Here is a 243,793-nt window from a genome sequence, read left to right on the forward strand (position 1 = left end):
AGATGGCCATTTCTGTGCTATCCCATGGTGAGGCAGGGGTCAGGCCTACAGATGTGTATCCATGGTGTACCCAGAGTGCCCCATTTGCATGGGCTGCCTTCTGACACCAGGATGCCGTTCCTGCTCAGGTTCTCTTTAAATGGGTGCCACAAGTGCCTGTATTGGATCCCTGTAACAATAGCCAGGAAGAGTCCAATTTGTGATTTTAAATAAAAGATCCTGAAGCCCCCATTCCATGAGGTATTTGCTTCTGTGAATGGAAGGGCTACAGTGACGCTGTCATTGTCAGGTGAAACAACATTTCTTTCTCATGTTTGATCTATGGCACTTATAACTTTGAAACAGTGAACTGTAACTCCAATTCCCTGAGTGTTCTTAAAGACATTATTACTACACCTCAGGGTGATTAAAAACACGAAAAACAAAGCAAAAAATCAATTTTAAAATCTGCACCTGGAATATGCATAACAAAAGATGGAATCAAAGGTCCAATGTTGAGGTTTGGGTTTCCATGGCAACAGTTCTTGCCTGTCTTGCTGAGTGACAAGTGTTTCTTGCTAGTTGCTGGAACAGTGTTAATGACTGGAATCAGCCATAGAATCGCAACAGTCTGCTTTGATGAGTGTTTTATTGACCCTCATATCAAGAAGAGGAACAGCTTAAAGGGTAGTCTTCTCCTGTGGGGAAAGGGGGGTTTTGGGAGAGCTCAAAAGATGAATTAGTCAGGGGCCACCTCTGGTGGGGGTGCACCAGAAGGGAAGCTGGTTTAGGTTGGAGTGGGTGGTGCACGGAAAACTTCACCCCACAGGGATTCCCCTGCAATGCTCTCTGCAAGACTCCAGCAGGGTGACATTGCCAAACTTCCTCTCAGCCCTGAAAACTTGAGCAGGAGCTCTCCGCTCCAGGTATTCTGTCCCCTCCAGGATGGTAATGGCTTCCTGGGCTGTTTTCCCAGGTGCCAGTCCCATGAGGGGGAAAGATCACCTCTCTAAGGGAAGTGGTGCTCGTAGGCGCTCCCACAGATACCCCCAAACAGTGCACACTCCATAACAATATGTGTCCACCCACCAATGGTGTGCTACTGCCGCAGGTCATGTAGACCCTATTCTCGGAGGGCAGACAATCTGGCCTGGACTACAGTCACCACCCATTCACAGAGGGCGGTGCCATCATCGACTCCTTCTAGTGGAGCCCGGAAGGTGTTGCAAGTCATCTGTTATTTTGACACGCTGCCCAGGGCACTCACTTCCCGATGAGAGGCAGACATTGGGGGCCCCTTCGTCCCACAGCCGTGGCAGCGGCATAACTAGGTATTTGCTGGACCCCTTTCCAGGTTAGTGTGGTGAATGTCTGCCAAGCTGCCTGTCTCCCCTCTGGCGAGCCTTGCTGTACTAACATTGGGTGTGCATTATCTCTACTGTTAAGGACACTCCCCTTGGGTATAACTGTGTATGCACCTATTGTCTTTCATTATTGTACCATGAGTTTCTGCTAATAAAAGCCATGATTATTGTTTGACCACATCATCTTTGTCTACTTCATCAACTGGGACTTGTGTTCAACTGCTTGGTGGAGTAATCCCAGGGTTCTGTAATTTCACAGTGACCTCATTCATGCCTGTGAGAGATGAGTACAACAGATATAAAAATATGAAAATGAAGAAACTAAAATTGATACATGGGTAAATGAATAAAGCCAGTATGAACAGGATAAGACATGGATATTAGAATGCAGGAAGCCGGTCCACCCTGGGATTTTAAAATCTGACCCTGGGGACCCTTTCCTATTTGTGGGTCACCTCCTACTGCCCCTGTTGGTGAGCAGGTTGACAATTACACATGCACCCGACACATTTGTTAATAAAATCTTCCACATTGTTAGTATGATCCTTCACTCGCATATTGTTGAGACTCCACGTGTGTCAAGACAAAACTTTATGAACCCGACTCGCATCGCCAATTCTATTGGGAAGAGTATCAAGTTCAATGGGTTCACAGAGAGATGACTGGACAAAAATGTTACAATCACATGTAACTTTAATTAACACATGGAAGACAAACAGGGGAGAACTTTAAATGGTACTCGATTATTATTTCTCTCAACCTTCGAGCCAATAATGACCCTAGGTGATTTAAATTAGCCAACAGCAAGGTGTGCAACTTTGGCCAGAGTCCAACCTTGATTGATAGGTGCCTTCTGAATAAGTTTCAGACAGGAAGGGCACGTGACCACCTGCAATACACACATTTCAGACAGGCAGGGAGGTAATGTTTCCTCCACACACAACAGAAGGGAAGTACAGGAACTGGATCCCCTGGTGAGTGGGAAGGGGATTTTGCAGGAACTGGATTCCCTGGTGAATGGGAAGGGAAGTACAGGAACTGGATCCCCTGGTGAGTGGGAAGGAGAGTATGATAATTGGATTCCCTGAAGGGAAGTAAAGGAACTGGACCCCTGGTGAGTTGATAAGGAAGTGTCTGCACCAAGGCCTCAGTGACTAGGAAGGTCCAAGATGACTGATCTGATTCATTTGATTTCCAAATAATCAGCTTGTGGATTACTAATCCTTAACTATACCTGACTGCATTAAATCAATATTTGAATAAAACAGACATTTGAGAATCGTGCAGGAAAATGGCAGTGAATATGTTTCAGCCTTGATGTGAATGAGTCCAGAGCAAGTGTGACAGGTGAATGCCCTCATGCTGCTCCAGCTTCTAATTGAAGAACATATAAATGTTTTGTTTCTGTTAACTGGTGGTTATCAGCCTTTCTTCAATGAATTAAGATTTCTATTTGCTGTTAGAAAACTGGTAATTTCCCTTATCTTGAATTTCTTTCTTGCAGGTACAAATATTGAAAAAAAAATTGCAATACTGACCATAAGATGATCAGGTTGCTGTATAAACTATTCTGGTTCATTATTGTCTTTCAAAGCAGGATATCTGCCGTCCTCAACTGGTCAAGTTTAAAAGTCCCAATTTATAGTATTTGTGCCTCAAATGGCCAAAAAGTTACTCACTTCAAGGAGAATTCCTGTGCATATAAACTGTTGGATATGCTGCACATATCCACATCTGTGAATGAATTAAAAAAAAAATGAAATTGTTTTACAAGAGAGTTTAGCTCCTGAGAGTAACAGTTTTCTTACCGCTGTCAAGTATTTCCCAAACTGGAATTCTATGGACTCCCAGGGTGACTGATGTTATCTTTTATTCTTTTGAAATAATTAATTTGTGCATCAAACATTGCTGTTTTATTACAATAAATTCATTTAAAAAAAATAGTAAGTACCAGACTGAATGCTGCTCGATCTTAAATTATAACTTGCTTCTTAAGTTAGAAGTGAGGGCATTTTGTGCTGTGCTTGAGTCAACAAATCAGTTGCATATACAGTGTAGGTCCATGAAAGGGAAATGATCATTTGATCCAGATTTGGGATTTCCGATAAACTTTTCCAGCAAAATCCATCTCATTCAGGAGCATACAAAGTTTCAAAAATAAAATGTTTTTCAATTTTAATTGAATTTAAAATTTTAATTAAATACTTTTAAATGTTTAATTTAGAAATACAATACGGTTAAAGGCCCTTCTGGCCCACAAGCCCATGCCTCCCAAATACACCCTTGTGACCAATTAGCATACAAACCCCTTACATCTATGGAATGTGGGAAGAAACCAGAGCACCTGAAGAAAGCCCAGTTGGACACAGGGAGAACATACAAACTCCTTGTAGCCAGTGCTGGATTCAAACTCAAGTCGCTGGCATTGTAATAGCTTGTTCTAACCACTACACTAACTGTGACTCTTTTTAACATAATTCTTTTTTTTTCTTCTTCTTCTTTCTTTGGCTTGGCTTCGCGGACGAAGATTTATGGAGGGGGTAAAAAGTCCACGTCAGCTGCAGGCTCGTTTGTGGCTGACCAGTCCGATGCGGGACAGGCAGACACGATTGCAGCGGTTGCAAGGGAAAATTGGTTGGTTGGGGTTGGGTGTTGGGTTTTTCCTCCTTTGCCTTTTGTCAGAGAGGTGGGCTCTGCGGTCTTCTTCAAAGGAGGCTGCTGCCCGCCAAACTGTGAGGCGCCAAGATGCACGGTTTGAGGCGTTATCAGCCCACTGGCGGTGGTCAATGTGGCAGGCACCAAGAGATTTCTTTAGGCAGTCCTTGTACCTTTTCTTTGGTGCACCTCTGTCACGGTGGCCAGTGGAGAGCTCGCCATATAATACGATCTTGGGAAGGCGATGGTCCTCCATTCTGGAGATGTGACCCATCCAGCGCAGCTGGATCTTCAGCAGCGTGGACTCGATGCTGTCGACCTCTGCCATCTCGAGTACCTCGACGTTAGGGGTGTGAGCGCTCCAATGGATGTTGAGGATGGAGCGGAGACAACGCTGGTGGAAGCGTTCTAGGAGCCGTAGGTGGTGCCGGTAGAGGACCCATGATTCGGAGCCGAACAGGAGTGTGGGTATGACAACGGCTCTGTATACGCTTATCTTTGTGAGGTTTTTCAGTTGGTTGTTTTTCCAGACTCTTTTGTGTAGTCTTCCAAAGGCGCTATTTGCCTTGGCGAGTCTGTTGTCTATCTCATTGTCGATCCTTGCATCTGATGAAATGGTGCAGCCGAGATAGGTAAACTGGTTGACCGTTTTGAGTTTTGTGTGCCCGATGGAGATGTGGGGGGGCTGGTAGTCATGGTGGGGAGCTGGCTGATGGAGGACCTCAGTTTTCTTCAGGCTGACTTCCAGGCCAAACATTTTGGCAGTTTCCGCAAAGCAGGACGTCAAGCGCTGAAGAGCTGGCTCTGAATGGGCAACTAAAGCGGCATCATCTGCAAAGAGTAGTTTAACATAATAAACTAAAGACAATCACAGTTTCCTGAAAGGATACATGTTAATATCATTTGAAGATTGGCAAATACTTGACAGAGGTAAGGAGGACATCAAGATTTACTTGTCGCCTTACTAAAAAAAATTTCTCAATTTTTATACTGCAGGCAACTTCACAATCCTGTATTTCCGAGAACATAATCGTGTAGTTACTGTCACAGTTTTTGTTGCGTGGACTGTGTCTCACCAGGGAAGGAAAGAGTAGTTTGCTAACTGATCTCCCAATGCCAGTAGAATAACCCGATAGCATAGGGAAGGGGGTAAAGCATAGATGACAGCAGGGTTCTCTTCCCCTCTTCCCACTTCCCACTCCTATCTGAAGGTACACAAGTTCAAGTTTAGTATCACCTGATTGTACAAATACAACCCAATAAAACAGCGTTCTCCAGTCCTTGGTGCAAAACATGCAGACGTAACACACATACAACAAATGATACATTTGCAGTATATGTATATTAAAAAAATCAATAAATATTATTTAATTAATAGTAGAGTCTCGGAGGGTTTGTATGAACATTTAGTCATTCAGCATTCTCACTGCCTGTGGGAAGAAGCTGTTCCTCAGCTTGGTGGTGCTGGCTCTGATCCTCCTGTATCTCTTTCCCAATGGGGGTAGCTGTGTGTGGATTGACAGGGGTCCTCAATAATTTTGTGCACCCCCTTCAGACAAAAGTATGGGTAGATCACATCGATGGGGGGGGGGGAAGGGAGACCCCAGTGATCCTCTCTGCTTCACCTCCAATCCGATGCACTACAAGTAACTGAACAGCACTGTGATAAAGCCAGCCAGGATGCTCTTGATAGAGATAACACGTTCCTGAGAATTCTGAAGCAGAAATGAGCAGTTTATGGCGTGGATAAGTTTGACCATATATATAGTCTTAATTCAGCAAGGCCAGAAACCATGAAATGTTATTCAGTGGCAGCTACAAGTCAGTCTGAGATCAGTTAGCAACTATCTTTTCTTCCCTGGTGAGACACAGTGCATGCAACAAAACTGCAAAAATAACTACATGATTATGTTCTTGGAAATACAAGATAGTGAACCTAGACGTTGCCTGCAGTATAAAAATTGAGATAATTTTTTAATGAAGCTACAAGCAAATCTTTACAATTAACAATTTGTAGGCAGGAATTCTAAATGTTTGACTTCCCATTAGCCCGTGCCACCCAATTGACTTACAACCCCTGATACGTTTCGAACGGTGGGAGGAAACTCCATGTAGACACTGAGACAACGTACAAACTCCTTACTGACAGCATGGGATTCAAACCTCGGTCCTAATAGCTGGTGCTTTCCAGCGTGGTGCTAACCACTACGCTAAAGGTGTGTTGATAGAACCCTCATTGTAAGGAGAACGGGACAAGCACACATGTTTATAATGATGTGCATCGAACCGTCTGGATATCATGCTGTAGTGAAGTAACTGATGCTGTTTCATCCTAGAGTGATCGACAATGGGATGGTACTTTCTCCATTCTCTGCTAAATGGGGTCAACAGGTATTCCACATCACTGGGGAAAGTGTGGCTGTCTGTCGTTTTTATTTTCCGCATCCTGATCTTGGTGGTAGCGACTGAGGCCGTGTGGGGAGATGAACAGAGTGACTTCATCTGCAACACACAGCAGCCTGGTTGTAGGAACGTGTGCTACGACCGTTTCTTCTCCATCTCCCAGATCAGGCTGTGGGTTTTCCAACTGCTCTTTGTGTCCATGCCATCATTTCTCGTTGGTATCCACGTGTCTCAAAGGTAAAAAAGCAAGAAGAACATCAAAATCTTTAATCGGAACGCAGGCCGGCAAGACATAAAAGTTGATGGTTCTCTTCTTCACACTTAACTGGTCAGCCTTGTCTTCAAGATGCTATTTGAAGCCAGCTTTATGTATTTATTCTACTGGATCTGTGAAGGATACCAGGTGGCCCGGCTGGTGAAATGCAATGAATATCCCTGCTCTAACACCGTTGATTGCTTTATATCCAAACCAACTGAAAAAACTATTTTTACTGCATTCATGTTGTCGATTTCAACCTTGTGCATCTTGCTGAATGTGGCAGAGTTCTGTTTTCTAATTATAAGATACTGCATAATGTACTGGAAACAAAGTTTGCTTTCTGCAAAAATGTAAATGAAAACAACAAAAAATCAACAATAGCAATTATTTCCTCTGATAACACAACAAACTTGGATATCAATCAAGTGGGCCACTCAAAAGAATCCTCTGTTAAAATAAAGACCTGATTTATGAATTATGATCGTATAATACAGACTTAGTTCAAAATCAATCAAACCATGTATGACTACAACAAAATGTTCTTGCGGTGGGGGTGCAGAGAAGGGTGTAAAACTTTTTTTCATGTATTCTACTTATTTCTGGTTTAGATGATTATATGTTACACCCATATCTGAGGCATTCCTTGCTGCTTACCAGTATGTAATTTCTACCTTTCTATTCCACATTAAGGTTTAGGCATGGACACCTTGTCATCACAGTGAACTTGTCATCACAAAACATAGAACAGAGAATTGTACAGCACCAAAACAGGCCTTTCTTCCATAATGTCTGTGTTGAACAAGATGCCCAAATGTAATTTAGACATTTGTAGATCATCCATATTCTTCCGTTTATATGTATATATCTAAAAGCCTCTTAAATGTTACTGTCACATCTGCTTCCACCATTACCTTTCCAGCCCATTAGAAGCAACTACCACTTTCTGTGTAAAAACACTTTTTTGCCCCCCCCCCCCCCCCCACCCCGGTCCACAGCCTCCACATCCTTCCTGTAATGGGGTGACTAGAATTACACATAGTTCTCCTAGTGCAGGTGAACCAACGTTTTATAAAGCTGCACTATGACTTCCCTACTCTAATAATCATTGCCATAGCCACTGAAGGCAAGTGTGCCATATACTTTCTTTACCTCCACACTGACTCATACATTCACTTTCAGGGAGGGATGAACAGACCCCAAATCTTTCTGCACATCAACATTGTTAAGGTCCTGCCATTAACTTAGAATGCTTATCCCCTTACATTTAACCTCCCAAAGTGCAATACCGCACGCTTGCTCAGATAAAACTCCATCTGCCATTTCTCCACCCATACCTGTAACTGATCTCCTGTATATACAGCCATGCATTGACTTGCTCCAGGTTACATTCTGGAAGTGGGGAAGCAAATCAATTTGGGCGCAAGTCAATCATAATAGGTGAAATATACTGTACAATATAAGATACCATGACACACATACATATTTACCTAAACCTCTATATTGTGCATTCACATGTCTAAATATCATAGTTTAAAAGCCTGGTTAATTTTTGTTCTATTCTTCAAGATTGTGAAGCCATCAAGAATGAGTGAGACCATCTCAAGTCATATGCTATTAACATTTACAGTTTTGCCACTTTCAAATTTCTTTATCACTTTTAACTTCATGTCCAAAATGATGGCATGTGGCGGTATGCCATTAGACAAGCGAACCGTCCCCGCTTGTCATGCACATGGTGGGGGCAGCCGGCCAAAATAGCGCCGTCGGGGGGTTTCCTCCCGACCTCGGCACCAGGCTCAGAAGCCTGCGCTTGGCGACCCACGTGACGCCCCGGTGACGTCGGGGCCCCCCCAGCGCGGTTCTCAGCCAGGTCCGGGCTGGGAGTATAAGACCAGCCAGGCAGCCTGCAATAAATCAATTTTGCTCACTGAACTCAACCCATCTGGTTGTGTGATCCTTCAGTTAGTAGTGTAGCTGCCGCTACAGGCATACCTTTTCTTCGTTGATTCTGCCAGAGGCTTGGTTTGAGGATGTTTAGGGGCCATGATGCTCTGTATATTTTTAGTTAAGCCCTTCTGGTGATCTTGGATGTATCTGCTATCTGACATTACTCGATCGGGCTGAAGACAAGGTATGGCTGTACTCATGTAATCATTAATACAGTGTAAAAGTCGACCTCCCCCACCCCTTTTTGGCCCAAAAACTAGGTGTTTTCTGTATGACCCATGTTAAAGGCAAACCCCCCTAATTTTGGTTCTGGCCGCCTGTCCATTCAACCTCCTGACACCTCTGTCTCAGATTCTCTCCTAGGCCTTGGTCGCCCATCCATCCGAGCTAGCTTCCGATCCCCAAAGCACGGACTTACCACCTGGTCCCGGACATCCAAGTTCTTGATGCCTTGAATGACACAGGTACTTAATGAGGTCAAAAGTTTGACCTGTGTAAAAGTCAAATCCCCCAATTTTGAACTGAAAAAGTGGTCCAAAAAAAATTATACAATATGGTATATCCTTCTATATCTTTTGATAACCCTCTACATTGTCCACAACTCTATTAATATTTCTGTCAAGTGCAGACTTGCTAACATACCCATCTACATTTTCATCCGTCATCTATATAAATCACAAACTACAGGCATTTCAGCACCAATCCCTGCAGAATGGCACTAATCACAGACTTCCAGTTAAGAGTAACATCCTTCCACCACTCCCATCTGTCTTCGAAGGGTTAGCCAATTCTGTATACAAACTATTAATTTACCAACCATGAGGGATGTTGTCAAACACCTTGTTAATGTCCCTGTAGACAACATCCAGTGCTGCGAGTGCTGCTGTGTGAATTATTCTGACACTAAGTCCACAGACTGTTGTCTATCTCATTGAGATAGACAACAGACTCGCCAAGGCAAATAGCGCCTTTGGAAGACTACACAAAAGAGTCTGGAAAAACAACCAACTGAAAAACCTCACAAAGATAAGCGTACAGAGCCGTTGTCATACCCACACTCCTGTTCGGCTCCGAATCATGGGTCCTCTACCGGCACCACCTACGGCTCCTAGAACGCTTCCACCAGCGTTGTCTCCGCTCCATCCTCAACATCCATTGGAGCGCTTACACCCCTAATGTCGAAGTACTCGAGATGGCAGAGGTCGACAGCATCGAGTCCACGCTGCTGAAGATCCAGCTGCGCTGGATGGGTCACGTCTCCAGAATGGAGGACCATCGCCTTCCCAAGATCGTGTTATATGGCGAGCTCTCCACTGGCCACCGTGACAGAGGTGCACCAAAGAAAAGGTACAAGGACTGCCTAAAGAAATCTCTTGGTGCCTGCCACATTGACCACCACCAGTGGGCTGATAACGCCTCAAACCGTGCATCTTGGCGCCTCACAGTTTGGCGGGCAGCAACCTCCTTTGAAGGAGCCCACCTCACTGACAAAAGGCAAAGGAGGAAAAACCCAACACCCAACCCCAACCAACCAATTTTCCCCTGCAACCGCTGCAATCGTGTCTGCCTGTCCCGCATCGGACTTGTCAGCCACAAACGAGCCTGCAGCTGACGTGGACTTTTTACCCCCTCCATAAATCTTCGTCCGCGAAGCCAAGCCAAAGAAGTCCACAGACTGTACAACAAGCTTCCATTAGCTTAAACTTTGTAAATCAGTCTGAGTATCTATGCGGGCTCCATGTCTGAATGTCCCCTGAAAGGGCCAGCTCGAGTCTTTATGCGGGCCAGTGATTGACAGCCAGCAGGTGGTGCCAGCCTCCCAGGTTGTCTACCTGCAGGTACTGAGGTTGCCCCCTGCAGTAGGCTGGTAGGAGTGCACCCAATGTAGGGGTTGTATCACCACAAGGGCTCTCCCTTTATCATCCACTTTCACCATTCACTCTATAAACTTACTAAAGTTTGTAAGACATGGAGGAGTCACGTGATGGAGTAGTGGCCGGTCAGGAAAACGAGCCCTCTCCAGGAAAATAGGAAAAAAAATTAGGAAAAAGCAAAGCATAACAAAAATAGAGTACAAGAAATAGAAGATAAAGATACAGAGAAGAGAAAGAAGATGGCTTCCAAGAAGGAGAAAGTAAGAACAACTAGAAAAAAAGTTAAAAAGTCGTCGGAGAAGAAAGAAGAAGGCCTTACCTGCAGGAAGGAACAGGACGCTGTGGTGACGAGGAGCGTCCAAACCTCGAGGTCAGTACCTGCCCTACATAGACGCGACCCACCAGCTGGTGCACTATAAAAATGGCTCTCAGAGCCAAACAAAAGTGCGTGTGCAGTGTGCAATCAGAGGAGAAAGAGGACACCGACGGGAGGGGGGCTCAGCAGAGGGGCAGGCTGTCACAGACCGACCGAGCAGCTGAGGGACACCCGACACCAGGCCTCTTAGCTGGAGGATAAGGAAGACAGCAGAGAGGGTGAGATGAAACAGACGTGGAAGACAGAGGGAAGATCGACAAGAAGGCCAATGTCAGGTAACACAACAGACGAGCAGCCCAGGAGGGAAGGAACAACAACAAGAGGCCCGGCAAGAAGAGGCCCAACAAAGAGATACAAGCAGTTCATCAGGAAAAACAAAAGAGACACAGACACAAAGAAGAGAAGAAACCACAAACACAGATACAGACACAGAAGAAGAGGAAGAAGAAGACAATGATCTTCACAGAGAAATAGAAAGTAAAACTGATGGACAAAGAGAAATAAAAGATAAAACTGATGAACAGAATATAGATAAAGTCTTTTTTGAAGAACAAATGAGGTCACTAAAAGAATGGTTTTCATTAGGATTTAATGCAATTAAAAGGAAAATGAAAAGAACAGAAGATAAAATGCAAAGGTTAGAACTGGTAATGACAGAAATAGGGAAAAGAGGAGAGAATGTGGAAGAGCAGGAAACGGCTGTGGAAATTGAAGTGAATGACTTAAGAGAAAAATTGGAATAAAGTGACAAAAAAAATTAAAGAGACCAAGAGTTGTTATCTCAGAAAATTGATATGTTGGAAAATTATAGTAGACGAAACAACATAAAAATAGTGGGCCTGAAGGAGGGTGACGAAGGCACAGACATGAAGGAATTTATAAAAGGATGGATCCTGAAGGTCCTGGGAACGACAGAAATGCGGGAAGAAAAGGAAATAGAAAGGGCACACAGAGCATTAGCTCCGAAACCACAGACACATCAAAAACCAAGATCCATCTTAGTAAAATTTTTGAGATACACGACAAGAGAAAGTATACTGGAACGGGCAAGGAATAAAATTAGAGAAGATAATAAACCATTGGAATACAAGGGTCAAAAATATTTTTTTACCCAGACATAAGTTTTGAACTCTTAAAGAGGAAGAAGGAATTTAATACAGCGAAATCAACTTTATGGAAAAAAGGTTACAAATTCATATTAAGACATCCAGTCATGCTTAAAATATTTATACCCGGGGAGCAAAACAGACTGTTTTCAGATCCAGAGAAAGCGCAAGAATTTGCAGAACGTTTTCAGGACAGGAGAAGAGATGAAGAGATGTAACAAGAATGAAGAGCGGAGATAAAGTATATATAAAGATGCAAAAACAATGTATATATGTGAAGAACTAAAGAGGGAAAAGAGAAGGGAAGGAAGGGAGTAAGGGGGGGGAAGAAGAGAGAGCTTTGTTATATGTATTAAAAAAAAGTGTTTTCTGGAGAGGGCTGGGTGGAGGGGGAATAATCGTCACTACTGCAAAATCAGTTGACGCTGCGAACAAGATCGCAATCCAAATGAAAGGGGAGCAGTGGCTGTGGTGGTATGTAATTACACCTCTAGGTCACCAGGGGTCATCCCGGTGACCTTGTATATAAAGCAGTCCAGAGCTACTGTCTAGCCTTCCAGGTTCATCTTGCAGAGAGGCAAGACCTCTTAGTGTACATATTAGTTTATTAAAGCTGTCTTATACTGGCACTGCTGGTGTGGTTATTGTCAGTACAGTGGTTGCCCAGCAAGGGCTATGGGGCAACTCAGAGTGGGGGGGGGAACTTTTAGGGTTAAGGTATTAGTGGATTTGGGAACCGTGGGGGTACTTTATGTCTTAAATGTGTTGTCGTATATTAAGTGTAATAAGAGAAAGCTAAGAGATGAAAATGGAGAAAAGGGGGATAGAGGTGGCAGAGAGGTGGAAAAGAGATGTATGCAAGATATAAAATGTCCATGTTGAATTATATGACTATAAACATTAATGGAATACATAACCAAATTAAAAGGAAGAGACTACTAAATTTATTGAAGAAGGAAAAAATAGATAGGGCATTTGTGCAGGAAATGCATCTAACTGAAGCGGAACATAACAAACTAAATAGAGACTGGGTAGGATACGTAATGGCAGCATCCTATAATTCAAAATCTAGAGGTGTAGCCATACTAGTTAACAAAAATGTACCAATCAAAATAGAGGAGGAAATAATAGATCCGGCAGGGAGGTATGCAATAATAAAGTGTCAGATATATTCAGAATTTTGGAATTTGCTCAATATATATGCACCTAACGAGAAGGATCAAAAGTTTATGCAGGATATTTTTTTGAAGATTGCAGACACACAAGGAAATATATTGATAGGAGGAGATTTTAACCTTAATTTGGACCCAATGTTAGATAAAACTGGACAAAAGACAAGTAAAAAGAATAAAGTAGCCAAACTTATGGTTAAATCAATGCAAGAAATGAAACTTGTGGATATATGGAGGAGGCAACACCCAAGAGAGAAGGAATTTTCATATTATTCGAGTAGGCACAAAACTTACTCAAGGATTGATATGTTTTTGTTGTCAGCCCATATTCAAGGGAGAGTTGGAAAAACTGAGTATAAAGCTAGACTACTATCAGACCATTCACCCCTATTATTAGCAATAGAACTGGAGGACATCCCACCAAGAACATATAGTTGGAGATTAAACTCCATGCTACTCAAAAGACAGGAATTTAGGAAGTTTATTGAACACCAAATTAAAACATATTTTGAAATAAACACAGGATCAGTGAAAGATAAATTTATATTATGGGATACAATGAAAGCCTTAATTAAAGGGCAGATAATAAGTTATGTGACTAAGATGAAAAAGGACTACAATCAGGAAGCAGAGCAGTTGGAAAGGGAGATAGTAAATACAGAAAAGGAACTAGTAAAAAGGGATGATATAACGTAAAGGAGAGAATTGACGGACAAAAAAAATTAAATACACAACATTGCAAACGTACAAGGTGGAGAACAACATAATGAAAACAAAGCAAAGTATTACGAACTGGGAGAAAAAAACACATAAAATATTAGCCTGGCAACTTAAAACAGAACAAGTTAAAAGAATGATACTGGCATCAAGGAAAAAGGACAAACAAATTACATATAATCTAACAGAGATTAATGAAAATTTTAAGGAATTTATGAACAATTGTATCAAACTGAGAACGAGGGGAAAGATGATAAAATAGAGGAATTTTTAGCTGGAATTGAACTGCCGAAATTGCAAGAAGAGGAACAAAACAAACTAATAAAACCATTTGAAATAGAGGAATTACAGGATATATTAAAAAAGCTGCCGAACAATAAAACACCAGGAGAGGATGGATTTCCAATAGAATTTTATAAAAACATATAAAGAGTTATTAATTCCTCCTCTCCTGGAAGTAATGAAGCAGATAGAAGAAACACAAAACTTGCCAGATTCATGTAAGACAGCAATAATTACAGTAATACCAAAGACGGGGAAGGATCCATTAACACCAGCATCATATTAACCAATATCTCTACTTAACTCAGACTATAAGATAATAGCAAAATTATTAGCAAACAGATTGGCCCATTGTGTACCTAAAATAGTAAAACAAGATCAAACTACATTTATTAAGAAAAGACGAACAGCGGACAATGTCTGCAACTTATTAATCTAAACCATCCCCCGCCTCCCACAACCGTCCTTCACACCCCCTCCATCTGTCCCCCCCCACCGTCTGCCAACACCCCCGCCCCTCCCTAGCCATCTGTCACCACCCCCAGTGGTCCTTCACCCCACATGCCCCTGGCCGTCCGTCTGTCAGCCCCCCAAGACTATTTTGCACCCTAGACTGGGATGAGCACATTGGGGGGGAGGGGGTGGTGTGCCATACAGGAGGCTCTTGACCAGCGCGTTGGTCAAGTGGAGGTTGGGGTGACGAAGAGGCTCGGAGCTTGTCCAAAATGACAGCCAGTGTCAGCTGCTCAGAGCCAGAAGCCAAGTAGGGCTGAAGGCTGGACATGAGTTGCAGAGATGCAGGAGGAGCAGGCTGTCGGGGGGGTGGAGCCAAGTGTCAGTGGCTTTCAGGCATTCCACCAGCTTGATGATCCAGCTCTCAGGCATACCCTGGCCGTGCAAAACCATCCATCCCTAACCCCCCCCAAACCATCTAACTCCTGACACGGCAGCAAGGGTGTAGTACTGTTGAGCCCGGAGTTTAAGGAGCGTCACACCAGATCATGTCAATAGCTCAATGCGGGAGCAATAGCTGCCTTCGTTACCCATAATCCCCCATGCAGCTGGAACCACTCTGGCATCACCAGAGCAATTCCAGTTACGTGGGGGATTATGGGTAAAGAAGGTGGCCATTGCTTCCACATTGAGCCAGCTGCTGCCTGCTTCTCTCCCATTGGGTGCTGGGAGCGGAGAGTCACCTTTCCACCGAAGGGAAGTGAAGGCACCCATAGGTGTTGGGACAGGAATAACGGGGATTGGGGTGGGTGGGGGGTTGGGGGAAATGGAGAATTCGTTACGGGAAATTAACATTACTTATGTCTAATGCCATCAACCGAAAAAAGTGCCAATTTTTGGAATCCCGGCTAAAAGGTTAGGCACTTGTACAAGGTATGAAAGTTTGAGAACAAGCTCTCCAACAAAGCATAATAAATAGGTTTTACTGTTTGGAATGCATCTGGGTCTCATGATAAAAGGTTTGCCACAGTTTGAATCTTCAGAACTGTGGGTGCTCAGTATTGTTGACTATATTCAAGATTGAATTTGCTAGAGATTTGGACTCAAGGGTAATCAAAAGATTGTGGAGAATTGGTTGGCATTTGAGCATTAGGAATGATGATATTGAATGTTGGAGCATGTTCAAAAGGCTCTTACTGTAGGCTCCTGCTCCCACTCTATACATATCCTAACAGAAGGCCCTTGACCTGAATGATCACTTGTCTGTCTTGCTGTTTGTTTCCATCTGAACTTATTTCAGATTCCTAAAGTTTTCTGGTTTTCATATTTCTATCTCTAATAGTTTCTGAACATTGGGTCAGTATCATGTACACCAGATTTCATAAACTTTTAGGCACTAGATTTATGTAGGCATTCTGCACTGAAATAAAAAGCAGTCCAACTGAAGGGATTTTGGTTTCTCTAGACTATGTAATTACTATGTAAGTCTAATTCTCAGACTTATTTAAATAATTGATGCTGTTTATTTCCAGGATAATCCAAAATGGATTGGGATACACTTCAAACTTTACTGGATGAAATGAACAAGTATTCAACTCCGTTGGGGAAAGTGTGGCTCTCTGTCATTTTAATTTTCCGCATCCTGATCTTGGTGGTAGCAGCTGTGGCCATATGGGGAGATGAGCAGAGTGACTTTGTCTGCAACACACAGCAGCCTGGTTGCAGGAACATGTGCTACGACCGTTTCTTCCCCATCTCCTACATCAGGCTGTGGGTTTTCCAACTGCTCTTTGTGTCCATGCCATCATTTCTCATTGGTATGCACGTGTCTCAAAGGAAAAAAAGCAAGAAGAACATCAAAATCTTTAATCGGAATGCAGGTAGGTTCTCTTCTTCGCACTTACCTGGTCAGCCTTGTCTTCAAGATGCTATTTGAAGCCAGCTTTATGTATTTATTCTACTGGATCTGTGAAGGATACCAGGTGGCCCGGCTGGTGAAGTGCAGTGAATATCCCTGCCCTAACACTGTTGATTGCTTTATATCCAAACCAACTGAAAAACTATTTTTACTGTGTTCATGTTGTTGATTTCAGCCTTGTGCATCTTGATGAATGTGGCAGGGTTCTGCTTTCTGATTATAAAATATTGCATTATTCAGTGTCAAACAACTTGCTAACTTGCAATACAAAACAATGTTAAGGGCCTACAATTCTTTCTTAGACAACTACCATATATACTCATGTAAAAGTTGAGATTTTAAGAACATTTTTTAATGTTAAATTTATGGGTTTGACTATGGATACTACTTTTGACCGTAAGTACCTGTACCATTCGAATTATTGGGAGTTCTGATGGGTAGGCAGCTGGGGCCTGGGCATGAGGTCATCTTGGAGGCATTGGGAGTACCGATGGGCAGGCAGCTGGGGCCTAGGTGAGAGTCTGGGGTTGAGGCATTGGGAGCTCCAATGGATGGGTGGCTGGGGCCAAAAATAGGGGTGGTCAACCTTTACTCAATAATGCTGACCCACTGAGATAGAACTACATTTCTAAAAATAAAATTCAACACTACCTTCAGTAAAATAATTATATGAAATAATACATTTATTCCTCACATCTTGCCTCACTGAATAAGAGTCCAAAGACTGGATTAGCAGGTGCAAATTGTGTAGGCTCATGGCTTCTCCCTGGGAACTAAAATGTTGCCCACACTGCCTCGTCTTTCTTTCATTGGGACCAATATCCCACACCGGCGTCTGACAAAACCCTATTCAGAGAATCATACCTTTCAATCAGAATGTCAGACCCCTTCATCATTATCTCTGCATTGGTCCTGAGTCATATTCAAGACAGAGCCAATGGAAATGGCAACACCTAATAGATGTCGGGTCCCAAATATCCTCATCATTGATTCCAGATCCATGATGGTCAAACACAAGCTGATTATCATCTTCCAAAGTTGATGACTTAGTTCATGTTGGAAGAAGAGAGAAGCAGGAATACTAAAGGTGTTTTGGGTGGGGAGCCTCCGTACTTATTACTAAGAGTGGCTTGTTTGATCATCACTGACTGAATTGGCCAGGTTCTGAAGAGAGGTTGCCTGTCCCATGGGTAGTGAGGGGACTACTGTGGGGTAAATCTATTTGATTTCTCCTCTTCCCAATAACTGTTATCAAATGAAGTGATCAATGAGGAGTAGAAGCAGGATTATGCTCCACTGCAATCTATAACCTCGTAACATTACCATCAAATGTTTTCACCTCCCTGGTGAGTGAGGAGTGGAGAAGGGTGTGCCGAGAACATTGTCAGTCTGGCAAAGTTGTGCAACAGGACCACAGCATGATAAACACCAAGCATTCAACAGTTAACCAAACCCACCTGTGGGTTCAGTTAATGTTCTGAAGCCTTGTCACATCTGTTGATGAATGTCACAGGAATAGAAAGCTCCAAGACCATCTCCAGTCTCATCATGCTGGGGTGACAGAGCATGTGAGTGTCAAAGGCAAAACATGTGCAACCTTGTACAATAGTATTTTGGATGATCTGATATGTGTTTACTTCATCCCGAGGTCCTACTATTACAGAAAGCTAGTCTGCAGCCAATTCATTTGAGAGCATTGGATACAAACATTACTGCCGAAGATCTGGTGTGTGACAACAAACAATGAAACAGACAGCCCAGTGCACAGTATCATTGTGCCAGCGACATTAGAGGGAGCAACAATAAACAAAAAAATTATTTAAAATTAGCAGCGCTGCCGGAGCTGGTGGAACAGCAATGCTGTTGCTGACCGGGAGAGCAGGGAGCAGAGACACAGCTCTGCTCCAAAGGATTCAACCGCCCGGTCCTAATGCTGGCAGCTCCGTACAGGAGTTAAACAGCCTGTCAGAGGAGCCAACAACGCTTTTAAACTAAAATCCTGCAACCGCAGATGTGATGGTGGTGCCTGTATTCGGCAGCGAGTTGTAGGTTTGGGAGGCACCCCTTGTTGAGAAGGAGAAACAGAGGAGATGACCATGGCAGTGGACCAATGAGGGGCTTAGCTGTTGAGGGACCTATGCAGGCTGCAGGGGACTTGCAGACTGGGGACCTGCATGGGGCGCAGGTTGCTGGAGACTGGCACATACAAATCAGGTATCAGAGCCAGGATTCGAGAGAGTGCTGAAGGCAAGGGCACCTGAAGGACCTCGGGCGCTGAAGGATTCCTGATCATGTCGGAGGTTTGGAGCTTGGGCTGCTGATGGATCGAACAGGAGTCTGTGTGGCTGTAGAGGCTGCGGGAGCTCTGGAGGCAAATCAACATACACAGTGTTTCTGAAGGGACTCGTATTCTCCTTTTACTATAAGGGGTGCTGGGTGACACTACTGGTGACTCTTTGTCAGCCTTGCAGCAGACAGAAGGCAATTTTGTGCAATATTACATGTTCTGTACCATTACATGAGGATAAAGGAATCTTGAACTTAAAGGGTGATCACTGGGCAACAAAGCACTGGCTCCTGAATGACCATCAGTTTTCACATTTATTTGTTTGGATCACTAGCAATCTTAGCATTTATTGTCATCTCTGACTGAGGAGAGAGTTAAGACTCATATTTAGCCAGAGAAGGTAAGAAGAAAGGAATTTCTTCCCTAAAAGGCTTCAACAAAGCAGAGGGATTAGCAACAAACCTGTAACCTCATGCACTTTAGTTCCAGATGGATGTATTTTCTTGAATTTATATTCCCCAGTGCCATGGTTCAATGATCTGGAACTTTGGTGCTAGTCCATTAACTCAATCACCATCCTTTCATACACATAAAACCGATCACTGGTATTGAGTGCTACACATCCTCAAAAGGGCAGTCAACACCATAAAAGACTCCCTATCAGTACATGACAAACAGCTCAGGCCTGAAACATTGATTACCCTTTATTTCCTATGGATGCTGCAGTACCTGTTGAGTCTCTCCACTACGTTTGTGTTTTAGAAAATTCAGTGATCATGCCATTGTGTTGTAGGCCATCCTGGTGGAACATAGTCTGCTATTTTTCAAGTTGGCATTTAACTTTACCCTGACAATGGATGAAACCAAGGGAACTCAAATCTGTATAGCAATGGGGAAAGGAATTAAAATATCTGGCAACAAGGAGTTCCAGCTGATGCATGAAGACTTGCTCAATGAACCATTGCCCAAACTCCAGTGACGCTCCCTTGATTAAGTATATCCTTTCTTGGGAAGGGAGATTAGATCAGTGGATAGCATTCTCGATGCAAAGGCCAAGGCCTTATCAATTTGCAATAAAGTGTCCTTTCTCTGGTATTCAAATCCTCAGGCAAAACACCAGCATGTCCTTTGCCCTACTACATCTACACGTAACTCTTAAATTATTCAAATTCAAGGAAACCAAAGTTTCTTTGAACAACAACTGCTTTTAGTCTTTTACTCTGTTAACACTATTCTTTTTCTATTTTTCCACCAAAGTAGAGTACCTCCCATATAGTACAGGACAGAAAGTGTGGGAGGTGGAGAGACAGGTAGGGGGAGCAAGCATTAGGAAGGGGGCAGGGAAAAAAGAGAGAGAGAGAGAGAAGGTATGGAGTAGGTAAAGAAGAGATGGAAAACAGAGGAATTAGATGAGGCTGAGGACAGACACATCGGTGTAGGAATGATTGGAGAAATTAAAAAGGGTTTGCTGCAGGAAGCTCAAGTTTAGACCCACAGAGTGTAGGTTTTGGGTGAAGTGGTCACCCAATGTGGATTTGGCTTCACTGATTTGGCTTCACTGATTTGGAGGAGGATATGCCAGGCATATCCAGTGCAGGATGATGTACATGTAAAGCTCTGCCTTAAAAGGTTCATGTGGCGAGCTCTCTAATATTTCTTCTCCTCCCCCATCCCCCTTTCCCCCCCCCCCCGCCACACACACACAAAATGGTTTCCCACTCCACTTTCTCACACCTTCTCATCACCTCTCACACCTTCTGACCTATCATCCATCAGCTTGGGTCCCCTCTCCCAAGTTCTTTCCCCATAATATATATATGATTTTACATATTTTATCTTAGACCCAGAGTGTTGCCTGACTATTTATACCATGGATGCTCTCTCACCTGCTGAGTTCCTCCACCAATTCTTTGAGTGCTCAAGTTTTCCATAGTGCCAGTTACCATTTTCATTCATGATGGAACTCAGCACTGTCTGAAGCTGGGTTAATTGATCTTTGGTTTACAGGACAAGTGAACAGAACTCTGCTTCTTCCCTCCATAAAAACTTCCATCTCCTCTAGAAGGTCAAGCTTGGAGTGTGATAGAATACTCTCCAGCTGCCTGGATGAGAGTTGCTCCAATAAGAATTCCAATGTCACCCAGGACTTAATGATCAATGAAGACCATGAAAACTAATGAAGACCAATAAAGATTACCTGAATGAAGATCAATAACCAATGTATTTGATTGAGACTGGTTCTACTGTGTAGCTACTGTCTGCCCTTGTATCCAGGAATGGTTACTGTATTTAGATCATTACTGATGTTTTGGGGTACTAAAAAATAAGGCACACATGAACAGCAGAAAGGGAATTCCTTTTATTTTAATACACCTCAAGGGAATGCTTCTGTCGGTATTAAATTCGTCGACTTTTCCTGATCATGGTGGTGGTTCCTGCAGTAAGTGTCTGTAAATAATGGAGGAGCTTGAATGAGTAGAAGCAATGGTAACATGTCATCAATCACAATTCAACATAGGTCAGGAGTGAAGGTGACAGGAGATATGCTAGATCATGTAGTCAAGTAGTAATGTGATATAATGAGATTGATAGGTTTTTTTAATCATCCAGGGCATCAAAAGTTTTGGGGAGAAAGCCGGGCAGTGGGGGCTGAGTGGGGAAATGATTAAGTAACAGGGCCGTCTCGATGGCTTAAATGGCCTATTTCTGCTCCTATGTCACCTGGCCTTATCTCATACTGAGCTGTGCTCATTTGTCAATAGTTGTGAGATGATACACGTATATTAGCATCATGAAGCAAAGGACCTGTTACTAGGTTTTACTGTTTGGTGTTCTATGCTGATTACTAAGAGGACCTTGGCATGGACAGGATGGACTAATGATCTTGTTCTGTACCACAAAAACTTCTGGTTCATGAATCTTGAACTTACTTCAATCATTTCAGATCCTTGCACCTCCTGTATGTGGAGAAAGTTCTGTAATTTGCATATGAGCTTCCCGTCTTCCATTTGAACTGTGCACTGTGCAAAACAAAATCATTGTAAAAGTGTGAAATACACCTGGCGGTTCTGCCTTCCAATCAGATGTCTTAAATTTAAATTTGTCTTGTTTGCATTGGCATCAGGTTGATGTGAATCGATGTTGATGGGTGATCATAAAATTAGAAACAATGTGACAAATAGAAGGAGGAGCCTGGTTGTTCGATTAATTCCATTGTCCGCATGGCCTCTCATTCTCGACCCTTCAGAGTGAGGAAACCAAGCCTCAGCATCAAATCCTCTCAGAATGTGTTTCAGTGAGGGAAACAGAAAAGATCCTGAAGGATTTTTAAAAAGTTGATATGGAGCGATTCCCTCTGTAGGGAATCTCCATCTATGGGTGCCTGTGCAAAAACAAGAGGCTGAGTGTTTAGGACAGAGGTGAGGTAAAGTTTTTCTCTTTGAGGGTGCTGAATCTTTGGACTTTCTTCCTCGAGGGGTGATGGGAACAGAAGCTTGAATATTTTCAAGTTTCCATTTACCATCATGTACTCGAAAATCATAAGGTACGTGGAGAAATTTAAATTTAAATTAAATTAAATTTAGACCTACAGGTCGTTTTGGTCCATGAGTCCATGCCACCCAATTTACACCCAGTTAACCTACACCCTGGTATGTTTCAGACGGTGGGAGGAAACTGGAGCCCCTGGGGCAAACCCACGCAGACACGGGGAGAACATTCAAAGGCCTTACAGACAGCATGTGATTCGAACCCAGGTCCCAGTCACTGGCACTATAAAGGCATTGCACTAACCACTACACCAATCACGCTACCCTACTACGCCAACCATGTAATTGGATTTTGTAAAATAATTTCTAGTATCTGGCATCACTTGCAGGCAGGTGAAATGAGTGTTGGTGGGACATTTTGGTCAGCATGGGAAAGTTGGACTGAAGGGACTCATTCTTGTGTTTTAAAACCTGCTTTCCTCTGACCTTTTCCAGTTCCGAGAAAAGGTCACTGACCTTTGTCACTTTACTCATGGTTACTCCTGTCGGGGCAGTGAGCTGGTCACAACTGTTCTCTTACTGGGCCAGAAGCGGCAACCACATGAAATGGGTCTGGAGGCAGATTGGATAAAGGTGACACATTTCTGAAGAAGTACATCATCGGTAAATGTAAGGTCATCCATTTTGGAAATAAAGATAGTTGTTTGACTATTATTTAAACATTGATAAATTGCAGCATGCTGTTGTGCAGAGTGACCTGGGAGTGCTGGTGCATGAATCAGAGAAGGTTAGTTTGAAGTAGCAACAGGTAATCAAGAAAGCAAAGAGAACAATGGCCTTCATTAGCAAAGGGATTTCATTTAAGTGCTTGGAGGTTCTGCTGCAACTGTACAAGGTACTGGTGAGGCCATATCTGGTCTCCTTACTTGAGAAATGATCTACTGGCTCTGGAAGTGGGGTAGAGGAAGTTCACAGGGATGAGGGGCTTAGCCCATGAGAAGACGTTGAGGGGGATGATGCTCATTAAAGTTTTGAAGAATGGGGGGGGTGGAATCTATAAAAACATATACAATTATGAAAGGAATTGATGAAATAGAGGAAGGTGAGACCAGAACTATTGGGACATATCCTTAAGATGGAGGGGAGTAGATTTATGATAGAGATAAGGAGGAACTCATTCTCACAGAGGGTAGTGAATTGATGGAATTATCTGCCCAAAGAAACAGTAGAGACTGCCTCATTAAACATATTTAAGAGAGAGGTAAGTGGATTACTTTCACCAGAGGAGAATTAAGTGCCATTGTCACCACCGAGTCTTATGGCAGGCTTTGAATGGGAATTAGTGGTTACAGTCAGGTCATCCATGACTCATGACATGGTGGAGCAGGGGCTCAGGGTTGGGGAGACTTCCTCCTGGTCCTGGATGTATGTTGGCATGGAGCGAGATCTCTCATTCTTCTTCATGCTTTGGCATAACTTCCAGAGATCAACTGGAACTGAGTGGAAAAGCACTGGTGAGACTAACAGTAGGTCAAATAAATAATGCTCGCAAAAAAAGAACAAAAAACAGAATACTGAAGAAACAGGAAGTTTGGAATCGAAAACAGAAGATGTTTGAAATGATCTTCAAGCTGAGCAGCATCCATGGCGAGAAAGGTCAATGACCTTTCCTCAGATCTGGGAAAGGTCAAAGGGAAGCAGGTTTTACAATAGAATGAGGGGGTTGAAGAAGGAATGTGGAGGGTGGTGGAGAGAGAATTGAATAATTCCAAGGGCACGATGTAGTGCAAACAGAGGCAGTCGGAGATTTCAACAAGAAAAGAGGTTGGGAAAGCATTGGGGAATTGACTCAACAAGAACTACCAAAGAGTCAATAGGCTGGAGGTATTCCTTCTCTGCCATGATCCTTTGAGACCTTATAAAGGAGAAAAAGGTGTGGAAAAGCAGGAAAAACAGCATTGTTGGCCTAAGAATTGATTCTTAGGGAGGGGAAAGAGGAAGGAAGGGAGGGAGGAGAGGGAGGGGAGAGAGGGGAGGGAAGGGAGGAGAGGGAAGGAGGAGAGGGGAGGGAAGGGAGGAGAGGGAGGGGAGAGAGGAAAGAGAAAGGAGGGAGGAGTGTAGGAGGGAGGAGAGAGGGGAAGGGAGGGAGAAAAGGGGAGGGAGGGAAAGGAGGAGGGAGGGGATGGAGTGGAGGGGAGAGAGGAGAGGGAGGGGAGGGAGGAGAGGGAAAGGGAGGGGAGGGCATTAAACACATCTACAAAAGCTAGTGTCATAAGAAGCTGCAGCATGTTTACTTGAGGAGTTATTCCTTGAGATTACATTTTGACTTCAAGGCGAAAGGAATAGTGTGGACAGAGGTTGAAATGCAACAAAGCACCATGTGAAATTACCTTCAGTTTTTTGCCATCCATAGTGGTGATATCAGCTTCTTTCCCAATAGTGAACTGATTGGTGACCGACTGGCGGGGATTTTTGGTTGTAATGACAAAGTTATCTCCAGTTTGCTTGATTTCAATGATCGGCTTGATGTCTTTCCCAATCTTTATGATATCTTCTGGAAGAGCTACACAATCATACAATTCAAACTGTTGTAACTGCAGAGGAATATCATTTTGTCAAATGTATGACTGATATGGATTACAGATTGGAGGAGAATGGTGCTGAGGGGAGAGACTTTAAATCATTTGAGATCCGTCTCCATAGAAGGTCCCAACCCAAAATGTGGACTGACCATTTTTCTCCATGGATATCACCTAATCTGCTGAGACCCTCAAGTTTCTCATTGTTTGTTTAGGGTTAGGTAATATTCTTTTATCAGGCAGTGTCTGATCTTTTTCCTAGCATCCCATTTTCTGTTGGGCATCCATGGAAGGAGTGAAACACTAAAGTCTGCAGTCGCTGTGAATGTAGTAAAAACACACCAAAAAGCTGGAAGAACTCAGCTGGTCTTGCAGCATCCATAGGAGATAAAGATGTATTGCCAACATTTCAGGCCTGAGCCCTTCTCAGCTGAGTTCCTCCAGCATTTTGGTGTGTTTTTACTATCCATGGAAGGAGCAATAGCTCATACCTTGTGTGTGCAATCGAGAAGAATTAAAATGATATGAAGTAGTGACAATGTTATGTCAAATATATCCACCATCCAGCATCACTGCAGTCCACACCATCTAGACCATTCAGCAAGTCTCCTTCAACATCACATTCCGAACTCATGACCACTTCCACAAAGGAACAAGGTCAACAGTTGCAGGTTTCCCTCCTCAACTTATCCTGTCCTGAGTTTCAAATATTTTACCAGTTCTGGCACCAGTCTTCACTCCATTAAGGACATACACAAAAGATGTCTTTTGAAAGAAAGTAGCTCTGTCCTTAAGGAACCTGTTAGGTAAAAACATCATGAGCTGGGAATGTAGAGGCAGTCTCCCAGTGCTGGGCCGTAACAAGATGCAGTTGTGACCTTGTACTCTCAAGATAAGAGTGGGGATGACAAATTGATGTGCAGGAGGCTAGCAGAGAGGGACAGCAACAGTTTATTCATTGGACAATGTCATGGTATGATAATTTACTAAGTACGTATCCTAAGGTATATAAAAAACACCATTTGCTGATAACGGCAGAATGCGCCTTCTCCAACTAACACTGTTAGTTGCAAGTGTTACAATCCGGCAATAAAGAACAAAGAACCTTGATTTCAACTCAGTCTGGTGTTTGACTCACTCATTCATGAACAAAGCAGACCTAACAAACCCCACCGCCCAGACCATGCCCTCTTCTCACTACTACCATCAGGAAGGAGGTACAGTTGCCTGAAGTCAAGCACCTAACATTACAAAGACAGTTTCTTCCCTTTTGCCAATAGATTTGTGAACAGACAATGACCCACAGGCACTACCTTACTTTATCCTATTTTTTGCACCTGTGTCGCTGCTGCAAAACAATGGATTTTGTGACATGTTCATGACAATAAATTCTGATTCTGAATCCTGGAAGTTCCTCCTGAATGCCACTGTGGGAACACCTCCACCAGAAGAACCACAGTGCCACAGTGGTTCAACTTGGTGGCTAACCACCACCTCTCAGTGCAAAGCCACACACCCACTTGACAATGAGAAGGAAGTACACGGAGAAGGGACAATTTAAACCACCCACATTAGTCGCAGTACACCCAACACAGGCTCAACACCCAGTGCAATACCTGAATGTGCTGGAAAAAACTCAGCAGGTTACATGGCATTCATAGAAAGCAAAAGGCAGTCAGCGTTTCAGGCCTGAGCACTTCTTCAGGAGTGCCAAAAATCAGACAGAAATAAAAAGGTGGAGAGAGGGAAAAGGGAAGCACTTTTGAACAGTCAAGTCACGTGTGTTTTGCAGAGGGGACCACTAATCCCCAAACCCTTCCCACTATCGATGAGACAAAGGTCAGGGTAGCGATTTTCCACTGCAGTGTGGCTTCAACTTTAAGTAGCTCAATACAGCAAAATGTCCACTTGGCATCCACCAGCAAAACCATTCATACCTCTGTTACCAGTGCACCACGTCTTCACTGTGTTCCCTCAGAAAATGCACCACCAGTTATTCCCAAACCCATGACTCCTCCTGCCAAGTAGAACAGGAGAGATGATGAATGTTAACTCCATCCTGTCCTGGAAATATATTGTTATTCCTTTAAGGATGCTGAGTCTAAGTCCTCCCCAGCACCACTCTGGAAGGACCTCCCGGACAAGGGAAATAGAGATGAACAATCAAGCTGAGCAGCATGAGTGGGAGAATGATGGATGTTTCGGTCAGAGGCAAGCATCAAGTGTTGTGAAACCATGATCTTGACCATCCTACATACTGCAAGTAAACAAAAGGAACCAGCCAGTGACTAGGACAGCATGGTCAGGTAGCAGTTAGCACTGCTCTGTTATAGTGCCAGCGTCTTGGGTTTGAATCGGCACTATCTGTAAGGAGTTTGTACGCTCTCCCCAGGGGCTTCAGCTTCCTCCCACCCTTCAAAATGTACTGGGGTTCTAGGTCAATTGGGTGTAATTGGGCAGAATGGGCTTGTGGGCTGAAAGGGCCTGTTTACCATTCCGTACATATGTATAAAAGTCTAATTCCTCCCAGAGAGGGAGCTTTGCCCCAGTTAGTGGTGACTCACTTACAGAGAGCTCGCATGAAGTTCTCGATATTCTCCTGTGCATAGACCTCCCATGTCCCAGAGAAGGCCATCCTTCCAGTTCTAACTCACTTGCTGCAGGCTGGTCAGGAAACACTTCACAAAGTGGAGCAGGGTGTTCAGTGATCAAGATTTATACCTGGCAGTGAGGATGCATCCATTCAGATTTGGTAATAATTTGACTATTGATTAGGTCTGAAGGTTCATGTCTAATCATTAACTGAAATGTAATCAGGTAGGTCCTCCAAAGAGCAGTTCTGGATGTTTAGATGTAAGTAATCTCATCAATTTAGTGTTCAAAGCCCAGTAAATCATTCACTCTTCCTTGTCAGTGTCTGAATCCTAGTTATGGTCATATACTTAAATAATTTATGCTTTATTATTTAAACTAAAATATAACATTCACAAACTCCTTCACTAGCCTTTATCTATATTTATAACACGGTTTGTCTTGTCTTTGTCAGACTATGTGCTCTGTGGTGAGATTACACTACACGAGGTAAATACATTGAAGGCCCCACATGTTGTGTAAAAATGACAGTGATTGCTTTGATATTTGATGGTGAAATTTGGGTCATTAGGATGACCTTCGGGATTTGGAGGTTGCCACTCAGTGCGAACACAAGGAGATGCTTCCTCAGCCAGAGGGAGAGGAATCTGAGAAATTCCTGACCACATATTCACAAAGAGGGGTGGATGTAGGTCTCTCCGCTGAAGGGTTTAAGGGCAAGGGGAGAAGGTAGGACATGAATCAGAGAGGATGTTCAGAGATGACCGTGTTCCATGCTGGAGGGATTGACTGCTGCAGCTGGAGTGTAAGAGCCTCCATCTGCAGTGAGCCAGCCTCAGTCCTGACCAGCAAGGAAGTTTGCATGTTCTCCCTGTGGCTGTGTGGACTCCCTGATTTTTCTGTTTACTTCCACATTCCAAAAACGTGGCTTAATTGTCCACTGTGAATTTTTCCCAATGTGTAGGCGAGGGGGGGTGGGGGAGGGGTTGAATCTAAGTGAGGTTGATAGAAAGATGGGAAGGTTCCAGAAAAATAGATTATGTGTGTGTGGTTGGGAAGGATTCGATTGTTGTGGAATGGGTCAGAACAACATTGTGGACTGAAGAGCCTGCTCATTGCTGTAATGTTCTATGTTCTAAGGCATTAATTCCCAACCAGTGGGCCACAGTTTCCATATGGACCTCAGAGACTTCCCAACCCCCTGAGGTCAGGTTGGGTTGAGGTCATGTCTTAGTCCTCACGGGAGACCTTGGATGGAGTGGCGAGCAATCTACCACTGAGGTCAGTGAGGGCATCTGGCCATCTCTCAGTATAAGTGGCTTGGCGCTCAGCACTCAGTCACAGTTCCTATCAGACCTCCACACAAGACAGGTTCAGAAGTGTGTTTTCTGTTTTCTTACTGCTTGTTGATCTTCACCTCAGTGCAGACTCAAGAGGCTCCTGTTTATAAGATAAGACACATGATATACTTCTCCTCTAAAATTGGATATAAATTATTTTTTGCAAATATTCTCATAGAAGATTTACCCTGGACTGAATTGCTTGATGTAGGATAAGTTACAAGTTTACCTGAGCAAATGAATAACCTTTAACATTCAAGGAAACATCTTGATACTACAGAAATAAACATATCAGGTGTGCATTATCTACAGTAGAACCAAGGATGTGCAAACAGGAGAAGAAACTTCAGGAACAGGGGTCTCATTAAAGTGGCTTGAGCTTTGATTTTGATTGAGAATTTTATGTTCAGTGTAGGCTTGCAGTGTTTTTTGTTGTTTAAAAATGTTAAATAAAATTTAACCGTGAGGTGGCACAGTTAGTGTAGTGGTTAGCGCAACACCATTACGGAGCCAGTGATTTGGACCTGTGTTCGAATCCCGCACTGTCTGTAAGGAGTGGTGCATTCTCCCTGTGTCTGTGTTGGTTTTCCCTAGGAGCTTTGGTTTTTTCAAACCCTTCAAAATGTACCGGGGGTTATAGGTCAATTGGGTGCAACTGGATGCATGGGCTTGTGGTCTGAAAGGGCTTATTACCATGCTATATGTATAAATTAAAATTAAAAAAAAACTTTATATTAGATAAAGATGTGTTTCTTAAGGAGCTGCTGTTGACTTGAAAATATTGCTCACTCATTCCCACTAATGGGCCATGGCACGTTAGGCTGGAAGCCAGGTGAGTCTAAGACCGTAAAAGATTGAGTACTACTGGTCTAATCAAATGGGATTTGTGTAGGTTTAGAGTAAGTCCATGCCTGATGGTTGTTGAGGACTTGACAGAAAGCCTGATTTTCTGTCAACTATTAAGTTGGCTGTTATAAACACTCCCTTGAGAAGTTCAGGCTACTTTCTTTTGTAAATAAAACTGCTGGAGGAACTCAATGGGCCAGGCAACATCCACCGAGGGATATCCATGGAGGCTGTCCTACTCTTTGACCATGTTCTCACCCAGACTTGCTACACCATCCACATGCCCATCACCACTTCTCTCTGTGGATACTGCCTGACCTGCTGAGCTCCTCCAGCAGTTTGGTTTTTTGTTCTAGATTTCAGCATCTGCAGCCTGTGCTTTTGTATTTTTTGCACCATTTGCTGAACATATTACTTATACTTGCAACATTTTTTCTTGTGAAATAGTCACTTTTTTAATGGACAGGAAAGAAGTGTGCTGGGTTTCCTTGTTTAATGTGCGTGTGGAAGGCAGAGGTGATTCACCTGGTGCTGAAGCCAGGCAGATTGCCTCTGTCTCAGTTTATTCAATCCAACCTGAATTCTCGGTCAGGACCTTCACAAATCAAAATCCGGTCGGTCAATCACTGAATGGTGAAAGGAGCGAGGTTATTTATTAGCTCGGGGAAGAGCAAACTAGTGAAATGAATATCATATTGAGTCAGAGCCATGCAAAAAACCTTCATAAAATCTTTGCCTTTATTTAGTATGTAATATTTTCTCTGATTTTTACTGGTCATTAATATCTCAATCTTTGTGGATGGAGAGCAGGGATTAACAGAGCTACAATCAATGGCCTTTTTCATCTGCCTATTAGCCAGCTCCAGACATTGTCTTCACTGTGGAAACCTCTCAAAGAGAGAGGTGGTCAATGCAGTGTGAAAGGAAAACACATCCTTTTATCCCGTACAAATCTATTATTGGCTTTCCATTCTATACTTCGGTCCCTTTTGTCTTTGTGTGTCATTAGGGGCTCCAGCAGAATCTTAAAACCTAACCACATCCAGAGGTAATGATGTTAAACATTCTCCAGATAAGAAATATTCGATTGTGCATATAAGAAAATGTATTGTGTTGTTGTCCAAATATCAAAATATTACTGACATATTGAAGTTATCATCACTGTTGAAACCTTTTCAATGTATGTTCCTGCTGTTCACGTGATTGGCCTGTTTGTTAATTTATCGGATAAATTGTCTTCTTTCAGTGTCATGTTGAATATATTCAGCTGCACAGCTCAGCGTGCGAGTGCGAGGTTCTGGTGAAATATTCCCCGAAACATCTGGATAGTTAATACATGTCATGGCCACTGAGAGAAAGGTCTGGTGACACGATGTTCAGTTTGAAGTTTATTGGCTTGGATTTTGATCGGGCTTAACCGGTTATGCAGTGCTGATCTATTCATCTGTGTCCATGTCTATCTACGCCAATCCAATATGCCAGTGTGCAATGAACTGGGATTCACTGGGAGAGTGCTGTATTGAGGACTGGCTCTGCCTCCCAGCTCCACCCTCGTTTCCCACCTAAACCCAGAACTCTTCTGAAGCCTACTTGTGAACCCTAACCGTTGTTGAAAGCTAATAAAAGCGTTTGTTCTCCCTCCAGTCATGTGAGAGCTTTTATCTACACTACACAGTGCTAGATCCATATCCCACTATTCTTTCTCCATCCAACCATTGAAAGTAGTATTTGTATTTGCCTTCTCTGCCAGTTTGTTCCAGATATTAACCACCCTCTGTGTGAAAAACCTACCCCTTAGATATCTTTTAAATCTCTCCCTTCCCTTAAACCTGTGCCTCTAGTTTTACATTCCCCATCCTATGAAAGAGATTCTGACCTTCTGTCTTATTTATGGCCCTTTTAATCTTATGTATAACCCACTATAAAGTCACCCCTCAGTCTGTTAGGATAGCCCAGCCTATCCTGTCACAACCACAATCCTCCTTTCCAGGCAACATCCTGGTGAATCTCCAGTGCTCGATTGTTATCACATACTTCTGTAGCATCCTGTATACAATACTCTAGGTGCAACCTCTTGGGAGATATGGCAGAGCCTCCCCTCTCCTCTTTGCAAAGGGGGTGTGTTACAGAGTTCTGTGTTGTGTATTGGCCTATGTGTTGTGTGGTTTTATGTTAAAAAGTGACAGTTTGCCTGAGAGAGCCAAGGTGAAGGTGGACTGCTGTGAGAGTGGGAGACGGACTGAGCATATGCAGAAAATGATCTAAAAATTTCTGGACTTGGATGATAAACCACCACTGGGGGTTGCTGTGGAGTGGAAGGAGGCCCAGAGGATGACTCATGGTCTGGAGGACAGTTTAGAATGATGGGATTTCAAAAAGGATAAATATTCCGAAGGCAGCCAGAAGGATCCGGACCAAGCCAGTCGTTCCTCTCTCTGCAAGCAACACAAGAAGACAACTTCAAATTTTGTGCTCTCTCTCTCTCTCTCTCTCTCTCTCTCTTTTCTTTCTGGTTGCTGGTTTGATCTTGTAACAGGTGGCACAGATGACAAAGCAGTTAGCTCAGTGCCTTTACAGCACCAGGGAATGGGACCAGGTTTCGAATCCCACGCTGTCTGTAAGGAGTTTGTATGTTCTCTTCTTGTCTTTGTGGGTTTTTCCCAGGGGCTCAGGTTTCCTCCCATATTCCAAAATGTACTGGGGGTGTAGGTCAATGGGTACGGACTCGTGGGCCAAAATGGCCTGTTACCATGCTGCATGTATAAATTTTAAAAAATTAAATTTAAAATTTAAATTTAAAATGTAAATATAATTTAAAATGAAAGAACTTTCTACTCTATTACAGGACAGTGCCTTTCATTGAGAAGAGTTAACATCGCAGGATCATGTTGGGCAGCAACACCATCAAAATCCAGGGATAGTCAATAAACCATTGCAGCATTCCCAACCGTATAGCTTTGATGGGTCCCAAATAAGCACCAGTTGTATAATTGTATCTAAATAAAGACAAAAGAAATTGGTGCTGACAGGACCTGTCCAATATTCAAGGAACATTGGCAACTGCCTTGGTTGTTTTCTCTGGACTATAGGAGATTGAGGGGAGGCTTGCTAGAGGTTTAGAAAATCAAGAGAGGCATTGTTTGAGTGGACGCTCAGAATCTTTCTCCCATGGTGACAAAGCCACACACTAGAAGACATTCATTTAAAGCGGAAGGGTGGGGGTGGAGGTGGGAGGATTAAAGGAGTTTTTTTTTTTTACAGAGAGAGTGGTGGGTACTTGGAATAGACTGCAGGCTAGTGGTGAAAACAGATACAATATCAATGATTAAGAGGCTTCTGGATAGACACAAGAAAATGCAGGGATCAGATGCAAGCAGCAGAAGGTCAGTGTAATGTGGACATCATGTTCACCACAGACGTTCCTGTGCTGGGCTGTTCCACGTCCTGTCTCTGCATGTGGCCCAGGTTTTAGCAGGACGCTCACCCACTGATGTCTTACATTCCCACTTCCATCTGCTTTATCTGGGCCATCAATCTGGCATAACCATTGTTGCAAGTCCCTGCTCTGTCTCAGATCTACCTAGTAGCTAAGCAACCTTTAGTTCAAGCAACTGAGAGCTGCATATGTTTTATGTTCACCAGTTGGCTGAATGTTCAATAAAATTTGATGCCATATTATACTGTGGTCCACACACCACTGAGGATTGGGACAGTTACAAAACCTCATGGAGTAAAAGGTATTTCATCTCATATCAAGGCTGCATTCAAATTCCAGAGTAGAATATCCTGAACGAATCTACATGCTGATAACTGGACAGCCAATAATAAATGTAGCATATATCACAACTGTTCATTATAAAGACAAATTTATTGGGCAAAAGCCGCCAATGAAGGAGTTAATGTAAGCTTAGGGAATGAGTCTTGGCTGGCGTTCAAATCTCAGCACATTAACCCCAGCAGAGTTGGGTTATTCTCCCACACAGTTTGAACAGAGCAGGACCTGTGGCCCACCCTCAGCATTTGAGGCCAGAACCAGAGCTCCTCTGTGTCATCACCTCTTCCTGGCTTGGAAGGGTGATCCAGGGACTCCTGAGAAGGCTGGTGTCCTGCCGTCCATTTTTGAGAAGAGATTCGTGTAGTGAAAGGAGATAATTTAATGAACCATTCATGAGAACAGGAATAGACACAGTCATGCCTCACAACCTCACTGAGGTACCTTCTCAAAGACCCCCTCTTCACAAAGGCATCCAGTTGCTGGTGAGAGTTGGTGACATTATTTTCTCCAGTAACAACTTGAACCTCATCATTCCTGGTGAGAGTGTTCCGCCAATTATTTTGCCCTAACTCCCAGATGTTTTGTGGAACATTGACTCCTGTCATCGCAACACATGTATTTCCACGATATCTTCAAATTCGTTTCTATCACGCTCAAAGCTCAAGTTGTCATTTCTACATTGACTTTCCAACTGAAATATCAACAACACCACAAAATAAAACACCATCACCTGGAATTCAAACCATTTCATAAAACCAAACTTGCGCTGGTGACTCCTTTTTATTCCCCCCTTCTTCTGCTGTGTCTGTCTTCGTAATAAGCGTTGACTGTTACTCCTCTCTTGTCTCCTCACCACATTTATACACACCTACTGTGATAACAGCGGTCTCAGAGCCATATTTATTCCTAACTAACAGTGAGTATCTTCCAGAGTCCTGGGAAGTGACCTGCTGGATGGTGAAAGTGACAGAAGTCTTTTCCACAGTGATCTGACAGTGTTCACCAGCCATGACCTCTTTGTCATTTTTCAGCCAAAATACCTCTGGTGTGGGATCTCCAGAAATGGTGCAAGACAGGTACAGGGTCTGTGGAATGTGACAAAATATTAATCTTACTTTTGGGTCATCTGGAGTACAATGTTGCTATTAACAAACCAGTCAGTTGTGTCCTGTTGTAATAATGCCAGCAACCTTCACTTTATTTTAATTACTAGCTTAGTGAAACATTTGTCATACTCATTCGCCACAATATGTTCAAAGTACAATGGAAATTAAAACCTATGGTATCAATGGAAGTGTTTTGGAATATCATTAAATTGTCTTTGCTTTGGGTTGAGACCCTGCACCAGGAATCATGTGGACCAGGGATCAGGTGCTCAGTAGAACTGAGCAGATCTCAGAACTGCCCATTGCTATTAAATACATAACCCATGGATCTCCTTCACTTACATAATCAGTTCAGGAGCAAGGGATTTAGAACAAGATTGAGTTACATTAGAATTTGTATTCAAACTCTTACTGAATAGTGTACTAAAATTATATTTTAATTTCTGATGACCAGATTGGTGTTCACAGTCACGAAGAAGCTTTGTTACACAAAATTAAAGCTACTGTATATTACAGACAAAGGAAAGAAAATATTACTTTGCACCATGTGTCATAGATAGAAATACTTTTTCTTTTTGGAGGCTTTGCTAAAGGAAATATAATGGATGTTTATCCTATGGTAGCTTTGAATGAAGCATTTGCGATAATGTTAACGCTCTTGTGTGAATACTTCCATTGCATTTGCATTCCTTACCTTGCTCTCCATGACATTTACGACATCAGGTAGACCCTTGACCACTTTAGCTCTGTCTGAAGGAAAAGGAACAAAATATAATTTTGGAAGTCTGATAGATAGTTGAAGTAGTATTCCAGTGAAATCTAATTCTGGGAAATTCCAACTTATTCTTTGCCAATGTGATTGTGTAACAGGGGGGTGGAGATATCTGCCCATCTTTAAACCTTGTGCAGGAAGACAACACAAAGATTCCTGTGCCACCCGTGAGGATGTTGTGAAAAGCAGAACAGGTGGATTGGGTTCCCCTCCAAATGTCCCAACCTGGACTGTGTGTGCCCTGTGGTGTGACGATGTCTTAACCCCAGAGTCCAGACCTTGACCAGAAATTCATCCTTGCAATAGTAGTAACATAGTGTTCTCCTCAACCTGACGGAATAGCAAGTTATAGATACTCCAGGAACACATGATGTTTACAATTGGTTGAACTAACTTACTTTTCTCTTCAAATGCTGCTTGTCTGAAAGGTAAATGCAACAAATATCAGGAAATTCACAGTGATTCTTGACTCTACATTTTAGTCATGCAATACACTTAACTTTCTCAGAAGAATATAGCATTAGTAGTAGGTTAGTGGATGAGACTCCTTCCTCTGACCAGATAGTGGATTCAAGTAATACTCCTGAGACTCTTGCCCAACAAGCACAGCTGATGACCCAGTGCAGTGTTGAGAGACCAGTGACCTGTTTCACGTCGCTCGCTGAACTGCCTCCAATCTGCTTCCTCAGCTGGATTTTCCCATATGATAGAGTCGAATTCAGTTTTTTATTTAAAGTTTTGGAGAAATTTAATTTTGGGCCTTTTTTATTGGTTGGATTAAGGCTTTATATAGAAGTCCTACTGCTAGAGTTGTGACAAATGGACAGGCATCTTCATCTTTTATGTTATCCAGATCAATAGACAAGGCTGTCCTTTGTCACCAGCTCTATTTGCATTGGTTATTGATCATTTTGCTCAGATGATTAGACAAGATAGCAATATTAAAGGTATTAAGGTGAAAGCTGATGAATATAAAATAAATTTGTTTGCAGATGACATTTTGATATATTTAGCACAACCTTTGAAATCTTTGGGGAGTCTGGATGATAGATTGGAGCAGTATGGTGAAATATTGGGTTATAATATTAACTGGAAAAAGAGTGAGATTATTCCTTTAGCTGAAATGGATTATTCTCTCTGTAGGCATATTGTCAAATTTAATTGATCAGATCAGATTAAGTATTTAGGTTTTAGGATAGGTAGTAATTATAATCATTTTTATGAACTGAATAATCTACCTTTGTGATAGTACAGATTCTATCACCAATGTGTATATGTACAGATTGTAGTGTAGGATGACTGTGGTTGGCTGAGAGTGTAGCCACACCTACTGGCAGGTCTTAGAGGATTGCTCCTAGCCAGACCAGGTCATTGTGGACTGGTCGACCTACTTGTGATATGCTCCAATCTTTTAGTTAATAAAAGCCTTGGTTTGGATCAACAAGTCTTTGGTTCTTTCGACGCGCTCTACAACCTTTATTCTCTAAAATTAAGAACGATTTGAATCGGTGGAAAGATATACCTATAACATTAATAGGACATGCTAATTATATTAAAATGAATATCTTTCCTCAAATTCAATATCTTTTTCGATCTATTGCTTGCAAGGTTCCTCAAAATTTTTTAAAGCTTTGAATGCTTTGGTGAAGAGGTTTTGTGGAAAGGTAAAATGGGAAGGGTGTCATTACAGAAATCAACTTGGAAGTTTGCATTAGGAGGTTTGCAACTTCCTACTTTTCAGAATTATGATGAATCAGCACATTTGAAATTTATTAACAAGGTGTTTGAAATGGATAAACCTTTGATATAGGCTAATATTGAATTATGTCAGACTGGCGAGAAGAGGATGGATTGGTTTATTTATAGATGGAATTCTCCATTATTAAATAATTATAATTTGCCAGTGTTGAAACAAATAGTGGAATTATGGAATTTAAAAAATGAAATTTTGGCTTTGTTTCAAAATAAGCTTTTTCCTTTTACACTTAATAATTAACTTCTGAAGTTGTGGGAACAGAAAGGAATTAAACTGGTAGAAGATTGTCATGAAGCAGGATATTTTATTTTGTTTCAAAGAATGAAGGAGAAACATGAAATATCTTTGAATACTCTTTTTTCTTATGATCAAATTAAAGCCCTATTGCTGGATAATTTTGGGCATACATTATGGCTACCCAGGTGGTCTAAATTTGAAATTTTGCTTACTGATGGTGGTAAGAAAGGATATCTGAGATGTATGCTTTATTGCAGAATAAAATGCTTAAGCCTGATGTTTATAAATCTAAATTAAAATGGGAAAAAGATTTGTCCATATCTATTTCTCAGAATGATTGGATGAATCTATGTGAGGACAATATAACTAAAATTGTAAATGTAAGGTAGGTTTGGTTCATTATAATTTTCTTCATCAATTACATTTAACTCCAGAAAAATTAAGGACATATAAATTTATTTCTTCTGATTTATGTTTTAGATGTCATAAGGAAGTTGGTTCTTTTTTACATTCTACTTGGTTATGTGAAACCTTTTTGGTATAGATTTAAGGAACATTTAGAAGCTATTTTTAATTGAAAATTTCACTTGACCCTTTGATATTTTTATTGGGTTATATTAAGAAATTGAGCTTGGAGTTAAAATTAAATAAATGTCAAATTGCTTTTTTGAGATTGGCTTTAGCTGTGGCTCAAAAATGTTTGGCAATTACTTGGAAGAATGAGAATAATTTGAGTATTCAGCGATGGCATTTGGAAATGAGATCTTGTATTCTGTTGGAAAACATGTCCCTCATTTAAGAGAAAGTTGGATGTGTACGTGGAGGAGAGGGGGGTTGGAGAGTTATTGGTGGAGAGCGGGAAGTTTGAGCTAGTGGAGTTGTTCTTGTGAACTGGTGCGGACTCGAAAGGCCAACATGGCCTGTTTCCGCTCCTTAAATGGTTATATGGTTATAACATAATTTACGTAATAATTATTCTTGTTTTTATTAAAACTTGGAGCTCGTATCTGGTATATATAGGGTTGAAATACTAATTTTCTTCCCACACATTGATGGTGTTGCTCCGAACCATGGCAAACAACTGATTGAGAGTTTTATGTTATGTGATTTCCTCTTCCTTTTGGGGTAGTTTAGAGGGGGGTGGGGAAGGGTGTGTGGGTTAGGGTAGGGGGTGGGGGTTGCAGGGGGTATATTTACAAACATATCATGTATGCATTATGTTTTTCTTTACTTGTATTTTTTATTGTATGACTTATCATGATCAATAAATAACATTTTCCAAAAAAAATGAGGGGCTGAGATGGGGTAGATAACCAGGCCATTTATCAGGAAGTCTAGAAGGTGGATGTTTAAAGTAAAAGGAGAGACATTTAAAGTAGTCGTGTCACTAGGGTTGATGTCACCAGGAATGGTAACTCATGATGTCACCAACCAGCCCCCCATCACCCCCCCCATGGACTTCCTCCCATATCAGACCATACAGAATACTTAGTAATGTTTTATGAACTAATGTTATTCGTTAATTGCAGTTCCCATATATCACTGAATGTAATGGCAATGTAAGATAAACAAAAAGCAAAATTAAAGTTACACCTTTAAGTTACAATATCATACTACTTCATTCTCAAAAAAGTTATTGATGTAGGTTCACAAATACTAATTACCACAATATTGTAGCTAAAACACCAGAAAATTTGACAAAAGCAACTATAAAAAGACCAGCAACAACAAAAACAACAGCGCGTGCTTGTAGCGCGTGCAGACGAAACCACGGGATTCAAAGCATCATTGTAATTGGGTCATAATGACAGCTCTGACCGAAGCACATTAGAAGGTTCAAAAAGTAAATTAAAAGAGAGTTTTAGCCTTGTTGATACATGTAAGCTCGGCTTATGAAAAATGCTTTTGTTGTTATAACTAACTACAGGATTATTTTTTAATTAAAAAAAAAAAAATTTCTGCTAAAACACTACCCAAAAATTTTATAGACTGTCATTTTGGTGTCACCCCCCCCCCCCCCCCACCCCTGATATTGTCACCCAATGCAGTCTGCATCCCTCTAGCAACACCAATGATTTAAAGGAGATTTGAAGGGTGGTGGTTATCTGGAATGAACTACTGGAGGAAGTTGGGGGGTGGGGGGGTTCCATATATAAATTGCAATGTTTAAGATGTGTTTGGACAAGGAGTGGAAGGACACGGTTGTAGTGTGGAAAATAGGATCAGCATGGGGGGAAAAAGGGGCCATCAGTTTCTGTGAAGTTATTCTACGATGATTTTTACAACAAGCTATATTCCATTAGATATCTTTTACAGTTTTTATTGCTAAAAAACACAATAAACTTCAATTGGGTGCATCTGCTGCTTATATTGGGTGAGATCTTGTAATGTAATGGAAGATTCTAACTGTGTGTTTTACTTTTGCACCCTTTGCTTCTGCAAGGCTGAGAACCTGCTTGTTTTTTAGAATCAGCAGACATAAGCTAAATTCCACCGAGGGGTCAGAGATGCAGTTATCTGACGAAAGGACATCTGTGCACCAAGAACATTTAATCTTCCTGCTTGTTTTGGTCACAGAATGTCAGAGGCCTAGCCTTGATGCAAAATAAACCATTGTATTCAAAGTGATAAGCTGAAAATTATGTTATTCGATAGAAGCCTAGCATGCTAGCTTGCTCGCTTTTCTTGCTGTGCTGGGAATAGATGCTCGGGTGAGCAGTTTTTGGGTAATATAAGCCATGGTCCCACTGCTGAAGTTTGAGACTCTCCGAGAAGTGGCAACATCTCTCAGCAAGAAGAAGAACTTCGAGAGTCCAGCCAACATCCCGGTCGGGAGAGGTGGAGAAGCTGCTACCGGCGCCCTGACAACCTACTACAAGTGTGCAGTCGTTGCCTCACTTCAGCAGTTGGGACCAGTCCAGGTGTTGATAAGTATAGTTGGGAAGGGCTTGCATATTGTAGTTTGAAATCAGCTTTTGAATTTGTAATAAACATTTGTATAAACTGAACTGCTCTCGGTGTGTGTGTCTATTTTCTTTCGGTAGCTCAAACACTGTGACCAATCTAAAATGAACAAAATGAGAGGTACAACTTTACCCAAGACAGACCTGGAATTGTAAAGTTAAGGTGGTCAATGAGAAGATATTCACCTGCCTCAGTTCTAATGTATATACTCAACCAGTGATCAGAAACTTACTTCAGCCTTTGGTGTTCAGATATGGCTTCATCAAAAACTGAAAAATAAAATATAGCTAATATTAATACTTACATATTGACTAATAATATGAGTATCAGAACAGGGAGAATTCATTCAATTCCTCAAGCTTTTTATAGCCTTGATCAATTGCTAACATAAGATTTAACTCCATTATCTGCTTATTCTCATGTCCTTCAACAACTTGGAGAACCTGAAGAAATAGAATAACTAGTCCAAATATCAAAATACAATGACACAATTACCTTGCTGTGATACATTGAGCTCTCGGAGATGTTTCTGTTTGCCGTCAAACAACTCCAGGGTGTACTTGCCCTTGTCTCCTCCCGTTGGATTGAAGATCTGCAGCCAAACCTGGTGATTATCTGAGCCGATCCTCCTTCTGTCTTGAGACTCCAAGCTTTTATTGCTAACAAAATGACTGCATTTTAGTTTCTGCTCCAGAATTTATAAACTTAGACACACAGCACAGTAACAAGCCCTTTCAGCCCACAACCCCGTGTCACCCAATTATACCCAATTGATCTACAGCCCCAGCACATTATGAAGGGTGGAAGGAAACTGGAGCACCTGGGGAAAACCCACGCAGACGCAGGGAGAATGTACAAACTCCTTAAAGGTAGCATTAGATTCAAACCCTGGTCGCTGGTGTTGTAACATCATTGTTCAAACCATTATTATCATTGATAGATTAGAAATGTTCCAGAGGTGAGCAGTGCCATATTTTAGCATGAGATAGTATCCAGATACAGTTAACAAGAGAACTGTTGTCCTTGAATAGGTTTGCTCTCAATGGATGCACATGGACAGGGTGGGATGAACGGCTTGCTGCTATGCTCTGTGAATCAATGGTTGTATGTACAGTGTTCAAAGAAATCTGGTGTATTAGAAGTATCATCAAGAATGAAGGAGAAGAAGACTAAATGAACTCACCCAGTATGTAAAAGTAGAAGACACAAATTTCTTGTTTGACATTGTTTAATGGGTTTAATGTATCGTATATGTTGAACGTTGAGTGAGTGGGGAGGGGGGGGTGAAGGAGGGAGGGAAGGGAGGGGGGAATAAAGGGGAGAAAATGACACTGTGTATATTCAAGAGGGAAATGTTTGTGTGTATTTTGGTCAGTATGGTTCATAGTGTGAAAAATTTTTAAAAATTTAAAAAAAGAATGATAGGCAATGTAAGCTAGCCTTTATTACGACAGGAAATGACTGCCTGAGTGGAGAAACCATGGTCCAATTGGACAATCCCTGACATTTGACTTGGGCTTCTTTACTCACTTCAGGCTACTGGGTCACATATTGATACAATGTCTCTCACCGCGCATGCACCACTCTCAAGTGTGATGTGGTTCTTACAGTGTTAGTGTACATGCTCTAGCATAAAATAGTCCCAGGTTTCCTCAGTATATAACATTTATATACTGTAATTTCTTTGGGACTTGACAGGGTAGATGTGAAATGTTATGTTGCACTTGTCTGGGTAAATTGTGTCAAAATCAGTGGTCATTCATTCAAGACAGAGGTGAGAAGAAATTTCTTCACACAAAAGGCAATGAATCATTGGAATTCTACCTGAAAGGAGAGTGGAGGTTCAGCCACTGTGCACAGGCAGGACAGAAGTCAATAGATCATATCAAGAATAAGGGAATCAAAGAGCATGGGGTTCATGCTGGAGAGTGGAGTTCAGGTAAAAGACAATCCGTGATCTTATAGAATCATGGAGCAGGCACAAGGGGCTGAATGGCAATCTTCTGCTTCCACTTCTCGTATTCTATCGTTGCCTTGCCAGCAGCATGGTAAATCTCCTTGCATGGACGCTAGTGCTACAACTTCGCTGCAGACTGGGGCCAGAATTCCGAACTCTACCTGTGTCCAAACTAGTTTAGTAGAGTTCTCGCGCAACTTTCGATCTCTTGCTCTCTGTGTTCTCCTATCCAGCCACCTTTTCTCTTTGACCTGTTGCCTTCAAGAAACTCTGCAGTGATTGATTAGTTCCCAGCAAACACACACTCACCAAAAGGATACTGTGATGCGCAATGCTCCACTAAAAGTTTCATTTTCTGGTCTTTGCTAATGAGAGAATCTTCAATCACCTAAATTTGAGGTCAGCATTCCTGTTCTTTAATTTTTCATAGATCATAGAACACTACAGCACAGTACAGGCCCTTCAGCCCTTGATGTTGTGCTGATCTATATATTCCAATCAAAAGAAAGAAAAAGTACTAAACTCTCCCTACCCTGTTACCCTGTTTTTCTTCCATCCATGTGCCTGTCTCTCTTAAATTCCCCTCATGTTTCACCCTCCACCACCATCCATGGCAATGCATTCCAGGCACCCACATCTCTCAGTGTAAAAGAAAATTACCCCTGATGCCTCCCCTAAACTTCCCTCCCTTTACTTTGTATAGATGTCCCCTGGTGTTTGCTACTCCTGCCCTAGAAAAAAGGTGCTTACTGTCCACCTTATCCATGCCTTTCAAAATCTTGTAGACCACTATTACATCTCCTCCCATCCTTCTTCACTCCAAAGAGAAAAGCCCTAGCTCTGCTAATTTTGCTTCATAAGACTTATTTTACAATCCAGGTAACATCCTCTGTGCCCTCTCCATAGCTTCCACATCCTTCCTGTAATGATGTGACCAGAACTGAACACAATACTCCAAATATGGTCTCACCAGAGATTTGTAGAGTTGCAACATGACCTCTCAACTCTTGAACTCAATCTCCGACTAATGAAGCCCAGCGTCCAACAGGCCTTCTTAACTCTCCTACCAACCTGTGTGGCGACCTTGAAGACTACATGGATTTGGACCCCAAGGTCCCTCTTTCAATATTATTTATGGAGTTTATTCATAGGTTGCCACTTACTTTAAGTACCAGGCTTTTTTCATGTTGTCCATGTTGTATTTCAGTACAGAATAAAGCTTTATTCCCTCTGCCGTAGGCTGAATTTTTAATTCAGAAGCTGAAGTACCTGGAAGAGAAAGTACTTTCAGATTCCTCATCAAGTTGAAGCTAAGTGAGGGAAACTCAGAAAACCAGCCTCTCTTCTGCCACAGGGGCTTCACAGGGAATTAGGGAACTCATGCCTTTGTTCATTCAATGCCCTGGGATAACCTTTCATCACCCTGAATCAGTACCTCTGTTTCTTGCTCCACAGACGATACCCAATATGTCAAGTGTCTGATGCTTTGATATCAGGTGTCCATGCTGCAGTTTTTTTTGTTTTTCAGTACATAGAGCAGGGAGCTCTATTCAGAGACATCCGATCCAGGGGCACTACCCACTAGTCGCAACCTCAAGAATGGTTCAAGTGAACAGCACAAAATATTTAGATCACGTGTCAGCAGAGACATCCCGAGATGACAAACGGTGCTAATAAAATTCAAGTCTTTCTTTCACTTCAAAACACTCACCACCAATTCTGCAGATTTCCTGGAGAATGTTGTCAAACACTGCAATAGAGAGACAGTGAAAGCAACTGCTGGTTCATTAGCATCTAAAAAGCTCCATCAAATTTATTGCATTTCAGTTTTAATAGTTGTAATATGCCAATAGTAACATTTACAAATGTGGCTAACCCCCATTATTTCCAAAAATAAATAAGATAATCCCTCCATTTTGGCTGCAGGCCCATCTCCCTCCGCAAGGTTCCCCAGGTTACTGCAGCTAATCAGCCGCTTGCCTGCTCCCCAGCACAGCCCAAGTTCCTTTGTTTGACTTCCAAACTCAGCCCTGGAAAGGTCACAAGGGCTTTCAAGCGAAGCAACACTTCGCTTGTGCACCTGCAGGATTGATTTACTTGTTCTGCATCTGGTGCCCCCTTTGTGGCCTTCTCTGTATCGGAGAGACTAAACGCAGACTGGGAGATCACTTCACTGAACACCTTTGTTCTGCTCGCATCAGTGACAGTGACCTCCCAGTGGCCAACCCTTTCAATTCTGTGTCACACTCCCATACTCATGTCTGCCCATGACCTTGTGTACTATCCCACCAAGACCACCTGTAAATTGGAGGAACACACCTGATTTTCTTTCTGGGCTCTCTCCAGGCAGATGGCATTAACATCGACTTCTCCAGTTTCTGCTAACCTGTTCTTCATTCTCTCTCGCTTCCCTTCCACCTATCTTTTTTCTTCAGCTCTCCATCCCCTTCCCTCTCCATTCACAGAGCCACCCCTCCCCTTGCTTGCTGTTGTGCCCTCCCTCCTTTCTCTACCTATTATCTTCTGCCTTTATGACTGTGCTCCTCCCTCCACCCTTTACCCTTACCTTTTTGTTCAGAAGCCCACAGACATTTTTCCATACTTTGATGAAGGGCTCGTCTGAAACATTGGTTATGTATCTAACTTTGCTTTATAAAGTACACTGACCTGCTGAGCTTCTCCACCATTGTGTTTTTACTACAAGGTCACTCTTGAACCATCCTGACCCACCGCCTCTCTCTGTGCCCGAGGGGCTCCCTCCGAACAAGGAGAGTACAAAACAACATAGGGTTTCTCCCTAGCCCATACCTTCAGGGCATCAAGGCTCCAGCATCCCTTCCCTCTCATGAGATGACTGGGTGCCCAATGATGGGTGTCATGTCTGGAACCCACTCCAGAACTATGATTTAATGAGCATCAGACAACCCTGTTCAGGAAATTCACAACGTGCCTCAGATCTTCATCCATTTAATTTGACACCAATTTCACATTTTGGTAACGATTCTATGTAAACATTTCCCTTCTCCACCCTATTTTGAGGAATACTTGGACTGGGAAGTGACAGAAGATTGCAACATCCTCCTCACATGCTCTGTGAAGGATCATGCTCTGTGAAGGATCATTGTTTAAAGCTCATGGCATCAGCACTTGGTTTGTCCACCGTAAACCAATAGTCATTTGGCCTCCGCTGTGTATTCCTGAGTTCCATCTAATCACTTCTACAGTGCCTGTGGGAATTCCAAAGAACCAATACCACCTTCCACTGTGTTCTGCATCAGTGCAGTACTTATTTTTATTCACAGCACTGAAGAAGCCAATTCCAGCCATTTGGGGAGCACAGTTAGCCTAGCGATTAGCGCAATGCTATGACAGCACCAACGATCGGGACTTGGGTTCGAATCCCATGCTGTTTGTAAGGAGTTTGTCTGTTCTCCCCATGTCTGCATGGGATTTTCCCAGGGGCTCAGGTTTCCCCCTATCATTCGAAACATGCCAGAGGTGTAGGTTAATTGGATATAAAATTGGGCAGCACAGACCCACGGGCCAAAATGGCTGTCACTATGCTGTATGTCCAAATTTAAAAAAATTAAACCCCTGCTGCCCAACTAACCTACAAATTAACCCAAATTAACCTACAACCCCATACACTTTGAAGAGTGGGAGGAAACCCATGTAGACACATGGAGAACATATAAACTCCTTACAGACAACACAGGATTCTAATCCAGGTCACTGGTGCTGTAGCAGCATTGTGGTAACCATGTAGTCATGGTTAAAACATCTTTCTTCTTTTTTCTTTGGCTTGGCTTCGCGGACGAAGATTTATGGAGGGGGTAAAAAGTCCACGTCAGCTGCAGGCTCGTTTGTGGCTGACCAGTCCGATGCGGGACAGGCAGACACGATTGCAGCGGTTGCAAGGGAAAATTGGTTGGTTGGGGTTGGGTGTTGGGTTTTTCCTCCTTTGCCTTTTGTCAGTGAGGTGGGCTCTGCGGTCTTCTTCAAAGGAGGCTGCTGCCCGCCAAACTGTGAGGCGCCAAGATGCACGGTTTGAGGCGTTATCAGCCCACTGGCGGTGGTCAATGTGGCAGGCACCAAGAGATTTCTTTAGGCAGTCCTTGTACCTTTTCTTTGGTGCACCTCTGTCACGGTGGCCAGTGGAGAGCTCGCCATATAATACGATCTTGGGAAGGCGATGGTCCTCCATTCTGGAGACGTGACCCATCCAGCGCAGCTGGATCTTCAGCAGCGTGGACTCGATGCTGTCGACCTCTGCCATCTCGAGTACCTCGACGTTAGGGGTGTGAGCGCTCCAATGGATGTTGAGGATGGAGCGGAGACAACGCTGGTGGAAGCGTTCTAGGAGCCGTAGGTGGTGCCGGTAGAGGACCCATGATTCGGAGCCGAACAGGAGTGTGGGTATGACAACGGCTCTGTATACGCTTATCTTTGTGAGGTTTTTCAGTTGGTTGTTTTTCCAGACTCTTTTGTGTAGTCTTCCAAAGGCGCTATTTGCCTTGGCGAGTCTGTTGTCTATCTCATTGTCGATCCTTGCATCTGATGAAATGGTGCAGCCGAGATAGGTAAACTGGTTGACCGTTTTGAGTTTTGTGTGCCCGATGGAGATGTGGGGGGGCTGGTAGTCATGGTGGGGAGCTGGCTGATGGAGGACCTCAGTTTTCTTCAGGCTGACTTCCAGGCCAAACATTTTGGCAGTTTCCGCAAAGCAGGACGTCAAGCGCTGAAGAGCTGGCTCTGAATGGGCAACTAAAGCGGCATCATCTGCAAAGAGTAGTTCACGGACAAGTTTCTCTTGTGTCTTGGTGTGAGCTTGCAGGCGCCTCAGATTGAAGAGACTGCCATCCGTGCGGTACCGGATGTAAACAGCGTCTTCATTGTTGGGGTCTTTCATGGCTTGGTTCAGCATCATGCTGAAGAAGATTGAAAAGAGGGTTGGTGCGAGAACACAGCCTTGCTTCACGCCATTGTTAATGGAGAAGGGTTCAGAGAGCTCATTGCTGTATCTGACCCGACCTTGTTGGTTTTCGTGCAGTTGGATAATCATGTTGAGGAACTTTGGGGGACATCCGATGCGCTCTAGTATTTGCCAAAGCCCTTTCCTGCTCACGGTGTCGAAGGCTTTGGTGAGGTCAACAAAGGTGATGTAGAGTCCTTTGTTTTGTTCTCTACACTTTTCTTGGAGCTGTCTGAGGGCAAAGACCATGTCAGTGGTTCCTCTGTTAGCGCGAAAGCCGCACTGTGATTCTGGGAGAATATTCTCAGCGACACTAGGTATTATTCTATTTAGTAGAATCCTAGCGAAGATTTTGCCTGCAATGGAGAGCAACGTGATTCCCCTGTAGTTTGAGCAGTCTGATTTCTCGCCTTTGTTTTTGTACAGGGTGATGATGGTGGCATCACGAAGATCCTGAGGCAGTTTACCTTGGTCCCAACAAAGCTTGAAAAACTCATGCAGTTTGGCATGCAGAGTTTTGCCGCCAGCCTTCCAGACTTCTGGGGGGATTCCATCCATACCTGCTGCTTTGCCACTTTTCAGTTGTTCGATTGCCTTATATGTCTCATCCAGGGTGGGAACCTCATCCAGCTCTAGCCTTAGGGGCTGTTGAGGGAGCTGGAGCAGGGCGGAATCTTGGACTGAGCGGTTGGTACTGAAAAGAGATTGGAAGTGTTCTGACCATCGGTTGAGGATGGAGATCTTGTCGCTGAGGAGGACTTTGCCGTCTGAGCTGCGCAGCGGGCTTTGGACTTGGGGTGAGGGGCCGTACACAGCCTTTAGAGCCTCGTAGAAACCCCTGAAGTCGCCAATGTCCACGCTGAGCTGTGTTCGTTTGGCGAGGCTAGTCCACCACTCATTTTGGATCTCCCGGAGTTTGCGCTGAAGATGGCTGCATGCGCGACGGAAGGCTTGTTTCTTCTCTGGACAGGACGGCTTTGTAAGGTGAGCCTGGTGGGCAGCTCGCTTCTTTGCCAGCAGCTCCTGGATTTCCTGGCTGTTTTCGTCAAACCAGTCCTTGTTTTTCCTGGAGGAGAAGCCCAGTACCTCTTCAGTGGATTGCAGTATGGTAGTCTTCAACTGATCCCAGAGGGTTTCAGGGGACGGGTCCGTGAGGCGGGTTGCAACGTCGAGCTTTGCTTTGAGGTTTGCCTGGAAGTTTCCTCTCGCTTCGTCTGACTGCAGTTTTCCAACATTGAACCTCTTTCTGGGGGCTTTATTGTTCCTGGGCTTTGGCTTGAAGTGAAGGTTGAGCTTGCAGCGAACCAGCCGGTGGTCAGTGTGGCATTCCGCGCTAGGCATGACCCTGGTGTGGAGCACATCTTGTTTGTCACTTTCTCGCACCAGGATGTAGTCCAGGAGGTGCCAGTGTTTGGATCGGGGATGCATCCAGGTGGTCTTAAGGCTGTCCCTCTGCTGAAAAAGGGTGTTTGTAATGACAAGCCGCTGTTCTGCGCAGAGCTCCAACAGGAGGCGCCCATTGTCGTTGCACTTGCCGACGCCATGCTTGCCCAGGATTCCTGGCCAGGTTTCTGAGTCTTTGCCGACACGAGCGTTGAAGTCGCCCAGGATGACAACCTTGTCGGCTGTAGGGGTACGTTGGATGAGGTTGCGCAGGTCGGTGTAGAACTTGTTCTTTTCTGCTGGTTCCGCCTGGAGGGTTGGAGCATAGACACTGATGAGGGTGATGTGACGCTTGTTTTGAAGTGGGAGTCGCATGGACATGATTCGGTCCGAGAGGCCTGTCGGAAGGTTTTCGAGTTTGGAGGCAATGAAGCTCTTGACCATGAAGCCTACACCAGATAGGCGTCGTTCATCCGAAGGCTTGCCAGACCAGTAGAGTGTGTAGCCCGCGCCGCGTTCTTGGAAGCTGCCTACATCTGCCAGGCGGACTTCACTGAGAGCGGCTATGTCGATGTCAAAGACATCAAAGCACATGGAAATGGGTCATTGTGCCCAACTCATTCCATTGTCCAGAGAACTACATACAACATATCTTCCCTCTGCTCTACCAGTGATGGAGAAGAACCTGGCCACATTTGCCCAAGCAATGGCGGAATGTAAAAACAGCAAGCCTGGACTTGCCCCAGCTTGAGCCATAGTGCCGGCATTGCAATTGTGTTCATTATGAAGATGGTGAACTGGAATTCCATTTTCCACAAACCAACACAAGGAATGAGATGATCTCACATTCAACAGAATCAAGGGGGAAATGTTTGAAGAACCAACAGAATGCTTTCATAATTTATTCATCTAATTTTTCATTTTTTTTATTTTGTAGTTTACTTTTCAGTTTATTTTTCATTGTAAGTTGAACAAAATTTCCTCGGAAATAATTTCCCAATGATCAGAATTTCATTTTTAATTTAATAAATTGCTTTTTAAAAATTAAAGATGATATCCTGGTCATTGGGAGATTATTAAATTGCTTTTTAAAAGTCTGGTTAAAGTGATCATATAGATCTTGTATGGAATCTGTTTGCTGCCACAAAGTTTTCACTCAAAACTGACCCAATTTTGTTGCTAATTATCAGTGTAAACATTTATTTGATCATTTCATGTTGGTTTATGTCACCAACTTTTGTGAACTTTATGTTTGCTTGTAAGTTTATTCGTGTCACCAACTTTAGTGAACTTTATGTTTGCTTGTAAGTTTATTCGTGTCACCAACTTTAGTGAACTTTATGTTTGCTTGTAAGTTTATTCATGTCACCAACTTTAGTGAACTTTATGTTTTCTTGTAAGTTTATTCGTGTCACCAACTTTAGTGAACTTTATGTTTGCTTGTAAGTTTATTCGTGTTCTAATTTAATAAGGTAGTCTTGTTTTTAAATCCTCCCGATCTCTGTAATCGCCTGCAGCATTTCTCCAAACTTCAGCTGTCCAGGAAACATGGTCTGAAACTCACTCCCCAAACACCTCCTGCAGTTACCTCACTTTCCTCAGCAATGCCCCTGGAAACCTCTTTGACTGTGATTTCAGTCATCTACCTTACTGTTCATGTGGCTTGGTTTTTGTTCAAACACCTTCTATAAAGCACCTGGGATGTTTTGCTTTATAAAGTCAAGATGTGAATGTTTGGAAGTCTATTATTAACACACAGAGCAACATCAAATTATACTTTAAATGGATAACTGTAAACCAATAGCTGGTTAATATTAATTTACTGCAATTTAAGGCCATTTCCCTCTCCACAGATGCTGCCTGAACTGTTGAGTAGTTCTAGCATTCTCCTTTTTTCAGATTTCCTTTTTTGGTTGCTTTCGGAATAATTCGCTGCAATCTGTTCACTCGTTAGTGAGATGAAGGCTTCCCTTTGCTGCACTTTCTCAGCATTAAATGAACCATAGCCTAGAGTATTCCATCCTCTTTTAACGGAAGTTCACGTCTCCAAAAACATCAGGGGATTTAATTTAAAATATACCTTGATTGATCATCTTCAGAACACTGCAGTCCTCTCCTCTTTCGTCAGCTACGATTACTTTGTAAAGTCCTTTATCTTTTTCGGTGGTCTAGAAAAGAAATTAATTTGTAAACCCAAACCGAAAATGGAATGAAGACACGACTGGTCATTTTCTCTTTGTAATCTCTGAATTAAGGGTCAGAGTGCACAGAAGCACACCTTTCAGCCCATCTTGCATGTGCTGACTGACACCTCAAGGTTAAGTTCCCTGTCATTTACTGTACACATCTGGGCCAATTTACAGGGACCCTCCAACTTCATGCTCAGGGAAACCCACAGAGTCACCGAGAACATGCAAACTCCACATACACTGTCCTTTGAGGCATGTAAAAGCATGAGAAAATAATGCCAAGTCTACACACCCACTAGTGCAGCCATTATCAACGAGGTCCCTCCAGTCACCCCCACACCCCCAGGGGGCCACAGCATATTGAAGTAAAAGCATGGTTCTCTTTTCACCAAACATAACATTAATATGTTTCCTGTTTTTTATGTAGTCGGTAAGAGAGAAGTAACCAAAATTTGACTGTTTCACAGGGAAAGGGGCTCATAAAGTTTAAACAGAGACCTCAGTGGGAGGGGGGGGGTGGGGGGGGTGGGGGGTGGGGGGTGGGGGGTGGGGGGGGTGGGGGGGGTGGGGGGGGCATAGACGGAAAAAAGTTGAGAATGGCTGTCCTACTGTACAGAGTCCATCATAAATAGCTGAAGCCAGTGTGCTGAACACAGTCAAGAACAAGGACTGGCCAAAGATGTTTCATCACCTGTGCAATGCAATGTGAACTGATGCCTGTCCGTGCGTCATAGGTGGCAGATGGGATTTGCTTTCCATCTTTGCTCCAGTTAACGCAGGTCTGGGTCTTTGTGTTTGTCACCTTTTTCATGAACAAATCAAACAAAAATTAAATCCAGACATTACACCAGCACTTCCATTCAATTATTATATTCAAGCTTTAAGCAATGATCCTTCACAGAGCACATAAATACCTTGCAGCTGAGGAGGATGTTGCAATCTTCTGTCACCTCCCAATCCAAGTATTTCTCAAAATAAGGCCCTGAAATTTGGATGTATATGTTTTGAAGTTTAAATCCAATTAAAATCAGAATGACTGAAACAATGAAATGTTGAAATTCTGCTGCAGCTGAAGGATGAGGGGGGTGAGGGTGGTGGAGGGAGGGGTGGGGTGCCAGGGTGGTGGGGGGTGAAAGGGTGGTGGAGGAAGGGGATGCGGGGATGGGGGGTGGACGTGGTGGAGGGAAGGAATGGGAGTAAGCGTGCTGAGGGGGTGGGGATGGTGGAGAGGGTGAGGGTGGTGAAGGGGAGATGGGGTGGTGGAGAGGATAGGTCCTGGGGTGGGGATGGGGGTGGGGATGGAGGAAGAGGGAGGGGCAGGGAGGGGACGGTGGAGGGAAGGGGAAGTCTGAAGTTAGTGGGTGGTTGTGGAGAAGGGAGATGGGGTGGAGGAGGGAGGGGAAGGGGGTTGTACAGTGAGGGGGAGGGGGAGGATGAGGAAGGGGTTGGGGTGGTGGAAGGAGGGGAAGGTCCGAAGATAGGGGGTGGGAGTGGAGAAAGGAGATGGATGGGGCTCCAGGGGTAAATGATAAACAGGACATTTTGGAGACTCAGCGGGTCGAACTGTATCTATAGAAAGAGAAACAGATTAATGATTCAGGTCGAAGCCCCTTGGTTGAACTGGGAGGGCAACAAAGAAACAGGGAGGGTGAGACAGGGGGCTGTCTCTGATGGGGGTATCCTACCCCTCCTCAATCATCCTTTCTCTTCCTGCAGATGTTGTCTGAGCTGCTGAGTGTTTCCAGCACTTTTTCAATTTTATCAACAGGAGGAAATCAACCGTCACCTCCTTTATGTGACTCCAGACCCACAGCGAAAGTGCTTAACTCTGGTCTGGCTTCAACTGCCCCACCTCCCCGCATAGTTTAAATCATGCCCCAAATTCTCTGGGGGGTCTGTGGGGGTGAGGTGGAATAAATAAATGCTAATAACAAGTGTCCAAATCACATTCAACTTGTTTTGGGAAGTAAATATCTGGAGTCTGTAACTGATGATGAGAAAGTCTAGTCATACATGTACAATGTAGACGTGCATCCTTTCTTGCTGCAGAACTCATGAGGTTTTGAGGACAGAGAGTAATTTTGTAAGCTGGTTTGTCACTTCTTGTGGTTCATTGCTAAGCTGAACTATGATGGACTGTGACTGGGAGTCAACAACATCCTTCCTTCATTCACACCCCTTGGTCAGAAACTATACAACATTTCTCTGAAGAACACTCACTGCCACATTATTCTCTCCATTTCACCCCCCCCACCCCCACACCCCACCCCCCACACCCCCAACCCTCCCACCATTGCAGCTAACACTTTGGTTGGAGAACATGGAGCAAATTGTAACAGAAAGCTAGAACTCAGTGCCCACGTATCCGCCAACCTTGAGGAGAGTCTTCACCCAGAATGTAACAACGCACAGATAACATTGGCCACAGCTTGGACTTTGTTACCTTGTTTTCGCTTCCACTCGTATCTTTGGAAATCACACTGGGATAAAATACTTTGGAACTCTGAAAGGAAATTGAACAAAGTGGGAAATTTTAATGAATCTTTTTTTGCTGTATTTCAGCTGGTTGAATAGCTGATAGAGTTTCCCCAAAACCTGCACCCCTGGCTGCCAGGAGGAGGAATGAGGCAGAGAAACACTACAACTGCAGTTGCTGGAACCTGGAGTGGGTCAGGCAGTGTATGTGGAGAGAAATGCTCAGTCAACATTACAGGTTAGGACCCTCCATCGAGACTAAAGTCAGAGAGAGCAAGTTTATTAAAGGAGGAACAAAAGGAAAAGAGAAGCAGGAGAGGGTCTGAGGTGATGGGGCATTGGACGGAAGGTGGGAGAGGTGTGGAGATACCTAGGGGTGGGGAGGGGTTGGTCAGGTGGGATTGGTGGAGCGATGGTGTGGCGGGGGGTGGGGGGGGGGTGGGGAGTGGAGTTTGAGAGAAAAGTGAGTACAGGAGGAGGTAAAGAAGAGATGGAGGCATCAAAGTGGAGGTTACCCAAAACTTGAATTGATGTCCATAGTGGAGCAGAAAATGAGATTGTAAACCCAGCAGGCACCAATGGTGGTGTGTGTGTGTGGGGGGTGGGGGGTGGAGGGGGGTGTGGTCAAGGCTGAACTAAGCATGTGAGGCCTGAACAGAGGCAAGGTTACTTTTTGAACCCTCAAACTTCCACAGGGTGTTGCCTAAAATTTGACGACTGTGAAGGGACCCAACGGAGAGATGGAAACTTTCAGTAAACCCGTCTTAACTCACTGTCGTCAATTAGGATAAGTGTGAACTGCCCTTGGGCTTTTCCGTCCTTCAGCTGGGCTGTGTAGGAGCCTTGATCTTCTTCCGTAAAGTTTTGAATGATCATTTCCACAAGCCCACTGGCTTTATCAAAATTGATTTTGTGAGTCTGTGTGGAAAAAGAACTAACTTCTTGTCATTTTCAGCCACATTTCTATATTTATTTCCATTAGATAATCTTTTCTTCTCAAATTGATGATACTCTTTTTGCTTAGAATTTCTATGTAGAACACGTAAACATTTCCTTGATTGGATTATCTGGTGAATACATATCCCACCATCAACATCTCTACGATGAACTTGTCCACATTAAAGTGAACGTTCTGACAGACACCTTCAATGACAGCGGGTTGCTGAGGACCTCCCTAAGTCAACATGACTACCAATATAGGGGAAAAACTTTCTTTCCAGACTGGGTTGGAGCTCTGTCCCCAGGGTCACACATATAGCATGATGACCATCTCCTAGCCATCCGTATTAATGCGATGGCCAATAAAGTGCACCAGCACCTCTACTTCCTCAGAAGCCTGAGGAAGCGTGAAATCCCTTAACAACTTCTACAGGTACACCATTGAAACCATCCCGTCAGGGTGCATCACCACATGGGATGGTAACTGCTCTGCCCAAGACCATGAGAAACTGCAGAAGTTTGTAATCGTGGCTCAGACTATCACACTCCATCTCCCTTCCATCAGATCCATCTAGGACTCCCACTGCCATTGTATTCAAAGGCTCTTCCCACCCTGATTATACTCTCTTCAGCTCCCTCTCGTCAGGAAGAAGAGTCACGAATGTGAGGTCACGCATCATCATGTTAAAGGACAGTTTCTGTCCCACCGTTATCAGACTCCTGAATGAACCTGACACCAGTAAAAAAAAAGTACCATCTGATCTCTCTCTGAAACACCACATTTCTATACTGTGTTGTACTGTGCATGACAGATTTAGCTGGACTGCTCAGAAACAAAGTTTATCTCTGCATCTTGGTACACATGACAATAAACTTGAACTTGAATGGTTGGTACTTGAGATGTCCTTGTGGATGTTCGCAGGTTTCAGTGGGAGGTTGGATCAGAGCTGGAGGAGGGGGATACTTGGTGTGGATTCATGGAAGACAAGGGGGCATCTGGTGATTCCTTGTTGGTACAGAGAGCATGGTCACAGCGAGAGTTCAGTTTGAATGGAGTCAGGCAATGTTATTTTTATCAGTGAAGTTCATTCAATAATCTGATAATAACAGGAAGGAAACTATTCTTAAGCCTGGTGGTGCATGAGCTCACACGCTAGAATCTTCTTCTTGATGGGAGAGGAGAAGAGAGGGTGGCTTGGTGCCTTTCTGAGACATCGGAAAGTGTAGATGGAGTTGATGGAGGGGAAGGAGGTTTGTTGGTGTAAATCAGATCAGTGGTGGGATGGTGTTAAATTAATGGACTTCCATTCTGAGACCTTGACCACTAATCTGGGGACATGAGGTCAAAACCAATCAAGGCAGCCAAGAAATTCAAATTCAGCAAAGTAATTAATCTGGAAAGCAAAGCTGCCAACAATAATGGTGATTTGTTTTCTGATATGATATTGATGTGATTCTAGATACAACAATGTGCCTGTATGATACACTGCTGCAGTACATCACTTGGCCAACAGGTGGCCTAGAGACATGGCACCCAGCTTAATGACATCCGACCATCAGGTGGGCCCAGAGGGCCCATGGTATAAAGCTGAGGTCCCGACCATGTGCTCTCTCTTTCTCCCCGGGATCACACTGTGAGCACAGCTAGCAGCCAACTAGATATTTATGTGAGTGGAATAAAGCTGTGTTGCCCCCAAACAGTACTGTGCTTGTGTTTTCCTTTGGTGCAGCCTGCCACAGCCTGATCCTTACCCATTCTATATAATGACCTGAGGGGAATAAAGGGTAAGATTTAAATGCAAGCCTTGTTACTGACCCCCTTAGGCTCTGAATTCATTAAGCGTTAGATGATAAAGGTTACCGGAGTGCTTGAAACTTCCTTCTCATTGAAGATGAATCGTAACTGTGCAGCTGGAGACAAGCTCTCAACCTGTAGCCAGAGTCGAACAGTTCCCTTCTCCAGAGGTTCAACAGCCCAATCAGACTTTGCAGTAATCGCTGGAAATAACACAGAGCATTTGTAACTATTACAACACTGCAAGACCCTCTGAATCGTCATTCAGCACAAGATCAGGTACATGACCACAACAATATTTACCATCAGCTGTAACTCACAATGAATTGATGAAGGGCACAATTTGCAAAAAAGTTGGATTTGTATTTAGCAAACAATGGAATATAATTCCAGCTTGCTGAGAACCTTGTGTCCTCCACCCATTGATTTGGGGTTGAGAATGTCCTGGAAGTGTACCTCCCTTCACTTCACCATTACTGGTCTCGTTGAGTTAGGGTTTGGGTACTGGGGGCCTGAATGACCTGGTAGTGTGGAGGTGTAAGTGCACATCATGGCAGGCAGCCAGTGGCTGAGCCTCCTGGGCTTTTTGAGGTGGCACAGTTAGCATAGCGGTCAGTGCAATGCTGTTACTGCACCTGTGACCCGGGTTCGAATCCCGCGCTGTCCGTAAGGAGTTTTTATGTTCTCCCTGTGAATGCATGGGTTTTCCCAGGGGGCTCCGGTTTCCTCCCATCCTTCAAAATGTACCGGAGGGGGGATGGGGGGATGGGGTTGTAGGTTAATTGGGCAGCACGGGCTCGATGGCCGATATGGCTTGTAACCATGCTGTATGTCTAAATTTTAAAAATTAAAATGTAAAAGTTTTTTAAAAATTAAATTTCCTATGCTCCATGTGTTTAAGCTTAAAGGTGTTCTGATTGTCAGCAGAACAACCTATCAGGAATGATGGCTCCTCCTCCTCCTCTCTCCTCAGCTTTGAGATGGGATGAAAGTCATGATCCCAACCAACAAGGCCCAGAGCAGGGACAATTTCAGTGAGTATTGAAGACAAACAATGTCCAGATGCTTCATCAATCTTTGCTGCAATGTTGTACCTTACCCTCTACACACGTGCGCGAGAGGAGATAGTTTACAGAACTAATGGGAATCTGTTCACCTCTGGTGACTACACTCCAGGACCAACATCCCACAGCTGGTACACAGATAACACTTGTATATACTGTATGTATGCTGGCACACCAAGCTCCAAACCTGTACAGCCACGTTAACAAAGCATGTGGGAAGATGGGCAAATCAGCCAACATATTCAAAGATGCATCCTCAGCCAACCTTCACTACTGTTCACACCCAACCTCTAACAATAGAAGGCTAAGGGGTCAGGCTAGAGATTATACCTCCTCCCTGTAACAACTCGGTTTCATTTAGCCATTCCACTACCCCCCCACCCCCCCGACCCTCATCCCAAGAACAAATGGGTTGGTAGGTTAATTTGTTACTGTAGGTTGTTGCTAGTATGTATCTGAGGGAAAAATCTGGGGAGGTTGAAGAGAATGATAGGAATATAAAAAATGGGATTGATGAAGCATTGGTATGAAATGGGTGGTGGGTGGACAGCAGGTTTGTCAAACCAAAGGATCTGTCTCCGTGGTGTCTCACATGATGACAGGTTCTATGATGCCTGTCCTCCTGAATGGTTGAGTCTTGGACTACCAATGGCAAGCATCTCAACACTCGAGAAAGATGCCATTAACCTGCTTCCACAAAATCCTCTCATTACACTCCGACCATTCCACTGAGGAGGCCACATCATCATCTGACCAAGACCATATCCTGATGCAGACAGAGCATTCTCAACTTCTATGGAAGGAACAGATAGAAAAAAATCAATGATGTGCTTGAAAATTCCTTGAAACCTTTGCACCAATCCCATGGAGTTCCTAGTTCTTGGAAGGGTCTTGACAACCTTAATCCATGCATTGGGTGCACAAAGAGGTCTTGTGTAAGTGGCAGAAGGAGTACACCAACCCACAAACTACCCATTGCCAGCTTAGCCATCTGTGGAAGAGTCTGTGGTTGCCACACTGGCCTCATCAGCCACCCTGGAACCCACTAAATCAGAGAGGAACCAAGTCATTCTCAATCTGAGAAAGTGCCTTGGAGGGAAAAGACGACTGCATGGCATTTCAGTGTCGATCAGAATAGGAGCAGTGAAGACTCACATGGGTTTCTTTTCTGGTGGCTTAGTTCCTTCAGCCTTTGCAGCTCTGAAAGAGAAGTTAAGACTTTAGGTTCCATTTGAAGAGGTTAAATTTGGTTCTTAGAGAACTAGAGAAACAATTTACCTTCATTTGTTAAAGTATAACTGGAGGAAACCCCGTCTGTACCCGTTACTATCACAGAGTAAGTGCCCAGGTCCTCTTCTGAAGGGTCAACCAGGATGAGTTTAGATCTAGAAAAAGGGAGAGAGAGTGAGTGTGTGTGTGTGTGTGTGTGTGTGTGTGTGTGTGTGTGTGTGTGTGTGTGTGTGTGTGTGTGTGTGTGTGTGTGTGTGTGAGAGAGAGAGAGAGAGAAACAGAGCGAGTGAAAGAGAGAGTGAAACACAAATTCAGCTGGTCTCACAGCATCCATAGGAGGTAAAGATTTATTGTCGATGTTTCAGGTCTGAGAGAGAGACAGACAGGGAGAGTGAGAGAGATCGATGGACAGAGATAGTGAGTGAGAGAGAGAGAAAGAGAAAGAGAAAGAAAGAAAATAAACAAACAAATAAATAAATACTAAAGATAGATAAATTTCAAGCAGCTCCTGAAAATTGCAGATCTGCAGGAGGTGCAGAATAGGTTTTTATAGTTACTTGTGACCTGTGTGCAATTAGACTGAGCAAAGCAAGGATTTGGTTTTGAGGGCAGTAGTTAAGCATTTTTGGGAGATTGGGCAAAATATTTTCACTGGTCAGTTCATCACAGTGATAAGAAGCAAAATGAAGATTTTTTTGTGTATCGACCATTTTCAGCTAAACTAAAATAGCTTTTAAAAGAACATGAAAAGCAATAATCAAAGCAAATCTATCTTTTCATCTTAGAAGTCAATATGAAAATAACCCAGGAAACTGTTAAGGACATTCCCTACTTTTAAAATGGAAATTTAAACCAGCTTTTTCTGGGCTTTTCTTTCACTGTGGATGTCTCATGATAGTGGATTAACATTGGACAACTACCCATAAAGTTAGGGATAGGTTCTCTTGGGGTTAAGGAATTCTGATTTGCAATTCTGATAACAGTGGAAAATAATCTTACAAATTGCTCTCCACTCAGCATCCAGGAACTTCATTCCTTTCCTTAAATTTTAAAAATTTTTTGAGTTAAAAATATCTGGATCCAGCAAGGATTACACAACACTATAAGATATAGGAGCAGAGATAGGCCATTCAGCCCATTAAGTCTGCCCCACCATTTAATCATGAGCTGATCCATTTCCCCACTCACCCCACTGCCCAGCCTTCTCCCCATAACCTTTGATGCCCTGGCTAATCGAGAACCTATCAATCTCTGCCCTAAATATACTCAATGACCTGGCTTCCACAACCACCAGAGGCAAAAAATTCCACAGATTCAGCAACCTCTGGCTGAATAAATTCCTCCATATCTCTGTTCTAAGTGGATGCCCTTCGGACATGAAGTTGTGCCCTCTTGTCCTAGACTCTCCCACCAAAGGAAATAACCTTTCTACATCTACTCTGTCCGTGCCTTTCAATATTAGAAATGTTTCAATGAGATCCCCCCTCATTCTCCTAAATTCCAACAAGTATAGGCCAAGAGCTGTTAAACGCTCCTCACATGGTAACCCTTTCTGTCCTGGAATCATCCTTGTGAAATTGATGCTCGCAGAATATAAAACCAGACAGGTTGTAAACACAGGTCTGCTCATGTCTATCACAGAACTCAAAACAGAATACAGCACAGGAACAGACCATTCATCCACCATCCCTGGGCTAACCATAATGCCAATTGCTTATCTTTCTCAGATTATTCCTGGTTTCAGCCCGAATAAGTTCAAGTCAAATTTTGATCATTGCTGGAAGGCTGGAAGATAGCAAGCATTTCAATGCCAAGGACTCAGTCCATAAATGAGTGAAAGTATCACTGTGTTATTTATTTAATTGCTGATGTCAAAAGCTATTGAATATTCTAGCGACTTACGTGTCTTTTATCGTTTCGACGCGCACTCTCTCAGGAGTTGCAATTTCCTCAAAATCTTTCGACCAAATAAACTTTGATGAACCCGCAATCTCAGAACACTGCAAAACCAGGAAGATATTCCCATCATCATCCACACCAGTCTCCACCTCTGTGGTTCCTGTGGAAAATAATAGATGTGCCTCAGGCTGAACTTATAATGGTTCTTGATTTGGCATAGGGTCACGGGTCCATTGGAATTTAGAAATTACTGTTAACATAGTGGAGAGACCGATAGCCAGAGAGAAATCAACAAACCTGGCCTGGTTTTTGCACAAACAGGGTCGGACGGCAATGATGGTACACCAGCTCCCATTGAGTTTAAGGCATACACACGGAAAATGTAGGTTTTGCCTTCTTCCAAGCGAGTCACCTTATGAGGTGAAACAAAAACAGTTCATTTTGACCACTTATCACGTGGAATGAAGCATGAAAGTCTACAGACACTATGATTGTAGTAAACACACACAGAAATGCTGTAGGAACTCAGCCGGTCTCTCAGCGTCTATAGGAGGTAATACTATATTACTGTCATTTTGGGTCTGAGCCCGAAACATCGGTTATATATCTTTACCACCTATGGACGCTGCAAGATCTGCTGAGTTTCTGCAGCATTTCTGCGCTTTTCACATGTGTGTTACAAACTAATAAAATCTTATTAGTACTAACAAATGAATAGCAATGGAAAATTCACCAGACAATGGTAAATTCAAAATAATAGCTTTTACTAAACTATTAACAACATAACATTTCCTACTTATCTCTAAATTTAACTCTAACTTAATTCCACTATGTGCAACCTGTGTGTCAAAATCCAAACCATTATAGCTTGACTGAAAAGTCTATTTTAAACTTCAGCATCAAATATCTCTGTGCTGCTTGAAGATTTTTTTAAATGGCAGTTCAGAAGTAATTATTAAACACTCATGGTCCTGGATCAATTAAGGCCCACTTCAGATTCATTAGGGTCTTGTCCTTCCAAACTCGGAGACTCCGAAATGAACTCTCTCTCTGAATCTGTAACATGACCTGTGTGTGACCCTGAATCCAGCCAACAAACTAACTTCAGTAAGAAATATATATTTTATAATTAAAGATTTTAACTTTAAAGAGTAATATTAGCACAAATCCATTACATGTGGAAAACGGTTTCTTCTTCTGCCTCATCAGCCATCACCCCACAAGTGTAAGGTTCCTCCGAAACTGCCAATTCTCTTGGTAATATTCTCCAAGGAATGAGAGTGAATCGTTTACTCTTTATCAATGATTTGGAACCTGATGCTTCCATCCAAGCTGGCATGTATTTGTCTGCATTTTCCATGCAGAGAACAAAAGGCCAATTTGATACAGTTTGGGCTTGCTAAAGGCATTGGAGAACGTGCCACATAACAAGCATGAATGAAGCTTGAGAAAAGTCTGTTGCAGCACAGATAAAAACAGGCTCAGTTACAGAGATCAAAAATGGGGAAAGTTTCAGAAACAATAAACAACAAGGTTATTTTTTTGACTCCTCAATTGGTCAAAACCAGGCACTTTGCTCTCTCTAAATATATATAAACCACAATTATATAAAGTAAAACTCAAAAGTCTGCAGACTCCGTAAATGAAGTAAAAACACAATGCTGGAGAAAATCAGCAGGTCAAACAGTGTATTTTATACAGCAAAAGATAAAGATGCATAACCAATGTTTCGGGCTTGATTCCTTCATCAAGGTATTGAGCCCTTCATCAAATACCCAAACAAAATGGAGGGGGGGTTGGAGGGGGAGAGCACAGTTCCAAAGGAAGGAGGTAATAGGTAGATGAGGGAAGGGGAGCACACCAGCAAATGGGGGGAGGGGAGATGGCTCTATGAATGGAAAGGGTATTGGGTGGAGAACTGGGGGAAAGAAGAAAGAGGGATTGGGAAGAGAGGGAGAACAGGGAGTGGGCAAGCAGAAACTGAAGAAGTTGATGTGAACACCATCCAGTTGGAGAGTGGCCAGACTGAATATTAGGTATTGCTCAGCCAATTTAAGGGTGGCCTTGGTTTGGCAGTGCATGAGACCATGGACAGACATGTGAATATGGGAGTGGGCAGGGAATTGGAAAGTTGGCCACTGGAAGAGATGTGGACTGAGTGAAGGTGCTCAGTGAAGCAATCTCCCAGTCTGTCACAATTACATAGCCGTACCTTCCACTAAATGCAGAATATTTACCAGTTGAAACATGGAGAAGTACAACACAGGGACAGGCCCTTCAGCCCACCATACCTGTTCCACCAATACCCTGCAGCGTGGAAGAATGAGGGGAGATTTGATCGAGCCATACAAAATTATGGGGGGTATAGATAGAATAAATGCAACTAGGCTTTTTCCACTGAGGGTAGGTGAGATACAAACCAGAGGACATGGGTTATGTGTTTAAAGGGGAAATGTTTAGGGGAACATTAGGAGGAACTTCTTCACACAAAGAGTGTGGAATGAACTGCCAGCTAAAGTGGTGAATGTGGGCTCAATTTTAACATTCAAGAAGAATTTGGACAGGTATATGCATGGGAGGAGTATGGAGGACAATGGACTGAGTGCAGGTCAGTGGGATTAGGCAGAAAATAGTTCAGCACAGACTAGAAGGGCTGTAGGGCCTGTTTTCAGTGCTGTAATGTTCTATGGTTCTATCCACCACTGATTTGGTGCTCAACAGGAGACCTCAGTATGTTGTTGTGAATCAGGGTTGTTCTTGAAGTCAGGAAGTAACAGAGGTGTGAGGTTATTTTTACAGAAGGGAACAAAATGTAAAATTAGAAGGCAGAACTGGATCTGTCAGCCAGAGAGGGAAGTTACTGTTTAACTATCAGTGGAATACAGAGAGCAAGCACCTGGTAGCAGGGATGGACTGGGTTCCATCAACTGTTGTGAGCACTGTCCTCATTGGGAAGATGCATACTCCTCCCTCATGAGTAACCTTATCTCCATCTCCTCTCCATTGAGGTGGGACCTTTGGTTGTGAACCTGCACCCTAATAATTCAATGAACTAAACTAGAGAATCACAAAATCATCAACTGCTTCACGCTTGGCTCAGATTTCATTGCTTGATGACTGAACTTGAAGCATATTTACAAACCCTCATATGTGTGCTGAGTGTTGGCTTTTCATCAAGGACTGCCCACTCTCCTCCCTCTGCTTCACACATCTCGAGGAGGTAGCCTGTAACACAATCCTTCCCCATGTAGAGTGGAGCCTGCCAGTGAAGTAGCAGAGAGGAGGTGCGAACTTCAGTGGCCATCACATCGAATGGTGGACCTGCCAGATGTAACAGAGAATTACGGTCAACCTTGCGAGCTCAGTCACATCTGAAGCAAGACAGCAGGAAAGGAATGGACCAGTTACAATGTATGCCATCAGAAGGCCCACTTACTCAAGGTTCAAAGTTATTTTGTTTAAATCACATAATAATACAATAAAAATGTAACATACATGATATACTTTAACTTCTACCTGCCATAAGGAGGAAAAGATGTCACCATTAGTATTGTCCAGCACCCCTTACAGTATTAGAGAAAGAGAAGCAAAAGAGAATCCCATTAGAGTCATATCAATGCAATCAGAATCAGAATACGCTGCTTGCCAGCAGTTATATATCATTATGAGTTTGAGGAGATTTGGCATGTCACCAAATTTCTACTGGTGTACAGTGGAGAGCATTTTGACTGGTTGCATCACTGTCTGGTATGGAAATACTAATGCACCAGGAAAAGGCTACAAGGGTTGTGAATTCGGCCAGTCCACTCGACATCATGTTCACTCCCTCAAGGACATCTACAAGAGGTGGTGTCGCAAGAAAGCAGCCTCTATCCTCAAGGTCCCCCACCACCTCTTCATTCTACTACCATTGGGAAGGAGGTACAGGAGCCTGAGATGAGCACTCAGTGGCACAAGGACAGCTTCTTCCCCATCAGATTCCTGAATGGACAATCAACCTCTGGACACTACCTCGCCTTTTTCACTTATTATTGATTTTTAAATATTGTATTTATGGAATCGTAATTTAAAGCAATTTCACACCTGTAACACACAATACTGCTGCCGCAAAACAGCAAAATTTGTGACACATGTTCATGTCAACCAACCTAATTCCTGCTTTGTCTCCAATTTGTCACCAGTTCCAAAGCTACAGCAGTATTAACATGCCAAGCATCCTGAGCCACTTCACAAAGATGTTAATGAATACTATCAACAGCAAAGCCCCAAAGAATTTAAGTAATGTCTTAAATTAAGAGGGAGTAATTGAGAGGAAGAGAGACTTAAGGAGTAACTTTCAGATCTTGGTGTTTGGTCTCCAAAGGCATGGCTGCACTGATTCAACTTGGGGATGAGCAAGAGTCCAGAATAAGCACAGTTACCTGTCACAACTCAAGAACAAGCACCACTGCTTATTTGGTTCCTCTGAGATGAGATCGATAATCGTGTCATAAACAGCAGAGCAGTCAAAGTAGATCAGAGTGAGAAAGAAAAAACTTGAGAGTACAAACACGATCACAAATAGAACAAGTTTCTTTTCCTTTTTGAACCTGCACAAACTTCTTTCAACAAAGTGGGTAAAATACTGCAAGGATTTGGCAATTAAAAACCTGATTAGCTGGAACACCCATGACCTGTTGAGAAAGAACCAAAGACTTGTTGATCCAAACCAAGGCTTTTATTAGCAAAAGACAGGAGCTCTTCACAGGTGGCCGACCAGACCAGAATGATCCGACCTGGCTAGAGACACAACCCTTTAAGGCCCAGACAGTAGGCGTGGCTTGGCTCTCAGCCAATCGCTGTAAGCACAGTCTAGACACTGTAACCATATACACTATATACATTGGTGATAGATCTGTACTATCACAAGGGGAAAGGGTAATCCAAGCCAATGAGGTTGAGTCTACCAAAGAGGGCCAGGAAACTCACCAGGCTGTGGCATGGTCCACTGCTCACATTTAAGCTGATCACTGACCATTGATGATGGTCCAACACCAGCCCAATTCATTGCAAAGGCACGGAACTCATAGAAACACCCCTCAGTTAGGTTTTCCATCTGCAGACAAATAAAACGTCTAATGTGAGATTTTCCCACCATTCTGATGCTGACATGCGCATGACCCAAAATCCTTTGGAATGTGGACAGAAAATAACCAAAATATTGCACCATGGCAATGCAATGATGCGATAATTGAATCAGTTGCCTGGATTAAAAATCCTGAGGCTGAGCTAAGTCCCAACAATTCTGTGAAATTTAAATTCTATTAATCAAAAAAAAAAACAGGAACCAATATGACCTCAAAGCCACTAGATTGTTATTTGGGAGATGGTGATGTTCAGGGACCTGGATATTCTTACACACACATCACTGGAAGCTAACGGTCAAACAGCAACCAGGAGGAGAATTTGAATACAGGAGAGAAATTGTTCGACTGTAATTATTTAGGGCATTGACAAGTCTGTACCTGGAGTATGTGGATGGTTTTGGTCTCCCTATCTCTGAAGGGATATACTTGTCACAAATGAAATGCAGCAAATGATTCACCAGACTGGTCTCCGGGAATCTATCCATCTGAGTAGACAAAGATTCCAGAGTTTATTCAAATGGGAAGAGATTTCATCAAAACTTACAAAATTCTGATAGACTTGATAGGTTGGAGGAAGGGGGGATGTTTAGTGAGTCCAGGAATCAAAATTAGGGGATACAGTCTCAAAGTTAGGGGAAGGTTATTGAGGACTGAGGTGAGGAGAAATTTCTTCAGTCAGAATTTGGGAATTCTCTACCCCAGATGAAAAGTGATACAAAAGGTAGGGTGCTTGTCTGACAATGCCAGGGATCTAGGTTCAACTACAGGTGCTGCCTGTGTGGAGTCCGCCCATTCTCTCTGTGACTGTGGGTTTCCCCCAAGTACTCAAGTTTCCTCTCCCGTTCCACAATCCCTGGGCCATTGTGATGAATGGTTGCTGTAATCTGTGGTAGAATTTGGGAGGAGATCATAAGATGGTGCGGAGAAGAGGAAAGGGGATTAACTGGATTGCTGATTTGGCTGAAGGACCTGTTTCTGTGCTGCTTCATTCCGTGACCCTAATGGAGGTCGAGGCTCAGTCACCGAATTCATTCTAAACAGAGATAAATGTCCAGATATCAAGGGAATCGAGAGGCATGAGGATAGTTCTGGAAATGAGCCTGTGATAGAGATGAACGAGATGTGGTGGAGGAGCCTCCGTGAGTCAGCTGGCGTATTCCTGCTCTGAACTCCTCTGTAGAGTGTGGAAATCCCACGTCCTGAATTAATTCTTGAGTGTTTTTTCTTTGCTTCATCCAAATATTTTTCATGACCCTTTTATAGAGATCAAATGATTCACCCAGTTCCCCTCCTATGCCCAGGTCTGGAATAGCAAGCAGACCCTAATGAGGCAGCTTCTGATGACATAACTACCGTGGAAAGTCCTTTTGGCATATTGCAACACATCCCACAGGAGGGAGCAATAGAGCCTGAGAAAGGATTTTCCTTCCCATTGAATTGGAAACTGGAAGTGGATTCTTTACAGGAACAGCACACAAAAGTGCTGGAGGAACTCAGATGGTCGGGCAGCGCCAATGAGAGAGAAACAGACAGTCGAGGTTTCATCCGAATATTTATTGCTTTCCATGCTCCTGACCTGCTGCATTCCTCCTGTCCCTGTTTCCCCGTCTCTCCAGACTCCCTGTTCAGCCCTGTGGGTCTTTACAGGTACTTTTATGTCAATGAGTGACTAACGTTGAGGACTATCTCACTTGTCTTCATTATATTTACCTGTTTTTACTCAAGTTTCCATCTGATAACAGCCTCCAGAAATACAAAGTTGGCCTGTTAATCACATTACCAGAATGCATGGGGTTCTCAGTGACAGGAAATGAAGTTAAACCCTTAGTCCTACCTTGTACACCCTCGTCTTTATGGGCTTAATGTTCACTTCATGCCATTCAGCAACGGCTGCATTACACCAGTCCAGGAAATAGCCCAGAACATCAGCTTCAATAGGGAATTTGGGTTCCTTCCAAGCAATGACCATTTCATTCCTTCCACAGCTCAGCTGTGTCAGGCCATAAGGAGCGGACGGACGATCTGGAAAGGAAAATGCATCAGATTAAAATATTTTAAAAGTCAAAATCCATCCAGCAATTATAACGATAAGCCTCCCTGCATGGCCAAATTCCCTCTATCGTTTTGGAAAATTAAATTTACCAATCCTTCCGAGATTAACTCCGTTTCCCTGATACTCACCAAAGAAGAGGTAGAGAGAAAGAGAGAGGAGGTATTGTGCCTGTGGAGGAGAAGGAATCAGAGGGGCATCATTCAGTCCATCCCCAGTGACAAGGCTGTTGGAGAGCACCACCAAACATCAAGGATCCACACCATCCAGCACATGCTCTGTACTCACTGCTACCATCAAGAAAGAGGTATAGTTGCCACGTGACTCGGAGCACCAGGTTAAGGAACAGCTGCTACCCCTCTACCTTCAGACTCCTCAACAACAAACTCAATCAGAGACTCATTTAAGGACATCTACTTTTGAACTTTATTGTTTTTTTTTCTCTGTATCTCACAGTCAGTTGTTTGTATTTCTTTATTTGTTTACATGTGTACGATGTGTACAGTTTTTTGCACTACCAGTAAGTGGTAATTCTGCTATGACCAAAGGAAAAAGAATCTCAGGGTTGTATGTGATGTCATGTATGTACTCTGGAAATAAATCTGAAATCTGAAATGTGGAAGGCTGCAGCCCAATGGCATGGACATTGAATTCTCCAACTTCAGCTACCCCCAGCTCTGATCCACTCACATACCTCTTAGTTCCAATTCCACCCCAAACTACTTCACCTGCCAGTCCTCACACCCTCCTCTCTCATTCTGAGTTTCCCATTCTGCTCCCCCCACCATCCCTCCATTATCAAGATCCACTCATTACCTTCCAGCCTCATCAGGTTCCATCATCTGCATCTTGTGTTGTCACCACTCCTCACCTCCCAGCCTCAGTCACTATCCCCACCCTTCCTTCACAAGCCTTGGCCCCATGTGACCATGACCACCCCCCTCCCTCACACCCCCTCTCTTGGATGCCATTTGGCCAACTCTCAGCCCACTCCTCCCCCTAACCTCCTCATGTTGTCTATATCCCTTCTACATTCTCAGTCCTGATGCAGGGGCTAGACTGGAAAAACTGCCAATCCCTTTGCCCCACAGATGCTGCCTGACCTGCCAATTGCTTCCAGCAACTTGTTTATTTCTCCAGATTCCAGCATCTCCAGTCTAGAGATTCTGTCATTAATTCTAGTATCCACTAGTTTCTCCTGCTGATCAACTCAGTGATGTTGGTCCACGCCAAGGCTCACCAGCAGCTACACTTCATGAGGAGTTTGATGAGATTCGGTATGTCACAAGATTCTTGGAAACTTCTACAGGTGTACTGTGGAGAGGATTCTGACTGGTTGCATCACTGTCTGGGTATGGAGGTGCCAATGCACAGGACATGAAAAAACTAGAGAGAGTTGGATATCAGTCTTCACTCCATCGAGGACATCGACAAGAGTCAGAGTCTCAAGAAGGCAGCCTTTATCTTCAAGGACCCTCACCACCCAGGCCATGCCCTCTTCACACTGGAAGGAGGTACAGGAGCCTGAAGACGAACACCCAGCGGCACAAAAACACCTTCTTCTTCTTTGCCATCAGAATTCTGAATAGACAATGAACCTCAGGCACTGCTTCATTTTCTCTTCTTTTGCACTAATTTATTTTTTTAGCAATATTTGCCACGGTGATACTGCTGCAAAACAACATATTTCATGCCAATAAATTCTGATTCTGATTCTGCCAGTCTTGACAATGTCAACACTTCTCCAGTGACGTAGAACCACAGAACCATAAAAGTATTACAGCACAGAAGCAGGCCCTTTGACTCTTCTAGTCTGTGCTGAACTATTTTTCTGCCTAGTCCTACCTACCTGCACCCAGCACACAGCCCGGCATACCTCTCCCATCCATGTACCTGTCAAAATTCTTCTTAAATTTTAAAATTGAGTCTCATTCACCACTTCAGCTGGCAGCTCGATCCACACTCCCACCACTCTGTGTGAAGAAGTTCCCCCTAAACATTTCCCCTTTCACTCTTAATCTATGCCCTCTGGTTTGTATCTCACTTACTCTTAGGGGTAAAAGCCCATTTTTAATTTACTCTGTCAGTACCTCGCCTCATAATTTTAAATAGCTCTATCAAATCTCCCCACATTCTTCTACACTCCAGGGAAAAAAGTCCTAACCCGTTTAAACTTTCCCTGTTCCTAAAGCCAGGGCAACATCCTAGCAAATCTTCTCTGCACTATTTCATTCTTATTGGTATCTTTCCTGTAGTTAAGTGACCAAAATTGCACACAATACTCCAAATTTGGCCTCACCAATGGCATATATATTTATCATAAAATCCCAACTCCTATTCTCAATACTTTGATTTATGGATGCCAAAATGCCAAAAGTTCGCTTTACAACCCTATCCACCTGTGACTCTACTTTCCCTCTGTCCTACCACACTCCTCAGTGCCCTAACATTTGACACGTGAATCTACACTAAGACAGAATGTCATTCTTAGAGGTAATGGAAAGGTCCAAAGGACAAACATCATTGATTCAGGAAAGGAGGGATGTTAAGTGGTTAACTGGATAAATCCCATTTAAAGAGACCGGAGCTTTCTGAATACACATGGGTGACGTGATGCAGGGTTACAGCCTGAAATGTCAACTGTTCTTTTTTTTCCCTTGATGCTACTCAACCTGCTGATTTCCTCCAGCAGATTGTTCGTTGATCTAAAACTTTCTGTGTTTGAAATCACAAATTTTTAAACCAGTAGATGGTTTCTGATTTGTCGTTCTACCTGTGATACATTCCTTTTGGAGGAATCATTATCCTCCATTTTCTCTCCGTAACGTGGAACATGTAGCATGCTGTTTATGTTTGTGAATGAACTGATGACTTGCTAACAAAATTCCAAGGCTTCTTCAGAACAGATGCCCTTTAGTGTATTTTTCTGAAACAATGTATCTAAGTACAATAAAAGTTATGGGTAGAATTCCAGTGATAATTCAAAGAATCTCGGTTTTTCCTGTTTGTAATCATTTTTCAACATTGGTAATCAATACTGAGCAAAAGATTTTACTGTATACTCACAGATGGAACTGTTGACGATGATTGGTGTTGACTCAGCAGAATAGTCACTGAGTCCTGCTGGACTAACAGCTTTCACACGGAATACGTATTCTTTCCCAGGGGTGAGACCATGAGCTGTGAAGCTAGCAAATGGAAACAGACACATTTATGATAATTCTTCCTCATTTCACGTGGTTTCAGACAGACAGGACCATCCCAAATAGAACAATATTTACCTTTTAAAGTTCATGCCATTAATTTCAAATCTCTGCAAGTTCTTCCTATTATTCTCAAAAGGATCCCACCAGCCCCAAATCCCTCATTTCCAATTCCAGTCTCTTGTTCAACCCTGATTTCATTGGAGCCCCCACCCCCCAAGGTCAGAATTCACTCCTGATCTCCACCTTCTCAACTCTCCACAAAACCTCACTAAGGGTCCCGAACTGAAATTAGACTGTCCACTTCTCTCTATGGATGCTGCCTGGCCTGCTGAGTTTCTCCAGCTTCTCTTCTGGCATGGGGACAACAATATCCCCAGAATGTAAAGCCCTGCAAAAAGTAGTGGATGCAGCCCAGGTCATCACAAGCAAAACCCTCCCTACTACAGGGAACACTGCCGTTGGAGAGCAGCAGCAAACATCAAAGATCCACACCTCCTAGCACACACTCTGTTCTCACTGCTACCATCAGGAAAGAGGTCTAGGTGCCACAAGACTCACACTGCCAGGTTCAGGAACAGCTGCTCCTCCTCCACCATCAGACTGCTCAAGAACAAACTCAATCAGGGACTCATTGAAGGATTCTTATGTTTGCACTTTTTTTTTCTCTCCGTATTGCACAGACAGTTTGTTTATTTGTTTACTTGTGTACATTATGTACAGTAATTTCACATTACCAATTAGTGGTAATTTTGTCTCGCCTGCAGGAAGAAGAATCTCAGGGTTGAATGTAATGTCATGTTCGTACTCTGACAATAAATCCAAAAAATCTGAACCTGAATCTTCCTACCAAATTTTTGCTCAATGCTTTGCTTGAATGAACAGTGTGAAGTATTTTGGGATAGGTGGGCATTTTGATGATCTCATGGAGCTACACCTTCACACTATGCTCTCACACTATGCTCAAGTTAGACCAGGGGCAACATGGTTGGATCACAACACACAAGCCACTTGAAAGAGATCAAACCCTAAGTATTTTGGTGAACAATGGTTGCGCTGTCACCACTTGATGCGACAGTCATGATTTTTCTCTACTCTTCAGTTAAGGAGAATAAGGCAACAATCGGTGCAGAAATGTGGGTGCCTGGAGTAGGCTGCCAGGACAACAGTGCGACGCAGATATAATAGTAGCATTTAAGAGGCTTCTAGACAGACACAAAGATATGCAAGGAATGGAGGGGTATCGATCATGTGAAAGTAGCAGAGGTTTAGCTTGATTGGACTTTTACTCTTTTTTTGCTCAGTTATTTATTTTTTGAATAGCGTATTTACAGAAATATAATTTTTAGCAATTTTGGCACCTGTAATGCAAAATCCTGCTCCTGCAAAACAACAGATTTTGTGTCATGTTCCTGACAATAAACCTGATTCTGATCCTGAGATCACATTCAGCGCAGACATCGTTGGGCCAAAGGGCCTCTTTCTGTGCTCAACTGTTGTATGTTCCAAAAAAAATATCAGATGTAAATTGTACAATTTTCAGCTAAAAACTCAAGAAAATCAGAGCAGGATGAGGCCATTCGGCCCCAAGCCTATCCCCACCATTCAACAGGTCATGCCCCAAACCCCAACTCCTCTTCTGCACCAGAACACAGTCCCAGTTCCCCAAACTTAAATGGATCCACATCCTCTCTGACCACTTCAAGGTGCAATGTAATGACCTCATCATAATCACTTGTAACATTCTGGCCTTCGCTGGCTATGGGCTCGAGTTCACCAAGATGAAATTCCCACACACTGGAGTTTTAAAGGACTGCCCCCTAATCTCGTTCCTTTGTCTCTCCCACCTATGGAAACATCTCAACATCAACCCTGTATCCTTAAGACTTTGCAGGTCTCCTTTGGATCATCTCTCAAGATTCTAGGCTCAGAGAAGTACAGTTCTAACCATTTTTAGCTATTCGTGATAGGATACTCCCCCTCACCCATCCACTCCTACACTTTCATAGAATACATTAGTCTAGCTGTAATAAAACTCTCCTAACCTCTTCGAATTCACAGGTTTATTATTACAGATTTCCCAGTTGTTTGTGCCAACTTGACAAACATAAACATAGAAACCGATGAGTTCATTTTGATCTTCGGGTCCTTTCCAGAGGACGGTGACAGACGTCTTTGTGTCTCGGACAGGTACAATGTCGTGCGGTGGAGCCAGAGGAGCTGAATGGCAAAACAAAGAAGGTCAATAAATGCCTAGAGAAGGGGTCCCAGAGGTTGCCCACTGGTGATGCGGGGAAAGGGATTCTGGTCACCTTCCTGCCAATATGGGGGTCTCAGTAGGTTCATGACTGTTTGGCTCGAGACCCATTACTGTAATGCAGAGGCCAACGTCCTACAAGACAGGAATGGGACAGAGGGTTTTAAGGAGACTTAGGCTGCCTCATGTGACTTTACAGGATTTATAGCCATACAGAGCAAGATCCCAGCACTCTTTCAGACTCAATTGTTATTTAGGATGCAGACGCTCCCAGCTCGGGAATGGTCACAATCCAAATGTCAAGAAGGGAGAGGGTGCAAGCCGCCACAGGCAAGAGGTAAATGGACAACTTTGACAAAACAATCCAATCATTCATTCCAATTAGGTCCACAAAGTTAGTCTCAATGAAGGATGACTTCAAGGTGATGAGCAGAAATGGCAAGCTGGTTGCTAGGGGTGACCATCTCCATGGCTGTGTATCCCCATGACCAGCTTCCTTCAGCTCTCTGCATATCACCATTGAAAGTAATAAGGGGGCAGCATGGTTAGCGCAAGGCTGTTACAGTGCAAGCGACCCTTATTTGAATCACGCACTGTCTGTAAGGGGTTTGTACATTCTCCCCATGTCTGCATGGGTTTCCTCCAGGAGCTCCAGTTTCCTTCCACCACTCAAAACATATGCCATTTGTACATTAATTGAGGCACTTCAGCAGCTTGGGCTTGTGGGCCAGAAGGACCTGTTACCATGCTGTATGTCTAAAAATTTTTTTTAATTAAATACACTGTGTGATTCTGTCCTCAATGACTGGCAACTTGTGTTGAGTTTAACTTAAATTCACTGCAATATTGAGGCTCTGCATAAATAGCTCAAGGGAAGGTTAAGGTGGTGGGGCAATAACAATACTTCCTTCATGTAGAATTTATTCATCAGAAAGGTGGCACGGTTAGCGTAGCGGTTAGTACAACTATCTCAGTGCCAGCATCCCATGTTCGAATCTGGCACTGTGTCTGTATGGTCTCCTGGTGTCTGCATGTGTTTTTCCCAGGGACTCCAGTTTCATCCCACCCTTTGGGAGGGGCAGGCTTGGGGTCGGAGGGCCTCTTCGCGTGCTGGGTCTCTGGATATGATCAACGATGAGATCCTCAATGTCCAGCACTAAACCTGAACTTAGTCCATCAGGCGTTTCTCTACACCGCTCCCTCCAGCAGGTTCAGGGCCGAAAGCCAATTCTTGACTGAACAATCGGGGGTCTCAGATCTTACCTGGTGTCTGTCCAAATGACAGGGCTTCAGATGGTTGGGATGGCTCACTGATCCCATACTTATTGACAGCACAAACTCTGAAGCAGTACATCTTCCTTCTATCCAAGTCAAGGGCAGCAAATCTCGGACAGTTGACAGGAATGTCTAGGTTTTCCCGTTGCCAAATGTCACTTCCAACCACACTCTAATGGGGAAGGGAATGGAAATGCTAAGCCTGATTTGTAGTCACTTATCCACAGACAAATGTACTTGTACACATCAAATTCATTCAGTTGGAATTGTAAAGAAATTGGAATTATTTATTGTCACATGTACTGAGATGCAGTGAAAAGCTTTGTTCTGCATGGTGCCCAGGCAAGTCAGGAATAAAGAGAGAGAGTGAGAGAGAAAGAGGGAGAGGGATGAAACTTTCAATATTATGCATTTCAATGGAGTACATTGGAAGTAAATAGAACTTCTGTTTGAAATTGTCCTGAAAACCTCATTTTGATTTGCTTTAAGAATATTTTTCAAGGCAGATTCTATTCGATCAGATGAGCTCAATGTTTTAAATTGTACAGAAAGTCAGTAACTATGTCTTTTTAGGTCAGTCTGAGCACTCTCTCTTCTGCCCAAACAGTGGAGAATATAATGATGAATGTTTATTGGTCACTGTGTATGCTGTGATAAAGATAGCATAATTCAGGTCAGAGAGGCACTTTTTCCCTGAGCTTTTATCGTTACCTTTTCCACATAGTAGATCAGAGGTTCTCTGCCTCGAGGGACCGGTTCATTCCATTGAAGGACTGCATAGGTTTGTCCGATTTCAGACACTCTGAGGTTAGTTGGAGGCAGTGGGATGTGGACATCTCCTTAAAAAACACAAGGGATCATTGCTTAGTGAAATAAACTACACTCTTCCAGGGTTGACACGGGGAATGAAAGGATGAGGAGTTTGGAGCCAGGGTCACTACATCAAAATGAATAGTCTGCTATTCAGGAACTTCATCAGGTGGAGAGTGACAAATCTATGGAATTCTTTACGTAAAAAAAACAGTTGCTGTGGATAATTAACAGAGTCCCTGAGGATCAAGTTCAGGGAAAGTTATATCATACTCTGGATCTCATCAGTGTTCAGAATATGGAGGTGTTTGATGTCTTTAAACACGTTATAGTGGGTAAATCACTAGTGGACGAGATCTCTCCTGGGAGATGGGAAGAAAGGGAGGAGGTTGCTGAGGAGTGAAACACAAAAGTCTGCAGCTACTGTGATTGTAGTAAAAACACTCAAAAATGCTGAAGGAACTCAGCCAGTCTCGCATAAGAGACAAAGAAACATCGCTGATGTTTCGGGCCTGGGCCCTTCTTCAAGGAATAAGCAGAATGAGCCAGAAGCAGGAAATCTCAGAAAGTCTCAGAATTCAGACATTGCTGGTTGGGGGAGTCAATGACAGATGTTTTTGTATCTCCCTCAGTGGACTGTGCCAGGCAATGATTAACGTTGTCCCTTTAATTGAGGAAGGGAAGCTGTTGGAGAAAATTCAAAGCAATCGGATTTATGTAAATTGGGAAAGCAGAGGTAGATCAGAAAGAGTCAGCAAGGCTTGGTGTGAGGAAATTCTGTCTCAATGATTTGACAAGCATTTTAAGGAGGTGACTAAAGTGGGTGCTGAAGAGAACATGGCAGATGTTGTAGCACTTGGCAAGGCCCTGAAGGACTGGCTGATCCAAAATGTTAACGCACAAGGGAAGCCGGTGAATTAGATCCATTGTTGGCTTGCTGGGAGGAGGCAGAGTGATTGCAGAAGGTTGCAGTTTACTGTGGGGGGGGGGGGGGTCAGTTCTGGGACACTGATACATATCAACCACCTCGTTCTTCCTACCTACAACCAATGAGGAATGTAAGAAAGGATGATGCCTCATGAAGACAGCCAAGATCGAGGACCCAGCAGGTCACGCAGCATCTACAGGAAATAAAGTGTAACCAACGTTTCAGGCATGAGCCCTTTGTCAAGGTGTGAGCAATAAACAGGTAGGTACCTGAATAAAAAGGTTGGGGGAGAAGAGGAGAGGAGGGAGGAAGGGGCAGCAGAGGAGCACAGGCTAAGAGGTCATAGGTAGATACAGGGAGGTTAGGAGAAAAAAGCTGAGGTGATTGGGGAAAGGATAGCTTTCTGAATGAAGAGGAGAGGGAAGGGGATGTCTCGGGGGAAGAAAGGAAACAGAGGATTAGGGAAAAAGAGAGACTTGAGAGAGGGGTTTAATGGAAACTGGAAAAGTCTGTGTACCTCTGTGACTCTCAGATCTTGTTTAGCTCAGTGATGTATTGCAGGAATGCTACCTTTCTCTAAAGTAAGTACTAAATCATCCTGTAATAGTGATAAATATCTGGAGGGAAGACTTCTCAGGACTGTGGGCAAAGAGTGAAGAATGGAATGAGAAAGGTCACTGTCGGAGTTCAGGTGGACGGACCAGACAGTGCAGGTTAGGACAGATCTTAGCAGCATTCACTCCAGCCACTCCTTCATTTTTACCTTCGAGCTCATCCTTTGTGATCACTATCTCACCTCTGTTGGTCGGAATACCTGCGGTATGAAATGGGAAACGATTCAAAACAAAAAAAAACAAGAATTCCTCATTATGTGACTGCAGTAAATAGAAGGACTGTAGTTACCCAAGTGTCAGTCTCAACAGCCCTGGTAGTATAGGGATATTCCACCATCAGGTACAGCATTTATGTTCTGCACCCAATTCTCCACCAATGTCAGCCATGTCAAATGTTCCCCATCACACTTCCAGCAAGGACAAGGTGAATGGAATCACCCCACCAAGTCACACATCATTCTTATCTCATTTACTCCCACTGGCCCTAAACCACAGAGCTTTTGCCCCAACAGCTCTGTCACAGACACTGCAGCGATCCAGGAGGTGGCCTGCCCCAAGTATAGACCAGTATAGGCTGGTCTTGACAACATCATCCACATCCCACTAAATATCCAAAGGATGTTCATATTTGCCCATGAAGAATCGCTCAACTCACAAAGTAAGGCTGATGAAATCAAACAGCTTCCTCCATGGAAGGTACATACGCATGATCCTGTTTGCAGCTGAGGCATCGACTGTGGTCACTGGATCAGACACACGTGAAGGCCTGCTGATCCCCGCACTGTTGACAGCCTGGACACGGAACTGATACGTTCTGTTTTCAGAGAGACCCACAGCTGGAAATTTGCACCTTTTCTCGGGGATGTGATTACACGGACACCATTCTTCACTCCCAACCTCCTTCCTAAATTCATGGAAAAATAACCGTTAAAACAAGCCACAGGTTAATCTCCAGGACCGAGACATTCATTTGCATGACTCCCAAAAATAAGGTTTTGCACAAATGAAACTCACATTGACATGGCCAGTGGTGGGGTGGGGGGGGGGGTGGTGTGTGTTGGGGTTGAGCTGCACTGGTTAATGCCAGCCATTAATCAGCATGGAGCATGATGTCAAATATCAGTGAAGCCCTGGGTTTATTTTCCAAATGTTCAGTTCACCCAGATCACCCCCAATGGTGATGGAAAACCCAAAGCTGATTTTGGATATTTTTTAACTAAATTAGTCTCATTCATGACTGATACTTATCTACCACATGAGAACTGTTTCTAATAACAATGAAGGGGCAACCTGAGTGCTATTTATAGTGCCTGCAGCCACATGTCATCTGACCCATACCAGATGGATTTGCAGTTAGGACCACAAATTGGAGCAGCAGGGCTATTACTGCATTATACCGTGGGTTTGAATCTGCAACTGTCTGTAAGGAGTTTCTATATTAGGGACTCTGGTTTTCATCCTGTGCTCCAAAGATGCAATTCGTAACTATGTGGGAGAACAGAGGGATGCATAGATCTCTCGAGGTTGCTGTGCAGGTTGATAGGGTAGTTAGGAAGGCTTATGGTGTAGTCGGGGGATTGAGTTCAAGAGCCGTGAGTTAATGTTGCAGCTCTATAAAACTCTGGTTAGACCACACTTGGAATATTGTGCTCTGTTCTGGTTGCCTAATTACAGGAAGGATGCGGAAGCTATGGAGAGGGTTCAGAGGAGATTTACCAGGATGTTGCCTAGATTTGAAAATATGTCTTGTATATCTAGGTTAGCAGAGCTAGGGCTTTTCTCTTTAGAGCCAGTACCCTGGCTTCAGATACTGCAAAAAGTATTCAACAGATCAAAGTGGTGAGCACGTGTGTCCCCACCTGTATCCCCTCTGCATGTCCCACTGTGCACCCCTATCTATATCCCCTCTGTGTGTCCTCCACCTGTATTTCCTCTGCGTGTCCCCACTGTGTGTTCCCCCTGTACATAGAACAGCACAGTGCAGGCTCTTCAGCCCACAATGTTTTGATGACCTATACAAACCTATTTAACAAATCTAAACCTTCCCTACCTCACATCCATAACCCTCTATTTTTCCTGCATCCATGTGCTGGCTGAGTTTTTTAAATGTCCTATTGTACCAACATCCAACTCTACCCCCAGCAATGCATTCCAGCAACCCACTACTCTCTGTGTAACAAACTTACCCCTAAACCTCTCTACCCTGACCTTATTCAGATGTCCTCTGGTGTTTGCCACTCCCACCTTGGGGAAAAGGTGCTTGTTGTCCACCTTATCTAGGCCTCTCATAATCTTGTAGACTTCTATTAAATCTCCTCTCGTCCTTCTTCACTCTAAAGAGAAAAGCCCTAGCTCTGCTAACCTAGATAAACTAGACATATATTTTCAAATCTAGGCAACATCCTGGTAAATCTCCTCTGAACCCTCTCCATAGCTTCCGCATCCTTCCTGTAATTAGGCAACCAGAACAGAGCACAATATTCCAAGTGTGGTCTAACCCGAGTTTTATAGAGCTGCAACATTAACTCACGGCTCTTGAACTCAATCCCCCGACTACACCATAAGCCTTCCTAATTACCCTATCAACCTGCACAGCAACCTCGAGAGATCTATGCATCCCTCTGTTCTCCCACATAGTTACGAATTGCATCTTTGGAACACAGGATGAAAACCAGAGCCCCTAATATAGAAACTCCGTACAGACAGTTGCAGATTCAAACCCACGGTATAATGCAGTAATAGCCCTGCCGCTCCAATTTGTGGTCCTAACTGCAAGTCCACCTCCAGAACCTGGGTGTCTGTCAGTGCCAGTCTCCAGTCAGGGTGGTATCTAACTGCTGGAGCCCGAAGCACTGGCACTCTGAGCAACCATTACCTCTGTCTTCGGCCAGGAGAATGGTTAAGGGCAGTACAGGGCTAGAACTCAGCGTTATTCATGGAGCTCATTCACACACTTGCCTCCCTCCAGAATTTACACAATTTGACAAAGATCAAGAAGAAGCACGTTGTCCGGGAACAAATGGACAGGACACCAATTCTCACCACCCACCTGTCGATGAGATAGCCAATCACTGGGCTCCCTCCATCTGCACTTGGAGGCTTCCAGGTAACAAGCACATAATCCTTGTTAACGTCCTGACATTCCACGTCCAGAGGTGATCCAGCTGCTCCTGGTTCTGCAGCTGGAGCATCTGGGGGAGTAGCATTGCACAAGGGTTAACAACTTCAAGTTCCTGGGTATCAACATCTTTGAAGATCTTTCTGGACCCTCCATGCCAATGTAATGATGAGGAAGGCTCACCAGCGGCTATACTTCATGAGAAGTTTTAAGAGATTTGGTATGTCACCAAAGACTCTTGCAAATTTCTAAAGATACACTGCAGAGAGCATTCTGACTGGTTGCATCACCATCTGGTAATGAGGTGCCAATGAACAGGACACAAAAAGACTACAGAGAATTGTGAACTCAGCCAGTGCCATCATGTGCACCAGTCTTCCCTCCATCGAGGACATCTTCAAGAGGCGACGTCTTGAGAAAGCAACCTCTATCATCAAGGCCCCCCACCACCCAGACCACTGCTACCATTGGGAAGGAGGTGCAGGAGACTGAAGACAAACATCCAGTGGCACAAAAACAGCTTCTTCCCCTCCACCATCAGATTTCTGAATGAACAATGAACCACAGACACTACCTCACTTTCTCTTCTTTTTGCACTGATTTTTTTATTGATTTATTTTAATCATGTCATTTATAGCAATATTTGAACGTAATGATTCCGCAAAATTCGAATTTTGCGACATGTTCATGACCATAAATTCTGATTCTGTCAGCAAATTAATTGGCAATAAACACGATTAAAAAAAAAGGATTTTTCTGATCACTGAAATCATTGCCTTTAATCTTGGGCATCTCTTCTGATAGCGCGGATTATGGTAATGCCTGGATTTATGCACAAGTAGTTTTCATTAGACCCCAAATGTGCACAGAGAAGAGAAAAGACATATAATCCTGCGGCTAAGAAGTTTACATCGTTTCTCCACCACCTCCTCCCCCCAATCGATGTTGACTCTGCAAAACTGAAGATTTTGCCTTCATTAAAGGGTGTCCGATTGGAACAGAGATGCGGAGGAATTTCTTCAGTCAGGGGATGGTAAATCTGTGGAATTTGTTGCCATAGGTGGTTGTAGAGGCCAGGTCATTGGGTGTATTCAAGGCAGAGATTGATAGGTTCTTGATTAGCCAGGGCATCAAAGGCTATGGAGAGAAGGCCGGGTAGTGGGGCAGAGTGGGAAAGTGGATCAGCTCTTGATTAAATGGTAGGGCAGACTCGATGGGCTGAATAGATTATTTCTGCTCCTATGTCTTATGGTCTTATTAACTGAAATGACATCCCTTGAGAACAATCAATCTGATGTCATGATCAGAATTACATGCAGTTGTGTTCTAATGGTAGGTCAGTGACACAGCAAGCAACTAACTGCTGGACTAATACAGACATTCCCTCCCCCCACAGTTACTGCTTGACCCTCTGAGCTCCTCCAGCAGCCTGCATACACAGAAATGCTGGAGAAATTCTTCAGGTTATGTAGCATCCATAGAAAGTAGAAGGCAACTGACTCAGTTTGTTTCTTGCTCCAGATTCAAGCATCTGCTGCTCTCGTCTCCCCACATTAACTTTGTTTCCCTTTCCACAGATGGTGCCTGAACTTCTGAGGATTTCCTGCACCTTCTGCTTTTCGTTCAGATTTCCAATATCTGGAGTGTTTTATCCTTGTATTAACCTTTTCTGTTTTTGCTGGATATATTTTTGCACACATTTAGGGCTGGTTCAAGTGCTAGTACTCTATCTCAATTGTTTGGGGGGTGGGGGGGAAGGATAGAGAAATCTCAGCACTATCAGATTCACCCATCAATAGCAGTTGCACGAAGTTAAGTCGGGAGAGCAATGCAATGGCACCCTTCATGGTGAGTTTCTAACCTCATTTCCACTCATTCCACAGGCTTCAGAGATCAAAGTCATCACCCTCTCGTCATTGCCTCCAACGTCCTGTTTATTCCTTGCTGAAAAATGCCAAGTGCGTCAATCAAGATTCAAGATCCAAGATTCAATTTATTGTCACGTAATAAAAAGTGTCATATTACACGAAATTGCCTTTTGTCCGCTGTAAGACAGACAGATTCGCCATCAGCTGAAATTGCCTGAAGCACCGCTTACAGCACACATGTCAAACTCTGGCCCGTGGGCCAAATTTGGCCTGCGATATAATTATATTTGGCCCACAAGATCATTTCAAAAATGTATTAGAGGTGGCCCACCCTGCAGCGAGAGCCGATGCTGTTTTTTGGTAATGTCACCCCCACCATCCTCCCCCTTCATTGCACATCCTTCCCCATTGTAACACGAGAAATTGTAACACGAGAAGTCTGTCGATGTCATCAGCCGGCAAGCCAGTTGGAAGGCTCCCTGCACAACCAGTCACTTCTCCCACCTGTCGAGCGGTGCGGCGGATGGGTGAGCACCTGTGATTTCCTGTCGGCGCGACGGACATGGCAGGCTGCGCACGGCCCCCGGGCAGCGCGAGCCCCGCGCGACTGGCACTGGACGGCCCTTCCACAGCATGAGCGCACTTCTCCCGGTGGCCACGGCCTTCAGCGCTTGCACCCGCGCGGACCCCAGGGACGGCTGGTTTGGCCCTGCATGTGAAGAGAGAGATGGTGGCTGTCCGCAAAGGCTGATTGGCAGCGCGCTGGGCCTGAGTGGGTGGGTAAGCAGGGGTGGGCAGAGGGTGTAGGTGAGGAGTAATAGGCAGGGGAAGTTATGGTGGTGCGAGGGGCAGTTAGAGGGAGGGATGAGTAGGAGGGGTGGATAGGGAAGAGGTAAAAGGGGAGGGGCAGGGCGAGTAGTGGAGGGGTGATTAGAGGGTGAGAGATGGGAAGAGGGAGGAACAGGATGAGGGGAGAGGCAGTAGAGGGGCGTGTATAGGTTGGGGTGGGTAGAGGCAGAGCGAGTGGAGTGAGGGGTGAGTAGAGGTTGGGTAAAGGACTGGTCAGGTAGAGGGATGGTGGGTCGAGGGTGAATAGAGGCCTAGAGCCTGAGGAGTGAGCAGGAAATGCTGAGTCCTGATGCAGGCCAAAATGGACACAGCCTGTGAATGCTGACTACATCTCCACAGGGACCAAATAGGTTTCCCTCAGGTCAAGCAAAGGGTGAACTTGAGCTACCTACTCCTGACCTGTAACATTATCCACCTAAAGTTATATCCTAAAGTTTAACATTACATATGTTGAAAGAAGAGAAAACATGCAGATGTTGTTGAAAATTTTCAATAAATATTTAGTTCGGCCCTTGACTTAGTCCAAGTTTTTAATTTTAGCCCTCCGTGAATTTGAGTTTGACACCCCTGGCTTACTGTCAAAGAGAAGCAAAAGAGAGTCCCTTCCAGAGTCACTGAATGTCCATGGATTCACCTCCAGTGTTCCGCAGCTCCTACAGTCACACAGAGTCCAGTCCAAACTATTAGCAGCCCAAGCTCCAGATACAATCCTCCGACTTGATTAACGACCCTTCAGCATCCTCTCGCATCCCGGTTCTGATATCTGCTACCCCTTCAGCCAGACTCCAGCCATCCACCGCCTGGTGTGAATCCCTTGACTGCAGTCTCCATCAGCCTACAGCTTTTGCAGGCTCCTTGCCTTGAGTTGCCATCAGCCCACCGCCTGTGTGTTCCTCAGCCGCAGAACCCATCACTGGGTTGCCGCTGAGGTCACTGACCCATGGGTCATCTCCTTCTCTGATGGGAGGTGGGCTCTGTATTTTCTGGTGACCTGCGCCAGTGTTCTGCTTCCCCAGAGTCTGCAACCCCTTGTGGCTGCTGCCTATCATCGGTGCCGCTATCTTTGGTGCAGACACTGTGGTCACGGGATTTTAAATAAAACCAGTATGGGCTCCTTTAACAGGCCATTTAAAGCCTGTACGAAGTCCATGGCATTTGGACTGGGTGGTTGGACCCCGTGGGTGCACTGTGATTCTACTCCCTGCACTTTGCATGTCTCGCCGTTGACCAACTCTGGCAGAGCCACCATTGTCATCAAACAAGATATGTCCTGACCAAGGAGCTCAAAACCACGGTTCTCTAATCACATAATGACCACAAGGATTCATTATGGGTCAGCAAATAACAAATGGGTCTGCCACCCCAATGCTCACCAGTAATGATTCCTTTGGCCATCACCTGATGGTCACTGTGGGATATTCCTCAACCACAGGTCGGTTATCTATCTGAGTCTTTAGTCTCAATCACTATTCAAGATTAGGTTATTGTCAGGCAATAAACAGAAAATGTGATGTTACACAAAATTTCCTTCAGATTACCGTTAGACAGGAAAAGATTTGCCATCAGCAGAAATTGCCTGGCGTCCCTTACAGTCAGAGAAAGAGAAGCAAAAGAGAATGTCCCCCTCCTCCTTCAGGTCACCAAGTGCCCGTGGATTCACCTCCAGCCTTCCCGTAGCCATTTCAGCCACACAGCCTTCAGTCCAAACCATCAACAATCTGAGCTCCAGATGCACACCTCTGACACAATCAGGAATCCTCCAGTGCCCTCTCATATCCCAGTTCCGGCATCTAGTACATGGTGGTACTATATCTCCCAGCCTGACATGGCTCTGCTATCTTGTAGCAACACTCTAAACTTGCAATGTAGGATATAACTAGAAGACCACTGGTAGTCAGTAGATTGCAAGAAAGCATCATCAAGCTTGCATCACACCCAAACTGGACTTTTTACTCTTCTCCCATCCAGTAGACACTACAGGATCCTTCGGTCTCAAATCAGGAAGCTCAAGAAGAGCTTTTTTCCCCCAAGGCTGTGATCCTACTGAACCTTGAATCATAGTGCTGAGTGGTACTGCAGTCACATTGTACTGTCAGTTCTTTTATAATTGTTTGCTTGCAGAATGTGATTGTTTTTATTCACACATAGTTATTTGCATATGGTACTTTTTAAAACTTCTGGTTGGACGCTAATTGTATTGCATTGACTTTGTATTTTACTTGGCACAATGACAATAAAGTTGAATGAATCTAATCTAATCTAATAATTGACTAGAACCAAGTGAATTTTAGAGGCAGTGCACAAGCTACAAGCATGAATATATAGATTGCTGAATGCACAGGGAGATAACATTTTTGGCAAGACTCTGGCGATGCCTTTAAAGATTTATCAAAGATTCCTTCTAAGTCTCAGTATTAACCTGCAGATAAGAGTATTCTCTGTTCGGTCCAATCTGTAATTGGCACCAATCTGTTATAAACTTCAATAAAAAAATAAGAAATTGGTATTATAATCAAATTACCCACCAATTCTGAGAGCAACTGCGAGAAGCGTTGGGAAGAACAAACATGCCTATCAATGGTTCTCAACCTTTTTCTTTCCCCATGACATAGGTGTCCTATGATTAGTAAGGTGGTATGTGAATGGAAAGAAAAAGGTTGAAAACCACTGTTTTAATTGTACCTAATTGACTTGTTATGTGCACAGTTTCATAACTCCAAAGGAAAAAAGACCAATGACAATTTTTCTCAAGCAAAGTATTTCAGTAACAATCTTCCCTTCCGACTCATATACCACCTTAAGTAATCCTTTACCAATCACAGATCACGAATGGCAAAGGTATTGCTTAAAGTGGTATGTGAGTGGAAAGAGAAGGTTGAGAACCACTGGACTAGATGGTCAAGGCTGTATCTACCAAAGAAATGTGGAAAACATGTGTCAGGCCACAGTCAAGGACTCCTTGCAACTTCTACAATGTGAACCACATAGAACAGCTCTCAGATAGGAGAAATAACAGTACTCGAGGATAATCCAACAAGATGGGTTAAAGCATGACATGCTCCTTAGTTTGAAACATAGGAATGAAAATGGAGGTGAGTACAAGGACGTAACCAGGGTGTCGGGGATATATCGTACCTCTGACGAACACGTATCCAGAATGTTCCCGATAGCCAGTCTGAGTGAGAAGACACATGGTATACAAACCCTCATCTTCCTTGTGGATGTGAGTGAGAGTTAGTGTGGTGGAGAGATTGGAAGTCTCAATTTTCAACCAATTAGACTCCTGTAGCAGAACACCTGAAAGTACAATAGTGAGAATCAACATTTGGCACACCTGTAAGTTTAACACTGACATTCAAGTGAACATTTTAAATGTAATTATATTTCTCTTCACACTTTCTTGAGAAGGGGCAATATTTACATCCAATAAAAATTGGTACACGAACCCCTCCTTCAGAAGACAGCACCATATAAATCAACTCAAATGATATATTGCCTTAGGAGGTGTTCTGAACCTGGCAGCAAACACATGTCCCCCTCCCTGAGATAGTTGGACACAGAACATCCTAACTAAATTGGATCACACCCTTTGTCTGTGGCAAAGAGGATGTTTCTGAAGAGAAACCGCTTCAATGACAAGGCACCAGAGAATGCATCTTAGGTGCTAAGAAAAACAATGAGGAGAACCCATGAGCATCTCTCTTACTCAGTGGTCAACACTGTTCGGCACAAGTCTCATCACCAGAGCTGGCCTGAGTAGACTTGAGGAAGACGCTTGTGTGTGGTTCGCACACATACTGGACCTTACACTGTGTTACCAGTAATCCCGAAGGAGTTTCAGTCAACTGTGGTGAAATGTCTGAAATACATCAGTCATCTTCCTCATTCTCATGAACAAGCATGACTTACTTCTGCTCTGGTTTGGAGAACTCTGCGGTAGGTGATGAGGGCAATTTTGGAGGCTGCAGGAGGCAGCAGAGGTAGGGAAGGGGAGGGAGCAGAAGTGGGAAGGGAGGAACCAATGGTGGGGAGGGAGAGGGAGCAAGGGTAGAGAGGGGAGGGAGTAGGGGTGGTGAGATGGGGAAGGAACAGATGTGGGGGAGGGAGCAGATGTGGGGGGAAGGAGCAGATGTGGGGAGGGGAGGGAGCAGAGATGGGGAGGAAAGGGAGCAGAGATGGGGAGGGTGAGGGAGCGGAGATGGGGAGGGGGAAAGAGCAGAGGTGGGGAGGGAGCAGAAGTGGGGAGGGAGCAGAGGTGGGGAGGGAAGGGAAGGGAGCAAAGATGGGGAGGGAGGGAGCAGAGATGGGGAGGGGAGGAGGAGAGATGGGGAGGGGAGGAGGAGAGATGGGGAGGAAGGGAAGTGCGAGATGCACATCTGTTGACTATTTCTGTAGAACCTCTGTGTAAACAATGTCCTCATGGACATTGCTGCCATCCTCAATGTCCCTTCTCACCTGTGAGTGGTAATCGCTGTCATGCACGTACAAGATTAAGGTGAAACCCCACCTGGTTCACTTATAGCCTCCAGGATTATTGGGTTTATATGTGACTGCATGCCCATCAACGATTTGACTTTTAACTGGCGTGGTAACACTCATGTATTAAAGACAGTGAACATCGAGTGAAGAAAGAATAGAAATGTCTCTGTGACAATAGGATGCAGAAGATAGCCCAGTCAGAGTGTCCTGCAGATATGCAACCTGTTCCCTTAGCTTGTGAACAACCAGACTTCATGTGAAGCCACTGCAACATCACCCACAACAACAACCATATGTCACGGAATCTGAATTCATCGGCCACTCAAGCCTTTGTCGAATAAACTGCAGATCATGGAAAATAAAAGTGAAAACTTTTGAAAGTTTCTAATGTCATTCAGCACCACTCAGCATTTTATTCTGCACATTTTTAAGTTTGAATATAAATGTAATTAAGGTTTATTCAACCTGATTAAATCTGCTGGAGTAGCAGTGTAAAATATCATGGCAGTAGTGTGTAATGAATAGGAAGTTTGGCACAGAAAATGAAATGTCAAACACTGACCGTCGCGAAGCCAGCTGATCTCGCCCAGGTGTCCTGACAGGGCTGTTGAAAAGATGCAGCTCAGGGTCAGAGAATCACCCTCCTTCCCGAAAGAAACTCCAAACCCATCAATGATGGTAAAATCTGGCACAATCTGACTGGCTGAAGAAAAGGGTAAACAAATGTGGTGTTGGATTTGATGATATTAGTCATACAAGGAAGCGGCAAAATCATTGCAGACAGGGACCCAATCATAGAATGACGGACCAAAATGGAACTCATCTCTGAATTCAGCAATGGGTTTGTTTGAAGTCAATGGTGTGGTTAAGACTATTCAGGTTCCTGGGTGTCAACATCTCTGACAATCTGTCCTGGGGCCATCATGCTGATGTGATCATGAAGACTGACTGGTTGCATCACTGTCTGGCACGGAGGTGCCAATGCACAGGACAGGAAAAGACTACAGAGAGTTGTGAACTCAGCCAGGACTATCATGAGCACCAAGTGGACTCTCAAGAAAGCAGCGTCTGTCCTCAAGGACCCTCACCACCCAGGCTATGCCCTTTTCTCACTGCTACCATCAGGAAGGAGGTAGAGGAGCCTGAAGACGAACACCCAATGTTACAAAAACAGCTTCTTTCTCCTCCACCATCAGATTTCTGAATGGACAATGAACCTCAGACATTAACTCACTTTTACTCTTTTTCGCACGAATTATTTGTTTTAAATATTGTATTTACGGAACAATAACTTACAGCAATTTTGCACCTGGAACACTGCTGCCACAAAACAACAAATTTTGTGACACATGTTCATGACAATAAACCTGATTCTGATTCGGATCACTACTGCCCAGGTTGAGGTATCATCGAATTCACCAGATGTAACAAAAACCATGGAATCATACAGAGAGCATCACTGGTGATGCTCTTTCACCTTTAGCTTTGCCAAAATGAAAGAGCATCAATTTGTTTCATATACATTTATACTATTATTAACTGACAGAATACTGAGTAAAGCAAAAGCAAAACAGAACTCAGATCTTGTTGACTAAATGCACTATTGCTGAAAGGGTTAACAACAGCTGCTTGACAGAAGACACAGGGCCCTTACCTTCTAGCCTGACCGAAGCACCTCCTGCATCCGAGCCTTCATATTCTGTAAAACATCACAAACAAAAAGCATCAATGACCTCCTTCCTTCCAAAGCCTCACTGTTCTGTACTCACAAAATGCATGGCTGATGTAGATGTTGCTACACACTGGTGTGTCCCCAGCATTTGCAACTTTCACAAGATACAGGAACAGAAATAGGCCATTTGGCCCATCAAGCCTCCTCTGCAACTCTACCCTGAACTAAACTGTTCTAACATCTAGTTTCAAATTCCAGCCTTTTCCCTTTGATATCCTGACTAATTAGGTACCTATGTACCTATCAATCTCCTCCTTAAACTCCCCGAATGATCGGGCCTCCACAGCTGTATGTGACAATGAATTTCACAATTCCACGACCCTCTGGCTAAAGAAATTTCTCCTCATCTCTGTTTCAAATGGGTACCCTTTTGTCCTAGACCCACCCACCCACCAAGGGAAACATCTTATTCACATCTACTTTGTCCAATTCTTTCAGTATTCTAAATGCTTTTATGAAATCCCTTAATGCTCCTATACTCCAATGAATATCATCCAAGAACTGCTAAACGTTCTTATATATTAGCCCTTGCATTCCAGGAATCATCCTGGAAAATCTTCTCTGTACTCTCTTCTACATCATTACATCCCTTCTAAGTTAAGGGGCCCAAAACTACACACAATACTCCAAATGAAGTCCCCCCCAGTGCCCCATAGAGCCTCTATCAACACCTCTTTACTCTTATACACTATTCCCCTTGAAATGAATGGCAACATAGCATTTGCTTTCTTTACTGCCGATCCATGTGGTGGTTAACCTTTAGGTTATCCTACACAAGGACCCCCAAATCCCTTCACACTTAAAAAATTTTGAATTTTCTCCCATCCAAATAATAATCTGCCTGTTTATTTCCTCTTCCAAAATGTACAATTGTACATTTCTCAACATTGTAACTCATCTGCCATTTCTTTGCCCACTGTCCTAAGCTGTCCAAGTCTCTCTTCAACTTTTCGGTTTCTTCAACATTTTCTACTCCACCTCCTATCGGTGTCATTTGCAAACTTTGCCACAAAAGCATTCAATCCATAATCTAAATCATCAATATACATTGTAAAAATAAGTGTCCCCAACACCGACCCCTGCCAAACACCACTAGTAACCGACAACCAACCAGAAAAGGATCCCTTTATTCCCACCCTTTGCTTTCTGCCTGTCAGCCAATGCTCCACCCAATCTAATATCTTTCCTGCAACTCCATGGGTTCTCATCTCATTAAGCAGCTTATTATGCGGCACCTTATCGAAGGCCTTTTGAAAATCCAAATACACAACATCCTACTTGAGATTACCTCAAAAAATTTCAATAGGTTGGTCAGGCAGGATCTTCCCTTCATGAAACCATGCTGGCTTGGACCTATCATATCATGCATCTCTAGGTATTTCATAACCTCGTCTTTGAGGATCGACTCCAATAACTTTCTAATTTCTGATGTCAGATGAATAGGCCTATAATTTGCTTTTTTCTGCCTCCCTTATATTATGATCACTACTTCCCCAGGGTTCCATTCCCTTCAATTCCCTAATCACCTCAGGTTCATTACACATCACCCCATCCAAAACTGCCAATCCCCTAGTGGTCTTATTGCAAACTACTCCAAAAAGCCATCCCAGAGGGATTCTACAAACTCTCTCTCCTGAGATCCAGTACATTCCTGACCTCCCCAATCCCTTTTCATGTTAAAATCCCTCATAACTATTTTGACATTTTCCTTCTGACATGCCTTTTTCTACTTCCAGCTGTAACATAGTGCAACTGCTGGTTGCTGTTTGGAGCCCTGTATATAACTGCTAATAGGGTCCTTTTACCCTTTCCATTTCTTAACTCAACCCATAAGGATTGCGCTTCTGACCCCATGTCCCTTCTTTCTTGTGATTTAATATCATTGCTTATTATCAGGGCCACGCCACCCCCTCTACCTACCTATCTATCTTTCCTATACACTGCGTAACCTGGACACGAATGAGTGCAGCAACTTGAGAAAGTAACATTTACCCAGTAAATGTGAACAATGTCCACCTGCCAAATGCTCACAAGCCTAATATCCATGTCACCACTTTGTTTTTGTCATGTGTGTTTATAGCTGCCAGCTGAACTCTGATTCCAACTAATAATCAAGACAAATTTAGAATGTTATTTCATCAAAATGTTCATAACCAAATATTTTTTAATCTTAACTTTTTCTATCTAATTTCCTCTCTTTTTATTCCATCTCCTTCCTGTTTTCCTTCTTGAATCTGATTTGTTTTGAACACTACTCTATCCTTGTTCTGCAGTCAAGTCCATCAAGAAGTGATGTTGAATTTCACTCAGGCCCAGATGGCTTGGCCATGAATGTGATCCCCCAACCAACTTGGTCATCCACAGAACAGTGGAACACCCATCCACCAGTGAAGTCCCAACATTGGTGTGATTGCCCAGGGGTAGGTAATAATTGCCAATTGTTGTCATTCCATGCCCTCTCAGTTCCTGAGCCTTCACTGTGGGAATAGCTCCTCTCAGATGCCATCATTTTAAATCTCTTCACCAGATCCCTTCTTAACTGCCTTTGGTCTCACCACGTTCTCACGTTGGCAACTACACCCTAGTCATCACTTCTGCAGCCTCCAGAATCCTCAAACTGGACATGGAAAATGGAGGAATGAGAACCCTCAGGAGGTTAAAAGGTTCTGAGGGTTCGGAGATCAGGGAAATTAGGTTGGAGGGACCTTGGAGATCAGGGGGTCAGCAGGGATAGGTTAGTGTAATATATAGGTTGGAAGTGGGTTGAAGGAGTAACCAACGTGGAAAGACTGGGATGATGATTGCTCCCTGGATCATCCACAACATTCCCTTAGGTGCAGTCATGGGAATTTCTATCATCTTGGGGACCACTGGTCAGAAATCACAACAGTAACTCACTCCAGGAAGCGTCTGGTCCTATGTATGCAATGAGACAATCCTAAGGAGAAACAAGTATGACTGCATTTCATGCTGGAGGGGGATAAAAAGGCCTAATGGCTCAATGGTGAAAACAGCAGCATTATGTGACTGTGAAATTGTCAGAACAAAAGCAGGAAACTCTGTCACCATGTCTCCTACTTCCACATTATTGGCAAGTAAATAAGCAACTTGGCATCGGTCCAAAAAGAGAGCAAGCGATTGACCACAAATGGTACATTTCTGAACACCAAGTCATAGAGTTCGACAGCACACAAACAGGCCCTTCGGCCCATTGTTCATGTTAACAAACTAGACCCACCTGTCTGGATTCAGCTCGAATCTCTCTGAACCTTTCCTATCCATGAACCTGTCCAAATGTCTGGTAAACGATGCGCCCCTCCCAACCCCAGACCACTTCCTCTGTCAGGTTGTGCTCATCAGGTGTTTTGGGCCTTTCTCTTTTCACTTTAAATCTCTATTTGTGATGCTGGGAATAAGGCTCTAACTATTTCCTGTATCAATGCCCTCATGATTTTGTAACCCTCTCTAAGGTCCTTCCTTTGATTTCTTCACTCCAGCAAGAAGTGTTCCAGCCTCTCCTTATGATTCAAGCCCACCAGTCCCAGCCAACCTCATGCTCAAAGTGAAGCCTAATTAAACAAAGATCTAGCTTTATGAGCTGTGGTTAAGTCAGCATGCACCTTGGGGTACGAGTTCTGATACGTTATTGGATCTGGAAATGAGTCCACAGGCTCTGCTCTAGCTAATAACACTGGGCAATGAAGATTTTGCTTCCTGAACACTTTTGAGTGTATTTTTATTGATTTTGGGCTGCTGGTCATGAAAATCATCTTAAAATATTCCTATAATGAACTGTTTTTTAGATATGACCTATTTTTGTGATTTCCTGTCATATTTTAAGTCTACTAGCATATTGCCCACAAAGTAAGCTATTTTGGTCAATCCAGTTCAGGTGCTATGCAAATGTTGTCTTGGGCATGGGCATGCATGGAAGGCATTTAATGACATTGTTGTGAATTTTCTGGGCATCTATGGAGCACCAAACTACATCCAGCTGATTGATAACATGCTTCAAGTATACAAAAGCATGAAATGCTACATGTCACTGAAAATTAATTTTCTGCCTTCACATTTGGACTTCTTCCCAACTGACTTTGGTGCAGGTCAGTGATAAAGATGGTGAAAGGTTTACCCTCAGACATTAAGGAAAAGCGGTATCAGGGAACCTGGAATCTATCAATGCTGGCTGACTATTGTTGGACACTAGGACCTTTTATAAACCAAAAAATACTAGCGTAAAGGCAGAGATTCTCCAACTTCATGTTGGAAAACTTACCTTCATTAATGGTCTGTGAGCGGCTGCAAGGCGGCGACTCCAATCCCTCTCCAAGGTAGTGCTAGAGGTGGAGCAGTGCGCTCTACCTCACTGCATAAAGTTACATCTGCTGCAAGAGGCTGGCGAGAGGCATCTTGATGTTATGATGCCATCAGCCCCCGATCCATCTCACCTCTCTCTCCCAGTCACTTACCCTCTCCCTCCATGACCCCCTCGGGGCAGGGGCAGCTGATGGTGGCCATCAGGGCAGGGGTGGCTGGCAGGGGTCATCAGAAAGTGGCCAGGCCGGCAGGCCATCTGGGGTGGCTGGGCTGGCAGAGCCTTCAGGGGTGAAGCTGGGGTGGGCTGTGACAGCCCCGCTGGTCACTCCAACCTCACCGGGCTGCTTCAGCCTTCAAGGTTGCTCATCGGTGCCAGTGGCTCAATACATGGCAGAGCAATGGCCATCTTCCCTATTCTGCCAGCTGCATGGGGGATTATGGGTAAGGAAGATGGCCATTGCTCAGTTGTGTATGTTTGATGGGCGGTGCCACGGCAATAGTCGCCCCACCTAAAGCGGCTCCGGACAATGCACTAAGACGCCGTTCTGCATTAAAGCAGTGCTGGAGAAGCCTTTTAGAGCTGCTTCATAAACAGTTAAGTGTAAAATTTTTATCCGTGTTTGAAGCCGGCCTCGAAGCAGAGGCCCAAGATAAAAACACCCACTGACATGAAAGGCATCAAAGTGCTGAGCACAAACGAAAATCAACATCAAAACATTTTTAGGTCAGTTGAACAAACAAACACTGCATCAGCGTCATTGAGCAATTAAACATGCTAAATTCAATTAAAAGTCATTTAATATTTCTCCAATTTCCTACATGATGCAGGAAATAATGTTTGTTTTCAGCTTGAAGTTGTCAATCGTAATCCCCATTTTTTTCAGGAAGCAAACCTTTTGAAAAAGAATTGTTGCCCAGTGTAATTAGTGAGCAGTGATTGATTGGTCTGGTGAATATCAACTTCTTCATAAAACCCAATCACTCAAAGTTTCCATACAACTAACTGATGAGTGGGGAAGACTTACTGTTGACAAGAACGGTGGCATAAGACATTGCCTCTCCGTGGATATTTGTGGCTAACGCGGAATACTCGCCTGAATCCTTCGGGCTGCATCTAGGGAGCAGAAGGGGACAATTACGGGAACTTCATAGCCCACTTACAATATGTGAGAAATATAAAATTATGCAAATTCTGTCTTTGTTGTTGCAAATAAACCTTTACACCCTCTTGGTGATTGTAAGTGAATTTATGGAGATGAAGCATAATCATTCTGAAATCATACATTGTTCCTACATTCTGAAAATGGAGTCAAGACATGCAGGAGGTTATCTCGGATGAAGGGCTCAGGCCCTACACATGGATTGACTTGTGCTTACTGTAGATGCTGTGTCCCAGCATACTTGTGTCCTGCACAAGATGTGCTGGAGTTGGTTTTACATGGTATAGTATATCCACTCTATCTTGTATTCTTGTCTGTGGTTAATTGTAAAATGAGCGATAACTGCTCAGAAATCTTACCTACTAATCTCAAGTGTATGTAAACCAATTTTGTTCTCAACTGTGTATTTTCCAGGAACTTCTGATGGTTTAATTAGAATTCCATCCTTGTACCTGACAGAAAGAATGTTAGATTTGTTAAAGTCCATTCCAGGAACACTTCAATTGATAGATTAACAAACTGCATGGCATTAAAGTTGCTTTATTTGCTAAATTAATCGTAAACTAAATCTCACTTTTCATACCAAATAAACAAAAGACCAAATAATGTGCATACGCTGTGTTTGTAGTAAAACTCACACAGAAATACAGAAGGAACTCAACCAGTCTTGCAGCGTCCTGAGGAGGTAAATATATATCACCAAAGTTTTGGGCTTAAGCCCATCTTCTGAGCCCTTCAGCACCTTCCAACCAGATGGCGTCAACTTCTCCAGTTTCCATTAACCCTCCCTGTTATGTCTCTGTGTTACTTGGGGGGCTTTTTAAATAACTTAGAGATGCAAGATTCAAATAACAGAAGAGACTTTATTTACTGATGCCTTCCACCATCTCAGGAAACTGTTCACACACACTCACTTACATATACATAGACCCCGCAGTGGTGAACTATAGTTACTACAGTGAGCAGGGTGCATTCTTAGGTGGTTACAAAATAGTTCACATTATCCAAATTATATCACATCCCTCCTTCTCAAGATAAAGAAAAAAATAGTGTTCTATATCACTTTCTTTCCAGTGCAACTAAGTAACAGAACTTGTACACTAGTTTTAAAAAATGCACAAGTACTTTTAAATAGTGCTCATGTATGTTACTTCGCCACCTTGTGGATTTGGCTGCGACTTTTGGGCTCTGTGTTGCTTGTACACGTGTAAGTGATGTAGTTTGTTGTGCTTCACCTGACAACTGCTATGTTGATGTTTCGGTATTAGTGGTTGTGGTCTCTTCAATTGATACCTCACTTGATATTGGTGTTGGCTTTGCTGGCATTAAAGCTTTCTACTTCATCACATCTTGTGTCGGCCAGATGTGAATTCTATTCCTCCTTGGCTGACTTCCAGAGTCTGTCTCAACACTATATGATCTTGGTGTCTCAGCTTCTCTGATGACCTTTGCTGGGGTCCATGTTTTCAGCTTCGGCTCTTGAATATGCACATGCTGCCCTCTGAAGATTTCTGGCAATGTTTGTTCATGTTTGTATAATGCTGACGTCCTTCTTCTTGCATGTCAGCCAGTCTTCTTCTGGTTTCCTCCTGGTCTTCTGGAGGGTGTATTTTTCTTGGCAGAATTGTTTTGTATCTCCTGCCATTTAGAAGTTCTGCCGGGGACTTCATGTCAGCCCTTAAAGGTGTTGCTCGTAATGATAGAAGAGCGACGTCTGGGTCTTCTGTTTCGCGACACTTAACTAGTGTGCGTTTCGCAGTTAGCACTTGTCTTTCAATGAACCCATGACCTTTGGGGTAGTATGGGGATGATGTAGCGATAACAAACCCACACTCTGCAGCTAGTTTTCTGAATTCTTGTGATGTGAACTTTGTTACCAGTCTTGATTCTCAGGGAACAAGTCTGCTCCCACTGTGTGCCATGGCCTGGCAGGTACTTCTGTGGAAATCATTTCCTATTTTTGCTGTGTGTTTCTGTGATCCTTTTAGATATCTTCCTCATCTGGATCTCATAATTGACAGAGATCAATTGCAACTCCCAGCAGCTATCCAGACCTAGAATTTCTGGTCTGTCTGCATCTACCACGTAGAAAGTACAGAGGATGTTCCTTTCCTTATGCCAACCATTGATCTTAGCTCTCCCTAGCTGCTTGATCATGGGTCAACCATAGGCTGTTAATGTGTCATTTGCTGCTTCCAATGCACCCTCTTTTGGATACCCTTTTATTATGTTCTCTGGGAAACGTCAGTTATATATTTTTACCTCCTATGGATGCTGCGAGATCTGCTGAGTTCCTCCAGCATTCACTGTGTTTTTCCTTCCGTGATATCCCTTTATTATCCATCAGACTCCACCCTGCATTGAAAATCCAAATGATGGGTAGCTGAACTAAAACAGAGAGTGTTGGAAACACTCTGCAGGCCAGGCAGTATCTGTGGAGGGAGAATAATCTTTGTTAGGCTTACTGCAGATGCTGCCTGACCTGCTGATTGCTTCCAGTATGTTTGATATTTATTTTACATACACTATTTCCTGGATTGAGGTGGCGTGACCTCATCTGAATTAAATCTCTTTCCATTTTACTTACCAGTTGACCTGAGGAGATGGAGCGCCTTGGACAATGCAGGAAAGAGTGACGTTCATCTTCTCCCACACTGTGTGCGGTCTCAGTCCGATCACAAATTCAGGCTGGTGGGCAGAAAGCTCTTCAGAACATTTTCTCTCCTCTGCCATCCTTTTCTCCACCTGGAACAACATGCCCTCAGATATCAGCCGCACATTATCCCTGCTGCAGGAAGGATATCAATATTGGAAGGGGTGCAGAGGGATGTTTTTGGAACTAGAGGGGTCAGTTATAGGGAGAGGTTGGACAGGTTGGATCTTTATTGCCTGGATCAGAAGGGGCAAAGGGATGACATAGAGAGTTATAAGATGGTGAGGGATATGGTTAAAGCAAAGGCTCATAGTTTGACCACATCCAATCCCCTAACACTTTGGAATTCCCAGTCAATGTTGGTGAAGTTGAAATCACTTTTAACAACAGCTTTGCTTTTTTTGTCCCCCCAGACCTCAGCAATCTCTCTCCACAATTGATCCTCTAGCTCAGTGGTTCTCAACCTTTTTCTTTCCACTCACATACCACTTTAAGTATTCCTTATGCCATAGGGGAAAATGACCACATCCAATCCCCTAACACTTTGGAATTCCCAGTCAATGTTGGTGAAGTTGAAATCACTTTTAACAACAGCTTTGAAAACCACTTTTTTAATCGTACCTAATTGACTCGTTTTGTGCACAGTTTCATAACTGCAAAGGAAATGGGCCAATGACAATTTTTCTCAAGCAAAATATTTCAATAACTATTGGGTTTCGAGCAGTGGTTCTCAACCTTCCCTTTCCACTCACCTGCCACCTTAGCAATCCCTTACTAATAACGCAGCACTGATGGCATAGGGATTACTTAAAAGGGTAGGTGACTGGAAAGAAAAAGGTTGAGAACCACTGCCTAGCTCCTGGTAATTGTTTGGTGACCTGCAGTGCACACACATTAGGAAGACCACACCTTTTCAGTTCCTCTGCCCCACAAGAGATCCTGATTTTAAATGAATCTGAACCCTTCCATATTGCACCATCTGCTCAGTTTGTGGGTTCTCTCCTCCTATTCCTGCCCTCACGCCAGGATTCACAAGAACCAATCAAGGCTACAAGTGTGTACGAGGCTTCTTGGAATGATGGATATTACCTTCCCACGTATAGCTTTGTGATCAGCCTTCTTTATCAGAAGTTTTTGAGCCTTGTAATAACTTTCATCCACTTTCTTCATCTCGTTTCTAAAGAAAATGCCTTTTTCTGGTTCCCTCTCTCTTTGTGCGCCTCGCCATCTTGGTTCAGTACTGCTGGAAGGATATCCACGAATTAAGTTTTGCAGCAGAAAGCAAGACAGGTTGTATTATTAGCAATATTGGGACTTTGTCATTGCCAGAACACAGAAAAGGCCGTAAAACAGAAATTGACCCCAAAGGGAACCCCCTATATAAACATATCAAAGGTAGAATAAAGCTTAAAACAGGAAATAATACTCTGGGGCAGAATGGATAGTGTAGCGGTTAGTGCAACGCCTTTACAGTGCCAGCGATTGGGACTTGCGCTGTCTGTAAGGAGTTAGTGCTAATGGTGGCAGGTTCAAATGTGCCAGACCAAAGGATTGCCAGACCACAGAACAACAAATAAGAGAGGTAAAACCTGTACAACCCACAAGATCTTACAACTGTAGGATGTAGTGGCCTGGTCAATATTAATTTATCAGGGCAACATGGTTGGCATAGCGATTAGAACAACACTGTTACAGCGCCAGCGATCGGGACCAGAGTTAGAATTTGTGTGGGATTTTTCCAGGGGCTTCAGTTTCCTCCCACCATTCGAAATGTATGGGGTTGTAGGTCAAATGGGTGTAAATTGGAGGGCATAGACACTTGGGCCAAATGTCCTGTAACTGTGCTGTACATCTAAATTTAATTTATATTTGCAATCAAAATCTAAATAGCTGCATGAAGATCAACCAGATAATGTTGTATTTATGGTGCATTAATGTAATAACATTCAGGATAAATATGAGGTGACCTCATCAGGTTTTATCATCAAGATACAGACCCTAGCTGAATTATAGTTAGGAGGGACCATTGGAACGAGAGCTCGATTCACCTGTGGTCAAAACACAGAAATGCCAGAGGAACTCAGCTGGTATCACAGCGTCCATAGGAGGTAAAGATATATTATCAACGGTTCAGGCCTGACTCCTTCCTCAGGGTGTGAATAAAAAGCAGGCAGGCGGCTTTATTAAAAAGGGTGGGGGAAAAGGGAAAGAATGAGAGGGAGGAATTACAAACCAACATGCAAAAGGTGTTAATTGGATATGATAAGAGGATAGGAGAGAGGAAAGGTGAGAATTGATTGGAGGAGCGGGATTGTCTTGGGCTCTGTAAAAGGAGATAGAGGGAAAGGGGAAGAGAAAGAGAAAGGGAGACAGAGCTAGAGGAAAGGAGACATGGAAAAAGATGGGGGACTAACAGAAACCAGCGAAGTCGATGTTAACACTATCCTATTGGAGGGTGCCCAGAAGGTATATGAGGTGTTCTTCCTCCAATTTGTGATAGGTTCACCTGCCACCCAAATGCACTCTGACCTACACTGACCCCTGGTCTGCATTCAACACACACACAGACTTCCTCCATCTTTCCTAGGTAATCTCTCCACCCCGCAACCTGTGCTGCCAGTTCTGTGGCTTTGAACATCCCCACGTTTAATGTTCACACTTTAGACAGGGTTGGGATTCCTCCCCGAAACCTTGCAGATTCTCCACTTCTCCTTCCTCAACGCAGCTGCCTCTCGCTTGTTCTTTTCCCATCTGCACTCCTTCCTGCATCCTCCAGCCTAACTTTTTTGAGCAATGTCCATCTGTGGATCTATTTACAGGCTGTGTTCCTCTGAAAACCATGAGAGATGAAGCAAGAACCAGCCCCTCCAAGCACTGAGGCAATAAACTATTGGACTTGTAATATCCTGAGGATGCTGTTTGGCAAAATAAAGAAGACATTTATTCACAGTTACTATTAATGTTTTAAGCACGCAGAAGGTGGTGAGTAAATCTGCCACCCTGCACCCACCTGAACACATGAGCCGCTGGCCACTTGTCATCTAGTCGAACTCTTCTGCTTGACTGTGTCCCCCGAGCTGAGCGGTCGAAGTAATCGGGCCTCGTCTGGTGAAGCTCCAGGAACCTTGTTGCCATGTCTCACCACTACAGCTCCCGCTTTCTGGAACACCAAGAGCAAGGTACATATTGCCCTGTTGCTTTTTGGTGACCACCCTGATTCATCAGACATTCAGTGATTGGCTGACCAGTGATAAGCAGAATATGGGATTTGTCTGCAGTGGTCAATGTGTCACCTGGACCACACAAGGGCTTTCTCAGTCTGCCCTGAGAGACTCGAGAACCTCAGGAATATTGCAGAAAGCAATGCAAGAATGTCTGGCAGCTGATCCATCCTCCCAAACAGAAAATTATACTAATTGTTGGGTAGAATTGTACAGTAAATAAGTAATGAAAAAATTGGAATGTTACAGTAATAACATAAATTGTTAAGATTTTGTGGTGTAATGATTAGCCTCAGAATCTTGTCAAAACACAGAGATGCTGGAGGAACTCAACAGATCTTACAGCGTCCATGAGAAAATATATTGCTGACATTTTGGGCCTGAGCCCTTCCTTAAGGTGTGAGCGAAAATAGACGTGTCTGAATTAAAGGCCAAAGAAAGAAAGAAGGAAGAATGGGAGGGGAGGAATCCAGACTTATGGACAAAAGGTGTTAATTGAATATGATAAGTGGACAGGAGAGTGGAAATGTGAGAATTGATTTTGGCTCTGTGAAAGGAGACAGAGGAAAAGAAAAGAGAGAGAGAGAGAGAGAGAGAGAGACCTAGAGGAAAGGAGACAGAGGATGAAGATGGGCAGGGTGGGGGTTCTAACGGAAACTGGAGAAGTTGATGGAGAGGGCCTAGACGAAGATGTGGTGTACAATCACAGCATCTGCAGACTTCATGTTTTGCTCAGAATCTCTTGATAAGGGAGCCAGAATTTGCCATGAGTTTCCAGTTGAAGTTCATTTCTGGTATGTGGACATCACTGGCAAGGCCAACATTAATTTTCCATTATTACCCTTAAGAAGCTGCTGGTGAGTTCTGTGTGCAGCTTTAGTCTCCTGACCACCTCTGGATGCAGTGCAGTGGATGTTCACCAGTTGATTCCAGAGATGAGGGATGTAGCTATTGAGTCACCTGAGAATGTACTTTGTAGAATTCAGAAGAATTAGAGAGGACCTTTGAGAATATAAAATTATGAAAGGAATGTATAAGATAGAAGCAGGAAAGTTGTCTCCACTGGCAGGTGAGACAAGGCAAAGAGGGCATCTCCTCAAGATTGGAGTGAGTAGATTTAGGACGAAGATGAAGAGAAATTGCTTTGCTCAGAGTAGTGAATCTGTGGAATTCTCAGCCCACAGAAACAGTATAGGCTCCCTCATTAAATATATTTAAGACACAGTTAGATTGATTTTTGCATAGCAAAGGAATGAAAGGTTATGGAGAGAAGACAGTTAGATTGATTTTTGCATAGCAAAGGAATTAAAGGTATGGAGAAAAGACAGATACGTGAGCTGAGTCTACGGCCAGATCAGCCATGATCTCATTGAATGGGGGAGCAGGCTTGATGGGCCGGATGGTTGACTCCTGCTTCTAGTTCTAATGTTCTGATGCTGAGCCACCTTCTTGGACTTCTTCATGTGAACACTATCTCACTGTGCAATGGGTAGAGAGTACCAGATTTTAGGCCAAGCAACAGAGGAGGAGTGGTGATATATTCCCACTCAAAGAGGCATGAACTTTCTCAGGTACTCGCTGCCCTTGTCTTTCAACCTGATAGAGGTCACAGATTGGAAGACACAGTGAGCAAGAGCAGTGCAGTTGGTAAGTGTATACACACACAAGTACATGCACTTGAACACACACACATACACGCAACATACATGAATGCACTTGCACAAACCCTCTCCTATCCTTCCATCTCTCCACCCTCCTCTCCTGCTCTCTTCCATCCCTTCACCCTCCCACCCCTCCGCCCTTCCATCCCTCTCTCTCCCATTCCTTTGCCCTGCTATCTCTCTCTCTCGCATTCCTCTACCCCTCCAATCCCTCTACTCTCCTATCCCTATCCCTCTGTCCTCCCATCCCTTCACTCTATCACTTCCAAAATAAAATTTTGAAACTGCCTTCTGTGCTGTTTCCTGCTGTTCTACGTATTGGCTGACGACCTGGACTGCTCACAAAAGAACCTTCTCACTGTATCACAGTACACATGACAGTAAATGTAACCATAGCTCCCAGGGGAACCCACGTGGTCACAGGGAGAGTGTGCAAACTGTACACAGACAGCAGCTAAGCATAAGATTGAAGCTTGGCCCCTGGAGTGGTGAAGCAATGGTTCCACTCAGCACTAAGCTGCCCGCAAACATTCACTTTCCCAAATTAAGACGAGCCCCTTTTTATGCTGGGTTAAAATTGAGTTTGGATAAGTGCCAAGTGTTAGCAGTTTTTATAAGTTAAATTTCTGTCCATAATCTCTGCAAGACTCTCATTTCAAATGCAATAAAGCACAGAATGTCTGCACTGAAGCACCGAGCTGAACTATTCCACATGGCATTCAAACATTAGTTAGTGCAGCATTTTGGAAACAATTCTCCCGGCCTCTCTACCCAGGTCCCTCTTAGTCTGCTCCCTAGGGTATTATCCCATTAGATCTCCATCCTGGCTCCCTGTCCTCATGAGCAGCCACCCTCTTTACCAGAGCTCCATCACAAAAAAGAAAAACACTCACCAAGGAGAGAAGAGTTTTTGGGCACAGGTAATCAGGAGTGCGAGGCGGAGGTTGCAGTGAGAAGATAGGAGTGTTCAGACTGGAAGGGAGCTGAGGACAGCTGCGAATGAAGGAATGAGCAGCAGTGAGAGTGCAGAGCTGCTTCTCATTGTGACCTTTCCCGAGTGGTTATATTTAGCAGCTTTTTTAATCACCTGAATAAATATAGAAAATAACCCCTTTGTTCTCTTTCTTTGGTTGGCCTGAGAGTTAATTTATTGTCCGGAATGGCTGCAGTAAATCTATCGGTTATGTGCTGATAACTCCTGCTACGGTCTGTATAGAGGAAGTGAGGCTTATATGCCTGATGTAATGCTAAATAAGCACAGCCAGACTCTTCACTTTCTTGGACTGAATGTTGTATTAAGGTACAAAATCACTGGTGAGTAGGGGAATCATTAATCAGAGAAGAGAGGTTTAAAGTGGGGGGGGGGGGAAGATGAAGAGAGATTTAACAGAAACCTGAGGGGTAACTTTTTTAAATACAGAGGTAGTGGATGTACAGAACGGGCTGCCGGAGGGGGTAGTTGAGGCAGGTATATTAAGAAATATTTGGACAACTACATGGATAGGATGGGTTTAAAGGGAATTGGGCCAAATGCAGGCAGGTGGGGACTAGTGAGGGTGGGGCATTTTGATCAGCAAGTTGGGCTGAGGGCTCTGTTACCACGCTCTGACTATGTAAATTCAGTGTCAGGCTCTGTGTCAGTCAGTGTCATTTGCCATTCATTCATCCTGCTCATTTCACACTTCCTGTAAAACTTTGCTGGCAAAGTGCTGGCACAAGTGAAGTGCACTGTGTTGAGCGTTTGATGATACACGTGTAACATCCCTGTTTCAGTACATGGCATTACATAAGTCAGGGTTTTGATTAGTTGGCATGGGAATAGGGCCTTCATCCAGGTTGTCCACTTGAGCTGGGCTCATTCACCTGTTTAACCCTGATCCCACTCATCCTTACCTGTCCAGGTACATGTCTGAATATCTTCCACACATCACAATTACACCCATCTCCACAGCTTCCCTGCATCTCTCTCCACATACTGTCATCCCTGTGTGGAAAAAGTAGCCCCAGGTTCCTTTTAATTATTTTCCCTCTCACCTTAAACCTGTGTCCTCTAGTTTTAGACTCCCCTACACTGGGAGGTCACCGTTCCCTTTATCTATGTCCCCGATATTATACAAGGTCACCCCCAGGCCTCTGACACTGAGAGAAAGAAGCCTCAGCCTACGCAGCCTCTCCTTGAAACCCAGTCCCAGTGACTGAATTTTTTTCAGTCTTATCTTTCCCAGATAAGTAATATCCTTCCCATAACTAGGTGACAAGAAATGCACCCAATATTCTGTGTGGATTCATCCACGCCTTGTGCAGGTGTTACATGATGTCCCAACTCCTGTACTCAGTGCCCTGACCGATGAAGGCAAGTGTGCCAAACGCCTTCTTTACCAGCTTGTCTACCCTTGTCACCTCAGAGTTTAGATCAAGAGGACACAGTTGCTAAAGAAGGGCAGCACCCATTTCAGACAGAGATGAGGAAGAGGCCCTTTTCTCAGTTTTAAATCTTTAGAATTTGTTGCCAGGGAACATTACAGTGATGGAATCCTCGAATCAGTGATCAAACCAGTGCTTTAGAGCGAGGGCAGAGAGTGGATCAACTCTGAACTCTTTGAATGGTTCAATAGGAGTGAGGGACTGCTCTTGTCTCTTGTGGCCTTATGCTCACTTGTCAAAAGGCTGTTTCCTTCACTCACCTCTGGTTGTGGACAGTTACCTCCAATGACAGCTTGCTGCTGGCTGACTGGGCTGTGTAACCCTGCATTTACCTCTCCCATTATCTGTGTGTGGTGGTGGACACTCCACCTCTTGGACCAATCACCTGGCTTTTGCAGTCAGAGATGAGGACAGTTATTTCACTGGAAACAGGTCAGAGGTAATAATGGCCGTGAGTATTGATGTTGAAGACATCCTTATTTCAATGTTATTTCTAATCTGGTGTCACCTCAATGGGATCTCTTGCTCCCAGGAGTAAAATTATAACCAAATAAACCCAGCCCCAGGAGATGTGGGACAATCGAGAACCATTTCAGAGGAAGGCTTGGCAATTTAAATATGACGTAGGGAGATATCTCTTCTCTCTCATGGGGGTGAGAAAGCGGAGTCATTGAATTTATTCAAAGAGGAGATTGACAACTGGTTGAACTGCAAGGGAGTTGGGTGCACTGGAAAGCGAGCAAGGATGTGGTGTGGAGGCCGTGGTCTGCCATGACTTGATTGATCAGGAACAAGGGGCTTGGACTGACTCCTGCTTGTGTAATTTCATTATATTTAGTGTATTTTATCATGAGAATAATGAATAAATACTCAGTTTCTCAGTAGTTCACTGATGCTTTCAAAGCAGCTCATCCTGTACAGGAGCAGGGAGTTGTGGGCAGCAAGGTTTTTCGTTGGGCAGGACAGTTAGTGCAGCAGTTAGCGTGGTGCTATTAGAGCACCATCATCCTGGGTTCAAATCCAGTGCTATCCATAAGAAGTTATATGTTCTCCCCGAATCTGCATGGGTTTCCTCTGGGTGCTCTGGTTTCCTCCCACCTTTCAAAACATCTGGGGGTTGGAGGTCAATTTGAGAGGGATGGGTTTAAAAGGACAGAATTACCTGCTACCATGCTGAAAAGAAATAAAATTTGAATTTAGTTCTGAACATCAGAGATAGGAGCAGGAGTCAGCCACTATTCCACGAGGTCATGGCTGTGGATATGCTATTGCTTTCTTCATTTATGACAGCATTTCATGAAGGCCTCTCTGTTTCTCTCATGGTAAATTCTGAGCCCCTGGTTTTGTAAAATCCTGTGTGAAAGGAGGAATGAGAACAAGGGAACACATCTGAGCAGAGACTGTGTAAGCCAAGTGTGGGCAGAGTCACAAAATGGCTGAAGAACTATAAGTGGAAGACAATGTTCAAGGCTTTTTTTTTTAAAGACACTCAGCACAGTAACAGGCCCTTCTGGCCCATAAACCCATGCCGTCCAATTACACCCAATCAACCTACAACCCTGTACCTTTTTAAAGGGTGGGAGGAAGCCGGAACACCCAAAGGAAACCCATGCAGACATGAGGAGAACCTACAGACTCCCTACAGACAGCTCCGGATTTGAACCCGGGTCATTGGCGCTGCAACAATGTTGCATTAACCACCACGTACTTTATTGCAATGTTCTTGTTGTCTTTTTCATGATTGAGGAGTGTTACACTTTGGCTCATTGCATTCCGAGCCTGCTTAATAGCTGGCCTTTTGGGGTCAAGTCTTGCCTGGGAAAATCAAAGCAAGCTCGTCACATAATTCTCTGTTTTATTTCAGATCTCCAACATCTGCAGGGATCTAATTTGGATTAAAATTCCCCAGCATTTTGGTGGAGCTGGGATGTATGTCTCCTCTCCCAAGAGTTGTCCCTCAATAGCTGGGAAGGTGCACCATTCCCCATGCCAACACCTCACCTTCACTACCACCACTTCAGCAGTAGCACTCTCTGAGAACACCAGCTCTCTCCATTCCATTAGGATGATCATCACTGAGCCAGTTTGCTCCGCCATTGGCAGCTGTCAGAGCAGCTGGTGGACAATGAACTGAACAATTCTCTCTGAGCCTGTCGGTCCACCCTATTTTCTTGCTGTATCACTCACAGGTGCTTCCTCTAAATGGACAGGTCACACGCCCAGTGGCTTGACACTAGGGTCTCTTCACTAACTACTTGGAGATGTGGGCAAACAAGAGAATCTGTAGATGCTGGGGCCTTGAGCAGTAAGCAGAAGTGCTGGAAAAACTCAACAGGTCATGCAGCATCCATAGGAAGTAAAGCACAGTCAATGTTTCAGGCCTGAGCTTTCCCTAGGCATGTGGAGAAACAGGAGACATCTGAATAAAAAGGTAGGAGTAGAGGAGAAAAGAGAGGATGGGACATGGGGTGGAACGCAGGCTAACAGGTAAGATGTAACAGGTTAATACAGGTGGAGGGGGAGTAGAAGAAACTGAATAGTGATGGGAGGAGAGGGCAAAAGGGTAATCAGGGTACATCAGAACAGAAGAAATGGGAGCAGGAGTAGGCCATCCAGCCCATCGAGCCTGTTCTGCCATTCAATAAGATCATGGCTGATCTGATCATTGAATCAACTCCACCTACCTACCTTTTTCCCCATATCCCTTAATTCCTTTTTTAATGTAAAAATCTATCACACTGTTCCTTCAATATGTTTAATGATGTACCTCAACTGCTTCCCTGGGTAGAGGATTCCACAGGTTCACTACTCTTGAGGAAAAACAGTTTTCCTCATCTCAATCTTAAATCTACTCCCTTGAATCTTGAGGCTGTTTCCCCTAGTTCTGGTCTCACCTAGCAGTGAAAACAATTTTCTTGCCTCTATCTTATCTATCTCTTTCATAATTATATATGTTTCAATGAGATTTCCTCCCATTCTTCTGAATTTGAGTGAGTATAATCTCAGATGATTTAGTCTCTCCGCATGGATCAACCCCCTCATCTCTCGAATCAACCTGGAAAACCTCCAAGGCCAGTATATCCGTCCTTAAGCATGAAGACCAGAACTGCACACAGTACTCCAGGTGCAGCCTCACCAGTACCTTGTACAGTTGCAGCATGACCTCCCTGCTCTTGAATTCAATTCCTTTAGTGATGAAGGCCAACATTCCATTTGCCTTCTTAATAACCTGTTGAACCTGCAACCCAACTTTTTGCAATTCATGCACAAGCACCTCCCAAGTCCTTCTGCACGACGGCATGCTGCAGTCTTTCACCATTTAAATAATAATCTGTTCTTCTATTTTTCCTACCAAAGTGGATGACCTTGCATTTTCTAATGTTCTCCATCTGCCAGACCTTTGTCCAGTCACCTAACTTAACTATATCCTTCTGCAGCTGTGATAGTACAGACCTATATAGTTACAGTATCTAGAGTGTAATGACTGTGCTTACAGCGATTGGCTAAGAGCTGAGCCATGCCTACTGTCTGGGCCTTAAAGGGTTGTGTCCCTAGCCAGGTCGGATCATTCCGGATTGGTCGGCCACCTGTGAAGAGCTCCTGTCTTTTGCTAATAAAAGCCTTGGTTTGGATCAACAAGTCCTTGGTTCTTTCGACGAGCTCTACAGCAGCCTCTCCACGTCCTGTGTACAATTTGCTTTTCCACTCAAATTGGTATCATCTGCAATCTTGGCTGCATTACACTCTGTCCCCATCAGTGTAAATAGTGAACAGCTACAGGCTCAGCTCTTTTTAATAGGTACATGGAGCTTAGAAAAATAGAGGGCTCTGGGTAGGGACATGTTCAGCACAACCTGGTGGGCTGAAGGGCCTGTATTGTGCTGTCGATTTTCTATGTTTCTATGACGTCTTGTTGACAGAAACCAGTTAAATGACTTTCAGCTACTTCCTGAAAAGGAAATAAAAAAACCTCCCTGAAACCTCCTTACCAGAATGGTAAATGCAGATGCTGGAACAATGTACATACTTCTCGTGTCTGCGTGGGTTTTCCCCGGGGGCTCTGGTTTCCTTCCATCATTCGAAGTGTACCAGGGGTGTAACTGGGTGGCATGGACTTGTAGGCCAAAATGGCCTGTTGGTGCATTGTATCTCTAAATTAAAAAAAATAAAACTAACTTTCTTATACTCTCCCCACTTTCCCTCAAGATTCAATCAGGCATTCTTCTACAACTAAGACCAAATAATCCACCAACTTCCATGTCTTTGGGATGTGGGTGGAAACTGGAAAATCCTGAGTACTACACACTCACAGGGAGGACGTGTAAACACCATACAGTCAGCAGCTAACCTTTCACCTTCTGCCTGCAAACCATTAACCTGGGTGAAGGGGAAACAGGGCTGCTGGCAATGGGCTACAATGGTCGGCCACCAAGAAATGTTGAGGGATGAAGAAACATATGGCCCAACTCAAAAGTTCCCTGAAAATGGCCACACAGAGAAAGGGTGGTGAAGAAGGCTGATATCATGTTTGCTGTCATCTGTCAGGGTGCATAATGGAAGAATTGGGACAATGTGTTGCAAATCTCATGAAATAGTACGAGAATAACAAATCAAAGTCTCAACATTCACAAAACAAAGGAGATGATTATGGACTTCAACAGGATCAGAGATGACTGCCTTCCTCTAGACATTAATAGCTTGATAGTGGAGAGAGCACCAAGTTCTTCATAGTCCACTTAAGAAGTGACCTGTCTTGGACACACATCTCCTCACTTGTCAGGAAGGCGCAACAGCAACTGAACTTCCTTGAGAAGACTGAAGTGGGCAAGGCTACCGGCCACCATTCTGTCAACTTTCTACAGGAGCTCTATCAAGACTGTCCTGGCCAGCTGCATCTTAGTGTGGTATGGTTGCTATGAAGTATTGGATCAGAGATCAATCCACAGGATCACAAAAGCAACAGAGAGGATCTCTGGGGTCTCCCTCCCCCCACACCCCACCCCATTGATATTATTTACTGGGATTGGTGCTTAAAGAGAGCTCATAAAATCTGTAAGGACTCCTACCACCCGCACATAGCATCTTTCAGCGACTCCTATAGGGAAAGAGATACAGGAGTATCAGAGCCAGATCCACCAGGCTGAGGAATTTTTCCCATGGGCAATGAGATGGCTGAACTGCTAAAACAACTCCCTATGATTCTACTATTTATTAATAATATATTGTTAATACATGTATATAAGAAATGGATATAGGTGATGTATAGTTTCGCACCAAAGACCGGAGAACGCTGTTTCACCTGGTTGTAGTTGTACAATCTGATGATAATAAACTTGAATTTTGATAAGACCCAGGTTCAACAGCATTTATCATATTAGTTGCAGTTCTGATCGCCATGCTACAGGATGGATGTGGCTATGCTGGAGAGAGTGCAGAGGAGATTCCCTAGGCTGTTGCCTGAATTGAAAGACTGTAGTGAAAAGGAGAAGTTGGTCAGGGTGAGTTTGTCTTCCCTGGAGCAAAGGGGAGACCTGAGAGTGGTGTATAGGATTATAAGAGGAATAGATGGGTGAATAGTCAGTCTTTTTCCTATGGTAGAGGTATTAAAATAGTTTTAAGATGAGAGTTTTAAAGGAAAGTTTGAGATTTTTTTTTAAACACACAGAGAGAAGTTGAGATCTGCCAGAGCAGGTGGTGGAATCAGATACAATCACTTCAGTCAAAAGTCATTTAGATCACCCATTTTCAACCTTACTTTGGCTATGACTCTCCCAGGACTCTGTTCAAAGTTTATCGGCTCCTTTCCCTGTGAAACAAGTCAAGTTTTAGTTTCTTTCGTACTTCTCTCTGACTGACTACATAAAAATCTGTAGAAGGATGAGAGGATACTTGATAGAGGTCTACAAGATTATGAGAGGCAGAGATAGGGTGGACAGCTAGCACCTGTTTCCCAAGGAAGGATCTGCAAACACCAGAGGACATAAGTACAAAGTTAAGGGAGGGAAGTTGAGGGGGGAGTAGGTTTTTTTCATACACTGAGTTGTGGGTGCCCTGGAATACCTTGCCGGGGATGACGGTGGAGGCTGAAACATTAGGGGCATTTAAGAGACTCAGACACATGGATGAAAGCAAAATAGAGGGTTATAGGATAGGAAGGGTTTAGTACTTTTTTTAGGAAGGAATATATGGGTCGGCATGACAATGAGGGCCAAAGGGCCTGTACTGTGCTGTATTGTTCTGTTACTCAAGGTGAAAAGGAAACAAGGCTTTTATTTCATTATGCTGTGGTCCCCATTGAGATTGGGTGATTTAGACAGGCACGTAAATAGGCATAGCATACGGGGATAATGATGACGAATAGAATTAACGTAGATGGACAAAAATGTCTGCATGGTTGTCATGGCAATAGAGGGTTCTGGCCTGAAACATCACCATTCTTTTTCTTCCACTGATACTGCTCGACTTGCTGAGTTCCTCGAGCAGTATGTGTTAACCTTTGGCCAGGATGCCATGAGCTTAAGGGCTGTTTCAATGCTGATTCACTTCATCATTCTGTGCTTTAATATTTAAAGCAGGAATTAACAAAAATAATGCCTTCAGGTTCCAATTGGAAAACTGTGAATAATTAAATCCATGAGCAGAATCCAGACATAGGAACTTAATTTAGTGCAAAAGAAAGGAATATTCTTGTGGGTTTTCAGAAATGTCCATTTATTTAAACATTTGGTAACTTATGAATTATTGACAATTAAACAAATTTTCCCATTTCATAGTTTGCAAAATTCAGAAAAATAGAGCACACTTTTAAAGTCCAATATTCTGCACTTACCATTAGAAGACAGTTTTTTTAGATGTGATGGAAAATTAGTACAGGTGGTTTTAGGACAGGAAATTGCTACATATTTTTCAAACCAATGGCATTAGAAGTAATTCCAGGGATATATATCATGCCATTGAATTGAAAATAATTCCTTCATGTTAAATGATTCAGGTCATTGATTATCTTGCTTTAAACAAGAAAATCTGCGGATGCTGGGGTGGAGTGAAATTCACAAACATAATGGAAGAGCTCAACAGGTCACACCGCATCCAAAGGAAGTGAAGGGCAATCAGAATGTTGGCCCTTTGTCAGGTATAAACAAAAACAGGCAGGTGCCTGAATAAAAAGGTGGTGGGGGGGGAGGGGGTGGGCAGAAGGAGAAGAGGAATGAGAAGGGAAGGAGCACAGGCTAAGAGGTAGGAAGCCATAAGTGGATATAGGTTGACGTTTATACTCAGTATTGATGAAGGGTCCTGACCCAAAACATCCACCATTCTGTTAGCCCTACTGATGCTGCTCGACCCTCCAAGTTTCTCCAGTGTAAACGTATCACAGGTAGAACAAAGCTTAAAACAGGAAATAATAGTATGGGCCAGCATGGCTAGTGAAGCAGTTAGCACAATGCCTTTACAGTGCCAGTGATCGGGATTGGGGTTCAAGTCCCACATTGTCTGTAAGGAGTTTGTACTAACTGTGGTAGATTCAAACATGGCTGACCTTGTGAGTGTGGCCAGAGCACGGAGCACTGGATAAGAGAAGTACAACCTCCGAAAGCAGAGACTTTGGTGTCTGCACAATTAAGTGACATTGAACATGGATAAATGAGGATGTAACCACCACCATGAGTGCTGACAAGTCACAGGAACAGTATGTGCATGCAGAAAGCCACATGGATACTTGCTGAAGGTTTGACATGGCACTCACACCACCCATTCTACAAATCACATTGCAATCAGCGGAACTGAACATTGGGGCCAAATTTTATGAGATGACTTTCTCTTCATGCCCGACTTATATTTGTAGCTCGGAGCTTGTTGGCACTGAACTACGTCGGCCCACTGTATAACTGAAGTGAAAGGAAAAGACGTTAAAATCTCCAAACCCACTTTGGACAAATGATCACTTTGTCAAATCAACAAGCAAGAAAACACAAGGGCAAAACAGAGCCACCCCAATCAACCCAATCTCCTTTATCTCAATCACACCTTACTAAGTAAAAGGCACGTCTTTATTTTAATTCACTGCAGGACTCGTCTGGGACAGGGGTGAGGTGAGGTGAAGGCTGCACCAATTAGAAGTGAAGGATTCTGAAATTATCGGCCAGTGAGCCAGATGCCAGTAGTAGGCAAATTATAGAAGGTGTTCTAAGAGATCAGATATACAATTATTTGTATAGCCTGAAACTGAACAGGGATAGTCAACATGGTTTTGTTTGTAGTAGATGGCGTTTAACCAATCTTGTAGAGTTTTTTGAGGTGGTTCCCAGAAAAGTTAACAAAGAAAAGGCTGTATGTGTTGTCTACATGGACTCGAGTAAGGCCTTTGACAAGGCCATATGTGGGAGGTTAGTCAGGAAGGTTCAGATGCTAAATAATCATGGTGAAATAGTGAACTGGATTTGACAACAAGATCCTGCAATGGAGTAATTCATGATTTGCTGGAGGAACTCAGCAGGTCTAGCAGGATCAATGAGAGAAAAGGAATGGTCCACGCTTCGGGCCAGGACCCTTCACTGATGCTGCTCGACCCACTGAGTTCTTCCCGCAGATTGTGTACTACAAGACCACAACACATTGGAGCAGAAATAGGCCATTCAGCCCATTCAATCCATTTTCCCACAGCCCGACTTTCTCCCCATAATCTTTGATGCTCTGGCTAATCATCAACCTGTTAATCTCTCCCTTAAAAACACCCAGTTACCTGGCCTCCATAAATGCCTGAGGCAACAAATTCCAAAGATTTACCATCCGCTGGCTGAAGATGTTCTGTTCTAAGTAGACACATCTCTGTTCACTAATGTTCTCAAGAAAGAAAATCTGATAGACTCCTCAGTCTGGCCAAAATACAATTTTAGACAATGTGGCAGACACTTCATTATATCTGAGGAACTATTAGTTACAGATAATAAATTCTTTCACTGCCTGCATCATCCACATCCTCTGAACTAATTTGAAAAAAAAAGCAAGATGATTTGGACAAAAGAGGTCAAGAATGGAATTCCCATTGGGGTCTTGGGGACAGTGAGTGGAGAACCTCATGGGCTGAGAGTTTGTGTTTTTATTACCCACAGCTTTAAATTCTTGTTGGTCTACACAGGGTGGGCACGGAGGGAGTAAACCTCTCTCCCACCTGAGCAGTTCAACATCTAGTTTCCAGGTTAGGGGGTGGGTCATTAAAGTCTGCGTTTCATCTCTATCAGACTTGTACCTTCATTAATTTCAACTTATTCTTTAAAACTGGGATAAAATGGAGTGGTACAGACATTAACATCAGAAGGCAGATTTCCATTCACCTGTTACTGTCCTACTGTTAAAATATATCCCAATCACAGGCTGGAATGATGCACGTCTGGACAAGTGTAGCCAGCTATTCATCCATGTAGATGCATAGTTCCCAACCTGCGAGAAGTTGACTTGATTCAGCTGCAGTACTTGTTGGTGAATCCTGGTGCTGCCCTTCTCTTTGGGATGAATGCAACGTTAGCGGCTGAACTTCACATTCATTTTCCCAGTTAAGTTTCACCATGTCAGTCAATTCATCGCACAACCAAGGCTTAGGTAAATACCCATCATTTAAGGACACCTCTGTTGACGGGGGTTGCTCATCCCTTCCTGCACACAGCACAAATGAAACATCATCCTTGTACTTTAGCAAGGACAGAAGTGACTGCGTCTTCACTTGTGCCCTGTACAAGCTGATAGGACTTTCTTCCTTCAGAGTAAGCAATGTTGGCTGCTTCTCCTTCCCATCAGTTTGATGTGTTTGTGGCTTATCACCCTGGTTTGCTAGGAATGGTATTGGTTGTCCTTCCATCAATTTTAATAACTGCATCTCCATTCCAGGACCCTTGCACCAGAGCAGGCATTCATTATTGTAGGAAACCTCATCTCTCACCATTTGCAATGGTCCATTCAATGTGATGGCGAAACTGCCCCTGACTCCATCAATTTCCCACTCAGTTGGGTTCGGAGATACCATTTGAAGAAATGCACCATAAGTTTCAGCCTGTTCCCTGGAATGATTGGTGTTTGAGAGACCCCCGTTGCCTTGGGGACGATATGGTGAGGAGCATTCATTATCACTGGGAACACCACAATTACCGGAGGCCGGAGTGATTCTGGTGTGATGTTGGGGTGTATAAGTGCATAGCAGTGTGGCCAAGCCGTGTTCTCCTGGTTTCAATATTTCTTCAGCGTCACGAGAATGACATTTTAGGAGACCTAGCCTCTCCATGTGAACACTTTGTTCAAACTGAAAAACATCCTTGTGGCTGTTAGTGAAGTGAGGAGCAAATGCTGGTGGTTTCAACGAGGAATACTTCTTTAAAAGGATGGGGTCCAGGTCCTGAAATAAAGCCATGGAAAGAAATGAATTAAAATCACTTTGTGACTGGTTCAGAAACATTTCATTATCAGGAAGGAGTAGTTGAGCTGGCACACTAAGACTGTCCTTTCATTGCAATCGGTTCACGTCTTTTACCAATCTAACACTGATCTTGCAACAATCAACTCTGAGCAAGCAATATGGTTTAAAGCCACAATGATGGGGGCAATATTGTTTAAAAGAATACAATAGAATGGCAATTTATGCTGAATGAAACCCACTAATAAATGGCTCTAAAGAGGTTCAACAACTGTTGCTACAAGAATAACTGCTTGTGATTGCTGGTGGCAGCTGCCAGAATTCTGGAAGCTATTATTTATAGAGAGCCTTGAATCAAAGCTGGTAACTGCTGGAGCCACCTCATGACAGCAACACCACCCACCCCCACCCAAAAAAAAATCATGTAAAAAAACAAGAGGCCCCATCCTATCTATGGAAGGAAAACCAGTGAATTCCTGAACCAGACTACATTCAGAGGAGTGAGTTGTAACAAATTGCTCATTTACTTAAAGAAGCTAGTCTAGCCAATGGCTCTCTGCTGAATAGAATGCAGATTTCAGCTGACCTGATGTGGTAATTGCATTAGACACAAAAATACAGTCAGTGATAATTAGATCATGAATCCAGGAACATGAAGGTGATATTATCGAGAGGTTTCAAGTGGTGATAGAGCAAATGCAGAAACCTATCTTTTCTGATGGACAAGGTTACAAGATTGAGGGAATCGAGAGTCATATCAGTGAGCTATTTTCGCACAAAGAGTGGTAGGAATTTTAACTCTCAGCCAAAATTGCTGTGAGGGTGAAGAGAACTTGGGGTTTATGGATTTGTGAGAAGAGGTATTTGTACCAGGGATGTGGGACAGAAGTACAGGACATGTGGTAGCCCAGGTGAAGTCCAAGGGCTTCTGCTACTAATATTACCAAGAGACCTCTTCAGGCATACAAGAATGCTGCTTATCTCAGAATAAACACAAGCTGAACATACCAGAGCTCGTGGCAGAGTCCTGTGGAATTGTGTGTAACTGTGTACCATCCAGATAAATGTTCCAACGATGAATACTCCAAGCAGAATAAGGCCAGTGGCCAGCAAAATATCCATTAATGTCCAATCTACAAAAGGGAAAGAACAATTAACTACTGTGGTACAACAAAAGGTTTTTGGTGTTAGTGTTACACTCATACACTCTTTGCTTTATTACCATTAGTTTAGCAGCTCATTGAGGTGTGAAACAGATATGTAAATACATCCATATTTCTGATTGGTCTCATAGATGCTGTGTTTTTATTAACTTTATACATCTCACTCTCATGATTCTAAATTATTTAATATATGTTCCCTTTTTAATCTTCTTGAGGTGAGCACGATTCTTTATCCATAGGGCCTCTTGTCATTTCCTTTGATTCAGTCACTCCAGTAAAGGGCATGGTTTCATTCAACGTCACTGGGGAAATGGGCTGAGGAAAGTTCCATTATTGTCATGTAATACTACATTTAGAATGTAACATACATAAAATTCTTTAACTTTGTCTATCGTAACTTTGTCCAGCGCCCCTCACAGAAATGAGGGCCCAGCAAGGATCAAACTCATAAACCTGTTTTACAAATACAGTGTTTTAACTACTGAGCTCTCGGAGGTGTGAGAACATCTTGGCACATTCATTTGTCGGTGTTGAAAGGCTGCTAATTAGGGACAAGTTTCATACCACCCTCTCAGGACCAACCCTTTCCTGAAATCCCATATTTGAAGTCCAAGTTGGAAAAAAAATCATAGATCCTGGAAATCTGAAATAAAATAGAAAATGTTAAATTACTCAGCGGGTCAGGTAGTGTCTGTGAGGGGGAGAGAGAGAGAAAACACTTCAGGTCCAGGATCTTCGAGAACTTCACAAATGGGAGCTGCTCTGACAATGGATTTCGGACCTGAATCATTTATGTTTTTACACAGCCGCTGCGTAATGGGAGATTGTCGCAGAATTCTCGCAATGCAGACTGTGTAAAAAGTTCAGAACGGAAATGGGTGGCTCATTTCCATTCTGAAATTTTTCCCTGAGGTACCCCTAGACATTTTGTAGCTGCCTGCAGTCTAAACTGAACTGCAGGCATTTCACCACAGTGGGTTAATGAAAAGCACATGTTTGCAAGACCCACATTTTTACTTACTGCACTTCTGGTATTCAGTGTAAAATCGTGTAAGGGAACAGAGATTTCCACTGCAATTTTTAAATTTAGTTAAGTATCGGTATAATTACATGGATGGAAAATTTTAAATAAACTATTGAAAAAAAGATTTTGAGATTTGGTCGTTCGTGTGTGAATGGCCACTCCAAAAGATAGGAAAAAATTTTGATCGGGGAAAAAAAATGTAAATTCGATGTAAAAAAAAACCCATAATTAACTGTTTCTACAGACACTGCCTGATTGGCTGATGGTTTCCTGCAATTTCCGTTAATTTCCAGTTTCCTCAAAAAGCAGAGCAAGTGCAAACCTTCCCTCCCTAAAGACCCTTAGAAATGTTTACAGGTGTTTTGTGGAGAGCATTCCGATTATCATCTCCATACCAGACAGTGATGCAACCAATGCACAGGACATGAAAAGGCTGCAGAGAGTTGTGAACTCAAACAGTGCCATCATGGGCACCAGACTTCACTGCATGTACAAGAGGCTGTGTCTTAAAAAAGCAGCCTCTATCCTCAAGTACCCTCACCACCCAGGCCATGCCCTCATCTTAGCTTTTTATGGACGTTGAAAAGACCAGCTGAGTTCCTCCAGCATTTCTGTCTGTTTTTATTACAATTAAGATTCAATTTATTGTCACTGTGTAATAAAACAGTATCATATTACATTAAATTGCTTTTGCCTGCTGTAAGGCAGACAGATTTGACATCGGCAGAAATTGCCCGAAGTGCCTTTTGCAGTCAGAGAAAGAGAAGCAAAAGAGAGATTCCCCCAGTCACTGAGTGTCCATAGATTCTCCTCCAGTGCCACACAGAGTCCAATCCAAACCATTCGCAACTCAAGCTTCAGATCCGAACCTCCGACACAGTCAGGAACCCTTCAGTATCCCCTCACATCCCAGTTCCAATACCTGGTACCCCTTCAGCCAGTTTTTAGTCAACCTCCAGCAGTCCACAATCTGGCGCGAGTCCCCCGAAAGCAGTCTCCGGCAGACCACAGCCTCTGTGGGTTCATCGCCTTGAGCCATCAGCAGCCCGCAGTGTGCTGACAAAGATGTCTTTCAGCCACCATGGTCACTGTCCCACGGGTTGTCTCCTCTGCTTCTCCTTCTCAGACAGCGGATGATCTTCCTGTTTTCCAGTGCCCTGCACCAGTCCCCCACTCCCCTGGAGTCTGCAATGCCTCATGGCTGCGGCATATCATATCATCTTGGGCGCAGACACAACAGTCGCAGGATTTTGAATAAAACTATCCCCGGCTCCTTTAACGGGCCATTGAAAGTCTGCGCGGAGATGACGGCAGTTGACTGGGCAGTTGAACCCTGCGGAAGCGCTGTATCTCCACTCCTCGTCCCCCACGGGTCTGCACCAGTGGCAGCGCTGCTGTTACAGTGGCTCCAGCCATCACAGCATCTGCAGACTTTCATATTTTACTTGGTACAAAAAGAGCTCTGCCATCAGATTTCTGAATGGACAATGAACCACGGACACTACCTCGCTTTCTCTTCTTCTGCACTAATTTATTTATTTTTTGAAAAATGTAGTTCATCACAATATTTGCCCCTGTGACGCTGCCACAAAACAACAAATTTCATGACATGTTCATGGCAATAAATTCTGACTCTGAAAAGGCATTGCCTTCATTGTGAAGATACTCACCCTGATCCGTCCTGCTGCAGAACTCCGCAGTCTGGCTCTCTTTTGAAAAGAATCCTGCCTTTAAATGAAGCTTGACAGTCCCGCAGTATTCTGTATTTGGCTCCAAAGATTCAATGGTGAAATTTCCACTTTCATTTGAGACAAGACATACCTAAAATTAAAAATAAAATGTGTAATTCTTCAATTAATTTGCTTTAAATTTAAATTTTGACATTAATCATGGTAACAGGCCCTTCTGGCCTGCGAATCCGCGCCAAAGCAACCCACAGTACATTTTTAAATGGTGGGAGGAAACCGGAGCACACCAAGAAAAGCCATGCAGGTCACAGGGAGAATGTACAAACTCCTTACAACAACGGCAGGTTCAAACCCGGGTCGCTGGCATTGTAATGGTGTTGCGCTAACTGCTACGCTAACCGTGCCACCCTCGACTTAATGTTTATGTTTAATGAAAACTACAGCATTCTTTACCAATTTGTTTGCAGCTGGTTGGCTCAGTTGCACTTTATATTCAACAAGAGAGAAAATGTCTTCAATGGAATGATGCAGCCCTCCTCTGGGTGGTTTAACCCAGATAGCAATGGATCGAACACTCACTGCATACTTCACTTCAGGCGCTCCAACAATAGCTGAAAGAGATGTGTGAATGGAGCACGTTTAACACCTGCAGGAAGAAAGAATCTCCGGGTTGTATGTGATGTCATGCATGTACTTGGACAATATATTTGAACTGGAACTGGAAATTGGGACCAATAACAGAAGGAGCAGATATGTGACCAGGATTCAACCCTGGTCATCAGTTCTTCTACTATGTAACACTCATCAGCTACCACTCTCACCATGGGCTTCCTGAGCGATCAATTCACAAGATGAGGATTCCTGCAGCACCAGCTGTTACTGGGCAGCTTGATATGCTGGGGATCGCATCCACGGTTTCATCTGAGTCACGGAGACACTATCCTTTGCAGAGTTGTCCGTGGCCTCCATGGAATAGGTCAAGGGTGTCCCACTGGCTCTGGGGAGCTCCCAGCCAGGAATCTCCATGGTGGGGGTCAGTAACATGCTGTTAATTTCCAACAATTGACACATCTCACAATTCCCTTGAACTGGGAGGTGGACCATATGCCCGAGGACAAATGTAACCTGCTGGTTTCCTGAACAGCCAGAATAAATTAACAATTTAACAACAAGGAACACCTGCTGGCATGGCCTCCATCAATCCCAGTGTGGAATCTTGTACACCCTTTGGCAAGGAAAGTCAGAGCAAGTGCAAAGTGAAGAGCCCTTCTTGTGACCACACTCCTCTGCTCAGGGCACAGGTGTAAGGTGAGAGAGGAAAGATTTAAGAGGGACCAGAAGAGTAACATTTTCCTCTCTGAGGGTGGTCCATATTTGGAACGAGCTGCCAGAGAAAGCTATAGAAGTGGGCACTATTTTGACAATAAAAAAATTGAATTGATACATGGTTAGGAGGGGCTTTGAAGGATATGGACTAAATGCAGACAAATCGGACTAGCCGAGAGTGTCAACTTGTCAGCAGGTCTTGAGAAAAGGTTATTTAGTCTCTACTGTGAATAATAGTTGATTTATCATCAACAAGAGATTCAAATGGAGTTTTTGCACTTTGGGGTAATATAGAATGGATTGAATAATGTTGGTTTAACTTTCTCAACAGAATGCATCAGTTGGAGCTCAGTTTGGGAAGTCATTGTTGACATGAATTGGATATTTATAGAGGATGTTAAGGTAGAGGACACATGCAGTCGAAAGGCAGCCGTGTCCCTGTGCTAGTGCCTCCCCACTAGGGTGACAAGACTCTGTTCCTGAGTCATCAGCCCAGGAATCCAGACCAAGGGAGGAAGGTCTGGAGTCTGATTGTGAGAGGCTATTTCATGCAAACTGGTTACGGTGGCTACACTTACCCATAAAATGGGCCGCAAAGCACGTCAGAGAACAATGGGGCAGGTTGTATGGTCAAGAATTTGTTGGAATGGAAATCAGAGAGCAACCAAAACTTCAAGAGGTCACCTGGAGGATCAAAAGCCACTGTGGAAACGCATTAATGGATTAACGGTGCATTCACCACAAATCTGCTAATGCATTTCCACAGTGGATTGCCCTCTGTATACGTTCTCGTTGTCTTTGGTCTAGTGGTGGCTACAAAATCCCGATTCACTAACCAATGCAAGCTAAGGATACTCACTCTTATCCAGTGGGCAAAATCGTTCAGACATGGACCAGGATGAATTTTGGTTTTTCCAGACTGTCTTCACTCTTGCATAATACCAATTATTCTCCTGTGTAATCTCATTGGTTAAATCGCAGCAACGTGCAGAGATATGGTAACACTCGGGTTTACTCTTCCACACATCTCCGTAACTGTGAAAGGAATTGAGGATCATGAAACCAATGCACAACCTCCAACTCTTCCACCATGCATTCCCTAACGCCTTCACTGTGTACGATATCTGGGACAGAAATGATGTGTAATTGGAGCAAGGGTGAAATGCCAAGATGTCCAAATGATGCTCTCCAACATTTCACGAATCTATACAACAGGGAGTTCCAGGAAAACCTGGGACCCACAGTAAAAGATAAAGAAACAGCAACATTGCCTTGAGCTGTTAACAGACTGGAATCCTCTCACGAGGGAATTTCCGTCACCCAGACTGACACGCTGCATCGAAGTGCAGCCTCTTCCCCATTGTTCTGACAATTTCATTGACTCAGAACTCACCCATTCCTACCAAGTTGTCTACTCAAACCTAACCCCATTTGCTTGCACTCTCCCCATATCCTTCTCGAGCAACCTCTCCAGCAGGTGTTGCTGCGGCACGTGTCTTCAGCACTTCTGATTGGAGGACAGGGATGGACAGCAGTGGGCACGGTCTCAGTGAGCCTTCGGCTTCAGCACATGGCTCTCATGATCCACACAACTGTTCACTCTCCCAGTACACTACTCTGGTGCACCACACAGCTCACACTCCTTTCTATCGCTACACAGTTAGTCACTGTCCCTGGTCAGAAATAAAACAGTCCATGGTCCATAACAGAGGATAGAGGCTGCTTTTTTAAGACACCACCTCATGTAGAGGTCCTCGATGGAGTGAAGTCTGGTGCCTGTTATGTCGCAGGCCAAGTTAACAACTTATCCATGCCCCTCATGATTACACTAACTTTTGTAAGATCACTTCTCAGCCTCTTACACCCCAGGCAGGAGAATGCATGCCTCTCCTCATATTTCAAACCCTCCAGCCCCAGTTACATCCATAGAACACAACACTACAGTATAGGTCCTTCGGCCCTTGATAAGCTCAGAAACTGTATTCCTGACCTCAATCCTACCTGGACAAACTGACTGAATTGGACTCATTCTCACCCTTCTGCCCTTGCCCCATTTCAGAGAATGGGACCTTATTCAGCAGAATGTATTACAGGCACAGTCCTATTTTCATTCCAACTCTGCATCAAATCCATAGGCAGAGTCAGAATAAAATGAGGAATGGGAGCAGGAGTCGGCTATCCACCCGTCGAGCCTGCTCCGCCATTCAATTGATCTGATGAGTGGCTCATCTACACCTGCCTGCCTTTTTCCCATAACCCTTAATTCCCCTACTGTGTAAAAATCTATCCAACCTTGTCTTCCATATATTTACTGAGGTAGCCTCCACTGCTTCAATAGGTGGTGAATTCCACAGATTCACCACCCTCTGGGAAAAGCAGTTCCTCCTCATCTCCCTCTTAAATCTAATTTTACTTTGAATCTTGAGGCAATGTCCCCTAGTTCTGGTCTCCCCTATCAATGGAATCAACTCAGCTACCTCTATCTCATCTATGCCTTTCTAACGCAATTTCTATGTATTTAAAATGAGTTTTTGAGTTCTGACCAATTGGGAAGGTATATGTTATAAAAGGTAGCATAAAACCCCTGTAAAATCCTGGTGCAGAAACACAATCAGCTGCAAGAATTCAGTGGACCGATAAGCATCGGCGGGATAAAAAAGAATTGTCAATGGTTCAAGTTAAAAAAACCCTTCATCAACATGTGCTATCCTGATGAAGAATTTTGACCCAAAAACATCGACAATTCTCCCCCTCTGCCTGCTCCTGATCGGCCTGCTAAATTCCAGCAGCAGATGGAGGTTTTTTTTCGCAGCAGACTCCAGCATCTGCAGGCTCATGCCTCCTGTTTAAAATCCCACTGGAATTTTCCAACTGTGGGGAAGATCATGAAATTTCTACCTATCCACCAACCTGGAGATCAAGGACCTTCTAAATGTGTCCAAGGTATACGTGAAGAAAGCCAGTCTTTCAACTAATCCAGCAATACTCAATGAACTTCAGTCTTGCATTACTAAGAGTGAGAGCTCCACTTTACAACCTTACATCATGACAAATGAGATGTAAAGCACTGTAAAACAAAGCTAGCTGTTGGGTCTGGGTTGCACCATTGGAGGACTTAATAAACACTTAGAAAGGGGTGTAAGTTTAATAGCACATTTCTTCACTCATATTCAGCTACTGGGTTGCGCATTGATACAATGCGTCTCACCGTGCATGCACCACTCTCAAGTATGGCTCTTACAGTGTTAGTGTTCAGGCTCCAGCATAAAATAGTCCCAGGTTTCCTCAGTATATAACACTAGCTACCTCCTGGCTTTGATCCACTTTAACATTCAGTTAACAGACAAACCATTTAACCCCAGCTTTTATGATTTGGAGCACTTGGAATGGGCTGGCAAGGTCACAGTCATCCTTCAGCCTTTGACCACAGCTGTGTCATTCACAAGAGGCCCCAAGAACCTTCCTTTTGCAGGAGATATTTGGAATTTTGGGTGGTGTTATCCATTGAAGAAAGACCTTTTCCAAATAATTCAGAATCAGATCTATTTTCATGAAAGTGTCACAAAACTTGTTGAATATTTTAGTTAAAAAGTAATTCACTGACACTGAGATTTTGTATAGATTTGGTGAAGTGGAACAGAAATGTGCATGAAACATAGTGCCAGCTTGGCCACAATTTTCCTCATTACAGTGGGTTACTTTGAATTCTCTAAACACCCAGTGAGGTGGTATGAACATATAGCAAGAGGAGTGAAACATAAAAGTCTTCAGATGCTGTGATTGTAGTAAAAACACAGAAATGCTGAAGGAACTCAGCAGCATCCAAAGATGTATTACTGATGTTTTGGACCTCAGCCCTTCTTCAAGAACAGATAACAAGGCTGGAGTGCTGCTAGTCTGAAACCCCTTTCACACATGCAAGTGATCCCAGGAATTAACGGCCAATCAGCCTTTAAAGGGTCTAGTGTGAAACCAAAATCAGTGTAGAATGGGCAATTGGATGGTGGGTTTGAAATGATCCAAGGATTGCATGTGTGCAGGAATGGGAAGGAGAAAAAGATTAAAATGAAGTTTTAAACTTTGTTGTGGGAAAGTCGCAGCGAGAGAAAGGAGGGGAGGGGGGAGGGAATAAGTAGCAATAAATAGCAATTGCAGACAATTTTTAAACAGTATGGGAAAGTTAGTAGCTTTTACCCCAGATCTTTATAAATTGTACCCTATAGCACTACCAACTTTCCCACACTGTTTAAAAATTGTCTGCTATTGCTATTTATTGCTAACGCTTTCCCACGGTTCCTTACAAATGTTTATATAGGTCGGCACAACAATAACAGGGGCTGAAGGGCTCATACTATTCTGTAGATAAAGCTTAATTATGTTATAATTAGGCATGATTAATTTTGTTTAAATATAAGATTGATCAAATTTAGGTGGGTCACCATCACTTGATGCATCATGACATCACCAGTAGAAGGTAGAACAGTCCTAACCCCAGGGATGGCTCCTTGCAAGTGTGAAAGCGTTCACTGTCCCAGTTAGGAGGGGTCAAATATGGGGGGCATCCACATGAATCCTGACTCTCCCGAAAATCTGCTTAAAAAGTTCCTTAAAAGTAATGTAGTTTACATGAAAACTCCTTTAAACAAAGTTTGAATATATCCACTTGCTCACAAAAATGGGGAAAAAGGAGGAAAAAGAATTACTGCTGACTTAGCCGTGCAACGTAAAGAAGACAAGAAGAAATGGACGACAACCTTGAGCATTTCAGTTGCTCCAGAGGCAGGTGAAGCAGCCTCCACTGCCACAATGAAGTGTGCCACACCCGGTGAAACGGGATGATGGCGTTGAAGAGGAATAAACCGAAAGCCAAATTGGAAGTCAACCAGGTCCATCCAAATCAACGTCGGAGTTTGATAGTTCCACTTCTGAGAGTGACCAGGAAGAAGATGCAGATACAGTATCGACTATACCCAGGGAAGTGAGTAAAGTGTATATATTAAGGAGATTACAAGCATGAAAATAGATATGAAAGCAGAAATAACTGAAGTTATGAACACTATGAAGCAACATAACAATCAAAATAAACATGGTTAATAAATTGAAAGAAGATATGGAGGAAGTTAAAGGCAGAATATCGCATATGGAGAATAACGAGACTGCCTTGACTGTTCAAAATCAAAAGCTGTCCCAAAAAAATGGATGTTTTGGAAAATTATAGCAGAAGGAATAATATTAAGATTGTGGGTTTCAAAGAAGGGGTTGGACAACAAGATAAGCCTCAATGTTTTCAAAAGTGGATACAGAAGTACTGGATCAAAAGGACCTTGTGGGAGAAAATGAAATTGAAAGGGATCACAAAGCCCTTTGACCTAATCCCCCAGCCCCTGAACAAAATCCACGTTCAGTACTGATAAAATTCCTGCATTATCAGAATAAAGAAATGTACTGAGAACAGCTGCACAGCAAGCTCATTTTTCATATATATAATAATATGTATTACGTTTTTTGGAGGGGTGGTGGGGAGAGGTGGAAGAGGGTGCTGACCACTGCTGATTCATATGTGTATCTGTGACTTCTGTCATGGGCCGCACAAGGGAAGGTGTTAGTGTTTCAGTTAGCAATGCATCTGGGTAGGGGAGGGGTTCATTTTTGTACATTCTGTAAATGCTATTATATTTAGCAATGTACTTTATTTTATTCATAGTTTTCCTTTTCATTCTTGGATTGTCAGGTGAGCAGAGATCAAGCATGGAGGACGCAGAATTATTTAACTGGTTGGTGGAGGTTTGCCGGACAAGGTGATGGAGCTAAAGGCTACCTATACAGTAATGAGTAAATCGATAAAAATCTTAAATGTTAATATAAATAGGTTTAATGGATCCATCAAATGGAAGAAAATATATGCGCACATTAAAAAGATAGCTGTAGATATAGCCTTTTTACAAGTCACACATCTGACAGAAAAAGAGTATTTAAAAATTAAGAGAGATTGGATTGGCCATGTTGTATCTTCTTCATTCAATTCAAAATCATTCAAAATGAAGAGAGGTAGCAATGTTATTTAATAAAAATCTTCCAACTGATGTCCAACACGTCGAAATAGATCCAGCAGGTAGGTTTGTTATGGTTCATTGCCAAATTTAGTCTGAACTATGGACTCTTTTGAATATCTATGCACCTAATACAGATGATGAGAAGTTTATTCAGGAAACCTTCCTAAACCTAGTGAATACTCATGAGAATATAGTGGTAGGAGGAGATTTTAATTTCTGTCCAGATCCTTTATTAGACAGATCTTCTAGAGGAACTAATAGAAGCAGAGCAGCAAAAACATCAATGACTTTAATGAAAGATCTGAACTTAATAGATACATGGCAGAGGCTACATCCAACTGATAGGGATTATTCTTTTTATTCAAACCACCATGATTCATATTCCAGAATAAGCTTTTTCTTACTTTTTGTGTGCTTTTGTATGTGAGCAAATTTGATTGTTTTGTGAGATGAATTTACATTCAGTAACTGACAAATTTGTGATTTGGGATGTACTGAAAGCATATTTGAGGGGACAACTTATGTTATACTTCTAAGATAAAGAAAGACTATATGAAGAAACTGGATAAACTTGAACGTGAGATAACAGATATGGAAAAAAATTTTCATATTTGAAGGTTAGAGGATAGAAGAAGGTCATAAATTAACAAAAAAAAAACAATACTAGGCAGACTTATAGAAAAGAAAAAAAGCAATAATGAGAACCAAGCAAAAATGCTATGAACTAGGTGAACAATCACACAAAGTATTAGCGTGGCAAGTGAAAATGGAATAAACTTTTTGGACTATAAATGTTATCTTGAAAAGTCCTACTCATATTGGTTATTAACCACAAGAGATAAATTATCCTTTTCAGGACTGCTATTCAAAATTGTATAGTTCAGAATCTTTAAAAGATGACAATAATGTTCATGATTATTTATCCCAAATATATTTGCCTGTGCTATCTTTGGAAGAACAGTCAGAACTGAATTCTCCCATTGATCAATTAGAAATTAAAGAAGCAATGAGTACATTACAGGCATGGGAAGAAGATGGGTTTCTAGTTGAATTTTATAAAGGAATTTAAAGATTTATTGCTTCCTTTATTTATGGATATGACCCAACAGGCTTCGGTGACCCATACACTACCTGAATCTTTTTCCACTGAGATAGCTTTGGATGCAGAAAAGGCCTACGATAGATTAAAATGGGATTTTCTCTTTAAGCTATTGGACAAATTTAGTTTGGCACAATATTTTATTAATTGGATTAAAGCATTGTATGTTAATCCAAAGGCAAAAGTTGAAACGAATGAGCAAATCTCAACTTTCTTTAAATTACAGAGATCTAGTAGATAGGGATGCCCCTTATCGCCAGCATTATTTGTACTGATTGTAGAGATGGTTAGATGGGATGTGTTTATCAATGGATTCAGGGTCAGTTGCAAGGAACATAAAATTAGTCTATTTGCGGATGATGTATTGATGTATTTGATGGAACTTGAGTCTTCCTTGAGACAACTCCATCTCTGATTAGAAGAATATGGACAAGTCTCAGGTTATAAGATAAACTGGGACAAGAGTGAAGTTATATAATTTACAAAAGGTGATTACACAACTTGCCAGTGAAACACTCAATTTAGATGGCCAAAGTGGGATTAAATATTTAGGGATCAGAACAGATAATAATTTAAAAGAATTTGTATAAATTGAATTATTTACCTATACTTCATAAGGTTGAAGAGGATTTAAAGAAATGGGTGACACTATCTATAGCTTTAATAGGAAGAGTTAATTGAATAAACATGAATATTTTGCCAAGAATTCAATATCTCTTTCAAACATTACCTATTTTAGTACCTCAACAGTTTTTAAAAAAGAGCTAAATAAATGGATTCAGAATTTTTTATGGAAGGATAAAATGTCTAGAGTATCTATGCAGAAATTAACAGAAATATGAATTAGGGGGATTGCAATTGCCTTTTTTTTACAATTACTATAGATCAGCTCAAATGAATTTTATTGCATTTTTTGAAGAGGGAATTACTCTGACATGGATCAATATAGAATTGGAGAAAATTGGAGAGAAGTCATCTAAGACTTTTCTTTATAAATGGAATTCAAGATTGATGTCAGGAATTAAAGATACACACTTACTGAAACATTTAATAGATATCTAGGGCAGGGTAGATGGGGAAACTGGGACAAAGTGGGGTATATCACCATAACCCCTCTGTTCCAGAACAATTTGAAACCCTTTTCCCAAGACAATACATTTTTGAAACTGTGGTTTGATAAAAGAATTAAGATAATAGAAGGCTGTTATGGACAAGGTCAGTTAATGTCTTTTATTCAATTGAGGGATAAATATGGAATATCTGGAAATACACTTTTAAAAGGGACAAATTGGGACCAGAAAGTTTACTACCGCCATGTAGTGATGTGGAAACTCTTATTCGATGAGGGCTAGTACGGAAATTTACTTCTACAATGTACTTGTTATTACAGAGAGCAACATCTAAACTGGGATTATTCAAATCTAAACAGAAGTGAGAACAAAATTTGAATATTGTGAATAATCTGAAGATCTGAATAATGTACAACTATGGATTGATTTATGTTGAGATTGCATGTCAAACACAATTAATGTGCAATACTGATTAGTATAATATAAATTTTTACATCAACTACATATCATACCATACAAGTTGCATAAAATAAAATTGAATTTATCAAATAAATGTTTTAGATGTGATATAGGGGAAGGTACCTTTTTGGACTCTAAAGTAAAACCATTTTGGGTGAAAGTTAAGGAATTACTGGAACAAATTACTAATATTGTCTATCCACAAAATCCAGATATATGTTTGTTAGGGAATGTTGAAGGAGCTATACCTAAATTAGTCTTTTTACCTACTCAACAGAAGTTTCTGAAAATAGTACTGGCAGAGGCAAGAAAATGTATCACAATTACTTGGAAGTCAAATTCTTACCTGGGTATAGATAGACTGCATGAGGAAATACAAAAATCCATCCCAATGGAAAAAAAATTACTTATAATTTAAGGAATAAATATAATACATTTTTACAAATGTGGAGCTCATACTGTGATAGGTACTGTGGGTTAGTCTTTCCCCGCCATCCCCAACGCCCTCGCCAGATATTACGGATAATACTTAATAGTTATGTCTTCTGTGCTCTCTGACCTGCCTTACAATCCACTAATTCTATTATTCTTTTTATCTTTTTTTCTTTAGTATGTTATTACATGTTATTAACATGTATAAGTGATGATTGATTTGTTTTTGTGGGGGGGCTGGGGTTAGGGAAGGTCTTAGCTTTAAGGGAAAGGGGTGTATTTTGATTTTGTAGTCAGTAACAACTTGTATGAAAATGATGGTTGTATGTGGATTATATATTCTACATGTATGCAAACTTTAAAATAAAGTAGTTAAAAAAAAAGGAGTGGTCAAGTGTGAAAAGCCAAACCCTCATTCCCATCCCAGGACACTGAGTAACAAATTTAGTGGGATGCAAGTGTAAAAGAGACTTGAGGAATGAAGATCTAAAACACAGTGTCTAGGCAAATTTAATTTAAAGTGATTATCGCCAGTGGCCAAGTGTACACAAGGGTAATTTTACAAGCTACTGGGGCTGCAGGTAGAAATGGACACATTGTTTTTGTATGGTAAAAAAGAAAGTGTGTTTTATTTAATCACCCTATTTAACCATGGCCATCAGCCAACCCTCCCATTTCATTTCTACTTTCAATCTTTACATCATAGGATATCAATATCCACTGTGAGATAAACCACAATTTCCTACAAATAATGGGAAATTCAAAACCACTTTCTTCAGCTTCCAACTCCATTGACCAGCTAGTGGTTTCATCGCTCTTTCCAGTTACAGTCAACTCAATTAGACTGCACCGCAGGGGCCACGTATAGTTCATACCATATATCCATGCTGACACTAAGACCATTGATTTCCATCTTTATAATAATCTGCAATGACCCTTCTGCTGTGAAAACCCTCATCTTTACTACCTCTATATTAATCCAATGCTCTTTTGCTTGTGTTCGTCTCTCCACTGTTCAAAGTCCGACCTCACAGCAGGTCCTGCTGCACATCACCCTAGTGCCAACTAACCCACACTGGCTCTCCATTCATTTTAAATTAAAATTTTTAGACATACAGCAAAGTAACAGCCCTTTTGGCCCATGAAGTGCTGCCCAATTACACTCATTTAGCCTACAACCCCCAGCACATTTTTTGAAGGGTGGGAGGAAACCAGAGATTCTGGGGGGAAACCCAGACCCGGAAAGAACGTACAAACTCCATACGGACAGCATGGGATTCAAACCCTGGTCCCAATCGCTGGTGCTGTAATAGCATTGCATTTTCATCCCTAACATTGAAGTACTCGAGATGGCAGAGGCCGACAGCATCGAGTCCACGCTGCTGAAGATCCAGCTGCGCTGGGTGGGTCACGTCTCCAGAATGGAGGACCATCGCCTTCCCAAGATCGTGTTATATGGCGAGCTCTCCACTGGCCACCGTGACAGAGGTGCACCAAAGAAGAGGTACAAGGACTGCCTAAAGAAATCTCTTGGTGCCTGCCACATTGACCACAGCCAGTGGGCTGATATCGCCTCAAACCGTGCATCTTGGCGCCTCACAGTTCGGCGGGCAGCAACCTCCTTTGAAGAAGACCGCAGAGCCCACCTCACTGACAAAAGACAAAGGAGGAAAAACCCAACACCCAACCCCAACCAACCAATTTTCCCCTGCAACCGCTGCAACTGTGTCTGCCTGTTCCGCATCGGACTTGTCAGCCACAAACGAGCCTGAGGCTGACATGGACATTACCCCTCCATAAATCTTCGTCCGCAAAGCCAAGCCAAAGAACTACTACACTAACCGTGAGTTTCTCACAACCGTCTGCAACATCTGTAACCTCCTCCAGCCCAATGACTTTCTTGAGATCTAGAACCAATTCTGAACTTTTGACCAACTCCAAATTTCTTATTATTGGTGGCCTTTCCTTCAGCTCTAAGCTCAGGAGTTTCTGTTTATTCCAATCTCCTACTTTTAAAGCATTTCTTAAAACCTATCTTCTTTGGTCAAGCCTTTGTTCACCGATTCTTGCAGCTTCCTATCTGGCAACACTCAGTGAACCATGCAAAGAGATTCCTGTTAGTCAAGGTAGATCTATAAAAAGGAGTCACGTGATGGAGTAGTGGCCGGTCAGGGAATTCCAGCCCTCTCCGGAAAAGTTGAAAAAAACGCACAAAACACGAAGGTACAAGAATAAAAATTAAAACAAAGTAAAAGTAAAGGTGAGAAGAAAATGGCAGCGAAGAGAGAAAAGTCGAAAGCAACAGGAAGAAGAGAAGATGAAAGAACGTCGGAAGAAGAAGGTGAAGGCCTTACCTGTCCGAGGAGGCCCGCCGCGGAGAGAGAAGCCCGCTCCCTAAGGTCGGTGGAAGTCCCGAGTTCGGGACTACAAAACTGGCTCGCCGAGCCGAGTAAAAGTGCGCAACCGCGCATGCGCGAGGAGTCGTGCATGTGCGATGCGCATGAAAAAAAACACACTGACGGGAGGGGGGAACAGCTGAGGAGTCGATCTCCACAGCTGAGAGTAACAGCTACAACACAGCAATAGGAAGAGAACATAGAAAATAACGAGAACAAGAAAGAAGAGAGGAAAAAGAAAACAAGGAAACAACAGATGGCCAACCCAGAGGAAGAAGAAGAAGAACATAGAGAAATGGAAGAAGAAGGGAAAGGCAGGACAATGGATATATCTTTTTTTAAAGAATATATGGAATCAGTGAAAGAATGGCAATTACAAGAATTTAATGAGATAAAGAAGAATTAAGAGTGCAGAAGAAAAAATGAATAAAATAGAAATGGCCATGTCAGAGATAGGAAAAAGAGTGGATAATGTGGAAGAACAAGAAATCTCTTGGTGCCTGCCACATTGACCACAGCCAGTGGGCTGATATCGCCTCAAACCGTGCATCTTGGCGCCTCACAGCTGTTAGCTCAGAAGATAGATATAATGGAAAACTATAATAGAAGAAATAATATAATGATAGTGGGCCTTAAGGAAGATGAAGAAGGCAAAAATATGAGAGAATTTATAAAAGATTGGATCCCCAGGGTCCTAGGAAGACCAGAATTACAGGAAGAAATGGAAATAGAGAGGGCACATAGAACACTAGCCCCGAAACCACAACCGCAGCAAAAACCAAGATCCATTTTAGTAAAATTCTTAAGATATACAACAAGAGAAAATATATTGGAGAAAGCAATGAAGAAAATAAGAGAAGACAAAAAGCCACTGGAATACAAAGGTCAAAAAATTTTTTTCTATCCAGACATAAGTTTTGAACTCCTGAAGAAGAGGAAGGAGTTCAATACAGCAAAAACGATCCTATGGAAAAAAGGATATCAATTTATGTTAAAGTACCCAGCGGTACTTAAAATAGTTATTCCAGGGCAACAAAATAGACTATTCTCGGATCCAGAGGAAGCACGAAAAGAACAACTACAAAACAAGCAGAGAGATGAAGACATGTAATGAGAGTAAAAATGACCACGAACTATATGTATGTGTGTGTGTATATATATATATATATATATATATATATATATATTTATATATATAGATGTGTATGTATATATGTGTATACATGAGTGTATCCCTATTTAGAGGAAAATATATAGAGTATAGATAAGAATTAATAAGGGAATGAAAGGGAATAGAGGAAATAAGGAGGGAATTAAAAGAGTGACTTTTGTTATATATGAAAATTGAAATCTTTTCTGGGGGGGCTGGGTGGGGAAGAGTTACGGTCACTGCAAAATCAGTTGATGCATGCGAGTGAATTCGCAAATCCAAATGGAGAGGGGAGATGTGGTTGCCCGACAAGGGATAAAGGGCAACTCAGGAGGGGGAGGGGAGCATGGGGTTAAAGAAGTTTTAAATAGGAGAATAAGGAAAATGTTTGATGTTTTAGAAATGTTGTCTTATAAAGTGTTCAAAACAGGAAAGCAGAAATGGATAAGAAGGAAAGGTGATGATGAGGAAACGGAAAGGGAAGATAAACAAAGTATGAAATGGCTACGTTGAACTATATGACTTTAAATATTAACGGAATACATAACCAAATCAAAAGAAAGAAACTGCTAAATTTACTGAAAAAAGAAAAAAATTGATATAGCATTCGTGCAAGAAACATATTTAACTGAAATGGAGTATAAGAAATTAAAGAGAGATTGGGTAGGACATGTAACAGCAACGTCATATAATTCAAAAGCAAGAAGAGTAGCTATATTAATCAGTAAAAATGTACCAATTAAAATAGAAGAGGAAATAATAGATCCAGCAGGGAGATATGTAATGATAAAATGTCAGATATATTCGGAGTTTTGGAATCTACTCAATGTATATTCACCAAACGAAGAAGATCAAAAGTTTATGCAAGATATTTTTTTGAAGATAGCAGACACGCAAGGGAACATATTAATAGGAGGGGATTTCAACCTTAATTTGGATTCAAATATGGATAAAACTGGGAAAAAAATTAACAGAAAGAACAAAGTAACCAAATTTATAATTAAATCGATGCAAGAAATGCAACTTTTGGATATATGGAGGAAACAACACCCAAAGGAAAAGGAATATTCATATTATTCGGGTAGACATAAAACATACTCAAGAATAGACCTATTTCTGTTATCAGCTCGTATGCAAGACAGAGTTAGAAAAACAGAATATAAAGCTAGAATATTATTGGACCACTCACCCCTGATATTGGCAATAGAGTTAGAGGACATCCCTCCAAGAATGTATAGATGAAGATTAAACTCCATGCTACTTAAAAGGCAGGATTTTAGAGAATTAATTGAAAGACAAATTAAAATGTATTTTGAAATAAATACGGAATCAGTGAAAGATAAATTTATACTATGGGACGCAATGAAAGCGTTCATCAGAGGGCAAATAATAAGTTATGTAACCAAGATGAAGAAGGACTACAATCAGGAAACAGAGCAGTTGGAAAGGGAAATAGTAAATATAAAAAAAGAATTAGCAATGAAGGAAGACACAACTAAACGAAGAGAATTGGCAGATAAAAAAATAAAATATGAAACACTACAAACATATAAGGTGGAGAAGAACATAATGAAGACAAAACAGAAATATTATGAACTAGGGGAAAAAACGCACAAAATTCTAGCATGGCAGCTTAAGACAGAACAAGCTAAGAAAATGGTATTGGCATCAAGGAAAAAAGACAAACAAATCACATATAATCCAACGGAGATTAATGAAAACTTTAGAGAATTCTATAAACAATTATACCAAACTGAAAACGAAGTGAAAGAAGACAAAATAGATGAATTTTTAACTAAAATTGAACTACCAAAATTACAAATAGAGGAACAAAATAAATTAACAGAACCATTTGAAATAGTTGAAATATAAGAGATAATAAAAAAAACTACCAAATAATAAAACACCAGGAGAGGATGGATTCCCAATAGAATTCTATAAAACATTTAAAGATTTATTAATTCCTCCCCTCCTGGAAGTAATTAACCAGATTGACAAAACACAAAGCTTACCAGATTCATGTAAAACAGCAATAATTACAGTAATACCAAAGCAAGGGAAAGATCCACTTGCACCAGTGTCATATAGACCAATATCATTACTTAACACAGATTATAAGATAATAGCTAAACTATTAGCAAACAGATTAGCAGATTATGTACCTAAAATGGTAAATCTAGACCAAACTGGATTTATTAAAAAAAGACGGACAACAGACAATATTTGTAAATTTATTAACTTAATTCATGCAGTAGAAGGGAGTAAAGCGCCAACAGTAGCAGTTGCTTTAGACGCAGAGAAGGCCTTTGACAGAGTAGAATGGAATTATTTATTCAAAGTATTGCAAAAATTCAGTTTAATTGGATTAAAGCATTATATAAGGGGCCATTGGCGAAAGTGATAGTAAATGGATATATATCAAAGCAATTTAATTTAAGCAGATCAACAAGGCAGGGATGCCCACTATCACCCTTATTGTTCGCGTTAGCTATAGAACCACTAGCAGAATTGATAAGAACAGAAAATAAAATAAAAGGGATAAAAATAAAAGACAAGGAATATAAAATCAGTTTATTTGCAGATGATGTTATAGTATACTTAACAGAACCAGAATTATCAATAAAAGAATTATATAAGAAATTGAAGGAATATGGAGAAGTGTCGGGTTATAAGATTAACGCAAATAAAAGTGAAGCAATGCCAATGAATAATGAGGATTTCTCAAAATTTAAGAAGGAATCACCATTCAGATGGCAAATGCAAGCAATAAGATACCTAGGTATACAAATAAATAAAAACCTCGGCCATCTATATAAACTCAATTATTATCCACTAATGAAAAAATTACTGGACGATTTAGAGCATTGGAAAGATTTACCACTAACACTAATAGGAAGGATAAACTGTATTAAAATGAACATTTTCCCAAGGATATTATACCTATTTCAGGCATTGCCAATACACTTGACAGAGAAATTCTTCAAGGAGTTAAAGAAAATAATAAGGAAATTTTTATGGAAAGGGGGGAAACCGAGGATAGCACTAGATAAATTAACAGAATAGTATAAATAAGGAGGCTTACAACTGCCAAGCTTTAATAATTATTACAGAGCTGCACAATTAAGATACCTATCAGATTTTTATCAAACAAGGGAAAAGCCAGATTGGACTAGATTAGAACTAGATAAAATAGGGGAAAAGATACCTGAACATATATTATATAAATGGGATGAAAAATTGGTACAACGTAAGAGTTCTCCAGTATTACATCATCTGCTCAATATTTGGAAGAAGATTCATGTAGAAAGGAATAAAACAAATTACCAAAACTAATACTGACTCAAAATCAGTTAATCCTTTTTACAATAGATAACCTTTCCTTTAGAGAATGGGAGAAAAAAGGGATCAAAAGAATAGAAAATTGTTTTTCAGGAAATAGATTATTATCCTTTGAACAAATGAAGGATAAATATAATATAACTCAAGATACAGTGTTGGCATATTACCAACTGAGATCCTACATGAAGGACAAATTAGGAAGCAGTCTGAGGTTACCAGAGGGAAGTAATTTTGAATATGTGATTACAGATACAATGATAATCAAAAAATTTATAATAAATATGTATATTAAACTGCAAGAAAAGGAGAATGAGGAAACAAATGGTAAAACAAAACAAAAATGGGAACAAGATTTAAATATAAAGATAAAGAAGGAAACATGGGAGAAGTTATGCTCTGGAACTATGAGAAATACAAAAAACACGAGGTTACGTATGATACAATATAACTGGATACACAGGCTATACATTACACCTCAAAAGTTAAATAAATGGGACCCAGCAGTATCTGACAGATGTTTTCGTTGTAAAAAAGAAATGGGAACAACAATTCATGCAATCTGGACATGTGAGAAAGTGAAAAAATTTTGGAAAGATCTAAACCAGATATTAAATAAAATCACAAAAAGCAATATACCAAAAAACCCAGAGATCTTCCTCCTAAGTAACATAAAAACAAAGAATTTGGACTTGATTTGGATGGTGCACAAAAAAGATTTGTTAGGATAGCCCTAGCTGTAGCAAAAAAATGTATTATGTCAGCCTGGAAATTAGAAGATAACTTGAGAATACAACAATGGTATATAGAAATGAATAAATGTATTCCATTAGAAAAAATAACATATAATTTAAGAAATAATATTGAAATATTTGAACAAATATGGGAGCCATACATGAAACACAATAGAGAAAACCAACCAGGACATCTACCACCTAAAATAACAAAAGGAGAAGGAAATGAAAAGAATTGACTCAGTGGAATTTCTTGTTTATTTTTATTGAGTGACAACATTGTTTGACTGGTTTAATGTATCTTAGATTTTGTACTTTAAATGAATGGGGAGGGAGGTAGGGAGGGTGGGATGGGAGGAGGGAGGGGGGGGAGAAAATAACACTGTATATATTTGAAAAGGAAAATGTATGTATCTTGGTCAATGTGGTTTATGGTGTGAAAAATAAAAATTTTAAAAAAAAGGTAGATCTATAAAAGTGACATACATTTGGTACTCAACATCAAAGATGGATTCTTCAGGTCCTTGGCACATCCAATGGAGCATATAATTGAAGTTACTGGAATTGAACAACACCTGAAATGGTTTGGGCAACTCAGCCAATGCACAGGAGCCTAAAAATGGAAAACAGTTTGAATTATATGCAATTTTACAAATTCAATTATTGAATGTTTAAGGTTTTTAGATTTATTCTCTTTCAAGTCCAGGATGGAAGTCCAAGCAGCATATTTCAAAGTTACAAAGGTCTTCGATATCAGCTTATGCCCACATTGCACAACAACTCCATCATTTAGAGTCCCTTCTCATCCCCAATTGGATGATACTGGAGAAATTGTAGCAGAAATGAGAACTGATTTGGCCTGCACACACCAAGGATTCAGATCCCAACCTCCATTTCAAGCAAGGTGAATTCCAAGGAACAGCATTTCCCACATTGTCGGCTGTTTATAAGAAAAAACATTAACACTGTAGAGAGGGGAGATAAGGGGACAGGAGTACTCTGAAAATTAAATTTATATTATGAAAATGCAAATCAGAAATTTTATTTCAACTATTATGTAATCATTTAATTCCATGTTGATATATTGCTCTGTAGAGAGCCAACGGGCACACTGCCATATAAATTCATTACAATAAAGATTTTCTCCTCTCATGTTATTTTATTTTATTTACAGCACAGGAGAAGCTGATTCCAGGCATTTAAATATGTGCTGCCCAATTACACCCAAATTGACTGACAATCTCATACATTATGAAGGAAACCCATGCAGTCATGGGGAGAACGTACAAACTCCTTACAGGCAGTGCAGGATTAGAATCTGTGTGCCTGGCACTGTAATAGTGTGGCACTATCAGCCACACTCACTGTACCGCCACTAAAAATATTTACACAGTCCATCAATGCCACAAATTTTGTAATCGAGTATCTCACAGGCATCAGCCCACTTGCAGTGCAATGGGATAATCTTGTCCTGTGAGAACCACCTTTTTGATCACAGTCTTTCCCTGCCAGGTAAGCATATAATTCGTTCACCTAAAGTCAGGCAACACCTTGTAAATTTATGGTTTTATATTAACTTTTTCCAATTGTACGTATTGACATTGTTCATTTAACAAAAGATTAATAAAGCATGGTTGACCGTTTTGAGTTCAGTGTGCCCGATGGAGATGTGGGAGGGCTGGTGGTCATGGTGGGGAGATGACTGATGGAGGACCTCAGTTTTCTTCAGGCTGACTTCCAGGCCAAACATTTTGGCAGTTTCTGCAAAACAGGACGTCATGCGCTGGAGAGCTGGCTCTGAATGGCACTGAACTCAAAACGGTCAACCAGTTTACCTACCTCGGCTGCACCATTTCATCTGATGCAAGGATTGACAAAGAGATAGACAACAGACTCGCCAAGGCAAATAGCGCATTTGGAAGACTACACAAAAGAGTCTGGAAAAACAACCACCTAAAGAAACACACAAAGATCAGCGTGTACAGAGCCATTGTCATACCCACGCTCCTGTTCGGCTCCGAATCATGGGTCCTCTACCGGCATCACCTACGGCTCCTAGAATGCTTCCATCAGCGCTGTCTCCGCTCCATCCTCAACATTTATTGGAATGACTTCATCCACCAACATCGAAGTACTCGAGCTGGCAGAGTCCGCAAGCATCGAATCCATGCTGCTGAAGACCCAACTGCGCTGGGTGGGTCACGTCTCCAGATTGGAGGACCATCGCCTCCCCAAGATTGTGTTCTATGGCAAGCTCTCCACTGAGACAGAGGTGCACCAAAGAAGAGGTACAAGAACTGCTTAAAGAAATCTCTTGGTGCCTGCCATATTGACCACCGCCAGTGGTGGATCTTGGCACCTCACAGTTCGGTGGGCAGCAACCTCCTTTGAAGAAGACCGCAGAGCCCACTTCACTGACAAAAGACAAAGGAGGAAAAACCCAACACCCAACCCCAACCAACCAATTTTCCCCTGCAACCGCTGTAACCGTGTCTGCCTGTCCCGCATCGGACTTGTCAGCCACAATCGAGCCTGCAGCTGACGTGGACTTTTACCCCCTCCATAAATCTTCGTCCGCGAAGCCAAGCCAAAGAAAAGAAAGAATAAAGCATGCAAAAATGAATGATTTAAATAAGAATCTGTGATTTAAAATTATGAATGTTGTGATGTTTAAATAAGTACTCACCAGCCAAAGCAGAGATTAGTACTGGGATCCAGCAAAGCCACATTCCACCAACACACTCGCTCTCTCACTTAAGCTGATCAGACACTAGATTTTTCTTTGAAATTGCAAGTTGAAGGTCATTTTGAGGCATCAGGGAGCTCCTGGCATTAGCAACCAGAGAGCAAGAATTCAAGAGTTGTAAAGATCTTTCCATTTGTACCAGGCCACATTTGTTTTAACTTTGAAGGGCTACTCCTCTGTGGATTCAGTAGGTACTGATCTATCACCATGGGAGCTGAGACTGCCAGATGTCCTGATTAGTGAACAAAACGCTTGTTTGCGGAACCTGCTTTACTTCGGCCTGAAAGCATACTGATCTGATTGCATCCAGGAACTTGTCTGAACAAAGTTTACTTGGCAAAGGAGAGTATGATTCAGAAAGGTGGGGACATAAGTATAATTATGGTCAATACTTCCTTCTCTGTGAACACACCTCCTTCGCTGAGGAGGTGAAATTATTTCTTGGAAACCTGCACAGCTGCAGAACTGTACTGAGAGAGGAGATAGGAATTCCACCTGCAAGAAAATCAATCAAAAACGCTGAATGTGCCACACAGGAACTATAAATTGTCCTAAAAAATATGGCAATAAGACATGCAAAAATAAACAAAAATGTAGAAGTCCTTTATCAAGAGAATAAGACAAAGAGATAGACAGCAGACTCGTCAAGACAAATAGCGCCTTTGGAAGACTACACAAAAGAGTCTGGAAAAACAACCACCTGAAGAAATACACAAAGATCAACGAGTTGACAACAGGGCTGTTGTCATACCCACGCTCCTATTCAGCTCCGAATCATGGGTCCTCTACCGGCATCACCTACGGCTCCTAGAACGCTTCCATCAGCGCTGTCTCCGCTCCATCCTCAACATTCATTGGAATGACTTCATCACCAACATTGAAGTACTCGAGCTGGCAGAGTCCGCAAGCATCGAATCCATGCTGCTGAAGACCCAACTGTGCTGGGTGGGTCACGTCTCCAGAATGGAGGGCGATCGCCTTCCCAAGATCGTGTTATATGGTGAGCTCTCCACTGGCTACCGAGACAGAGGTGCACCAAAGAAGAGGTACAAGGACTGCTTAAAGAAATCCCTTGGTGCCTGCCACATTGACCACCGCCAGTGGGCTGATATCGCATCTTGGCGCCTCACAGTTCGGCAGACAGCAACCTCCTTTGAAGAAGACCGCAGAGCCCACCTCACTGAGAAGACAAAGGAGGAAAAACCCAACACCCAACCCCAACCAACCAATTTTCCCTTGCAACCGCTGCAACCGTGCCTGCCTGTCCCGCATCGGACTTGTCAGTTACCAACGAGCCTGCAGCAGACGTGGACATTACCCCTCCATAAATCTTCATCTACGAAGCCAAGCCAAAGAAGAAAGAAAGAAAGAAAGAAAGAAGACAGGTGGGCAAACCTTTGGTCATAAGATGGATTGGAACACAGTAAAGCCCCCAGTATGTGCCACCAATGCGGATTGTTAGATGCCAGATAAGTGACATTTCTTGATGCTTGAGATTGCATGTTGCAAGGATTGGCAAATAACTGCTAGGGGGCTACCTACTTATTTTCTGCAATTTCTTTGCCAGTTGCTTGAATTCCAGCTAACAGAGATTTTACTGCAGTTCCTACTGATAATGTTCTTCTATCTCTTTGCCAGTCCCTCAGGAATAAGTGTGATACACAAACATGCTGGAGAAACTCAGCAAGGCACTCAGCATCCATTAGTAAAGGGTAACCAACAATTCCGGCCTGGGCTTTTCGTCGGGTTAACCTGTATTTAATGCTGAAAGAAACGCAGAAAGGATCTGAAAGGCAGGAGAAAGCGGATAGGAAAGTACTGTATTGATTATTTTTACAACAGCACACGATAGTGCTGAAGAAACTCAACAGGTCACACAGCATCCATTAGAAGTAAAAGGGAGTTGATATTTTGGGCCATTCCTCAGGCTTTCCTGATAAAGACTCAGGTTCGAAATGTTGACTACTTATGCACACTACATGACCTGCTGAGTTTCTCCAGCACTATTGTGTACTGCACAATACCTCAAACTTAGTTAATGATGCACAATCAATAACACAAAGACTGAAGTTACTGGAACTGAAGGCTTTTATTAGCAAGAGATGGACAGTATCCCTTGCGTTGCTGGCTCTCACTGACCCAGGCTCGAACTGGGGGCAGGATTATGGCATGACAGCCTTTATGGGGGATAAAGGGGAGGAGTCACGATCCAGCCAGTGAGAGGAGGGTTGAACATGAAAGGTCATATTTTCATACACAGTAGTGGTTTCACCACAGTCAACCAGTGTTTTTAGAAATTTTTATGTATTTTTGATCTTCCTCTGTAGTCAATTCACTCCCATAATTTCAATCTCTAATCACTCTGCTTCTCCTAACAATTATCACATCAACCTTCCCAACCTCTTTATTGAAAATATTTAGCAAGTCAGGTCTAGGCCTTTGAACAAGCAAAGCACAAGATAGCATCAAATTAAACATTTCATGGTTTAGATTTGTTCGTGAAATATTCTTCAGGCTAATTGCCATGCAATCTCAGAGCAGAAACTCCCAGTTTATGCAAATTCTTCTTCTTTGGCTTGGCTTCGCGGACGAAGATTTATGGAGGGGGTAAAAGTCCACGTCAGCTGCAGGCTCGATTGTGGCTGACAAGTCCGATGCGGGACAGGCAGACACGGTTGCAGCGGTTGCAGGGGAAAATTGGTTGGTTGGGGTTGGGTGTTGGGTTTTTCCTCCTTTGTCTTTTGTCAGTGAGGTGGGCTCTGCGGTCTTCTTCAAAGGAGGTTGCTGCCCGCCGAAATGTGAGGCGCCAAGATGCACGGTTTGAGGCGATATCAGCCCACTGGCGGTGGTCAATGTGGCAGGCACCAAGAGATTTCTTTAGGCAGTCCTTGTACCTCTTCTTTGGTGCACCTCTGTCACGGTGGCCAGTGGAGAGCTCGCCATATAACACGATCTTGGGAAGGCGATGGTCCTCCATTCTGGAGACGAGACCCACCCAGCGCAGCTGGATCTTCAGCAGTGTGGACTCGATGCTGTCGGGCTCTGCCATCTCGAGTACTTCGATGTTAGGGATGAAGTCGCTCCAATGAATTTTGAGGATGGAGCGGAGACAACGCTGGTGGAATCGTTCTAGGAGCCGTAGGTGATGCCGGTAGAGGACCCATGATTCGGAGTCGAACAGGAGTGTGGGTATGACAACGGCTCTGTATATGCTAATCTTTGTGAGGTTTTTCAGTTGGTTGTTTTTCCAGACTCTTTAGTGTAGTCTTCCAAAGGCACTATTTGCCTTGGAGAGTCTGTTGTCTATCTCGTTGTCGATCCTTGCATCTGATGAAATGGTGCATCCGAGATAGGTAAACCGGTTGACCGTTTTGAGTTTTGTGTGCCCGATGGAGATGTGGGGGGGCTGGTAGTCATGGTGGGGAGCTGGCTGATGGAGGACCTCCGTTTTCTTCAGGCTGACTTCCAGGCCAAACATTTTGGCAGTTTCCGCAAAACAGGACGTCAAGCGCTGAAGAGCTGGCTCTGAATGGGCAACTAAAGCGGCATCGTCTGCAAAGAGTAGTTCACGGACAAGTTTCTCTTGTGTCTTGGTGTGAGCTTGCAGGCGCCTCAGATTGAAGAGACTGCCATCCGTGCGGTACCGGATATAAACAGCGTCTTCATTGTTGAGGTCTTTCATGGTATTCTTGGTATAAATCTACGTGTTGATTGATTTCTGTCCCAGGCACAAAAGCCACAAATCAATTTGTTTCAACACAAGAGACCAAAAGTCATGGAAAATGCATGAGAGATTCTCTTCCTTCCTCCTCTAACCTTCACTTTATTCAACACCTTTGACCTATATAAGATTTGCAACCACATTTCCTGGAAAATATATAAATTGCTTTTTCACAAACCTTTGCTTTTTTATTTGGTTTTATTCAAATCATATTTCTGCCTATATGCAATCTTAAAATCATTAATGAAGCAACACCATTCAGATGTATTCACATTGGCAGTTTCTTTGTGGAGTATTTTATATTGCATACTATGAACAGATTCTGAGAACATCAGAACGACCCCATATCGCTAGCCAAGAAAGATGCCTTTGCCAACCTCATGCACCTGCAGGCAGTTACAAAGGTGCAAGAGATTGTCATCAGAGACTTCTTGTTTGCTGATGGCTGTGCACTCAACGCCAGCACAAAGCAGAAGATGCAGCGTGAAATGGACAGCTTCTCACAAGCCTGCAACAACTTTGGTCTCACTATCAGCACCAGAAAGACTGAAGTTATGTACCAATCTGCCCAGGAAATCCATTCCAGGAGCCACACCTCACGGTGAAGGGCCATAACCTCCAGGCAGCCGACAACTTCACCTACCTGGGCAGCATACTCTCTTGCGCAGTGAACATAAATGCTGAGGTTAACGACAGGATTGCCAAAGCCAGCACCACCTTTGGGAAACTCCATGAGAACACCTGGAAGCAGAGAGGACTCAGCCTTACCACTAAGCTGAAGTTCGACTGTGCAGTGGTCCTTCCCACCCTCCTTTATGCCAATGTGACCTGGACTGTCTACAGCAGACATGCCAAACAGCTCAACCACTTTCACCTGAGCTGTCCCCGCAACAGGTGGCAGGACAAAGTTCCCGAAACAGAAATCCTGGAACGACCTAAGTTCTGCAGTGTCTACACCCTTGTGCTGAAAGCCCAAGCCAGGTGGGCTGGACATGTGGTCAGAATACCAGACAGCTGATTGCCTACGCAGCTGCTTTATGGAGAACTATGTCAGGGGCATGTGCTCAGTCGGTGGGGGGGGGGGGGTGGTGGGGGGCGGAGGGGGGGGCTGAAGAAATGTTACAAAGACTGCCTCAAAGCATCCTTCAGGGGAGGAGTCACATGATGGAGTAGTGGCCGGTAGGAGAATACCAGCCCTCTCCAGAAAAGAAGGAAAAAAGTGAAGAAAAAGCAAAGCCCCAGACATACAAATCACAACAAATAAAAAATAAAGGTGTGGAGAAAATGGCACCTAAGAAAGAAAAGCCAAAAACAATGGGAAGAAAAGAAGAAAGAAAGATGCCGGAAGAGAAAGGTGAAGGCCTTACCTGCACGAAAAAGCAGGGACCCGTTGTGGAAAAAGGAGCCCGCTCCCCGAGGCTAGTGGAGACCCCACAGGGTCACGACCCACCGACTGCAGGACTGCAAAAATGGCTCACGGAGCCAAACAGGGGTGCGCAACTGGGCATGACAAGGAGAACACCGATGGAGTGAAACTCCACAGCAGGAACAGCTGAGAGAGGCCCGACAGCAGGGCTCACAGCTGGAAGATAAAGAAAGCAACGGGAACAGGAGGGGTGAGAAAGAAAAAAGGAAACTAGAGACACAACAGATAACCAGCCCAGAAGAGGACCAACATCAATAAACTATGGAAAAAAATACCCAACCAACTGAGACAAGCAGCTCAACAAGAAAGTCAGAAGAGACACAGATACAAGGAAGAGAAATAAAAGACACAAACCCAAGTGCAGACACAGAAGGAGAAGAAGAAGAAGAACACTAAGCTCTGCACAGAGGAATAGGAGGTAAAATGAATGGACAGTACATAGATTTAAAAAATTTCAAGAACAAATGAAAGCATTAAAAGAATGGCTGACACTAGAATTTAGTGAAATGAAAAGAAAAATGAAAAGTACAGAAGAAAAAGTGAGCAGAATAGAGCTGGTCATAACAGATGTAGGGAAAAGATTAGAAAATGCGGAAGAACGTGTGATGGCAGAAGAATGTGTAATGGCGGTAGAACATATAATGGTGGTAGAAATGGAAGTGAACAACTTAAAAAGAAAATTGGAAGAAAATGACAAAAAAGTTAAAGAAACACAGGAGTTGTTAGCTCAGAAGATGGATATAATGGAAAACTATAGTAGGCGAAACAATATAAAGATAGTGGGCCTTAAGGAAGATGAAGAAGGCAAAGATATGAAAGAATTTATAAAAGAATGGATCCCAAAAGTCCTGGGAATGCCAGAAATGCAGGAAGGAATGGAAATAGAAAGGGCACACAGAACATTAGCCCCGAAACCACAGTCACAACAAAAACCAAGATCTGTTTTAGTAAAATTTCTGAGATAAAATTAGAGAAGACAAAAAAACCACTGGAATACAAAGGTCAAAAAAAAATTTTCTACCCAGACATAAGTTTTGAATCTCCTAAAGAAGAGGAAGGAGTTTAACGCAACAAAATCGATCCTATGGAAGAAAGGCTATAAATTTATGTTAAGATATCAAGCGGTGCTTAAAATAGTTATCCTGGGGCAGCAAAACAGACTGTTCTCGGATCTGGAGAAAACAAGAGAATTTACAGAATGGCTGCAAGACAGAAAGAAAGATGAAGAGATGTAACAAGAACAAAGAATGATGACAAACTACATATAAAGAAGTAAAAATAATGTATAAGTAAGAACTAAAAGAGGGAAGAAAAGGGAAGTAAGGGAGAAGGAGGGAAAAAAAAGGAGTTAAAATAAATAAATAAATAGATAATAAAAAGAAAAAGAAGAAAAAAGAAAAAATAGATATAGCATTCGTGCAGGCAAACTGGATGAAGCACAAAAAAGATTTATTATGATTGCCTTAGCTGTAGCAAAAAAATGTATAATGTCAACTTGGAAATCAGAAAAGAGCTTTAGAGTACAGCAATGGTACATAGAAATGAATAAATGTATTCCATTGGAAAAAATAACATATAATTTAAAAAATAAAGTCACGTTATTTGAACAAATTTGGGAACTGTACATGGAACACAACAGAGAGGACCTACCACGGACCTCCACCCCCTAAAAATATAGAATGAGAAGAAGACAAAATGAACTGACCCAGTGTGTAAAAGTAGATGACACAATTTTCTTGTTTATTTTTATTGTGTGATGACATTGTTTAATGGGTTTATTGTATTGTATATGTTGAACGTTTAACGGGTTTGGAGGGGTGTGGGATGGAGGGAGGGAAGGAAGGGGGGAAAAGGGGAAAAAATGACATTGTGTATTTTCAAGAGGGAATTGTTTGTGTGTATTTTGGTTAATATGGTTCATAGTGTGAAAAATAATTTTTTTTTTAAAAAAAGCATCCTTCAAAGGCCTGGGTATCGACATCAACATGTGGGTGAAAAAAAATAAAATTAAAAAAAACATGTGGGAGACACTTGCCATTGACCATCTAGCCTGGCGCAGGAAGATCACCACAGAGGCCCATGCAGCTGAAGTCAGGCACATCACTGAGGCGCAACGAAAGTGTGCTGTGCGCAAGGCCCTAGCAGCATCCACTGCTATGACAACATCCACCCACTGTGTCCCACATGTAGGTGAGCCTTCAGGGCCCAGATTGGCCTCACCAGTCACCTCCAGATCCACAGCCATCAATCTCCCATTTGACTTTGAAGTAATGGTTATCTTCGACTACGGAGGATGAACAAAAACAACAAAAAATATGAACAGGTAGATTTTTTTAAGATATGTGACATGATACCTTGTCCTTCCAGTCCATGAGCTTAAATACACCAATTAACCTGTAACCCCTGTATGTTTCTGAAGGATGGGAGGAAACTGGATTGCTCCCATCCCTCACAGACAGTACTGGATTTGAACCCAGATCAGTGGCGACATAATGGTGTTGTGGTAATCTACTGGTCAGGTTATGCAGGAGATAAATGATAATTTTAAGAAATTTTTTTGCTAAACTTTATTATTCAGAATATTTGAAAGATGATAAAATAGAAGAGTATTTGAGACAAGTTAAATTACGTGTGTTAAATGAAGAAGAAAAGTACAGATTATCTAATATTTTTTTCTGAAATAGAAGTTTGAGACCCTGATTTCATTACAGAATAATAAAGAACCAGGTGAAGATGGTTTTCTACCAGAATTTTATAAAGAGTTTAAGGAGCCATTAATACCTGTATTAATGGAGGTATTAGACCAAATGAGAGAGGTACATGACCTACCAGATTTTTTTAAAAACAGCATTAATAACAGTATTTCCAAAGAAAGGAAAGATTATTTACAACCCTCTTAATATAGACCTATATCACTATTGAATATAGATTACAAATTTGTATCAAATTTATTAGCTAATCAGTTAGTTGAATTTTTATTAAAATTAATAAATATGGATCAAACTGGTTTTATTAAAAATAGAAGAATGGCAGAGAATATAGTTAATTTTTTAAGTTTGATAAATATAGTGCATAATAGAAAAATCCCAGCAGTAGCGGTTACGCTAGATGCAGAGAAAGCATTTGATAGATTGGAATGGTATTTTTTTGTTTAAAACACAATGCTTTTGGGATTCCAAATACTTTTATAAATTGGTTTAAAGTGTTGCATGATTAGCCAAAAGCAAAAGTGATTACAAATAGACAAATATCAAAATATTTTTTGTTAGAAAGGTCTTCTAGACAAAGTTGCCCATTGTCACCCTTTTTATTTGCATTATCAATAGAGCCATTAGCAGAAAGGAAATCAAAGGATTTGAGATGGTAATAAAGAACATAAAATTAGTTTGTTTGCAGACCAGAAATATTGTTAAATAAGATGAATATGAGATTAGTAGATTAGAAAAGAATATGGATTAGTATCAGGTTATAAGGTTAATGTTGATAAAAGTGAGGTGATGCCTATGGTGGATATGGATTATTCACAATATAAAAGATTGACAAAATTTAAGTGGCAAAATGATGCAAATAAATATTTAGGAATAAAAATTAATATAAATATAAATAATTTGTTCAAGTTAAATTATTTGCCATTATTGAAAAATATAGAAGATATGAGAAGATGGAAAAATTTACCAATAATGTTAATAGGACAGGTGAACTGTATTAAGAGGAATATTTTTCCAAGAATACAATATTTATTTCAATCATTACCCATTCATATACAATATTTTTTTTGGGGGGGGTTGAATAAAATTATACAAGAATTCATTTGGAAAGGCAAGATGTCAAGAGTTGGTCTTGAAAAATTATCATAGAAATTTGTTCAGGGAGGACACAGATTACAGAATTTTAAAAATTATTATAATAGTTCAATTAAGATTTTTGTCCTCCTGTTATCAAGTAGGTGAAAAAAACAGCTTGGGTTCAGATTGAAATGAGTGACCACGTGAGTAAATGGGCCGAATCGTCACAGCATGCCACAGGTCCAAAATGGTGCGGGCTCCCCTTCACTGCCAAGGAGCCTGTACCTAGCGCCACATGCGGAGCCCTTCACTTCTGCGTCATGGCCAGCTGGCCGGAGAGAGATGCTGCGACACAATGACATCACTTCCAGAAGTCGGTGGGTATGTCACCAGAAGTGGGCGGGCCAGCACGGAGACACAGGGAATTCAAACCAAAAGTCAGTCTTGAGTTTAAACTCACCTTGTATGGCTGTCTCTTTACTTGGTAGCGCTGCCACAGCAGATGCTACAATTCATTTATTTTTAATGATAAAATACGTGTCCTACATGTATTATTTGTCTCAATGTGTGTTATGAATGGTTGTGTGTCTGTGTGTCTTGCACCAAGCACTGGAGGACACTGTTTCGTCAGGTTGCACTCGTGCAATCAGATGACAATAAACTTGACTTGAACAAAGTACTTGTATATTGATAAGCAATTAAATGAACTAATCTACCACGTCACTGTGAAATAGAAGGCAGGTGCTACAAGGAAAAGTGAGACACCTATCAATAGAGAGATTAACTCCTGGTTATGCAATTCTACTCACATAATCGGTCATCCAAATAAGGTAAATAGCTCTCCATATGTTACACCCTTGGTATGCCACTGTCTATCAGCACACAGCCAACCCTGCCTGAGAAGGAAGATTTGGAACGGATGTGGCATTTGTTTAATAAAATAATGGACAATGTTAAGCTTCATGAGCAATCTAAACTAGTTACTAATCTAAAAGTCTGCATACATTGTGATTGAAGTAAAAATACAATGCTGGAGAAACTCAGCAGGTCAAACAGTTTATATAGCAAAGATAAAGGTACATAAAAAAATGTTTCATCAAGGTATGAGCAAAATGTAGGCGGATACCAGGTACTTTATATAGCAATTATAAAGGTACATAACCAATGTTTCAGGCTTGAGCCCTTCATCAAAGTATGGCTGTGTAAGCGAGGCTGGGTGAGCACGTGGTCGCAAAGATTGAGAGCAGCAAGAATTACAAATGGAGAGCAGTGAGAAACTCTCCCACAGAACACCCTACAGAGAGCAAAAGAGAACTTCTTCAGGGTTGGCATCCCTCTAACAGAATTTTGGAGTAGACAACAGTAAAGCTCAAAGGTCTGCAGACAGTGTGGTTAAAGTAAAATCAATGCTGGAGAAACTCAGTAGGTCAAACTGTATCCTTTATAAATTAGTAAAAATTACTGATTAATGATATGCTGGAGGGACTCAGCAGGTCAGGCAGCATCCACGGAATGTAATGGGCATGATTTAAAATCCAACTGCAGGGACTTGACGGAAAAATAATGATTAAACTTGAACAAAGAACATTACAGCACAGTATAGACCCTTCTGCCCATGTTGTGCTGGCCTATATATACAGTGCCCTCCATAATGTTTGGGACAAAGACACTTTTTTTCCTTTATTTACCCATGATAGATGGTTTTACATTTATAATCAAACAATTGAATGTAATTAAAGTGCACATTCCAGATTGTATTCAAGGTTATTTGTATACATTTTGGTTAACCATGTAGAAATGACAGCACTTTCTATACATGGCCCATTTCAGGACACCATAATGTTTGGGACATTTGGCTTCACAGGTGTTTGTGAGTACTCAGAACATGTTTAATTGCTTCATTGATGCAGGTAAGCAAACTAGGTTTGCTTCTAAGCTTTTAATCATCCTTTAAGTCTGTAGTTGAAATTTTTCTACATGAGAATCTGAGTTGCGCCAATGAAAGTTAAAGAAGTCATAATGAGGCTGAGAAAGGGATATCACCCAAACCTCAGGATTACCAAAATCAACTGTTTAGAATATTGTCACAAATTGCCAGGGATTCACTCTTATTCAATAATATTTTATTGTCATATAATAAAACAGATGTTGTGTTATACAAAATTGCATTTAGTCTGCCGTAAGGCAGACAAATATTCAACATTGGGAGAAATTGCCCTGTGCACCTTACAGCCAGAGAAACTAAAGAGAGCCCCCCCCCCCACCCCACCCCAATCAGAGTTGAATGTCCGTGGATTGGCCTCCAGCACTTCCATAGCCATACAGCCTTCAGTCCAAACCATTGGCAACCCGATCTCGAGATCCAAACATACGTCATGATCAGGAAGCCTTCAGTACCTAAAGCCTTCAGTACCTAAAGCCCCTTGGTAGCCCCTTCTCCCATCGGCACCCTCCGAAACCCAGTTTGAATACCAGTTTCCCCTTCAGCCTTGCGTCAGATTGGTGAGAGTCTTTTGACTGTAGTCTCCAGCAACCCACAGCCCATGTGGGTTTCTTGCCTCGAGTTGCCAATAGCCTGCCGTCTGTCTGTTCTTCAGCTGTCAAGCCCCTCACTGGTCTGCCGCCATGGTCACTGTCCCATAGGGTTATTTCCTCTGCCTCTTCTTCTCAAAAGATGGGGTGGTCTCCCTGTTTTCAGGTGCCCTGTGCTGGTCCACTGCTTCCCTGGAGTCTGCAACCCCTCAAGGTCACTGTCAAACACAGCTGCCACCAACCTGGGCCTACATTTCAGTCACATGATTTTAAATTAGAACACCATTGGTTCCTTTAACAGACCATTTAAAGCTGTACGGAGCCATTGGTGGTAGGTGTGGGCGGTAGGACCTCGCGGAGAAGCGCTAGGTCTCTGCTCTCCCCGGGTCCACATAAGCAGCAGTGCTGCCATTGCACTTATTAATTGGAAAGGAATAACCGTGCTTCCTGTACAAGTTTAAGTTTCACATGGGTTATTGGTCTATAGGTAATCTTTGATGCCTTAGTGCTTAAGATAATTTAAGGTTTTATACTTGAATCCTTTTATTTTAAAGAAGTTTTAAGGCTCACTCAGTTCTGGGGGTGTTACCAAACCAACTGTGAAATCGGCATCTGGTGTTGGTAGTGTCCATCCAAGTGATGCATCTCACAGTGAAGCTGGCCCTGGACTCCTTCCTCCCATTGAAATAGCAAGGTTCTGCTGAGGCTGACAAAAAAGCAGAAGTTTCCTTTCAAAACTAGGTTAGTGTTGCTTGCTGTGTTTTGTTTCTCATACTTTGTGATATTGTTATTCTATTCACATTTGACTTCTTGTTCACCTCATTAAATACAAATAACAAGTCTCCATCATAGTTTGCAACAGAAAGCAAATGCTGGATGAACTCTGGCAGCATCTGTAACAGCAGAGAAAGTCCATGTCCCTCCAACAGGTTCCTTTCTTCCCCCTCCAAACACCAGCATCTGCACACTCCTGATCTCCAACCCTTCCCCTTGTTCTTTTCACCCATCCCTCTTCTTGATTTAAAATGTGCTCATTTGGATTTGAAAATGCATCAATTTGAAATGTCAACCATTTTTCTTGTTAAAAAATACAAGCTGAAGAATGTTGTTGCAAACTGACAATTGATTGCACAGCAGAAAAACTGTGGTTGCTGGAAGTCTGAAATGTAAAATTATGTTTACTTCAACCACAGCGTCTGCAGACTTTTATGTTTTACAAAGCTGGAGAAACTCAGCAGATCAGCGCACTTTATACAGCAAAGATAAAAATGCATAACCAACCTTTCAGGCTTGAGCTCTTCATTAAGATATGTGCAAAATGGAGGCAGGCACCCAAACAAAATGGAAGGTACCACTTCTCTCTGCTATGGATGTTGCCTGACATGCTGAGCATTTCCTGCACTTTTATTTTACATTTCAGACTTCCAGCAACCAGATTTTTCTTTTTGCTTTTCAATCAGTTGTAGGTTTCTAGCGACGATTCCATCCATCAACTGATATTTTGAATCACTGATATTTTGATTCTTTAAGCTCTTTTCCTAGCTTTATTTACCTGACGTACTATTTATGCTTTTATTTGGTGCTATTCCCAATCTGTTTGGATGAAAGGACTCGGTACTGAATGTGAAGTCCGTTTCTTTTCCATATAGACCACACATGTCAAACTCTGGCCCGCAGGCCAAATTTGGCCCGCGATATAATTATATTTGGCCCGCAAGATCATATTTGGCCCGCAAGATCATATTAAATATATATTAGAGTTGGCCCGCTGGCTGCCACGCCAGTATAGCGCATGCACACTGAAGGTGAAAATGAAGACGCCGGAGGTGTGGAGGGATCTCAGAGTCCCGAATCCCGGGGATCAGAGTGCCGCACTCAGCCCGCCTGGCTCGCGGACACACAGACGCGGCTGAAGTTGAGGACCATCCTCGCTGGGTCTGCGCTTCAGCGGCGACGCCGGACCGAACATCTCGTTGGCGATGCCTTCCTCCTCGCTCCGTGCACGGCGCACCCTGCCTCCCGCTCCTTTTGTTGGAGTCGAGCCCGGCGCCGTGAGATCGCAGTTTAATCCCTCTCCAACCATGGGAGGGGGTTGGGAGCAACGCGCTCTTCTCAGCCAATTCCTCCACCGCCCCGGACGCCGGCGTTTCAACGGGGGGTTCGGGTGCCTTCGTCAGGCGACCGACCTGTTGGTCCAAGACAAGGGGAGAGCGTACAAACTCCGCACAGACAGCACCTGAACTCGGGTGAACGTGGAGCTGCGACCCCACATTCCACATCAGGACTGTGTGTAAGATTGGGAGCAGTGAGACGGAAGCTTATTTTGTTCATGTGATTTAAGCCTTTCTTGGGGTGGGGGTGGGGGGTCCTTCTCTGACCACTTGCCTAACAATTAACCTAATCAGATGTGGAGTTACCACAATACAACAGTTCTCAACCTTTTTCTTTCCACTCGCGTCCCTGTGCCATTGGTGCTCTGTGATTAGTAAGGGATTGCTTAAGGTGGTCTGTGGATGGGAAGAAAAAGTTTGAAGACCACTGCTTTAATCATCCCTCATTGACTCGTCATGTGCACGGTTTCAGAACGCTAAAGGAAATGGGCCAATAACAATTTTTCTCAAGCAAAATATTTCAGTAACAATTGGGTCTAGAGCAGTGATTCTCACCCTTTCCTTCCCACTCACATCCCACCTTAAGCAATTCCTTACTAATTACAGAGTTCCGATGGCATAGGGCACACATGTCAAACTCTGGCCCGCGGGCCGATATAATTATATTTGGCCCGCAAGATCATTTCAAAAATGTATTAGAGGTGGCCCGCTGGCCACCGCACCAGTATAGCGCATGCACAGTAAAGCGCATGCACAGTAATACAACAAATCCCAGAATGCTTTGGCGTCAGCCTGCTAATCACCCCCACCTCCTGTTTACGTTGCAGGGTCTCACCGTGGACTCTGGTTTTGGGGCCTGGCCGGTGTAAGGGGAAGCCAAGGCCGCTTCCCAGCGCCCGGAACCGGAGGCCTCGGGCCTGACCTCGCCAGGACCGTTGCTCACTCCCCCTCCTGCCGCAGGCCGACCCGCGACCCGGACGGTGACGGGGCCGCTGATCCGCCGAGATGCCGCCCTGCAGCGAGAGCCGATGCCCCCGCACTGTCGTTGTCCAACCCGATCGCCCGCAAACCCCGCCCTCCCGCACACAGGCCTGAGTAAGTATTATGAACTTTAATCTCAGGATAAAACAATCTTCCAAAAGTTTCATGTCACAGTGATAAATATATTCCTGGTTAAAAATGGTCCTGCACCTGGATACAAGCTCATTAGGCATAAAATTTGAAAAATGTGTCAATCAAAGGATATCTGTACCAATGGAAAAAGGGCATGGCAAATAACCCTGCTAGAGTTCATGCCCACAATCAGTCACCCATTTGATTGTTTCAGGAATCATGTTATTCTCCCACATTCTCAATAGCCCTCAGATTTTACTATTCGACAGCACACTAGCAACATTTGACAAATCCTCTATAGAGAAATATTATTTATTGAATATTTTATTTCTCATTTGTTAATGCTTCTGGAAAGAGTTTATCCAAAACTATTATTAAACATTTATTTTAATAAGAAAAAGTTTAACATTACATATGTTGAAAGAAGAGAAAACATGTAGATGTTGTTGAAAATTTTCAATAAATATTTAGTTCGGCCCTCGACTTAGTCCAAGTTTTTAATTTTGGCCCTCCGTGAATTTGAGTTTGACACCCCTGATATAGACAATGGGCTCACACTGCCATACAGCACCTAAACAGATCTCTCAGCCTTTTTACTCCACACCAAGCATTGTAGCCATGTATTTAAGTCCATGCCCTGCAATTCAAGAGTTTAATCAGATACCTAATCATAGTGAGCACTTATCTGTGCCAGCCCCTCAGTCTGTGTCATATTCCAGTCACTGGAATGTGTAACCAAGGAAGAAAGTTCTTCCTTGGATCCACTTCTCCCTTACACATGCCATCTAGATTTAGGCACCTCTGCTACGTGAAGTTTCTTACCATCTATCCTATCTATGTCTCTCATAATTTTCCAAATAATTTCTGTTGCAAGGAAAATAAACTCAGCCTCTCTAATCATTCCTAACTGAAAATGTTCCATCCTGGACAACATGACATTAATCTCTGCTGGCCTCTTGCCAATGCAATGGCATCTTTCCAGAATTGCAACCCAATAACTAGGGCAGCACGGTTGGCGTAGAAGTTATCAAAACACTGTTACAGAGCCAGCTATCGGGACTGGGGTTTGAATCCAGCACTATCCTTAAGGAGTTTGTATGTTCTCCCTGTGTCTTTGTGGGTTTTCCCCCGGGGGCTCCAGTTTCCTCCCACCCTTCAAAAACTAACTTGGGGTTGTAGGGCGGCATAGGCTTGTGGACCAAAAGAACCCATATGTCTAAATTTAAAAGTTTTAAATTAAAATTTAAATGAACTCTGCAGTGTTCAAAGCAGAATTTTATAAAGTTACACGATAACCTCTGCTCTTGTATTCTATGCCTCAACTAAAGGCAGCAAGAATTCCATGTGGCTTCTTCACCATTTTATCCATCAGTGCTGCCACCTCCAGGGGTTCTCAGTCTTTATACTAAGGTTGTTTATCTATGCTCTGGGACATGATCTTTGTGTACATCCTATCCTCATTTCCCCTCCCAAGTACATCACCAAGATTAAATTCTCTTACCACCCTATCAATATCATTCTGTAGCTTTGACTAACCTCCACTAGCAACACTAATTTGCAGTATCATCTACAAATGTACTAACCTTGGCTCCTATATTAATTTCCAAAATAGTCAGGGTCCCAATACACACCTAAGTAGCATAGTAGCAGAGCGAGTGGAGCCAGAGATTCAGGTGCTGTCTGTGTGGAGTTTTCTTGCTCATTGATGTGTGGGCTTTCTGGGTACTTGTTTCCTTCCACAACTCAGAGACACGCAGATTAAGACCTTCATTTACAACTGTAAATTATCCATAGTGAATGATCTGAGTCAGTTGATGAGATTGTAGGACTGGTGTAAATGGGTGGTTGATGGTTTGCATGGACTTGGTGGGCTGTTTCTGTGTGCATCTCTGACACACTGTGCATATCATTGGTCACAGACTTCCAATTTCCAAAACACCCTCTCATCATCCTCTGTGTTTTATTACTGTTCAAATTTGTTTCCAATATTTTGATCCTCTCCCCCACCCCCCAAAAAAACTTTCCTTTGAATTATGCTATTAAACGGATTTAAATTTTGCATTTCACAAGATATAGCAGACCCACGATCTGCCCCACCATTCTAATGACCTGATCCATCTCCCACTCAGTCCCACTCCCCGTAACCCTTGATGCCCTGCCTTAAATACACTCAACCTCACTTCTGCAGCTACATTTTATACTTTTGTTTCTCCATTTCTGTTGGCTTGCAATTCTTAAAAATCTGACATCTTCAGTTAATCCTGTTTTCCTCAGCAAAGGTGCCACACTATTTCTCCAGCTGCCACCAAAAGGCACAAGTCATCATCTGCTTCTTCTTATTTCCAACTCCGCCCTCCACCCCAATCACTTGCAATCCTTTTACTACTCGGGTTAAAGATTCAAATCAACACAACCAATTCATGAGCTGCTCTCCCAAAGCACCTGCAACGTGCACCTTAAACCCAAGTCTCAATGGCAGTACTCACTATGTTCCAGGTTCATGGCGCCCCCCTCCCCACCCCTCTCCCACCACCCCAGAAACAGGATAAAAATCTAAGGTGATAATTGAGATGTTCAGAGAAACCAATCCTTTCTCAGAGATATCACTTTCTTGGATGAAATGTTATGGACAGGTCTTATCTGCTTAAGCATAGCACAAATTCAAAAGGCAGTAGGAAGTCACTTTCAGTATCGTTCATGATTCATGCTCACTACAAAACAAATATAGTTCAACATGGTCAGTATAAATTGCCACTTTTGGGACCATGCTCTGTACAAACTAGTTGCCACCTTTCAACTAACAGAGTGCTGCCACCATAAGTATTTCAGAATGCCATGAAAAGATGCTTTGAAATGTTAACCTTTCCTTACTCTAAATGTTGAGAACAAGTTAATAGCCACATCAATTCTGAATAATCAAAATCATAGTCTCAGTCGATCCACATATATTAAGAATAATGCCATGACCTGATTTTCTATTAATTACCTTTAATTTTTTTTAATATAAAAACCATTCCTTATAAATGTTAAAAATGCATTGGAAATATTTGCCTGTGTCTCCTTAGATTGGTCTCCTGCACTCCAGAGACAAAGAGGATTGGTGACAATATTGTGAGTGGTAAGGTCCTCAAAGTACTGATAGGTTATAACAGATCATCAATCTCGTCCCCATTGCAATTAAGCATCTTCACAGAAGTCAAGGGTATATCAGCATTGCTGCTTTCATTGCAGTCCTGCAGAAGATTAACACTGTCATGGAAGACTTTGCTGTTCGTCACCACAGAAGTAACACTGGAAGGGTTGGCAATATCAGTATATAATTTTGCCAGAAGAGCATTGTAATTAGAACAAGAATCTAGACTCTGGATGGCAAAGGCAGCAGGACAAGGGAAAGAGCAACTTGCTTTTAGATATGGTTCTGTTTTAGATGTCTGAAGGAAATCATTATCAAGTGTTTCATCTTTGTCAAAGATAACTCCATCAGGAATCCAGCAATTCTCTGTGTAATGTGAATATTCATTTTCCTCCTCTGTGTCACTTGAGCTGTCCAGATTCCCCAAAACATTGGTTTTGATCACTTCCCATTGAACATTTCTTTCGATTGCAGTTTTTTGTTCGTTCGTCTCTTTGTAACCGTGAATGACATGCAACAAACTGCACTCAATTGGTTCGTTAGATTCCACATGGGTAAAAATCACATTCTTTGAGAAATCCTTATGAAAGAAAACTAGTTTAGTAATGCTGAAGTTCATATGCATAGAACAGAATATATCTCATAAAAATGTAATACAATCATGCGCCCCATACCGTCTGTCAGGCAATGTCTGACCGCATGCATGTCTGTGGTCCATTAAGGTTATAATAGTTTAGCAGCACATGTATTTCATGTCTCCTGTATACAAAGCAATTGCGCTGCCAGAAGTACAATGGTACAGAACATGTATAACCTAATAAACACCTAGGTTACTATAATATGGTGTTAGCACAATGTCCAAAGCACATAATGTCCTATTTCATAAAACGTATTGTGGACATTAAGCAATGCATGACTGTAATAATAGAAATGTTGTAATATAATTTTGTGTCTTCTATCTCTATCCATTAGCTTTGCTAGGAATTTGCAGTCAATAGACTAAAGAAAACCACGAGCAATTTGAAAAAAGATACAAAAGCTATGGATTCCAATTGACACGAGTCTAATTTCTCCCTTCCCTATCTCTGTAGAATCCATCAACTTCAAACCTTTAAACAATTACTCTAAAACTCACTTCCAAATTCCTTTAGCCTCTTTCTCCTTGAAGACTCAAACCCACTGAAATTTTTACAGAATTATTTGTTGCATCTTACAACCTTCTGTGCAGCTCAGCAACAAGATTGTGGTTGATAGCCCTACTGTGATGTGGCTCAATACTCTTTGACGTACAAATAGGTGTCAAAAATCTACTTGTAGTTAGTGCAATTGGCTCAAAATGCAGGTTAAATACCACCCCAGAGAATCAAGACAGACTAGACAAATTGAACTTGTTTACTGTCAACTTGCTCAGATCTTTATTCTCAATTTTTCATCCATAAAATATTGGTTTGCTCTTCTGCAGGAAGAAAGTTAGTGATGATATGGTGGCAACATTCTGGTCTCAACAAATGATGTTAATGGCGAAGAGGTAGGTACTTTTTTTTGCATTCGACTTGGTCATGTCCCAAGATGAGACCTTTTTGGATAGAATTTTCTTAGAACAGATTATAGGAATAGCTTTTCACAAAATCCCGAACTATTCCTATCGGGGAATATCGTAGGGACAATACCAAAATTGAAACTATCAAAACACCAAAGAGAATTTGTCAAAATAGCATTAGCAGTAGCAAGAAAATGTATAGCAGTTACCTGGAAATCTGATTCACATTTAGGTATGGCATGATGGAATGTCGAGATGCATAGTTATGTTCCCTTTGAGAAGATTACTTATAACTTAAGAAATAAATATATGTTCATAAATTTGACGCCTGTATTTACAAATTTCAAGTATAAATTTTTAAAAAAATTTTATTAATCATGTCATACAATAAAAAACAAAAGAAAGATAAAATACATACATGATATTTTTGTAATATACCCTACCCTAAATGACCCACCCCACCCCCCTCTAAACTACCCCAAAAGAAAAAAAAAGGAAAGGAAGAGATCACATAACATAATACTCTCAATCAGTTATTTGCCATGGTTCAGAACAATGTCATCAATGCGTGGGAAGAAGATTAATAATTCAACCAAAGGATTTATATCTGAGATGTATGCTTTATTGCAGAATAAAATGTTTGAGCCAGATGTTTATAAATCTAAATTAAAATGGGAAAAAAGATTTGTCTATATCTATTTCTCAGGATGATTGGATGAATTTATATGAGGACAGTATGACTAAAATTGTAAATGTAAGGTACTGACTGGTTTATTATAATTTTCTTCATCAATTATATTCAACTCCGGAGAAATTAAGGAAATATAAATTTATTTCTTCTGATTTATGTTTCAGATGTCATAAGGAAGTTGGTTCTTTTTTTTTACATTCTACTTGGTTAAGTGAAACCTTTTTGAGGTAGATTTAAGAAACTTTTAGAAGCTATTTTTAAATTGAAAGTTTCCCTTTAGTATTTTTATTGGGTTATATAAAGAAATTGAGTTTGGAGTTTAAATAAATTTCAAATTGCTTTTTTGAGATTGGCTTTAGCTGTGGCTAGAAAATGTTTAGCAATTACTTGGAAAAATGAGACTAATTTGAGTATTCAGTGATGGCATTTGGAAATGAGATCTTGCATTCTGTTGGAAAAGTGATATAAATTTGTAGACACTCTCCTACTCCTAGGGACTTGCATAAACCTTCTACAAAGAATTAAAGAATATATATTGGAGACCCGTGTGGTGAGTGGCACCTTCTTGGCAATCCTTTGTTTTCCCTGGTTTTCTTTCTGTTCTATATTCCTTCCTTCTTTTGGGATTTTTGGGTTGGGAGAAGTGGGGGTTCTTTTTCAATTTTGTAACTGACTCCATGTATGGACAAAAATTTTTAAACAAAATATTAATCAAAAAACAAATGAAGTTAAGAGAAATGAAGGATTTTAAAAATTATATCTTGAAAATAATTGTTTGCAAAAGGCTGAAAAACCCAGATAGAATAAAGTTAAACAAATATGCAGATGTCGAGGACAAAACACAAACATGCTGGAGAAACTCAGCAGGTCTTGGGCCTGGGCTCTTCATCAGATAGAACACCTATTCTCAAAGTGGGGGGGGGGGGAACAGCACATTTAATTATTTTAATTTAAAAAAAAATATTTAGACATGTAGCACTGTAACAGGCCAATTCAGCCCTACGTCCATACCACCCAATTTACTCCCCATTAACCTATACCCTGGTACATTTTTAAAGAGTGAAAGGAAACTACAGCCCACAGACACGGGGAGAACGTACTAACTTCTTACAGAGCCAGATTTGAACCCAGGTCCGTCCCAATTGCTGGCACTATAAAGGCATTCTGCTAACTGCTACGCCAACCATGCCGTCCTGAAACCTTTCTTTTCACCTTACAACAGAGTTCAGGGTGGGGGCACTGCCAAAAAAGGTTGAGAACGGCTGAGATAGAACAAACTCTGCTGTGCTGAGAAGAAAAAAAATATTTCCAATTGTTTCATGGAATCATATTGGAAGGGCACAGGGAAAACAACTCGTCCTGAATTTTCTCATCCACAAAAGCAAATAGAAGCCGAGGAAAATCAGTCATAAAATTGTACAGCACACACGTCTCCGCTGGGTGAGTTAAAATGCAACCAATTCCTACAGAGAGCTTTCTGTAGCCAACCAAGTTAATTCTCTCAACTGTCCCTACAGTGGGGCCTAATCCATCATGAGGGCAAGGACAAATGTAAACTTGAGGAACAAAACATTACACTGTTTTTCCAATCCCACCTGATTACTCTTTACTAATTTCCCTCTTTACTACTGAACTTTTTTTTCTCTCTCCAATCTTTCTTCCTCCTACCTAATTATTTCTCCCTTGACCTTTCTTTGCCTCCTCCCACGCATTGATGACGTTGCTCTGAACCATGGCAAATAACTGATTGAGAGTTTTATGTTATGTGATCTCCTCTTTCTTTTTTCTTTTGGGGTAGTTTAGAGGGGGGGGGTGGGTGGGTGGGTTAGGGTAGGGGGTATTACTTACAAAAATATCATGTATGTATTTTGGCTTTCTTTTATTTGTTTTGTTTTTATATCCTTTCACCTCTGGCCCCAGTTTCTTTCCTCCTTTATACATGTCACTCACTTTACCTATTGTGTCTTAGTCTTGATCACGGGATATGACCAGAAACATTGACTGACCTTTTTTACCAATGGATGCTGTCAGATCTGAGCTCCTCCAGCAATTCTTTGTCTGCTCAAGATTCCAGCATAGAACCATAGAACACTACAACACAGAAACAGACCCCTTCGGCCCTTAGTCTATGCAGCTTTTGTCTCCTTCTGTGAACTGCTCATCAAAGTACCTGTCCTATTTCCTCCGAAACACTGTGACTGCTCCAGCCTTCATCTCTTTGCATTCAAGTACACAGTTATAACTTGCCCCAGAACAGGATGAGATCTGGGATCCCCAGCTAGCCTTTGGGAAAAGGCACAATGCACATCATGATCAAATTACACCAGGAGCATGGTGAATCTACAGAATCCTCTGCCCACTGAAGCAATGGAGGCTATCTCAGTAAATACTATATTTAAGATAAAGTTGGATAGATTTTTACATAGTGAGGAATTAAGGGATATGGCGAAAAGGCAGATAGGTGGAGATGAGCCTATCATTAGATCAGCCACAATCTCACTGAACGATGGAGCAGGCTCAATGGGCCAGATGGCCGACTCCTGCTCCTATTTCTAAACTTGCAGCATTCAAAGGTGTAAAGATTTCCAGTTCAAAGTCAATGCAAATTGGACCTAAATTCAAAATTATTTACAGATGCAACAATTTTAGATGATCAGCCATTTCAGCTTTGTCTCTCACCATGTTAGCTTTGTTATTCTACTTCTGCTTTCACTTCCCCAAATATACCTTTGGAGTTTTATGCCCTTCATCTTACTCTACCACCATCATTTTAGTCACTCAATCTCAGCAAACTTTTACCCCACTAAATAGCTTTAATTTGGTCACTCTGCAACACAACTTTAAACCTCCAATATTCCCATGTTCTGATGAAAAAGCAATCAACTTGAAATATTTCTCCAACCAAAGAAATTGCTTGATCTGATTATTTTCATAATTTTCTGTTTAATGTTGGACATCCTACTTCACAAGCTTAAATAACAAAATGTCCTAGAATATATTGAGAATACAGATTATAGATCAAATGACTTTCTGTTCCTCAAATACTCTGATTGTAATAAGAAGTTTGTCTGCATCAAATGACTGGAATGAGGTATATTGATCAGTTTTACAAACCAATGATGCCGGGTTCCTCAGTCCTGATGGAACAGAGATACAGTTTTTCACTTTGGCTGTGGTGCTGAGAATCAGAATCAACATTCCCACCAGAAAGCCCAGCATGGCAAAAATTAACGAAGACTGCAGCCCTGGATGAAAAAGTTACTGTTAAAATATGTCTGATGTTTATTTGTTCAGGCAAAGCAGGAGAGACAAGAAAAAGCTGAAAAATATCCATGCTGATTGCCAAAATCTATGAATGTCTTATACCATAAACATTCAATATTTGAAGTTTCTGTACACAAATTATTTTAAAAAAATGTTTTAAATGTAAGCAAGAACAATTGAAACAAATATAAAAACATTAAAAAAATGTAAGCTATCTAAAATTCACCATGTTCCCTGACAGATTTCCCTTTGCATTCACATCGAGCTGTGCAATTTGCATGCCAAGTGTAATCTGTTCTACATCATTTTTGCCGACACTTCAGCACAAGAGCAGAGGAGCTGCAGATTTGCCATCCGTTGTGGGTTCCATGATCAGTTTTGACGTACATGCTTGAAAAATAAAATCTCAGAGCAGACAGCAATTTCAAAACTTTAGATCTATGTGGATACCTCAGCGACACAGGCAAATGACAGTGTTCAGGCACTTGAAATGTTCCTCCAATATCTGGACTGTTAACCCTTTGATTATTTCAGTTTACCTTATTTGTAATCTGTAATCCTCAATAATATAGACAGTAGATCATTAAATAAGGCATTTTTCTTCCCAAATTGTACTGTAAACAACTTTTCTAAATTTAGAGTTACTTTCATTAAGATATTATTACCCCTTGATATCTTTGCTTCTGGAAATCCATCTCTCTCAAATACATTCACCAAATTAACATCCACAGCCCTAGGGTGGAGAATTCCACAGGTTCACCACCCTTTGAATGAAGAAATCTCAGTCATAAATGCCTTCACCCACATCCCGAGATTGTGATCTCTGGCTCGAGATTACTTCTTTTCTTCCAGTCCCATCCTTTTCCAAAAGTAAATGGTACTTTATAACCACAAAGGTTGGAGAAGTTTATAGTTTAGTGGCTGCTTGGCAATTTCAGTTTAAAGGTCCTGCTTACTTACATTCACCCCACTTCTAAGCAAGTGGCAGCTAGTCATGAAAGCTGAGACATCAAGTGCTTTAAAATTCAACAACGGGTCTTCCCTCCATCAGTGCCTCATGCAGCAAGTTGCAGACCCTCACATACTTCTGTGAGCATCTCCAAGTTCAGAGGTGTTTTCTGGAATCAAGAGGCAAGGGACTACCCAGGTCTAACTCATTGAAATGTGTGAAAACAAAAATAAATAGTACATCAACTATCAAACCACCATAAAAATCCATACCCAAGGTATGCAAACTTACCGTCAGTCTTAATGTTGAAACAAACTGGCTCAGAAAAATTCCCTTTTCTCAAAGTACTTGTGTAAACAGATCTGGCATTTACACAATTGTTACTGCAAATCAAACGATCTTTTCGAATTTCTATTACTTTCTCAGTTGAGTAGAGTTTAGTTCGTTTCTGTACAAAATTAAAATGTGAATATGAACAGTAAATTTTAACTGTACAAACATTAGATTGAAGGCATGACTGTTAACATAATTTCTCCAGGTCACCTTAGTAATAAATTCTCACAAATAACGAATTATGACTTTCAATCATCAGATTTTTAAAAAATGACACCTATATGTTCATCTGGAACAGAAAAATGAGACATAAAATGGCAAAGTTTGGATGTTTATCTGAAGCTGGCTTATCAACATGATCAGAAAAAGAAATAAAACATCCTGTGGATTTCCATGTGACAGGCTCCAAACAGTACAAATGGTATTTGGGTGGGTGTTCAACTTGTTCCTCCAGGGACAGTGCAACAAACAGTAACAGAGATGACAGTATCGGTCCATAAATACATGGCAGGGACAGAAATTGTGCAACTGGTAACACTCCACTCATGGCTTTGCCACTCTTCACTAAACAACAGTAACAGATCACTTAATTCTTTTCTCACTCGTGATTATCATATATACTCGTGTAATAGTCAAGTTTCGGGGACCAGTTTTTCGTGTCAAGTTTGGGGAGGATCGACTTTTATACGAACGCTACTTTGACCGCGTTAAGTACCTGTGTCGTTCAAGGCATTGGGAGCCCAGATGGCCGGGAATGTGTGGCAAGTCGCATTCAGACTCTCAGGAGCTTGGATGGGCGGGCAGCCGAGGTGACGAACTGCGGTAAGGGCATTGACAGCTTGGATGGGTGGGCAGCAAAGGTGAGGATCCATGGTCAGGGCATTGGGAGCTCTGGTGGCAGGCAGTCAAGGCAATAATCTGTAATTGGGGTGTCAGGAGCTCTGGTGGTGGGTGGCAGGGCAAAGATTCAGGCCATTGAGAGCTCAGATAAACAGATGGTCGGGAAGTTGGGAGCTCGGATGGGCAGGCGGCAGGGTAAGGGTTCAAGGTTGGGGTGTCAGGAGCTCAGATGGGTGGGTTGCTGGGGCCAAAGTAGCCGGGGGGGTGAGGGGAGAATCATCATTTATACAGGATCGACTGTTACATGAGTATAAATGGAAGGTAATCAGACAAGTGTGAGGTATTGCACTTTGGAGAGTAAAATGTAAGAGGTGGTATATAGGAGGCAGAAACATTGCTGTACAGAAGGTTCTCAGGGTACAAATACACAGATGTTTGAAAATTTCAACACAAGTAGAAAGGATGACAAAGAAGACCACATCACTCTCGTCTTCGTAGATTCGGGCAGAGTATAATAGTCAGGGAGCCACGTTGCAGCTGTACAAAATTTTGGTTGTTACCTTTTAAGCATTGAAAGCTTTGGAGAGAGTGCAGGTAGTTCACCAGGATGTTACCTGGATTGGAGTGCATTCATTACAAGGTAGGATAAACAAATTCTTTTCTCTAGAGTTGAAAACTGAGGGGTGACCTCATAGAATTTTATAAAATCATGAGAGACATCATTAAGGTTTACAGTCAAGTCTTTTTCTCTGGGTGGAAAAGTCATATAGGTCCAAATTGAGGGGAATAAAGTTTAAAGATGTGTTCTGCATGTCTGTGCTGTGCATAGAGTGGTAGGTACCTGGGAACGCACTGCCAAATATTCAAGACATTTAGATAGACACAGTCAGAGAACAAAGGGGTACAGACCACATGCATGCAGAAGGGATTAGTTTAGATTGGCTGCATGGTTGCTGCAGAAGGGCCTGGCTGTATGCTGTACTCTTTTATGTTCTATTTATCAGAGGGGGAAGCTTATCTACACAGAACATTGTTAAATGGAACAAGTTGCCATAGGAAGTGGAAGTGGCAGAGGCAGATACAATTTTGGCATTTAAAAGGCATTTGGGAAGTTAATAGGAAAGGAGAAGGGTACAAATCCAATGCAGACAAATGAGACTAGCATAGACAGGCATCAGAGATGCATGGATGAGTTGGGTATGACTGAATACGTACATGATCGACCGTGTTCCAGTATTCCACTTCATAGCTCAAATTATCAAGCAGACATGCTTTCAATACCTTTTCTTTGCATGCTGCTAGCTTTACATCAAGATGCACAAATACTGATTCTTCCTTCAAAACTACTTTTACTTGAGGTGCACCTAGTTCCACTTCAAAAGAAAGAGAAGTTATGGATTACTATTCCTGTATTTTAATACCAAGGTAGGTTCACAAGAACATCTGTTTTAGGTTTCTCATCTTAAACAAGTTAAATTGAATTTCATCCCTTTTGAATAGAACAAGATGATTACAATTTGGGTCAAACTGAGAGTGGGGGGTGGGGGGGGTGGGGGCAGGGAAAGAGGACAAGGGCTCAGCTTGTGGCTTTAATTTGAGTGGATTGACCAATAATTTCCAAGTTTCGTCAGGGCCACAAATGTCTGACTTTAAAATATGGTAAACATCCAAAATCAAGACATTTCTTCCATGCCTTGGCCCCACTAATTCCTCCCATGACCTGGAAGTTGAAGTGTTCAGATAATGCAAACAGGAAACTAGATTCTTGACAAGAATGGAATTATTGCCAAAAAAACACAACTCCGACATTTTTAAAATTTAGAAAATGAATGTTCTATTAGCAACACTTGATAATGATTGTCTTTCATGTCTAGAATAAATATGCTTTATCAGGTAAATACCTCAGAATATAATTTTTTAAAATGTACTGGTGCTAAACTATGCATGGACTTAAAACTCAAATGTAACACCAATCATTATATTAGTTTATTATCTCGCCACATGACCACAAGGTTATTTTGTGAATACGCTCTGAAAGTTTGGCTACCACATCCTACCTACACCATACCACAGACCAGTATGTGGCAGTATTTCTTTTGGTCATTCAGTATTTGGAAACATCCTGAGGTCATGAAAAGTGTTGTAGAAATCCCTTTATTTTATTGGATATGACGTTTGAATAATTTATCTCACTTTCCCAATGTCCATTTCCATAAAGTTACCAGCTTCCTTATTTTAATAGAAATTCACAAGTACACACTTGGAACAGCTCAGTTAATGAAAAAACATTAAGAATGGCAATTTCAATTTAAAAGAAAAACACGCTGAACTACCACTCTGGATACGTTCTGCTGGCAATCAGCATTGTTTCTCCACTCCAAAATTTCAGATGAACCTCCCACTCACAAAAATAATAACCCTGAATACTAATCCTGCACGATTTTCCTGATAGCAGGAAAATACCATCATTGATTAAGCTAACTTGCAAGTATCAAGATGCCTGCACTACCAATCTGGAACCAACTCACGATGATATCAAGATAGAGGAATTTAAATTAAAATAATAAATGGGAAGACAGCATCAGAGATTGTGACCACAAACACACTGGTCAAAAGGCATTACCTGCATGCTCTGGCCAAATGTGGCTTCAGAACCACAACCACCCAATCCCCCCCACCACAGACCTGCCCCACATGTATACTCACACACCTCACCCCTTGCACCCCCCAAACACTCACACCCCCCCGACACCCCCCCAACACAAATACACACACATAATGTGTATTTCGGTCATTCCTACATCCTCTAAATACATAGAAAACATGCTGTAATTTTAGCACATAAAAAATTTGATGCTGTCATCAAATAAATATTAAAATATAGAAAATTAATAAAATGTTGATAGAAATGCATACTCTTGCGAAAGGGAATGAAACTTCTGGACTGACTCCAAGTAATCTGGTGTCCAGATGCATTGCTTCCAACTTTGGCTTGATAGTCCTTGTAACAGCTTTCAATGGTGCATGTAACATCACAGCCTTCTCCAGATGGATTGGTGCAATTTGGGAAAGGAATCCAATCATTATTGCGCCTGAAATTAAACAAAAAATTATTGGCTTACAATGCACTTACAATTTAAAGATGGCATTTAATCAAAATAACTTTTCATAGAATTCAACTGATTTTGAAATTTTTCATTCGTAAGATTACTCTGGATTTTATGTTAAGGAAAATAAATCTTCACCAAGATACTTCAGTCTTCCTCTCACAAAGAATTCAGAAACAATCCATGTGGGCTGGCCAAAATTATACAAATGAAAAGTTACAATAATTACTGGCCTGCTCAAAAAGATTATAGAGACAGCTTACAATCTTTTGCAAATATTTCCTCATCTGTTTTACTCAATTTCTATTTTTCTTGATTTTGAACATCCAATGGTACACTCAATAAACTACAGACTCTGGAATCTGGAGCAAAAATAATCAGCTAGAGGAATTCTGTGGGTTGACCCAGTGGGACATTTTGGGTCGGAACTCTTCATCAAGACTGAGGATTGGCCGGGGAGTCAAGTGATGGAGTAGTGGCCGGATGGTGAACTCCAGCCCTCTCCAGAAAAGTCGGGAAAAACAAGAGAAAATACAAAGGCACAGAAATACAAGTTAAAGAAAAGTGAGTATAAAGGTGGAAAGAAGATGGAGACAAAAGGAGAAAAATCAAAATCAACGGAAAGAAGAGAGGAAGAGAAGACAACGGAGGAAAAAGGTGAAGGCCTTACCTGTCCGAAGAGGCCCGCTGTGGAGAGAGGACCCCACTACCTCAGGTCGGTAGAAAAAGAACTACAACAATGGCTCACAGAGCCGAGTAAAAGTGCGCAACCGCGCATGCGTGAGGAGTCGCGCATGCGCGATGCGCATGAAAAAAAACACACCGACGGGAGGGGGGACCAGCTGGGGAGTCGATCTCCACAGCCGGCAACGACAGCTGCAGAACACCTGCAGCAAGAAGAGACCACAGAAGACAATGGAAACAAGAAAGAAGAGGAGGAAAGGGCATCAAAGAAACAACAGATGGCCAACCCAGAGGAAGAAGAGGAAGAGGACAGTGAAATAGATAAAGGGAAAGGCAAGGTAAAGGATATACTTGCTCTTGTTAGAGGATAAATGGAGTCATTTAAAGAATGGCAAACACAGGAATTCAATGATTTAAGAAAAAGAATAAACAACACAGAAAAGAAAATAAATAAAATGGATATGACCTTAACAGAAATGGGAAAGAAAATGGACAAGATGGAAGAACGGGCAATAGCAGCAGAAATGGAGGTAGAAGACTTAAAAAAGAAATTGGAGGAATCTAATAAAAAAACTAAAGAGACACAAGAATTACTAGCCCAAAAAATAGATATAATGGAAAATTATAACAGAAGAAATAACATAAAGATAGTGGGCCTTAAGGAAGATGAAGAAGGCAAGAATATGAGGGAGTTTATAAAAGAATGGATCCCTAAGGCCCTAGGATGTCCAGAACTACAGCAAGAAATGGAAATAGAAAGGGCACATAGAGCATTGGCCCCTAAACCACAACCACAACAAAAACCAAGATCTATTGTAGTAAAATTCCTAAGATATACTACAAGAGAAAAGGTACTGGAGAAGACAATGGAAAAAGTAAGAGAGGGCAACAAACCACTGGAGTATAAAGGGCAAAAAATCTTCATTTATCCAGATATAAGCTTTGAACTCCTAAAGAAGAGAAAAGAGTTCAATACAGCAAAAGCGATTTTATGGAAGAAAGGATATAAATTTACACTGAAGCATCCTGCGGTATTGAAAATATTTATTCCAGGACAACAAAACAGACTGTTCTCGGATCCAGAAGAAGCACGAAAATTTGCAGAACAATTACAAAAATAGACTGAGGGATGAAGACGGGTAATGAGAGCAAAAATGATCACGATTGATATGTATGTGGGTAAAGACAAAAATAGACTGAGGGATGAAGACGGGTAATGAGGGTAAAAATGACCACGATTGATATGTATGCGGGTAAAGAGGTATAAGAGTGAATAGAGACAATGGGCATACGTGAAAGTATCTGTAATTAGAGGAAAACATAGATAGTATAGACAAGAATTAATAAGGGAAGGTAATGGAATAGAGAGAATAAGGAGGGAATTAAAAGAGTGACCTTTGTGACATATAAAAAGTTAAATCTTTTCTGGGGGGGGCTGGGTGGGGGAAAAGAGCGGTCACTGCAAAATCAGTCGACGCTTGCGAGTGGATTCGCAAATTCAAATGGAGAGGGGAGATGTGGTTGTCCGACAAGGGATAAAGGACAACTCAGGAGGGGAAGGGGAGATTAGGGATAAAGAAGACAGAAATAGGAGAATAAGGAAAATGTTGGATGTTGTAGGAATGTTGTCTGGTAAAGAGTTGAAAATAAGAAAACAGAAATGGAAAAGGAGGAAAGGTAATGATGGAAAAACGGAAAGAGAAGATAAACAAAATATAAAATGGCTACGCTGAACTATATGACTCTAAATATTAATGGAATACATAACCAAATTAAAAGGAAGAAACTACTAAATTTACTGAAAAAGGAAAAAATAGATATAGCATTTGTCCAAGAAACACACTTAACTGAATTGGAGCACAAGAAATTAAAGAGAGATTGGGTAGGACATGTAACAGCAGCATCGTATAATTCAAAAGCAAGAGGAGTGGCTATATTAATTAGCAAAAATGTGCCATTTAAAATAGAAGAGGAGATAATAGATCCAGCAGGGAGATATGTTATGATAAAATGTCAGATATATTCGGAGCTTTGGAATCTACCTAATATATATTCACCTAACGAAGAAGATCAAAAGTTTATGCAAGATATCTTTTTGAAGGTAGCTAATACGCAAGGGAACATACTAATAGGAGGGGATTTCAATCTGAATTTGGATCCAAATATGGATAAAACGGGGAAAAAAATTAACAGGAAGAACAAAGTAACCAAATTTATAATTAAATCAATGCAAGAAATGAAACTTGTGGACATATGGAGGAAACAAAACCCAAAAGAAAAGGAATACTCATACTACTCGACTAGACATAAAACATACTCAAGGATAGACCTATTCCTGTTATCAGCCCACATTCAAGGGAGAGTTAGGAAAACAGAATATAAAGCTAGACTATTATCGGACCACTCACCCCTGTTATTGGCAATAGAGCTAGAGGACATCCCTCCAAGAATGTATAGATGGAGATTAAACCCCATGCTACTTAAAAGACAGGATTTTAGAGAATTTATTGAAAAACAATTAAAAATGTACTTTGAAGTAAATACGGAATCAGTGGAAGATAAGTTTATACTATGGGACGCAATGAAAGCATTCATTAGAGGACAAATAATAAGTTATGCAACCAAGATGAAGAAGGACTATAATCAGGAAACAGAGCAGTTGGAAAGGGAAATAATAAACATAGAAAAAAAATTAGCAATAAAGGAAGATACAACCAAAAGAAGAGAATTGGCGGATAAAAAAATAAAATATGAAACATTACAAACATATAAGGTGGAGAAGAATATAATGAAGACAAAACAGAAATATTATGAACTAGGTGAAAAAACACACAAAATCTTAGCATGGCAGCTTAAGACAGAGCAAACTAAGAAAATGGTATTGGCAACAAGGAAAAAAGACAAACAAATTACATATAATCCAAAAGAAATTAAGGAAAACTTCAGAGAATTCTATGAACAATTATACCGAACTGAAAACGAAGGGAAAGAAGGGAAAATAGATGAATTTTTGACTAAAATTGAACTACCAAAACTACAAATAGAGGAACAAAATAAATTAACAGAACCATTTGGAACAGTAGAAATACAAGAGATAATAAAAAATTTACCAAATAATAAGACACCAGGAGAGGATGGACTCCCAATAGAATTCTACAAAACATTTAAAGATCTAATAATACCGCCCCTCCTGGATGTAATCAACCAGATTGATGAGACACAAAACTTACCAGATTCATGTAAAACAGCAATAATTACAGTGATACTAAAACAAGGGAAAGATCCACTCTCACCAGCGTCATATAGACCAATATCTCTGCTAAACACAGATTATAAGATAATAGCTAAACTATTAGCAAACAGATTAGCAGAACAGGTACCGAAAATGGTAAATTTAGACCAAACTGGATTTATCAAAAAAAGACGCACAACAGACAATATTTGTAAATTTATTAACTTAATTCATGCAGTAGAAGGAAATAAAGCACCGGCAGTAGCAGTTGCTTTAGACGCAGAGAAGGCCTTCGACAGAGTAGAATGGAATTACTTGTTCAAAGTATTGCAAAAATTCAGTTTACCGGAGAAGTATATTAATTGGATTAAAGCATTATATGAGGGACCGTTAGCGAAAGTGACAGTAAATGGACATGTATCAAAGCAATTTAACTTAAGCAGGTCAACGCGGCAGGGATGCCCACTATCACCATTATTGTTTGCGCTAGCAATAGAACCACTAGCAGAATCGATAAGAATAGATAATAACATAAAAGGAATAAAAATAAAAGACAGGGAATATAAAATCAGTCTATTTGCGGATGATGTGATAGTGTACTTAACAGAACCAGAACTATCAATAAAAGAACTATATAAGAAATTGAAGGAATATGGAGAAGTGTCGGGATACAAGATAAACGTAAATAAAAGTGAAGCAATGCCTATGAATAACGCGGATTTCTCAAAATTTAAGGAGGAATCCCCATTCAGATGGCAAATGCAGGCAATAAGATACCTAGGTGTGCAAATAAACAAAAATCTAGGCCAATTATATAAACTCAATTACAATCCACTAATGAAAAAATTACAGGACGATTTAGAGCATTGGAAAGAGCTACCACTAACACTGATAGGAAGGATAAACTGTATTAAAATGAACATTTTTCCAAGGATACTATACTTATTTCAGGCATTGCCAATACAACTGACAGAAAAATTCTTCAAAGAGTTAAAGAAAATAATAAGGAGATTTTTATGGAGAGGGGGGAAACCGAGGATAGCACTAGATAAATTAACAGAATGGTATAAACAAGAAGGCTTACAATTGCCAAACTTCAAAAATTATTATAGAGCCGCACAATTAAGGTACCTAACAGATTTTTATCAAACAAGGGAAAAACCAGACTGGACGAGACTAGAATTAGATAAAATAGGGGAAAAGATACCTGAACACATATTATATAAATGGGACGAAAAATTGGTACAACATAGAACTTCTCCAGTATTACACCATCTCCTCAATATATGGAAGAAGATTCATGTAGAAAGAAATAAAATAAATTATCAAATACCAAAACTAATATTGACGCAAAATAAGCTACTCCCTTTTACAATAGACAACCTTTCCTTTAGAAAATGGGAAAAAAAAGGGATTAAAAGAATAGAAAATTGTTTTTCAGGAAGTAGATTCTTATCCTTTGAACAAATGAGAGATAAGTACAATATAACTGGAGATACAGCGCTGGCATATTACCAACTGAGATCCTACTTGAAAGATAAATTAGGAAGCAATTTGAGTTTACCAGAGGGAAGTAACCTTGAATATGTGATTACAGATACAATGTTAATCAAAAGATTTATAACAAATATGTATATCAAACTGCAAGAAAAGGAGAATGAGGAAACAAATGGTAAAACTAAACAAAAATGGGAACAAGATTTAAATATAAAGATAAAAAAGGAAACATGGGAGAAATTATGTTCTGGAACGATGAGAAATACAATAAATACGAGGCTGCGTATGATACAATATAATTGGTTACACAGACTATACATTACACTGCAAAAGTTAAATAAATGGGACCCAACAGTATCTGATAGATGTTTTCGATGTAAAAAAGAAAGGGGAACAACAATTCATGCAATCTGGACATGTGAGAGAGTAGAAAAATTTTGGGATGATCTCAATCAGATATTAAATAAAATAACAGAAAACAATATACCAAAGAATCCAGAGATCTTTCTCCTAAGTAACATAAAAAATAAAGAATTTGGAATTGACTTGGAAGATGCACAAAAAAGATTTGTCAAGATAGCCCTAGCCATAGCAAAAAAATGTATTATGTCAACCTGGAAATTGGAAGATAATTTGAAAATACAACAATGGTATATAGAAATGAATAAATGTATTCCATTAGAAAAAATAACATATAGTTTAAGAAATAATATTGAAATATTCGAACAAGTATGGGAGCCTTACATTAAATACAATAGCGAAAACCTAACGGGAACAAACATTACCTAAGTTGATGGCAGGAGAAGAAAAGAAAAGAATGGACTCAGTAGAATTTCTGGTGTATTTTTGTTGAATGACAACATTGTCTGACTGAATTAATGCAACCTAGATTGTATACCTAAAATGGATGAGGGGGGGGGGTGGGGGGGTGGCTTGGGAGGAGGGAGGGGGGAGGGAGAAAAAGTCACTGTAAATGTGTGGAAAAGAAAAAGTGTATATCATGGCTATTGTGATTTATGGTGTGAAAAATAAAAAATTAAATAAAAAAAACATTCTTTTGGCCCCACTGATGCCACTTGAGTTCCTCCAGCAGATTGTTTTTTTTTAAAACAGATCTGGCAGGTTACCAAATTTCACTGACAAACACCTAAAGGCAAGCTTACCAAGATATAGATAGCATGACACCCAAGAAGAACCAAGTGTTGAAAATTAGAGGGCAAATATGATCATAATCAACACACACAGCACAAGAATGCAGTTTTCTTTTAGAAATATAGTCACTGGTGCCACAGAAGAACAAATGCCTTGGAGAAGGTGGGGAGTCTGGTACTACCAGTGATGTTAGATTGGAACTTCTAAGTTTTTGAAATGGTGTGGTGAGAGGAATTGAACTCATGCACAATACAATTCCTATTAGTTTACTGGTGGAGGTTGTACTTTGGTGAAGCACTGTTAAAGAAGCCTCAGCTAATTACTGTAGACTCACTTGTGCAAAATGCATGCTTCCACCTTGCTACACTGATTGTCCAAGTTAATGGATATCAATGAAATGGACTGCAGGACAGTGTCAAATGTACCGTATTTGATGTAACCATCAAATTTTTTGGACCAATTTATGGATCAAATTTTTGGGGAGGGCGTCAACTTTTACATGAGTCAAACTTTTGGCCACAGTATCTGCATTGTTTGCTTGGATGGCTAGAAATGTGCATTTGGGACATGGGAAGGAGGTCATGGTGAGGGTCTGATGTTGGGGCTCAACAGCTTGGATGGGCAGGTGGCCGGGGTGGGGCATCGAGAGCTCGGATGGACGGGTGATCAACTTTTAAACAGGTCATACAAAAATATGAGACTTTTGGGACAAAAAGAGTGGGGGGGGGGAGGGGGGTCAAGTATTACAAGGTATAAACAATTACACGAATATATACTGTTTTTAGTACTGTTGGAACCATGAATAACCAAGAAAGTAGAGAATCTTTCCTATTTGTTTTAGTTCAGATTTGTAGAGAGTGGCAATATCTCCAGGATTAAGGTTGTGAATCACTCATAAGATAGGATTCCAGTCCTGCCTGGTGCCAAACCCCTGAGCTTATCTTCACAGTCAACTCCACCAAGTATAGAATGTTACAATTAAAGAACCTTGGTTGCAGTACAGGGATACAATACAGTTCATTCCATGGTAGAAACATTAAAAGGGTAATCAAATCAAAGTATGCAATTACTTTATCTTCACTATGTAAACAATTTCAAGAGGATACTCTTCAGGTACCCAGGTCAAAAAAAGGCTGAAGTTCTTGGAAATCAAAGCCACATTTTGAGGTGCTGGAAGACCACCTGAGAATAACAAAAAAATTTTACTGAGCACACCATATATATATATTTTAATTTCAAACCACAATGATTCAATTATGAAAATGATTTATATGAGAAGGAAATTTTTTCCCAATTCATCTTTATATTAAAATTGGAAGCAGTGCAGAGTAGGTCGATTCCCGAGATGAAGGGGTAAGCACAAGAGGATAAATTGAGTTGCCTGGGAATACACTCACTGGAATTCAGAAGAATCAGAGGGGATCTTAGACCATAAGACATACTATCAAAAATAGGCTATTCTGCTCATCAAGTCTTCCCTGCCAGTCAATGAGCTGATCCATTTTCCTACTCAGCCCCACTACCCGTACTTCTCCCCGTAACCTTTGATGCCCTGACTAATCAAAAACCTATCAATATCATGGTGTTGTAATCTGCAGTCAGATTGCACAATGTCGTGTTTTTTATCCTTAATTTTTAGGGGTACCTATAAAAATGCCCAAGGGGTACAGAGGAACAAAAAGGTCGGGAACCCCTGTAAGTAGGGGAAACTCTTTCTGCTACCTCTAACGCCCCTATAATTCTCGTTTTGGTTAGTATGTACAATTGGGCCGAATGGTCTTTTTCACAACACTACGATGTACATTCGGGGTTGCAAGAGCTGAGGAGCTGCTCACTGCCACCTCTCAAAGCCTCGGGGGACCTTCGTCAGCCAGTCCCCAGATACCGGGACGCCAGCTCCCCGCATCCCTTCTCCGGCCGCCAGCTCCTCCACCCTCCCTTCCCCGACCCCGGGCCGCCAGCTCCTCCACCCTCCCCTCCCCGACCCCGGGCCGCCAGCTCCTCCACCCTCCCCTCCCCGACCCCGGGCCGCCAGCTCCTCCATCCTCCCCGACACAGATTTCCTGGAAGCGCACGTTCGGCTCGGCTCGATTTGGTGCAGGTTCCGATACCGTTAAACAGGCCTTTTGCATGCCCGGGGGTGGGGGGGTTGCAGCGTACCGAGAGCGCAGTGCATGAAGAGGCAGGTCAGGGAGAACCCCACCCTACCGCCTTTCCATCTCATCATCATGTTCCGACCCTCGGCGCCATCTTCCTGCGTCTCTCCCCTGACCCCTACCCCGGCGGGGTCACCTCCTCGTAATTGGCTGCAGAGCTCGCCGTTGCTGAGTGACGGCCTGGGCCTGGGCGCCGTGATTGCTCCCTCACCCTGCAGCAGCGGGTAAGGAATTCGGAATTCGTGGTTTTGGCAGCATTGCAGCGCAAAATCAATAGATTAGTGAAAAAAAGAAGAGAAAGTGAGGTAATGGCTGTGGTTCATTGTCTGATCGTTGCTGGGGAACCTTCTTCATGATTGCATCGACTTGGAGCCCCCAGGACAGGTCTTCAGAGAGGTTGACAACCCTTTCCACTGCTGACCCCTCGATGAGGGTGCCTGCCACATTGACCACCGCCAGTGGGCTGATCTCGCCTCAAACCGTGCATCTTGGCGCCTCACAGTTTGGCGGGCAGCAACCTCCTTTGAAGAAGACCGCAGAGCCCACCTCACTGACAAAAGGCAAAGGAGGAAAAACCCAACACCCAACCCCAACCAACCAATTTTCCCCTGCAGCCGTGTCTGCTTGTCCCGCATCGGACTTGTCAGCTACAAACGAGCCCGCAGCATGACGTGGACGTTTACCCCTCCATAAATCTTCGTACGCGAAGCCAAGCCAAAGAACGGTGGGAACCTGCTTTCTGATCTTTCATTCATGATGAACACACAGGTGAACACTGCCTTCACAAGCAGCCACAACTTACTCCTTTAAAAGATTCCTTGCCAGTCACTTTGGTGAACCTTCTTCGTGAATGGATTGGCATGGAGGCCCTAGGACACAATCGTCAAAGATCTTGATACCCAGGCATGTGAAGTTTTTAAAAATCCTTTCCATTCCTGACCCCTGATTTCTCCTGATTTCCCCCTCCTGGAGTCCACAATCCTCTCGGTTTGGCCAAGGTTGTTGTTGTGACACCACTCAACGAGCTGATATATTCACCTCCTCTTTGCCATTGGTGATTGTGCCGATGACCATGGCTCCATCAGCAAATTTGTAGATGGCTTGAATTGTGCCTGGCCACACAGACATGGGTGTAGAGCAGGGCTGGTCAAACTACCACCCCTGGGTCAACTGCGACTCATTCCCCATTTTTTAAATGGCCGAGAGTGAATTTTTTAAAAATAAAATGGAATATGGCCTGTTGGAATAATTTGCATTGTATGTACATTACTCTTAGTTTCAACACTAGATGTCACTGCCATTTTGAACAACTGACAGACCGACCGATAAAATGTTAATCACCGATGCAAACATTTACCTCAGTTTAAAAAAAAACATTTACCTCAATCGATTAAACATGGCGGAACTGAAAGATGGAAAATAGCAAGGGAGTGCTGAAAATTTCAGACTCAGTAGGAAAATTAATATTTTTTCACAGAAGTCAGGGGGAAGTGTGTTTGATTTGCGAGTGTGAGAAACAGAAGTACCTTCACAGAAATTGCTCGAGACAAAAATTGAGAACAAAGAACATTTATTATACAACAATGCAAAGTTGGGTGCTTTCCCCTTACCCTGGGAATACACACATACACTGGGGCTCACCCAACTTTTATACAGTTTATTTCAGTATAGAAGTACCTCCCCCTTACATTCTTCTGCCTCCTGGATGAGTTTGGCATTAGGCAATCCTGTCTGCCTACCTGCTGTTTCTGTGAACTTGGAGGACCAGGGGGTATCTTGTCGGTGTCCCATCATGTCATTGTCCTTATTGTTCTTATTCACAAACCTGCCTTTGTTCTTATTCACACCTTCCCGACTCTCAGACAACCTTATATGCAGAATTCTGTCTAAGGCTTACTAATTACATATGTGGAACTTGCTGATTCTGTCTAAAAGGCTAGAAGACTCTTATCTTATTCAGACTAACTTTACTTCCTACATTCTATTATCTATTATCTATCCTTATCTTATTCATACTGGTGAACTTGCTGATTCTGTCTAAAAGGCTAGAAGACCCTTACCTTATTCATAACTCTACTTCCTACATTTTAATATCTAATCTTATCCTATTCATACTGGCTTTCTTTTCTTTGGCTTGGCTTCGCGGACGAAGATTTATGGAGGGGGTAAAAAGTCCACGTCAGCTGCAGGCTCGTTTGTGGCTCACAAGTCCGATGCGGGACAGGCAGACACGGTTGCAGGGGAAAATTGGTTGGTTGGGGTTGGGTGTTGGGTTTTTCCTCCTTTGCCTTTTGTCAGTGAGGTGGGCTCTGCGGTCTTCTTCAAAGGAGGTTACTGGCTTTATTCATTACACATATATCCATACTAGTTTCCTCATCTTTCATATTTTTATATCAGTTTTACTTATCTCTCACACGAGGAATCTGTTAACTTTAATAGCCTATTGACAGATTGACACATCGCATCATAATCATTAATGTGGACACTCAAGCCATGGAACTGTATTCATTGAGACAGTGGAGAAATGTTGGAGACTGCCTTGTCCCTTTCTTGATCTTTTCTCCCCATTCTTATTTTGCACCCAGCTTTTTTATTTGGCACTGCCTTTTAAATGAAAGTTTTAAAGAGATTCATTGGATTCATTTAAAATTAAGAGCAGCAGATACAGAATACCGACTGTAATGTGAGCACATCAATAAAACTATTGTAATATCAACAGTGAAACCGTTCAGTAGTGTCGTATAATTATTTTAATAGAAAATTAATTTTCGATGGCACCAGGGTTTTCTGATCTAAAAACACCGTTTTTTTTTGCAGAGTGACTAGCTGCTGAGCTTAATATTGTTTGGCCCGTGACTCCTTATATTTTTCTATATGTGGCCCACATCCAGAAATGTTTTGCCATCCCCTGGTGTCGAGTGGGCGAAGAACGCATCCTGTGTTGATTGTCAGTGAGATGTTGTTTCTGATTTGTACTGACTGTAGTCTTACGATGAGGAAGTCAAGGATCCAGTTGCAGAGTGGGGTGCAGAGGCCCAGGTTTTGGAGCTTGTTGACCAGCACTAAAGGCACAATCATGTTGAAAGGTGAGATGCAGTCGATGAAAAGTAGCCTGATGTACGTATTGTTGTATTATCAGTAATCCAGAGCTGAGTGGAGAGCCAGTGAGATTGCATCTGCTGTGGAGCGATTGTGACGGTAGGCGAATTGCGGTGGGTCTGAGTTAATTCAGTAGTGAATAACTCAACCTCTCAAAGCATTTCATCACAGTAGGTGTGAGTGCTACTGGGTGATAGTCATTGAGGCAGCTCACACTACTCTTCTTGGGTACCAGGATGATTGATGCCCTATTGAGGCAGGTGGGAACCTCCAACTGCAGTAATAAGAGATTGAAAATGTCCATGACGCTCTGGCTGTTTGGTTGTTACAGATTTTCAGTGCCCCTGCCAGGTATGCTATCAAGGCCTGAAGCCTTGTGAGGGTTCATCCTCTTGAATAATGCTGTGATGTTGGCCTCAGGCACAGATATTACAGAGTCGTCACAATGGTAACGTTGAGTTCTTTTCAAAGAGAAGGTGCTCAGCTCATTAGGTAGTGAAGCATCACAGCCATTTAAGGTATTCAGCTTTGTGGATTCCACCTGAAGGCTGATCCTTGGAACTGTTCACACCCAGGCCTGGTCCCATTCGTGACTGATTGAAATTGGGTTAGGGGCATGGTCCCATCCGAGATGAAACAAGGCCTGGTCCATCTGAGATGGGTCGAGACGTGTTCTTATCCAAGACTGTTGAAGCTCTGCACCAGAACAACAGAGATCAGATGTTCAGGGCAAACATAAAGTCAGAGTTCTGCAGCATGAAACCAGGCCATTCAGCCCATCCTTGCTATGCCTACCATGCTAGTCCCATTTGCCTGTGCTTATATCCCTCTAAACGTTTCCTGTCCATGTACCTGTTCTAAATGTTTTTATAGCATTACATTTGTCCCTGCTTCTACCTCTTCCTCTGCTAGCCTGTTCTGTTAAAAGCACACTTCCTGTCAAGGTAAATATGTACAGCATAACCACAAAGTGATATTATTGAATCACGCCAGCAGTATTAGAGGCAGGTAAACAAGGTCACTTCACTAATACTGTTGAATCTCATTCAAAGAATCCATTCAAGGGGTACAATATTTAAGGACGATTCTCACATATAAATTAGAGATTTATCTCTTTGAAAATATTGTTACAAGTTAGTGGTTCTCAACTTTTTCTTTCTACTCACATACCACTATTCCCTATGCCATAGGTGCTCTATAATTAATAAGGGATTGCTTAAGGTGGTATGTGGGTGGAAAGAAAAAGTTTGAAAATCCACTATTTTAATCATACCTAATTGACTCATTATGTGCATGGTTTCATAACTCCAAATTAAATGGGCCAATGACAATTTTTCTCAAGCAAAATATTTCAGTAACAATTGGGTCCAAAGCAGTGATGCTCAACCTTCCCTTCCCACTCACATACCACCTTAAGCAATCCCTTACTAATCACAGAGTACCAATGGCATAGGGATTATTGAAAAAAGGAGAACCACTGAATTAAGGCATTAGTCAGTATTTGCATTTCTAAAGTCAGTAAAATGGTTGACGTCAATTGGCTTTTTACATGAACACGTTAGAATTAAAAGATATGAATTTGTAGCATATGCAATGGAAGTAGTTTGGAAAGCTGCTTGCAATATACAGTGATTTCTGTGCTCTGTGTGCCTTCAGCCCCTTTCACACTTGCATCCCAGCAAATAGGCCATTCATTGTCCCGGGATAGGAATGGGGGTTTGGCCTTTCACACTAGACCACTCCTAACTAGGACCATGAATGCTTTCACACATGCATGGGTTTATCCCTGGCGTTCTACCTTTAATAGGAAGTGTCTGCAATGCAATTGCCTGTTTCACACTTGTCTGATCTCAATGCCTGCATCTGAAGATGCCGGGGATTGTACTAGGGGTCAAGGTCAGCAATCCCCAGTGTGCGATGACATCATCTGACGCTGGCATTGAGCAGATTTTGCTTCCACACTTGCCACTTTAAAGGGCAATTGGCATTGAATTCCTGTGATCACTGGCAAGTGTGAAAGGGGCTTCTGTTTCAGTCATTTATATTAACACTTGCAAATACAAGTTCCCCCCTAAACAGAAAGTCATCCATACTAACAATAGCAAGGGGAGTTGTTAGTTTGAAGATCTATGAAGTCTAGGTCTCCTTGGTGCCTTTTGACAGTTAGATCGAGACTGACAAGTAGTGGAGCCAATCAGCCCTGTTTGGGCAGGAAGCTGATTTATGAATGGGAGCCTGTTTGACAAGAAGTCAGTCGGCAAGGCATTTAGCATCTTTGTGTTAAAGAAATTATGTATTCTAGAGCCTGGGGTTACTTTGCCATGATCAGGGCAGAAGAGATAATTGTTCCAATTTCCTGCCTTGTTACTTGGCTTAAAACTTGTGTTGCTTTCTTCCAGCCTTTTCTCCGGAAGCCTGTGACTTTATTTCTGCTACAGAGAAAAAAGCTGTGCTGGTTTTCTCATAATTGATATTTCTAAATAGTTAAGTAATCATGGGAAAGTACAAAGAATGCCAGCACCATTCTTCACCCTCTCAATTCTTCCAATATCCAGAATTCTTTTGTCGGACTCTGGCTTTACCTTACTCTTAATTTAGTCTATGTGTGGTCTGAGTCCAGCGTGTTCTTTGAATGAAGTGATAGGAGAAGGTATTCGGTTCAACAGTCAATTTATTACACAGCACAAGAATAAAACTTAACAGAGCTCTGGGTCAGTCGTTAGTTCATAGGTCACCTGCACAGTGAGCTATTCCCCAAGACTGACCCCTATTGTCCAGTTGGCTCAGTTTATATAGATCAACCTTATCATACAGAACAAAAGTTGTCTTCCTTTGCTAGATCTTTTTGCATAAGGGTTATCAAAAGTCATCTCCTGTTTTGCAGATATCTGGGGTGTAGCGCTCCCATCTTAATCCTCCAGGCCAGACTATCTTGTTGTGTTGATCAGAAATTAATTTATCCCCAGATATTTCTAATCACCATTCTGTTCCTCTCTGGCCAATTTCTGCTGTTCTCTTTAACACCTCCTCATGCCTTAATCTTCCTCCTAGACTGGTTTTCCATTCCCTTTGTTTCTTGCAGGCCATTCTTTGTTCTGGTCTGGCCTGTGTCTCCTGTGCTACCCACCACCTCCTTCAGTTTGAGCATTCCTCCTAAATCGTTTTATGCATTTCCTCTCCCTGTATTTGGGAGCAGACCATTTTGCTCAGCCAACTTTGCTCCATGCTGTGATTGCCACTTAATCACATTCCTCTTTTCCCCTGAACCATGCAGTAAATATAAACATTAATTAATCATTTATTTCATAATGTTTTAACCCCTAGATTCCAACAGTCCCCCTTTTGGTCTCATGAAAATGAGACCAACTACCAGTTAACTTATGGGACCAAGACCTCAGGAGTTTTTGCAAGGACCGGCATCTCCAACCCCTTGTTAAACTTAACCTCACAAACTTGGCCATTATGAACACACTTCAGTCCAGTGGGGGGCCCCAACACAGTGTTCAGGAATGTCAGTCCAATCCGCAAAGTACTGTTTTGGTTCATTATGGGCCTCCCAGGCTGACCACAACACTTTGTACAGTTGTTTCCTTCTCCAGATGCTTCAAGGGCTAGGAACAACATCACCCATAGTCCCCACATAGTGTCCATCACAGCCCCCTAAATTCTGTTGACTTCAATATAGAAATATCACTTCGAATACTGAAATACAGTCTCTTTAAAGGGACCCGTTCAAAAAGTTCTTAGTCCATAGTTGCTTCACAGGTTCTGTCATCTCCGTTCGAATCTGTTCCAGTGTCCGTGTAAGTGGGTCCGTTGCTGTTCACTGACTCCAATGATACCACGTCTCGCCTTTTCCCTGTAGTCGAACCACGTGGGACGTCCTCTCCACCACTCTGTAGGGTCCTGTCCACCTGGGCTCCGACCACTTTCTCTTGATCACCTTTAGCAGAACCCACTCTGCGGCTGACGGTATTGGGGTTTCACCTTTCCATTCGGTACTTGTAACCTGTTGTGAAAAAGCTGATACCAGAGCCGTTAGTTTATCATAATAAAGCTTGCATCCCATTGAACTTACCTCATTCTTCGTAGTCTGAATTCTGGCTCCCGGTCCCGGAAACTGGTGCCCCGTTTGTAGTTCATATGGAGTAAATCCTGTCACAGAACTTACCGAACTCCTTATTGACATTAATGCCAGGGGCAACGCATCCACCCAATTTAGTTTGGTCCGTGCCTGTACTTTCCCGACCTTACCTTTTATTGTTTGGTTCATCCTCTCCACTTTCCCTTGGGATTGTGGATGGTACACCATTCCAAAGGCATGTTTCAATCCCAACATTGCTTATACCTCCTGTAGATCGTTATTCTTAAAATGACTTCCATTATCGGACCTAATTTTTCTAGGAAATCTGTGTCTCGGAATATACTGGTTGATCAGGAATTTACATACCATCCTTGCATCTTCCCTTTTGGCAGGGATTGCCTCCGGCCACCCTGTGAACACATCTACTGCTACTAAGAGGTATCGATAGCCACTTACCCTCTCAATCATGTCCGTATAATCAAGTACGATTTCCTGCCCTGGTAACTTAGGTAACGGGAACTGTCCTTCATGTGGCTTTACAGTCGCCTTGTCATTGAAAGTTATACATACCTCACACTCTCTAATATGGTTCTCCACCATCGCCGGCAGGAAGGGGTGCCACCAATGTATCAAATACTTTATCATCTGCTTCTTTCCACAGTGTGTTAGCCCATGCGCCTCCTCGAGGAGGGGTTTCATGAGTCCAGATGGTAAAACTGGCCTCCAGTCTATCGATCTCCATAGTCCTTGATCCTCGGTTGCCCCCCTTTCCTCCCATACCATCCTTTCCTGAGGTGATGCCTTTGCTTGTTCCTGTATTATTACTTCTACCCTACACGGTGGTAATAAGTCATGTGCTGTTCTGTCTGCCTGTATCATAATAAACTGAGGGCCATATCCTGCTGCCCTTTTAGCGGCCATGTCCGCTTCCTGATATCCCCGAGCCACCATCGTATCTGTTCTATCATGGCCTTTACATTTAAGAACTGCTAATGCCCTTGGTTTCAGGAGAACCTCCGCCAGTTTCCTAACGTCCTTCTCGTGTTTAATTGGGGTCCTTGCTGCTGTTAAAAACCCACTTCTAATCCATTGACTAAGCTCAACCTGTATTGTCCCTACCACATATGCCGAGTCTGTATATATATTGACCTCCTTCCCTTCTGCCCATTCTAATGCTGCTATCATTCCCTGTAGTTCTGTGAGTTGTGCTGACTCCTTTCCTCTCACTGTCCCTGTAATGATTTCTTCAAATCCTCCTGTAGTTTTTCGTACCACCGCATAGGCAGCTTTCAATCCATCTGTGGGGTGTCTGTAACAACACCCAACTGTAAACAAGGTTTCATCTGGTTCTCTTAAGGGTGTAGCCTGTAAGTCAGGTCTTATTTTAATATCCTTTACTACCCTCTTCTCACAACAGTGTGGTTCTCCCTCTCCCATATTGTCTGCCATGTTAATGCCTTCATGGGTAAACGTAACATTTGGAGCATTCAGGATCTTTTCTAGTCTCGTCTGCCTTAGCGAAGTCATTGTAAATGCTGTCGAGCTCACAAATGCTACAATACTATGTGTTGTTAATACCATCAGGCCATGTCCCATTACTATGTGTGCCACCTTTTGTAGAATCTTTGCTACTCCCGCTGCATGTCTCGTACATGGTGGGTGTCTGTCTTCCGTCGGGTCTAGTGTGATACTCACATACATGAGCACACATCTTCCACCCCCTTTTTTCTGTGTGCTTTTTCAGAAACATCCAAAAAGAAAGGTAGTTTATAATTTGGAATCGCCAAATCTATAGCTGCTGTAAGAGCTTGCTTCAGTAGAATAAAACTCATCTCAGCCTGTGCAGTCCAATCAAGTGTAGCTCCCAGATTCCTCATCCCCTGCTCATTCACCAAAGTTCGCAGTGGATGTGTCAACTCACCATTCGATGGGATAAACTGCCGACTATAACCTGACAAACCCAAAAACAAAAGCATCTCCTTTACTGTCTTTGGTTTTGGATGATGTAGTATCGCTGTTCGATGTGCAGGGGAAATCCCTGTGCCTTTCGCTGAGACCATTCTACCTAAAAAGGTGACCACCTGTCTGCAGCATTGCCGCTTTGAGCGAGAGACTTTAAAGCCTGCCTTGAACAGCTGCATCAGCAGGAGACGTGTGGCCTCCAAACAGGAAGTATGATCAGGTGCTGCTAATAGGATGTCATCTACATACTGGATCAGAACTACCCCACCTGGCAGTGCTAGCCCCCCCAGCTGTTCTTTCAACACCTGATTGAAAATCCCTGGAGATAAGATAAAGCCCTGCGGAAGCCTAGTATACCGTAACTTTCTACCTCTATACGTGAACGAAAACACATCTCAATGGTTTTGCCAGCGGCAAGCAAAAGAAAGCATTCGCTAAATCTATGCAAGAGAACCACTTGTGGTTAGGGGTTAAAGCAGTCATGGCAGTATATGGGTTTGGTACTGGAACTGTGGGTGTTCGCACAATACCATTGATGCGCCTTAAGTCATGGGCCATCCGATATTTGCCCGTGTCATGTTTAGGAAAAGGTAAGATGGGTGTATTCCAACTAGAACACGAATGTTCCAACACCCCTGAATACATAAGGCCATCAATGGTATCTGCCAAACCTTCCTCAGCTTCAGGTTTGTGGGGATACTGCATCTGCCAAATAGGGGTGTAATCTGACAGTTCGAAGGTTATGGGATCAACCTGCTGACAAAAACCCACATCTGCTGATCCCACTGACCACAGGTTCTCAGGGAGAGAATCTAGCATAGGGGCCGAGTCGGGGTGATCCATCTTCTCTCTACCATGAAAGCGTTCAATCTGTCTATGCTCAAGGAGGACTTGATCATATGTCGGAGACAAAATTCTGTATGCCTGACCAGATGAGGAGAACTGCAGTCGGTATTTGGGTGTCAGACCAGTCACTTAGGGACATCAAGTTCCAACACATCGGTCCCAAATCTTTTGCCTGGTGAGTAGTGCCAATTGCAAGGGTGACATGAGGAATGGCTTCACCTGCCATCTCATACCATTCCAGCTGTTCAGATGTCAGTGCTACCGTAGTGGCCACTCCCTCCTTTCCTACCACTATGTAGTCCGAATTAATCTCCCATTGCCTGCCCTCTACCTCTTCATAAAAAGCATGCTGATACATTTCATCCCCATCCCTATCATAAAAGAGAGTCATATGGGGAGGGTCCGAGGGAGGGGTATACGGGTGTAATGTCTGGATCCACGGCTTCCATTGATTATAAAGCTTTATCAGCCCTCCCTTCTGTGGGTCCTCTGGTTCCAACAGCCCCCAGTAAATGTCAGCCCATTGTCCCTCAGACGCGGATCCTCAAGCTGCCGCCAACAACATCTGAGAACCGGAATGAAGTGTAGTTACTGAACAGTTCATAGAATATCCATTTGGAAAGGTGACCTCTATTCCGCTGGGTCCACAAAGGATCGATGCTCCGCACCTGACCAACAGGTCTCTGCCCAAAAGATTGGTAGGGCACCTGGCTGACAAAATGTATTGATGTGTAAAAGTCTGTCCCGCCACAGAAGTGACTAGTGGTGTAGAAAACGGCAGATTTTCTGGTGTACCTGAGAACCCTATCAGCTGGATGCTAGAGGATGATGTTTTATCTTGAAACTCAGCGCCAGTGAGTGTTGAAAATCTGGCTCCCATATCCACTAAAAAGGATACTTCCATGTCCATTACTTTAATCTGCAGGAAAGGGTCTGCCAACCTAGCCTGCTCGTGGGTGCTTGGGCTCCGTCACTGTGGGCAATATTGCTCCTCCTGTCAGTAAAGGGAATTGTCTCTTCGGAGCTAGAGCCGCATAGGGTGCCTGATGTACCGGGGGTGGCACTGACGATCTCTGGGGCTGGACCCAATGCTCATTTTGTGGTGGTCCATATCCCATTCCCCCAGTGTCCCGAGGATCCCAAGCTAGGGGGCAGTCTCTCTTCCAGTGTCCTGGCTGACCGCATACAAAACATACGGCTGGTTGCATTCGTGGAGCACCCCGACCTCTCCCTCTTACTCGGAATCCCCCCATTGGACCTCCCGTACTGCCCAAATAGGTGGGACCCGGTGCCCAATATGGGGCTGGGTGCCAACTCAAATTATTCCCTTGTGGTGGCTGCGGTGGCTGCTGAATCATCTGGTTCTCACCCTTTGAGGAAATCTTTTTTGCCTCGTTTGCCTTTTTCCTAGCCTCTTCCAATTGAAGCTTAAGGAGTTGCACTTGTGCCGACTCCGTAGTTTGTTTGTCCTCCTTTTGCTTAGCCCTGTAACATTTCATGTGATGGGTCAAATGTTTTTCCCATTGCTCACTCGAGCAACCAGGAATATCAGGGTTATTCTCTAACGCCTCCCTAACTACAGCTGGCAGTCCGCTTGTTACTGCAGCCCTAAAGAGTGTAGTCTGCAAGGGATCTGTGGCTGGTTGTACTCCTGCTTTATCCGTCCAACTCTCCTTACACTGACTCAAAAAGGTCAAGATCTCCTCATCCTCTGACTCCTTTTGTCTATTGTGAGGAGTGGGGGTGGAGTGATCCTCTGACATTCCTACCGAGAAGGCATTCTCAAGTGTCTGTTCTTGCTCTCTCTCATTTGTTTTTTCCATCGCATACTAGTTTCCCTCACTTTACATACATCATTCTGTATTTCCTTTAACTCCTTCATTTCCTCCACCCTTTCCTGCATAACTCTCTTAAGTCTCTCCTTCGCCTCCTGGAGTTCGTGACCTGCTAATTCAGTGACATTCACTATTCCCTCATTTATCTGCATCACTGGCATCTGGGGAATAGGATAAGGTGGTGGCAATGTCTCTGGTAACTTTGGATATAGCGGGGCTGACGGCTTAACCTCCCCCGTTTTCTCCTTTGTGATATGGGATCCCTTTTTAATATCATGTTGAAGGTTCGCTTCCACAGCCATGCAAGCCAATGTCATATTGTGTAAATCTGGCTTTCTCTGTTCCTTCACTTCTTTCTGCTGTTTAAGCCTTCTTCTATTCCATATAGATCCTTGTCCCTTTGCCTCATGTTCCTGTACCTCCTTGGCTGCTTCCCTCTCGGCTTCTCCTAAGTACATTACCAGCCGGATTTTTTCAAACCCTTGCGGTACCTTCCCCTGACTCTGCAGCTCTTTCCATATCTGTTCGTACCGTGTCATAGCCTGCCTGTACCTCCTCTCCCTTCGGTAATCCTCCCAGTAATTGATTCCTTGTTTTTTCCCCACTGTCGGTTTACAGATGGGGGAACCCATCTGTCTTCCCCGAACTCTTGCCCTACATCCCTAATTACTCCTTCCATCTTATGTTCCGATTTTTAACCCTTTAGACTTCGTACTTCACTGGGTCTCTCCCCTGGTAGGATTTTGCCACCCTGCAATCTACTTCGACCATTCCCACGTTATAAACACCAGCGGCACACTGTACACAATCCTTAAACAAATACTTATTATAAACTATTATGATACACTATACGATTCTTAAACAGATACTTATACACTATAGAAACAAATAACTATAACACAATACACCTTATACAGATACTTATTATACACTACTATGGTACACAATCCTTAATCAAATACTTATTACACACTATAGAAACAAATAACTATCACAATACACCTTATTCTAATTGGCCAAGTGTCTAAACCTATCTCTCGAGATCGCTATGAGGGGACTCCAACCCCGTTCTACTAGGGGGATTCTAACCCCCTTTTTTCTACAGGGGACTCCAACCCCGTTCTACTAGGGGGACTCCAACCCCCTTTTTTGTGCAGGGGACTCTAACCCCCGCTCCTTACGGGGGACTCTAACCCCCGTTTCTTGCAGGGGACTCTAACCCCTGAAGCTTTTATTCTTTGGCTTTAACTAGGACTTTCGCAGAGTAGTGACAACACACAATTTTATCATTGCCAATAGCAGACCTTGTTTAAACAGGCGTCTGCTTACCTCCTTTTGTTGAACGGCCACTTGTTGTTATCACCACAATCGACCGGTGTTTCGTATCTTTTTCTTCCGTCACTTCTCCATCTTCATCACGTCGGGGTCACCAAATTGTCGGACTCTGGCTTTACCTTACTCTTAATTTAGTCTATGTGTGGTCTGAGTCCAGCGTGTTCTTTGAATGAAGTGATAGGAGAAGGTATTCGGTTCAACAGTCAATTTATTACACAGCACAAGAATAAAACTTAACAGAGCTCTGGGTCAGTCATTAGTTCATAGGTCACCTGCACAGTGAGCTATTCCCCAAGACTGACCCCTATTGTCCAGTTGGCTCAGTTTATATAGATCAACCTTATCATACAGAACAAAAGTTGTCTTCCTTTGCTAGATCTTTTTGCATAAGGGTTATCACAAGTCATCTCCTGTTTTGCAGATATCTGGGGTGTAGCACTCCCATCTTAATCCTCCAGGCCAGATTATCCTGTTGATTGGATCAGAAATTAATTCATCCCCAGATATTTCTAATCACCATTCTGTCCCTGTCTGGCCAATTTCTGCTGTTCTCTTTAACACCTCCTCATGCCTTAATCTTCCTCCTAGACTGGTTTTCCATTCCCTTTGTTTCTTGCAGGCCATTCTTTGTTCTGGTCTGGCCTGTGTCTCCTGTGCTACTCACCACCTCCTTCAGTTTGAGCATTCCTCCTAAATCGTTTTATGCATTTCCTCTCCCTGTATTTGGGAGCAGACAATTTTGCTCAGCCAACTTTGCTCCATGCTGTGATTGCCACTTAATCACATTCCTCTTTTCCCCTGAACCATGCAGTAAATATACACTTATTAATTAATCATTTCTTTCATAATGTTTTAACCCCTAGATTCCAACACTTTCCACTTGAGTAGTCAATGAATTCCAAAAATTCACCATCCTCTGAGGAAACATTGTTCTTTAAATGGCCTGCCTATTATTTTGAGACTGTGATTGAAGAGAAAATTCTCAGCATTTAACCTGTTAGATGTCGGAGTCTGGAATATGGAGCAAAGAAAATTCCATTACCTGGTGTAATGGAAGATTTAAACTGTGTTTCTTACTTTTGCAGTCTTTGATTCTGCAAGGCTGAGAGCTTGCCTGTTTTTTTTTTAGAATTTGTGAACACATCTGGTTTACACTATGAGGCCCAGGATGCATATTTAGTAGACACATCTAAATTCCACCATGGGGCCCAGGATGCAGTTGAATAGGAAGATTTACACTTGTGAGGCCCAGAGATGCAGTTTTCTTTTGTTGGTTGCAGACTGTCAGGAGACTTTGAAGATTTAATTAAACCATTTGTTCAAAGAGATAAGATCTGAAGTAAACAACTTTTGAGTAATATAAGCCATGGCCCCATTGCTGAAGGGAGAGATTCTCCATGAGGTGGCAACATCTCTCAGCAAGAACTTCGAGTCCAGCTAACGTTCCGGTCGAGGGTACAAGTGTGCAGTCGTTGCCTCGCTTTGGCAGTTGGGACCAGTCCAGGTATTGATAAGTATAATTGGGAAGGGCTTGCATATTGTAGTGTGAATTCAGCTTTAGATTTAGTAATAAAGACTTGTATAAACTGAACTGCTCTCGGTGTGTGTGTCTATTTTCTTTTGGTAGCTCGAACACTGTGGCCAATCTAAAACGAACAAAGTGAGAGGTACAAGTTTACCCAAGACACCTGGGAGGTGATGTAGAGGCAAAGAGCTGCAGGTGATGGAACTGACAAGAAAGGGATGGTGGGCAAATGGGAACAGTAGTGGAGGAGATAGCAGTCACAGAAGGTGAAGTGTGAGTGATAGCCAGATGGAACCAATTATGTGGGTGAACAAAACTGGATAACATGGGACTGCAGGGGGTGGTTGGGAGGGAGGATGTGTGAGAGAGACAAAGTGGATCAGCACATTGAAAGGAAGATTGGAGAATTCCACATTCATGGCATGAGGTTGTTGACTCCCCAGGTGGAATGCAAGGTACTGTACTTCTCATTTACGCTTGACCTCATCCTGCCAGCAGAGAAGGCAGATTGGTGTGGGAAGGGGGAGATAACATGTCCACAGCACACAGAGCTCAGCAACACCTAGCCTGTTCTTGATCTGGCTGACATACAGGAGGCCGCACCGAGAGCGCCACATACTACTCACGAGGTTGGATGAGGTTCACATGAATCTTTGCCTCACCTGTTTAAATCCCTGGATGATGGTGACAGGAAGGTTGCAGGGCAAAGCAATTGGGAACAGAGGGGGATTCACAAACTAGGGAGGCAAATAGATTTGCCTCTGCAGAAAGGAGTCGTAAAAAGGTGTGATTAGGTTTTAAATGTTTAAATTTAGACATACAGCATGGTAACAGGACCTTTCGGCCAATGAGCCCATGCCGCTTAATTTTTAGTCAATTGACCTACAACCTCCCCCCCCCCCCCACATTTTGAACAGTGGGAGGAAACTGGAGCCCCTGGGGAAAACCCATACAGACACGGGGAGAACGTACAAACTCCTTAAAGACAGTGTGGGATTTGAACTTTGGTCGCTGGTGCTGTAATAGCATGGCACTAACCTTACCGCTCTACAGTTGTATGATGGCATCATAGCTGGCAGAAATGGTGAGGAATTTAGTTCTGGATTCAGAGCTGACAGGGTGAAAGTCCAGCACCAAGGGAACTCATCTGGAGGGAGGCATAGTGAGGACTCCATCAACCACACAAGAGGAGAACCCACATTTTCTGAAAGCAGTGGACATTTCAGATGTCCTGGAGTGGGAAACCTCAGAACAGATGCAGTAGAGATGGACAATGAGGGAAAGGAAATGTTATCCTTATGAGAGACAGAGTGAAAGGAGGTACAGCCTAATTAGCTGTGAGAGTCAGTGACTTTATAGTCTTCATGTACATGGATGCAGAATTTATGTTTTGCTTTACATTTTCAAAACTGACTTAATTATATTCTAAAGTACAGGTAAACTTTGAAGTCAGTAAAAACGATAAAAATCAACACAGAAGAGCACAGTCAAAATAGATATTAAACCAGAGCCACAAGATATTTAATTTGTAAACATTCAATGTAAATTCTAATTCCATTGATAAGTACATTTTGACATTTCAACAATAGGATACAATGATTAAAAACTGGAACTAGTAATAATAACTTAATACAGCAAAACAAGTTAAATCTATTCAGTTAAGACTATGGATATTTTTTCAGAATGTTGTGTGCAATTTTAAAACAATCATTTAAAGCCCCTTGCCCCCAAATAGGAAATCATGAAAATAACTGCAAATTGCCACTTTATCTTCGTGAACATTCATTCAAGAGTGACATATGTTGGATCTGTAGCAACTCCACAGTTATTGTCTTTCATGGACATTAATACATATCCACTATTACCCCAGTACGTTGACCAAGAATTTTTAATAAGCCAGTATGCTTCACCATCAAGTACTCCATAACCAACAGCAAGCACAGCATGGTCCAGATCATCCAGTTGTTTTTCTAAAATAACAAGTAAGCGCAGTTCAGTAAAATACATGATTCTGAAATATTGCTACAACATTCAAATACAAATTTAACTTGGAAGTGCTGTTATTACAGCAGACAAAACATCTTATCCTAAAGGGGTTGGGATTTCCGTTAAAAATATACACAGTGAATGCTGGAGGAACCCAGCTGGTCTCGCAGCGTCCATAGGAGGTAAAGATATATTATTCATGTTTCGGGCCTGAGCCCTTCTTCAAGGTATCAGCAAAAAGCAGGAAGGTGTCTGAATAAAGAGTGGAAGAATTGATTTTGGCTCTGTGAAAGGAGATAGAAAAGGGAAGAGAGAGAGAGAACTAGAGGAAAGAGAGGGGTCGAAGATGAAGGGGGTTTAAACAGAAACTGGAGATCGATGTTAATCATCCAGTTGGAGGGTGTGAAGATGGAAGACGAGGTGTTGTTCCTCCAATTTCTGTCTGGCAATGCATGAGACCATGGCTGTGCTTTTGCCAAAAACTCCTTTATATTTCTCCTCCTGCCCCAACCTACCCACACAGCCACAGTAAACATCGGTTGGGAATAAGATGTACTGGTTCCTCCTGCTGTATAGCAACGATTAATCATAAGTAAAATGTTAATTGATTCACCAATGATTGGTGTCGAATCATGGTGTGCAAAATAATTCTGTACTTTATGAATGAACTAAATTGTTCTTGTTTCAGTCTAATGGCTTGTAAGAGAAGCACCAGCTATGATCTCCCACACCAATGAGTGTTCTTTACTTCTATGCTTATTAATAGCACCATGAAAGTATGGAATGCACCAGAGGTGAGAGAGGACAAGGACTGTATCCGACCCCTCAGTTTTACACCAATCATGTTACATTGATCAAAAATATGAATTTAAAAATTGAAAATGAAATTGCTGTAAATTTTAATGAAAATATGATCAAAATGAAACTAAAAATCAACCTTCACTTGCCTTTTAGTAAAAATCTGGATTTGAATGGAGATACTGATCTTCACTTACAGGAGGAAGGGGAGTATAAGGCAGTAAATATATTTAAGACAAGGTTGGTTAGGTATTTGCATAGTAGAAGAATTTTCAGATTCAGATTTATTGTCAAGAGTATATACATGACATTACATATAATTCCAAGATTTCAGTTTCCTGTGGGCTTGGGAGAATTACCACTAATTGGTAGTGCAAAAAATAACTGCACCCAGCGTGAACATGTAATTAAGGGATATGGGTGGGGGGGGGGGGGAGGCAAGTAGGTGGAGATGAGCCTATCATCAGATCAGCCATAATCTCATTGAATTGCGGAGCACGTTTGATGGACTAGATGGCCTACTCCTGATCCTATTTCTTATGTTCTTATCTTTGTGTTTTTAATTTTCTTATTTTATGTAGTTGCTGCAAGTTTGAAACATTTAAAAAATTATATTATTCATTAATTTAGTTTCTAAATATTATTGATTGCCATGAACCATCATTCTGCTTACCAAGGACAATTAGTGCTGAAGAATTACTCTGGGAGCCAGATATTGGCCAGTGGGAGCTGCACAGTTGCAAAAGGTGCAGGGGTTTGGTGGCGGGGGGTGGGGGGGGGGAGGTGATAGATAGAAGGCACAAAGAACCTTCACCTGGGTCACATGAACATCAAATACTTACTACATTTTGGTTCATAATAAACCCCGTTGCTGTAAAATCGAAGGGACTTGTGTGATGCGTCAATTCCAACAGCCACCGGACCATTTTTAAAGATTGCCATTTTTAAAGCTTCACTATCTCCCGAAGTAACATTTGTGTAGCTCTTTATCTTTGCCACTAGTGTGGACTTATTATAGTGGCAGAATCCATTCTAGGATAAAAAAAAATAAAATAATATACCAAACGGAAAACTTTAATGTGCAAAGCTGACCAATGAATTTGAAAAGCACGTCAATACAATTGATGTGGATCACAGAAAACTACCTACTGCTGTTAATAACATTTGACGGGCAGTTTTCAAAATTAGATTGAAATTAGTTGAGGTAGGACATTTAGAAAGTAAGACAACTACGGAGTTCCTTAAAGACGCAACAAACACAATAGACAAAGGGAAATCAGTAGATGGTGGGGTATTTGGAATTTTAGAAATTTTCAATGATCCCATAAGGGGCACATAGGTTTGAGGGGTGCAGCAAGTCAGGGCGATCCAACAGAAAGTAGGAAATGGGCATAAATGCATCATTTTGGATTGGCAATCCGTAACTAGTGATCCTACTTGGATTCTTAATCATTGTCAATTTACATTCGTGGCTTAGAAAAAAGGGTGCCGTGTACATCACCATTACAGATTATACCTGATTCCAAGATTGGTGGTGCACAGAGAGCAGGGAAAGGTTGTGAGCATAGTTTGGAAGTTAGCTGGTTATATATAATGTGGGAAATTTAATGGTGCTCACCTTGAAAGGAAGAATTTAAAGGATTTTTTTCATTTATGTACAGCAAGATCTTTAGATGTTGCAGTAGAAAGCAATCTGGGAATCCTGGTCAATGAAACAGAAATCTAGCATGCATGTCAGTACACACCCACAGGATAGTGATCACAGCAATGGACCAATGAGGGGTTCAGTGGCTGTGGGACCCATGTGGGCTGCTGGAGACTGGCTCATGGGAACCAGGTATTGGAGCAAAGGGCAAGAAGGGCTCCCAAAGGACCTTGGGCTTCCAGGTTGTATCAGAGGTTTGGATCCGGAGCTTAGGTTGCCGATGGATCGAACAGGAAGCTGCAGGAGTCTGGAGGCAAATTCATTGACGCTCAGTGATACTGAAAGGACTCTCTTTTGCTCCTCTTTCTCTCTTACTATAAGGGGCGCTGGGCAACACTAATGGCAACTTCGTCTACCTTACGGCAGGCAGAAGGCATGTTCTGTACTATTACATGGCAATAAAGGAATCTTAAATGTGCAGCATGGAGTTAAAAAGGTTAATGGTATGTTGACTTTATTAAAAAGGGATTAAATTTGCAAGTATGGAACTTTTGATGCAATGTTAGAGAGCACGGGTGAGACCACAGCTGCAGTACTGAGTTCAGTTTTGGTATCTAAATTTACAGAGCAATGTGCTTGCATCAGAGATGAGCAGAGAAGTTCACCTGGGTTGGTTTCTGACGAAGGATTGACACATGAAGAAAGATTGTTAAATCAATGTCACTCCTTGAGAGTATTATATCCTTGATTCTACACTTCAGAGTAACCATTTTATCACATGAATCTCATGAGCATGGTGAATTTTACTCACCACAGACTACTTATTACCTAACTGTTACTTAGTTTTTTGTCATAAAGCATCTCAAAGGAAAATAAAATCAGATTTACTTCAAAAACAGATTCAATCTCAAGATGCAAATGCAACTCTGTCCTATCAACATTTTTATTTTTCTAGTTTCAGTTTAACATGATATTCTTGTACAAACTCAACAATAATATTCCCACAGCAAGATTTGGGTCAAGATGGGAAGCAATACAACTTGCTTCAGGATTACAATTTCTTTAAAACACATCTCACCAGGTAATTCTTAAAACTAACCTGCCCCAAGTAAGAACCATACGAATCAGTGGTTGAAATTCCACCATGTTTCAGGATCCATTCAAACGCACGCCATTCCTCTCCTCCATCACAGGCAAGATTTCCAAAGCCCCAGGAACAGTCCATCAACATTTGTTGCGACAGTGAGACCAAATATCCTGTCTAAAAGCACAAACAATCTAACCGTAAAGTGCAGCTTACAGCAAATAAATAAATTATTCAAAATAATAAAACTCCAACCATGTTTTCCACGCTGGGAGAGTCTAGCACAAGAGGGCACAACTTCAGGATTGAAAGCAGTCCACTTTGAACTGAGATGCAGAACAATTACGTCTGCTGGAAAGTGGTAGATCTGTGGAATTTGCTGCCACAGGCAGTTGTGGAGACCTGGTCATTGGGTGTATCGAAGTTTATGGAGAGAAGGCCAGGCAGTGGGGCTGAGTGGGAAATAGATCAGCCCCATGATAAAATGGCAGGGCTGACTCAATGGGCTGAAAGGCTATTTCTGCTCAGATTTCTTATGGTCTTATGACCCATTATGAAGGAAGATGTGCATTCGCAACATCAGTATTATCACTGCTGCAGGTTTGGAAACAGCATGTTCATATTAAAATGGAGCCCTTGGGTTTTTAAACAAAAAAATACCCTCACACCAAGTAGCAACAAACGAATGGGATTTCCAGGTGAATCAATTGGCCAACTAGCTTCCAGGACCATCCTTTTGATGTCTCAGCACATGTTGTGTAGATCCAGTACAAATTGGAAATATTCTGTTGTAACCAAGTAACATTTGAAAATTGCCAAATTCATTCCAAGAAACAACCAAAGCAACATATTACATTGGAAGAAGACCTCAATTCAAATCTTAATACCAAACGTTAATACACTTCTATTTAAAGTTCCTGAGGATTGAAAGGCGAGATGCTAGAGATATTTGAACCCTGAAGGAAGAGATTTTAAAAACATGCAGACACAGTCTCAGAGAAGGGTTAGCATGAATCAGGATCTAATCTGGCACTGTCTGTAAGGAGTTTGTACGTTCTTCCCATGTCTGCGTGTGTTTCCTCCAGGTGCTCTGGTTTCCTCCCACCATTTAAAAATGTCCTGGGGTTGTAGGTTAATTAATGTAATTGAGCGGCATAGGCTGGAAGAGCCTGTTACCATACTGTACGTCTACATTTTTTTTAAAAACTAGCTACGATTGAGACAAGGAGTAACTTATTCATTTTAAGATTTGAAAATTTTTGTAATTCTGTAGACCACAATGATGTGGATGTTACAGAATAAGTTAACAAAATTATGATAAAATACATCTTAAAAGGGTAGGATCGTGAGGTTTAGTTTTTATGTCACATTTCACAAACATCTTATTTGCCATGCAAGAGTAGACTTCATATCTTATTTGGGTTTGCAGAAACAATGGGAAGTGCTTGTGAGAGTTTGACAAGTAGCCGTTAATGGACCAGCATGTTTGAACAGTGTCCAGGCTTAAGAACTTGAGAAATCTTTTATTTCTAAACTGGTGCCAGAGTTTTAAATGTTTGGTTGAAGTTTGTTGTCCTAAAAGGGGCCACTTGGTTTTGCAAACAGAGAAAACATCCATTGTTTGGGAGAGTATTCTGCAACAGTTTGTGGTATCACAAAGTTCTGTGTTGTGTATGTGTTGCCTATGTGTTGTGTGGTTTTATGTTAAAAAGTGACAATTTGCCTGAAAGAGCCAAGGTGAAGGTGGACTGCTGAGAGAGTGGGAGACGGACTGAGGATGTGCAGAAAATGAAAACAATTTCTAGACTTGGATCAAAAACTACCACTGGATGGTGCTGTGGAGTGGAAGAAGGCCCAGAGCATGAGTCATAGTCTGGAGGACTGTTAAGAATGTTGGGATTTCAAAAAGGATGAACATTCCAAAGGCATATCACTCTCACTCTCACAAAGATCTTTTGGCTTCAGTTTTGTTTATGATCTTTGCTTCGGTTGAGATAGAAGTTTTGTGAGTCTTGTGTGTTTTGTGTCTAAGTTTTTCTGTGGGCTGGTTGGAAATATAACGTAGACTTTAATTACATATGTTATATTTAGGCTGGGAAATTTATTAGTTTTACACTGTTATAGAAATTTGCATAGTAACCAGTGGAAATTTTGTATTTAAGTTTTAAGGTGAATTTCTTTGTTAATAAAGTAATTGTTCATCTTTACCCCTGTGTGATGTGCCTTCTTTGTGGTTGCTGGTTTGATCTTGTAACAGTGGTGAAGACTGCAAGTTGGCAGACCTACTGTAGGAGCCCATTTCAAGACAGGTTTTGAGTTCTGATTTCAGCCTATTCTAAATTTTCGTCATCAATTGCAGAAGTTGTAGCTGGTTGTTGTGTTTCTCCTGAAATAGGGGAAAAATAACTTTTTCTGGTAACCTCGAAGAAGTAGTTATCATTTGGAAAAACCCAAGAGGGGACAAATTTCTTCGGTAAGACACTTCAATTGCTGATTGAAGAAGGTCAGTTTGTGTGTCCAATGATCAACAAATATCTCTCTGAAACCAACAAAGACCTTCCTGAGCAGTAACAACTTAAGTTAAAGCACCAGAGCCTGGTGAATACGATAATTGTTTAATTCTGAGCACAGTATGGAGGATTGCCTAATACCAGTGAACTTGGAGAAGTGAAAAGTGAATGACTGGACAGTGAAAAATAACTTTCCTGAACACAAACATAACATACACATGCACTTAAAATAAGAAGGGGGTTATGATAAGTTAATATTAATAAGTTAAATATTGATATTATTAGGTATTAAGAAAATAAAACCAGTTTTGTTTAAGTAGACATTATCATGGTGAATTTCTGTTGCTTCTGGTTTTTGAGTCCTTTGGGCTTGTAACAAGACAAGGACTGTAACATTTGGGGACTGAGCCATAATGTGGATTTGGAGAATCATCCATATCATGGATATCAGTGTCCATTGCACCCATTCCATTGCCATTGAATCTGGTCACTCACGATTAATGAAAACCTCTGAAAATACTGCATCACGAATAGTTACGATCGATCATCAACATGAAACATTAAAGTTTTGTGTCTCTGGCTGTCTAACTCTGTTCTTAGAATTTCTTTATCCATTTAACTTCCAGCATCTGAAGCAATTTGAAATACAGAGAGAATATGTTGGAAATACCCAGCAGGTCAGACTGCATTCATCGGGGGGATAGAGAGAGAAAGGGAGAGACCAGAAATTTTAACGCGAGTCGGTTTCTTGCCACAGATGCCACCTAACCTGTGTGCAATTCCAACATTTTCTGTGTTTGGTTTGTATTTCCAACATCTGCAGCATTTTATTTTGATGTTTGCTCATTCCAGAAGTATAACAAAGATTAATTCCACAATATTTTTTTTAAAAAAGGAAGCTGGTAGCTTCCTCATATTCGCAGCCTCATTGAGAAACATGAAGGGTCCCAATCAAACTCCAGTGATCCAAGTATATGACTGTTCACACTGGAGCAGAAGCATTCGGGGAAGCACTGAGAACCTTGAGTCTCTGCAACAGGAGTAGGTGGAAATCAAATGAAGGATCACACCTCCCATACCATCTATCCACCCAAAGGGAAACACTAAAGTCTACAGACACTGAGATTGTAGTAAAAACACAGAAATGCTGGAGGAACTCAGCCGGTCTTGCAGCACCCTGAGGAGTTAAGGATGACATTTCAGGCCTGGCTGAGTTCCTCCAGCATTTCTATGTGTTTTTATTATCTCCCCACCCATCCTATCAATTGACCGCTGCCACACCTATGGCAGCGTCTAATCAGCCCCTCAGTCCTCAGGGTCAGTCCAATACATTTCCATGACAACCACTGTAAATTTACAAGCACATCACTCACCTTCAGAAAGAATGCACCTTCCACTGCACCAGTAGTACTAAAACTCCAGCAGGAGCCACATACGGCCTGATCTTTCACAGGGGTCACTGCACCTGCAGATGTACAAAGAGTAAAATTAAATCCTTAGCCAGTCCACAAAATCCTTTCTCCAGCACTGTAATAACCTCCTTGGATTATCCCTGTTCCCCTCCATCGCTCTTCCTTATCTTTATGGCAAACTGGTCATTTAAAAAAACAGCTCAGTAGCAACAGCAAATCACTTGTATCAATGTTTACAAACAACAAGGCCTTTTAAGCATTAAAATAATGTTTAATTCTTACCAATAAAATACAGGCCGTCGCCGATCCCCGACACGCCCCAACCACTGATCACCAACACGAACCCACCATTGCTACTGATCCTCAGGGAGGCTTCGCAGGCCAGTAGAGCATTCACTGGTGACTCGGCAGGCTCCTGTCTCCCTGGTCACCAGAGCTCCCAACACCGACACTCGAGTTCGAATCCTCCACAACAGCAACTTTGGCGTGCATGTGCAGTAGTAGGGTGAGGGGACGGTTTGGAGTTGGCGTCAGAAGCTAGCTCCAGTGTGCCGAGGAGGGGGAAAGGGATGCCACTGAGCCTGATGTCCCTGCTCCTGCTCAGGAGGCCACTCTCCTTGATGACGCTGGGACAAGAGATTCATCTAACCCCTTGTGGTGAGAGACTGACACACAGTTTGAGAGGGAGAGTTGGATAAAAAAGTCAATAGCGGAAGGTAAAGAAGAAATGGAAAGAGAGAGAGAGGAGGGAGTTACCTGAAATGAGGACAATTGTAGTTCTAATTTCACATTGAGTGAATTTTTTTTCCAAACTGACGTTAGTTCTATTTGTTTTGGATATCCAAATTTATCTGAAATTTTAAAATTTTTTGGATAAATGAGGATTTTGGAGAATCCGATTTTGTATAATCAGAATTGTACTGTTATGTATGATAAATTTAATCTCAATACGTTTGACATTATTAATAGTCCCACAAGAGGCACTAATTCAGATTTAAAGGCAGCTTAGGTTAGTTTTTAAATAAGCAGTGAGAATTTGCACCAGTTGTGCTGGGATTAGGTACAACGTACCGTACAACCTCCAATCGATGCTGGGAGGCAGCCAGACTGATTTATACCGATTCACGGGGAAGGGCTGGCCTTTGTTTGGTGTGGTCCTCCTCAATCTTCCTCTGATAATCATCATCTCTTCTCCTGTCCTGTCAGCGAAGTGGTTGATGGCCATTTTGTAGGTCAGGTTCTGACGGTTCATTGAATGGATGTACCTGAAAAGAAAATGAACAATTTTTTTTAGATACAATTAGCGTAGCAGTGGGCAGCACAGTTGGCAAAGCGGTTAATGCAACACTGTTACAGAGACCGAGGTTCAAATCCCGCTCTCTCTGAAAAAGTTTCAAAAGGTACGGGGGTTGTAGGTTAATTGGGTGAAATTGGGCAGTACAGACTCCTGAGCCATCAGGGCCTGTTAAAGTGTTGCATGACTAAGAAGATCTGACTCAGCTTAAGTTACATGCCACACAAATCTATTGTTTTCTTAAGATCAAATGAACAAGGGGAAAATATGTATGATAAATTCAATCCTTTTCATCTTGATACATTTGATATTGCTTGCCATAGTCCAGCAGAAGTGCATGGTCGAACAGGAAATTGCAGAAGGCTTTGCTAGGGGTATTTTAAAAAACCATCCAAGGCTGATTAGATGTTTAAACTATGCATTTCTACCTAATCCAATCTTTTCATCAGGTTGTGTATTTGGTAGTGCACAACAGAGAAAATCAACAGCTCATCTCAAATCGAAGGCATTCCATGTTGCTGTCCTATCCAGTTCCATCCAACTTTTGGCATTTGTCCTTCATAAAGATTTCCCTGGATCTTCAAAACTTCCTCCTTCATTGGTAATTTGTCACCTGGAATCCCCTCCATTGGCACAGCCCAATAGTTGCCCCCACCCACCCCCCTCACCCCTTTACCTCCTATGGACATTGCGTGACCTGCTGAGTTTCTCCAGCACATATGTGCATTTCACTCAACCCTAGCATCTGCATTCATTTACCCCCTCCATAAATCTTCGTCCGCGAAGCCAAGCCAAAAAGAGAGCATCTGCAGACTTCCTTGTTCAACTCAGATGAAGAGAAATAGTCTTTAAATAAAAGTTTTTGTCCAGGATAGAATAATTTTACCCACTGCAACGGTAGACTTGTTAGCCCAGTGGTTTTCAATTTTTTTCTATCCACTCACATATTCCCTCTGCCATAGGTGCTCTGAGATTTGTAAGGGATTGCTTAAGGTGGTATGTGAGTGGAAAGAAAAAGTTTGAATTGTACCTAATTGACTCATTGTGTGCATGGTTTCATAACTCCAAAGGAAATGGGCCAATGACAATTTTTCTCAAGCAAAATATTTCAGTAACAATTGGGTCTAAAGCAGTGGTTCTCAACCTTCCCTTCCCACTCACAGACCACCTTAAGCAATCCCTTACTAATCAGAGAGCACCAATAGCATAAGGGATTACTTAAAGTGGCATATGAATGGAAAGAAAAAGTTTGAACTGTGTAGCCCAAATTCAATGTTCAATTAGTCCAAACAGGCTCATTTAGTGCAACATAGATTTTTGTCCCAAAAACACAATCCCCAGACCTTCAAATGACTGCTTAGTGACCAGACCATGATTCAGATCTGACTACCCACCAGCCAGTCTCCTTCCTCTAAGTATGTCATGAAGAGAACTCTGGCTTCTTCCTCAGATGTCAATTTATAGGGTGCTGACCAATCTACACCTGAACTCCGAGAAAATTTTGGAGGCCTTGTGATTTTATTTTATTCTAGCATATGGAACACTGTACACATTATTGTATAGGATGACTCTGTATAGGATTATACCCAGTATTTCCAGCTAAAATGTTGGTTTGGAGCAATAACCTTTGAAAAGGACGACCCCCCCCCACCTCCCCCCAAAGAAATCTGGCACTTACCACTGACTAGTGGATGCTGTTAAAAGCAAATCACAATATTTTAATAATAAATCATAATTTAAAAGGTTTAAATTTTATTTGGATATTTTAAAATTAACCACTGTCAGCTCCTGTGACCGACTGTTTAAAGTCTGTGCAGAGCCATCAGCAGGTCAGAACAGGCAGATGGACTCCGGGGAGGAGCTGAGACTTCACACATGACTAACGGGCAAGCATGAGATTGCGTCAGAGCCGGCGGGAAGATGGCGACAGTGATGCTACTTGGTTGTCAAGATAAGAATTTTAGATCCTGTATAGGACACCCCAATTTTGAGGCAAAATTTTCAAGTTTTGGATCATCCTATGCAATGGCACATGTACTTATTGTTTCCTGGGGTTTAGAATAACAAGTTGCTGTAGTACTATAACTCATTTGAATGCCAACACCAAGTTGGCAGCTTGCAACAACAGGCCAATCTGAAGAATTAATTATATTTCAGTTGGTAAAATTCAGGCACTCTCCAAAATGAACAGTTGAATATCAGATTCAGATTTATTGTCAGAGTATATACAACCCTGAGATTCCTTTTTCCTGTTGGCACAGCAAAATTATCACTAATTGGTAATGCAAAAAAAAAACTGTCTACAGCATAAACATGTAAACAAACAACTGTAAACAAATTGTGCAATACAGATACCCCTTTTACACAGAGATCCCACCAAATTATGTGAATGGCTCATGCTTAAAGCCAGGTTGGGTCATTCACACCAAACCAAGAAAAGCTGGGTCAGTGCGACCTTTTACATAGCAACTCAGCATACTGGAGCAAAAGGAAACGGGACCTGCAGCATTACAGCATCGGTGCCCTGTGCGATGTATGACATATCCACTGTGCAGTGACTTCGTCGCGATCCCATTGATGCAGTTTCAAGTTTGAATCTCACACTGGTAAGTTGCACACATTCAACATCATCATGCGTCATAGCCTTCAACCGTCCTGGACCCGGGAAGGCGGGTAAGCCTTTTAGACAGGAGCTAATGTGATACTACCTACCTTTGCAGGTAATACACAGGATGGAAGTGACCTCCCAAACCACATTTGTTGCATTCACACAGGTAGGTGAAGCGAGTAAAAGGCAGTATTTAAAAGGGGTAAGAGAGAACAAGAAGAAAATAAAGTAGACAAGAGTCCTTAAATGAGTCCCTGATTGGGTTTTGTTGTTGAGGAGTCTGATGGTGGAGGGGTAGCAGCTGTTCCTCAACCTAGTGGTGTGAGTCTTGTGGCACCTAGACCTCTTTCCTGATGGTAGCAGCGAGAAAAGTGTGTCTGCTCTGTGGTGAGAGTCTCTGATGATCGCTGCTGCTCTCTAATGGCAGTGTTCCCTGTAGATGTACTCAGTAGTGGGGAGGGTTTTGCCTGTGATGTCCTGGGCTGTGTCCACCACCTTTTAAGCTCATGGGTATTGGTGTCCCCATACCAGACCATGATGCAGCTGGTCAGCACATATCTGTAGAAATTTGCCAGGGTTTCCGATGTCATACCAAACCTCTGCAAGCTCCTGAGGAAGTAGAGGCGCTGATGTGCTTTCTTCACGATGCCTTTGGTTTGATGGTTTCAGGAAAGATCCTCCAAGATAGTGACTCCCAAGAACTTAAATGTGCTCACCCTCTCCACCTCTGATTCCCCAATGATCACTGGATTGTACACCTCTGGCTTTCCTTTCCTGAGGTCAATAATCAGCTCCTTAGTTTTGGTGATATGGAGTGCAAGGTTGTTGTTGGTGCACCATTCAGCCAAATTTTCAATCTCAAACCTGCTATTCATCCCCTTCCTTTACACAACCCATTACCATGGTATTGTTGACAAATTTGTAGATGGTGTTATTGTTGTACCGAGCCACGCACTCGTAATGTGCTCAGCTTATGAACTCCACTTCTCCAGCCTCTTGCCAATACATTTGCTTTCCTCATTGACTCTTTCCATCCTTGGCAACCACACAGTCAGCTGATGGGCTATACTGCTGAAATTCTCCTCCAAATCTCCCTTTTTCTTAACTGCTGTGTTGTCACAATTTATTAATTTAAAGCTGTACTCAAATACTTCAAGTTATTACCTGCAAGTAGGACTGACTGATATTAAATTTAAACCTTCCAACTGGATACAAACAAAGACCAGGGTTCAAGCCACCATTTTTCCAAAATCCTGAAATGAAGGCCAAGGACCTGGCCGCGACATCACAAAAAGACCTCTGATTTTCTCTCAATTATGTATTTTTAAAAATTTGTTTTGGATGCTGGCCATCACCCTCAAGAACACCGTTCATTGCCTGGTCTCATTTTCCCTTGAGGAAGTGGAGGTTGGAGGTGAGCTGACCTTTAATGCCTTCATTCCTTCTGGTGAAGATGCTCCCATAGGTTTGTTGAAGAGAGAGCTCCAGGACATAGATAAAACCATAAGACATAGGAGCAGAAAGGCTACTTAGCCCATCAAGTCTACCCCATCATTTAATCATGAGCTGATCCATTTTTCCCACTGCCCAACCTTCTCTACATATCCTTTGATGCCCTGGATAATCAAGAACCTGTCAATCTCAGCCTTAAATACACCCATTGATATCCACAACACAAAGTCTGCAGATGCTGTGACTGTAGTATAAACGCAGAAATGCCAGAGGAACTCAGCTGGTTTTGCAGCATCCACAGGAAGTAAAGATATATAGCTGACATTTTGGGCCTAAGATTGTACAGGATTTAAAAAAAAACTGATTGTACAGTCAGTTTTAGCACTTTTTAAAAAATGATATGCACAAATTGCATTCATCAATGAAATTTTAGTTTTTTGATGTTGATTCCACATCAAATCACAAAAGCACACATCAGCCTCATGCAGCATGTTGCACTTAGACAAAAATACTTCCAAGTTACTTTGCAATCAGAAGTTATAATTTAGAAAGATTGGTAAAAGGGTTTTTTGATAATAGATATTTATTTTTCCTGCTCCTGTAATCTGAGTGAACTTGTCAATTGTTGAGAAGACTGAGGCAGTCAAGGCTACCAGGCACCATTACATCAACTTTCTACAGGAGCTTTATCAAGAACATCCTGCCTGTAGAGAATTGGATTGGAGGTCAATCCAGAAGACCAAAAGAGTGGTAGAGAGGATCACTGGCATCTCCACTCCCTCCCCCCACACCCACCCCCCCCCCGTGACATGATCTACCGGAAGAGTTTGCAAAAATCATTGGGGACCCTTACCACCTTTCAACTGCTCCTATTGGGAAAGAGATACAGGAGGATCAGAACCAGCACCACCAGGCTGAGAAACAGCTTCCTCCCACGGGAAGTGAGAATGAATTGCTCAAAAGAACCCTCTGCTACAAATTAAACAGTATTTATTTTTATATATTTTTAATATGTACTGCATATGTATTTTTTTCCTGAATGTGTGTGATTGAGTGTTTGCATGTTTGCACCGAGGACCATAGAATGCTGTTTCGCCAGATTGTACTTATACAATCGGATGATGATCAACGGGCCTTGCCTATTCATTTTGTGCTTTGTTCAGATCTAACTAAAAAGGCCAATAACAGACACCTACAATCCAATAAAGTTGGGCTTTACTTGAGCAGAATTCCCTTAGATTTTGGCTCTGTGAAAGGAGACAGAGGGAAAAGGGAAGAGACGGGGAAGGAGATAGTGGGCACCCTCTAGCTGGATGGCATTAACATCCACTTCTCGAAAGCTTAAAAATTTAGAAATCCTAATAATTTCAATTAGACATTTCTACACTCTTGCTCTGTTGGAAGAGGTCAAAATCTGTGGAAAGAATACAATTTAACAAAACTTGCAGCTTTAAAATTGATATTGATAATTTGACAAACTGTACCTTTATAGCCAACCTGCCTTTTCATAAATCTGAGAAATAAAGATTAAATATACAGTGAAATATTTGATAATAAGAATAAACAACATTACCTCATGTTGTGTGTGAAAGTCGTCCTTCTAAACTCATGCTCCACATCACCTTCTTCATACTCCCTCCCAAACTTCTCTTTGTAATACCAGAAGACATGCCAAGTTCTGTTGTTCTTATCCATGCTAACTAAATCTTCAATGGGGTTAGCCAGGACTCTGTGTTCCACTCCAGGACCAGGAAACCCCTCACAAGTCATGCCTAAATGATGAAAGGGATTTACGATAATCTCCCATACTGAGCATCACTGTGTTGGACAAGAGAGCTTAGCTCCAAAACCTGTACTTATCCAAAGGAAACTGCAAATATATTTCATGTCATTTTGGGCCCTGTGAAATTTATATTTTGTCAAGTCCTAGTATGTGGCAGGACATCATTTATTGCCTATCCATATATCCCTCCCCCCAGCGGTGATTAACATTGCTTTGAATCCATGGACAAATACTACAGAGGGGAGAATGGCACACTTCCTTCCTTAATGGTTTTTGTTGACCTTAATCAAGAACTTAAGAAATGGGAGCAGGCCATCCAGCACATTGAGCATTCAATGTGATCATGGCTGATCTAATGATAGGCTTATCTCCACTTGCCTGTCTTTTCTTCATATCTCAATTCCCCTACTATGGAAAATTCTATCCAACCTGGTCTTTAGTGAGGTCACCTCCACTGCTTCAATGGACAACAAATTCGACAGATTCACCACCCTCTGGGAAAAGCAATTCCTCTTCATCTCCATCCTAAATCTATGTTCCCTAGTTCTAGTCTCCCCTACCAATTGAAGCAATTTACCTACCTCTACCTTATCTATGCCTTGAATAACTTTATATAAGATACCCTCTCATTCTACTGAATTCCAGCAAATACAGTCCCAGACGATGCAATCTCCTCAAACTAATCCTCTCATCTCTGTAATTAATCTAGTGCATCTCCTCTGCACTACCTCCAAGGCCTGTATCTCATTCCTCAAGTAAGAAGTGCACACAGTACTCCAAATGCAGCCTCACCAGTACCCTGAACAATTGCAGCACAACCTCCCTGCTCCTAAACTCTATCCCTCTACCAATAAAGGCCAATATTCCATTCCATTCCTTTCAATTCCTCCATTTCCGGCACATTTGCTCCCAGGATGAGGTCTTCCATGCCAGATCAGAGATGTCCTCCTTCTTCAAACAATGTGAATTTCCCTCGACTACCATCAACTCGGGCCTTAACTGTATATTCTCCATTACCCACATATCTCCCCTCACCCTCATGTGCAATAATGAGTATACCCCTTCTACCCCATCAGCCTCCATGTACAATACATCCTCATCCTCCATTTCCACCACCTACTATGTGATCAGTCACATATTCGCCCCTCTGCCTTCCACAGGGACAACTCCCTCAGAGTCTCCCTTGTCCACTCCTCCCTCCCCAGCAGTCATCCCCTTGACACTTACCCCTGTGACCACAAGAAATGTCCTCCTTTGTTACCACATATGGGGCCCCAAACAGTTCTTTTGAGTGAAGCACCATTTCATTTGTGAATCTGCAGGGATCTTTTACTGCATCCAGTGCTCCCGTTGTTGTCTCATCTACATCAGAGAAACTGAACACAGACTGGGATATCACTTCACTGAGTATCTTGGCTTTGACCACCGCAATAGCGTGGATCTCCCAGTGGCCACCCATTTTAATTCCCCGTCCCATTCCCTTGCTGACATGTCTGTCCATGTTCTCATGCACTGCAAGACTGAGACCACCTGTAAATTGGAGGTACAACACCTCATCTTCTATCTGGACACCCTCCAACCAGATGGCATTAACATCCACTTCTCCAGTTTCCTTTAAACCCCACCCCCCATCTCCTTCCCCGTCTCTTCCCTTTTCCCTCTGTCTCCTTTCACAGAGCCAAAATCAATTCTCACCTTTCCTCTTATCATATCCAATTAACACCTTTTGTCTGTTGGTCTGAACCCCATTCTTCCCCTTTCCCTCTCCAGTGTTTAATTCAGATGCCTGCCGACTTTTTGCTTATACCTTGAAGGACTCGGGCCTAAAACATAAATAATATATTTGTAGTGCACTACTAGTAACCACAAAGACGAGGCAGAGGGAACGATAGTCTTTAATGGCCCAGATCCAGGTATAGGAATGGCGGGAAGGGAGAGGTGGCTCGACCTTTATGGCCCAGGACCAGGAGAAAACATATCACAATATTGTTACCTCCTATTGTCGATACCGTGAGACAGACCAAGTTTCTCCAGCAATTCTGTGCATTTTTATCTTTTTTTTTCCCCCAGTCTCTAGCAATCCTGCTAAACTCCAAACCTTTCCAGCATTTTCTGTTTTTATTTAGAGTTCCCATTATATGCCCTATTTGGATTGATTTCCAAGGGACAAAGATCAACCCATATCCCAATACTTCTTACCTCTCTCAATACAATAACCCATATAGCACATGTTCTGGGGTGGGGGGGGTCTCAAAGGACTTTTGAGAGAAATACACAAAATGAATGGCTCAGGTCTGCACCGTTCCCCCATGAAAAAATATTTCTATTTAACTCCATCAAGAATGAGACTAAATTCAAATATGTGCATAATGCTGCTGAAAATAAATCAAAATGTAGAGTTGTAGATAGTTAACGAGAATAAATTTATAGTTAAATTAAAACCATCAGTTTACTCATTTGTCTGATCATAAAATTAGAACTAAACATCCAACCAAAAATCACACAACACTGGAGAAGCCCAGCAGGCCAAACAGTGCCCTTTATGTAGCAAAGGTAAAGATACAGAACTGACGTTCTGGGCTTGAGCCCTTCATCAAAGTCTGAGAAAATGCCAGCAAGCATCTGAACAAAAGAGTGGGGGGAGGGGGGTGGGTGAGGGGTAGTGAAGGCAAGAGATGATAGGTGGAGAAAGGAAGGAGTGGACAGCAGCAATGAGGGGGAAGAGGGATGACTGGGTGGGTGGAGGAACAGGAAAGACAGACCCTCCCCCTCTCTTGCCTTTCCCACCCCCCTCCCCCCACTCTTGTGTTCAGACATTTGCCAGCATTTTCTCAGACTTTGATGAAGGGCTCAAGCCCGAAATGGCAGTTCTGTATCTTTACCTTTGCTACTTAAAGTTTGATGTGCTGAGCTTCTCCAGCAATTTGTGTTTTTCTTCAACCACGGTGTCTAGTTTTGTGATTTACTTCTTTACACATTTAACCATCCATCCATCTTTCGTGCCATCCAAAAATAATCATATTTCAAATTAAAAATTTAGCACAATAACAGGCTCTTTCGGCCCATGAGCCCCAATTGACCTACAACTACCATAAGGTAGGAGGAAACTGGAGCCCCTGGAGGAAACTCGCATAGATACAGGGAGAACGTACAAACTCCTTACAGACAGTGCAGGATTCAAACCCGGGCCCCTGGTGCTGTTACTAACCGCTACTCTAACGTGCCATCTGACATCATAATCATACAAAGACGATGATTTTCAGACCAGTTTGAGCAGCTTTTTGAAGTTGATCTATAGATGAGCGATTGCCTGGATTTATCCTTTCTAGCTCCCTTTGAAGCCAAATCAAGTTTTTTTTAAAAAAAGCTTGAATTATAACCATATATGACATAGATCAAGTCGGCTGGAGAAACAGCCTGCAGATATCTTACCTTTAGGAACCTTAAAAATACTTGGGTTTACATCATGGTCCAAATCGTTGTAGTCTATTTCATATTTGTCATAGTGTGAACCAAACAAGGTATTGTATCCCTTCATCTCATAGTGGACGGGGGCAGGCCCATCCGTGGTGTTGGCCACCCACAGGGTGTAGGTGTTCTTCTTCTTGCCCTCATAAGTGACATACTGCCACACACTGCAGAGTCGTCCCTTCCAGTCCTCTTCCCTTAGCAACTAACAAATAAACACATACGTACACATGAGAACCTTGCTGAAATCTGGTAAATCTATTTAAAAACAAACTGGTTGCCAGATGAAACTGTTGGAGCAGGTATAATTTCAACATTCAAAAGGCATTTGGACAGAAACATGGAAAGGACGCATTTAGAAAGATACAAACATTTTTGATAAAAATTTGTGCAGAATGAGAAGAGAAGACAATTGTATACCTTTTCCTTAAAAATAGAAATTTATAATGCATTCAAAAAGAAGAATTTTTCCTTTCTTTCCTTTATTTCTATTTCTTTTAGGTTGTTTTCTTTTTCTTTTGTTTGATGTTATGTTTTACTAAACATGGATATGAAATTGGATATGATAAAATGTGCGTTGGTCTTTTGAATTATGTTCATATTTGAAATCTTTTTCCCATATTTTAAATATATTGTACATTGCATAATTGTTGTGTGGCGGTACGCCATTAGGCAGGTGAACCGGCCGCTTGTCACACACATGGCGGGGCAGCCAGCCAAAATGGCGCCGTCGGGGGTTTCCTCCCGACCTCGGCACTGGACTCAGAAGCCCGCACTTGGAGACTCACGTGATGCCCCGGTGACGTTGGGGCCCCCCAGCGAGGTTCTCAGCCATGTCCGGGCTGGGAGTATAAGACCAGCCAGACAGCCTGCAATAAATCGGTTTTGCTCACTGAACTCAATCTGTCTGGTTGTGTGATCCTTCAGTTAGCAGCGTAGCTGCCGCTACAATTGGTGACCCCAACAAGTTCAAAGATCTTTTTTTAATAATTTTTTATTTTTCCACACTGTGAACCATAACAACTAAAATATGTACAAACGTTTCTCATTAAATATACACAATAGCATTTTCCCCCTTTCCTCCCCCCTCCAAAACCAATATTCAACATATACAATACAATAAAACCATAAAACAATGTCTTCACACAAATGAAAAACAAACCATAAAAATGTGTCATCTACTTTTATACACTAAATCAAATAGTTTTGTCTTTTTATCATTTTAGGGTATGGAGATCCGATGCAAGCTCTCTCTGTTGTGTTCCATGTATGGTTCCAAAATTTGTTTGAACAATGTGACTATTTTTTAAATTATGTTATTTTTTCCAATGGAATACATTTATTCATTTCCATGTACCATTGCTGTATTCTCAGGCTCTCTTCCATTTTCCAAGTTGACATTATACATTTTTTTGCTACAGCTAAGGCTTTCATAATAAATCTTTTTTGTGCATTATCCAATTTGAGGCCTAATTCTTTATTTCTTATGTTACTTAAAAGAAAGATCTCTGGATATTTTGGCATGTTATTTTTTGTGATTTTATTTATTATCTGATTTAGTTCTTCCCAAAACGTATTCACTTTTGTACATGCCCAAATTGCATGTATTGTTGTTCCCATTTCCTTCTTCCAGCAAAAACACCTATCTGATAATGTTGGATCCCATTATTTTAATTTGTGAGGGGTAATGTGAAACCAATTATACTGTATCATGCGTAACCTTGTGTTTATTATATTCTTCAAAGTTGCAGAACATAACTTTTCCCATACTTCATTCTTTATCTTTATGTTTAAATCCTTTTCCCACTTTTGTTTAGATATATAGCTTATTTCCTCATTTTCCTTATCTTGCAGCTTAATGTACGTTTGTTATAAATCTTTTAATTATCATTGTGTCTGTAATCACATATTCAAAGCTGCTTCCTTCAGGTAATCTCAATCTGTTTCCCAGTTTATCCTTTTCTCTCCCATTCTCTAAAGGAAAGGTTGTCTATTGTAAAAGAGATTAGTGAATTTTGCATCAATAACAATTTTGATATTTGGTAATTCATTTTTTTCCTTTCTATGTGGATCTTCTTCCATATATTAAGTACATGATGCAATACTGGTGAGCTTTTATATTACACCAACTTTTTATCCCACTTATAAAGTATATGTTCTGGTACCTTCTCCTCTATTTTATCTAGTTCTACCTTAATCCAGTCTGGTTTTTCTCTCGACTGGTAAAAATCTGATAAATACTTTAATCATGCGGCTCTATAACAATTTCTGAAGTTTGGTAACTGCAAACCACCCTGGTTATACCTCTGTTAATTTATCTAATGCTACCCTCAGTTTCCCCCCTTTTCGCAAGAATTTCCTTATTCTTTTTAGTTCATCAAAGAATTTCTCTGTTAAGGGAATTGGTAATGTTTGAAATAAGTCTTGGGGACACATTAATTTTAATGCAGTTCATCCTCCCTATCAACGTTAGTGGTAGTTCTTTCCAAAGTTCTAAGTCTTCCTGCACTTTCTTTATTAGTGGCTGATTGTACAAATGGGTTAAGTTATTGTCTAACGTTATTCCTAGGTATCGGATTGCTTGTGCTTGCCGTTTAAATGGTGATTCTTTTTTTTAAGTTCTGTATAATCCATATTACTCATTGGCATCACCTCACTTTTATTTGCGTTGACCTTGTACCCCAATATTTCTCCATATTCCTTCAATTTCTTATGCAATTCTTTTGATATCTCTCATTCTGTTAGGTATACTATGTCATCTGCAAATAAACTTATTTTATACTCCTTCTCCTTTATTTTTATCCCTTTTATTTTGTTTTCTATTCTTATCAGCTCTGCCAATGGTTCTATTGCTAAGGCGAACAATGAGGGGGATAATGGACATCCCTGTCTAGTTGATCTACTTAATTTGAGTTGGTTCAATACATATCCATTTACTACTACCTTTGCCAATGGTCCATTATATAATGCTTTAATCCAATTAATATATTTTTCTGGCAGATTGAATTTCTGCCAGATTGAATTAAATAAATAGTTCCACTCTACCCTGTCAAAGGCTTTTTCTGCATCTAAGACAACAGCTACTGTTGGTTTCTTATTTCCTTGAGCTGCATGAATTAGATTAATACGTTTACAGACATTATCCACTGTTTGTCTTTTCTTAATAAATCCAGTTTGATCTTGTTTAACTATTTTTGGTACACAATCGGCCAATCTGTTTGCTAATAATTTTGCTATTATCTTATAATTGGAATTAAGTAGAGATATTGGTCTATATGATGCTGGTGTTAATGGATCCTTCCCCTTCTTTGGTATTACTATAATTATTGCTGTCTTACACGAGTCTGGCAAGTTTTGTGTTTCTTCTAACTGATTTATTACTTCAAGGAGAGGAGGAATTAATAACTCTTTAAATGTTTTATAAAATTCTATTGGAAATCCATCCTCTCCTGGTGTTTTATTGTTCGGCAGCTTTTTTAATATATCCTGTAATTCCTCTATTTCAAATGGTTTTATCAGTTTGATTTGTTCCTCTTCTTGCAATTTTGACTGTTCAATTTTAGCTAAAAAACTCTTCTATTTTATTACCTTTCCCCTCATTTTCAGTTTGGTATAATTGTTCATAAAATTCCTTAAAGTTTTCATTAATTTCTGTTGGGTTATATGTGATTTGTTTGTCCTTTTTCCTTGATGCTAATACAGTTATTTTAACTTGTTCTGTTTTAAGTTGCCAGACTAATATTTTGTGTTTTTTTTCTCCCAATTAGTAATACTTTTGCTTTGTTTTCATTATGTTCTTCTCCACCTTGTACATTTGTAATGTTTCATATTTTATTTTTTTGTCTGTCAATTCTCTCTTTTTCTTTATATCATCCCTTTTCACTAGTTCCTTTTCTATATATGCTATCTCCCTTTCCAGCTGCTCTATTTCCCGATTGTAATCCTTTTTCATCTTTGTTGCATAACTTATTATCTGTCCTCTAATGCAGTGGTTCCCAACCTTTTTTATGCCCCGCACCCCTAAAAAATTTTTAAATATGTTCTCACACCCCTTAAAGTCCCGCTCTTTGCTCCTTTCCTCTCTATTTTTATCCTCCAGCTGAGCATTCTGATGCTGGACGACCCTCAGCTGTTCGTGTTGTACCTGCCCACTCTTCAGCTGAGCCCCCCTCCCGCCGGTGTTCACTTTTTCCTTTGATTGTGCACTTTTGTTTGGCTCAGAGAGCCATTTTTGGAGTGGTTCGTGACTTCGCAGGGCACTCACCAACTTTGGAGATCGGCTGCTCTTCACCACCACAGCTCCCTGCTCCTTCGTGCAGGTAAGGCCTTCTTTCTTCTCCGGTGATTTTTCTTATTTTTTTCCCATTAATCTTACTTTCTCTTTCTTGGGTGCCACCTTCTTAATTTTCTCTGTTTTGTATCTGTTGAGCCTTGTATTTTCCAAACTTTTTTTCTTTTTTCTGGAGAAGGCTGGTTCAACCCGACCGACCACTACTCCATCACGTGACTCTTCCCCAGGTTCAAACGTCTTTCAACCCGACATGAACGATCCTTCGACCAACATTATAGCCATCAAGCTTCCTGACTTCTGGGTTCAGGAGCCGGAGATCTGGTTCAGCCACGCAGAGGTTCAGTTTCACCTCTGCCAGATTTAATCGGATTCAACCAAGTTTTACCATGTGGTCGCCACCCTTGACCAGGCTACCACCAAACGAGTGCTGCACCTCATTCAGCACCCACCCGCAGAAGTACGCGACAACCAAGCGGGTGCTCACCAGCTCCCTCGGCCTCTCCAGGCGCCAGCATGCCACTCGGATGCTGCGCCTCGACGCCTTGGGGGACAGAACCCCAATCGAGTTGATGGACGAGATGCTCGCGCTCATGGGCGATCACACCAACTGCCCACTCCTCGAGCGGATCTTCCTGAACCATCTGCCTGAAGACATTCGGCCGTTACTGTCCCAGGAGAGCTTCGTCGATCCTAGGAAGGTTAATCAAAAGGCTCAGGAGCTATGGCTCAAACAATTCCCAGAGGGCTCAGCAGTCCAGCAGGTTACGAGTCACGGGCATGACCACGCCAAGCCTTCCTCTAGTGCTGCGGTGGAATACCTGAACCCTGCAGAGGCCTCAAAGAGCATAGCCAGAAGCAAGCCATCCACTTCAGGCCTCTGCTTCTTCCACCAGCGCTGGGAATCCAAGGCTCGGAAGTGTCGTCAGCCCTCCTCGTTCCAGGGAATCGAGCAGGCTGGTCACTGTTAATGGCTGCAGCAGCTGGCCAAGAACACAGCCTTCTCTACCTGCAGGATTCAGTCAGCAGCCGACGCTTCCTCGCTGACACCGGGGCCCAGATCAGCGTCATCCCAGGCACGGCCATCGAGTCCCGGAACTGGCCTTGAGGATCTCCCCTCCATGTAGCCAATTCGACGGAGATCTGAACATATGGAGACAAGAACATCCACTTCCAGATCAGCCAGCGGAAGTTCTCATGGAGGTTCACTGATTCGTCCCTCCCAACCGCTATCCTGGGTGTCTACTTCCTCCTCACCCACAGACTCCTGGTCGACATTCAAGATAGGTGACTGGTAGATACCTGTACCTTCCAATCTGTTTGCCTCAAAGCCTCCCGCACAGAGCAGCCACAGATGGCCAAGGTCAGCATGCCCAAGGATGAGTTTCCATCACTCCTCAAGCTGCATTTCTCCGCTCCCTCACCTCGCCATGAGGTGTTTCATTACATCCTCACCCAAGGCCCACCGGTCCATGCCAAGGCACAACGGCTCCCGCCGGATAAGCTCCAGATAGCGAAGGAAGAGTTCTTGCATCTGCAGGAGCTGGGGATCATTCAACGCTCTGACAGTCCTTGGGCCTCACCGCTCCACCTGGTCCCAAAAGCCTCTGGCGGCTGGCGCCCCTGCGGAGATTATCGACGGTTTAACAACGCAACAGTACCTGACTGTTACCTGATCCCTCACATCCAGGACTTTACGGCCAACCTGCTTTCGATCATGAGTTGCCGGGCATGTACCTGGCAGTGCGTCATTTCCGCTATTTCTTGGAGGGGAGGCCTTTCACGGTGGACTGGTTAAAGCCAGCCCGCCTCGACCCCACCGAGCCAGTAGTTGTGGCCCAACCCAAGAAGCAAGGCTGCCCGGCAAAAAAGGACATTGGTGCCAGTTCTGGGGGGGGAGGAGGAAGGGGGGGGGCTGTGTGACTGCCATTAGGCAGGCGAACCAGCCCCGCTTGTCACGCACACGGCGTGGCAGCCAGCCAAAATGGCACCATCGTGGGTTTCCTCCTGACCTTGGCACCAGGCTCAAGACGCCTGGTGACCCACGTGACGCCCCGGTGATGTTGGGCCCCCCCCCCCCCCCCCCAAGGTCCAGGGTGGGAGTACAAGACCAGCCAGGCACCCTGCAATAAATCAGTTTTGCTCACTGAACTCAACCTGTCTGCTTGTGTGATCCTTCTGTTAGCAGTGTAGCTGCCGCTACAGTTTATATATTAAATATCAATATAAATATTTTAAGAAAGATACAAAATGACAAATGGGACCAGCCATCCTGTATGACCAGCTAGTGATCTCCAATAAATATAAAAACTGTTGCATATGCTCAAATTCTGAAATAAATGGAGAGGTTGTTCCTAGGGATTCATCCCAGTCAAGTGTGCCAAGTACAAGGAGTCTCCAACAATCCACTTCAGAAATCCAGATGGAGCAATTTCAGGCTCATCTGATTTTAGTTTTATACAAAAAATAAACACAGCAGGTCACACAGCATTCTTTATGCAGCAAAGATAAAAATACATAGCTAACGTTTCAGGCCTGAGCCCTTCATCAAGGTCTGAGCTAAAAGCAGACAGGCACCTGAATCAAATGGTGGGGGGTGGGAATGGGCAGAATTAAGGTGCCGCAGGTTCAACTGATGGTTCTAATCCTACCTTTAAACTCAACTGACATACTGAAAAATATTTCCTTATATAGCATGCAAAAGTTGATCATAATTGCTTTCGGCTACAATAGTCCAGAAAATCCATCAGTCAGTCACTAAAGTTCTGAGTGAAGACTTTATAGAGTTTTATTGCAACAGCATTAGTGCGTAATTTCAGCTTCCAAAATTCATTTCACTGATGTTGTAACAAATTTATGTTAATCTTTAATGTTAAATATTTCTTGTATACAAATGTCTTAGTAGATGTATTCTTAGTAAGTTAGTTTGGTGGGTTACAGGAGCATAAAGACAACACATTAGCATTTTAAACACATGGTTTTTTTTGAGATAGAAGACAGAAGCCAGTTTGAGACAAAAATGGATGCTGATGGAAGTTTGAGTCGAGAAGATGAAAAGGATTTATGATGGTTCTTGAGATTTTTGAAACAATAGGAACTATTTCGGAAGTGCCTATATAAACCCATGGCCATTTTATTTCTGAGGAAAGCAGACTTCTCAGAGACATACGTGGACTTAAATGGTTTTAACACATTAGTGTCAAAATACCTTATGAACTTCAAAGACAGAAATGATGTCACATACCATGTGACATAAGAAATGGGAGAAATATATTATCAAAAGGAGAGATAAAGAGTTCAGTTCAGTTTTGGAGTTTAATTACCAGAAACACACGGGTTGAAACCTTGTGAAAGAAAGGGTTAAGTTACAGTAACCAGAATTGGGTGTGTGTTACACCTGGAAAAAGGGAACACAGAATCCGTGGCTTTGAAACAAGGAAGACCACATTTGCAATCTCTTTGGAAAAGAGGACAGATTTCTACTAGGTCTATATTTGTATGGCCACTTCCATTAACCCTTGTCTGGGTTTCTGAATTTATCAGAGAAGAAAATAGCCACATTGTGAGTAAAGAGGGTTGAAGATGTGTTTAAAAGCACTTTATAATTATTTATGAACTGAGAATTGAAGACCTTCAAGCAAGACTAAAATGAGTTGAGCTTTTAAAGATCGACTTTTCAGAGTGGGAGTTTAATTACACAGACATACATACATTTACATTTGTGGATAGTGGGGTTAAATTTAGAGTTAAGTAAGTTTAAAGACAAGAAATGCTATGTTATTAATAGTTTAATTTTTTTTTAAACTATCATTTTGAATTTACCATTGTCTGGTGAATTTTCCATTGTTGTTCCTGTGTTAGTACTAACAAAGTCCCAGAAAAAAATTAAAAGAGTTGTTAGTCCATAACAACATGTACTGCAAACATTCCAGGTATTAATGTTTCAACCCACAAGAAATAATAACTGTTTCTTTCTCCATGGATGTCCTGGATTCAAGGAGTTCTAATGCTGTTTTTCAACTTCCACTGTCCACAGAGTCATTTAAGCAAACAGTGACCATTGGGAAGATGAACACCATGTCACACAGCACTCAAGGACCTTATACCTTTCCTCATCACACTGAACCATTTAAAAAAAAAGCCAGGTGCATGCAAAATTCTGGTGGTGACTCAAAGTCACAAACCCTGGAAGTACTCTCCAATAAATGCATCAGGAATCATAACCAGCTCTGCCCAGCATTAGTGTAAGTTTATTATCTGGTCATGTACAACTAGTCAAAACAATGTTTCTCTCAACCACAGTGCACCCACATACATCATACACAGCATATTGTAGTGTATTGTGCTTACAAAGTAAATGTACAAAAATTTCAGAATAATTTATTCTTTTCATTGAGAGTTAGGCACTTGAATTCATTTTTCAGCTTCTTTCTGTCATCGTCTCCTTACCTGAAAACCTTCCAAGTCTGGAAAGAGACTCTGTGGGAGGATGGGATCATCGACGGTGCCATTCACTTGGAAACATTTGATGACATTTATCTCAGTTTCCGTGGTCTCAGGGGAAATCTTGTAACTTATTCCAGCTGGCTTTTCAAATCCGTGCTGCAATGTTATAACCTGACCTGTTAATTTGGGAGAGGATTTGTAGAATCTGACAAGAAATAACCAGGGTGATATAAATTGCTGAAATTGCAACAAGCTCAGTCTCAGTACATCATCCACAGACCATCAACTACCTTTAAAAAATGATTTCTGCTGTGTTGAGACCCTCAGCCAAAACAATTAAAATAGCAACAAAGATACACAAATTATTTAACAGATTATAAAATATGACTTTAATTGGTGCCTGAAAACTCCAAGAGCTGAAGTCAAATGATACATTTTTCCACCACTGATACAAGAACAATGGATCCACAGGGTAAACTTGGCAAATGTTTACATCCTGGGACCCATCACAATACAAAAAAAAGGCTTGTACATTTTCCATTGAACTGAATACATTATGTCTGTTACTCTGGCCCCTCCTTCATATACCACCTCTCCCCCCCCCCCCATCAGAATTGGATCAGCTGTGTATATTTCTCTTCATTCACCTTCCCGCTATGTGTCTCACTGGCAGAGCAGCTTTACTGCCCTTTCCCTTATCTGTTGACAAAGTGATGATGAGTTGCCTTCTCAATCGCCATCTATCTGACAAGCACGCCCCAGGATTATAATCCATTTTCACGTCAAGATGATATTCAACTGAAAAGTTGGGGATGGGGTGCTACAGAATGGAGGAAAGAAGAGACAAGAGCAAAGCCTGGTGCTGGGGCTTGATCTCGTTCTGAGATAGAGGAGATGCAGAGAAGCATTACAATGATCAGGACCGATAATCACCAAATGGCAGAGTGAGGAGATCACAGGGTCAGGGAATCAAGGCCTTGGTGATAGTGGTGAGGAGTAAAACGTGAAAGTCTGCAGACACCATGATTGAAGTAAAAGCACTGGGGAAAACTCAGCAGGTCGAACTGTGTACTTTATATCGCAAAGATAAGGTACATAGCCAACATTTCAGGTGCTAGCCCGTCATCAAGGTATGAGCAAAAACATACCTGTATGATAGTATGCTTGATGACCTTCTAGGTTTCCCCATCTTTGTGTTTTTAACTGCCTTAGTGGTGGTGCCACGATCTTTTAGGATGAAAGGCAGGTAAAGGACTCACTGTACACATCTGTCATTGGCCAAGTCAGATTGCCCTAGGACTGGCCAAACACCATCAGCCCAGGACAACCCGATACAGATTCCCCTGCAAGGCTTTAAGGGGCATTATCCTGTACACCCCAATGCAAAGTTGATACATGCTGGGAAGGGTCAAAACTTCCAGAGTGAGGTGAAACTACCTAGAAACAGACACTATCCCACTGGACTTTGGACAAGAAGAAAGATTTCCTGTCTCATAATCATTATGTGAAAGTGTCTTCAGACTGATGTTTCTTAATCCATGGGATAGCAGTGACAGAAACACAATGCTCTCTCAAAATTTCCATGAGGGCAATTCTCATGACATTTTGCAACTAGAAAAAAAAGTACAGCAGAACCATACCTTGATAGTACTCAATACGGCTGACCTTGCCTGTCACATTGTACCAAGCTTCAAACGGTTCTTCAATCTCAGTATATGGTAGCGACAGAATTCCTGTAAGTAAAGAATATAACTTTTAAACCACAAGAGGAAAATCAATGTCATCCATTAGAGCAAGTGCCATCCTATTTGCACGCTGGAACAAATTAATCTCTCATGGTATGTTGCTCTGGTGCAAGGGTACAGGATAATACAGATTGATTACTGAGGGGGGGTGGGGGCCGAAGGAGAACAGTCAGATGTCATGGTTGATGTGGGGACCAATGACATGGGGAGGAAAGTTGTGGAAGTCATGCATGGCGAGTTTAGGGAGCTAGGAGCTAGGTTAAAGGACATGACCTCAAGGACAGCAATCTCAGGATTGCTACCAGTGCCATGTTGTAGGTGAGGTAAGAAATAGAATTATAAAAGTAATGGAGCTAAACACGTGGCTGAAAACATGGTGCGGGACAGAGGGCTTTAGATTTGTAGATAATTGGGCAACATTCCAGGGAAGGTGGAAAATGTATTGGTTTCAAAATAATTATGGAGAAAAATAGGTCTGGACCCAGGGCTGAGATTTTTGATTGGAGGAAGGCTAATTCTGAGGAGATAAGAATGGATTTGGAAGGTGTGGACTGGGATAGTTTTATGGGAAGGATGTAGAAGGAAAATAGAGGGCATTCAAAGGTGAAATTTTAAGGGCATAGAGATAGTATGTTCTTGTAGGATGAAATAAAAAGTTAAAAGTTTTAGGGAGCCTTGGTTTTCAATGGTTACTGGAAATATGGTTCAGAAATAGAGAGAGGTGTACAAAAAGTATAGACAACATGAAGTAAATGAGGTGTAAGAGGAATATAAAGAATGTAAAAAGAATCTTAAGGAAAGTAGAAAGGCTAAAAGGTGATATGAGGCTGCTTTGTCAAGTAAGGTGAAAATAAATCCAAAGGATTTCTACAGATATATTTGTGAGGGATAAAATTGGTCCCCTAGAGGATGAGAGTGGATGCTAGGCATGGAGAGATTTTGAATTGGTTTTTTTCTTCAGTATTTATTAAGGAGAAGGATATTGATCTGTGTAAAGTAATGGAAATAAGTAGGGAATTTATGGAAACTATGATAATTAAAGAAGAGGACGAACTAGCACTTTTAAGGAAAATATATGTGGATGTCTCCAGGTCCTGATAAGATATTCTCTAGGACCTTGATGAAGGTTAGTGTAGAAATAGTAGGGGCTTTCATGGAGATATTTAAAATGTAATTAGTAACAGGGATGGTGCCAGAGGATTGGAGGGTAGCTCATGTAGTTCCATTGTTTAAAAAAGGTGCTAGGAGTAAATCTAGTAATTATAGGCCTGTAAGTTTGACATCAGAGGTGGATAAGTTCATGGAAAGCATTCTTAGAAATGGTATATATAAATATTTGGATAGGCAGGGTTTGATTAGAAACAGTCAACATGGATTTGTGAGGGGAAGATCATGTTTGATAAACCTTATCAAATTTTTTGAGGAGGTTACTAGGAAAGATGATGAGAGTAAGGCATTGGATGTTGTATATATGGACTTTGGTAAGGCCTTTGATAAGGTTCCTCAGGAAAGGTTAGTTAGCAAAGTTCAATCGTTAGGCATTAACACTGAAGTATAAAATGGATTCAACAATGATTGAATGGGAGATGCCAGAGAGTAGTGATAGATAACTGTTTGTCAGATTGGAAGCTAGTGACTAGTGGTGTGCCTCAGGGTTCAGTATTGAGTCCATTACTGGTAAATTGAATTAGTAAGTATGGGGATGATACTAAGATAGGTGGAGCTGTGGAGAATGAAGAAGGGTTTCAAAGCTTGCAGGGGGATTTAGGCCAGTTAGAAGAGTGGGCTGAAAGATGGCAGATGGAGTTTAGTACAGATAAGTGTGAGGTTGGGCTAATCAAAATTGGACATACATGGTGAATGGAAGGGCAATGAAGAGTGCAATAAAACAGAGGGATCTAGGAATAATGGTACATAATTCCCTGAAGGTGAAGACATGTTGAGAGGGTGGTGAAGAAACTTTATGTTGGCCTTTAGAAGTCAGAGCATTGCTTATAGGAGCTGGGATGTTAAGTTAAAATTTTACAAGGAATTGGCAAGTCTAAACTTGTACAGTTTTGGTCACCAAAGTATAGGAAAGATATCAACAAATTAGAGAGGATGCAGAGAAGATTTACTCAAATGTGCTGAGGTTACAGAGTCTAAGTTATAGGGAAAGGTTAAATGTTAGGTCTTTATTCTTTGGAGTGTAGAAGATTGAGAGGGGATTTGATCGAGGTATTTAAAATTATTAGGGGTATAGATAGAGTTGAAGTGGAAAGGCTTTTTCCTTTAAGAAAGGGAGAGATACAAGCAAGAGGACATGAGATGAGAGTTAGGGGGCAAAAGTTTAGAGGAAACATGAGGGGGAGAGTGTTGGGTGAACGAGCTTCCAGACTAAGTGGTGGAGGCAGGCTCGATATTAGCATTTAAGGAGAAGTTGGATATGTATATGGATGGGAAAGGAATGGAGGGTTACAGGTTGACTGTAGGTTAGTTGGGTTATGTGGGATTAAGTGTTCGGCATGGACAAGTTGGCCTGTTTCTATGCTGTAATTGTTATATGTTTATAATCCCACAGGTGCAGTGGCCTGGGGTTAATCCTAATCTCCCAATGTGGTCATTTCTTTTTCTCTGCACGACCATTGGGCTTCCCGCTGGTGATCCAATTTCCTCCCACATCCCAGAGATATTCAGTTGGCAAGTGAATTGGTCACTGTACATTATCCTGAGTGTGGGCAAAATGATCCAGAGGTTCATGGCTACAAGAAAGAGAATGAGTTGCAAGACAACAGGGAAATGAGCGAGAGAGAGCGAGAGGCCCCAACTGTGCAATCTTCTTCTTTAACCTCCACCTCTCTCCTCCTTCACTGGTTCCCATCACGTCAAATTTCTATAGGAGCTCTATCAAGAACATCCTGACCGGCTGCATCACAGAATGGTATGGTTGCTACAGAGAAATGGATCAGAGGTCAATCCACAGGACCATAAGAGTGGTAGAGAGGATCACTGGAGTCTCCCTCAGCCCACCCCCCACCAACAATGACGTGATCGAAGAGATCATTGTCTGAAGAGGATTCACTAAATCATTGAGGACCCCTATCACCTTGCACTCAGTCTGAAGTATATCTGAGGTATCTTCCAGCTACTCCAGTGTAGAAAGAGATACAGGAGTACCAGTGCCAGCATTGGTACTGGAGAAACAGCTTCTTCCCACGGGCAGTGAGAATGCTGAATGACTCATACAAATTTTAAAATTTTTATTTACAACATGGTAGAAACTGATTCCTGCCATTTAAACCCATGCCAACCAATTTCAAATATTTAATCGACAACCCCCGTACATTTTGAAGGGTGGGAGGAAACTGGAGCATCCAGAGGAAACCCACACAGACATGGGGAGAACATACAAACTCCTTACAGAAAGCGCCAGATTTGAACCCAGGCCACTAGCACTGCAATATATGTTCTGCATATGTATTGCTGGTCTGTATATGTGTTATGTTTGTATGAATGTATGAGAATGCTGTTTCATCAGGTTGTTCTGTACTTGTACAATCAGATGACAATAAACTTTGTTCCTCACAAGCCTCTTCCCAAACAAGTTTTGGAACACCCTTGTGGCTAAATGTTGGGATAATGCTCCTACAAAGCACCATGCAACAATTAGATATGCAAGAGTGCCATATGCAGGAAATGATTGTAGCTTTTCAGAAGGCAGCCACATGCCCACCGCATCTAGCTCTCTGAGCAATCCTTCAAGATGAAATTGAAATCAATCTCATTTCCTCAAATCCAGTCTTACGATTGTTTTAAAATATCATGTGCTCATGACTAAACCACTAGATTTGCAGCAGTTTATCTTCCATCTGCTGCTAAAATTGAAGTAGCCCAGAAACATACTTGTGTTTAGGTTGTCCAAGCTACTTGCAGTGTGACATGAAGACCAATGGTTCTCTAATACTGCTACACTGCTGTGGAAATCAGTGGCTCAGCCACAAGTTCAGTGATGTGAAGGTCAAGTCAAGTTTATGGTCATCTGATTATACAAGTTCCTTTGGTTGTTCAGCATTCTCACTGTCATTGGGAAGCTCTGATCCTCCTGTATCTCTTTCCCTGGCAGGAGCAGCGGAAAGATACTGTATGCAAGATGGAAAGGGTTCTTAATGATTTTGCCCACCCTATTCAGACAATGATCCCAGTAGATCACATACGGTGGGGGGGGGGGGGGGGGGAAAGCAGACCCCAATGATCCTCTCTGCCACTCTTATGATCCTGGGTATTGACCTCCGATCAATTTCTCTGAAGAACCGCATCTCACCGTGATGCAGCCAGGACACTCTCGATAGAGCTCCTATAGGTTTACATAATGGTGGCCGGTAGCCTTGCCCGTTTCAGTCTTCTCAGGAAGTGATCCAAAACAAAGCTGAACCTTTGGAAGAAGTGAACATGACAAAATAAAAAGTCCCATACACTTCCGATACACTTCAGTCTGCAGCAAGGCCCGTGTCTCTGCCCAGCGAACAATCAGTTCAGTGAACCTGATAATTCAGTGATGTCTACTGGGCTTCATTAGTCGGGAGATCGAGTTCAAAAAGAGTCGAGAGGTTATGTTGAAACTCTACAAATGTCTGGTGAAACCACACTTGGAGTAGTGTGTTCAGTTCTGGTCACCTCATTATAGGAAGGATGTGGAAGCTATGGAGAGGGTGCAGAGGAGATTTACCAGGATGTTGTTTGGATTGGAAAATAATTCTTATAAGATTAGAAGAGATGAGACGTTTTTTCTTTGGAGTGAAGGAGGATGAAAGGAGATTTTAATAGAGGTCTACAAGATTCTGAGAGGCATGGTTAGGTCGGGAATAGCATCAGGGAATATCTCTGCAAAGTGAAGGGAGGAAACTTTAGGAGAGACATCAGGGGTAAGTTTAAATACAGAGTTGTGGGTGCCTGAAATGCCTGGCCAGGATGGTGGTGGAGGCTGAAACATTAGGGGCTTAGACAGCAACATGGATGAAAGAAAAATAGAAGGTTATGGGGTAGGAAGGGTTTAGATTTTTTCTGGTAGGAATGTATAGGTCAGCACAACCCTAGGAATATATTGGGGTGGCATGGTTACCACAGCAGTTAGCTCAACGCTGTTACAGCGCCAGTGGTCAGGACCAGGGTTCCAATCCCGCGCTGTCTGTAAGGAGTTTGTACGTTCTCCCCGTGACTGCGTGGGTTTTCCCCAGGGGCTCAGGTTACCGCCCACCCTTCAAAATGAACCGGAAGTCTGGATTTATTGGGTGTAATTGAGCTGCATGAAGTTGGGGGCCAGTTACCATGCTTCATTGAAATTTAAATTTAACATCAAGGGCCAAAGGCCCTGTGCTGTGCTGTAATGTTCTATGGCACCATTACATTTCATTGCGACATTTTATAGGGTTGTTTGGTAAACAGTTGAAATCATCACAGCCCCTTTCACAATTTCAGCAACTGCCACAAAGAAGGACAACTGGTGAGACCAGCTGAAGCCCACATTCTTCAGCATGGATCCGCACTGTTGGAAGCAAAGCCAGAGTGAGTCAGGTTTACCCTCACATTTCTGAGGTCAGACTGCTTCAATATAACTCGCCACTTCTCATTCTACACGGTCCAACAAAGGTTCAAAACATAGAATTCAAAGAATTTGATAAAGATACTTTGAGCAACTTTGTCAGTTCCAATGAAGGCCTGGAAACATTAACCATTTCTCATTCCACAGATACAGGTACCCATGTGTAATGTGACAGTGGTGGGGGGTGGGGAAGAGACTCTTAGGTTTTCCTAAGAAGTCTGTATTGCAAAGTGCATCATCTCTACATGTCAAGAACAAGCAGTTACAAAATAAATTTATTTTCTTCATTTCTCAAACTCTGCAAGAGTGAATTTTATTGTGGCTTTCAAATATTGGAATTTGTGAATTCTCTGTGGACAAGTTGTTGCCTGACTAGTTGTTGCGTGGAGGTCACCTGCACTGACTGACTAGTTATAAAGTAAAAACACAATGCTGGAGAAACTCAGCAGATCAAATAGTGTACTTTATATAACCAAGGTTTCAAACTTGAGCCCTTCATTAATGTATGTGCAAAATGAAGGCAGGTGCCCGAATCGGGTGCTGTCTTGGGTAAACTTGTACCTCTCATTTTGTTCGTTTTAGATTGGTCACAGTGTTTGAACTACCGAAAGAAAATAGACACACACACACCGAGAGCAGTTCAGTTTATACAAATGTTTATTACAAATTCAAAAGCTGATTTCACACTACAATATGCAAGCCCTTCCCAACTATACTTATCAATGCTTGGACTGGTCCCAACTGCCGAAGCAAGGCAACGACTGCACACTTGTAGTAGGTTGTCAGAGCGCCAGTAGCAGCTTCTCCACCTCCCCTGACCGGGACGTTGGCTGGACTCCAGAAGTTCTTCTTCTTCTTGCTGAGAGAAGTTGCCACCTCTCGGAGAGTCTCCTAACTTCAGCAGCGGGACCATGACTTATATTACCCAAAAACTGCTAACCCAAGCGCCTATTCCCAGCACAGCAAGAAAGATAAGCAAGCAAGCTAGCATGCTAGGCTTCTAACGAATAACATAATTTTCAGCTTATCACTTTGAATACAATGGTTTATTTTGCATCAAGGCTAGGCCTCTGACAGTCTGTGACCAAAACAAGCAGGAAGATTAAATGTTCTTGGTACACAGATGTCCTTTCGTCAGATAACTGCAGCTCTGGCCCCTTGGTGGAATTTTGCTTATGTCTGCTGATTCTAAAACACAAGCAGGTTCTCAGCCTTGCAGAACCCAAAGCTGCAAGTTTTTAAAAAAAGGTTCTCAGCTCTACAGAACCAAGAGCTGGGTATTGTTGGAATCTAGGGGTTAAAACAGTATGAAATAAATGATTAATCAATAAGTTTATTTGGACTGCATGAGTCAGGGAAAGAGGAATGTGGCTAAGTGGCTGTCACAGCATGGAGCAAAGTTGGCTGAACAAAATTGGCTGCTCCCAAGATACAGGGAGAGGATATGCATAAAACGATTTAGGAGGAATGCTCAACTGAAGGAGGTGGGAAGTAGCACAGGAGACACAGGCCAGATCAGAACAAAGAATGGCCCGCAAGAATCAAAGGGAATGGAAAACCAGTCTAGGAGGAAGATTAAGGCACGAGGAGGTGTTAAAGAGAACAGCAGAAATTGGCCAGACAGGGACCGAATGGTGATTAGAAATATCTGGGGATGAATTAATTTCAGATCTAAACAACAGGATAGTCTGGCCTGGAGGATTAACATGGGAATGCTACACCCCAGAAATCTGCAAAACAGGAGATGACTTGTGATAACCCTTATGCAAAAAGATCTAGCAGGGAAAACAACTTTTGTTCTGTGTGATAAGATTGACCTATATAAACTGTGCCAACTGGACAATAGGGGTCAGTCTCGGGGAGTAGCTCACTGGCAGGTGACCTATGAACTAACAGACTGACCCAGAGCTCTGTTAAGTTTTATTCTTGTGCTGTGCTGTGTGGTGTAATAAACTGACTGTTGAACCGAATACCTTCTCCTATCACTTCATTCAACGAACGCGCTGGACTCAGTTCACACATAGACTAAATTAAGAGTAAATAAATTAAAGCCAGAGTCCAACAATTTGGTGACCCCGACGTGATGAAGATGGAGAAGTGACGGAAGAAAAGATACGAAACACCGGTCGATTGTGGTGTGATGATAACAACAAGTGACCATTCAACAGAGGGAGGTAAGCAGACGCCTGTTCAAACGAAGTTCTGCTATTGGCAAAGATAAAATTGTGTGTTGTCACTACTCTGCAAAAGACCTAGTTAAAGACAAGAATAAAACAAAGGAGGTTGGAATCCCTCTACGGAGGTTGAGGTCCCTCTAGGAAAAGGAGGTTGGAATCCCTCTACGGAGGTTGAGGTCCCTCGAAGAAAAGGAGGTTGGAATCCCTCTACGGAGGTTGAGGTCCCTCGAAGAAAAGGAGGTTGGAATCCCTCTACGGAGGTTGAGGTCCCTCTAGGAAAAGGAGGTTGGAATCCCTCTACGGAGGTTGAGGTCCCTCTAGGAAAAGGAGGTTGGAATCCCTCTACGGAGGTTGAGGTCCCTCTAGGAAAAGGTTGGAATCCCTCTAAGGAGGTTGAGGTCCGGTTGGAATCCCTCTACGGAGGTTGAGGTCCCTCGAGGAAAAGGAGGTTAGAATCCCTCTACGGAGGTTGAGGTCCCTCTAGGAAAAGGTTGGAATCCCTCTAAGGAGGTTGAGGTCCGGTTGGAATCCCTCTAAGGAGGTTGAGGTCCCTCTAGTAGTACGGGGTTGGAGCCCCTTGTAGCAATCTCGAGAGGTAGATTTAGACACTTGGCCAAGTAGTATAAGGTGTATGGGGTGATAGTTATTTGTTTCTATAGTGTGTAATAAGTATTTGTTTAAGAATCGTGTACCATAGTAGTGTATAATAAGTATCTGTATAAGGTGTATTGTGTTATAGTTATTTGTTTCTATAGTGTGTAATAAGTATTTGTTTAAGAATCGTGTACCATAGTAGTGTATAATAAGTATCTGTATAAGGTGTATTGTGTTATAGTTATTTGTTTCTATAGTGTGTAATAAGTATTTGTTTAAGAATCGTGTACCATAATAGTAATAAGTATCTGTATAAGGTGTTCGGCATTTAACTGTTTTTTCATGCACACTGGTATTGTTGCTGTGTATATCACTGTATTACTCTCGATGTTTTAAGTACTTCTGAAAAAGGGGTAGCAGAGGTTACAGATTGTACTGTTTTACAGGGTAGAGAGGGCATAGAGGCAAGGTATTTAGAATACGGATCAGGGAAACACAGTGGGGATAGGCAGTCACACAGTGAGGCATCAGTATACACAGACTAACCGCAAAACAAACAATAGACACTTCACACAACCACGAGACACATAATCCCCCAGCTGGCTCTCTCTCTGATCATCCCTGAAGGGGAACACCTGTTTTCAGGGAGCTGCTGGTCATCTAGTGGTTATACAACGTGGGAAGGGACGAAGTAGATTGCAGGGTGTCAAAATCACGAACTCTAAAGGGTTAAAGATCGGAACAGAGATGGAAGGAGTAATAAGGGATGTAGGGCAAGAGTTCGGGGAAGACAGAGGAGTTCCCCCATCTGTAGACAGACAGTGGGAAAATACAAGGGATCAATTACTGGGAGGAGTACCGAAGGGAGAGGAGGTACAGGCTATGGCACGGTACGAACAGATATGGAGAGAGCTGCAGAATCAGGGGAAGGTTCCACGAGGGTTTGAAAAAATCCGGCTGTTACTGTACTTAGGAGAAGCAGAGAGGGAAGCATGATCACACACAGAAGACAGGGTCAGGAGAACCCTCGCTTCCCTTTGGGATATGCGTTGCGGGAAAGGGGGGAAGTACGGCTTCCAGAAAGATATAGACAGATGCTGCTAATTTATGAGGGTCCGCAAATTGGGGAAAGGTATCAACCCTTCTCATTCACTGACATGAATTGTATTTTGGACAAAATGCCACCTCCGACTGAGGGAGGTGGAGCGTGGATGGGAAAGTTCTGCCAATTTACGATGGGACATAAGATAGCCATAGGGGATTGGAGAGCATTATTGGGGAAACAGCTTGGGCTGTGGGAGATTCAGCAGGTAGAAATGATCGCAGGAATCACTAGGTGCCTCGATGCTGAGCCATTTGCCAACCATGCTACGGCAATAGGAGGGGCAATGACAGATAAGTTTCCCGTTCCCCCCGGTGTCATGCAGTCCCTGACCTTTTCCATAAAGGAGGATGAGGAGATCTCGACTTTTTTGAGTCAGTGTAGGGAGAGTTGGACTGATAAGGCAGGAGTACACCCAGCCACAGATCCCTTGCAGACTACACTCTTTAGGGCTGCAGTAACGAGTGGACTGCCAGCTGTAGTTAGGGAGGCATTAGAGAATAACCCTGATATTCCTGGCTGCTCGAATGAGCAATGGGAAAAACATTTGACCCATCACATGAAACGTTACAGGGCTAAGCAAAAGGAGGACAAACAAACTACTGAGTCGGCACAAGTGCAACTCCTTAAGCTTCAATTGGCAGAGGCTAGGCAAAAGGCAAATGAGGAAAAAAAAAAGATTTCCTCAAAGGGTGCGAACCAGATGATTCAGCAGCCACCGCAGCCACCACAAGGGAATGATACTAATTGGCACCTGGCCCCATATTGGGCACCGGGTCCCACCGATGGGGGCAGAATGGGAGGTCCAATGGGGGGATTCCGAGTAAGAGGGAGAGTTCGGAGTGCTCCACGAAGGCAGCCAGCCGTATGTTTTGGATGCGGTCAGCCAGGACACTTGAAGAGAGACTGTCCCCTAGTTTGGGAGCCTCGGGACCCGGGGGCAAGGGGCTATGGACCACCACAACAGGAGCCTTGGGTCCAGCCCCAGAGATCGTCAGTGCCACCCCCGGTACATCAGGCACCCTATGCGGCTCTAGCTCCGAGGAGACAATTCCCTTTGCTGACAGAGGAGGAGCAATATTGCCCACAGTGACGGAGCCCGAGCACCCACAAGCAGGCTAGGTTGGCAGACCCTTTCCTGCAGATTAAAGTTATGGACATGGAAGTATCCTTTTTAGTGGATACGGGAGCCAGATTTTCAACACTCACTGGCACTGAATTTCAAGATAAAACATCATCCTCTAGCGTCCAGCTGTTAGGGTTCTCGGGTACACCAGAAAATCTGCCGTTTTCTACACCACTAGTCACTTCTGTGGCAGGACAGACTTTTACACATCAGTACATTTTGTCAGCCAGGTGCCCTACCAATCTCTTGGGCAGAGACCTGTTGGTCAAGTGCGGAGCATCGATCCTTTGTGGACCCAGCGGAATAGAGGTCACCTTTCCAAATGGATAGTCTATGAACTGTTCAATAACTACACTGCATTCCAGTTCTCAGATGTTGTTGGCGGCAGCTGGAGGATCCGCGTCTGAGGGACAATGGGCTGACATTTACTGGGGGCTGCTGCAACCTGAGGACCCACAGAAGGGAGGGCTGCTAAAGCTTTATAATCAATGGAAGCCGTGGATCCAGACGTTACACCCGTATACCCCTCCCTCGGACCCTCCCCATATGACCCTCTTTTACGATAGGGATGGGGATGAAATGTATCAGCATGCCTTTTATGAAGAGGTAGAGGGCAGGCAATGGGAAATTAATTCGGACTACATAGTGATAGGAAAGGAGGGAGTGGCCGCTGCGGTGGCACTGACATCTGAACAGCTGGAATGGTATGAGATGGCAGGTGAGGCCATTCCTCATGTCACCCTTGCAATTGGCACTACTCATCAGGCAAAAGATTTGGGACCGATGTGTCGGAACTTGAAGTCCCTAAGGGACTGGTCTGACACCCAAATACCGATAGTGCAGTGCTCCTCATCTGCTCAGGCATACAGAATTTGGTCCATTACATATGATCAAGTCCTCCTTGAGCATAGACAGATTGAACGATTTCATGGTAGGGAGAAGATGGATCACCCCGACTCAGCCCCTATGCTAGACTCTCTCCCTGAGAACCTGTGGTCAGTGGGATCAGCAGATGTGGGTTTTTGTCAGCAGGTTGATCCCATGACCTTCGAACTGTCAGATTACACCCCTATTTGGCAGATGCAATACTACATCATCCAAAACCAAAGACAGTTAAAGAGATGCTTTCGTTTTTGGGTTTGTCAGGTTATAGTAGTCAGTTTATCCCATCGTATGGTGAATTGACACATCCACTGCGAACTTTGGTGAATGAGCAGGGGATGAGGAACCTGGGAGCTACACTGGATTGGACTGCACAGGCTGAGATGAGTTTTATTCTATTGAAGCAAGCTCTTACAACAGCTACAGATTTGGCGATTCCAAATTATAAACTACCTTTCTTTTTGGATGTTTCTGAAAAAGCACACACAATTGATGGTGTTCTTTTTCAGAAAAAAGGGGGTGGAAGATGTGTGCTCATGTATGGGAGTATCACACTAGACCCAACGGAAGACAGACACCCACCATGTACAAGACATGCAGCAGGAGTAGCAAAGATTCTACAAAAGGTGGCACACATAGTAATGGGACATGGCCTGACAGTATTAACAACACATAGTATTGTAGCATTTGTGAGCTCCACAGCATTTACAATGACTTCGTTAAGGCAGACGAGACTAGAAAAGATCCTGAATGCTCCAAATGTTACGTTTACCCATGAAGGCATTAACATGGCAGAAAATAGTGGAGAGGATGAACCAAACAATAAAAGGTAAGATCGGGAAAGTACAGGCACGGACCAAACTAAATTGGGTGGATGCGTTGCCTCTGGCATTAATGTCAATAAGGAGTTCGGTAAGTTCTGTGACAGGATTCACTCCATATGAACTACGAACGGGGCACCAGTTCCCGGGACCAGGAGCCGGAAGTCAGACTACGAAGAATGAGGTAAGTTCAATGGGATGCAAGCTGTATTATGATAAACTAACGGCTCTGGTGTCAGATTTTTCACAACAGGGAAGGGGAAACACCGATACCTTCAGTCGCGGAGTGGATTCTGCTAAAGGTCATCAAGGGAAAGTGGTCGGAGCCCAGGTGGACAGGACCCTACCGAGTGGTGGAGAGGACGTCCCACGCGGTTCGACTACAGGGAAAAGGCGAGACGTGGTATCATTGGAGTCAGTGTGCAGCCACGGACCCACCAGCACGGACACTGGAACAGATTCGTACGGCGGCGACTGAGAACCTGTGAGCAACTACGGACTAAGAACTTTCTGAACGGGTCCCTTTAAAGAACATATTGGACTCCGGGGACTGTTGATGGTAGAATCTATTGTTGTTTAAAAATCGATGACAATGGGCAAGCAGTAAAGGAGATTTCTTCAGGTATTCGCAAATTAGCTCACGTCCCGGTTCAGACCTGGCGACCCTTGGGCAGCGCATGGCTGGGAAATTTGTTCTCTGGAGACTGGGGATGGATACATACTATAGTGCTAGTTGCTGGATTTGCGGTTTTGGCGTTGATTCTGATCCCGTGCATCCTTCCCTGCCTCCAGTGCCTCATTCAACGAGCGCTGTCACAGAGAGACATCCCCAGACCCCAAGGCATGTATTTGTCCCTACTGCCCTCTCAAGAGTGTAATGATTACAAGGGATCAGAAATGCCAACCCTAGCATGTAACCCGGATTTCTCTATCTAATAAGTTAACTGGTGGTTGGTCTCATTTTCATGAGACCAAAAGGGGGACTGTTGGAATCTAGGGGTTAAAACAGTATGAAATAAATGATTAATCAATAAGTTTATTTGGACTGCATGAGTCAGGGAAAGAGGAATGTGGCTAAGTGGCTGTCACAGCATGGAGCAAAGTTGGCTGAACAAAATTGGCTGCTCCCAAGATACAGGGAGAGGATATGCATAAAACGATTTAGGAGGAATGCTCAACTGAAGGAGGTGGGAAGTAGCACAGGAGACACAGGCCAGATCAGAACAAAGAATGGCCCGCAAGAATCAAAGGGAATGGAAAACCAGTCTAGGAGGAAGATTAAGGCACGAGGAGGTGTTAAAGAGAACAGCAGAAATTGGCCAGACAGGGACCGAATGGTGATTAGAAATATCTGGGGATGAATTAATTTCAGATCTAAACAACAGGATAGTCTGGCCTGGAGGATTAACATGGGAATGCTACACCCCAGAAATCTGCAAAACAGGAGATGACTTGTGATAACCCTTATGCAAAAAGATCTAGCAGGGAAAACAACTTTTGTTCTGTGTGATAAGATTGACCTATATAAACTGTGCCAACTGGACAATAGGGGTCAGTCTCGGGGAGTAGCTCACTGGCAGGTGACCTATGAACTAACAGACTGACCCAGAGCTCTGTTAAGTTTTATTCTTGTGCTGTGCTGTGCTGTGTGGTGTAATAAACTGACTGTTGAACCGAATACCTTCTCCTATCACTTCATTCAACGAACGCGCTGGACTCAGTTCACACATAGACTAAATTAAGAGTAAATAAATTAAAGCCAGAGTCCAACAGTATTAAGAAAAAATAGGTTAAAAAAATAGGTGTTAAAAAATAGGTTAGAATCTTCCATTACAGGTGCCTGTCTACATTTTGCTCATAGCTTGATGAGGGGCTCAAGCCAGAAATGTCGGTTATGTATTTTAACCTTTGCAACATAAAGTACATTGTTTGACCTGCTGAGTTTCTCCAGCGTTGTTTTTACTTCAACCACGGAGTCTGTAGACTTTCGAGGCTTACTTCTGCTCGGCCTGTTGAATGTTTTAGGTTTTTGTTAAATTTCCAGCATCAGTACTTCACTGACGGATACTCAGACTCAGCTGATTTGAAAAAGTTCACTGAAAACCTCTTACAAACTTTGCTTGGCTAATATTTACACCAAAAAAAATGACACTTCTGTTGTGTACAGGTACTACTGTGTGATCAAACAATGAAAAAACAGACAAAATTCTTGCCAATCTTTTCATAATGAGATTTTCTAGCCTTTGTTTCAATTTTCCTTAAAAAAACAATCAATGGACTGATCAAACATCTGTAAAGTTACACAACAGATCACTATCTTATTTCAATGTAGAGTTGATATTTTGTCCTTTCAGCTGGTCCTCAGTATTATAGTTATCTTATCAACTCGAGAGAGAAACAATCATCCCCTTGGGACCTAACCATGTGACCACAGGAAATGCTGCACTTGTGCCCACACCTCCTCCCTCACCACCATTCAGGACTCCAAACAGTCCTATCGAGTCAAGCAACATTTCACTTGTGAATCTGCAGGAGGCAGCTACTGCCTCCGGTGCTCCTGTTGTGGTCTCCTCTACATCGGAGAGACTGGGAGATCGCTTCACTGAGCACATCAGCTCTGCCCGCGTGGATCTTCCAGTGGCTCCATTCCCTTGCTCTCGTGTCTGTCAATTGTCTCATGCACTGCCAGACTGAGACCACCCACAAACTGGAGAAACAACACATCTTCCAAATGAGTATTCTCCAACCTGATGGCATTAATATCAACTTCTTTGGCTTTTGTTAAACCCCCACCCAAATTCTTCGCCATCACCTTCCTCCAGCTCTGTCTCTCCCTTTTTCCAGTCTTTCAAACAGACATGATAAATTCTCACCTCTCCCCTTGTCATCTCCAATTAACACCTTTTGTTGGTCTGGACTCTTCCACCAACCAACACTATCTCTTTTCTGACATTTCCTGTTTTCTTGCTCATTCTGCTTATTTGTTGCTTATTCCTTGAAGAAGGGCTCAGGCCTAAAACGTTGGCAATATATCTTTGTCTCATATAGATGCTTAAAGACTGGCTGAGATCCTCCAGCATTTCAGTGTATTTTTAAAAGAAACAATTCCACCTAACTTCAAAGAGATGCGATGCTGAGGCTGTACAAGACACTGATGGAATAAGCATTGCAAGCAGTTTTTGGCTCCTTATTTAAGTTATGATAGGAGGAGCATTTGACAGCTCTTGGCCTGTAGTTGTTAGAATTTAGGAGAATGAGGGGACATCTCATTGAAACATTTGAATGTGGAAAGGGATTGAAAGAGTACGTGTTGAAAGGTTGTTTCCCATGGTGGGAGAGGCTAGGACAAGAGGGCACAATTTCAGGATCGAAGGGCATCTGCTTAGTACAGAGATGCGGAGGAATTTCTTCAGCCAGAGGGGGGTGAATCTGTGGAATTTGTTACCACAGGCAGTTGTGCAGGTCAGGTCATTGGGTGTATTTATGGCAGAAATTGATAGGTTCTTGATTAGCCAGGGCATCAAAGGTTATGGGGTGAAGGCCTGGCAGTGGGGATGAATGGGAAAATGGATCAGCTCATGATTAAATGGCTGGACAGACTCAATGGGCTGAATGGCTCCATCGCTGCTGCTATGACTTATGGTTTTATTATCATTTTGATGGGAAAGGAACACTGGCACAACATGGACAGAAAGGACTCAGAAGAACATGGCCAAATATAGACAAGTGGGACTTGCCCAGAATCCCAAGTTAGTCAAGAGGGACAGGATAGGGTGAAGAGCCTGTTCTGTTCTATACAATTATGACATGCCAGCCTTTCTATTTAATCAGGGTTAAAATTAATCCTCACATATTTGGGAATGGCTGTAGTTTGTTCTTTCCTGCCAAGTGTGCCATTTATCATGGACAACCCAGGATGAACTTCCAGTCCAATGTTCCTAAAAATGTCAATATCCATCTCATTCAGGGCAGCTAATGATCGAGATCCCCACTATACGGCACTCAATCAACTGGAAACTCAACCAACAAAATAAACAAACAAATACAGGTTAAAATAAATAGTTCTAAATAAGTTTAAAATTGTAAAAGGATTTCCGTGAAGATGAGAGCAAACGTACAGCCAGCAAAGCACCTCAGTCATGCTCCACACACAGCAGCTGTTTGAATGAAGTTTGCATAATGGTCCATTTGAATAAAATGGCACCGCCCAGGATAAAGAGCCTGCCCATGCCATTCGGAGCTGGGGATACCCTCACATAGTGTCTCCCTATCCCTGCCAGGTATCCCTCCCTATCTCTCTCTGCCTACTACATTGTTAAGTATGTTGGTAAGGCTTTATCTGTGCGCCGAGGACCTGACCGGGACGCTGGCATGGAGGGGAGTCAGGCTGTGCGCCAAGGGCCTGACTGGGATGCTGGCATGGAGGGAAGTTAGGTTGTGCCAAGGGCCTGACCGGGATGCTGGCGTGGAGGGGAGTCGGATTGTCAGCGCAAGGGAAGGGGGTTAATTATGACAACGGCATAGTTAGCTTAATGCTATTGAAGCACCAGCAACCGGAGTTCAAATTTAAATTTTGTTAAGGGAACGAGCTGATGAAAGTGAATTTTTCATAATTAAAGACTACAATGTTGATTATGTTTTCAAATTACTCTACATTTTGCACTGCCTTTTGTCTTTTAAATGGTGTATTTTTAATGCAGATGTTTTTGTTAGGCATTAGAAGAGTGAGCCTCAATCAATCAGAAATTTCACATATCTGACACCGACGATCCTGATAGATGCCGGATAATAGGGATTTCACTGTATATTACATTACATATTGTGAATCAAAATGCTTGTGAAAAACAACCAGTGATTTGGCAAAATGAGTGAACACAGAGAGAACAACATCACATTTCCACTCACTTCCTTGAATTACGATTACTGGCAAAAGACAAAGGAGGAAAAACCCAACACCCAACCCCAACCAACCAATTTTCCCTTGCAACCACTGCAACCGTGCCTGCCTGCCCCGCATCGGACTTGTCAGTCACCAACGAGCCTGCAGCAGACGTGGACATACCCCTCCATAAATCTTTGTCCGCGAAGCCAAGCCAAAGAAGAAGAGTGAGCCTCAATCAACCAGAAATTTCACATATCTGACACCCACGATCCTGATAGATACCGGATAATATGGATTTCACTGTATATTACATTCCATATTGTGAATCAAAATGCTTGTCAAGAAAAACCAGTGATTTGGCAAAATGGGTGAACACAGAGAGAGCAACATCACGTTTCCACTCACTTCCTTGAATTAAGATTACTGGACATTTTCTCATTATTCCCTTCCTGTTACATTTTAATCTCCACACCCAATAACTTTTGGTAAAGGGATGCCAAAAACAGGATGAAATCCATGTTACAACAGTTAGGTTTCCTTTTTTTTTCCACATCATAGTACTCTATTTGCAAAACCTGTGCATTTATTTAAAAAAAAGCATGCACCATACCTGAAACATGGTAAATTTCCCCAAATGAAGGAACTTTTGAAGGTTTGGCATCCAGCACTACACAAAACAAATACGTTAGTTAGAGATGTATTCCTTTACACCAGTCACCAAATACACCAGTGACACCTGAAATTCCATCGCAGCCTCAGGGCAGTTTCTGAAGCTCGATAACACTGGTTTGATTGCCATTTCATGGTATCAGATTTCAATCAATTGCGGTACTCATGTCTATGGTCAGGTGTGTCTGAGTAAGGGTGGGGAGGGAGTGGATCGTGTAGATGGAGGTTCAGGCAGAAAGGTGGAGAGATCTGTGACTTGGAGCACCAGCACAAGCAGGGTGACGGATAAAAAAAACTGGGACTAGGAATTAGTGACATTTCCCACCAGCTTCAGGCCACATTCTCCTGGGAGTGCCATGTGACAGACAACCACAGCACAATGTTAAGCAAAGAATTGCTAGAGGGTCTCAGCAGGTCAGGAAACATCCACAGGTAGAAATGGTCAGTCAGCATTTGAGCTGTGAACCTTTTCTTTTTTCAGCACACTGTTTCTGGGTCACTTTACTCACAAAATTAAAGATTAAAAGGAGATTTAACAGGGGTCTAAAAGATTCTGAAGGATTTTGATTGATGATCCTTCTGCTTAGAGGACAGCAAGATCTTTCTTCTTTTCTTTGGCCTGGCTTCGCGGACGAAGATTTATGGAGGGGTAATGTCCACGTCAGCTGCAGGCTCATTTGTGGCTGACAAGTCCGATGCGGGACAGGCAGACACGGTTGCAGCGGTTGCAAGGGAAAATTGGTGGGTTGGGGTTGGGTGATGGATTTTCCTCCTTTGTCTTTTGTCAGTGAGGTGGGCTCTGCGGTCTTCTTCAAACGAGGTTTCTGCCCGCCGAACTGTGAGGCGCCAAGATGCACGGTTTAAGGCGATATCAGCCCACTGGTGGTGGTCAATGTGGCAGGCACCAAGAGATTTCTTTAGGTAGTCCTTGTACCTCTTCTTTGGTGCACCTCTGTCACGGTGGTCAGTGGAGAGCTCGCCATATAACACGATCTTGGGAAGGCGATGGTCCTCCATTCTGGCAACGTGACCCACCCAGCACAGCTGGATCTTCAGCAGTGTGGACTCGATGCTGTTGGCCTCTGCCATCTCGAGTACTTCGATGTTAGGGATGAAGGTGCTCCAATGAATGTTGAGGATGGAGCGGAGACAACGCTGGTGGAAGCGTTCTAGGAGCCATAGGTGATGCCGGTAGAGGACCCATGATTCGGAGCCGAACAGGAGTGTGGGTATGACAACGGCTCTGTATACGCTTATCTTTGAGGTTTTTCAGTTGGTTGTTTTTCCAGACTCTTTTGTGTAGTCTTCCAAAGGCGCTATTTGCCTTGGCGAGTCTGTTGTCTATCTCGCTGTCGATCCTTGCATCTGATGAAATGGTGCAGCTGAGATAGGTAAACTGGTTGATCGTTTTGAGTTTTGTGTGCCCGATGGAGATGTGGGGGGGCTGGTAGTCGTGGTGGGGAGCTGGCTGATGGAGGACCTCCGTTTTCTTCAGGCTGACTTCCAGGCCAAACATTTTGGCAGTTTCCGCAAAACAGGACGTCAAGCGCTGAAGAGCTGGCTCTGAATGGGCAACTAAAGCGGCATCGTCTGCAAAGAGTAGTTCACGGACAAGTTTCTCTTGTGTCTTGGTGTGAGCTTGCAGGCGCCTCAGATTGAAGAGACTGCCATCCGTGTGGTACCAGATGTAAACGGCGTCTTCATTATTGAAGTCTTTCATGGCTTATTTCAGCATCATGCTGAAGAAGATTGAAAAGAGGGTTGGTGCGAGAATGCAGCCTTGCTTCACGCCATTGTTAATGGAGAAGGGTCCAGAGAGTATGACCCGACCTTGTTGGTTTTCGTGCAGTTGGATAACCATGTTGAGGAACTTTGGGGGACATCCGAGGCGCTCTAATATTTGCCAAAGCCCTTTCCTGCTCACGGTGTCGAAGGCTTTGGTGAGGTCAACAAAGGTGATTTGTTTTGTTCTCTGCACTTTTCTTGGAGCTGTCTAAGGGCAAAGACCATGTCAGTAGTTCCTCTGTTTGCGCGAAAGCCGCACTGAGATTCTGGGAGAACATTTTCAGCGACACGAGGTATTATTCTATTTAGGAGAATCCTAGCGAAGATTTTGCCTGCAATGGAGAGCAGCGTGATTCCCCTGTAGTTTGAGCAGTCTGATTTCTCGCCTTTGTTTTTGTACAGGGTGATGATGATGGCATCATGAAGGTCCTGATGCAGCTTTCCTTGGTCCCAGCAGAGCTTGAAAAACTCATGCAGTTTGGCATGCAGAGTTTTGCCACCTGCCTTCCAGACCTCTGGGGGGATTCCATCCATACCTGCTGCTTTGCCACTTTTCAGTTATTCAATTGCCTTATATGTCTCTTCCCGGGTGAGGACCTCATCCAGCTCTAGCCTTAAGGGCTGTTGAGGGAGCTGGAGCAGGGCAGATTCTTGGACTGAGCGGTTGGCACTGAAAAGAGATTGGAAGTGTTCTGACCATTGGTTGAGGATGGAGATTTTGTCACTGAGGAGGACTTTGCCATCTGAGTTGCGCAGCGGGCTTTGGACTTGGGGTGAGGGGCAAGATAAGGGTCATTGAAACAAATAAAATGCAAATATCAATTCCCTTGCAATGTTCCAAACAGAGCTTCCTCAAGCATAGCAATCTTCAAACAGATCCCGGACGTGCAAATTGCATTGTTGGATGGTGAGAGTCAGGGGAAGAACCACAACAGGAAAAACCCAGTTAAATTTCTCAACTGATGTGATTTGATTTGGAAACAGACCCAAGGGTGCTTTGCCCAAAGTTAAATCTACTTTCAATTTCATAGCTCTGGAACTGGAAGCCCAAAATAAACATTTCAATTCATTTTGAGAGAGCTGTACAGCATTTCTTAAACGTGAGTTCATAAAATAAATGAAGGTAATTTTATGATAAACCCCACCCCCTGCCCCTCTCCACGTCACCCCCACCCTCTCTCCCCGTCACCCCCACATTCACCCACTGTCCCCTCTCCCCCGTCACCCCCTCTCCCCCGTATTCACCCACTGTTCCCTCTCCCCCATCACCCCCACATTCACCCACTGTCCCCTTTCCCCCGTCACCCCCTCATTCACCACTGTCCCCTCCCCCTCGCCACCGCCACTCGCTGTCACTCACCCACTGTCCAGCAGGCCAGCAACGTAACAATCCAACGCACCATCCCGGAGCTCCCGCGCCCTCATATGACTGCTCCGCTTGTCACTCTAACCTCTCCAAGTATCCAATCCGTCGACCAATCAGCATAGAGGAGGAAGTGCCCCGCTCAAGCAGCAGCCAATCAGCACGGTGGAAGACTCTTGCTGCAAAATTTCGCAACCTCTTAAAAAAAATGCTTGCACAGCCAGGCGGATTTTGAGCGGAATCGTCAGAGAGGAGTGGGCAAAATAATTCAACTTTTAAATGTTACCAACAGTAGGCATTTAAATATAAAAATAACCCGATTTTAGTGCCAAAATTCGACCTTTTCCCACCGGAATGTACAAGTAGTGGTCGTGCAGAGTTAGTGGCCAGATGTACTTTCGAACCAATGTTACTCCCACCGAACCCAACACCACGAGAAGTTCTTTACGTCTCACTGTGCCTTCCCAGGTCCCTCTAGGCTCTAAGGACATTCACTCACCACTCATTTCCCCTTTCCTTTGGCCCTGCAGTATTTTTTCCACATCCAGATCAAATATCCACCTTTTTGTGTATTACCAATAGCCAGGGGTAATTTATAGCTGTTCTAATTAAATGAGGCTGACTTCCAGGCCAAACATTTCGGCAGTTTCCTCAAAACAGGACATCTAGCGCTGAAGAGCTGGCAGTGAATGGGCAACTAAAGCGGCATCGTCTGCAAAGAGTAGTTCACGGACAAGTTGCTCTTGTGTCTTGGGTCCTCCATCAGCCAGCTCCCCACCATGACTACCAGCCCCCCCACATCTCCATCGGGCACACAAAACTCAAAACGGTCAACCAGTTTACCTATCTCGGCTGCACAATTTCATCGGATGCAAGGATCGACAACGAGATCGACAACAGACTTGCCAAGGCAAATAGCGCCTTTGGAAGACTACACAAAAGAGTCTGGAAAAACAACCAACTGAAAAACCTCACAAAGATTAGCGTATACAGAGCTGTTGTCATACCCACACTCCTGTTCGGCTCCGAATCATGGGTCCTCTACCGGCATCACCTACGGCTCCTAGAACGCTTCCACCAGCGTTGTCTCCACTCCATCCTCAACATTCATTGGAGCGACTTCATCTCCAACACCGACAGCATCGAATCCACACTGCTGAAGATCCAACTGCGCTGGGTAGGTCACGTCTCCAGAATGGAGGACCATCGCCTTCCCAAGATCGTGTTATATGGCGAGCTCTCCACTGGGCACCGAGACAGAGGTGCACCAAAGAAGAGGTACAAGGACTGCCTAAAGAAATCTCTTGGTGCCTGCCACATTGACCACCGCCAGTGGGCTGATATCGCCTCAAACCGTGCATCTTGGCGCC

The 243,793-nt window shown here is 42.5% G+C and overlaps 4 protein-coding genes and 1 pseudogene across 7 annotated transcripts; 1 reads left to right on the forward strand and 4 right to left on the reverse strand.

Moving 5' to 3' along the window:
- The first annotated feature begins 6,345 nt into the window (after positions 1 to 6,345).
- On the forward strand, positions 6,346 to 7,820 carry LOC138742123 (gap junction beta-2 protein-like; annotated as a pseudogene).
- A 13,309-nt stretch (positions 7,821 to 21,129) lies between these two features.
- fabp10a (fatty acid binding protein 10a, liver basic) lies at positions 21,130 to 27,566 on the reverse strand. The gene is made up of 4 exons (XM_069895092.1): positions 27,428 to 27,566; positions 24,671 to 24,843; positions 21,723 to 21,812; positions 21,130 to 21,240 (listed from the first exon to the last, which is right to left on the reverse strand). Exons 1-4 carry the CDS (start codon positions 27,492 to 27,494, stop codon positions 21,190 to 21,192), a joined length of 381 nt encoding a protein of 126 aa, XP_069751193.1. The 5' UTR covers positions 27,495 to 27,566; the 3' UTR covers positions 21,130 to 21,189.
- Positions 27,567 to 30,357: 2,791 nt separating this feature from the next.
- Positions 30,358 to 102,460, reverse strand: myom3 (myomesin 3). Of its 4 annotated transcripts, none has more exons than XM_069895088.1 (36): positions 102,365 to 102,460; positions 99,600 to 99,749; positions 97,679 to 97,829; positions 96,524 to 96,681; positions 94,296 to 94,388; positions 93,802 to 93,890; positions 88,382 to 88,426; positions 87,290 to 87,430; positions 85,384 to 85,545; positions 79,463 to 79,604; positions 77,118 to 77,317; positions 76,563 to 76,613; positions 74,773 to 74,900; positions 74,050 to 74,233; positions 72,575 to 72,749; positions 70,393 to 70,514; positions 67,111 to 67,298; positions 65,119 to 65,245; positions 63,293 to 63,471; positions 60,448 to 60,562; positions 60,154 to 60,310; positions 58,300 to 58,406; positions 58,177 to 58,221; positions 56,024 to 56,160; positions 53,997 to 54,141; positions 53,192 to 53,251; positions 51,663 to 51,730; positions 51,440 to 51,550; positions 50,640 to 50,727; positions 43,916 to 43,954; positions 43,368 to 43,473; positions 40,743 to 40,906; positions 40,480 to 40,516; positions 35,689 to 35,711; positions 35,213 to 35,268; positions 30,358 to 34,497 (listed from the first exon to the last, which is right to left on the reverse strand). In XM_069895088.1, the coding sequence occupies exons 2-36, from the start codon at positions 99,722 to 99,724 to the stop codon at positions 34,243 to 34,245; spliced, it is 4,173 nt and encodes a 1,390-aa protein (XP_069751189.1). In that variant the 5' UTR covers positions 99,725 to 99,749; positions 102,365 to 102,460; the 3' UTR covers positions 30,358 to 34,242. The 4 variants fall into 4 exon arrangements, with proteins under 4 accessions (XP_069751189.1, XP_069751190.1, XP_069751188.1 ...); XM_069895089.1 differs by having other exon boundaries at positions 74,773 to 74,897; positions 97,679 to 97,832; XM_069895087.1 differs by having other exon boundaries at positions 97,679 to 97,832.
- An 8,164-nt stretch (positions 102,461 to 110,624) lies between these two features.
- Positions 110,625 to 177,367, reverse strand: LOC138742124 (uncharacterized). Its single transcript, XM_069896310.1, has 12 exons — positions 177,278 to 177,367; positions 176,244 to 176,451; positions 175,154 to 175,265; positions 167,328 to 167,503; positions 165,627 to 165,784; positions 163,530 to 163,686; positions 136,714 to 136,840; positions 120,358 to 120,533; positions 118,626 to 118,783; positions 118,155 to 118,305; positions 115,306 to 115,430; positions 110,625 to 114,279 (listed from the first exon to the last, which is right to left on the reverse strand). Exons 1-12 carry the CDS (start codon positions 177,365 to 177,367, stop codon positions 113,302 to 113,304), a joined length of 2,616 nt encoding a protein of 871 aa, XP_069752411.1. The 3' UTR covers positions 110,625 to 113,301.
- A 15,057-nt stretch (positions 177,368 to 192,424) lies between these two features.
- On the reverse strand, positions 192,425 to 242,528 carry LOC138741281 (digestive cysteine proteinase 1). The gene is made up of 11 exons (XM_069895094.1): positions 242,421 to 242,528; positions 239,217 to 239,273; positions 221,340 to 221,432; positions 219,703 to 219,875; positions 210,930 to 211,170; positions 207,288 to 207,486; positions 201,432 to 201,625; positions 200,322 to 200,413; positions 196,454 to 196,615; positions 194,552 to 194,741; positions 192,425 to 192,895 (listed from the first exon to the last, which is right to left on the reverse strand). Exons 1-11 carry the CDS (start codon positions 242,461 to 242,463, stop codon positions 192,708 to 192,710), a joined length of 1,632 nt encoding a protein of 543 aa, XP_069751195.1. The 5' UTR covers positions 242,464 to 242,528; the 3' UTR covers positions 192,425 to 192,707.
- Positions 242,529 to 243,793: the final 1,265 nt, after the last annotated feature.

Source organism: Narcine bancroftii, chromosome 8, assembly GCF_036971445.1.
Source record: "Narcine bancroftii isolate sNarBan1 chromosome 8, sNarBan1.hap1, whole genome shotgun sequence".
NCBI lineage: Eukaryota > Metazoa > Chordata > Chondrichthyes > Torpediniformes > Narcinidae > Narcine > Narcine bancroftii.

Bases quoted from the DNA above. Each gene is read 5' to 3' on its own strand.
- LOC138741281 (XM_069895094.1), bottom strand. From the start codon at position 242,463: ATGGTGCGTTGGATTGTTACGTTGCTGGCCTGCTGGACAGTGG. The intron at 219,876-221,339 runs GTATGGTTCTGC...CCAAATTAACAG, and splicing joins CCGTATTGAGTACTATCAAG to GTCAGGTTATAACATTGCAG. The intron at 192,896-194,551 runs GTAAGTATTTGA...TTGTTATTTTAG, and splicing joins TTATTATGAACCAAAATGTA to AAAAACAACTGGATGATCTG.
- myom3 (XM_069895087.1), bottom strand. From the start codon at position 99,724: ATGGCAACAAGGTTCCTGGAGCTTCACCAGACGAGGCCCGATTACTTC. The intron at 79,605-85,383 runs GTACGATATATC...CTACTCCCCCAG, and splicing joins TGGATACGTGTTCGTCAGAG to ATGCTCCAGCTGCAGAACCA. The intron at 53,252-53,996 runs GTGAGTTAAGAC...ATTTCCTTTCAG, and splicing joins ACTTATCCTAATTGACGACA to AGTTCCAAAGTATTTTATCC.
- fabp10a (XM_069895092.1), bottom strand. From the start codon at position 27,494: ATGGCCTTCTCTGGGACATGGGAGGTCTATGCACAGGAGAATATCGAG. The intron at 24,844-27,427 runs GTAAGTGAGTCA...ATGATTGTGTAG, and splicing joins GAACTTCATGCGAGCTCTCT to CTCTTCCAGAAGATATCATA. The intron at 21,813-24,670 runs GTAATTTCACAT...TGTTTTGCACAG, and splicing joins TGGATGGCAAAAAACTGAAG to TGCACAGTTCAAATGGAAGA.
- LOC138742124 (XM_069896310.1), bottom strand. From the start codon at position 177,367: ATGTCTGTGTGGCCAGGCACAATTCAAGCCATCTACAAATTTGCTGAT. The intron at 136,841-163,529 runs GTAAGTTTGCAT...TTCCATTTTTAG, and splicing joins TTTCAACATTAAGACTGACG to GCTCCTGTGCATTGGCTGAG. The intron at 118,306-118,625 runs GTAAAGAATGCT...TTTTAATTTTAG, and splicing joins AACCAGCTGCAAACAAATTG to GTATGTCTTGTCTCAAATGA.